The following is a 257320-nucleotide window of genomic DNA, read 5'->3' as shown; positions in this document are numbered from 1 at the left end:
TTTATTTTATTTCATGTTATTTATTGTATGTATGTTTAATATTTATTTATGTTTGTATATATTGTTATTCCAAAGACACGATCCACATTTATAAAATCGTATTCATATTCATGATCAATTAGCACATAATGGGTAGATTTTTAATAACTATGCCCGCGCATACTTTTGTTCGCGCGACCGGCGCAAACAAATATGCCGGATTTAATAGATACTACCGCATAGCCTAAATCCGAGCGGCCTCAGAGGGAACTTTCCTTCCACCCCCCCACAACCTTTCCCCTGCCTAACCCACCCCCAGCCCTATCTAAATCCCCCCTTACCTTTGGTTCAAAAGTTACACGCGCCGGGCCAGCTGCCGGCATGCCATGTTCCGGTCCAGGGGCTGGTCCGGAGGCCGTGGCCATGCCCCCGGAACACCCCCAGGCCGGCACCACGCCCCCCAGAATGCCCCCGAACATCACGCCCCCGCACGCCCCTCAACATGCCCCCTTAGCAAAACCCCGGGACTTACGCGCGTCCCGGGGCTTGCGTGCACAGGGGAGGTTGGGGGTGGTTTCGGGGGGGTACACACATATCTTATGCGCGTACCTCTTTGAGAATCTGCCTCAATGTGTGTCTACATTCGCTTTCGTGTTCTACATAACAGCGACTATTCTAAGTATTAGTCAAATATTTTGGGGTATCACTACAGCTGCTATATAATCAGTTCATATTCATACATTTCTGGTTGATTATAATAGTAAAAAACAAGTTCTAATTCACCTCAACATAATGATAGAAAATACAAGTTCTAATTCGAATCACAGTGCACTTTAAAACAGTCATTACTATAGGTTTTCTGCTACCATTATCTCGGGTACTGACTTTGCTGCATATAGGTATTTTACATTAAATCATATTCATTTCTGAAAAGCCATGTTTTAAGTTCATGCTTGAAATTCTTTTTTTTTTCTGTATCTGATGCATTGACTCAGGAAGTGAGCTCCACAATTTTGGGCCGCTATGGAGAACATTTGGTCCAAAGAACAACCCGGAAACCGATCCAATATTGCAGATAGCGACCAAACGAAGAAGAAGATCGGTAAACACCAAGGAATTTATTGATTTATTACGGATTATATCAATAAATTCCATGGAGATCATTTAGACTTGGTTTGTGGTGGTGTGATCCGAGTGGAAGGTACCTTTAGAAGTCCTTTGTATTGTGATCTTAGGTCTCTCTGTGGGTGTAGAATTGAATTGGTCACTCCGGTAAAACATGGGTTAATATTGTTGATTATATCAAAAATTAGAGAGAATACTTTATAATGAATTCGGATTGTACAGGTAATTATTCTCCTCTATCTCTTTCTATTTCTTACATTCCCAGTTATTAGCCCTTGTTAATTGTAACTGCTTCTCTTCATCACGTTATTTATGTTTTTTGGTTGTATTATCCGCACCCCTGTTTTCTGTAAACCGACATGAGTGTGAACGAGTTCATGAATGCCGGTATAAAAAAACCTTAAATAATAATAAATAAATAAATAAATAAATACAGAGCAATCAGCGAGGGGGTGATGTGTTCGAATTTCCTTGTCCCTAGTAAGAGTCTTGAAGAGGCATTTTGAAGTAACTGTAGTTGTTTTAGTATGTTTAATAATTATGCATGTTTGCTGTAATCCGCACTCTTCAACTATGCTGGAAGTTGCAAACAAGTGCCATGAATAAATAATAATTTTAAACACATTCACATTCCATTCCATCAACACAGCTTATGTTTCCCATCATAAATTGTGTTTCAGCACCATGGACAACTCTCCTTGAAAGTTGGCAGCGCTCTCCCAGTCAGATTTTTTTTTAATCTGTTCTTCTTTCTTTAAAATACCCTCAGGATAACAGCTTTATTAAGCTGCCTCCCTGCCCTTCCCGATGCCCAATCACCAAATGCTAACTGACCCCTGTAATAGACGCCTGCTCTCCAGTCTTTCTCTTCTAGCCCTCAGTTCAAGTTGCACTGATCTGCTAGCTTGCATTGCGGAGGGGAAAGATCTTAGTTGCAAAACCAAGATAGATATTTTTCCCTCAGCCCTTTCATATGCTGCACTTCATCCTGCGTCAGCCCCATGTCTGTGGAGCCACTGCGGTCATAAACAGCACCCTAGAAACTCCTCTCACAAAGCGGGAGCCTTCCCCAAGGCTCTCCACACTCCAGCTTGTCTCCTCTTGCTCGCCCACAGCAGCAGCGGCTCAGTGCCGCCATATCCCAGTCCCACATCTGGGTTTGCAGTGCCCCAGTCACATCAGCATCAGGCTGGGCAGCAATAGCAGGAGCTGGCTGCTAGTGCTCCTGCTGTTCTCCTATGCCCCATCATTGACAGCTTGCAGAGGTGGGAGCAGCCCCATTGTCTCCCCTGAAGCACTGGCTCTGCCTCTTCATGAGAGGACCCATGTTGAGAGGTAGTCTAATGGGCTTCTGTTGAGAAGTATTTAAACACCCAGATTTTGGATTCATTTGTTGAATTGAATTGAATATTTAGATTTGTGTCAAGAAATTCATGATCTGGATTGATCTTTTGGGAATGTGCAATCTTAATTTTTTGTAATAAATGATTTGTAATCTATGTATATTGTTTAAATTCATGTGCAAGATGTTTTTAAATAAGTAATGGGTATGAATGATTGTATGAGTGTGCTAGTTTAGTTTTTAAAGTGTCTACATAGGTGAGTGTGTTATAATGTTCAATAAATATTTATATACACTGTGAATGTGTGATCTCTCTGTTGTGTGATATATCTTCATGGCAGGAGGCAGACAGACCTCCTGCCATTTCTGTTGACTCCCTCAGCCACGGGCTGTAGCAGGCAATAAAAAAAAATAATAATAATAATCAGGGCTCGCTCTCAGCCCCTCTTCTACATTCTGCCCCCTGCTCTCCCAGCAAGGGACACCTCTTTCCGGGCATCAATAGCCCACAGTTCTTCTGACGCCCTGGATCTCTTTGGCCACCAATGTAAGCAATACAAATTTTTTAAATTATTCACAGTAGTTTAAGGTTTATATTTAATTCTAAGTTTATAAATGTGAATTTCCAATGGTCACATGTGTGATCTAAAAAGATGTGACAGCTGATTCCTGAGCCTCAATACATGGGTGAGATGATGGTGTAGGGGGAGAGAACTTTAGAGGGCAAACCAAATTGGTGGAGTATGGCACTATATGTAAAGGATGGCTTAGAATCAAGCAGGTTAAAATCCTGCAGGAAACAAAATGCACTATGCAATCCATGAGATTCCATGTGGGATGGGTAAGAGTATAGCAATGGGTGTATACTACCATGTGCCCAGCCAAGAGGAAGAAACAGATTGTGAAATGCTAGCAGAAATTAGAAAGACAAATCTGGTAACACAATTATAAGTGGGACGTTTGTTACCCCAGTATTGATTGGGTAGGTTCTCGTTGGGAACATGCTAGATGAAGCAGCTGGCACGAGAACCTATGAGAGGGGCAGCTACTTTATCTAGATATAGAGGTTACTGTGGTGAGGCCGCTTAGCAATAAAAGATCATAATGCAATCAAATTCGGCATAATCACTGGAAGGAGGATTAAGTAAAACTTCTGCAGTAGCATATAACTTTAAAAGGGAAAGACTATGATAAAATGAGGAAATTAGAAAAAAAAAAATAAAAAGGAATGATTGCAAAGGTTAAAAGTTTGCATGAGATGTAGAAAAATTGTTTAAAAATACCATCTCAAAAGCCCATATAAATGTATTCAATGCATTAAAAATGGTTTGCAGGAAGACCAAACGACTGCCAGCATGGTTTAATGATGCAGTGAAAAAGGCAATCAAAGCCAAAAGGGCAGCTTTAAAAAATGGAAATCAGACCTAAAATGAAGGAAATAGGCAAGAGCATAAGTACTGGCAAATTAGATGTAAAACAGTAATGAGGCAGGCTAAGAAAGAATTTGAGAAGAAGCTTGTCATAGAGGCAAAATTTCATTATGAAAAGTTTTTCAAGTACATTCCAAGCAAAAAGCCTGTGCGAGAGTCAGATAGGCTAAGGAAAAAGCATATAAAAGGAATGTGTCTTTGGCTCAGTCTTTACTGAGGAGGATGTTGGAAATATACCCACATCACAAAAAAGGGGAACAATACGAAAAACTCAGAAAACGTTGCTCACTCATAAGCTGTCGGCATTGAAAATAAGTGGGAGACATTTCAATCCCAAGTTGGACCTCAGTTCAAGCTTAATGGAGACAATTTTGTCCCTTGTAGAAGATTTAAAAGATAGGCTACTGATGAAGCTTTACAGCGAAACCTCGGCCGTTGTTGAGCCTTTTTGAAGATTTGGTATTGTTCATTATACATTTCCTTCTTTTTTGAAATGCATCTGCACAGTGAGCCCATTGGCTTAATGGACAATTTGGTTTGATAATATTGTTTTCTATTTTTGAGAAATTTCTTCACAGCAAAGCACTGCAAATGATTGAGAAGACCGAGCGATCTCACTTATTATAGGAGATACACTGTCTGGCTTGCTGATGCGGTCTAAAGAATCATACATAACTCACATGACTCATATACAATAATTTTTTATTTTCAAAAAAAGTTAAAAAAAATTAAGAAATGGCTTAGAAGCATTCATTCGTTTGTCAGCTTATGAGTGAGCAATAGAGTATGATAACCCATATGACCCTTAGATGGTGGTAAGTCCATGATGAAATCTGTGGAGAGATGTGTCCACATTTCTTCGGGAGCTGGAAGTGGCTGGAGCAAACCCCATGGTCAACCGGGGGTTTCTGTTGAGCGCAAATGTTGCAGGAATCAACATACGCTTTAGTGTCAGAGGACCATAGTGAGCCACCAGAAGAACCACTGGAGCAACGCTAGGGTTCGCGCTTGCCCTGGGTGACCAGCGAAACTTAGAGTCATGTGCCCACCGGAGGACTCTTTCATGGAGTCTTCCCAGTGGGAACTGGGTGAGTCGCAGACAAACAGATTCAAGCTGGGTCAATAATGTGATCGGGTTCTTCCAGAGTATCTTCTGGTTCAAAGGAACGTGATAGGGCATCTGCCCAAAGATTTTTTCCAGCTGGATGATAGCAAAGTCAAAGTTGAACCTAGAAAAAAACAGGGCCCATTGACAAACACTTTTCTCTTTTTGGCTCACAGGCCAGATCCTGTGAGCCAAATTGAGTTTTTCAAATTGATCCTCTTTTTTTGTGATATTGTTTGTTTTGGGGATTTTCTTGCTCTTCTTTTCGTTCGGAAATATACCCATACCAGAAACATTCTTTGATGGTGATTATTCTGAGCAAATAAAAACAACAATAAAAAAGATACAGAAAGGGGTCTGCCTTGTAAAAAAAAAAAAAATAATAATAATAAGTACAGAGAATGCATTGTTCAGGAAATACATAACAAAATTGTGAACAAATTTTATATTCACCCAGCTAAAGCCTTTAAAATAGGAATTATGCCCTCAGCAAATATAAATCTTGTAAAGGTACTTATCTGTATTGTATATGAGAATGCCCTAACATTTCAGATTTCTAGAACCATATTGTAGTTACTGTTAATGTAATTATCATCACCCATCGTTTATTTATGACATGCTTTTTCCCAACAAGGAGTACACAGCGAGTTACAATAAATTAAGCAATGATCAGATAAAGTGTGTCAATAGGGCAAATGTCAATATAGTGAATTTGATTAGATACAGGATTCACTTACCAAGTCTACCCTATTGTGTATCTTTCATCAATCTATAAGCTTGGCTTCTTTAAATAAATATAATTCCTTGTTAGTTTCTAAAAGCATGATTATAGCCAAAAAGTGTATAATGATCAAATAGGCAGAGGATACCCCACCAGATGGCGAAACTATGGAAATGACAACTACATAATATGCTAGTCATGGAATAGATTTTAGAAAAGGAAGATGACTTTGGAAAGTGGGCAAATTTCCAAAGCAGTTGGCAGTGATGTCATTATCTGTAAGAGTTAGGCATCTGTTTCAGGGAAGAAATAGCTCAGTGCAAAATTAGTACCAAAGATAACAAATGATGATTTTGTTTTTAAAAATAGCCTACCCAGGGCTGACACTTCCATTAGTCAAACTAGGCAGTCATCTAGAGCATCAACCGTTAGAGGGCAGAAAAATCACCACTGCGAGGCCCTAGCCATGGCCAAGGACAGAGAGGACAGTAGCCGAGTGAGGCCACAGGCAGAGTACATCCTGTTGCAGCTGACGATAAGGTGAAAGGCCTGGGTGTGGCAGAGTTGTCATACTCTTCCGGGGACGGCTGTCCCCGGAAGAGTGCCTCCAGTGGAGATAAACAGGCCTGTGTCTATACTGTGGAGCACCTGGCCATCACCTACGGGCCTGCCCAGTCCATCCGGGAAACTACCCGGCCTAAGTTCAGTTGGGGGTCCTGAACTTGGGCGCAACGTCTCCAGCCCCTCAGTTGTCCATTGCCTGCCACCTTGATTTGGGACTCCCGGTCCTTTCCAGTTCTTACTCTGGTGGATTCCGAAGCAGGAGGTAATTTTATCCTCAAGGATCTAGTTCAACTTCTGGGTATAAATACCCGTTCTTGGAGACCTCCTTGTGCATTGCTTCAATTTATGGAGAACAGTTACCTAGTCGAATTTCCCTGGCCACAGAGCCAGTTCAACTCCTTACTGGCGCCCTTCATACTGAAGAAATCAAACTATTGGTAATAGAGAAATCTATCCACCCAGTAGTCTTAGGACTACCCTGGCTCCAACGTCACTCCCCCCAATTTGTTTGGGGGTTGCTCCAGCTGGTAGAATGGGGTTTCCACCTGCCATCAGACTTGTCTACAAAGAGTGATGCCACCCCATGTGATTCCTTTGGCGACCACCTCCTCAGGCATACCAGCTTCCTATGCAGACTTTGAAGATGTTTTTTCAAAACAAAAAGCAGACCTTCTACCACCTCTTCGGAGGTTTGACTGCCCTATCGAACTTCTGCCTGGGAACACGCCTCCCCAAGGGCGCACTTATCCTCTGTCCCTTCCTGAGACCAAGGCCATGATGGAGTACATCCAAGAGAACCTTGCGAAAGGGTTAATTCGTCCCTCAACATCTTCTGCCGGTGCAGGATTCTTCTTCGTTACGAAGAAAGACTGATCTCTAAGGCCGTGTACCGATTACCGCAGCTTACATGCTATCACCCGCAAAGACAAATCCCCATTGCCCTTAATCTCTGAGTTATTTGACTGACTACACGGAACCTCTATATTCACCAAGTTGGATCTATGCGGAGCTTACAACTTGGTGTGTATTCGTCCTGATGACATCTGGAAGACAGCTTTCAACACCAGAGATGGGCATTACGAATATCTGGTGATGCCCTTCGGCCTCTGTAATGCACCTGCAGTATTTCAACAAATGATTAATGAAATTTTCAGAGACCTATTATACATTAAGGTTGTGGCATACCTCGATGACATCCTTGCCTTCTCCAAGGATCTGGCTACACACCACACCAATGTTTGCATAGTTCTTCAGCGTCTCTGTGAAAACCATCTGTTCATGAAATTGGATAACTGCTTGTTTGAAAAGTCAAGTCTGCCCTTTCTTGGGTATATAATTTCACAATGAGGATTCTCTATGGATCCTGAAAATCTCAAAGGAATCCAAGATTGGTCACAGCCCGTGGGCCTTAAAGCTCTACAACGATTTCTAGGATTCATGAATTATTACCACCATTTCATTCCACATTACTCTGGAATTTGTTGCCAGAGGACGTGGTTAGTTCAGTTAGTATAGCTGTGTTTAAAAAAGGATTGGATAAGTTCTTGGAGGAGAAGTCCATTACCTGCTATTAATTAAGTTGACTTAGAAAATAGCCACTGCTATTACTAGTAACAGTAACATGAAATAGACTTAGTTTTTGGGTACTTGCCAGGTTCTTATGGCCTGGATTGGCCACGGTTGGAAACAGGATGCTGGGCTTGATGGACCCTTGGTCTGACCCAGTATGACATGTTCTTATGTTCTGGTGGCTCCTCTTACCACATTGACCCATAAGGGCCAAGATACCCGATACTGGACCCCGGAAGCCATTACAGCCTTTCATTGCCTCAAGGAGGCTTTCCTAGCTGAATCTTGTCTTCACCATCCAGACCCAAACTGCCTCTTTTTGGTCGAGGTGGATGCCTCCGCTATTGGGGCTGGGGCGGGTCTTGAGCCAACGTTCTGCTTCTGGATCCTTAGGCCCGTGCTCATTCTACTCTCACAAGTTCTCTTCAGCGGAACAAAACTATAGCAATGGAGATCGTGAGTTACTTGCCATCAAATTGGCTCTAGAAGAATGGTGCCCAGGGCTAGAGGGCGCTCAACATAAATTTACCATATTCACAGATCACAAGAACCTGGAACACTTGAGCCATGCCCAGCATCTCAACACCCGTCAAGCTCAATGGGCCCTGTTTTTTTCTAGGTTTAACTTCAAACTTTGCTATCATCCAGCTGGAAAAAATCTTTGGGCAAAATGCCCTATCACGTTTCTTTGAACCAGAAGATACTCTGGAAGAACCTGGTCACATTATTAACCCAGCTTGAATTTGTTTGTCTGCGACTCACCCAGTTCCCACTGGGAAGACTGTTGTGCCTTGTTGACTCCGTGAAAGAGTCCTCCGGTGGGCACATGACTCTAAGTTCGCTGGTTACCCAGGGCAAGCGCGAACCCTAGCGTTGCTCCAGCGGTTCTTCTGGTGGCCCACTATGGTCTCTGATGCTAAAGCGTATATCGATTCCTGCAACATTTGCGCTCAACAGAAATCCCCGGTTGACCATGGGGTTTGTTCCAGCCACTTCCAGCTTCCGAAGAAACGTGGACACATCTCGCCACAGATTTCATCGTGGACTTACCGCCATCTAAGGGTCATACGGTCATATGGGTTACCATAGATAGATTTTCTAAAATGGCCCATTTTGTTCCATTACCGGGCCTACTATCTGTTCCTGAATTGGCACATCTGTTCTTTCTCCATATATTTCGACTACATGGCTTGCCCAAGGACATTGTCTCCGACAGGGGTTCACAATTTGTTGCCCGATACTGGCACGCACTTTGTAATAAATTTGGCATCAACATCAGTTTAACAACAGCGTTCAATCCACAACCCAATGGACAAGCTGAGCGTATGAACATATGGCCTCATTCACTAACCCATGTTAGGCCATTTTATTAGCTATTTAAGGCAGTGTTTAGAAACTAGATTATTATCTTTAATCTGCTCAAAATATTCCAAAAGAGTTGTGAACAATTGCTTGAAGCACAAAATACCTGAACAACCAGTGCACTTCACTGAATGGCCTGAAAGCCATGGATTCACTTTCAAAAGCATCCACTATTTCATGAAATTTGCTTTTTTTTTTTTTTTTTTAATGGATGATCAACAGAACACTGTGTAAACAATTCTCATTAAAGTGCAATGTCTCTCTTTCCACACCCCTGAAATCCCTAAGTCTCTGTGTGCAATATAACGTTGCTGGACTAAGTGTGGAATATCATGTTTCAGCTGCACTGCCACACCATTGAGTCTGCCCAACATCACAGAGATACTGTCAGATTACCATCTATTTTAAATCAAGTTATTGCAGAAACAATTGAAACAGTATTTGTTTGCAATTGTAACAGTCCAACAAATGAGGTTTTATAACCTGAAGAATATGTGAGCACATATATATATATATATATATATATATAATATATTTAAAGTATAGGATCAAGTATTTGTTAATAGACATATCTGTGCTTTAACATCAAGTGTGAAACACTGACATTGCCATTTCATGCATGATATCATTTTGGACAATGTTGCCAATAATTACCAGAAATCCAAAGGCACAATTTTAACTTCGCCAGCTTTCTGGTATGTGCACATACTTTTCCATATGCTCATTAATATCCTGAACAGAAGCATGGAAGTATTAATTTTAATAGCCACTGTCAATAAGTACCTTTATTTCTTCTGGGTTTGAATGCTTGCCTTCAAGATTAATTTGCCATCTGTTCTTTTCAGCTGGACTTTCAAGCATCATGCAAAGCAATCCTCTGCCAAAGGAAGGGTTTTTGTTTCTAATTGTAACCCTGCTTCCTGTCTACATAGGGGCAGGGACACCCAGGGTTCTTGGGACAAATATTCAAACTCCAGTCTCTCTCCCACAGTCTCTTGGACCCCAGGGCCAGGCTCTTTTACCAACGGGGAGGGGAAGGAAGGAATTTCTCCTCCAAGGTCCTGACTATCAGGAGTGAAATTATTTCTTTTACCTGGGAGAAGTATGGTTTCTGTTTACCTTTAGGGATGGGATGTGAGCACCAATAATCACATAGGAGACTCTGGGTGAATGTCCAAAAAAATAAAAAACTTTACTGAAGAAATTCTTGCATGAATAAATGGCACAGCTCATATCAGTTCTGGGCATACAGATGCAATAGAGTTCTCAGTCTCTTCTCCATCTCCGCAAGGGTCTCTCTTCTTTGCCAGGACAAGGGAAACACCCACACTCCAGGACTTGAACAAATAAGGTTCCCAAAGGGGCAGGGGTATTCTGGTTTGAGCAGAAAATAAACCCTCCAAGCTGGCAAGAAAATTGTAAAACTCAGTCTTTGCACAGAGTCCCAAAATCTCTCTTCCCCAGGGTGAAGACTCCAAGAGGACGTACTCACAGTTCGATTGTCTGAATCGCACAAAAGCCCAAAGAATATTGAATGATACCAGGAAAACATAACAAAAAAATAAAATAAATATTTCCTGGATTAAATTACAAAATTGGTAGGACTGTTTGTCATGCAGCCTAAATACATACTCTACAAAATCAGTCCATATTGCTATATTTTTATCATATTTTAAAATTCAATTGCAGATAAAAAATTGTAATAATGATGTACTCCACAAGTACTCCTAACTCCAAAAATCAAGCTGCACTGCCCCACTCTTTGAGAGAGCTGCTTTTGTTCCACAAGGGGAGTGGCCATCTCTGCACCCTGAAAGGGAGGGGCTGTACCAAATAGTACCTCCCCTAAATTACTAACCTATTTGTCCTAGCTCAAGAAGTTTCATGGGCTTACTGGTAATGAAGCCAAAGGGTCATTACACCCCCTCCTAGTTATTAAAAATTTGGGGATGGGTTGAGACTTGTACGCGCATTTTATAAAACATCCCAAAATTACAGTGCATTGCATTGCAAAACACCATCAACACATAACCACTTTTGAAGAAGAGCTAGTCATTCATTCCAAAACCTAAGCAAGATCTTCATCTGCTGTAGGCACACTGCTGCACAGCATGACACTCAATCCTGAAACAAAGAAAATTAAAGTAGCAAATAACAGCATTATCAGTAACCATGGAAAATGGAAATGACTGACACAATAACCAGCCATCTCACTGCTGGCTATGGAGGGTTCTTTCACAATCCTGGATTGATATGTGTGCCTGAGTTTGAAACCAACATGGAGATTATGGCTCACCCAGAATCCTTTGCTGCCTTGGCCTGCTTGCAGTACTGGCCATGGGAACTTTAAATGCCCTATTGACCCTAATTTGGAGAAACTACAGGAGACATCTGGAACATCAGGAGATGTCAAAAACTTATGATGGAAGGTCATGGGGTCACAGAAAAGGAGAAGGAAAAGGTTAGAATTTCACGGGCTAATGTTCCAGCTAAAGTGGTACCAGCGTAACCAGAGTCTTGGAAACCTCCCTGAGGGTGAAAACCTGACAGGACAAAGGACTAATAGAAAACTGACGTAAACATTAGGCAAGTGAGCCTCAATTTAGGAGGGGGATCAGGGTAATTTAGGTTTAATTCATCTTGTTTTGACATAAGAAATGTTGTACATGATACTCCCATGAATTCAAGCCATTTGGGGATTGAGACTGTCTGTGTTATCTATAAAAAGAAGACTTTACTAATGTATGGAGAGAAACAAAGGGTAGAGCTTCTCTTGAGCATCTGGCTGGAGAGGTCCTGTCCCTCTGTTCCTCCCAAAGGTACCTTGCATTGCTTATTGATATGCAATAATACATTTAAATTTGTTTCTACTAAATTTGGTATGGTACCTTTGTGTTCATGGGGACAGCGCCTTTAAGAGTGATTTAGCACTCAACAGGATGAAGGAGGGTGCTCCTTCATCTGTTGAGGAAAGGTGCATCCTGTAGAAGGAAAGGTGACAATACATAGTCTCATATGCCCACTCCATAACAACTCTTTGGTCTTCTCCAGGGTGCAGAACAGATGACTCACCATCTCAGCTACAATACAACGCATCTCCTAATGAAGAAACACCAGAAAGAATCCCCTTCATCTCAAAAGGATCAATAATCCACTGTTCACTTTACTCAAACTGGATTCCAAGATTATCACTATGATTTCTCCTGAAAAGGAAAAAATTAAATACAAGTGGACGTGGCAGACATGCTGGACAATCTTTCAACCTATAAAAGGAAAAGTTAACTTTAAGTTATGGCACTTAAAAATAATCCGAGGACACTGCATTTTCAAAACATTTTTGCTGTTTCTTGTGGATTTTTTTTCTCAAAGGGTCATTTAAAACTCAAAGTCCTTCGACTTTCTAGGTGATGACCAAACTTGGTGGCTTCTTAGGGTAGTCTCATCACATGATAGGGTAGTTCACCGCCTATAAAACATAGTACAGCAAAACATATACAAGCAAAGACAAACACATACAGGCATAGACAAAAACAAAAAGTAGTTGGCTCTTTGCAGTTCTTTTTCATCTTATTCAACTGGTTAGATTACAATAAAGGGATATAACAAATTAGGCACAGCACAAAGTCTTCTTTCAAGGTGTCAACCTGTGCAGACCAGCAATGCCAGTCCATGCTGACAGACAGTCACACACAATGCCCAGACGTTGGCCTCTGGTCACCAGGCTGCTATAGCTGGTCTCCTCAGTGGAATCTATAGCGAAATATAGTCCTTTTAGAAAAGCTTCTTTTCTGCAGCAACTTTTACAGTAGCTGTTACTAAGGTCCTGCATCCTGCTGCTACTGCATCATTAAGAAAAGATGTCTCTTCCTCTTTAAGAACTCATCTCTTGAAATTGGGGAGCTGCCCCTTTAAGGCAAGCTCCTTTCTGTTCTGGCTCCTGGCTGCTTTCTCAGTGGCAGGCTTCTGTTGCCATTTCCCATTCTCCTTCCTGTTACAGACTGGCTCCTCCATGCTGATCCTTTCCTCATCAGGTAATGGCACCAAGGCTCTCTCACCCCTTTGACCCCACTCCTCCAGTGTTCTTGCCGGTTTTCTCTTGAACCCAACACCACAATGCTGCTCTGTCCCACGCCATGTGATCATCGTCCTGCTGCCACAGCTCCTCGCCGCATCGGCCATTTCCTGCTGCAGAACCGCTAATGTTCCTTCTCTCCCTCTGTGGCTCCGTGCCCCAGAATGACTGCCTCTTTATTCTGGCCGCTCTCCAGGGCACAATCAGGCCACCACAATTTGCTGCTTTTCAGGCCCCACTCCTCTGATGTTCTTCTGCACCTCCAGTTTCCATGCTGTGCTGGCCTGCCTCTTCTTTGGCATGCAATCTCCCCATGAGGGCCTCTTCAATTCGTGGCCACTGGGGAGACAGCAAAGCTGGCAGACAGCTCAGGGGGGAGTCGGGGAGAGTGTCATTTCCAGGCGCAGGCCAGTGCTCTGTGGGCCTCTCCAATCCTACTGCAGCAAAAAGGGCCCCAGGTCAAGCTGGCAGCTCCTCCTCTGTTCTGCTTAACTCTTTTGGGCCTCCTCTGTGTAAGGGCCCCAGGGGCAGTGCAGGTGACTGCTAGGTCCATAAGAGCATTTCCTGTTCTCTACAGCCTGTCTCCTTGGTATCTACAGACCACATCAATGAGCCTCTCCTCCCACAATGACAAAAGGGGCAGTTTCCTCTTCTCCAAACAGATGTCACTAGATCTCCCAGCACTGGATCCAACTCCTCCTGCAAGGATGTCACCAGCACCACCCTTTGGTAAGTGGCATGAGGGATTTCAGGCTCAATCCCTCCCCTATAGGCAAGGATGGTGGCCATCTTTAGTCTGTTCACTTCTACAGAGGACCTTTTCTCAATTTCTCCAAAGCGTAGCTAAATACAAAAAATATGTTTTGTGGACTGATAGTCAAACGGAGAGGAAACATGCGGACGAGTCCCTCTCCTCACTCCCAGCCATTCCACCGACGACAAATGGCTATGCCTGAGTTTTTTTCAGTCTCTCCCATCATTGTCTTCAGTGATGCCTGTTGCTTGTGATTTTGAGGGAGCAATTCACCAGCTGGGACAGGACACTAATGTGTCCCTGAGCCCCGACAGCATATCTCCCCCTCCTAATCCTTCTGATGCATCGCCGTCTTTGTGGTATCATCCGGATCTTGCTGAAATTGACCAGGATGAAAACATGGAGGGAGCCCACAGACACCAGTGAAGATCATGGCAGCAGAAGTACTTCAGAGTGTAGCAGTTTCATCGCTATTGGCTACCAAGGATGATTCTTCAGCTGGTGAGAATCTCTCTTTTGGAATTGCTGCATCTTCTGCTTCTCAGAGTTACCAGCTTTGCTTCCACTGGTAAAGTCCAGTATTAAGCCTTCCCCTATAACCTTGGACAACATTGGCTACTTCTCTCTCCTATGGAATAATCTTTAGCCTCACTGACTGTTTCGACAAATAATATTTTTTCACACATCCAATCACAAGAGGTCTCTGCATCTACTCATTCTAAAGACATTCAAGATCTTAAGAAAGCAACAGATAAACTTTCCTCGGGCAGGTCTCCCTGCTTCAAGAATTACAATATAATTACAATATAATGTAAATAATTAATCCCATTATTGCACAGTTCATCTTACTCTCTTTCTTCCCCCAGTTTTGATAAACCCTGTTTTAATGTAACGTTACAGGTTCTATGCACATGTTCATTTTACACCCCCTGTTATCTGTAAACCGGCATGATGTGATTGTATCACGAATGCCGGTATAGAAAAAACTTTAAATAAATAAATATAAAAGACCATAGTCTCCCAGAGGATTGAGTACTTGGAAAATTCTACCAGGGCTTTAAATTTGCGTGTTGTAAATTTTCCTATCATTTCCACAATTTCTCCTTTGGAACTATTTAAATCCTACATGCAGGAAATTTTGGTGATCTTAAATGAAGCATTTCCCTCTATTGTTAAGGCTTATTATCTTCCTACATGAGCTAGCCTTACTACTAGTGTTCCAGGCCGAATTGGATTCTGGGGATCTGGATATTTCTGCACTTCTGGAATCAAAAGTTGTAGATGAAGAACACAGGGCACTTTATTCTGCACGTTTGCATCACTTATGGAACGTAATTTGGTTCTTAGACTTTTCTTTTGTGCCACTCATTTGCCTTTCATGAGATTTAAAGTTTGGGTTTTCCCAGATTTTTCATGGGCAACCCAAGAGAGAAGGAAAATATTTTTGGTTATGTGAAATGAGGTAGTCGGTTGAGGAGCATGTTTTGTATTGCGATTTCTACGTAAATGTTTAATTTTTTTTTTGCTTCTGAGAAATATGTATTCTTTGAATCTTCACAGCTGTTTTTTCTTAGATTCAAGGATTCCTAATGGAGGGGGGAACTGTGCCTCTAGGGAATTGGCAGAAATATTTCTTCTACAAGGTTTCAATCTAGAACCAGTAAGAACCATCTACTCACCAAGTATTTTCCTGTGCTTCATGGACAATTATCTAGTCAAAAATTTGCGGAGATGTCGAGCAGAGCTAAAAGAGCAGGGAAGGAAAAGGCTACGGTGCCTGAGGACAAGATGGCACCAGAAGCGAGCTTAGTAGCTGAAGGCATATCAGAAAATCTTTTGCAGGAACTCAGGAAAGCCATCTCAGCTGCGCTTAAAACAAGCTGCAAAAGCTGAGTCCTCTTTGAATGAGTTCCATGAGAAGCTCGAGAACCATACTGCAATTATTACAATGACAGATCAAAAAGTGGAGCATCATGAAGATCAGCTGGATTCTTTAGACTCAATGGTAGCACAATTGAAAAAAAGAAATCAGCTGCTAGAGGATAAATTAGACAATCTTGAGAATCACAGCAGAAGAAACAAACAATGTTCACATACTGGGTCTCCCCAAAACACCATAAAGGTGAGGCCTTGTTTAAATGATATGCAATGGGCCTTTCTGAGCTGCTGGGAGTCGATATGCATGATTGCCAGATATTACAAAACGTGTGTGCTGTTTGCTACCATTTATGGCTGCTGTCCAAAAACCCCATCAAGGCATTGTGAAATTTCTGAATTTCATTGATGAGATGATGATACTGAATGCTTAGCAGAAAAAGGACATCGTGTTGCTTTGATAACAACAAGCTATTGCTGTTTCCAGATTTCTTAGCTCATGTTGCAGTTGACACCATATGCTCTAAGTTATACCAAAAAGGCATCAAATTCTTGCTTCATTTCCCAGCACACCTAAAAGTGTTTTATAATGGTGAGACAAGATGATCATAATAAGGAAGAAATCAAGTCTGTTATGGATAACGTAGGTTGATTTCCAATGGCTGCCTAACTAGGCTTATTTTATATACAGGTTACTCAATATCAAATGCTGTTATTTTCTTGGCTCTGACTAGCCTCTCCTGATCCCGGAGTCCCTATCCTCATGTTTGAGGTGCCAGTGTCATCTGGAGGGAAAGAAGTGCCTCCATGATGGTTTTTGGAAGAAAGAAAACCCGTATCTGCAATGTTTTCTTTTGGGAAAGGAAAATGGGGAGGTTAATGGTTGGGAAACTATGGATAATGGAAATGGATGTGTGTGTGTGGGAATGTTTGTGAATGTGTGTATGCTGCAGCTGGTCTGATTTGGGGACTTTTATAATATTAAGTTGGTCCTTAAATCAGTTTTTGTACTTTACTGGGGGGAGAGGGTCTAGGCTGTGGAACCTCCCCTCTCATTCAACGGTTGCTTATCTTCGCTTATTTCATTTAATTTGTTTGTGTTATGGCTGATATTTATTTACCATTTGTTCTTTGAACGTCGATGGCCTGCATTTCCCATAAAATGGAAAAAACTGTTAATGGACTTGTGCAGGAGGAAAGCATCGTTGCGTTTATACAGGAGACTCATCCGGAAGATCACAACATCAAAACTTGTGCCGTGACTTGGGCAGCGTTATTATTTGTCTTTTAATGCTAGACAAAGAGGGGTGGTTATACTCATTAATAAAAACACTCCCTTTGTTGTTTAGCATCATATTGCCGATACAGATTGGTGGTGGGATTTTCAAATGAGCGGAAAAAGGTGCTAGTTAATTTATATGCCCCAATTCGCTACTCACAAACCTGGTGGCCAAACTAACTCACTGGGAAGGATCGTCTCGGGCGGGTGGTGAGCCCTTGGGCCACGGCAGGACCCAGGAGGAGCCCAAGGCCACACCGTGGGAGGTGAGCTGAGCAGGCATGGTGAGCCAGGCAGGCAGGAACAGAAGCAGGGAGTCCGACCCTCAGCCGGACCTGCATGCCCATGGTAGCCAACACGGGGAAGTTGACTAATGAACGGTCCTCCGACTGTTCCCTTCCCGGCCCTTTCGGACCTGCCGCAGGGAACGGCAATGGGCAGCAGGCCAGACAGAGGCGAGGGCAGACAGAGTCCTTAAACAGAAGACATCAGACGGGGCAGAAGCAGGCTGAAGCAAGACGGAGACATCAGGGCAAGGGCTGAAGCGAGACACAGGAAAGGTCCAAGGCGAGCAGGAACTCCGATGCTGGGATACTCACATCCAAAGCCCCCTCGGCTGGCAGAAGCTCAAGAGCCCGTGGGACGAATCCCTCCTGTTGGCCACTCCAGGGCCCAACAGGACAGAAGGCTCAGGAACCAGGTCAAGGCAGAGACAGGAAGACATCCGGACAAGGGCTGAAGCAGACACTGTAGACAAGGCTGGACGGAAACATTGCACTGTCCATCAGGGCGCCCTACTCAGCCCACCCGTGGGACTGAGTCGCGGACCACCCTGTCCCAGACGCGCCCTACACAGCCCAGGAAGGCTAGTCGCGGACCACGCTGAGAAGGAGGGTGCGGGGGAGACCCAGGCGAACAGGAACTCCGATGCTGGGATACTCACATCCGAAGTCCTTACGGCTGGCAGGAACAGGAGCAGACATCAGGCAAAGACACTGGACTAGGAACCATGGAAGACCTGGATCAGCACGGTTACAGCCAACTGTAAGGCCTGATCGAAGGCCCTTTGCAAGTGAACAGGCAGTCCTTAAATACTGGAGGCAGAAGGCAACTCCCTGGGAGGAGCTTGCCAGGACCGCCCACCGCTGGTCCTATAAGTCAGGTGGAGAGCTGCGGGCCAGCCCCTAGAAGGGCGTCGCCAAACAGGAAGTCCAAACGCAGAGGCATGCAAGCCACAGGCACAGCTAGGCCTCTCAGGCCCTGGAGCAAGTCCCGGATGGAACACAGGCGAGGCCCTGGCTTCAAGGCGGCCTCTGGAGGAAGGTAAGAGACCTCCTGTAGCGCAGCAGCAGGGGGGATCGCAACAGTAATTATGGATGTACTGCTGGAAACCACCTAGAAATGTTGATAGGTGGTTAATAGGGCAAGGCTGGAACAAGGCAGGGCAGGAACATGCAGAAAAAAAAAACCAGACACATGCTGTAGAAACTAGCACTACAGAAAGAACAGGAGACCTGTTGCAAAGGCACTGGAAGGTGGTTCCGAGCTTCCTTTTATACAAGGCAGGATGTGATGTCATCTGTGCATGTTAAAGGAAGTCCAGCTGGCAGGCCCTATAAAAGTGGCTCAGGAACTGCAGCAATGTAATTATGATGTACTGCTGGAAACCACCTAGAAATGTTGATAGGTGGTTAATACAATTTAAATAAATAAATAAATACATGTTCCTGGGATGCAGCACAATGCTGGAGGCACTTCAGACTTGAGGTAAGGGGTGTTGTAAAGCAGTGCTACGCGGTCATGTTATTGCATACCAAATTCAGAATTGTAGAGAGGGAATAAAAAAATTCTTAGAACTGTCTAAAAAAAACCCCTACATCCCGAAGGAGAATTCACATTCAAAATCAATCTTCTTCAATCAAACACGAATGACAGAGACAAAGAAAGAGATTGATGCCTTATTAACTTTAAAGCGAGAATCAATTTATTGTACTATAAATATAAGCTTCTTCAATGGGGTAACAAATCAAGAAAACTTCTTACCAAGCTTGTAAAAAAAAAATGTTAAACCTAAATCAGTTATTTAGCAAATTTCATACTCGGGAAGGACCAAGACAGACAGCGCAAACTTAACAGCGGGCACCAGAGCTCACTCTCCCCCAATGTAACATTACAAGCCCAGCATTACTGTTTCCAAATGGGTGAGGGTAGAGGGTGTTAACCACATTTCTTTTACAAAAGAGGAAGATACTTTCTTTGAAAACCCTCCTAAATTCAATAGAATCTTTGTCTGTGTTGGAATGTTTTAAAAAGTTTGGAAACACCTCATTTCAGTAAAGTGGTTACAGCATGGAGTAAACTTGGGGGTTGAGTTAGAAGACTCCCATGTTTTACAGGTCTTCATGTTAATTTACTGACATTTACTGTCTGCCAGTATGAGAGAAATTCAATTCAAATACTCCACAGACTTTATTTAACGAGAGTGTTGGGAGCTAAAATGGGGATTTGGGACTCTGATATGTGTTTTGAAGTTGTAACATTCAAAGTGGTACTTTTTGTCACAAATTACAATTTTTTTTGGAAAAAGTTTTGGACCACATGATTGATTGGTCTGGCAAAATGATTTACCTGTATCTTTTCAATAGAAGTCTGCATTTACCAAGTGGGAGAAACAGATTTTTCTCTGTCTTCCTTTTTTCCAAAAACCTTGTTCTTATTCATTGGAATAGCTATGAACTACCTGTTTTAATGCTATGGAAAGAACTCATGCAGCACCCTGCATTGTTCGAACTGCTAAGGAAAAAATGTTTGACTAACCTGCGTCAACCACTTTCATGAAGAGGTTATTTCTATCTGTGGTCAACAGTTCATGGACTCAACTAAATCGCTTCTCTGCTTACTTCAGTCTTTTTTTTTATACTTTATTTTTATATCTTATCCAATATTTCTATTAAGACAAAAACTTTATACATGAAACACAAACTTTTAGCAGTGAAAATAATGAAACACCAATGAAGGATTGGCAAAAATAAGGGAAAGAAACAAGCAAAATATATAATAGGCAGGACCCTAAGATGAATATATTCAAGTTTCACTAAATTAGTCTAAGTATCAGGATATCACAGCGGTGATGATGGACTAGTTAACGTCTTAGAAACAAGGAAAAACGTAATTGGGAGGGTCCAAAATATATAGAAGAAGCATTTTTAATTTTAATGCGACATTTACAAGGAAAGCGAACAATGAAGTGAGCCCCAAGGGATAACACTTTTGGCTTCATCTCCAAAAAATTTCTTCCAGTGCAATTGAGTCTTTTTAGATAAATCAGGAAATATCCAAATTTTCTCTCCCAAAAACAAAGAATTATGATTATGAAAGAACAAACGCATCACAGAATCTTTATCTTGAGAAAAAAAAAAGACTAATAAAGCAGCCCATCTGGATTCAGATTCAAGAGATTGTCTAGCATAGTAGTCAAATTCAGGGTATCTAAAGAGAGACACCTCCAATAGCTTGATTCCCATCCTGAGACTCAGTTCTTCTGCCAGAAGGAAGAAAATAAATCTTATTTAGTGGAGGAATCTCAACTTTTGGCCTTTTCAAAATGTCCACCAGATATTTTTTTAAACAGGTCCAGTGGTGTCATAGTTGGAACTGGAGGAAAATTGATCACCTCAAATTAAGATGTTTAGTATAGTTTTCCAAAATCTGAAGTTTTTTTTTTTATTTATAACAAGCTTAACTTGTATTAAAGAATTCTAAACCTGACTCATCTGGTTAACTTGATCAGATACCTGTTGGATTTCTTGAAATTGTATAGTGGAATTCTTCCCGCAGTTTTGAATTTTGACTGCTGAGGCCTGGATTTATCAAAATGCACTAAATATCGCAATGCGATAGAAAAAGGGGCGAGTTTTATGGTAATAGGCAGTTTATCACAATTTGCGCTAATACCTAAGCGAAGCGCTAAAGTTACAGCAAATTGCGATAACTTTTTCGCACTTTGAGATAAGTGCCAGAATTGTAGTACTTACTACATACAACCACTGGGGGGACCATGTTTACTATGAGAGAGAGAGAGAGAGAGAGAGACTGTGCTTCTAGGATTGTATTTTTTAACAATGACCACGCCTCTTGCACACTTTTTACCTTTGCAGCCACACCTTTTGCTTCAGTGTTTACTGAAGAGGATGTTGGGGAGATACCCGTATCAGAGAAGGTTTTCATGGGGAATGATTCAGATGGACTGAACCAAATCATGGTGAACCTAGAAGATGTGGTAGGCCTGACTGACAAACTGAAGAGTAGTAAATCACCTGGACTGGATGGTATACACTCCAGGGTTCTGAAGGAAAACAAAAATGAAATTTCAGACCTATTAGTAAAAATTTGTGATAAATTGCAGGAAGACCTTCTGAGACTGGAAAATTGGGCATCCAAATGGCAGATGAAATTTAATGTGGATAAGTGCAAGGTGATGCGTATAGGAAAAAAATAACCCATGCTATAGTTACACAATGTTAGGTTCCATATTAGGAGCTACCGCCCAAGAAAGAGATCTAGGTGTCATAGTGGATAACACATTGAAATCATCGGTTCAGTTTGCTGTGGCAGTCAAAAAAGCAAACAGAATGTTGGGAATTATTAGAAAGGGAATGGTGAATAAAACAGAAAATGTCATAATGCCTCTGTATCGCTCCATGGTGAGACCGCACCTTGAATACTGTGTACAATTCTGGTCGTCGCATCTTAAAAAAGATATAGTTGTAATGGAGAAGGTACAGAGAAGGGCGACCAAAATGATAACGGGAATGGAACAGCTCCCCTATGAGGAAAGACTAAAGAGGTTTTAGGACTTTTCAGCTTGAAGAAGAGACGGTTGAGGGGGGATATGATAGAGGTGTTTAAAATTATGAGAGGTCTAGAACGGGTTAATGTGAATCAGTTATTTACTCTTTCGGATAATAGAAAGACTAGGGGCACTCCATGAAGTTAGCATGTGGCACATTTAAAACTAATCGGAGAAAGTTCTTTTTCACTCAACCCATAATTAAACTCTGGAATTTGTTGCCAGAGGATGTGGTTAGTGCAGTTAGTGTAGCTGTGTTTAAAAAAGGATTGGATAAGTTCTTGGAGGAGAAGTCCATTGTTGCGTCTGTCAGACTCAGACGGCTTCGTCCCACATACCTCACCTCAATATTTGCTTTCTCTACCAGCCTCGGGAAAAATGGTGACCGCCGCGTCTGCTTGCCGCACTCTCCGGCGTCCCTGGAATGGCTATGGCCATGATTCACCTAAGGCCCTCATAGGGTGTGCGTGCTACCCATGTCTTTATTCCACCGTTGGCACGAACCTCGGGGGCGTCCCCCTCGAGGATGTCACAACATCCAGGTATTTAGGCTGCCCATTTGCTGATTGACTTTGAGTTAGCAAGGATTGGATTCGTCCGTTCTAAGCTGCTCTGCCACTTCTTGCTGCTGCTGGAAGCTCTCTCTACCCTCCGGGGTTCTATTAACTTGGGTACCCGCTCCTCGGGGGCCCTATGCTTCTTTCCAGGTGCCTATCCAGTATCCAGGTACTCACTCCTTGAGGGCTTGAGTTGTCTACCTTGGTGCCTGCTACCAATACTTCTACCTGCTGGGAACTCCACCATTACAGCTACAAGAGTGAGTAATCTAACATCTACCAGTCTGTCTCATCTACAGCTCCTCATTGAAGATCTGCATCGGAGCTCCCTATACCACCATTATGGGACGGGTCTTCTCAGCCGAGGACCCAAGACTGCTGCTGCAGGAATCTACTCACTACTGCCACCTCTGGTGAACTCTACAAGCTGCACAATTTATTTATTTAAAATCTTTTCTATACCATCGTTAAGTTATATACCATCACAACGGTTTACATATAGGCACGTATAGTAATGTTAAAATTGTATAGGGTAATACTTTCTATCAAAGTGCCAATAAGGTTCCAATTACATAATTTCAAAAATAAAGACTATTTGATGAATATCATAAATCTTGTCCATTTATACGTGTAACAGATTTACTTTACATGTATAATTCTTTTGTATTGTATATTTTATCTAATGTTAGCGGTGAAATAATAAAATAACAAAATATGCACATGGGGCAGATTTTCAAAGGGATACGCACGTAAGATACGCGGGTACCCCCCGAAACCCTGCCCCAAGCTCCCCCTGCATGCGCCGAGCCTATGTTGAATAGGCTCGGCGGTGCGCGCAAGCCCCGGGACGCACGTAAGTCCCGGGGCTTTCCTGGGGGGCGTGTCGGGGGTGTGTTGCGGCGGCGCCGCAGGCGGAGTTGTGGCCCGGGAGCATTTTGGGGGCGTGGCCGAGGCCTCCGAAACCGCTCCCGGGCCGGGGAATCGCGCGAGTTACGCCTGCCTCAGGCAGGCGTAACTTTTCTAACAAAGGTGGGGGGGGGGGGGGGGTTAGGGAGGGGAAGGTGTGGGGGGGCTGGAAGGAAAGTTCCCTCCGAGGCCGCTCCAATTTCGGAGCGGCCTCAGAGGGAATGGAGGCAGGCTGCGCGGCTCGGCATGTGCTGGCTGCAGATTTTGCACAGCCTTGCGCGCGCCAACCCCGGATTTTAAAGGATACGCGCGGCCACGCGCATATCTATTAAAATCCGGCATACTCTTGTTCGCGCAAACAAAAGTACGCGCGGGCGTACTTTATTAAAATCTACCCCATATTGAACTAAGTGCTATGTGCTGATGTTCTTCTGCCTGCTTTATTTATTTTCCTATTCTCCGTTCTCTTTGTAAAACGCTTGTTTGAAAAGCCAGGTTTTTAAACTTTTAAAAAAAGTTTGAAATTTCTCTGTAATCTGATCTCAAGGGGCATGGTATTCCATAGCATAGGTCCTGCTAAGGATAGTGCCCGCTCTATAACTTGGGTCAGTCTTGCTGTCCTAACAGAAGGGGCGGTTAGAAGTGCTTTGTTAGCCGATAAGATTTCTCTGTGGGACATATACACATAGTGCTGTGTTCAGCCACTCTGCTATTTCGTCATTAATTTATGTATTGTGCATAGTGTTTTGTATTGTACCCTATGTTCTATGGGTAGCCAGTGTAATTCTGCTAGTGTTTCAGTAATGTGATCTCTTTTTCTTTTATCAGTAAGTATTCTTGCGGCAGAGTTTTGTAATATTTGGAGTGGTCTTATAGTTGTATATGGAACATAAGAACATAAGAAAATGCCATACTGGGTCAGACCAAGGGTCCATCAAGCCCAGCATCCTGTTTCCAACAGTGGCCAATCCAGGCCATAAGAACCTGGCAAGTACCCAAAAACTAAGTCTATTCCATGTTACCATTGCTAATGGCAGTGGCTATTCTCTAAGTGAACTTAATAGCAGGTAATGGACTTCTCCTCCAAGAACTTATCCAATCCTTTTTTAAACACAGCTATACTAACTGCACTAACCACATCCTCTGGCAACAAATTCCAGAGTTTAATTGTGCGTTGAGTAAAAAAGAACTTTCTCCGATTAGTTTTAAATGTGCCCCATGCTAACTTCATGGAGTGCCCCCTAGTCTTTCTACTATCCGAAACACTAAATAACCGATTCACATCTACCCGTTCTAGACCTCTCGTGATTTTAAACACCTCTATCATATCCCCCCTCAGCCGTCTCTTCTCCAAGCTGAAAAGTCCTAACCTCTTTAGTCTTTCCTCATAGGGGAATTGTTCCATTCCTCTTATCATTTGGAAGCCCTTCTCTGTACCTTCTCCATCGCAATTATATGTTTTTTTAGATGCGGCGACCAGAATTGTACACAGTATTCAAGGTGCAGTCTCACCATGGAGCGATACAGAGGCATTATGACATTTTCCGTTTTATTCACCATTCCCTTTCTAATAATTCCCAACATTCTGTTTGCTCTTTTGACTGCCGCAGCACACTGTATCGACGATTTCAATGTGTTATCCACTATGACACCTAGATCTCTTTCTTGGGTTGTAGCACCTAATATGGAACCCAATTGTGTAATTATAGCATGGGTTATTTTTCCCTATATGCATCACCTTGCACTTATCCACATTAAATTTCATCTGCCATTTGGATGCCCAATTTTCCAGTCTCACAAGGTCTTCCTGCAATTTATCACAATCTGCTTGTGATTTAACTACTCTGAACAATTTTGTGTCATCTGCTAATTTGATTATCTCACTCGTCGTATTTCTTTCCAGATCATTTATAAATATATTGAAAAGTGAGGGTCACAATATAGATCCCTGAGGCACTCCACTGCCACTCCCTTCCACTGAGAAAATTGCCCATTTAATCCTACTCTCTGTTTCCTGTCTTTTAGCCAGTTTGCAATCCACGAAAGGACATCGCCACCTATCCCATGACTTTTTACTTTTCCTAGAAGCCTCTCATGAGGAACTTTGTCAAACGCCTTCTGAAAATCCAAATATACTATATCTACCGGTTCACCTTTATCCACATGTTTATTAACTCCTTCAAAAAAGTGAAGCAGATTTGTGAGGCAAGACTTGCCCTGGGTAAAGCCATGCTGACTTTGTTCCATTAAACCATGTCTTTCTATATGTTCTGTGATTTTGATGTTTAGAACACTTTCCACTATTTTTCCTGGCACTGAAGTCAGGCTAACCGGTCTGTAGTTTCCCGGATCGCCCCTGGAGCCCTTTTTAAATATTGGGGTTACATTTGCTATCCTCCAGTCTTCAGGTACAGTGGATGATTTTAATGATAAGTTACAAATTTTTACTAATAGGTCTGAAATTTCATTTTTTAGTTCCTTCAGAACTCTGGGGTGTATACCATCCGGTCCAGGTGATTTACTACTCTTCAGTTTGTCAATCAGGTCTACCACATCTTCTAGGTTCATCGTGATTTGATTCAGTCCATCTGAATCATTACCCATGAAAACCTTCTCCATTACGGGTACCTCCCCAACATCCTCTTCAGTAAACACCGAAGCAAAGAAATCATTTAATCTTTCCGCGATGGCCTTATCTTCACTAAGTGCCCCTTTAACCCCTCGATCATCTAACGGTCCAACTGACTCCCTCACATGCTTTCTGCTTCGGATATATTTAAAAACGTTTTCACTGAGTTTTTGCCTCTACAGCCAACTTCTTTTCAAATTCTCTCATAGCCTGTCTTATCACTGTCTTAGATTTAACTTGCCAACACTTATGCTTTATCCTATTTTCTTCTGTTGGATCCTTCTTCCAATTTTTGAATGAAGATCTTTTGGCTAAAATAGCTTCTTTCACCTCCCCTTTTAACCATGCCGGTAGTCGTTTTGCCTTCTTTCCACCTTTCTTAATGTGTGGAATACATCTAGACTGTGCTTCTAGAACAGTATTTTTTACACAATGACCACGCCTCTTGGACATTTTTTACTTTTGTAGCTGCTCCTTTCAGTTTTTTTCCAACAATTTTTCTTATTTTATCAAAGTTTCCCTTTTGAAAGTTTAGCACAAGAGCCTTGGATTTGCACACTGTTCCTCTTCATCATTAAATCAAATTTGATCATATTATGATCACTATTGCCAAGCGGCCCCACCATCGTTACCTCTCTCACCAAGTCCTGTGCTCCACTGAGTATTAGATCTAAAATTGCTCCCTCTCTCGTCGGTTCCTGAACCAATTGCTCCATAAAGCTATCATTTATTCCATCCAGGAACGTTATCTCTCTAGCGTGTCCCGATGATACATTTACCCAGTCAATATTGGGGTAATTGAAGTCTCCCATTATTACTGCACTACCAATTTGGTTAGCTTCCCTAATTTCTCTTAGCATTTCACTGTCTGTCTCACCATCTTGACCAGGTGGACGGTAGTATACCCCTGTCACTATAGTCTTCCCCGACACACAAGGGATTTCTACCCATAAAGTTTCAATTTTGTATTTAGTCTCATGCAGGATGTTTATCCTGTTGGACTCTATGCCATCCCGGACATAAAGCGCCACACCTCCTCCCGGGAGCTCCTCTCTGTCATTGTGATATAATTTGTACCCCGGTATAGCACTGTCCCATTGGTTATCCTCTTTCCACCATGTCTCTGAGATGCCAATTAAGTCTATGTCATCATTCACTGCTATACATTCTAATTCTCCCATCTTACTTCTTAGACTTCTGGCATTAGCATACAAACATTTCAAAGTTTGTTTTTTGTTTGTATTTTCATTCTGCTTTTTAATTGATAGGGATAAGTTAGAATTTTTTTTAGCTCAGGTGAGTTTTTAGTTACAGGTACTTGGACTATTTTTCTAATTATTGGAACCTCACTGTCGGGATGCCCTAATTCTAATGCATCATTAGTATCCTTTGAAGATACCTCTCTCCGAACCATGCGCTGCTGAGCGACTGTCGGCTTTCCCCTTTGTTCTAGTTTAAAAGCTGCTCTTTCTCCTTTTTAAAGGTTAGAGCCAGCAGTCTGGTTCCACCCTGGTTAAGGTGGAGCCCATCCCTTTGGAAGAGACTCCCCCTCCCCCAAAAGGTTCCCCAGTTCCTAACAAAACAGAATCCCTCTTCCTTGCACCATCGTCTCATTCACGCATTGAGACTCCGAGCTCTGCCTGCCTCTGGTGACCTGCGCGTGGAACAGGGAGCATTCAGAGAATGCTACCCTGGAGGTTCTGGATTTAAGCCTTTCTACCTATTCATGAAAGAATAAATTAATTTTTGTTTTATTATATGATTGGATCTGATTGTTTTCTATACTTGCGCATTTATAAACTGCAAAAATATAAATAAATTCTGATTAATAGGAATTTTTAATGCTGGTAAGTGCTTGAAATAATTGAGGTAAAATGTTTTAAAAGTTTCACTCATGATGCAGAATGGCTGTTGCAAATTACTTAGAAAGCCTTTCTAGGGTGCATTATAAAATGGCGGTGGGGCCGGAGGAGCGGGAGGAGAAGCAGCGGCGCCGCGCGCGCGCGGTGCCGCTGCTTCTCCTCCCCAGATCTGCCGGCAGATCTTGGGGGGGGGGGGGTGTCACTCCCGCGCCCCCCCCCCCCCCCGAGATCTGCCGGCAGGAGCGGGAGGAGAAGCAGCGGCGCCGCGCGCGCGCGGGTGCCGCTACTTCTCCTCCCCAGATCTGCCGGCAGATCTCGGGGGGGGGGGGGTCACTCCCGCGCCCCCCCCCCCCCGAGATCTGCCGGCAGGAGCGGGAGGAGAAGTAGCGGCACCTTCTCCTCCCGCTCCTGCTGGCAGATCTCGGGGGGGTCACTGCCGCGCGCGCGGGAGTGACACCCCCCCCCCGAGATCTGCCGGCAGGAGCGGGAGGAGTTAATGGAGCCGGGTGAGGGTTGCGGGAAGTCGCGCTTACGGCGCCGGGAGGAAATGGAGGTGGGTGAAGGGAGGGACTGAGTGGGAGGGAGGGTATCAATAAGAAAACAACTAGTAGCTCTTCAGACCTGCATGCCTACAGCCCACCCATGTTAACCTTGTGCCCACCCAAAAAATCAATTCTGGCTATGCCCACTGAGCTAGAGTGGAAGGGTGGTATGGCCTCAACCTTCAAAATTGCGGGCAATTTTTAAATAGCTTTGGAAATTGCCCTCCCTACCATTCAGTTTAGATCAAAGCTTTATACATTATGAATGATTCTGGAGTGCATATCATTTCTATAGTTATGGCATACAAGAATTAAATAGAAGTGTGTGAGGGGTCCGTGAAAATTCTTGAAGTTGAAAAAGGAATTCATATTCCTTGAAAGGTTGGGAACCTCTGAACTAGCAGGTTAAACCAGACCTAGTATTGTCCTACATGAAAATAAAATAAAAACTACAAATCCGTGCGTCCAAGGAACCATAGCCAGGCGTAATCAGCCTCCTCGGTTGACCAGGCTCTTTATACCAAATACTTACTCTAGGATAGAAAAAAAAATACGGAAAGCTCAGAAAAAAGTAACAGAGGAAGAGTCGCTGCCTGTACTTTGTAGTCCAGCCAGTTACGCTCACGAGCGAGGGAGCACGTCAGCCGCCCACAATAAGGAAACTACATTTCCCAGGGTGTGCAGCGCACAGTCCATGCTTATGTCACTTCCGGGATTCCGCTTCCGGGGATGGGAGAGGCGGAGGTAAGCGGGTGACGGCCGGATCCAGGCGCGGTCCCGGGCCGCAGCGGGAGGATGGAGGCTGTGCCCCGCATGCCCATGATTTGGCTGGACCTGAAGGAGGCCGGCGAGTTCGGCTTTAAGCAGGCAGTGAAGCAGGTGAGGAGGAAGCGGGGTGGTGGGCCGGGCATTCTGATGTCGGGGCGGGAGGCATGCGCGGAGCAGCCGCGGGCTCAGGCGGAGCGTGTACGAGCAACTCGCTGATTTCGTATATCCGCTCCGCTGCAGTAGACTCCAGCTGCTGCCTTTTCCAACATGCGAGAGGCATCACGGCCCAGGTCTCAGGATTCTGGTCACGGGAAGGATCCCGATCACCGACAGCGTCAGGTGATCCCTGCGTCACTAGTCATCCAGCAACGTACCGACAGGATCACGTGATCTCTCGGGTAACAATCACTGACCAAGGTACGGACTATCCACAGGGTTGCAGGAAGGGCCTGAGTAATGGTGTTATGCTCCTTAGGCGACCTTTCAGTCTTGTGACTCTCCCTTCACCCTTCCTCCAATTAAATTTCAGGCTTAGCCACGCCCCTCTTTCCCAGATTTTGATCATTAAATTTAAAAAATCACAATGTCCCCCATCACAATTCCATAAAAGGACACAGGGAGGACAGTTTTCAAAGGTCCTTTACCTAGGTAAAAGAGCTTTGTGAAAACTGCCATCCTAAAAGTTCCTGAAAGTTTGTAAGGTTTAAAGGGAAAGTTTGCTCGTCCTTTCCTTTGAGAACTGTTATTGCAAAGTCCACAGGTTTTGTGTCAAAACATACAGTTTTGAAAATGGGATGGAAAATAGCATAAAGAATGAAGCTGAAAAAAAATCATAGAGCAAAAAATATTAAAATTGTTCATATTCTGCTTTTCCTGGAAATGCCAAAGTGGATAATAATATATGTTGAGCATTTTTTTATTGTAGCTAAAGCTTCTGTTGCCAAATTGAGGGGCTGAATCAAAGTGTGCCCAGCCTAACACACAGATTAATGAGTGGTTGGGCACATGTTTTAAGAACATAAGAAATTGCCATGCTGGGTCAGACCAAGGGTCCATCAAGCCCAGTTTTTGGATGCACTAGACTAACACCTGATGCTTAGCGTGTCCAAAATGCAGGTCCAAACAACTGTATAGCTGATAGTACTCATAACATGTAAATTCCAGGTAGATGAGGCTATTAGCTTTTACCACCTGATGCAGTAAATCCCCGGGTACCCAAAGCACACTTCTTATCATGGCAAATTTAACACCAGCCCCAGAGCCTGTGTTAAGTCATTCTTCGAGTCATGGGCTTATGGAAAAATCCAAAATATTGTACTCTGTGGCTTATACACAGAGAACAGTATATCTACTGCTTTTGTTGGTTAACAATAAAGAATGAATGAAATGGATCGATTACAAAAAAAAAATTCTGGATGTACAATATACAGGCTGTAGGCTGATTGTGCCCCTTGCTATTGTAGGTGTATATTGTGCATCCCGAAAAACTTCTTTTTTTTGTAATCAATCCATTACAGTAATTCGTTCTTGAGTGCCTGTAGCAATATGTAAGTGGCACAGCCACGTCTCCTGGGCATCCAATGCATTTGAGCCCTAGGGTCGTGCAATTTCTCCCTAGCATATCCCTTTAAATATAGCTTTGGGTGCCCAGGACGCGTTTAAAAAAAACCAGGTGTTCAGTTTGGATGCACATTTTTACGTGCATCTTATTGCATCGGCCTGTGAGTGATCCCCAAATGTGCTGAACATGATGAAGAAATCTGGAAAATCAAACAGATCAATGCAGTGAATTCAAATCCCAAAGAAATGAGCCAAAGTCCACAAAATGGATGAACATTGTTTTGTGGACTTTGGCTTTTTTTCTTTTAGACTTGAAAACACTTCACTGATACTTGTGATCTTCCAGACTTATTCATTGTGTTCAGCATTTTTGGGGAGCACTCAATTTGGCAGCAGTGGCTTTATCTAGCTACATTAAGTGTGTAAAACACTTTTGCTCTCTCCCCTGCCCCGCCCTGCCCCACCTTTTTTTAATTTGCCATTTGGGGTTAGTAGTTTTTTCTGTCTCCACTAGTATTTTTGCATATTGCCCTTCTATTAAACTTTATCTTGCATATGTGTGTGTATGTATACACATAATACAAGTATATGCTAGAAATTATTTCACATTGAGTAATGTCACCTGTGATTTTAGGACTGGATACAAAAAACTCAAGAAATGTATAAAATTTAATACATTTTAATACATCTGTACTACATTTGCTGAAGGTAGTCTCTGAAATGGCTGGTTGGCCTGAATTAGGATGCTTTTCCTTACTATTCACCATATAAAACATTTTCAATTTCTTTTGTCCCCTCGATAATAGTGACACAAATTCCCCTTCCTCTATTACCAGGCACATTGTGAATTAGCACAAAATCCTGCTAAAAAAGTCACTTATAGCAAATCTGCCATACCAAAACAACACTAATTCCCAGAATCCAAACAGCAACAACCCTACCTATGCAAATATTAAACTGGGTCCTGGAACAGCATTACTCTTCTTCACAGCAGGGAAAAGCATTGGGTTGAGAACCAGGGTTCAAATCCCACCTCCCCGGTGATACTCCTTGTGACCTTAGGCAAATCACTTTATCTCCCATTGCCTCAGGTAGCCACATAGGGCCTGATTTTAAAAAGCATTTACTCGAGTAAAAACCAGGTTTACTGGAGTAAATTCACTTTACTTGAGTAAGTGGGTTTTTGAAAATTGCTACAATATATGCCATTGACTTGTCTATAGGATTTACTCACATAAGTGCACTTTACTTGAGTAAATGGCTTTTGAAAATTGCTACAATAGTAGCTACATTTACGCATGTAACTCCTTTTGAAAATTACCCCCTTAGATTGTAAGATGTTTGGGGCAGGGACTTATTGTACCTGAATTCTGAAAATGCTGAGCGTTATTTGGAAAGGCGGGCTAAAAATCCTAATCTATTATTAGCAATATACCTTCTGTTGGGAAAACAAATAAGGTGGACTGCTACAGATCCCTAAGGAGAAATTACAGGCTAGCAAAATAACTCACTTTGCTCATACATGCAAAACACATACCCTCACTAAGTACAGAATAAGTACCACAGACTGGAAATATATTGGACAAAAACTGAATTGGAAACCCTAGGAAGCCAGACTCTTTATGCAGTACAACACTGGAGTAATAGAAACAGAAATGCATTGAGGGAGAAAAATCAGGCTTCCCACAAAAAGAATAAACAAGAAAAACTCTCTCTAATCCTGGGGGAAACAGGAAAAACAGCAGCTGTAGCAGCAAAATATGTATCTTTCCACCAGACCAGATACATAATCTGAACAGAGACAATTTGGACTAGCACCAGAACCTGTAAATTGGCTCCTTGTCCTTTCTGTATCTTGTTGTTTTATCTTACTGTTATCACTATTTTGTGAATTTTCCCCCTTTTTATTTTAACCACTTTATTACTTTGACATGTAAACATTGCCATGCCATAGAAACATAATAGCAGAAAAAGATCATATCTAGTCTGCCTATTTGTTCAACTCATTTAGCTTTACAATTCCCATCAGAGATCTCCCTGTATTTATCCCATGCTTTCTTGAATTCAGATGCAGTTTTTGTCTTCACCACTTCCACTTCCAATGCATCCACTACCCTCTGTGTAAAGAAATATTTCCTAAGATTTCTCCTGAGTCTGCCCCTTTTCACCCTCATCCTATAACCTCCTGTTCTAGAGCCTCCTTTCCATTGAAAGAGGCTCGCTTCCTATGCACGGGAAACCTTTAAGATATTTAAATGTCTCTATCATATAATCCCCTATCTCACCTTTCCTCTAGGTTACACATGTTTAGATCTTTGTCTATCCCCATATGCTCTAGAATGAAGACCACTGATCAATTTAGTAGCCATCCTCTCCAACCAGTTTGTATCCTTTTGAAAGTGCAGTCTGCAGAATTGGACCCAGTATTCCAAATAAGGCCTCAAACCGGCATGATGTACCCACGAATGTCGATATATAAAAGCTAATAAATACAAAAAATAAATCAAGGCAGTAAAGCAATTGAAATCTGCTTTGCTGAGTTTGCTCTAACCTCACCCCCCCCCTTCCTTCCTGTCTTCTGTATGACAAGAAGGGGAGGGAGTAGAGTGGCTCTTTCTTGTTCTGCTCTATCCACTCTAGCTTCATCTCTTCCTCTCCTGTTCCCTGCCTTCTGCCTGGAAGGGGCTGGGGCAGCAGCAGGAAGCAGAAGACTGTTCCTTGCTGCCTGAGATTCATGGCACTGGCCAATAGTCTTCATGCAGAGCAAAGATCCTGGGTGCTGAGCCTCATTTGCCTGAGGGAAGAGCCAGCCCTAGTCACGGGAGATCCCTCTGACTACTGACAGGGTCACGTGATCCACATGTAAGGTGACAGGTATGAGAATATCCTAAGGAAAGATAAAGCAATGAGACATATGTAAATGGCACAATCCAGACCTTAAAGCACTAGATTTAGATATTGTTGCTATCACAAGAGCATGGTTCAGTTCAATTACTCGCATATGGCCATATTAGGTTATAATATGTTCAGAAAGGTTAGGCAAGATGGAAGACAAGGAGGAGTAAATCTTTTTATGTGAAAGATATTAAAATTGAAATCCAGGCGATCTTGGGGGAAAGAGGGAGGCACTGTGAGTCTTTTTGAAAGAGGAGATGATACTGCATATTTAGTCTCTTACGTAATGAGAGGAGCTGTTGCTGGTGGGTATTTTAATCTGCTGGATGTGGATTGGAGTGTCCCAGCTGTGGACTCGGAAATAGAGAACTCCTAGACTCCCTCGAGGGGGAGGAGAGGATGATACTGGACTTGGTATTTACAAATCCCAAAAGTGTTTTGAATGTACAGGTAGGTGGTCACCTGAGCACCGCTTTGGGTGAATTTTGTATTCCAAAAAAGTGGGTAACAAATAAAAAAAAAAAAATAATAATAAAAATTAAATCAAATGGTAAGCTTTAATTATCTAAGAGCATAAGCAGATTCTTGAACTTCAAGGCTGTGGCCTTTGTCAAAATGAAGGATTATCTGAAGGAGGCTGTGGCAGGATAGGAAAACCTTTGAAACAAAACCGTGGTTCAGACTAAAAGTTGCTATAGTAAGGGCAGCAAGTCTTTGTTAGGAAAATAAATAAAAGTAAGAGGAAAAGAAGATGGTATGGTTTTCAAAGAAAGCAGCTGTAAAAGAGGCCAAAAAGGTTAGCATTCAGAAGGTGTACAAGGGTGGGATCTCAGCAAAAAAAGAATGTCTGGAAAAGGTGAGAGAAGCAGGAGAGGTAGACAGTGAGTCAAAGGTATCGGTAGAATAAAAGATAGCCAAGGCAAAGCAAAGTGTCAGTTATGTCAATGAAAGGAGGAAGTGCGGATGTGGGATTGTGAGACTACGAAGAGAAAAGGAAGATTGGAGGGTGACAAGGACAAAGAAGACATTCTAAACATAATTTTATTCATGGTTTACTGGGAAGGAGCATTGATGATTGGTAATAGGGTACGTGTCTGACTATTTTCAGAACCAGACGGTTTGCATGGCTCTAACTGGAAGTGGTCAAAGCTAGGGACCAAACGGGATTCATCCGAGGATATTAAGGGAGCTTGGAGAAGTTCTGGCAAGTTTGCCAGTGATTCTGTTCAGTTAATCTTTGGAGAAGAGCGGATGTCATCCCTCCTTCATAAAAGTAATGGGTGAGGAGTTTGGAAATTACAGGTTGTTTAGTCTGATCTCAGTGGTGGGGGAACGGAGCCTCTACCAAAGGAAAGGATGGTGAAGCATCTAGAATCTGTCAGGCAGCTTGATTTTAACCAGAAGGAGATTGTGGCAGACAAATGTGGTGAGTTTGATTTAAGGCAACAACCCACAAACAAGAAAGGAGAGCAATTCTGCACGTAGTGAGCAAACGATCCAAAGGAAAAAGTGCAAAAAAAAAATTGAAGGCCCGCACAAATTTCAGTGATTTATAGTGAAAATTTACTTGGTATGGCAACTCCACTAGTTGTACTCCCGGCCATCCTTTTATGAGAAAAAAATACAGATTTGACAAGTTTATTGTTGTCCCTCCTGACACAACCTCGCGGCGAAACACGGGTTCTGTGTCAGGGGACTTGCTTCAATATAAATTTTCACTGCAATCATTGAAATCTGTGTGGACCTTCAATTTTTTTCTGCACTTTTTCCTTTGGAATTTGATTTAAGGACCATATAATTAGACAAGGGCTGGGTGCAGAGATTTTGATAACTGTCCCACGGAGAAGACGCATACATTTTTAGCAGCCTGGGGTTGGGCTCGAACTTGATGGACTGGGTTAGAAACTAGTTGAGAGAGAGACAACGGAGGATAGAGGTAAATGGAACTCATGCTGAGGAAAGGAAAGTAATTAACAGAGCGCCCCAGGTCGCTGTCCAGAAGCCGTGTCCATTCAGTATCTTTCCAAGCTGTAGCAGAGGCACAAAGCAGGCTTCTAAGCCTGAGGCAGCAACATCACTTCTGGCCTCTGGCTAGCCCTCCTCTCTTTGCTTTGGGCCAGATGGAAGCCTCTCTTGGATCATAGTTTTCCCACCCTGGTTAGATGGAAAAGTTTTGCCTATTTGCAGATAACATTAAAATCCGCAACAGGGTGGACAGAATGAGACATGATTTAAGAAACCTCGGAGAGTGGGCAAGGGCTTGGCAGTGAAGATGCAGTGTCATGTGTTTGGGGTACAGAAATCAATGGAGCAATGCACAGCGCCAACCAAGAGAGAGAACTTGGGGTGATCATATCAGATCTTAAGGTAGCAAAACAGTATGCCAAATCAGTGGCTAGAGCCAGAGGGATGCTAGAGTACATAGGGAGAGGCATAAACATATGGAATCCTGCTTTTAGTTCTGGAAGCCCTAACTCAGAAAGGAAATAGAGGCTGGAAATGGTCCAGAGCAGCGTTTCCCAGCCCTCTCCTGGAGGCACACCTATCCAGTCAGGCTTTCGCGATTACTACAATGAATTTGCATAAGAGAGATTTGCATAGACCTGGTCTCCAGTGCATGCAAATCTCTCTCATGCATATTCATTATGGATATCCTGAAAACCTAACTGGTTAGGTATGCCTCCAGGAGAGGACTGTAAAGCACTGGTGCATGTCTGCACTTTTTGGCATGAAATCTTAACTGCTAAGTATTCGACCACTCCTCAAGCTTTATTAGATCACTTATTTTGTTTTCTCCTTCAGGATTGTCCATTTTATTGCAGATCTAAGTGTCACCTGCAAATAAGCAAACTTTTCCTTCTAACTTCTCTTCAATATTGCTAGCAAAGATATTGAACAGATCTGGCCCTAGCACCCTTCCTTGAGGCACTCCTTATCACCCTTCACTCCTCAGAGTGAATTTCATCTATCGTGTAACCAGTTTCTAATCAAAGAAATCAATTAGAGTTGTCTAATACAATCTACTTGTGGTAAAATTAGGTTGGCCTTATGGTCCTTATCTGCTGTCATGTTCTGTTTTTTAGTCTGGGGGGGAATTCCCTTCCTGCGCAACTGATCAGATTCTGTGCAGAATTTGGAAGGCCCTGGCGACACCGTGAGCAGAGGCTGTCTCGCTTATGGCTGTGCTGCGAGTGGGATGGCCTCCGCTTGTGGCACTCTGGGTCTGGCTCCTTCTTTGCCACAAGCGGGTCAGCGAAGATGGAGTAGGCCCTGGTGTGCCGCAAGCGGAGGCTGTCCCACTCACGGCGAAGGTGTAGGCCCCGGAGTGCCGTGAGTAGAGTCCATTCCATTCGCGGTGAAGATGGAGCAGGCCCCAGTGAGAGTGAGTCTGTGTGTGTGTGTGAGAGAGACTGGGGGGTGTGAGAGAGCGTGGGTGCCAGAGAGAGGGAGCCTAGGGAGATTGTGAAAGAGTATGTTTATATGTGAGAGATTGGGAGCTGGTTTGTGTGAAAAAGGGATTGTGTGAGAGAATTTGAAATTAAGTTGGCCATAGAGGCAAAAATTCATAATAAAAACTTTTAAAAATATATCCGAAGCAAGAAACCTGTGAGGGAGTCGGTTGGACCATTAGATGACAGAGGGGTTAAAGGGGCTCTTAGGGAAGGTAAGGCCATTGCAGAAAGACTAAATGAGTTCTTTGCCTCCGTGTTTACTAATGAGAATGTTGGGGAGATACCAGTTCCGGAGATGGTTTTCAGGGGTGATGAGTCAGACGAACTGAACGAAATCACTGTGAACCTGGAAGATGTAGTAGGCCAGATTGACAAACTAAAGAGTAACAAATCACCTGGACTGGATAGTATGCATCCTAGGGTACTGAAGGAACTCAAAAATGAAATTTCTGATCTATTAGTTAAAAATTGTAACCTATCGTTTAAATTATCCATTGTACCTGAAGACTGGAGGGTGGCCAATGTAACCCCAATCTACCTTATAAATGGGCTCTGACCGGCCCGCAAATGCGCAGTAGAGAGCAGCTCTACCGCGCATGTGCGGGCCAGCACGTTGGTCAGAGCCGTGCGTGCCCGAAACAAAAAACATGGCGGTGGGGCCGCAGGAGCGGCGGCGGCCGCGAAGCAGGAGCGGGAGGAGGAGCAGAGGCGCCGCGCGCGAGTGACACCCCCCTCCGAGATCTGCCGGCAGGAGAAGCAGCGCCGCGCGCGAGTGACACCCGCCCCCCCCGAGATCTGCCGGCAGGAGAAGCAACGCCGCGCACGCGCGGAAAGCAGCGGTGCCGTGCATGAGTGACACCCCCCCCCCCCCCGAGATCTGCCGGCAGGAGCGGCAGGAGAAGCAGCGCCGCGCGCGGGAGTGACACCCCCCCCCCCAAGATCTGCCGGCAGGAGCGGGAGGAGAAGGTGGTGAGAGGGAAGGTGAGAGAGAGAGAGAGAGAGAGGGAGGTGAGAGAGGGGGAGGGAGGTGTGAGAGAGAGGGAGGGGAAGGGAGGTGAGGGAGGGGGTGGGGGTGAGAGAGTGAAGGGGGAGGGAGTGGGAAGGAAACGGACCGAGCCCGTTGTTACGGGCTTAACGGCTAGTATTTAAGAAAAGGCTCCAGGGGCGATCTGGGTAACTATAGACTAGTGAGCCTGATTTCAGTGCCGGGAAAAATATTGGAAACTATTCTCAAGATCAAAATTATAGAGCATATAGAAAGACATGGTTTAATGGAACAAGGTCAACATGGATTTACCCAAGGGAAGTCTTGCCTAACAAATCTGCTTCATTTTTTTGAAGGGGTTAATAAACATGTGGACAAAGGTGAACCGGTAGATGTAGTGTATTTAGATTTTCAGAAGGCGTTTGACAAAGTCCCTCATGAGAGGCTTCTAAGAAAACTAAAAAATCATGGGATAGGAGGCGATGTCCTTTCGTGGATTACAAACTGGATAAAAGACAGGAGACAGAGAGTAGGATTAAATGGTCAATTTTCTCAGTGAAAAAGGGTAAACAGTGGAGTGCCTCAGGGATCTGTACTTGGACCGGATATATATATATATATGTGTATACAGATACGTATATATATATATATATATGATCTGGAAAGGAAAACGACGAGTGAGGTTATCAAATTTGCGGATGATACAAAATTATTCAGAGTAGTTAAATCACAAGTGGATTGTGATACATGGGACCTTGCAAGACTGGAAGATTGGGCATCCAACTGGCAGATGAAATTTAATGTGGATAAGTGCAAGGTGTTGAATATAAGGAAAAATAACCCTTGCTGTAGTTACACGATGTTAGGTTCCATATTAGGAGCTACCACCTAGGAAAAAGATCTAGGCATCATAGTGGATAATACTTTAAGATCGTCGGCTCAGTGTGCTGCAGCAGTCAAAAAAGCAAACAGAATGTTAGGAATTATTAGGAAGGGAATGGTTAATAAAACGGAAAATGTCATAATGCCTCTGTATCGCTCCATGGTGAGACCGCACCTTGAATACTGTGTACAGTTCTGGTCGCCGCATCTCAAAAAAGATATAGTTGCGATGAAGAAGGTACAGAGAAGGACAACCAAAATGATAAAGGGGATGGAACAGCTCCCCTATGTGAGGGTGTATGTGTGAGAGAGAGACATAGCCTGTGTGAGGGTGTATGTGTGAGAGAGAGACATAGCCTGTGTGAGGGTGTATGTGTGAGAGAGAGACATAGCCTGTGTGAGGGTGTATGTGTGAGAGAGAGGAGTCAAACTCTGGGAGTGGAGATAGGTTGGAATGGATTGAGTCTAGAGGGGGAGGGGAGACATAGGTGGCAAGTGGAGGAGTTGGGTCCTGAGAGGGCAAAATGAAAGGAGATGCCAGGGGAGTAGGGAGAGAGGGTTGAATAGACACTTTTATTGTGAACTTCTAGGGAAATTCTGCTCAAAATATTTAAAACTCTGCATTTTTAAGTAATAATTTTTTCTGTACTACATTTTAAATTAATTGTTTAAAGACTGTCATGTATACTGTGTTATTTTGACCAATATAAAGTAACGAGAATTTTGCAGAATTGTAAATTTTTGTGTGCATCACTTTAAATTATTTGTGCAGAATTCCCCCAGATGTAGTTTTATATGATTTTGTCTTACTAATCATCAAGCAAAATACTAACCATGCATAGGGATGCTGGATCCTAGGGTCTGTTATTGCTGACGCTGGCTTCTTTTGTGTTGTTTATTGGGTTTGATGATGCTACTGGCTCCTGGTACTATCAGCTGTGGAAGTCAGTGGCATCACCAGCCCCAGGGCAGAAATATTGGAAACTAAGTTAATGGGAATGCGATTTTATCTTGTTTAGCCACATGCCATCTTGTACTTCTCAGTAGCGTGTCTGAAACCAGTTTTTGGGAGCCTACTGGTTCAGAGTGTTGCGAGAGATCTCCATCGCTGATCTTAAGGTCTCACGCTCCCAGTTGCTGTCCATCACTTCCCTCTGTTGTGATCCCTGGTGTTCCTACCATAAACCCTCTCCCTGTGCTCAGTGTGGCTATAGATAAGGCTACTAAATGCATATTGGAGCATTCCATTTGCCGAAACAGAAGCCGTGATCCTAGATTCCCTTTTGGACCTTCTTCTCAGGCAAGTGGCAACAGAATCCACAATAGGAGGAGAGCAGTGCTGGACCTGGTACTTAGAAAATGGGGAGCGTTTGCAAATGTCCAAGTAGGTAGTCGCTTGGCAAAGTGTAGTTTTTAGTACCATAAAAGGGCAGATTCCTGGTTTTCAAGAATAACAATGATTAATATGGGAGAGGACCTTAGAGAGGGCCCTGGCAGGGTGGGAAGAGCTTCATGAAGTAGAACGACAGTGGACTAGACTTAAAGGGCGCATGGTAAGGGCTACCCATCTTTGTTTTAGGAAAATGAATATACGTAAATGGAAAAAGACACCGTACTTTGTTACTGTGAAAAGATGATGGTAAAGACAAAGATGAGCATTCAAAAAATAGAGGATCTCAGAGGTGGACAGGGAAATTATCGGGACTTTAAAAAAAATTTAGGGAGGTAAAAGGGATTGGGGAAGGAGCCCTGATATATGATGCATATCCAGTATGGTAGTAGGTTAGATATCACTCATTTACCGATGAGAGAGTTCAGCAAAATTGCTTACCTTGTAATAGGTGTTATCCCAGGACAGCAGGATGTAGTCCTCACATATGGGTGACGTCATTCACGGAGCCCTTAAGCGGGAAAAACTTCTGGCAAGTTTCTAGAAGCTTTTGGTTTGGCTGCCTGAGGCTACTGAGCATGCCCGGTATGCCATGATATTCCCTGCCACAGGGGTCTCACTCCAGTCTTGTATGTAGCAATAAGCGTTAGCAAAATAAAATAATAAAGTCTGATGCCCAACTCCGCGGGGTGGCGGGTGGGTTCCGTGAGGACTACATCCTGCTGTCCTTGGATAACACCTATTACAAGGTAAGCAATTTTGCTTTATCCCAGGACAAGCAGGATGCTAGTCCTCACATATGGGTGATTAGCAAGCTAGAGGCTGAGTCATTGTCCATGCAGGTAACCGGAATGCCTGTTGAAGAAATGAGTCAGCCGAAGAATACAGTAGGATGGATGTAGAAGGAGTTGGGATTAAACTGGAAACAAGTTCTTTAAGACAGATTGTCCATAGGCTGAATCCTGTCTTCCTTCCTTGTCCAAACAGTAATGAGCTGCAAAGGTGTGAAGAGAACTCCAAGTTGCTGCTTTACAAATGTCAATAATTGGCACTGAACGAAAATGTGCTACTGAAGTTGACATGGCTCTTACTGAGTGTGCCTTTACTCGCCCTTGGAGAGGAAGGCCTGCTTTTTCGTAGCAGAATTGTATGCAATCTGCTAACCAATTGGATAGAGTATGTTTTCCCACTGCTTTACCTGGCTTATTTGGATCATAAGAGACAAAAAGCTGATTGGATTTTCTAAGGGATGTAGTGCGATTCAAATAAAAAGACAATGCACGTTTACAGTCCAAAGTGTGTAAAGCTCTTTCCCCTTGGTGAGAGTGAGGCCTTGGAAAGAATGTGGGTAGAATTATTGTTTGATTTAAGTGGAATTCCGTCACTACCTTAGGGAGGAATTTTAGGGTGTGTTCGGAGAACCACTCTGTCATGGAGAAACTTTGTATAAGGTTCGTATGTGACAAGTGCTTGTAACTCACTAACCCTCCTAGCTGATGTGATGGCTATGAGGAAAATAGTTTTCCATGTGAGAAATTTAAAGTCACAGGAATCTATGGGTTCGAAAGGAGTATGCATTAACCTTGTTAAAACCAGATTCAGGTCCCATTGTGTAGCTGGAGGCCGAATTGGTGGCTTAAGGTGAGTGAGACCTCTCATGAATCTAGTGACGAGAGGTTGTGTGGATATAGGTGCATCTCCTATCTTGTTATGATAAGCTGAGATTGCGCTCAGATGTACCCTGATTGATGATGTCTGAAGACCAGAGTCTGAAAGATGGTACAAATAGTCTAAAAGAGAAGTAGTGGGGCAAATGAAAGGATCAATATGGTTCTGCTTGCACCAAAAAGTAAACCGTTTCCACTTGTAAGAATAATTCCGTCGTGTGGAAGGTTTGCGGGAAGCTATAAGTACCTGAGAAACATTAGTTGAAAGATTAAGAGATTGTAGGATTAAGCTTTCAACATCCATGCAGTCAGGGATAGGGATTGAAGGTTGGGATGGCGCAACCGACCCTGATCCTGAGTAATGAGATTGGGAGCTACTCCCAGGCGAATTGGATCCCTGACTGACAGGTCTAGCTGTGTGGGAAACCATACTTGTCGAGGCCAATATGGGGCAATGAGTATCATGGTCCCTTTGTCCTGTTGTAGCTTCACCAGTGTCTTGGTGATAAGCGGTATTGGAGGATATGCATATAGTAGGCCGGAGTTCCAAGGGCGAGCAAAGGCGTCCTTGGCTGGGTGGTTCTTCTGTTTGTGCAGAGAACAGAAGTTGTGCACCTTGTGGTTCAGATGCGACGCAAAGAGATCTGTTGATGGTTGTCCCCACCGTTGGAAGATTTTGGTCGCAATGGAGGGATTCAGAGACCACTCGTGTGGCTGGAACTGGCGACTGAGTCGGTCTGCTAGGACGTTGTGAATCCCTGCTAGATAAGTGGCCTGCAGGAACATTGAGTGGTCTAGGGCCCAGTCCCAAATTTGTGCTGCTTCCTGACAGAGGAGATACGAGCCCGTACCTCCCTGTTTGTTGATGTACCACATGGCTACTGTATTGTCCGTCTGGATTAGCACAGTCTTGTGTGAAAGGTAGTCCTTGAACGCATGCAGCGCATAACGTATAGCTCGAAGTTCTAGAAAATTGATTTGATATGTGGCTTCGAGTTTTGTCCAAGTCCCTTGAGTTTGAAGAGTGTGTAGATGAGCTCCCCATCCCAAGGTGGATGCATCTGTAGTTAATGTTATCTGAGGGATCGGTTTTTGGAAGGGTAGGCCCTTGCGTAAATTGTCCTTGATTGTCCACCATTGTAGCGAGGCTCGAAGTTGGTGGGTTACCTTGATTTGATAATATAGCGGTTGAATGGCTTGGATCCATTGTGATCATAGAGTCCACTGGGTGAGTCTCATGGCAAGTCGTGCCATAGGAGTGACGTGAACCGTGGAAGCCATGTGGCCTAGCAGGATTAGAAACTGATGAGCTGTAACTTGTGGTTGAATTGATATATAGTACGCCAGTTGGGACAGCGTGTGTGCACGGTCTTTTGGAAGAAAGGCGTGTGCTAGGTTTGTGTTTAATTCTGCACCTATATATTGGAGTAAATGAGACGGGTGCAGGTGGGATTTTTGATAATTGATGAGGAATCCCAGCTTGTGTAGTAACTGTATTGTGCAATGAAGAGAAGTTACTGCTCCTTGCTGTGACTGACTTTTTATGAGCCAATCGTCGAGATAAGGGAACACATGAACACCTTGTTTGTGCAAATGTACCGCCACCACAGCTAGGCATTTGGTGAATACTCGTGGAGCTGAGGCTAGGCCGAACGGCAAGACTCTGTATTGGAAATGGTGATTTCCCACCTTGAATCTGAGGTATTTGCGATGAGGTGGGAAGATTGGAACGTGAGTGTATGCGTCTTGAAGATACAGAGAACAAAGCCAATCTTCCCTTCTGATTGTGTGGTACGTGTTCCACAGCTCTTGCTTTCAGAAGAGCAGATAATTCTTCTTGTAATTGAGGATTGTTGTCTAGATAGGAGTTTCTTGGTGGTAACTCCTGAGGGGGAGATATGAAGTCTAGTTGGTAACCTTGACGAACTATTGATAAGACCCACTGATCTGTTGTAATGTTTTCCCATTGTGTGTAAAATTGGGAAATTCTTCCCCCAACTGGTAACTGTGGATGAGGGTTGGGTAGTTGGCAGTGTTCTCTGGAACGGCTTTCAAAAACCAGAGGTTGAAGTTGTTTGAGGTGGCGGCTGAGGTCGTGCGGCTCGTTGCTGTCGCTGTTGAAGACGCTGTTGGGTTCTCGCAGGCCGTGGTCTAGAGTTCTGCGGATAATATCTCCTTGGCCTGTAGAATGGACGCTTTGTGTCCCTACGGGGCGGCCTACGTGGAGGATGAGATGATATATCATGTGACAAAGTGGAGAGCTGTTTCAAAGTTTCAGAGTGATCTCTAAGTTGTGCCACAGCGTCTTGCACTTTTGTGCCGAACAAATTGTCACCCTGACACGGTAAGTCCACCAATTTGTCCTGTACTTCCGGACGCAAGTCCGAAGCTTTTAGCCAGGCCCATCTTCTTGCAGATATTCCAGATGCTGCAGTCCTAGCAGAGGTCTCAAAGGCGTCGTATGCTGCTCGAACCTCATGCTTTCCAGCATCTAGGCCCTTTTGGACAATCTGTTGAGCTGCCTCTTGTTGTGACTGAGGCAGGGAGGGTATAAAGTCCTCTATCTGCTTCCATAAATTTCTTTGGTGCTGCGTCATATACAGTTGATATGCAGCAATTTTGGAATTTAGCATAGCCCCTTGGTAAATCTTTCTGCCGATAAGGTCTAGAAACCTGTTATCCTTTCCAGGAGGAATAGAGGCATGCGTTCTGGATCTACGTGACTTCTTTTGGGCAGATTCCACCACTAGGGAGTTGTGAGGAAGCTGAGTTCTTTCAAATCCTGGTGCAGCTTGGACCAGATAGGTAGAGTCCACTCTTCTGTTGACTCCAGGGGTTGTGCAAGGGTGTTCCCAGATTCTTTGCTGGAGTTGCAGCAACACCTCATGTACTGGAATAGCCAAATTATGTTTTGGGGGATCTACGAATTGTAGTATTTCCAGTGTTTGTTGTCTTTCGTCCTTTTCAGCTTGGAGTTGAAAAGGAATAGATTCTGACATCTCTTGGATGAACGCCGAGAATGATAAGTCCTCTGGAGGGGACTGTTTCTTTGCTTGAGGAGGAGTATGTTCAGATAGGAAATCCTCCGAAGAATGTTCAGATTGTGTATCTGACCATGTATCTGATATGGGCTGGTACTTATGAGAAGTTTGTACTCTAGATGGGGACATCCCAGATGTGCCCTGCAAGGGATCTTGAGGGTCAGGTGAAGTGTCACTTACTTCCATTTCCTTCTCTATTTCTGCCTCTTCTTCAGGCCCAATAGGCAGGGATGCCAAAAGATCTTGGTATTGCTTCGTGAGGATTGCATGTAATTTCCTTTCAGAAGAGATGTCAGGGACAGGTTTGGAAGTGTGTTTAAACTTCCCTGGTGCCTTTCTTGAGGAAGAAATTAGGCCGTGTACAGGAGCTTCAGTTGAAGCTATTGTATAGTGAGGTGTTACTGTGGAAGTAACTGGTATGGAGATGGGAATCAGTGAAGAAATAGGCCTGGGAATCCATGAGGATGCGGAGGTCATCGATGCCATCGATGGCTGCAGCTGGATCGACGATGAGGCTAGTGATATCGAATGAGTAGCCAGTGTCGTATCTGAGCAGGTCGGGAACGTTGCCGGTACAGATAGTGTTAAAACATCCGTTGATATCGGCATCGTCATCGAGGTCGATGGTAGTATAGCCATGGAGATGGATGGTGGCATCGAAATCGATGGCGTCATCGACTCTGTAGTCTGCATCGACTGGTCCTTCGGCATCGGCTCGATGGCCGGCATCGACACTGAGGTCGGCATCGGCGATGACGCCGGTATATTCTCTCTGAAGGCATCCGTGACTATTTGCTTGATTAAAGCCGTTAAGTCAGATACGGATGTCGATGGCAGCGATTCTGTAACGATGGTCGATGACTTTTTTCGGCGTTTAGGCACCCGTTCCTCTGGCGGTGGAAGTGGAGGAATTAAATGATGTCTACGGTGCTTATGTGGCGGACGAATGTCAGACGCCGATTTTGTCGACGATGTGGATGGGGTTGGCGAGGAGGCGTCCCCCGATCCTTCGGTGAGGCGTTTGGTTATCAATAACTTTTTTGTTACGCCGGCCGGCGAGGATTTAGAGGAAGTTATCGGTGATGGCGGTGTTTGAATTTGAAAAATTTGGGCCATCTTTTCGTATCTGAGTTTCCTACCTTTCGCCGTCATTTCTTGGCACTGGGTACAGGCCGCGATGTCATGGTCCTTTCCCAGGCAGCGAATGCACTCGACGTGCAGGTCTGTAATTGACATAGTCCGGTTGCAGGCCGGACATTTTTTTGAAACCTGAAGTTCTGTCGGTCGACATCCGTCGATCGATCGGTGTTTCTTTTTGAAGAAAAAGTTATGGTGTTTGTCACCAGCCGGTGACAAACCGAATGAGACCCGGTAGGGTGAAAAAAGTTGTAAAAAACTTGTAATGTTGTGAGGTAAATCACAGGCTCCTAAGAAAAACGCGATGCAGTCAGCAGCGCGGAAAAAAGAAGACTGGAGTGAGACCCCTGTGGCAGGGAATATCATGGCATACCGGGCATGCTCAGTAGCCTCAGGCAGCCAAACCAAAAGCTTCTAGAAACTTGCCAGAAGTTTTTCCCGCTTAAGGGCTCCGTGAATGACGTCACCCATATGTGAGGACTAGCATCCTGCTTGTCCTGGGATAAACATAGAGATATCAAAATGAGAAGTGAAGGAGGTAATGGGACTAGATGGAATATGGCCTAGCAGGGCTGAAAAACTCTTCTAAAATTCCTAACACCAATGACTAATTTTTAGAAGCCAGGTAGAGATGAAGTCTGGTCCTTGAGTGCCTGAAGGCAGTTTTGGTTTTCAGGATAGCCAAATGATGCAACTTAACCTGTTTCTTCTCTCCCTACCTGTCTTCTTCCCTTCCTCTCTCAAACACACACTCAGGCTCTCATTCTTACGTTGACTCTCTCGCTTTCTCTAACACACGCACATGCTCTCGCACACAGGCTCCCACTCTTACATGCTGTCTCACACCCGGGCTCTTGCATGCTCTCTCGCTCCCACTGTTTCTCTCGCGTGCAGGCACAGCTCTTTCACATGCTGTGTCTCTCTCGTACATACACAGTGGCTCTCACAAGCTGTCTCGCTCCCACACAGACTCTCATTCCCTCATGCTCTCTCACACACAGGCTCTCCCTCTCATATGTTCTCTCACTTTCACATGCTGTCTCTCCTCAGCCTCCCTCTCCCATCTGGACCTCCTCGCCTTGGGCCGTGTAAGATGGGATCCACAGCGGCCCTGTCACAGACGTTGTTCCTTTTCTGCACATGGGCTGACGCTGCTCCTCCTTCCTGTCCGCGCGGCTTCGGCAACTTTTTTCTTCTGAGCCACGCGGGCAGGAAGGAGGAGGAGCTCCTGGAGTTTTGGGGCCTCTTTTTTTTTTTTTTTTTTTCCTTCATGCCGTGGTGGATGGGCTCTACCACAGCTCTGCCAGTTTCCTCCCTTCGGGCCGTGGTGGGATGGGCTCCACCCTCCCCCCGGGTAAAAGCTGTGCGCAGCTTGAAGGGAGCAGTGCTGTGATGGAAGGCGAGCAAGCTCTGGAGAGGCATAGGGGGCAGTGGTAGGAGCAAGGCTCAGAGGTTCGGTAAAAGACAGGGGTGGATTAAGAGAGGAAACCATGGCAACAGTAGGGCTTATTTTGGTGGCTGGCAAGTGAAAACCTCTGCGGCATACTGTTCTTTTCTTTACCGGCCCACTTTGCTGGACCGCCCCACTTTGGATTTTGGGTACCAGCATTGACATTTTCAGCGCCTGGAAAATTTCCAGCCCTGCATCACGATAGTAGCCACTGAAAGGGAAAGCAGGGAGACGTTTAAATTCTGTGAGTTGCCCAGGAAGACCCATTGAGAAATGTATTATTCAGACTTCCAGCACCAGGGATGGATTGAGACATTAAAGCCTTATCAGGATGGTCTGTGTAGGGGAAGTCCTGCTTTGTAGGCTGCTTCAGTCTGTTGGATGTGACCTGGAGTCTACCTGCTGCTATTTTAGCTAGTAGTGGGCAGGTCCTGGATGCCCTACAAGAGGTGTCCCTAAAGCAAAACATGGTTGTGACAGAGGTGGGCGTTAACAGGTAAAAGTCCTGAAGGAAGGGGCTTCGGTGTTTTTATTCAGTAATATGGAGCTTTAGAGAGCCAAAGGGAGCAGAATATAAGCTAATGGGCACCATGCTCCCAAGAAGGCTGGGATAAACCTGCATGAAGCAACCTTGGTTACAACCCTAACATCAGTGGTCTGACTGCCTTAGGCTTCCAAGAAGGCTTGGGTGGTCTGACCGAAGTGGCCATGACATCGGTGAGCACAGGGCGGCTGGATGTTTTATACAGCCTCTGTAGTTTTGGTGGCTCTTTGGATTATTAGAAAGCTTGGAACTAAGGCATTGGAGAGGGCTTGGGTACCTGGGTACTGCATTAAATACAGAATCTGTAATTTCCCAAGTGGAAGGCAACAGGGCCTGGAGTGGAGTCAGTGGGGGACGGCACTGGAATGGAAATTAACTATGCTTGGGATAGAGTTGAGAGGTTGGGTAAACGATATTGTGGGAAGGTGGTGTTGAAAGGAAGACAGGTGGGCAGACGCACTTTTTTTTCCCCCAAAAAATGGGGAGGGGGGGGGGAATGTCCATGCCTCTTGTGGAGCGAATGTAGCCTCTCTCCCTCTCACGCGCCGTCCCCCTCCTCCTCCTCCCCCCAACTCAGTCCAATCAGTATGGCACAGGTCAGACATCGGCTGTTTGAACCGCGTGCGCTACGGAGGCCCCTCCAGTTCAAACAGCTCCCTGCCGGTCTGCTGTTCCCGGGGTGCTGCCGACCTTAGCAGTAAGATGCACCCCGCGGCACCCCGGGAACAGCAGACCGGCAGGGAGCTGTTTGAACTGGAGGGGCCTCCGTAGTGCACGCGGTTCAAACAGCTGATGTTTGACCTGCGCCACGCAAGCTTCGCAGTAAGATGCACCCCGGGAACAGCAGACCAGCAGGGAGCTGAAGCTCTGCCGGCAGAAGACGACACATGGCATCAAAGTTAGTACAGGCCATTTCCTTCTCATTTGTTTAGATATATTAGATGTTTCATGCATTTGACCTGCGCCACCATTACTGATTGGGCTGAGTTGGGAGGAAGAAGAGGAGGAGGGGGATGGCGCGCGAGAGGGAGAGAGGCTACATTCGCTCCAGGGGGAGCTCCATACAGAGCCCCTCATGGGGACAGAAATTTATTTTTCTTATGTTCCTCCTCTAAATCCTGGGGGCGTCTTATGGAGCGCAAAATACGATAAATGCTTGGGGAAAGACTGATGCAAAGGGAAGGTGAATACTTGTGAGGGGAGTAACACAAAAAGGGGTAAATGTTGGGAGATTTGAGGAAGGGAATGGCTGAGAGGAAGTGTGGAGGAGTTTGAATGATGGGGGATAGCATGAGGAGGAGCTGAATGCAGTCGGGACAGTGAGAAGAGGAGAAGGGGGTGAATATCATCTTCCTCCCCATCTCCCTGAAGTCAGCTAATGCAGATTAGATTCCTTGGCACCTTATTCCTCCCCATGGTTATACTGCCATATGTTGTGCAAGCAAGTGCCGGGGGTACCATGGCTAAGGTGGAGGGAACTGAGGAAGGGAGGGTGAGCTGGGATAGGGGTGTGGCTTGAGAGCCATGTGTGGGGGATTAGAAAGGGGATGAGGAAAGAAGAGCTTCCAGAGAACTGGAGGGATATGAGAGAACCAGAAGGGGAGGCTGCGTTTGAAAGAAGCCAGAGGTAGTGATGGGGGATGATGTGGCTAGATACGGTCTCAGGGTGGGGCAGAAATAGTGATGAAGGTACATAAGGTATGCCATACTGGGTCAGTCCAAGTGTCCATCAAGCCCAGGATCCTGTTTCCAGCAGTGGCCAATCCAAGTCACAAGTATCTGGCAAGTACCCAAACACTAAGATCACAAGCTACTATTGCTTATTAATTACCGTCATAGCAGTTTATGGCTTTAACCTCTAGAAACTTATCCAAACTTTGTTTAAACCCTGTAACATTAACTGCTGAAGCCACATCCCCTGGCAATGAATTCCAGAGTTTATGCGGTGAGTGAAAAATAATTTTCTTCGATTTGTTTTAAATGAGCTACTTGCTAACTTCATGGAGTGCCCCCTGGTCCTTCTATTATCTGAGAGAGGAAATAACTGATTTACATTAATTTGTTCAAGACCTTTCATGATTTTGTAGACTTCTATCATATCCCCCCTCAGTTGTCTCTTCTCCAAACTGAAAAGTCCTAACTTCTTTAGCCTTTCCTCGTAGGGCAACTGTTCCGTGCCCCTTATCATTTTGGTTACCCTTCTCTGCACCTTCTCCAGTGCAACTATATCCTTTTTGAGATGAGGTAACCAGACTTGCACACAGTATTCAAGGTGCGGTTTCACTGTGGAGCATTATGACATTTATTTATTTTATTTATTTATTAAAGGCTTTTATATACCGACTTTCTTGATACAAATCGAATCAACTCGGTTTACATCGAACTAGGCAGAAACTATAACCAACCAATCAACAACAGACAATTTGAAGGAGGTTAAAGTTACATTATAACAAGGATGCCTTAACTGGGAGTAGGAAACAAGAAAGGGGGAACAAAGATAAAGTACAATATAAAGAGAGTATGTGAGAGGGGCAAGGAGCCATCCTCATGAACTTTTGTAACATGATTTAGCGTTTATTTATTTACATAGTTGCTGGAACGTTATTAATTTAAATAATTACTGGCACAATTCTAAGTCGAGCTGTTGGACAAGTGGTAGGGGAAGGCTCGGCAGAACAGCCATGTCTTTAGTTTCTTTTTAAAAGTTAGAAGACAAGTTTCTTGCTGGAGGGATGGTGTTCCAGATGGAGGGACCTGTGATAGAGAATGTCTGGTCTCTGATATTTGAGTGGTGCACAACTTTGATAGAAGGAACATGTAAGGATCCCTTGTAGGCATCCTTAGAGGTCTGGCCGTCGAGTGCAGTTTGAGGGGGTGTAGCAGATCGAGAGGGGTCTGATGGTGAATGTATTTGTGGATAATTGTGAGTGATTTATGGAGAATCCTGAAGTGTACTGGAAGCCAGTGAAGATCTTTTAGAATAGGAGAGATGTGCGCTCTCCGATTGGTATTAGTCAAAATTCTCGCCGTTGCATTTTGGAACAGCTGGAGGGGTTTTATAGTGGACGCCGGAAGACCTTGCAAGATGGAGTTGCAGTAGTCGATTTTGGAAAACAGAATGGCTTGGAGGACAGATCTGAAATCATAATGGAATAGGAGCGGTTTTAGTTTTTTGAGTACTTGTAACTTGTAGAAGCACTCCTTTGTGGTGTTTTTTATAAATTGCTTTAGGTTCAAGTGGCTATCAATAATGACTCCAAGGTCTCTAGCGTGGGATATTTGTATGTTGGTTTGCAGTTGGTGTTGGTAGGGACTACCTTCTGGAGTGATTAGCAATAGTTCAGTCTTGGAAGTGTTGAGCACCAGATTGAGGCTTGAGAGGTGATGATTGATCGTTTGCAGGTGAGAGTTCCATAACTTGAGTGTTGAGTCCAGTGAGTTGGATATTGGGATTAAAATTTGAACATCGTCTGCATAAATATAGAACTTAAGCTTTAGATTTGTGAGTAGATGGCAGAGAGGGAGTATGTAAATGTTAAACAGGGTAGGCGATAAGGAAGAGAGCCCTGGGGGACTCTGAATGGGGCGTTAGTGTGAGAGGATTCCTTGTTCTTGATTTTAACCTTATAGCCTCTATTGCTAAGGAAGGAGTCGAACCATCTAAGACCTGATCCTGCAGTTCCTATATCTGATGACATCCTTTGTTTTATTTGCCATTCCCTTCCTAATAATTTAATTTCTAACATTCTTTTTGTTTTTTTGATCGCCACAGCACACTGAGCCGACTATTTCAATGTATTATCCACTATGATGCCTAGATCTCTTTCCTGGGTGGTAGCTCCTAATATGGAACCTAACATCATGTAACTACAGCAAGGGTTATTTTTCCCTATATGCAACACCTTGCACTTGTCCACATTAAACTTAATCTGTCATTTGGATGCCCAATCTTTCAGTCTCGCAAGGTCCTCCTGCAATTCATCACAATCCGCTTGTGATTTAACTACTCTGCATAATTTTGTGTGATCCACAAATCTGATCACCTCACTCTTTGTACCCCTTTCCAGATCATTTATATATATATATATATATATATATATATATATATATATATATATGTAAACTACTGTAATTTGCAAAGTATAAGTATTAATGATGGAAGCCCTCTTTTAAAATGACTTTACACTAATACTGTTTACCTTCCCTTTCTTCCACTTTCTCCCTCCCCTCTATTATTTACCCCACCAGCTCCCGTTCTCTCCATTTCCCCCTCCTTCCCATTGTTATTGTACTGAATCTATGTTTGAGTTACCTGATATTGTTTAATTTTCTGTAAACCGTTGTGATGGCTGAACCGAATGACGGTATATAAAAAATGAATAAATTAAATAAATATTAAAAAGCACCGGTCCAAGTACAGATCCCCGAGGCACTCCACTGTTTACCATTTTCCACTGTGAAAACTGACCATTTAATCTTACTCTCTGTTTCCTAATTTTTAACCAACTTGCAGTCCACAAAAGGACATTGCCTCCTGTCCCATGACTTTTTTTTAGTTTTCTTAGAAGCCTCTCATGTGGGACTTTGCATTTTCAGAAGGTGTTCCACAAATACACCACATCTACCAGTTCACCTTTTTCCACATGGTTATTCACCACTTCAAAAAAATGTAGGAGATTTGTGAGGCAAGACTTCCCTTGGGTAAATCCATGTTGGCTGTGTCCCATCAAATCATGTCTATCTAAGTGTCTTGTGATTTTTATTCTTTATAACAGTTTCCAAGATTTTTCCTGTCTCTGAAGTCAGGCTCACTGGTCTATAGTTTCCCGGATCACCCTGGGGCCATTTTTAAATATTTGGGTTACATTGGCCATCTTCCAATCTTCAGGTACATCGGATGATTTTAATGATGGGTTACAAATTAATTGAAATAGGTCCAAAATTTCATTTTTGAGTTCCTTTAGAACTCTGGGGTGTATACCATCTGGTCCAGGTGATTTACTACTCTTCAGTTTGTCAATCAGGTGTACCACATCTTCTAGGTTTACCGTGATTTGATTCAGTCCATCTGAATCATTACCCATGAAAGCCTTCTTTGATACGGGTATCTCGCCAACATCCTCTTCAGTAAACACTGAAGCAAAGAAATCGTTTAATCTTTCTGCGATGGCATTATCTTCTCTAAGTCTCCCTTTAACCTCTTGATCATCCAGTGGTCCAACCGACTTCCTTGCAGGCTTTCTGCTTCGGATATATTTTAAAAAGTTTTTATTGTGAGTTTGCCTCTGTGGTCAGCTTCTTTTCTAATTCTCTCTTAGCCTGTCTTATCAGTGTCTTACACTTAACTTGCCAGTGCTTATGCTTTATCCTATTTTAGAAACATAGAAATGACGGCAGAAGAAGACCAAACGGCCCATCCAGTCTGCCCAGCAAGCTTCACACATTTTTTTTTCTCATACTTATCTGTTTCTCTTAGCTCTTTGGTTCTATTTCCCTTCCACCCCCACCATTAATGTAGAGAGCAGTGATGGAGCTGCAACCAAGTGAAATATCTAGCTTGGTTAGTTACGGGTAGTAGGGGAAGTAACCACCGCAATAAGCAAGCTACACCCATGCTTATTTGTTTTACCCAGACTGTTTTATTCAGCCCTTATTGATTGTTTTTCTTCTCCCCTGCTGTTGAAGCAGGGAGCTATGCTGGATATGCGTGTAGTATCAGTTTTTCTTCTCCCCTGCCGTTGAAGCAGGATATGCATTGAAAGTGAAGTATCAGGCTTATTTGGTTTGGGGTAGTAACCGCCGTAACAAGCCAGCTACTCCCCACTTTGTGAGTGCGAATCCTTTTTTCTTCTCCCCTGCCGTTGAAGCAGAGAGCTATGCTGGATATGCGTGAAGTATCAGTTTTTCTTCTCCCTTGCCCGTTGAAGCAGGGAGTTATGCTGGATATGCGTGAAGTAACAGTTTTTCTTCTCCCCTGCCGTTGAAACAGAGAGCTATGCTGGATATGCGTGAAGTATCAGTTTTTCTTCTCCCCTGCTGTTGAAGCAGAGAGCTATGCTGGATATGCGTGAAGTATCAGTTTTTCTTCTCCCTTGCCCGTTGAAGCAGGGAGTTATGCTGGATATGCGTGAAGTAACAGTTTTTCTTCTCCCCTGCCGTTGAAACAGAGAGCTATGCTGGATATGCGTGAAGTATCAGTTTTTCTTCTCCCCTGCTGTTGAAGCAGAGAGCTATGCTGGATATGCGTGAAGTATCAGTTTTTCTTCTCCCCTGCCGTTGAAGCAGAGAGCTATGCTGGATATGCATTGAAAGTGAAGTATCAGGCTTATTTGGTTTGGGGTAGTAACCGCCGTAACAAGCCAGCTACTCCCCACTTTGTGAGTGCGAATCCTTTTTTCCACATTTCCTCTTGCTGTTGTAGCTTAGAGCGATGTTGGAGTCACAGTAACCATGTGTATGTTTATTGAATAAGGGTATTGTCTCCAGGCAGTAGCCTGGAGATAATTCTGGCGAGCCACCCACTCGTTATTGACGGCCTCTTGATTTTATGGATCCACAATGTTTATCCCACGCCCCTATGAAGTCCTTCACAGTTCTGGTCTTCACTTCCTTCGGAAGGGCATTCCAGGCATCCACCACCCTCTGATAGATCCTTCTACCAATTTTTGAATGAAGCTTTTAGCTAAAATAGTCGGTAATCATTTTGCTTTCCTTCCACTTTTCTTAATGTGTGGAATACATCTTGGCTGTGCTTCTAGGATGACATTTTTTTAACAATGTCCATGCCTATTAAACACTTTTTACCTTTGTAGCTGCACCTTTCAGTTTTTTTCTGTTTATTTATTTTTTTTTATTTATTTAAAAGATTTTATATATCGCAAATTGGACAGGGATCTGTCCTTCTAAGCACTTTACAATAAAAACATACATAATAAAATGACAATACAATCAATGCACTATATATATCATAAAACTACATTGGCTAGTGCCTGAATACATGGCAGTCGAATTCGACAAATGTTGCCTTCAGCGAAGTTGTTTGCACTGCGATAAGTATTGGTTAAGTGACTTTGTACGCTTCAATAAAGAGATGTTTTTAAAGCTTTTTAAAATTCTTTGTTTGCTATTAAATGAATTTCCTCTATTTTTCTAACTTTTTCTCATTTCATCAGTTTCCCTTTTGAAAGTTTAGCACGAGAGCCGTGGATTTACTTACTGTCCCCATTCCAATCATTAATACAAATTTGATCATATTATGATCACTATTGCCAAGCGGCCCCACCACCGTTACCTCTTTCACTAAATCCTGTGTTTGAGAGTCTGTGAGCATGACCAAAGAGCATACAGAAACCTGCACAGCAAAGGAGCAATAGCAGGACTTTGTTTTGCCAACTCAGTGATTGAGAAAAAAAACAACTCCTCTTGGTGATCTGCTTTAACCCGAAGATCACACCGCCCGCCTTTCCTTTCAGAACTTTATCATTACTGACCTGGACCAAAAGAATTTTTGGCTCTCTGTGCTTGAAGATGGGAAAGAGTCATCCCACCAGCAAATACAGTCAAGCTCAAGACAGCAAACCTGCTGCCTAATTAATGTACCCAATAAACCTATCCTCTGTTGCTGTTCCTGCCTTGCTTTGCTATCATATAATTGGCCTCCAGGGATTGGCATGTTACTGTACCAAAATCAGTGCCATGGCGCCAAGTTATTACGCTGCAAGTTAAACTTTAATACAAGGCCTTGAAGCCTCAGCAGTCTGTAAACTGGGATTGCAGTAATGTGGCACTCCTTCCATCTCTCAAGATTATATGTCAGAGGGCTAAGCAGCGAAGCAACAGAAAAATAGGACATGCAACTCCCAGTCGTGGGCTGTCTGGATACTGAGAAATGTTCTGGGCACTGTAGCAGCTACTGTCAGCATGGTCCTATTGCTAGGCCGAGCCGAAGAAGCTGAAATGAGATGGGGTGGCTGGGTAAGTGCCTGGAGAGAGGGAGAAAAGCCTTCCTCTTTCCCCTGCCCCAGTATGGATCCTCTCCCTGCCTTCCTTATGCCAGCAAGAGAAGAGGAGCACTTCTTGCCTGTGTCTGCCTTCTCCTCTGCAGGCTTTAAACTGAAGTCTCAACACACAGGGTCAGCAGTTCCTTCCAGACTAGGGGTTCCCAACCCTGTCCTGGGGACCCCCCAGCCAGTCAGGTTTTCAGGATACCCACCATGAATATGCAGGAGAGAAAATTTGCATGCACATTTTCTCTCCTGCATATTCATGGTGGGTATCCTGAAACCCCTGCTGGCTGGGGGGTCCCCAGGACAGGGTTGGGAACCCCTGCTCTAGACCATGGGTCCCTGTGTGTTCAGACCTCAGAAATCAGCTGCCTGAGGAGGAGGAGGAGGAGGCAGACACAGATAAGTGCAGCTTTCCTCCTGCCAACAGAAGGGGGAAGGGGGAGAAGATTGCAGCACAGGATATGTGGGGGGAATCCAGGAAAGATGGCACTAGAGGGGGTTTAAAAGCATCAATCCGAAGCTGCTGCTACCGTGGTACAACCAGGAGTTTGCCACTGGGTTAGTGGGAACTTTACTTGCCATCATGATGCCAAAGAATGAGGCTCTCCCCAAAGCAATTGCCCTGATTCAATGTACCCTATAAACTAGGGCTGGCAAACCTTTCACATACCAAGAGCAAAGCGATCAGAATGCAATAAAGAGCCTCGTTTTCAAGAAACAGGAGGGGGGTCCCCCTTTGAGGAGCCAGGACCATTGCAAGGGGTGGCAAGAAGAGCGACCGCCCCTGCTACCAAGCTGGGGAAACGCCTCACTGCCCTTTTCAGTCTGAACAAACTAAAAGGGGAAAGGAGTGCCAGTGTGCCATTTTGTCCAGCACTTGCCCTGCAAGGGGGAATGACTGGTGGAGGCATCCCCTGTCCCCCACATCTACCAACATCTCACTACTCTTAATACCCCCACCCTATTCCAAACCTCTCAATCCCATCCTACCTCCACCTGTCTCTCAGTCCTCCCATGCCTGTCCCTCTCAGTTCCCCCACACTGTCGCCGCCAGTCTCTTCCAATCCTCTGACGCTCTCCCCACCAGTCTCTGATTAGCATCTCCCCCCTCTCTCCCCCCCATGCTCTGCCTAAGATCTCTCTCACTCTCAATCCCCAACCCTGTCTTCAACTGTTTCTCTCAGCAGCCTCAGCATAGCATCCCCCCTCCCCTCAAGAACTATGATAGGAGCTTTGTGACCCCACCATAACACTTCCTGTACCCCTCTCTCCTCGCCCTCTGCCCAGCACCAGTATCCCCCCCCACCCCCACACCTTCTGTTCCTACCTAAGGCGCTCTCACCCCCCACCCTGGTTCTGTCACTATCGTCTCTCTCTTTATTTGTGACCTTTGATCTCTATCACTGCAGTTGATTTCACAGCTGATTGCTGGCATCATCAGCCAATGTTTAATGAGGGTTCTTTGCTTTGTTTCCTCCTCCCCCCCCCCCCCCCCCAACAGTTTGTTCTAAAAATCTACGGAGAGAATCCAGAGAATTACAACGAGGAGCTGAAGAAACTCGAGCAGCTGAGGCAGGTGAGAGCTCTAAGGATTGCTGAGCCTGTGCCCGTATTTCCCGCTCCATAAGACGCACCTGACCATGAGACTCACCTAGGATTTAGAGGAGGAAAATAAGAAAAAAAAAAATTCTGCCCCATGACGGGCTCTGGCTGTCCGAGGAATATTTTTTCGGTTTTGTTTTTTATAGTAAGGCAGAGAACATCCACACAGGCACTCGCACTCACTGGTTTTCTCTCCCTCACATACATACATAGGCTCTTTCCCCTCCCCACATACACACACAGGCTCTTTCACCCTCACTAGCTCTCTCCCCCTCTCCCACACAGGCTCTCGCACATACAAGCTCCCCCCCCACACACACACACACTCACTGGCTGTCCCTCACATAGGTACATGCCTACAGACAGTCACACACTCAGGCTCTCCCTCATACACACAGCTCTTTCACACCAGTTATTTTAAACTTTCATGTCTGCTCCAAAGTTCAATAATAAATAATCAAGGTTATATTACATTGATTAGGAGAGCAATTTGCTCCTAATATTTCAACAGGTAGCCACTTAATGAGCACAGGCAGTAATTCTATTTGCTTATCGTTAATTTCAGCTGTCAAAGCTGCTAATCAGTTCTGAAAATCCACATTGCTTCATATGATAAAATGTTTTTTGCATAAATCACTGAACTATACCATGAACTAAAAAAGTAAAGGTTTGTGTCATGTGTCCTCTATCCCAGGCAGTATATTACCCTCATGATTTTCTAATATATCTAAACAAATGAGAAGGAAATGGCCTGTACTAACCATAAACTTTGATGCCATATATCGTCTTCTGCCGGCAGAGCTTGAGCTCCCTGCCGGTCTGCTGTTCCCGGGGTGCATCTTACTGTGAAGGTCGGCGTGGTGCAGGTCAAACATCAGCTGTTTGAACCGTGTGGGCTACGGAGGCCCCTCCAGTTCAAACAGGTGGCATTTGACCTGCGCCACGCCGACCTTCACAGTAAGATGCACCCCGGGAACAGCAGACCGGCAGGGAGCTCAAGCTCTGCTGACAGAAGACGACGATAAAATGTTTCTTGCATTCGACCTGCTGATTGGGCTGAGTTGGGAGGAAGAGGAGGGGGACGGCGCGTGAGGGGGAGAGACGCTACATTCGCTCCATAAGACGCGCAGACATTTCCCCCCCACACTTTTGGGGGAGAAAAAGTGCGTCTTATGGAGCGAAAAATACGGTACATGTCAGTAACTTCCTGTTCCTTTTTGTACCCTGGATCAGTTCAGGCAAGTGGATTTATGCATTATTTTACCAGCAGATGGAGGCAGAGAACAAAACTTTGAGGAACTGCTACATATCTGAGAGTGCCATCTGCAGTCCCTCGGTATTTCTCAGTCTCCAGTGGATGGTAGAAGTGCAAACTTGCAGTCTGGAGTTTAAAAAAAAAAACAAACGAGAGAGAATTTTTAGGAGATTTCAGCTCCCTGAGGTGCTGGGTTCCTTCGTGGGCCATCCCTTGGGTTCAGCAGTGCGAGTGGGGGGGGGTGTGTGTGAAAGCCAGGGTTCCTGGTTTCCTGGCACCCTCTGCGCTTGGCCTCCTTCAGAAGCAGGGGATGTATTTGAATTTTCTTTCCTGGCCGTTTGTGAGTGGTTGTATGTTTCAAGTTGTTTGGGGGGGGGGGGGAGGAAAAAGAGCTGTTTCCAGGCAGAAGAAGAGCAGGGTCTGTTTCCAGGCAGAAGAAGAGCAGGGTTGAGGCAGTTGAGCAGCTGGATTTCTCTGCTGGGAGGCAGGAAATGGGGGGAGGGGGCAAATTCATTCCTCGGTCAGGCCCAGGGGCTGTTTTCAGCACCGGACAGCACAGTTTTCTCCTCGTGTTGGCAGGGGCTATTTTTAGGCCCGATCACACCAGCATGCCGCCTCCCGTGCAGTGTGGCAAAGTTTGTCATGGCTGCAGTTCAAAATGGGTTCTCTTCAATTTGGCCGCATTTTTCAGGGAATTTGTCTCGGGGGGGCGGCAGGAAAATGAGGTTGGCTGGTCCGGTTCTGGAGGCCCCCGGGGGGGGGGGAACAGAGGAGCTGGCAGCCATTTTGTCAGTATGTACTGGGAGTCGGGCTGCTGTGACAGAGCCTTGGAATTCACCTTCCACACTGTTTCCCGCAGATCAGAGCCCTGTTTGTAGCAGGGGGACGCAGACCCAGACCCTTCTTCTTTGGATCCGGAAGCTTTTTCCGCAGATTTTGTCCTTCTGCCCCATAAGGCCTGTTTGGCCAGAAAGGGAACAGGGACCAAGAGGCTTTTGCCCAGGAAGTCCCGGACGGCTAAGAAGCCTAGGGATTTGGGGGCATGCAGAGTCTGGCGGGATCCTGCATACCCTGGGTCTCAATCGGGCCGTGATTGAACAAGACTCTTCAGAGGAGACAGATGATCTGGAACAGATGCAGGGAGGGCCGGTGGATCCAGATGCAGACCCTGTTAGTACATGAGTGGATCCGATGCAGGATCTGGATCAGGATCCTGCTAATGCATTGGGGGAATCCAATGCAGGATCCAGACTAGATTCTGATTGCAGATGGTGATGACCCTTGGGTAGTTCGGCTGTCTTGTAGTGATGAGCTGGGCCTGCTAATTCCCCAAGTGCCGGAGAAGCTGGGGATTAAGGTCATTCAGGAGTATTCGGATAATGAAGGGGTAAACCCGGTCCTAGAGGGGTTATCGGAACCCCCTAAGGATTTTCCATTGCCGAAGAAGGTGGATCGGGAGTGGTAATCTCCCAAAGCGGGCTTGAAGGTGGCCAGGGCTATGGCTAATTATATCCCTTGCTGGAACAGACTTTGGAGTCATGGAACATACCCAAGGTGGATGCGGAGGTGTCTGTGGTTACCAAGAAGACGACCATCCCGGGGGCAGGTTCAGTCACACTGAAAGATGTCCAGGATCGGGAACTGGAAATTTTCCATAAAAGGCTTTTTGAGGTGTCGGCCTTGAGACTGCTTGAGTGATGTGCAGAAGCTTGATGCAGAGAGTCTGCTTGTGCTGGGTGCAGAAGGCACATGAGAAGCGGCTGGGATCGGTAGCTGAGCTGGCTCAAGCTATCTGCTTAGGCCGCTCCCGCTTCTATGTAGCAGATGCCCTGTATGACATGATCCGGGCCTCCGCCAGGAGCTTGGTTTCTGCGGTGGTGGTGCAGAGACTGGCTGCGAAATTGGTCGGCAGATGTGTGGTCTAAAGCCCAGCTGTCTAACCTCTCCTTTAGGGGCAAGCTGCTGTTTGGGGAAAATCTGGAGCAGCTCATGAAGGAGTTGGGAGGATTTTGAAGGGTAATAAATTGCTAGAGGATATGAAGACCCCCAAGAAGTCTTTTCCTCTGCAAGCTCACTTCCGAGAGGCGAGGAGGTTTCATGCTGGCAGGAACCCTGGGCTGGCGGCGCAAAAACAGAATTTGGGCAGGCAGCAGTCCTTTCGAGTCCAGTGCAGACCTCCTGAGGGGACGGTGAGTCTAGAGAGGGGGCGGAAATAAGATTGGCCAATGAAGGCGGGCTGGTCTGCTCCTCTCCGGAGGCTGTCCCTCTTTTAAGAGGAATGGACCAGTGGGTCCTGAAAGTGGTAAGAGATGGCTACTCCTTAGAGTTTGCTTGTATGCTCAGGGACACCTTTGTAATCTCCTGCTGCATCTCCCAGTCCAAGTGAGAGGTGGTTCGGGATACTTTGTAACTGCTACAGCTCCTGCAAGCCATTGTTCCAGTGCCCCCTCAGGAGAGGGGACGGGTGGTGCTCAAAAAATCTGGAGCAAGGCTTTATGTACCATACACAAACTAATATATGATAAAGAAGCAGACTGGCTAAACACAGCCGTATGAGTACACGTTCCACAAAGAAACCTCCGCTCAGCAAACAAAGCACTACTAACAATCCCTTCAGTAAAGTCAGCAAAACTAACCCAAGTGAGAGAAAGGGCTTTATCGTTGGCTGGACCCATACTATGGAACACGATGCCCCCTGAACTCAGATTACAGAATAATCTCAAAACTTTTAAGAAAAATTTAAAACCATGGCTCTTTAAAAAAGCCTTCACTAAAGAGTCTGGAGGGTAGAGAATGAAAGTACACGGAAACACAGATGAGAATGAATTTACTCAATCCTACATTTAAGAAGTAATATCTCAAAGAGATAGTAACTCAATAATATTCCTGGACTAGACCAACCTTGCTCAAATATTGATTTTATTTATGAAATTGTAACCGAATTTTATTGGCACCTGTTAGAATGTACGATAACCTACATTTACTTACCTTAGTCTATGTGCCTATTTGTAAACCATTGCGATGGTATATAACTTAGCGACGGTATAGAAAAGTTTTTAAATAAATAAATAAATAAAAAGGAGGGGACTTTTCAGCCCATTCTCAAGCTGCAGAAGGTCATTGCAACTCTTGGGGTGCTGTGGTTTTGGATGGAGACGTCTCACACAATAGTGTTGGTGTACAAAGGGGAGTGTCTGGTGTCATTGGACTTGTCGGAAGCTTATCTCCAAATCCCCATTCGGACTGAACACCAGAGGTTCCTGAGGTTCATGGTCCCAGGGGAGCATTTCCAATTTTGAGCCCTTCCGCGCATATTCACAAAGGTGATGGTGACAGTGGCAGCGGCGCTTAGGAAGGAAAGTATCCTGGTGCACCCATACCTGGACGATTGGTTAGTACAGGCGAAGTTGGAAATGGATCCTGCAGCTCCTGGATTAATTGGACTGTGTGACGAATCTGGTAAAGAGCCATTTAAAGCTGACCCAATCATTGGAATATCTGGGGCCATGCTTCGATACCCGGATGGGAAGGGTGTTTCTAACTCCAGAGAGGGTAGTTAAGTTGCAGAGTCAGGTTCTTTGGCTGCTACATCTGTCTGTTCCCAGGGTCTGGGAATATTTGCAGGTCCTGGGTTTCCATGGCTTCTATGCTGGAGTTAGTTCCATGGGCCTTTGCTCACAATCACCCGCTGCAGAGGGCACTCTTATCCCGTTGGAATCTGCTTTCAGAGGAATTTCAGCTTCCTTTGCCGTTGCTGGTGGACGCCAGGTCCAGTCTCTCATGGTGGCTGTCTCGGCACAATCTTGAGAAAGGGATGGATCTGGAAGTGCTTGACTGGGTGGTGATGACCACAGATTCAAGCCTTTCTGGTTGGGGGGGGGCGATGTGTCAAGGAAAATTGGCCCGGGGCAGTGGTCATCAGAGGAGGCGACCTGGTCCATCAATCGGCTGGAAACAAGGCAATGCTCAAAGCCTTACTGGCATTTCTCTCACTCATTCAAGACAAGGCGGTGCGAGTGTCCCGGACAATGCGAAGACAGTGGGCGTATATCAACTGGCAGGGCGGAACAAAGAGTCATCTAGTAGGGCTGGAGGCACAAGAACTATTTGGGTGGAGAAACATCTGGCAAGGATAGTTGCTTCCCATGTAGCCGGAGTGGAAAACGTGCAGGCGGACTTTCTCAGCAGACAGCATCTGGATCCGGGGGAGTGGGAGTGGAGAGGGGGAGTTTGGGATGAAGTGAAGAGTGCAAGGGCTAAAAAATGGCTCCCCAACATAAACCACACCCTCCAGACAGGCAGCCCCCTAGGCACACTCCCCCAAACCATCACAGAACTATCCCACCTCCATTCCCCATGGAGAGTGCAAGGGGGGAAGTGGATAATGGGAAAAGGAGACCAGGATTTGAGTGGGAAAGGACGTGGAGAGGCTGTGAGTGAGGGGATAGGGAGAGAGGGTTAAAGAGAGAAAAACACCTCCCATTCTGTTCTCTCTCTCCTACTGACAGTGGGAGGATAAAGGGAATGGAACAAGTGGAAAAGAATGACCCCCCCCCCCAATCATCATCCCATTCCTCTGCACACAGGGAAAGGGGAGGAAAAGGGAAGAAACTGGAGAGTGTAATGGGGAGAGGGATGAAATAGTGCGGTGGAGAAAATTGTCTCCTCCCACGTGGATCACTACCACCATCCCCAATAAACGCCCCAGATAGACCACCTCTTCCCACATACACCCAGTTCTTGTCCGCCCTATGAATCCACACCCCTCCACTGAGCTCCCCCACAGACACACCTAAACCCCATTCCTCCACCTACATTCTTGGAGCTTCTGTGTCGCACACATCCAGTTTATGGAGTAATAAAACACGCTCTTTGACGTTGATATGCAATTACAAACTTCTCTTTTTGGGGTTTTGCCTTAATGATCATGCACACTCTGTCATGGGGGGGGGGGGGGAAAGGACTTGGGTCAAGGATTCTATAACTATCTTTTCAACGGGCAAGCAGGATGTCAGCCCTCATATACAGGTGAAGTCATCCAATGGAGCCTGGCATAGAACTTTGATCTCAAAGATTCTAGAGCTTTCAGCATGCTCTACTGAGCATGTGCAGCCACTCCCAGGCCGAGCCCCTCAGGTTTCTTTTTCTGTGGATCCCTGGGGTCGAGGTTGGAGCTTTGCTCTCCCTCACAGCTACTACTGTGACAGTTCTAGACTTGTATAAGCTGTTTTTCTAACACAACCTGGTGAGTTTTATTTTTCTTTAACAGTGATTTTTATTTATTTTGAGTTTTTCTCCCTTTTTAAGGTTTCTCACTGCTGGCTGCATGGCTGGCCAATTGCACTGTGCAGCTTGATAGAGGTGTTCCCTTATTAAATAATGCTGCGCCTGCATCATTTGTATTGTCCTTTCCTTCAGTTCCTCTGGATGTTTTTAATGTATTTTGTGAGCTGCCTGAGATTTAGGCAGCATATAAATAAACATAACCATAACCTCTGTTGGTTTCCCATTTGACTGGTAGTCTGCAATCCATGTGTGGTCCTAGTTCCCATCCTGGCAGGTGTTCCATAAAGTTTTGTCCGACCGCTGGCATCAACGGCAGCTTAAACAGCGAAGGAATACAGGACTGGTACGTTCCTGTGGGGAGGAGAGCTCATCCTCCCCACGCTCTTGGGAACTAGTCTACATGGGCCCAAGTTAATCTTCACCTCTAGTATCCTGGATGACACAGCCTCCCCTCCGGCTTATCAGCTTACTCTGGTAGTGCAGTCTTCGTGGAGGAGAGGGTGAGCATGAACCTGGGCAATTGGCTCTGCTGTTGCCACGTTGGCGCCATGCCCAAAATTGGTTGCTTGTGCACGTCTATGCCAGTGCACTGATAGATGCTGGAAATGCAGCATGGATGCTGTCAAGCACTGTGGGCACCCATGAATGTCGTCAAGTGCATGGGCACGGACACCAGGGATATCAGCAAGCGCCATCGAGGCGTTAAAGGTCAAGGGTGCCATCAGGGCAGACAAGTGCTAGAGACACCATTGAGTGCTGTAGGCATCATCGATGTGTCGAGCACAGGGCAATGCTGTGGAAGCGCTGTGAGCACTGTTGATGCCATAGAGAATCATCACCAAAACCATCGGCACCGTTCACTATGGGGCCACCTCTTTGGAGTGGATACTGGGGTTGTAGCATTGGGGTACTTCCCCCATGGGGAGGGGTGAGGTATTTATGGGACCCTCTCTTATATCAACTTGTGCTCTGGATCCTCTTCAAGGGAAAGCCTCCAGGACACACCATTGCTGATTTATTGCTCGAGCAGTGGGGGTCGACTGGACCACTTTCGCTTGAACCCCTGTACCTGGTTGCTATGGTGTCTGTAGCATCCGACTATGCAGCCACCAGCAACTTGCTATGTTGCCATTAGGGGTTCAGAGATGAGTGACTGTGTCCCACTCTTGTACAAAGAGTTCCAGGTTCAGAATGACCCTGTTAATGTTGTGACTTCAAAAGCCAACTGTAGTAGGTTCTTTCTCGACAGCTTTTCTTCTACTCTGGGAAAGGGGTTATTTTTCACTTTCCCTTCTCCATGTAGCTGTTTTCATTCTCAGCCGCTTTCTATAAACCGCTGAGTCCGAGATCCCATCTGGAAGGAACACTCATTCCACCGCTTTATGATACTGTGTAGCTAATGGCATGAGGGGGCGCTGTCCCAGACTCGAATTCCCCACAGTACTAGATTTCCTCTCGTGGGATTCCGCTTCCCAGTAGCAGACGAGGATTTCTCTGACAGAAGAGTGTCTCTTCTGATACCTGCTGGGCACAACACACATGTTTTCACTTTGTAATTGGCATCATGTTTGAGTGGTACTTTACCACTGAGGGTAAGGTACCATCCCCTCTGCATTCCAAATGACATATATATGCCTTCAGACTACTTGCCCTATCCATAGTGACATGAACTGGGGGCAGGGGATCTTTTAAAGAGGTCTCAAACTTATTTTGCAGTCGCTTAAGAGTTGTCATCTCCTTTTCAAGTTAACCGATTGTGAGAGCGTTTGTTGGCCAACAAGGAGTCCTTGTCCATGAAGATGATGACATCTTTTATGCATGAGGTTATTCAGATGAGGAACAAGCTACCTTTCGCAAAAGGTTTGGAAGCCTATGCTAAATGGATGTGAAGCCTGATCTGGTACCTTCAGGGTTCCCAGGTTGGTGACGGAGTCCTGGTTTTCCACAGGGGCTGGCTCTTGCAGCATTCCTGTTTTGTCTTCCAGTGGAAAGGCTTCCTAGCTTTATCCTTAGGATGTTCTCACCCTTGACTAGAATCTAGACTTCTTACTGAGTGTTTGTTTATTTATTTATTTATAATTTAAAATTTATTGATAACACAACATGACATAAGCAAATAGTATTAATGTAATATTTTTTTTTTTAATAATTAATTCTTTATTAGGTTTTCCATTTAATACAATGAAATACATAACATAATTGCAAAGTGAGAACCAGGTTGCAACATATCCTAGAAACACATAATAGGGAGAGTATTAGTCAGGAAAAGATACATTTGTATCATACCAGAAAGAAAAAAAAGATTTAGGAGTACCATACAGCTCTATTTGTAAGCCTAATTATTCACTCCATCAGTTAAGCTTGCAATCCACGCTCCGTAATTTTGTTAACAAATGCATAAGGTCAATAAAAATAAACTTATTGGACTGTAAAATAATGAAACACCTACAAGGGAATTTTAAAAAGAAAGAGGCTCCAAGAGCCAGCACTTTACTTTTCAGAGATAGGAAATGCCGCCTCCTGGCTTGTATAGCTCGGGAGACATCAGGAAATACATAGGCATTCTGCCCACAAAAAGAAATATATTATCTTTGAAATATTTAGAAAACACTAATTCCTTATCTTGTTCAGTACAGAATAAGACCCAATTAGATTCTTCCAAGAACATGATAATTCCCAGGCTACCTACTGAAGTAACATACCTACTCCTAATCAACATTATCTAAATTCCTCTGTTTAGGCAAATAAAATATTTTGGATATAGATGACAATCTCTCTTCCTCAAAAGCTAGAATCTCTCTTAAATACTTTTTAAAGATTTCACCTGCAGATAGTAATCTAGTACAGGGAAAATTCACAAATTGCAGATGTCCTAGCTCTAAAAGGATTTTCTAATGCCTCTATTTCATTATGCACAGACAAACTATATTTAATGTGAGCTAGCTCAGCATTTTGTAAAGATGAAACCTGAGAGTTCAGGATAGGTGTGATATATCTCTTTTTTTTCAAGTGCTTCCAGCCTCTTCCCCTGTGATTCAAAGGATGATTTAGTTTCAGCTACAAAGGAACCAAGCTGTGAGATGGATTGAGACATGGTCTTATCAAGCTTAGCTATTAAGCTCCAAAGGTCTAAAAATGTTACATTATGAGGCTCTGGGATTTCTATCCCATTGCCTAGTACCATAATGCATACTGGTTGTTTAATACTTTTGGATTCAAGTAGGGAGATTATAGGTTCCACAGCAGGCAAAACAGGAGGTACTTTCACAGATCTAGCACTTTCCAGTTCTGCCACAGAAAGATTTTCTGGCTAGTACTCATGATGAATGTGAGCCTCCAGGGTTGGGGGGATTACCGGTCCACAGGGATCTCAGCAGAGTCTAGATCCAGGAGAATGGGAATTGTCATAGTCGACCACTGGGGTCTTCCGTTTCTAGACTTGCTGGTGACATCGCACAATGCGAAGGTTCCTTGCTTCTTCAGACGCAGGAGAGATTTGAAGGTTTTGGGCATCGATGCCCTTGTGCAGGAGAGGCCGGAAAGCAAACTTCTATATGCCTTTTTCTTGTGGCCCATGTTGGACAGATTGATTCGGAGGATCGAGAGACACAGAATTGGTGCTTCTGGTGGCGCCAGATTGGCCCAGGAGGCCATGGTATGCAGATCTGCGGAGGCTCCTGGTGGATTCTCCTCTCTGATTACCAGTCCACAGGGATCTGCTACGGCAGGGGCCTATTCTTCTTGGAGATACGACTTGATTTGTCTTACAATATGGCCCTTTAAAGGGCTCGATTGCTGAAGTGTGGATATTCCACTGCCGTGATTTCCTCCTTGCTTTGAGTGTGAAAATTCTCCACTTCCTTAGCCTATGTTCAGGTTTGGCGAGTGTTTGAGGCTTGGTGTGAAAAACCACACCAAGGATAAAATCCCACTCATTTTGGATTTTTTGCAGGATGGGTTAACTAAGGGCTTGGCCTTTAATTCCTTGATGCTACAGGTAGCAGTTCCTGCCTGTTTCCGAGTTCACGTAAATGGTAAATCCTTATCGGCCCATCCAGATATGGTCCGGTTCTTTAAAGGTGAGGCATTTTCATACTCCCTTGCGGTTGCCAGTGTCCTTGTGGAGTCTTAATCTGGTTCTGGATTTTCTGACAGGTCTCATCTTTCGACCACTGTATAACCTCTTCTTAAGGTTACTTACTTGAGGATGGTGTTCTGAGCATAGTTTCTGAACTGCAGGCTCTGTCTTGCTGGGAACCGTTCCTGTGAGTAACTCCAGGAGTGGGCAAGCTGCAAACTTTTCTGTCCTTTCCTGTCCTCGGATTTTCACTTGAAGCAATCTTTCCCTGCCAACACTGGACAGGGAGAGAGATGTGGATGAATATTGTCTGTTACAGTCCTTGGATGTCAAACGGCATATCATGAATTGTTGGAAGGCTTTTAAAACTCTCAGGAAGACGGACCGGCTGTTTATACTCTACAGTGGCAGTAAATAGAATGAGCCGGCATCTAGGGCTACAATAGCCTGCTGGATTAAGGAGGTTATCATGGCCGCGTATGTGGATACTGAGCAGCCATTGCCTAGTCAGGTTAGGGCTCATTCCACTAGAGCTCAAGCAATGTCATAGGCGGAGATTAGATTGTTGTCTCCCATTTGAGATTTTCCAAGCTGCCATGTGGTCCTCCTCCTTACACAACGTTTCCAGGTTGCCTGGATGTGCAGGCCCGGGAGAATGCAACCTTCACCCATGCAGTGCTGATCAGACCGTTGGCAGCCTCCTGCACTGTTCAGGAATAGCTTTGGCATATCCCACTGGTCATGAATTAACCTGTCTGAATGCTGAGAGAGGAGAAATTACTACTTACCTGATAATTTCCTTTTCTTAATGAAGACAGGTTAATCCACCTTCCTGCCCTTGGCTGCCAGATGATGGTACTATTGTCGTCCTGAGTGGCTGTGTTTCCGGGGATTTCTGATAAGTGTCAGATCCAGTCCCTAGATTAGTGGACACTTATCAGTAATCCCCAGAAACACAGCCATTCAGGAGGACATTAGTATCACCATCTGGCAGCATTGTCCCAGAAAACATTTGACTGTTGAGTGTTAAATATAATACGATATGGGTATCACCTGAATTTCATTACCCCGCCCCCGAGCCTCCCGCATCTAACTCCACTCACGCAGGATGTCTCTGATTCCTCTCTTCCATATGGAAGCAAGAAAGCTATTGGCACAGGAGGTTATCCAATGCATTCTACCATCTCACATCAGCAAAGGTTTCTATTCCCAATACTTCCTTATTTAATAAACAGGGGATCTCTGTCCAATCTTAGACCTCTGTCCTCAAAACACTCCAAAGAGAAAAGTTCGGTGACAACTCTGAAATTGATATTGTCTTTCATACAACCAAACAATTGGATGTGCTCTCTCTTGATCTAAAGGATGCATATGCACACATTCCAATCCACACTTCCTGTTGGCAATACTTCTGCTTCCAGATAGGAACCAAGCATTACCACTACAAAGTACTTTCCTCTGCCTTGAGAGTCTTCACAAAATGCTTAGTGGTAGCTGTGGCCTATCTTCATCACAAAGGACTATGGATCTTTCCTTATCTCGATGATTGGCTAATAGTATCTTCAACTGCAGAAGCTCCACAAGAGGACCTTCGGACCACAAGCCAGCTCAGACACTACAATTCAAAGGAGTGAAAATAGTGTCCATCCGCGCAAGAGCACATCATCTACGATGCCATGCTCTACATTTAAAATGTCATACCAGGACAACAGTACGCAAATTTCTGATCCTGCTAGGCCATATCGCACCAACCGTTCATGTAGTATCCCAAACCCGTCTGCACATGCAATGGTTGCATTGGGGCTTGAAGGCCCAGTGGCTGCAAATACATCAACTGCTATCCACCAAGATAGTCCTGACAAGCTCCATGAAACCAGACATAAATTGGTGGCCTAAGCCATAAATATTGAAAGAGAGATTTTGAACATTGGCGCCTCCATTACATTCTAGGCAAAAGTCTGAAATCTAGGAAAGCTAAGTCTGAGTTTGGATTCATTATTTTGTAGGTAACAAATGAACTGAACATCATAACATCCAAAAGATCCTCTTTCTCTCTCTCCCCCCCCCCCCCTTTTCTCTCCCCTGGCCAAGAAGCACTTGTTACTAATTTAGAGATGGATTTTCATAATGTCTTTGTTTTATTCAAGTGCAGGCAAAGTAGCTGTGCATGTGTTCTATGCTGGCAGAAAATTGCGGTGATGGCAAGTCCGGGATACTCGGTTGGGGAGATCTTGTGGGGAAACTCAGACTGCAGGCAATTCCCTGCCTCTCCTACACTGCATTCATGTGGACATTTACCCACCCTTCCCCTATGTGTTTTCTTTGGGCCTATCTCACAATTATAATCCATGATGTCCCTTTCAGTAAGATCCCCTGCCCCCAGTAAGACCCAAGGCCCCTCACCCAGTCTATGAACAAAAACCCCCCCACTTTTTACCTACCTTTTGAAAGGCTGCTTGTTGCTTTATTTTTTCCCTCCTACTCCCTCTCTTCTCCCATCCAGCATAAGGGAAGTCATTTACCATATATTCTAGATCTAAGGTTTCTGGTGACATTTGGTCTCTTGCTACCTTAGACATGTAACTGAAGCCTGCCAGCACAGCCTGCTATATGGCAGTGCTATGATCACGATTGCTGTTATATGATAAATTCTGTCATTTTCCAGCCTGAACAGAGAGAGGGGGTGATAAGAGAGTGAGATTACCTTTCTACTTGAGGGGAGGGGTCACTCCTTCCCAAATACATCAGCACTCCACCTCCATGCTCAACCCAATAGAAATAACAACTTTTAGCCTATATAATCCAATATAGTAACCTAATAAATGATGGCAGAAAGAGACACAAATGACCTAACCAGTTTACCCAGCCGGGATTTTGAGAACTGTAACTGCTGCTCTGTGCGGGTTGCCCCCACACCTACTGTTTTAGGTTTGCACTGTCTCTCTAACAACGGATCTGTATACAGCTTTGCTGTGTAACATGCAGGCTGGGTATAGGGGGGCTGCACATCTAAGAATCCCGTCCAGTTGGTGCCTTGGTAACCTTGTGTGACCTCAGACATATAGCCCCTGTTCTCCAGCACAGCATGATTTACAACAGAGCTGTGATCAAACTGCAGTTTCTGTTAGGAAATGTATAGCAACATGTTTTACAGTATTGCCATGATTGGAATTGTAGCCCCTAAGAAACATGAGAGGTACAGTGGTCAACCATAGTCTTCAAGAGCCACAAACATGTCTGGTTTTCAGGATATCCACAATGAATATGCATAATGTAGATTTGCATAAAATGCCTTTTTTTTTTTGTATGCAAATATATTTCATGCCTATTCATTATGGATAATCTGAAATCCAGGCCTGTTTGTGACTCTTGAGAACCGGAGTTGGCCACCATTGCTACAGTGTGAAAGGTGGTGCCTGTGACCATCTATGATTCTTGGGGTGGAGTTGGTGGCTGCAGACTTTGGGCTGGTGTGACAGGACTGTCTGAGGAAGTGGAATTTACATGGTCTTAAAACCCCCAACTGGCAATCACATGACAAAGGGCTTCTGAACTCTGGCCTGCAGCCCTGCAAAATACCTAAAATGTATGGGTTTTTTCTGGCTGAAATTTAACTACCCTAAAATGTGATAATCACATGTGTAATGAAATTTTCGGAGTACCACAATTCTCCTAAAGCAGTGTATGAACTGATAGTACAGTTATTCACACTGCTTTTATTAACTGCAGTAAAATATGAATATAGTCGTTGTTGGCCTGACAGTCATGGTGAATATATGTACTGTTGGTACTGGAGCGGGTTAAGGGTGATACCTAGTGCCTGGATTCGGGCCCATGATTGCAGGGGTTCTGGAAAGAGCCCTAGTACATGGCCCTTGGCCCAGGACCTGTCACTGTAATGACCAGACTAGGAGTGTTTTGCAGGAGGATATAAAACAAAGGCTTGTGACAGATCCCAGTCATGGTTCCCTTTGACCTGGAAGTACAAAGGAGCAGGAGGAAACTGCTAGGCCAAAAAAAAAATAAGACTTCAGTACCTTCTTGCTGATGAATGGCTGGGTTGTTCCATAACTCTTGACCTGGCAGCTCATATTTTTTTCCTTTCTCACTCAGAGTGCAGTGAATGTGCCTAGAGACTTTGAAGGATGCAGCATTCTGCGGAAATACTTTGGCCAGCTCCACTACCTGAACTCTCGTATCCCTATGGGGTCAGAGCATGAGGCAGCTGTCCCCATCACCTGGTAAGTCACATGGTTTTCTGATTGAGCGGGGAGGAGGAGGGAGAAGAGAACTACAAAATACCGGTCCACTTTTTCAAAGTGAATAAAAAGAGGATCAGTTGTATTTGAGAAAACAATTGTATTTATAATGTGCACTGATATTTTATGCTATAACGCACCGTATAACAATAGAGTAAAGGTGTTATTGCTACGTCAGAGCAAAGGGTGCAGCTACAATTAGGCAAGAAGGCACCCATCATGGTCACATAAATCTGTGCTACCATGACGCCATCTACAGGGGGGTACTGTCCCTGTTAGAAATGGAATAATTAAATTACTTTAGGGTTTTTTAAATTTGTGTTTTTAAAGTGACACATCCATGGCCAGATCCAGTGAAATTTTCTTGTAGCTGTAAAATTCACATTTTAATTTCAAAGTAGTTAAAATGCATCATCTAACCTCACTCTTTTTTTATAAAAGAATCAAACTTGCAGAGCTGATGTTGTCATACTGTGGTTCCTCTTTATAACAAACCCTGGGCATAAGACGCTGACATCTTATAGCCTCCAGAATAATTCTTTTAACTAGTTTTTGTCATAACAGCTAAATTCTGCTATAACAAGTCCTCTTTAAAAACTCCCGATAGCCCATCTGTTATAAAGAGGAACTGTGGTAATTATTATTTTTTTTTTTATATTGCTTTCCATATGTTCCAAACAAGGATGCCCTAGCCATGCAGCCATTTGTACCTTTATATTAGCTCAGCCTTTTATACCTGGATTGCTGGTTCCTCAGATGATGTGCTCAGCACTTGGAATCAAGGATCCAGTTGCACATGAGCATGCCAGACTTTGCGTGTGGAGGTGACCACCATTACTTCCTGTGTGGGTTGGCCCATCACGTCCCTCCTGCTTTGCTCACTTGAACCATTGGGATGCTAGTCATGCGAACTGAGTACCAGATTAACTTTGGGAAGGAAGCAGAAATACTAGCCAGGAGGGTGACCACGGTTATATAATCTGTGCCTCTAGGCTCCTAAGAGTGTGTGGTCATGGGAGAATCCATATAATAGCTTGTTGCTGCATAATTTGACAAGCTGCCATAGAATCAACATTCCTAAAAGTTTCCCACCTCTTAATTCAATCCTTCAAAGAAAGCTGTAGGGTGTCTGCCTATCTTTAGTCTCTGAGTTCTCTCTGCTTTTGCTCCTGCTCCTCCCCTAACCAACAACCTGCAGGGAATCCTTTTCCTTTTGTTCTCCCCACACTCCTTCCTCCTCTCCTGTAGAGAACAGGAAAGGGGGAGAGTGAAGCTGGAATGGACACAGAAGGCAGTTAGAATACTTGCTCCATCAAAGATTTCTTAAATTCTTATCAAACCAGAGATGATTTTGATATAACTTCTGGATGGAGTGATGTCTCTTTTTAGAAGAAGTTTATCTTTATATACATGTTCTTACACCTACATGTATGGTCAACCCTAAACATGTTACAAAAACTTGATGTATTTTTTTTTTAAGTCTGCAATAGCTAATGGGCCGTAGCTGGTAGAAAGGGCATTAATTTCTATTCATAGAAGTCTTGATGATTGGCACTTCTGCTGACAAGTTTCAAACTTCTGTTAATTGGACTTCTTTTTGTGTCTGTTACCATGCATCCAATAAATGTGCACATTTTTCAGTGAAATTTAACAGCATGACAGACTGGATGACATTTTCAACATACATAAGCTCATATACTTGGAAAGTCAAGGACTGTCTCAAGAAAATATAAAAAGTATGATTGCACTGTATTTCAATTAAAAACAAGTGACATTTCACAGTTGTTTGTATAAAAATTATTTAGGATATAAGTCAAAATAAAAAAACGGTCCCAGGACAAAATGTATAAACTTTCTGCCTAACAAAACATGTGCTGCTATTACAAAAGATTCTTCAAAAAACAAAATATTTAAAAAAAAACCGTAAACAAAATGTAGTACACTTTAAATAAGTGAAAAAAGTACCTTCATACTGCCACCACCGACCTCTCTTCTTCAACAAATAGGTTTGGAAAAGTATGTAGACTGTAATCATTGGGCACAAAAAACACTTGTGAAAATAATTTTAGTACAAAAGCTTAAACTCTGTTCAGTGTGCTGCAGGGTTCAAAAAAGCAAACAGAATGTTAGGAATTATTCTCAGAGGGCAAGCAGGATGGCAGTACTTGCACATGGGTGTCCTCACCTAGGAGATGGAGCCCGGTATGGAAAACTTATGCCAAAGTTTCTAGAACTTTGACTATGCCTCATAGAGCATGCTCATGCATGCAATATACCACGCGTCCAAGTGAGGTCCTCTAAGTCTCTTCTTTTCCACGGAGCCTCGCATCTTGCGTTCGGATGAGCCTCAAAAGGTTTTCAAACGTTTGACACGGTTTAAAGTGCTTTTTTCTCAGCGATTGCTTTTTGTGTTCCTTGTGTGGTCAACAAGGGGTCCCCTCGGTTCTCCCATTGGCGTTCTAGATAGGTCTGTCAGTGTTTTTGGGTAAGCTTATTTTCGTTGTCAATCCCCTGGGGCAATGGTGGGTTAGGTGCCTGCCAGCCATTGACAACCGTCGCCGCTGCATTGGAGGCATTGGCATTGGGGACCTCAGAGTCACACTGGACACTGAGCCATCGATATCAGCCGAACCACCTGTTCTGTTGAGGTCATCAGCCAAAAGGGATGCCAGAGACTGGCCATCGTCTGGCTCCTCCAAGTTGAGGATGTCAAGTTAGTCATCCTTGACCTCAGTACTGGGGAAGGACCAATCCAAGCATTGAGGGAAGCCGAAGAAGTATCGGCATTGGTCTCCATCAGTGCAAGGTGCCGGTCCCAGGGATGTACCAGCTTCTGCTAAGATGCCCACAAGCTACCCCGTAGTGAGGAGAGCCAGACTTCCATGGATGCTAGGGGTACGCCAGTCTCCACTGCTTCCAGTGGAGACTGCCAATCCTCCTCTCCGTTCCAAAGAGGATCTGGTTACACCTTCTGGGTGCCAGCATGTCCTGACACTTGCGATTTTCAAGGAGGAATTGAAGAGGTGCATGCGGCTGGCTGTGGAGAGGGCAGTGTGAGGCCTTGGTGTCAGAGCACCGACACCGGAACTGTTGCTCCTCAAGACACTGCTTGAATCCCTGCATGCAGCGCTGTTACTGAGCCATTCCCTGGTGTCTGTTTCCAAAGTGGCATCGATACCCTGCGAGGCACTGGCGCCGCCACCAGCTGATCTGGTTGTCATCCTAGTTTCCTCAGAGGAGGAAACCACCATGATACCAGAGGGGGGGCACTGGGGCCCGGGCCAAAATGGCTGGTTGAACCAGTACCTATGCTGCTGGCTGGGGGCCAAGCACTTAGGGCCCTGTCACCCGTCAATGACAGAAGAGACCGGGGCACCTATGATCCCTGGGGGGGATGACTCCTCCATGGCTTCTGATGATGCTTTAAATGGTCTCCCCTCAGAACTATCTCCAATCAAAGAAAGGCCCTGCAAAAGACCTCTCCTTTGCATGTTTTGTTTGGGTGATTGTAGCAGAGGATACCAGGCACAAAATGCTAGATATCCTCCAGTGCCTTCCACTAGAAAGCCCCACGGACTGAAGTAAAGGAGATTTTCCATGTGGTGTGAGCAGAAGGCCCTAGGTCCTTTCTCCTGCTCCCCACAAAAACTTCTTGACTACCTTCTAAACCTATCGAAAGCTGGTTTGAAGATCAACTCCGTTACAGTACATGTAAGTACAGTTGGTGCATATCACTCGGTATAGATGGTATGCTCAGCAGTGTGCAGCCTAGAGTTGTATGTTTCATACAGAGCATTCTTCAGTAGAAGCTTCCCCCAAGGCCTCCCGTTGTGTCTTGAGATCTTAACATAGTGTTGGCTCAGCTGGTGAACGCTCCCTTTGAGCTGTCCTTCAAAACTTGTTTGAAGTACACAATCCAACTCAGTTCTCGCCTAGGGCCCATTGTTTTTGTTCAGACTGCCCCCAAATCCCATTATCAATAAAACTAGTTGTGTCTGTTGGCACTTATTTTGGTGTTTTGTGGAACTCTCTTTTTATATTGGGGGAGGCAACCTGTAGCTAGGAATTCACCGATGTGATGACTGCCATCTTGCTTGTCCTCACAGAAAGCAGAATTGCTTTCTTGTAACTGGTGTTCTCTGAGGACAGTAGGATGTCAGCCCTCACAAAACTCGCCCGCCACCCCATGGAGTTGGGTTTCCAATGTGGGTTTTTTCTTTTCCTGAATTCTGTGAGATAAGACTGAGGGGGATACAATGTAGATGTGTAGTATATTGCATGTGTGAGCATGCTTAATGAGACTTGGTCAGTTCTTGAAACTTTGACACACGTTTTCCGTGCCGGACTCCATCTGATGAAGTTACCCATGTGTGAAGACTGGTATCCTGCTGTCCACAAAGAATACCTGTTACAGGTAAGTAACTCTGCTTTAGGAAGGGAATGTCCTAATGCCTCTGTGAGACCGCATCTTGAGTACTGTGTTTAGTTCTGGTTGCTGCATCTAAAAAAAAAAGATATAGATGCACTGGAGAAGGTACTAAGAAAGGGGGTGATCAAATGATAAAGGGTATGGAATGGCTCCCCTGTGAGGAAAAGCTAAAGAGGTTAGGGCCATTTAGCTTGGAGAAGAGATGGCTGAGGGGGGGATATGATAGAGGTCTATAAAATCATGAGAGGTCTTGAATGGGTAAATGTGAATCTGTTGTTTACTCTTTCAGATAATACAAGGACTAAGGGGCACTCCATGAAGTTTGCAAGTAGAACATTTAAAACAAATCAGGAAAAATGTTTTCACTCCATGCACAATTAAGCTCTAGACTTCCTTGCCAGAGAGTGTGACTGCAGTTAGTCAATATGAGTTAGGGAATAGCCCCTGCTTATTACCAGTATTAGTAACATGGGATCTATTTAATGTTTAGGTACTGGATTGGCTACTGTTGGAAACAGGATGCTCTGACCCTGTATGGCAGCTTTTTATATCTTATACACATAGATGGAGATTCCTTATTTTCTCTTGGTATCAAATGTGGGTCACGGTTAATATGCAGAGCTTTCTTTTATATGCCCTCTTAATAACTCGGTATGGATATCCCCTTTGTAAAAACCCTGTAAACATATCCTGTGCACAACTTTTAAGTTGACTCATGGAAGAACAAAGACGTGTTAGACAAGAAAATTGACCATGTAGGATGATGGCTCAGATACAGCGAGTTATTCCTATCAGTTTTTTGTTTTTTTTTCTGAAAACAAAAGTTTATAAAGCACTCATAGTGACATAAATCAAAATATCTAGAGATGATATACTTGAACTAGTATGAGCTGTAAATTGTAAGTGTGAAGTGCATTAATTAAGCCATATAATGAACTCCTGAAAAGTGTCAGCTGTCCCCTTCCAAATATGCAAATATATAGCATTTTCATGCATATGGACTCCCAAAAATATAAAGTGTGTACACAACGCTGCTCAAATTGTGCTACATTTGTCGCTAAATTCTTTTGAGTGCTGTTTAACCCAAGAAGAAAATCTTTTTTTGCTCTGAAAAATTGTATGTGGGTAAACTGGAAATAACGGAACAGCTTCCTCCTGTAGAATATTTTGTATCTGAAGTACTATCCAGTGTGGTCAGCAGCCACCCTTGCTGAGAATCGGTATTACTCGTCAGAAATTGAATCCTATCCAATGAAGCCCTCAGTTTGCAAGTAGAACCTCCTGCTTTTTGAGCCGCCTTGATAAAGCTGGACCGTGTTGGAGGAAAACGTTTTTTGTTTATGTCCACATAATCAGAGGGAAGTTCTTTTGTTTCTGTTTTTATATTTTTGTTTGTGAGGGTGCTGCACTTCTACAAACTTGTGGGACTTTAGCTGTGTAATATTTGAGGACTGCACTTTAATTTAAAAGCATTTCACAGCATTGTGTTAAGCTTTTGCACTAAGATTCTTTTCACAAGTGTTTTGTGTCCTGTGATTACAAATTTCATGCTTTTCCAACCCTCCTGTTGGAGAGAGGACAGTGCTAGCAGTATAGATTATATTATGTTTACATATATTTTCTGAAATATTTGTTTTATTGAAGTGTTTTGTAAAGCAGCATATGTATTGTTAGGTAGAAAGTAAATAAATTTGGTCCTGGGGGACCTTTGTTTTTATTTACTTTTACAGTTAAGCTTGTAACATCATCTTTACATGATAAATAGTTGATGTTTGCACTTCATAAAGTTTTGTATTTTGTGTATAGTTTGTTTTGAAAACTGGTTTTCAATTAAAAAAAACAAAACAAAAAAACCTTTGGTCAGAGGTGAGAATCTTTATGCAATTTTGCTACACAGTTGCCTCAGAATTTTGAAAAATCAGCTGCAGAATTTGCTCACTCTTGTGGAAGAATCTTGAAAAATTTGCTACAGGAAAGCAGGGGCTCTGGTTCTCATTGTTCAGTTTTCTGCTCAGAAATGTGGTGCTGGAACAGTATTTTCAATGGATCACTAGTGAGGATAAAATTGCATTTCTTTTATCCAGAGAGAAAGCATGCCCACAATCACTTCTCGGATGGAGGCTGATGCACACATTATATTGGCTTATGCTGAGGAAAAAGGAATAGCACTGTGTTTACTTAGCGGCAGCTTGGTGTCCTGAGGTACAAGGTAACACGGTCATTTGCCAAACTTGGTACAAAGGATCACTTGCAGTGATGAGTGCAGGGAGCCTGTTGCCCACATTCCCATGCTGTAAGCACTTGGACATTTCATTAACTTCTCTGCTGACTGAGTGAACATATATACAGTGAAGGCAAGCAAGGGAAGGCTTCAAGTAGTTTGGACATCGCATGAAAAAATCAGGACACAGTCTTTGTAACATAAGCAGTACACTCAAGGTGTCAAACCCTGATGAAGGAATTCATTTCCGAAACGCTGCTGTCTCGGTGCAGGGCACCAGAGCTATTTTGACGTACATTGAGAAGATTAGGTTGCGGATAATACAGCACCTTGAAGTTAAGTGACTGTTGATTAACAATAATTAACCAAAAAATCAAAAACACAAACATAGCAAAAAAATGACCAATACATCTCAAATAAGTGACCGATGATTATAAACCTCTAAGCCTCATTCCGGGTATGTTAGAGCCATTAGTGATTAACAACCCGAGGTATATGATGGTCACTTTGAGATACTATATAAATATGTACAGAGTCTGTTTTTGAACAGATATCTCTATAGTATGAACAAGATCATATGATTTTGTATATATTCATTTCTTGTATAGATTGGGTTTATTTGAAACGACTGAGTGAACAGAGCAGCAAGCCAACGAGGTGGCTCCTTCCATGAATGAGGTCGGTAGGATACTTTGCTTTATGTGATGAAGGAAGTTGATACACTTGGAAATGGACCCCATAATCCCACAGGGTTTTAGTCTGATTGAATCCGCCATTTCTCAGGCCACTCAAGACCACTTATCAATGGCTGGAGTAAATGCCTTGTACACAGTGTGTGTGTCCTTTTGCCGACCTTGGTTGTGATCAGAATTGAAGTTCTGAATGTTTTGGGTTTGATAATCTGGGCCAGCTTGCTCTGTATGGTATTTTGTAGTACAAAGTAAATGTGGATACCTTCTCTCTTGAGATGTCTGACAGTTAAAGCAGTGGTACCTCTGGAGATTGGTTTTGTTTTTTTTTTTCTGGTCCTCTTCCTTTAAAGGCTTGGTCTGCCCTGTTTTCTGATTTCTGTCCAGTGTATCTGCAGTGTCCCTGGACCTTGCTCCTCCTTACTGTTCAGCCAATAGGTTGTCGCATTCCATAAGGCCAAAGGAGTCGTGTGGCTTCAAGTCAGAAGAATCTGAACAGGCCCAAGTTTAAAATGAATCTTCAAAATTTATTCTGAAAAATATTTTTGTGCTAATTCTGAGGCATCCTGGCGGAAAAGAATTGACTGAATTACTCTGAAGAACAGCTTCAGTGGACCTCTCAACCTGTGTGTTTTTTAAAAATGAAAACAAATAATTCTATGGTGTTCGCGGTGTTTGAGAGAACATATACCCATGGAGAAATAACATCTTAATTGGCTGTCAGAATAAGCTTGGTGCAAAAGATAATGACTTTGCCGTTTTAAAGAAGCCAGCTTATGTCTCCCCTGCTATTCTTGCCCAGTTGGGTAATAGCAAACAGGGGAGAGCAGACCTGATTTAACCTCTTGGAAGCTATAATGGGAAAGCCTGATGTTTGGACTTCTTCAGCAGGTGATTAAAGAAAACCAAAATGTAGCCATCTTTTAATAACTGCTGTTGTATGATTTTTACCTCTGCTAATGAAGCACAAAAATTTCCCTTTCTTCCCCTTCTGTCATAGCTCTCATGTGTTGTCCTGTGTGCCTGAATTTGTGGCAGCACTTTTTTTTGTGTGCAGCAGCCTCACCTGCTAGTGTTTCAGATGGAGATAGGGCTGGCATTAGTCACACTGGGGCCCAAGGTAGAAACTAAGGAGCTGGGGCCCAGTCAGTGTCAGGTGCCCTGAAATTCTGCCTCGGCAACACCACTCAATTTTACCAAAGGGTGTCCCTTGCAATTGCCCTGCCTGCCTCCCTACTCCTCCCACCAAAACCAGTTTTGAGATGAGCTAGAGAGATCTTGAAGTCACTTCTTTCTTCCTGTCCCCAGCCAGGACCCACTGAACTTAAAACTATTCCAGACAGATTGTCTCTTACCTGCTCTCCCTCTCTGGGTGATATGTTCCGGTGCTGGACTACTTTCATATTTAGAAAGGGTCTTATAGAAATAGATAATGCATATAGTTGTATGCAAAAATGTGGGCACCCCTGGGCACAGAAAATGTTTAAGTGAATTACATGACATCTTTCTGCAATTTTGAATGCAAAATTACTATTTGTTTTCTAATTTTAACGTTGAAAATATAAAAAAGTGAATATGGCATGTCAAACCCAGCTTTCAGACATTTCTGTAGTCTTTTATTCTTGCTTTTGGAATTTTTTTTTCCCCCCTCCTCTTCCCTGCAGAAATCTTCTAGCTCAGACATATTTTTAGGTCTCCCTGCATGCATGCCCCACAGATTTTCAATAATATTCAAATCTGTGGACTGTGAAGGCCATTCCAGAACCTTCATCTTATTTGATTGATTTTATATTCCGCTTTTCAAAGCAGATTACACGCAGGCATTTCCCTGTTCCCGGAGGGCTCACAATCTGTTTTTTGTACCCAAGGCTATGGAAGGTGAAATGACTTGCCAAAGGTCATCAGGAGCAGCAGTGGGATTTGAACCCTGGTTTCCTTGGTTCCTAGCCCACTGCTCTAACTACTAGGTTACTCCTCTGCTCTTTCTTTCCTGTAAGTACTTCACTGTTGATTTTGAGGAATGTTTCAGATTGTTGTCTTGCAGCCTCTCTTCTGCTTCAGATATTACACTAACTGTGGGATTTTAGCTTCTAAAATGTTCCAAAAAGTTTCAGACTTATCAAGGTTTCGTGTTGCATACTTAGACATTGACGTTTGTGATGGGGTCATAGAAAAGATACTCCCGGGGAGTTCTGCACAATGCAGAATTCCCCCCCAGTGCAGATTTTACCCCTGACTGCGCAGAATCTCCTGATGCAGCAAGGCCTTGGCAAAACTATGTCCACAAAGAGCGAGGGCTTGTGGGAGCTTGACAATATACGGAGCCAAGCTCCGCAAGCTCACTGGGTCCTCCAAAGAGCCAAATGTCACAGAGGCCCAGCACAGGAAGAGCCACTGCACAGGGCAGTCTCATGGGGAGCATGGCAGTGTGAAGAGCTGGGCTCTGTGAGCCTGCCAGAAGAGGAGGGGCTCCCTAAACCGAAAAGTCACTGCAGCGCAGGAGCTTGACAAATGTGAGCAGCTGTTCTCTGTGAGCCAGTGGAAAGAGGGAGCTGCCCGGTGCAGCTGAAGCAGGAAGGACTGGTGACGCTGACATCTGGCTTGAGCAAAGCTAGGCTGAGCATAAAGAAGAGGAGGAAAGCACATGCCAGGAGGCCAGACTGGCCAGCAAGTGGGTCCTCAGTCTACAGCAAGACCATCTATTTGTACACCATACCAGCCAGCTGTTTCTGCTGGTATCTTGCCCTTTGAGTATAAGACATTTGGATCATCTATCTGGATCTGTAAGTTTGGTTTTTTTGAACTTATGCAAATCCTTTTCTTTGCCTTTGTTTTCTGACATGTCTTGTTTTCTTCCTCCTAACCCTCCCTAATCCTAAATCCTCTCCTCCTCCTATCAACTGCTGCCCCTTTTTATTCCACATCTTCTACCCTCTCCCAGGACCAATTTAAGAGGCAGGCCTGCTGAGTAGCTGCCCAGAGAACCTGCCTATTGGTGGGGGCCCTGGGGGCTCATGGCTATGGTTCTTCGCCTGGGGCTATGGGATCAGTGATCGCTGCCCAGGCTCTGTGCTGCAGATTCAGTAGGGTTCCCAGTAGGCGGTGGGGAGTGCGGGCACTGCAGCACAGTGAGGATGTTTGCTGGTGTGGGCTGGTAGTCCCTGCTCCTAGTTGTTCTGGCATGGGAGGTGGAGCCAAGTCGCCAGATATCACCCCTCAGCATTAACACTTGGATTGGTATACTAAAATGCAGGATGTTGGTTTGGAAAAATATTTTCACAAATGTGCAGAATTTACAAAATTTGTCCACAGGATTTTTAATTTTTTCATGCATAATTCCTCCAACAGTAAAAAGGTTTCCTTTTGACATCTCTTCCATGCAGAACATTGTCATATAAACAACACTGTATTCTGAATACTACTCTAGTGTCAACTAAACTTTTCAGCAGGTTGTTTTATCTTTTGTCTCTTTTTTTTTTTAGAACTTATAAATCACCTATATCCTAGGCAATGTACAAAAGATCCGTAAAAGGCCTAAAACATGCATAATAAAACATAAAATCAAATATAAAAACAATAATAATAAAACAAGACAACTGAATAAAACAGAAATCACTTAATATAGTAACAGTAAAACTACATGTACATAAAACAGATTAAAACAAAATACCTTATGCAAAGACGACAAACATAAAATCAATGGTAAAACATTTTGGAGAGTAACCAAGCCATGAATCATGAAAAAATGTTAATAAAATGCCTGTCTAAAAAGCCATTTTTTAAAAGACTTTTTAACAACCTTAAGCCATCTGCCTGTCTTAATTCTAGAGAATCTGCAGCCACCGAAAAGGCAGACTCTAGTGGTGCAAAGTCTAGCTTCTTGAGGTGATGGAACATCTAACATTCCTCGTTGAGAGGATCTCAACTGTCTACTAGGACAGTAAAGGCATAGAAGGGCATTAACCCAAGGGGACATAGTCAATGAAATTAATTTTATAAGTAATCAGCACAGCCTTATGCTTAATGCGCTCGGTGCAGTTCAAACAAAGTAGGGGAAATGTGCTTTTGTTTCTTTGTACCAGTAATCAATCGTGCCGAGGCATTAATCAATAACAGCAATGGTTTTCTAGAGACAGCAGGTAAACATAAGTGTCGAGTTACAATAATCTACCAATGGAAGGATTGAAGCCTGCACCACAGTCCTGAAATCGGGTGGATCCAGCAGGTGTTTCAGCCCATAAAGAACACGTAACTTGAAGCTGGATTTAATTCAGTTTTTAACATGCGGTGGGAAAGAAAGCGTAGAATTGAAAATAACACCCAAAAAGCGGATACATGAGTCTAGGGGGGGAATGAGGTATTGTCATTATAATCAAAGTGTGAACAGTTTTGCAGATCTGATCAGTTTTTGGGCAGTTCTATTAAAAGATTTTTCTTGGTCTTTCAGATCTTACCTTGACTTCAACAGTTCCATGTAACTTCCATTTCTTAACAGTTGAAATTGCTAGCTAGAAGCGTTTGGAGATGTTTGGAGATGTTTGGAGATGTTTCTTTGTTCAAACAAATGGTGTTGGAACCCACGAGAGAAGGAGCTATACTAGACTTAGTGCTCACTAATGGAGATAATGTCTCCGATGTCCAGGTGGGCACCCACCTCAGCACCAGTGATCATCAAACGATATGGTTTAATATCACTAAAAGAATAGGGAAAAGAACCACAAAGACCCGAGTTTTACAGTTCAAAAACACAGACTTTGAGGAAATGGGGAAGTACCTGGAGGAAGAACTAAAAGGATGGGAGAATGAAAGAGATGTGGATCAGCAGTGGACCAATCTAAAAGGAGCAATCACCAAGGCAACTGCTCTATATGTTAGAAATGTAAAGAAAAGCAAAAGAAAATTGAAACCTATCTGGTTCTCAAAGGAGGTGGCTGACAAAATTAAAGCTAAAAGAACAGCATACAAGAAATATAAAAGTTCCCAAAGGGAGGAACACAAAGAAGAATATTTGTATCAACTGAGGGAGACAAAGAAATTAATCAAGTTGGCAAAAAGTCAAGCGGAAGAGAGGATTGCCAAGGAGATAAAAAATGGTGACAAAACATTTTTCAGATACATCAGCGAAAAGAGAAAGGTCCAAAGTGGTATAGTGAAATTGAAAGGTGGTAATGATCAATGTATGGAGAGAGATGAAGAAATGGCAGAAATATTAAACGAATACTTCAGCTCTGTGTTCACTAAAGAAGACCCTGGAGAAGGACCATCTTTACACAACAAGAAACTGGAGGAAGAGGAATAGATGAAATCCTTTTACAGAAGAGAATGTATGGGAACAGCTAAAGAACCTGAAAGTGGACAAAGCCATGGGGCCTGATGGGATTCATCCAAGGATACTGAGGGAGCTCAGAGATGTTCTGGCGGGTCCGCTGTGTGACCTGTTCAATAGATCCCTAGAAACAGGAGTGGTACCAAGAGATTGGAGAAGAGCGGTGGTGGTCCCGCTTCACAAGAGTGGGATCAGGGAGGAGGCTGGCAACTACAGACCGGTCAGCCTCACTTCGGTGGTGGGAAAAGTAATGGAGTCACTGTTGAAAGAGAGAATAGTGAACTATCTACAGTCAGGAGAATTAATGGACCAGAGGCAACATGGATTCACCAGGGGAAGATCCTGTCAGACAAATCTGATTGACTTTTTTGACTGGGTAACCAAGGAATTGGATCAAGGAAGAGCGCTCGATGTCATCTACTTGGATTTCAGCAAAGCTTTTGATACGGTTCCGCACAGGAGACTGGTGAATAAAACGAGAAGCTTGGGAGTGAGTGCCGAGGTGGTGACCTGGATTGCAAATTGGTTGACGGACAGAAGACAGTGTGTGATGGTAAATGGAACTCTCTCTGAAGAGAGAGCGGTTTTAAGCGGTGTACCACAAGGATCGGTTTTGGGACCGGTCCTGTTCAATATCTTTGTTAGCGACATTGCGGACGGGATAGAAGGTAAGGTTTGTCTTTTTGCGGATGACACTAAGATCTGCAACAGAGTGGACACGCCGGAAGGAGTGGAGAGAATGAGACGGGATCTAAGGAAACTGGAAGAGTGGTCAAAGATATGGCATGGGATCCCATGGCATGCCATAGATCTATGCCAATGCCAATGCCAAGAAGTGCAAAGTCATGCATATGGGGAGTGGAAATCCGAATGAACTGTATTCGATGGGGGGGGAAAGGCTGATGTGCACGGAGCAGGAGAGGGACCTTGGGGTGATGGTGTCTAATGATCTGAAGTCGGCGAAACAATGCGACAAGGCGATAGCTAAAGCCAGAAGAATGCTGGGCTGCATAGAGAGAGGAATATCGAGTAAGAAAAGGGAAGTGATTATTCCCTTGTACAGGTCCTTGGTGAGGCCTCACCTGGAGTACTGTGTTCAGTTCTGGAGACCGTACCTTCAAAAAGACAAAGACAAGATGGAGGCGGTACAGAGAAGGGCGACCAGGAAGGTGGAGGATCTTCATCGGATGACGTATGAGGAGAGATTGAAGAATCTAAATATGTACACCCTGGAGGAAAGGAGGAGCAGAGGTGATATGATACAGACTTTCAGATACTTGAAAGGTTAATGATCAAAAGACAACGACAAACCTTTTCCGAAGGAAAAAAATCAGCAGAACCAGGGGTCACGATTTGAAGCTCCAGGGAGGAAGATTCAGAACCAATGTCAGGAAGTATTTCTTCACGGAGAGGGTGGTGGATGCCTGGAATGCCCTTCCGGAGGATGTGGTGAAGACCAGAACTGTGAAGGACTTCAAAGGGGCATGGGATAAACACTGTGGATCCATAAAGTCAAGAGGCTGCCAATGAAGAGTGGGTGACTCGCCAGAATGACGGCTACTGCCTGGAGTCAATACCCTTATTAAATAAACATACACAGGCTTACTGTGACTCCAAAATCACTCTAAGCTTCAACAGCAAGAGGAAATGTGGAAAAAAGGATTCACACTCACAAAGAGGGGAGTAGCTGGCTTGTTACGGCGGTTACTACCCCAAATCAAATAAGCCTGATACTTCACTTTCAATGCATATACAGCATAGTTCTCTGATTCAACGGCAGTGGAGAAGAAAAACTGATACTTCACACATCCAGAAAAGAGGGTTCGCACTCGCAAAGCAGGGAGTAGCTGGCTTGTTACGGCGGTTACTACCCCAAACCAAATGTGCCTGATACTTCACTTTCGATGCATATCCAGCATAGCTCTCTGCTTCAACGGCATGGGAGAAGAAAATCAACCAATAAGGGCTGTATAACAGTCTGGGTAAAACAAATAAACATGGGTGCAGATTGCTTATTGCGGCGGCTTCTACCCCTAACTAATCAAGCTAGATATTTCACTTGGATGCAGCTCCATCACTGCTCTCTACATTAAAGGTGGGGGTGGAAGGGAAATAGAACCAAGAGCTAAGAGAAACAGATAAGTATGAGAGAGAAAATTTGCGGGGCAGACTAGATGGGCCATTTGGTCTCCTTCTGCCGTCATTTCTATGTTTCTATGTTTCTATGTTTATAGCCTTCCCCTGCTTTGTAAGAGTGATTTCTTAGCGTCCTGTAAGATGAACCCAGAACAAGTGGGTTATGCACCTCTACCAGCAGATGGAGATGGAGCAAACTGATGTCACAGAATATATACCCCTGCAGTGACTTGAGCCCACCAGTATTCTCCGTCTCCAGTAAATGGTGGTCGTGCATCTCCCTACTGGGGATTGCTTCATTTTGAGACAGGAGAATTAAGGAAATAAATTTGCCCTGCTCTCCTGCGGTGATATCAAATGGTCCCTCCCCCGGTTGAGAATACCTGAGGTAATTTCTATGGTGCCTCAGATGAGTGCCTTGGTCCAATAGCTTGTTTTTAGCTGGTATGGACTTAGCTGGTTAAGCAGCTGAGAGGCAGCAGGTGCAGGAAGCCGAGCACAGCAGTGATGGCTCATGCCCTCTCCCCCACCCCACAGCCGGACACTGTCTCTTTACTCAGCCATGTAAGGCTGAGCTCTGGTAAGTTTAAAATAAATAAATAAAAATAATGTAATATACAGAGACTGAGAAGGAGGCTTTTATTGCGTAAGTCTTCCTCCTTCCTTTGGTCTCCGTGCTTGGCGCGCTGTTCTGATGTTCATCCTGCTCCGTGGGAAGTCAAGGGACATGGGCAACCTGGTGGGTTGAGCAGCCTCCTTTAGGCTAGGCCCTGCTCTGAGAATTTTCACTGTGCCCTGCGTGGTAGGCCATAAAGGCATTTTGCACACTTTCTCAGGCTGCCCTCTACAGGATTGTCGGTTCGGCGTGTGCGTCTAGCTATGTATCCAGGTTGTTCACCCAGTTTTTTGGACACACATTCGGGCCTTATAGTCTGTGCGCCCAAGTTATGTGGCACTGCAGTGGCCACATGTTTACCTGTGCGCACAAGTTGTACTACATAAGAAATTGCCATACTGGGTCAGACCAAGGGCCCATCAAGCCCAGCATCCTGTTTCCAACAATGGCGAATCCAGGCTACAAGTACCTGGCAAGTACCCAAACACTAAGTAGATCCTATGCTAGTGAGGCCAGTAGTAGCAGTGGCTGTTCTCTAAGACAACTTGATTAATAGCAGTTCCCTGTAGGTACCCGGATCAGCCCAGACTGCTGGGTTATGTCTCCCTTCCAGCAGATGGAGTTAGAGAAAAACTTGAAGGGCACCCTTTGTAAATACGGTGCGCCACCTGCAGCCCCCTTCAGTATTTCTCTGTCTCCAGCAGATGAAGGTGGAAGAACCTGCAGTCCTGGTAGCTTGATTCTTAAAAAAAAAAAAAAAATATCCCAAAAAACAGAGGTTCGGGAATCCTTATTTTTTGGCTAAAGCAAAGCTACTGTAGCTTAAAAAAAAAAAGACGGGCTTCCCCAAGGGGACTGTTCATTTTCTTCTTCCCTCCTCGGTGGTAGGCCTGCTGGGGGCTCCTCTTCACTCCCGTGATCCCAGAGCAGCTGAGCGGTGAGTGACTGGGGGGGTTTACTGGTGGGCCAGTTCCCCCCCCCCCCAGCCCAGAGACAACCGCGAGTTGTGCTCTGATAGGGCCAGCGCACGTCGGTTTGCCGAGCTTGGAATAAAAAAAGTCAGCGCTGCTTTCCTTTGGCCTCCTGGGCTCCGGTCTTCATTTTGTGCGGCTTTCCCTCCTGTAGAGCGCGGCGATGCTGCGCACCTCAGCGTGCTGTGCCTGCGGGGAGCCGGCAACTTGGCTCTCCCACGACAACCTCTGCTCCCAGTGTCTTCCCGGGGGCGAAGGCCCGTTGGCGGCAGTGGCTGGTGGGAGGGGGAAGCAAGCAGCTCAGTCCCGTGGTGCGGGCAACCCGATGCTGCCTCGTGGCGCTTGGCCTGCCCTGCTCCTGCAGAACGCGGGAACGGCGGCCATTTTAGGGGCTGCAGATGCCGATGCAGATAGCTCAGCAGGGGGAGGGGATCTCCCTCCTCAGCTGTTTCCGCATGACCAAAGCCCCAGGTCTCCCCGCGACTCTCCTGCTCCTTTTGGGAATCCCCCGTGGGAGAATTTAAAGAGCCAGCCACCCTTTTCGGCAGATTTTGTTTTACTGATGCATAAGGCATATTTAGCTAGTCTTATGCCCACGGGGGATCCAGAGCCTACTCTGGGTCGGCCTGGGACTGGACCCTCTCCTCCCACAAAGTATCCTAGGGTGGATCCTCCTGAGATCTCCCGGATTTGGGTGGTCTGGGGGAGGGTCCAGTCCCGGGGACCAGGTAAGTACCGCGCTGGTGGATCTGCTTCAGGCGGATGTGGATGAAGATTCTGAGCATGTGATGCCGGTGGACAGGGATGATCCTTGGGTACTTAGGCTCTTTCGTAGGGATGAATTGGAGCCAATGATTCTGCATGTCCTTGCGGAGTTAGGTATACCAGCCGGACCAGCGGCTCAGGATCAGAGCACGGTGGATCCGGTGCTGTTTGGTCTTCGCCCCCTCTGGCTAGGACTTTTCCGTTTCAACCTATGTTGCTTCAGCTGATGTTTTGGGAGTGGGATACTCCGGAAGCTAGCCTTCGCGTAGGCCGAGCTATGGAAAAATTGTACCCGCTGCCGGATGACTCTCTCGACCTCCTTAAGGTTCCTAAGGTTGATGCGGCCGTATCAGCAGTCACGAAGCATACGACTACTCTGGTGGTTGGGGCGGCTGCCCTTAAGGACCCCCAGGATCGTAAGCTTGAGGTTCTTCTCAAACGTATCTTCGAGGTGTCAGCACTTGGGGTTAGAGTGGTTGTTTGCAGTAGTTTGATGCAGCGAGCGAGTCTCCGGTGGGTACAAGAGCTCCTGAGTGCCAGGGATCTTTCCCCAGAACAAGCGGAGCAGGCTGATCATTTGGAAGCGGCGGTGGCGTTTGGGGCGGATGCCTTGTATGATCTCCTTTGTAAGTCTTCGCGCACTATGGCTTCTGCGGTGTCGGCCCGCAGGATTTTGTGGCTCTGTAATTGGTTGGCCATTGTTTCCTCCAAATTGCAGCTGGGAGCTTTTCCGTTTAGGGGAAAATTCCTTTTTGGGGATGATTTGGAGCAGCTCATTAAGTCCTTGGGGGACAATAAGGTGTACAAGCTCCCGGAGGATAGGCCAAAAGCCTCTAGGGGTTTCAGTCCTTCCCGTTCACGTTTTAGAGGGCAGCGCCGTTATCGCCAGTCTAAACAAGCTTCTTTTGGCCAAAGGTAGATTTATTTATTTAAAAACTTTTATATACCGGTATTAGTATGCATACATCATACCGGTTTACAATGTAACTTTAAAGGTAGAAATTACAATGAACAGGGAGGGCGAACAAGGAGGAGTATACAAAGAGCAGGAGGTGGAGGAATTAAAGCAATAAATAAAAACTGCAACGGACTATTTACAGGAATATACAAGGCGTAGGCAAGATACTTGCAGATGTCTAGGAGGTCTCAGTCTTGGTATTATTCTAGATGTCTAGGAGGTCTCAGTCTTGGTATTATTCCTTTCGCGGCCGTAGGCCTGCCCGAGACGGCGGTACCCCGGGTGTGACAGGAGCTAAATCATCCCAATGAAATAGCGCCAACCTAATCCCCTGTTCCGGTTGTCAGGAGACGGCTGTCCCTGTTTTACAGGGAGTGGGTCAGAATCACGTCTGACCACTGAGTTCTAAAGATTATAGAACATGGCTATGCCTTAGATTTTGTTCGTCCCTTGCGCGATCTGTTTCTGGTGTCTCCCTGCGGGTCCCTGGAGAAAAGGCGCCAAGTGTCTCAAGACGCTTCGTCAGTTGATAGATCTAGGGGGGTGGTCCCAGTTCCTTCAGACGAACTAAGGACCGGCCGATATTTGATTTATTTTCTGGTTCCAAAGAAGGAGGGGTCCTTCCGTCCGATTTTGGATCTAAAGATGGTCAACAGAGCTCTTCGAGTGCCCCATTTTCGCATGGAGATGCTGCGTTCCGTAATCGCCTCTGTCGGGGGGGGGGGGGGGGGAGTTTTTAACTTCCCTCGATTTGATGGAAGCGTACCTACACATTGCAATTCAGAAGGACCATCAGAGGTATCTCCAGTTCATGATCCTCTGCAAACATTACCAGTTTCAGGCCCTTCCCTTCGAGCTTGCTACCACCCCCCACACCTTTACCAAGGTGATGGTGGTAGTGGCAGCGGCTTTCTGCCGCAAGGGGATCCTAGACCATACCTACTTAGACGATTGGCTCATTCAAGCAAAGTCAGAGGAACTATGCGAGGTGGCTGTTGCCAAGGTGCTGCAAACCCTTCACTCTCTGGGGGGATCATCAATTTGGCCAAGAGCCAGTTGTGCCCTGCCCAGGTACTGGATTTTTTGGGGACGAGATTCGATACTTGAATCGGGAAAGTCTTCCTTATGCAGGAACGAATAGACAAGCTCATGTTTCAGGTTCGGCGACTATTGTCCCTACCGGTTCCCAAGGCATGGGACTACTTGCAGGTGCTTGGTTCTATGGCGTCTACTCTGGAGTTGGTCCCGTGGGCCTTTGCTCATATGAGACCATTGCAGAGGGCTTTGCTCTCATGTTGGGATCCCAAATTGGAGGATTTTCAAGTTCCCTTACCGCTCTAGGAACCGGCCAGGTCCAGCCTAGCTTGGTGGTTGAGCCCCGAACACTTGTCTCGAGGGGTGGATTTGGAAGTTCCTCAGTGGATCATTGTGACGACAGACACCAGTCTTTCTGGTTGGGGGGGCAGTTTGCCAGTCTCAGGCGGCAGAAGGCCCATGGACGCAGCAGGAAGCGCAATGGTCCATCAATCGTCTGGAAACAAGGGCGGTACAGTTGGCCTTGCAGAAGTTCCTGCCTCTAGTTCATCGATGGTCGGTGAGAGTGCTCTCCGACAGTGCAGTGATGGTGACATACATCAACCAGCAAGGAGGAACAAAGAGCGGTCCCGTGGCTATGGAGGTGGACGAGCTCATGGCCTTGGCGGAGGTACATTTGCTCAGGATAGCGGCTTCTCATATTGCCAGGGTAGACAATGTTCAGGTGGATTTTCTGAGCCGTCAGATTGGATCCCGGAGAGTGGGAGCTGTCCGATGAGGTGTTCAAGTTGATAACTCATCAGTGGGGGATTCCCCGTTTGGATTTAATGGCGACTCAGGGGAATGCCTCTTCAGTCACAGAAGAGAGCACGGAGCGGAAGGAGTGGATGTCCTTGTCCTTCCGTGGCCCCACAACATTCTACTCTACACATTCCCTCCTTGGCCCCTGGTAGGCAAGGTCTTGAGAAGAATAGAAGCCCATCCGGGGGGGCAGTGGTGCTGGTCGCTCTGGAATGGACACGGAGGCCGTGGTTCGCAGATCTCATCAACCTTGCAATGGATGGCCTGCTCCATCTGGGTCATCTTCTGAATCTCTTGAGGCAAAGTTCAGTATTTTTCGACTAGGTGGATCGCTTTTGTCTAGCGGCTTTGCTTATGAGAGGCAGCAGTTGAGAAAGAAGGGGTATGCGGATACGGTGATTTCCACTCTTTTGTGGGCTCACAAAACATCAATTCTTACGTATGTCAGAGTCTGGAAAGTTTTTAACTCTTGGTGTAGTAGGTCGAAAGTTTCCCCTAGGCGAGCCTCGATAGTCCACATTCTAGCCTTCCTACAAGAGGGTTTGGCGAAGGGGCTAGCTTTCAGTTCTCTAAGAGTTCAAGTGGCGGCTTTAGGCTGTTTGTGAGGAAAGGTGGAAGGGGTGTCCATAGCGGTTCATCCTGATGTGGTGCATTTTCTTAGAGGTGCTAAGCACTTGAATCCACCACGCCGGGCTGATTGTCCATCCTGGAGTTTGAATTTGGTCCTTCGAACGTTGTGTGAACCCCCTTTTGACCTGCTCAAGTGCGTTACTCTGAAGGACCTTATGCTCAATGTTTTTGGTGGCTATCTGCTTGGCTCGGAGAGTTTCTGAGATTCAGGCTCTATCTTGTCGTGAACCTTTTTTTAGGTTTTCCGATTCTGGCGTTTCTCTGAGAACAGTGCCATCCTTTCTTCCTAAGGTTGTATCGGCTTTTCACGTGAACCAGACAGTTGAGTTGCCTGCGTTCCAGATTTGGATCAAAATTCTCTGCATATACGTGAATTGAAGAAGTTGGATGTCAAGCGGGCACTTCTGCGTTACTTGGATGTTACTAACGAATTTAGTCTGTCGGATCATCTTTTTGTCTTGTGGAGCGGCCCTAAGAAAGGGCATAAGGCTTCCAAGGCCACCATTGCCCAGTGGTTGAAGGATGCTATTGCTACGGGTGTACATATGTCACGGGCGAGCGGTTCCTGACGGTCATAAGGCTCATTCGCGTCGGTCTCATGCTGCGTCCTGGGAAAAAAGTCAGTCTGTTTCCTCCGAGGAGATCTGTAGGGCGGCGACTTGGAAATCTTTGCATACTTTTGCTCGGCATTACCGCTTGGATGTTAGGGCTCCTGACTTAGAGTTTCGGAAGCGTGTGCTTCGAGTGGGGCTTTCTAGGTCTCACCCCATGTAAGGCAGCTTGGGTACATCCCAGCAGTCTGGGCTGATCCGGGTACGTACAGGGAAAGGAAAATTGGTTCTTACCTGATAATTTTACCTGTTTCTTTAGCCTACATTAGGTTTCGTATCATTTACGTTATGTTATTAACCCCATATATCTGTATCCAAGTTCCATCTACCTGTTCATTGTAAGACATTAACTTGTCATTGTTTCTGTTTAGAATGTAAACCGAATTGATCAGTAATTCTGTTATTGGAAAGTCGGTATATAAAAGTGCTAAATAAATAAATAAATTCATTTTCATTCTTGTAGTACCATGGATAAGCCCAGATGCCTGCCCAGATTTGGATCCGCTCTAAACTTTTAATTTACTGTCACACTATATAGCAGGATGAAGATTTCACAAGTGCTCTTATTTTGTACATAGTTGATTCTCATAGATTCGGTTTGACCATTTAAATTTGGATTCCTGTTATCACCCCCAGGAACAGGAGATAGGGGGATGCCTCTCTTTTATCAGAGGTGGGTTGAAATCACAGTGGGTCCTGGAAGTGATGCGAGAAGGGTATGCAATGGAGTTTCACAGTGTTTCTCGGGTCGTGTTAATGGACTCCCCTTGCTTCTCCTGTAAAAGAAGCGGGAAGCGGAGAGTCCATTGACGAGGTTTCTCAGTTTGAGGGCTGTGGTTTCAGTGCCCACGTCTCAAGAAAATATGGGGTGTTATTCCATTTATTTTGTTGTGCCAAAGAACGAGGACTCTTTTCGTCTTATCTTGGACCTTAAAGGTGAAACATTTTCGCATGAAAACCTTATGCTTGGTTATAGCTAATGTAATGTAAATATCTTTATCGTTATCTAATGTTATCCTATCCTTTTTTCTCTTCTCCCAGTTTTATTTCCCCTGTTATTTGTAACTGCTTACTTCCTCACCAATAAGTTACTCAATTGTTCATTGTACACCCCTTGTTTTATGTAAACCGGCATGATGTGATTGTATCACGAATGCCGGTATATAAAAATCTTAAATAAATAAATAAATAATGGCCGTGCAGTCAGGGGAATTTCTGACCTCTCTGCAGGCGAATCATCTATGAAAGGGAGTTTCCCTAACCCCACCCAACTGGCTAGTACTGACAGAGGATGCGAGTCTCCTTAGTTGGAGAGCTCACTGTCAGGAGCTTGACAGCACAAGGGTGCTGGAATGCAGAGTCTCTCTGGAACATCAATCGATTGGAAGCCGGGGCAGTCTGGTTGGCATGTGTACAATTCAGGGTCGATCGGTCTAAATAATGTAGGATTATGTAGTGACTGTGACTTACATCAATTGACAGGGAGGTACCAAGAACCAACAGTTGTCACAGGAAATACATCAACTTATAGAATATGCAGAGGTGCATCTCCAGATCTCAGCTCGCACATTGTGGGTAAAGACATAATAAGAGCAGACTTTCTCAGCAGGGAGAGTCTGGACTCAAGAGAGTTGGCATTGTCAGTCGAGGCATTTCAGCTGATTCGGACTTGCTAGGGTCTCCCGTTCCTAGACCTATTGGTGACTTTGAGCAGTGCGAAAGTTCTGCGTTTCTTCAGCTGCAGGAGGAAGTCATTGGAGATCGATGTCCTAGAGCAGGAGTGGCTGGAAGGCAAGTTGCTGTATGCCTTCCTCCATGGCCCATGTTGGGCAGGCTGATTTGAAGGATCAAACACCACAGAGGGATGGTGCTCTTGGTCGCTCCAGGTTGGCCCAGGAGACCGTGGTATGCAGATCTGCAGAGACTCCTAATGGATTTGAGGTCTGGAGTGAGGATTGGTCAGGATTCCGCTCATTTTGGAACTTTGCAGAATGGCTTGAATAAAGGCTTCACTCTTCACACATTATTTAGACCGACCCTGAATTGAGTTATAGGAGTATAGTCTGTTGCGACCCTTGGATGTCGAGAGGCATATTGTCAGATATCTGGAAGTTACTGAGCCTTTGTGGAAGTCAGATCGCCTATTTGTCCTTCACGGCGATACTATGCAGGGAGAGCCAGCCTCGCGGGCTACAAAAAATCGCTGGATTAAGGAGGTAGTCTTGGCTGCATACGTGGATGCTCAGAAGCAGTTCCCTAGTCAGGTTGTAGAGTTGCATAACCCACTTGTTCTGGTTTCATCTGATTGTCCTAAAGAAAAGGAAATTATCAGGTAAGTAGTAATTTCTCAGCTTCATTTTCAATCGCTCTGACAGGTACTTTGAGGAGCTCATGGTTGCTGAAAGTAGTTCAGAACAACAATCACAACCTGAGAGGTTAGAAGGGTTAGAGTATTTGTTCAGCCGTGGGATTTGTCATCACCTGACTAATTGAAGATGTAACAAGTCAATCAACTTTTTGGGCCTTATCTTTTTAAGAGTAATGAATGGCTAGAATTGTTTTCCATCCTTAAACTTGAATAAGTGTTCTGACGAACAGAAGAATTGAATGAGAATCTGCCAGGATACTTGGAGAAAGGAGCAATAAAATTTGCAAAACAAGAGAGAAAACTATTTAAAGAGCCAAACTAGCAAATGAGGAAAAAACCAATTGGCAAAACTACAAATAGCCCAGGAAATACAAAATTACTTCAGCAATTACACATGGATGAAAACCCTAGGGAAATGTTAACTTAAATTTAAAGATTAGAGATTGATAATTGCAGTACAGGACAGTAGGCTATGGACAACATGGTTCACAACCAGCTTAGAAAAAAAATGGTAAAACAGACATGCAGATTCTGTAAAACAGAACTGAAAACGGTTACACATTTTGTCACTGGGTGCGATGTGCTGATATCAGAAGGCCTGCATATAGAGAGGCTCAAGGTGATACGTTTCATCTACTGGAAACCATATAAACGCTACAAACTCACCTGAAACTATTCATGTATAATTAGTAAAAAGATGGATCTAACTCATAATTTTCTTTGATTTGTATACTTTCTTAAACTTTCTATTTAAATTATTCCTTGGAATTATTCTTCATTACTGTAGTAATGAATTCCTCCATTATTCTCATCTCCTTTTCATACTTTTATATGTCCATTCCAACCAATAAAATGTTTGATGTAAGAAAACCAGACATAGTAGTAAAAGAGAGAAAAAACCCCAAGAATAGCATTACTAATGGAAGTGGCAATCCTAACGACTATTCACTACATTGTATGGAGAAAGAAGATTTTATTTATTAGTTTGTTTTTTTTATACCGTCGTTCGGCATAGCCATCATAAGAGTTGACAAAGCAGTGCATCAATCAGAATACATTCATTAAATTAAGTAATTAATAAAGAGGTAAAACAAAATATTAAAATTGCACTTTAGAATGAAAAATACACTATAATTTTAAAACACAAGTACATGTTATTTGTAATAAGAGCACATTACAATTAAAATTACTAGAGCATAAATATCAGATAAAAGGCAGGATTTAAAGGTTAGAATTGTAAGGGCCTCTAGGGCGTATTTAAAAGTAGAGAGACCTTGTGAGACTGGAAAATTGGGCATCCAAATGGCAGATGAAATTTAATGTGGATAAGTGCAAGGTGATGCATATAGGGAAAAATAACCCATGCTATAATTACACAATGTTGGGTTCCATATTAGGTGCTACAACCCAAGAAAGAGATCTAGGCGTCATAGTGGATAATACATTGAAATCGTCAGTTCAGTGTGCTGCGGCAGTCAAAAAAGCAAACAGAATGTTGGGAATTATTAGGAAGGGAATGGTGAATAAAACGGAAAATGTCATAATGCGTCTGTATCGCTCCATGGTGAGACCGCACCTTGAATACTTTGTACAATTCTGGTCGCCGCATCTCAAAAAAGATATAATTGCGATGGAGAAGGTACAGAGAAAGGTTACCAAAATGATAAGGGGAACGGAATAGCTCCCCTATGAGAAAAGACTAAAGAGGTTAGGACTTTTCAGCTTGGAGAAGAGACAGCTGAGGGGGGATATGATACAGGTGTTTAAAATCATGAGAGGTCTAGAACGGGTAGATGTGAATCGGTTATTTACTCTTTCGGATAGTAGAAAGACTAGGGGGCACTCCATGAAGTTAGCATGGGGCACATTTAAAACTAATCAGAGAAAGTTCTTTTTTACTCAATGCACAATTAAACTCTGGAATTTGTTGCCAGAGGATGTGGTTAGTGCAGTTAGTATAGCGGTGTTTAAAAAGGATTGGATAAGTTCTTGGATGAGAAGTCCATTACCTGCTATTAAGTTCACTTAGAGAATAGCCACTGCCATTAGCAATGGTAACATGGAATAGACTTAGTTTTTGGGTACTTGCCAGGTTCTTAGGGCCTGGATTGGCCACTGTTGGAAACAGGATGCTGGGCTTGATGGACCCTTGGTCTGACCCAGTATGGCATTTTCTTATGTTCTTATGTTCTCATGTTAGGCATCTTGATAAGCTGTTGAGAAGAGCCAGGTCTTCAAGTCCTCCAGGTTCAACAAATGCATTTGGAGAGCTGAAAGATACAGAAATTGGCCTAATTGTGTTGACCACCACCAACCTGATTATAAAGAACTTCCACTGCTATGGTTTTAGTCCCATTATGTGATATGTTGTCTCTACATATTACATCCTATGAACTCCAGAAGGAGGCATTCTTTGGCACAACACAAGTATCAAGAGCAATAGCTGTCAATGTGGGAGCTTGAGATTGTATCCAACATGCCCTGGCTTGCGAGTAAGATTCGCTCCTGTCTTGGTATGCGCAGAACAAATCCATTTGGAGACACTATCCCTTTAGAAAGTTCTTCCTAACCTTTTATTTTAAATCTCCCCTATGGCTGTTTTAACCCCATTATTTCTTATTCCATCTCCAGTGCAGATGAAGAACACTCAAATTGCTCCCAAATGCAACTGGTCTTTATAGATTGTTTTGTAAACTGTGATCCAAACCCCTACAGCCATAAAGTCGCTATGAAGAATTTAAACACAGAGCTCCCGGTGATTATGGGCAGATGTCTATTCTTGATGTTGCTTCCTCTTTCAGCGTTGAAAAGCTTTTTCAGAATTTTTTGACCGCATAGGCTATGCAAACCCCACAGCTTCTTGCTTTGGGTTAACCTCTAACAGGATGCTAAGTTATTGTCAGATTTGCTGTAGGCTTTGAGCTTGCTTGGGAGAAAATTGCCTGAAAGTATGTTTGTCTACTCTTTTTTTTTTTTTTTGTCTGTTTTCCAATTTCTACTTCAGAAATGATTGAACTTTTTTTTTTTTTAATGAAATATGGGATTCCAGCCTCACCTACCACATTTCAGGGGGAGAGCTCACACTCTGATAGGGTTACATTCCAAGCAGCTAGAAATCCCAATTTAATATTGAATTGTTCTTATAATTAGCATAACACTACCAGTCATTGGCAACCCCCCCGGGTCCTGCTTTTTGTGCGGCTGCAGGCTTATGCGTTCATTGTTTCAGTAAATGTGTGCAAGAAGCTGTGTTGGAGCTTTCTACGGCAGGAACTAATTGCAGGTTCTTTCTTAACAGGACTGAAATCTTTTCTGGAAAGACGGTCACCCATGCAGACATAAAGTATGAGCAAGCGTGCATTCTGTATAACCTTGGTAAGCTATCTCTTCAGACTATACAAATTATGTCATGGAATTGTTTTATCACTGAATCTGGCTAATAACCACCAGTCCCACACTGTTTTTCTTTTCTGGCATTTCCGTTTCTTCTTACTGTCCAACGTCTGGTGACTATCACATCTGGAAGGATCTGTTCGGTATCTGAATAAGTAGAGCCTTGGCCTCTGACTCTTCAGGGCCTTCCATGTGGTTCTTCTAAAACAGAAAATTGTGAAAGCAGCAGATATTACGAGAACTAAACCTTACACATTTTAGAGAAAACACTAGAGGAGGGGGGGGGGGTATTTATTTTTTTAAGGAGTCAGCACTTTGCCATAGAACATTTACTTCCTTTGTCTGGTTGGTGATGTGGTGATTTGAATGATTGATTAAATACTATGGGAACAGTAGTAGATTCTGTTTCTTTATTTGTTAGCCTGCATCACTGCACGTTTTGCAGGTTTCAGCATTTCTAGCAATCTGCGTGCCACATTTTGCTGGAGCCTCCAGTGCGCTTAGCACCCAAGAGTCCATCTGGCATACTGGTCCTCAAACTTTCTCTTCATAGAAAGAAACGCAGAACACGGAATATGAGGGCAGATTAAGACCATTAGGCTCATCCAGCCTGCTCATTATCCTTTCCTGTTAGACAATATCTGTACCATAAACTCAGTTTGATCTCTGACTTTATCTTCATTTTCTCTTAACTAAAGATCCTCTTTGCTTGCTTGAATGGTTACTATTTTGGCCTCCCATCATCGAGAGGTTATTCTATGCATTTACCGCCCTTTCTCTGAAGACCTATTTCTTTGTTATTCCTCATTCTACCTCCTTGATCCTCATTGCATGATCTCTTGTACTAGAACTTTTTTCCACTGAAAATTGCTTGCTGTGTATGAGTACTTTTTTCATATTCCCCCTCCTTTCCTCTAGGACGGTGGTTCTCAACTGGTGTGTCGCAACACACTTCCCAGTCCCCTGCTGACCCAGTGACCCTGCTGACCAAATGTGTCCCCTGCTGGGTCAGCAGAGGACCCAGCAGGGGACACTCTTCCCGGTCTCCTGCTGACCCACCTGCTCCCCCTACCCGAGCAAGATAGTCCTCCACCCGGGCTTAAAACACTGAAAGCCCGGGCAGAATGCGGCAGGAGTCAGCGGCACCGGCATGGTCTCTTCTTCCCCCTCCCCCCCTGCAGCCTGGAAGAGGAAGTGGTAAGCAGCGGGTGCGCGGAAAGAAGAGACCATGCTAGTGTGGGCAGCATTGGCCCAAAGAAAAGAGAGGTGTGGTCTGAGGAATGAGCAGCGCGGCTCAGAGAAAAACGAAGAATGTCGTCGATCCCTGCGGCCGATGGGACTCCTTGCTCCGCGAGGGCTGAAAATGAAGTAGATTGCTGCTGCCTTTAGGTTTAGAAGTGGAGGAGGCTGCTGCTGCCGCTAGTTCGGGGGAGGGGGGTGGAAGAGTGAGTGAGTGAGCAAGAATGAGATCGTGTGTGTGTGTGTGTGAGAGAGCATGTATGTGAATGATTGAGAGCCTGTATGTGTGATTGAGAGCTGGTTTAGGTGAGGGAGCATGTGAGTATGTGATTGAGAGCCTGTGTATAAATGACAGAGAGAGAGCATGTTTGTAAGCATGTGAATGAGTCTGTGTGAGAGAAAAGGACAGCATGTATGTGTGTGATTGAAAGCCTGTGTGTAAGCCTGAAAAGATAGACAGCATGAGTATAAATGTGTAATTAAGAGCCTATATAAGTGAGAGAGAAAAGCATGTGTATATGTGAGCGATTGTGAGCCAGTGAGAGAGAGAGGAGAAAGTTCCAAGCAAACCACCCCTCCTCCTGCTAATTCAAAACAATCTCAGGGCACCTGGATATCAAACGTTCCCAGGTATGCAGAGCAAAACTTTTTTGTATCCTTATTATTTTTCATTACTGGGTCTTTGTGTCTGCTATTTTAAAATATTTTATTGGTATCTAGAAATTTTGATATAAGTTTTTTTAATTATTGGATATTCCATTCATCCACTGTTTTGAAATAATCTGTTCTTTTTGTTAGTATGGTTTTACTGCTACTGATTTTATATTTCTTGATTTGTTTTATAAGGATGGGTGATGTTTCTTTTTTTCCTTTGTTGCACTGCATACAGAGACTCTGGCTTGTTGCGGTTTCCAATTCAGTTTTGGTCTGCATGCTTCTAGTAATGCGTTTTGGTCTTTTTATTCCTTGTTAGGTGAGGGTCAGCACATGTGATTCAGGTGAGATTTTCTGCTGGCGTGTAGTTTCTGTGTAGGGCTCTCTAGTAGCCTGACTTGGTCCGTTTTCCTAATAGGAGATGTATTGGTGTCTTAAGGCCTGGTGTAATATTTTCAGTGTTGCCTTTTCTTAGGTAAGGTGGTTATTGTTTGAATGCTGGAAATTGGTGCTGTTTTGGTGTGGGATGTTTACCGTTTATGCAATTTCTGTTCAGATATAATATGTATCTTTTCCTTGTGTCATTCTTAACAATAAAAATAATACTGGACCTTTATTTTTTATTTTCGCCGTAAATTGTAATGAGCAGTGTGTCACACATGTGAACGTGGTCTGTCAGGTGTATCACGATGGGGGAAAGGTTGAGAACCACTGCTCTAGGATATACACATTTAGATCTTTGAGCATCATGTCACAGGGCTTATCACATAGACTGCATTACTTTGGTAGCCATTCTCTAGACTACCTGTGCTGGCTCTGTCTTTTTTATGTTCCAGAGTGGAACATTGATGATACTTCAGATGAGGTTTCACCAATGATTTGTTTAGAGGCGTTATGCCTCCCTTCCCCCCCCCCCCCCCCCCCAAAGTAGTGATACCTTTCCTTTTGCACCCTAGGAGTATTATTTTGGCTCTTACTACTGCCTTGTCACACTATTTTGTGATCTTGAGATCAATGGATATGATCATCCCCAAATTCTCTCTCCTGTTTGCTGCACATTGATATCTCGCACCCCAAATGCATGACTTTGTATTTTTTTTCCCATTAAATCTTAGTTGCCATATTCTAAACCATGCCTCAAGCTTCCTTTCGGTTACACTTTTTTTTTTTTTTTAAATTCAATCTGAATATCATCTGCAAAAAGAAATAACTCCACACTAATATGAAAATATTGAACAGAACTAAAGCCAGGACTGATTCCTGAAGCACTCCACTGATAACCTGCTTTTGTTGGAGCAAACTCCATTTACTAGTGCATTGCATTGACTGTCACTCAATTTCTAATCCAATGTACCACCTTGAAAACCTACCCTTTAAGCCGTTCATTTTATTTGAGTCTCCTGTGTGGAACAGTGTCAAAGGCCTTACAATATCTGCATGTATGCATGCATGAAAAAAGCCTAATGGTCTAACCAGTTCCATCAACTCTGTATCTATATATAAATAATACATATACAAAAAATATAGGACATAGTGTTTATAAAAATATTTATGTATCATGAGGAAATAATGTCAGCCAATTAGAAAGCTGCTTTCAGTGTTGCCTAAGTTATAAATAAATGTTTGTTGATCTATGGGCATCCATTAAACAGGATGTTGGGGAGGTACCTGTAATGGAGAAGGTTTTCATGGGTAATGATTCAGATGGACTGAATCAAATCACGGTGAACCTAGAAGATGTGGTAGGCCTGATTGACAAACTGAAGAGTAGTAAATCACCTGGACCGGATGGTATACACCCCAGAGTTCTGAAGGAATTAAAAATGAAATTTCAGACCTATTAGTAAAAATTTGTTACTTATCATTAAAATCATCCATTGTACCTGAAGACTGGAGGATAGCAAATGTAACCCCAATATTTAAAAAGGGCTCCAGGGGTGATCCGGGAAACTACAGACCTGTTAGCCTGACTTCAGTGCCAGGAAAAATAGTGGAAAATCACAGAACATATAGAAATACATGGTTTAATGGAACAAAGTCAGCATGGCTTTACCCAGGGCAAGTCTTACCTCACAAACCTGCTTCACTTTTTTGAAGGAGTTAATAAACATGTGGATAAAGGTGAACCGGTAGATATAGTATACTTGGATTTTCAGAAGGCGTTTGACAAAGTTCCTCATGAGAGGCTTCTAGGAAAAGTAAAAAGTCATGGGATAGTGGCGATGTCCTTTCATGGATTGCAAACTGGCTAAAAGACAGGAAACAGAGAGTAGGATTAAATGGACAATTTTCTCAGTGGAAGGGAGTGGACAGTGGAGTGCCTCAGGGATCTGTATTGGGACCCTTACTTTTCAATATATTTATAAATGATCTGGAAAGAAATAAGACGAGTGAGAGAATCAAATTTGCAGATGACACAAAATTGTTCTGAGTAGTTAAATCACAAGCAGATTGTGATAAATTGCAGGAAGACCTTGTGAGACTGGAAAATTGGGCATCCAAATGGCAGATGAAATTTAATGTGGATAAGTGCAAGGTGATGCATATAGGGAAAAATAACCCATGCTATAATTACACAATGTTGGGTTCCATATTAGGTGCTACAACCCAAGAAAGAGATCTAGGTGTCATAGTGGATAACACATTGAAATCGTCAGTTCAGTGGGCTGCGGCAGTCAAAAAAGCAAACAGAATGTTGGGAATTATTAGAAAGGGAATGGTGAATAAAACGGAAAATGTCATAATGCCTCTGTATCGCTCCATGGTGAGACCGCACCTTGAATACTGTGTACAATTCTGGTCGCCGCATCTCAAAAAAGATATAGTTGCAATGGAGAAGGTACAGAGAAGGGCAACCAAAATGATAAAGGGGATGAAAAAGCTAACTTCAGTTAGTCAGCCTGAGTGACTCACTGCTCCCTTGATTAACAAATGTTGGTCCCTATTCAAACCCAATCACACTACCTCAACACCTTTCCAAGGTGAGTAACTGAGCTGAACTATTCAACTTTTTTACTTAGGTATTCACTGCTCCTAGCTTATTTCTAGCTTCTGGCTACTTTTTGGGTTGTGTTTTAGTTTTTGGTTTGTTTTTTTTTGTGGGTTGTTTTTTTTCAATACAAGCACTCAGTATTACATACAAACACTCAGTTCTTTAAAAGTCTGGAGAACACTCAGTTCTGCAGACTTTTAAAAATAAACACACTACCTACTGCTACCTTACTGACTGACTATTTAAAAATACAAACAGTCTAACTTGTTTATTCACAGCCTGACTATTAAAGGCACAAACACACTAAATAATATTCCCAAATAGTTAACTTTGCCCCAATACTTTTAATAAAGACAATGTCCCAAGCAAAAACTTACTGATTCCTTTCAGCCACCAGCAAGGTGATCCTCTCCTCTCAGTGTTCCCACTGCTTTGAAGTGTAGCTTTCTTTGGTTGGGCTGCTCTGCCCTCATTATTCTTGTTCACTTTCAGTTTCCATACAATATTTTTAAGAAGCAATTTATTTTATTTTGCTTTTTTATAACATTCTTTAAAGGTAAGAATTATTGCCTGTATCCTCAGTTATGAATCTTGTGATCTTCCTGGAAAGCAGTCTCTTGAGCTTGGGAGTGTGCTACAGCTTTGAATATGGTTTCCAGAAAATCGCCAGCTGCCGGGAGTTTATCTCAAATGTCAGTTTTTTTTCTTCTGAGAATCCCCAGCCAAGCGAGGGAGCCAAATCGGGGATGAAAGCAGTGACCCTCCACAGCAGTGCCCCTGGGTTAGCCGAGACTGTTTCTTTGTAACTCCTAAGTCTACTCTGCCCTGTTGTTTCGGAACTACTTTCTACTGGAAAATGCTTACCTATTTTGGGCATTATTTATACCCGTGCGGTATTTGAATGATCAGGGGCAAGACATACCAAAATCAGATACCATGAAAACCAAAAGATACAAAAAAAAAAAAAAAAGGAACAGTTGGAGAGAGAGGAAATGTATGTGGCTGAACTGTGGAAAACGTAGATTGAATAATGGCAGAGAGTGCGCTTATTGGATCAAGGAATAGTTTATGAACTTGTCCTCTGTGCTGCATGTGCACGGTGGACTGACTGGCTTATCCTTTGGTGAGTTTGTCCACCTTTTCAGATCAGATTGCTCTCATTCACTAGGACTCCAAATTGTGCGAGGGAAAAACTTCTTGTGTGGAGAATATTGAGCTTTCACTGACTTTTTTTTTTCCCCAGCAGACTGCGGTTGGCTTGTCCCTTAGGGAGTGTATTCTTTGAATCTGACTGCTCTGATGCAGTAAGAACACAGTCCTCCCTAAAAGTCTGGAAATGGTGCCCACTACTGGTTAGGCTGTATTCAATCTGTTGAAAATGAACCCTTGAAACTAACTAGTAGCAGAAATAAACATCAGCCCGGTTTTTACCACTGCCTGTTATCTGTTCCAAGCATATTTAAATTCTGCTTCTCCCTCCTGGCAGAGGGCTTTTCCAGGCATATACCATTCATTCAGTAAATGAATATTTCCTTCAAGGCTTCCTCCTTCCAACTTCTTATGTATGAATGCATGCAAAATACATTTTTTGGAGAACGAGAACATTTGTTCTCCGAAGGTAGTATTTTTGTTATGCATTCACACAACCCATCTGCCTCCCCTACTGGAGCTGCACACACTGTTCTCTCTATTTCAAGCTTTGAACAGACAGGGCAACTGACAGTCAGAGCTTGGCAACTGGATTCATAGCTTTAAAACTCCCCAGCTTGGAAGGCTCCTTCAAGTGTAAATCCATGAAAAACAGCACATTCGGAGAACAGTTCTAGCTCAGTAGTTTCATTCCATTCCTCATTGGTTGAAAGAAAGTTGCAAAATGTTTGCTTTGCCATGAAAATAGATATGCATACAAAACAGCTTTAATCATTGGAGCATACCAAAAGAAAAGGAGAAAAGATAAGTGTTCCTACACATTATCAATATTCATGTATATGCAGTTCGTGTGAGCTTACATTTTTTAGACTGTCGGCTGACGAAACTGTAATTCATTAGAATATTCATCTTTTGCTAATATGGTTTATATTTTTATGAGTGTTAAAGGTTTTAGAGAATTTCTAAATTTGACAGCCATCACATCATTCCTTAAATGAAAGGGAATTATACTTGTTTCACAATTGCAGATCTCTCCGGTTATTACACACTGGGTCCTGTTCTTTCCTGATCCTGTGTATTAAGGCTGTTTCTCTTTGTATAATGAAAAATTGCTGGTGCAGTTGGTATAGTTGATATGTAGCTTCCCTTCCTACAAAGGATTTATTTATTTATTTATTTAAGGTCTCTTTTATACCGACATCCGTTGACACATCGCATCGGTTTACAAAAAAAACAAAAACATTTGGGCAGAGCCCTTACATATAACAGCGGAACAAGGTTAACTTTTGGGCGGGGCCCTTACATATAACCAATAGAGTACATTAAACAGGGGGGTGAAAACTAGCTATAAATATAACTCAATATGAGTAAACCAACTATATACACAGATAGGAGAGTTCAAAGTACAAAAAACAGCAGGCAAATTCTTAGTCTTAAATCGGAGGCATTCATAGTCATAGCTCGAAGAGTATATATTATAGAGGAATTCACTAATGGGGGAAATTCTAAGTGGTAGGGGGGGATATGGAGTAGGCTTGCTGGAAAAGCCAGGTTTTCAGTTTTTTTTTTGAATTTGGGTGTATGTGTCTCTAGGCGTATATCATGGGGTAGGGAGTTCCATAAGGTGGGGCCGGCGAGGGAGAAAGCTCTGCTAATAGTAGAGGATAGTTTGAAAGTTTTGATGGGTTGGGCACGAAGGGTTCCTTGAAGGGCTGTGCGGGTGGGTCTGTTGGAGGTGCGGGGGAGGAGGGGGGGGGTTGATCCAGTTGAGGTTGGAGTTTAACAGACTTTTATGAATGATGGAGAGTGCTTTATAAAGAATTCGTGATTTTATTGGGAGCCAATGTAGTTCTATGAGTGTGGGGGCAATATGGTCTCTTTTTCTTGTGTTTGACAGAATCCTAGCGGCGGCGTTTTGCAAAAGTTGCAAAGGCTTGGTATGTATTGCAGGGATGCCAAGGAAGAGAGCGTTACAATAGTCTATTTTAGACAAAATGATAGACTGGAGAACTGTGCGGAAGTCGGAGAAATGAAGCAGGGGTCTGAGTTTTTTTATCGTTTGGAGCTTAAAGTAGCATTCCTTTAGGATGGATTTAATGAATGGTTTAAAGGTGAGATGATTGTCAATAAGGACACCTAGGTTGCGAGTGTGCGGGGGGAAAGTGGTAGATGAGTATGCAAAAGGAATGTCTGGGAGCGGATGCCTGTTAGATATGATTAATAGTTCAGTTTTGTTGGGATTTAGAGCTAGCTGCATGTCATTGAGAAGTTGGTTGATAGAGGAGAGACAGGATTCCCAGTTCTGTAGCGCAGTTTGTAGAGAGTCAGAGAATGGGAAAATGAGTTGCACATCGTCAGCATATATGAAATGCTTGATGTGAAGGTTAGTGAGAAGCGTGGTAAGGGGAAGCATGTATATATTAAAGAGGGTAGAAGAGAGAGAGGATCCTTGGGGCACACCTTGAGGGAGACTGATGGGGTCAGATTCATTGTTGTCCACTAAAACAGTAAAGAAGCGATTTTGGAGGTACGATTGAATCCAGGTGAGGGCATTGCCAGTAATCCCGATACTCTTCAAGATATTGAGGAGGACATCGTGATTGACTGTATCAAATGCAGCAGAAATGTCAAGCATTGCAATCAGGTACGAGGATCCTGAGTCGATTCCTCTGATGAGGGTATCATGTAGGGAGAGCAGTAGGGTTTCAGTACTTAAATGCTTCCTGAAACCGTGTTGGGTGGATGGGAGAATATTGTTCTGTTCTAGGTGATCAGATAGGCGTGAATTAACTAGTTTTTCCAGGACTTTAGCTAGGAGGGGTAGATTGGAGACGGGTCTGTAATTAGATAGGGTGGTAGGGTCAAGATTGGGTTTTTTGAGTAGCGGTTTCACTACTGCTTGCTTAAGAAAATTAGGGACTGTGCCATGCTCTAAGGAACAGTTAAGAATATTCGATAAAGGTTTGGCGATCACTTTGGGTATAGATAGTAAGAGTTTAGAAGGAATAGTTTCAGAGGGATGTGAAGAGGGTTTCATTTTTTTAGGATGTTCTCAACTTCCAGGGAGGAAGAGGAATCAAAAATGGAAAGGGAGACTGGTGCGTTTATAGAGGGGAGACAGATTTTGAAGCTGTTGCGAGAGAATTGTGCTGTGATGGAGGATACCTTGTTTTTAAAAAATTGTGCAAGCTCATTGCACCGATTTTTTGAGGAAATTGCAGGTTGTTGTGTGAGGGAGGGTGAGGTTAGATTGGCAACCATGGAGAAGAGGGCCTTGGGATTGTGTTGCAGACCATGTATTTTTTTGGCGTAATATTCTCGTTTGGTTTGGAGTATGGACTTTCTATATTCATGCATACGTTGGTAGTATATTGTTTTGGTTGCGGGGGATTGGTGCTTACGCCAGGACCTTTCTGCAGCTCTGAGATGGGTTTTAAGATCCCTGAGCTCAGGCGTGTACCAGGGTTTTCGATTTCTACGGTTTGGGTTTACAGTTTTCGTTATTAAAGGGCAGTGTTTATTGGCGATGCTAAGGGTGGAATTAACCCAGGTGGAGAAGGCGTTGTCGGTGGAGGAGAGATCAATATGGTTGCCTATATCCGAGCATGCTTGTGTGATGGTGTCTATATCGCAGGATTTGCGAAAATTGAATGCTATGGGCTGACTGGGCAGTATAGTAGAACTTTGAGGGAGGGTGAGTCTAGTTTGAATCAGGGAGTGATCAGACCAGGGTACTGCCATGCATGATGGGGGGTTGCTTATGTTGAAGTGGGAGTTGATAAAAATCAGATCAAGAGTGTGGCCAGCTTTGTGTGTGGGCGAGTTCACAATTTGTTGGAAACCCATGGCTTCGAGGGAGGACATGAATGCTTCGCATGCTGGGGATTGTGGGATGGTATCTATGTGTAAGTTAAAGTCTCCTAGGAGAATCGTGGGTACGTCGGGGGATAACGAGTTAGCAAAGAATTCAATAAGGGGGGATGAATCTTTCTCAAGGAGACCTGGGGGGGTATAAATGAGACATAGTTGGAGTGATTTTGATTTGAAGAAGCCAATTTCATATTGCTTAGGGATGTCACATTTCTGGGCCAAGAGTTGAAAGTCCTTTTTTACAGCCAGGAGTATGCCGCCTCCTCTCTTCTTTTTTCGAGGGATTGAGAAAACATCGTAGCTGTCTAGGGGTAGTTGGTTGATGAGGGGAGTGTCATGCTGTTTGAACCAGGTTTCCGTGACAGCGCATATTTCAGGTTTGGAGTCAATGAGAATGTCATGTAAGAGATGAGTTTTCTTTTGGAGTGATTGTGCGTTGAAAAGAATAATGGTAATGAGAGAGAGACTGATGGCTTGTGTGCGTGTGAGTGTGTGTATTGGGATAAGCCTTCTTTTGTTTTGAGTTGTCTTGTGGTGTGCGGTCTGATGTGTGAAAGCGAGGGGAAAATTAGTGTGGTGTCCTGGCTGGTATGATAATGAATAATTGTCGATTAAAGGAGGCATTGTAGAGCCGTAGAGTAATACAGGTAAAGATTTGGGTGTGAGTGATAATGCTGCAAAATACAGAGAACCAAATATTGCACATTTAACAGGCAGAAATATGGTTGAATAGGACTAGTATAGAGAAAACAGGGAAAATCACATATTAGAAGACTGGAAATCAAAATAAATTAGGAGCAACTGACTAGGTTACCAAAGCAGTAAGTGTAGCAAGAAGAGGGGATTTCTCTTGGGGGGTATTAGTTGGAGCGCATAGCTGAGATACCTAACCTACGTAGGTGGAGGTGAGGAATGGCTGGTACAAATTCCATATTACAGGCAGATTACAATGCTGAGAACACTCAGAAGCAGGGTACAGACAAGGTATGGTACACTTCAGAAACGGCCAGGAGCCTGGAAGTGCGGAGCGTTGCAAACACAGCTGCGTGCACCGTTGAGTTGTAAAAATATTTGCTGTCAGATACAGTGCAAACGCAGGGGTTAAACTGTGGGCACTCAAGGGTCAGTGCTCCTTCGGGGCTGCAACGAAGGGGCGAGACAAAGGGGCAAGCCCCTTTGACGCGCTCCTTCGGCGCGCGACGCTTGGCGCGCGGCGCCTGGAAAGATTGAAATTTAAAGGTATTCTTAGTCTGTGTGTGATTGGCTGCCTTGCAGCGGTCGGCTGATTGGCCGGTTCTCGGTGGGGGGCGGGCTTCGGCCGCGAGGGGAGCAGGCCTGGAGCACTGCTTGTTCTGGTCGCGCTGTCGGCGGTGGCCCCGTCCGGGTAAGAGAAGTAAAAGAAGGCCTTACCCCGATGGGCCGCCGGCGCCGATTGCGCGGGCCTTGCAGCTGGAGTGGCAGCGTGTCTCGTCAGGTAAGCCGGACAGAAAGGGCGATTCGCGGGCTTCGTAGCTGAACTTAAAGAGCCACCCGATCTCGGCTGATTGGCTGCCTTGCAGCCGTCGGCTGATTGGCCGGTTCTCGGTGGGGGGCGGGCTTCGGCCGCGAGGGGAGCGGGCCTGGAGCACTGCTTGTTCTGGTCGCGCTGTCGGCGGTGGCCCCGTCCGGGTAAGAGAAGTAAAAGAAGGCCTTACCCCGATGGGCCGCCGGCGCCGATTGCGCGGGCCTTGCAGCTGGAGTGGCAGCGTGTCTCGTCAGGTAAGCCGGACAGAAAGGGCGATTCGCGGGCTTCGTAGCTGAACTTAAAGAGCCACCCGATCTCGGCTGATTGGCTGCCTTGCAGCCGTCGGCTGATTGGCCGGTTCTCGGTGGGGGGCGGGCTTCGGCCGCGAGGATAACATGTCTAAGCTGTAAGTTTGGAGACAAAGTAGTGAAAAAAAAATGCAACAGTTCTGCAGGTTAGTTTACTTTAGATAATGTTGAAATAGCCAGTTATTTTCCAAATATTTGATTTCTTGCAGCTGTAGGAAGAGGAGAAATACAAAATCTTTTTTAAACAAAATATTCTGCAAAACTTGCACTAGGGGTCTTGGCTCTGAGATGCTAAATTTAAAAATCCATTGGCGGAGGTGGGGGCAGAATTGCACAGCAAGCTTGTATGGAGGGAGGGGGGTTATGTGTAATCATTTTCCTTCCAGAAGCTGCAGGAAACTTTCATCTATGAACAAAAGATATGCTGTTTTAAAATTGTGACAGCAAACTGACTTGTGGGTTTATTTTTTGGTTCTGCTTTTCGCCTAGGAACTTAACTCTGGCCTTAAATCTGCAGCACAATAACAAATTGCATTGCAGTAATTCTTAACTAGCCTTTACTGTGGCTTTTATAAGCATGATCAGAATTATATATAGTGGCTAAGCATTTTCAAAATGCATGTATCCCTGGAAGTTTTCTTTTTAGCATAAATAGGTTATAAAGCCTCTGAAATAATGGACAAAAGTATAGGCTTTTTAGAAGCACTGACACCAAGAAAAATCTCTACTTGTTCTCCCCTCTTTCTTTACTATTACACTCCACAGCTCGTGAGTTGGTCCCATGAGCCGCATCACTTACTCCCCCCAACTCTGGAGGCTCGGAGGCAGCATGTCACAGCCGGGATGCCGCCAGCAACCAAGTCCCGCGCATTGGACACTGCTCAGCGCAGCACAGGACGCTGACGGCCGCTGCTCCCGTCGACTAGCTTTACGTGCATGTGGACTCTTAAAGGGGCCTCGGTGGGAAAGTTTCTGCGGTGCCCTGATGGCGTCAGCAATGCCTCACTATTTAAAGTCTCCTTGGACTCCCTATCTCTGCAATGGGTCTTCTGCCTTGCAGCGTGCATTGCCAAACATTCCTGGTTTCTGTGTTCCTGAATCTTCATCCAGCCTTGCCTTCTGCAGCCTTCCTTGTCTAGCTTTGCACTGTCCTTCCCGGCTCGTTCAGTGTCTACGTCCACCCTTGGCCTGACTCTCTGGATCTCGACCTCTTGCTTGGACCTGACCACGATTGCCTGCCCCCGGACCTGATCATTCTTGTTAACTACCTGCCCTGACCTTGGCCTGTTCCTGACTCCGTTAGTCTGCTGCTTGCCCTGACCACAGTGAGACTCTGGACTGTAGTTACCTTCTCTGCCCTAGGGACCTGCCTAAGTCCTGCTGGCCACCAGAACCCACAGGCTCGACCTGAGGGGGAGGCGGCTGGTAAAGGTGAAGCCCCAGACTGTCCTGCTACAGGGTGCGTTCGCCAGCTGCTGGCATAGGCCTCGTGGGTGCACCCTCGAGGCTGCATCAGCTATGCCGCAGCACAAAAGGCTCACAAACCTGCTACCCTTTACACTTACAGCCTGGATCGGCCACTATTGGAAACAAGATCCGGAGCTTGATGGACCTTTGGTCAGACCCAGTATGGCAAATCTTATATTCTTATGAGTGAATGCAGTAAGGATTCCTTGTCTCATTCCTGTGGCCAGTACAGTTCCTTTGCGGTTGCCTGCCTTCATGGTAATATGTTTTATGAGGTAGGCATACCAGGAAATCTCCTTAGTTGTTGGTTAAGACACTGTTTCTATGACCTTTGAACTTGTGAAGTATGGGTTCCTGTGATCTGCATCATGGCAGGTCTTGGTGACTGTATTCTTAGCCTTGTGTACATTCACTAATCTTTCAGTTTCTTATACTGCCAGGAGAGGTTTAATTTATCATAAATAATAAAGAGAATCTAATACCTGACCAGTCAGCCCAGCCTGTCTTCAGTTTCCAATATGTACCTTGATATTGCAGAGCAGTCATTGCTGGTGCTGGTGGTAGTCTCTCATGTGGTTACAAAAGCATTATTACAGGATGTGAAAAGGAAAGTTGATTTGCTAGAGATCTTATTCTTCCTGTTCTTCTTTCCCCAGGTGCGTTGCATTCCATGCTGGGCGCTATGGACAAGAGAGTGTCCGAGGAGGTAAATGCAGCACTTGCCAAATGACTTTTTTGCCCTATGCATCATGATCTGTGTGTTTGCTGAATTTGTTCTATTACACTCTCTAGTAGGCAGAAACTGAGGGTGACTACTGCCTGACTATATAGAGACTACTATTTTTCCCAGCGCAGAGGTTTGTCATGAGTCAAATGACATCAGTCTCACCCCTTTCTCCTCATCAAGGGTCCTCCCTATGGCAGTATGATTGTCTTAATTGTGGAGGGGTACAGCTAAGCAGCTTCTGCAGGGTTGCTTCAGTTGGACATGTAAAAGAGAGAGCAGTTCTCTGAGGATAAGCAGGATGGCAGTGCTCACACATGGGTGACATCATTGGTTGGAGCCTGGCCTAGAACTTTGATCTCAAAGATTCTAGAGCTTTCAAACATGCCCTACTGAGCATGTGCTGCTGTAGTTATCACCCTACCCCTTAGGCCAAGTACCTCAATCTATCTTTTTTCACGGGAGCTGTGTCGTCACAGTATTCAGCTTTGCTGTCTCCTCACAGTTTTTGTTGATTTTATTTATTTTTTCACGGGAGCTGCAGGTGTTTTGTTTTTTTTTCCCCTTGGGCTTTAGTTGCTCTGCAGCCTGGAAGAGTCTAGTTCTGTTCCTTGATTAAATAAATAACTGCATCTGCAGTTTAGTTTGTCCTCTCCTTGCTCTGTCTTTTTTGTGCCTTTGTCTGGTGCTGACATAACTGAAAGAATGCAGTCCGTGGGTGATCTGTGTAGGCCACTGAGCCTAGGGACTCGCCTAAGATCTACTCGAGCAGGAGATCCATGTTTCACCGTTCGATTGGCATCAATAGAGCTCTGACATTGAAGGGATCAAGGATGCACCATTCCTGTGGAGGGAAGAGCTCATCCTCCCCACATTCTAAGGAACTAGGCTCCACGGGCAGGAGCCCCTGATGAAGTAGCCTCCCCTCCTGATGGCAGTGCAGTCTCATTGTAAGAAAGAATGAGCAGGAGCCTGGGCAAGCAGAGTTGCTACTGTATGTTTGGTGCCATGCCTGGTAAAGGTTACCTGTGCACACTCATGCCAGCACACTGATGATCTGACATGTCTGTCAGTTTTGCATTGGGGACTAGGATTGCCATTGAGCACTATGGTACCCTTCATGCCACCAAGGTGCCCTCAGGGCCATTGAGGTATGCAACTGTCCTCAGTGCTGTAAGGGCCATTTATCTTGGATTTCGAGTGCTATCGATTGCCCTGGCTGGGGGTGGGAGCCCTTCTATGTCATTGACGTTGGCAGGTGCTGTCATACACCATAGATGCCATCGAGTGCCATGGGCACTTGATGCACCTGAGGAACTATATCAGCCAGAGTATCATTGAGCGCCATGGGCATTGATGCAATGGAGTAGCGGCAACAACCTTGAGTGTCTGAACCGCGTTGGGGACCAGGACTGTCTTCGAGTGCTATGGTCACCCTTGACACCATCAGAGCTGCCCTCTATGCCATCAAGGTGCATGGCCACTCTAGATGTTATCTAGGTGAGGAGCCATCATTGAGCACCATGGAGGCTATCAGGTGTGTTTGCCATCCATGCTATTTGTGGCTGCTCTTGACTGACTAGCACCATTGCTGCCAGGGAGCACTGGGATCACCATTGAGCATCTGGTCACTCTCGAGGCTGTCTATCGCTGGGACATGGGGGTCTTGAGACCCCTTGATGAAATGGAAGCCCTAGGCTGACAGGGGCTTTGGCCTGGGGTGGTCGCGGTGCCATTGGTGACCCTGATGCTTGACCCGAGGCACCCTTGAGTATGGAGGCATCCAGGGTACACCCATGGTCCAGTGCCCTTGAGGCTATCGAGCATTAGGGGTGCTGACAAGCCCCTTTGCGGTGTCTGGAAGAGACACTGAGGTGTACCATCGATGGTGTAAGGCCATCTGGTGTCGTGGGTGCTGATGCTCTTGGATGCCTGGAACCGCTGTACAGCTCCAAGGGTGTTGGGGTCATGGGACATTGGAAGCCCTGTGGGGTTTTCAGCACCACTGGTACTGTCAAGCACCAGAGTTACTATCAAGACTAGCGTCTGCCATAGGTACTGGCATGGAAGCCATTAAGCCTGCAGCATCGACGCCCTCGGGCACATAGCTGAGTTGAGGGTAACTGTTGAGAATGCAGGACATCATCGGTGCCTTTGGGCACCAATGTGGCTTGTCTGTGCCATGGGGCACCCAGTGACACATTGATACTGCAGGGCTTCCATCTTTGGACACCATGGGTATCATTGGTACCGCTGGACCAGGCACGACTTTGGGCACCAGTCTCCGTTGGTGCCACCGACCCTCTGACATTTTTGGCCAGCAGTGTTCGCGAGGCATCAACACCTTTTGGGTGCCAGGGACACCATGGGTGCTGCCCAGCTTTCGACGTTTGCAGATTTCGATAGTGCTGCACGAAATCAAGCATGCCAGGCACCTATGGCGCAGTTAAACGCCATCAGAGCACTGGGCGTGGTGTCAGTGCCATAGATGTGATCCATTGCTTGTGAGCTTTGAGGACGCTATTGGCACTTGGTGTGCTGTTCCCAGTGTGGGCTCCGGTGGACATGATCATATGCTGCAGAGCACCGTGGGTATGGTCAGTTACCATGGGCTTCCCTTCCACTGTTATATGACAGGGCGGTGAGCCATTCACAACCCCTGTTCAAGAACTGTGATCAGCCTTTTGGAGTGTTGTCCAATGGGACAATGCTGCTCATCACCAGGGACAGCCATAATCAGAACCCCAGTGGTACTGGGGACACTTCATCACATTGTACATGCTGTGACTCTATTAGGAGTTAGTGCAACAGTAGAGTGCATCATGCATGGTCAGATACGGTGGGGGTTTTCTATTCCTCCAATTGCTGGGGGGGGGGGGCGGCATTCTGTCTGTTGCTGCCATGCCAGAGATAGAGACCACCATCATCGCGTCCAGGTATCGGCTTTATCTGTTTCACATCTTAGGGTGCGATGGTCATTAGCAAAGAGGGTGCCATCATGCATTCTTGGATTGCTTTTTGGCAGTGCACAGCTGCCGACTCCAGTAAGTGGTGCTTGGTCCCTACTGTGCCATGGGATTCTACCCACAAGCACAGCGATGGAGTGTGTACGTGTGTCGCCATCTGCAGGATGGGGTACCGTCGAATTTCTGCTGGCAGGTCCATCAGTACTTGAAGTTGGGCCCTAGGATAATTATTATTTTTTTTTTTTTTGTCTCAGCAGTTTTCTTCTGCTCTGTTGTAACCAAGGCTGAAATCTGGTGCCATGAGCCTTCATTGCAACTACCTATGGATTTTTTTTCCCTTTATTTTGTATCCCCTCACAACTCACTTTGCCCAGTCAATGCAGCCACAATTCTCAGCCAGGGGCCATGCTCCTGGGCTTCTTCCAGAAGCCTGCAATCATTGGCCCTAAATCTGGCCACTAGAAGCCACCTCTGTGTGATGATTGACTCTCCGCACTCCTTCGCAGGGGCTGCGAACATTGCCTCTGCTGCATCCCCAGTTAATCCGGGGAGTAGAGAACTTAAGCTGTGACTCACGCTTGGGTCCTTTCGCATAGCAGCGTGCAGCACAAACGCTGAACCCTACACTGGGCTGGAGACCATTTTATACTGGTTAGATGTGGAGTTGGGGTAGGGATTTAAACCTCATTGAGCTCTGTTGGCTTCTGGAAGCTGTTTGTGCATTTGTTTTTCTTTAAATTGTTCCCCTCAGAGGGATAAGCCCATTGGGGTGTTAGGTGACTGGGTCCTTTTTTTTTTTTTGAGCGCTATACCCTGGGACTTGTGCCCCCTGGATAGCTCCCTTGCTTGAGCAAGAACTCGGGGAGAGCAGCCTGTTCCCCTTGTAACTAAAGGGTCAGGGTAGGCTGTGCTGTGTGTCATCCCCCATGGATCCCAGGAATTTTAAATACTCTAGGCTGTTGGCCCATCCGGGTTGCATCTTTGCTTAAAGGTTGAACCTTTTGAGGTTGTTCTTCTGTAACCATCCACCATGTCCCTCATTTCAGCTCCTTTGTCCCTTCCTTCTCCTTAACCTTTTAGGTTCGGTTCTTTTGGGCTGTGGTAGGTAGAACAGCAGCAGGCTGGGAGCGTGGTGGATAGGATAAGGGAATGTGCTTCTGATTTTCACAGGTACTCCTTCTCCTCTGGCACCCTCCCTTTATAGACAGGAAGCGTGCACTGGAGAAGAGGAGGAACAAACTTGGGGATCAGAAGTTCTCATTCTCGCTATCTATCCGTGCTGACTGTCGGGGGTGGGGGGGGGGGGGGGGGAGTGCTAGAGATATGACTTGGTTACTCTGCAGTTGCTTTGGTGGCAAAGCAATCCTCAGTCTTTCTTTGTCTTCCGGCTAACTGCTGTTGCTTGCCCATGACCCTTGCCACTCACAACCAGTACCATCCGCTTTTCCTAGAAAATCCTGCTCACTCTGGAAGAACTGGATCTCCTAGTCAGTCTGGGAGAGATGTTTTTAAGGATGACCTCTTCAGAAAGATGTGATTAAAACACCTACAAGTTCAAATCTATGAAGGACTTTTAAATCTGTTAATCCTCAGGAGTTTTTCCTCCATGAAAATGTGATCAAAATTTTTTGTTTGGATTTTGTGGAATAGAAGTGTTTCAATAAATAAAACTAAAAACCTAGTAAAATGGATATATTAGCTATTGAGCCATCCACCTGGTTGAACGCCCCCTGGTGGTTGGTAATGGAATTGTGTGGTAGTGAATTTTATTATTGTATATTTTATGCAATTCATGTCCCATTTCTGCCCTTGTCTCTCTCTCTCTTTCTTGCTTTCTCGTTCATGCCTGCTTAGGGAATGAAGGTTTCCTGCACACATTTTCAGTGCGCAGCTGGCGCATTCAACTTCCTGCAGGATCATTTTCCTCACTCCTTCAGCGTGGACATGAGTCACCAAATCCTCAACCTGAACATTAACCTCATGTTGGTAAGATGCCAGACATGGATCTAGTGACACACATTCAGTGACTCTGGTTTGGGGATTTTTTTTTTTTACTTTTATCTCAGTTTTGTTTTCAGGTCTGATTATAAACAGTTTTGTTAGATATAAATGGGATCAAATATAGAATGAGAAATTGGAGAGCAGAAGCTGTTCAATCCCAGACCCTTATAGTCTGCAGTAAGATTGCCGAGTTAGTAAAAAGTGGTTCCTGATTTGAAGACATGCAGTGTGTTCTTTCACTTAGCTTTTGTTCATATAGTGCCATGTATGGCTGAAAAAAAATTCTACTTGCACTGTGCCTGCTGCAAAGAGGCTACAATATGACATGTGCAGGGAGATTTAGCATTTTGTTTAAGGTGATGCAGTGAGTAGCAGGTAGGGGATAGAGGGGTGGCCTTCAAGTCACAGTCAGTGCTGTGACCACGGTACTATAATCACTGAGCCCACTTCCAAAGACTAGGGGAAAACAAACCCGCAAATGGTATCTGTCCATATTCATTCTGAAGGCTAAGTGTTTGAAGCATTAATCCACAGAGCAGCTTGGATGCCTCTTTCGCACATGCATAATTATTTTGGAGTTTGCCTGTTGGATGAGGAGACTCTTAGTCTCCCCCTGTGACTCTAAAGCTTCTCTTCTTGCCTCAAGGACAAGCAGAGACAGGCTTGTTTGGTATTGTGTTTTTAATTGCCTCTGACGATTGCTGCCTACTGTTGAAAATAGCGCTTGAGCACAGCTGGATGTGAAAGCCAGGTGTGCTGAAGTGAGTGCTTATGGCTTATCCCAATCAAACGTACATTTCTGCTTTCTGTGCCTGGACTACAAACCAGCATTGCTTCTGTCGATCAGCTGACGTAAGATCACAGTGTCAAGTTTTCAGTTTTTTTTTTTACATTGAGAACAAGATATAAGACGTGAGCATTTCATGATGCCTAAGCACAAACAATGGCAGTGGAGCTTTCAAAGTGATTGCCTGACTGTCAGTGGCAGGACAGGCTTAAAAATACTTGGTAACATCCCAGCGTGCTCTAATGACCTATTTGAGGTTTCAGCTGAACTGGACTGCCCTGTTTACTTTTAGGGAAGAAATGGGGGTTCCAAGTTTAGAGGCCTTCGAGGACACCTGAAAAACATGAGCCAGGGTCACTGGATATTTTACCATTTGTGCAGAAATTTGAATGAACTTAGGTGAACCATTGACAACTATTGATATGGGGTAGAGGGAGAGAGATTCAAAGGAGGTTAAACAGACAAGAGACATGATGATCTTATAGGCCAGTTTCCTTGTAGGAAATGAGGCTAAAAACAGTAACAAACAAAACTCTGATGCCTACAAAAGGTAGATACTGCATACGTGATTTCCATGGCATACAAGTTAAAAAAAAAACAAACCAAAAAACAACTTAGATTTACATAGGACTAGAAAAATCACTGCTATGGAGACCTATTACTTATTTATCAGCTGTCCAAGTGTAAACCTTGTAAGGAACAACCAATTACAGATTCCCTAAATCTCCTTCATGGCACTATATCTGCAGCTGAGCCCACTAAAAAGCTGCTGTTCCCTGTACATAGTCAGATCAGTCAAGACTCCTGGGTTTTACATCCCTGCCAGCAGATGGTGACAGAGAATTTTACTGACACTGTACATAACCTAGTGTGCCACCTGCAGTCCCTCAGTACTTCTCTGTCTTCAGCAGATGGTAGATGGTGTAAAACCTGCAGTCTGGAATAGAGTTCAAAGTTTGAAAAAAGAAAAGAGGAGTCCTCCTAGGTTAGGTCCTGGTGGAGCCATCCTTCCTGGTTGAGGTGGATGAGCAAGAGGTTGGTGACCCTGGATTTAGCTCATGCCCAGTTCAGTATGGGAATTAAGATATCTGATGGTCCATATCGCTCCTCCTCTGAAGTCTGAGAGCCTTGAGGATCCAGCGGCCATCTTGGCAGTGTACCCAGAGATTCCAGGGCTCAGGTCAGCTGGTGGTCCAGTTTCCTCCTTCCCCTGTGAAGCCCTGTGGATGCAGAGCTCTGCCACCATTTAGGAAATTATTCCTTTTTTCTTATTTTGGGGGCAGTAAAATTTGTTTTACTAAAAAAAATAAAAAAATAGCTGCGTCTGCAGGGAATCTGTGCTTCGGTGACTTATCCTGGGTACAGTGTGGTGCGGCCTTGGTGTGGCATGCAAGACGGCTTTAGGCAGTGGCTGGGGGAGCTGTCAGACCACAGCGTTGTCAAAACACATTGCTAATGGCATCAAAGAGTGGCAGCTTCAGCACAGCAAGCAAAACGGCTTTAGGTGGTAGCTGGGGGAGCAGTCAGACCGCAGCGGCAAGTCAGTGCACATGGCTAATGGTCTGAAGAGCCGATGCAGGGGCGGTAGAGCTTGTGTTGTGTTGCTCGGCTCGAGCACAATCTGTGCACAGCCTCTGAGTCTCTGTGTAAAGGTCATATCTGGCAGCGCTGCCTCGAGGGCTGTGAAGTTGGGAAAGCACCATGGGCCAGTTCCCTGAGAGTGCGGCCACGGTGGCCATTTTGGCAGCGGCAAAAAGGAGCTTGGGGTGCAGTGTGTCAGCTTCAGTTGGAGTGGGGCTACTGGTCCAAGAAAGTGACAACTTTGTCTATCAGTTGGTTGCAGATGAGAGTGGTGCGATGTGCGTTGCTTGCCTTTCGGTCAGGGTTGTGCGAGGAGAGTCCTATCACTCAATGCAACGATGGCGGTCTACATCATCCGGCAGGGAGGAACCCAGCGACCAGTGGTGGTTTGAGAGGCTCGGCAGTTGGTTCTCTGGGTGGAACCCAAAGGAGGCCCAGGGGTTGGGTCTCTGGGCCAGCAGTTCTCAACCGGGGTGTCGCCAATCACGTGCAGATGTGTCCCCACACTTTCCGATCCTCCGCTGACCCTGCTGCTACCCCCTGCCCAGCGAAATAGGAACTCCTCCTCTGTCCGGGCTTAAAAAGCTGATAGCCTGGTGGAACACGGCAGGATTGCTCGAGTCAGCGGCGCCAGCATGATCTCTTCTTCCTGCCCCCCGTCGTGGCTCGGAAGAGGAAGTGGTATGCAGAGGCCGCGCCCGGGGGGGAGAAGAGACCATGCTAGTGTTTGCAGCATCGGCCCGAAGAATGAGCAGCGTGGCATGGAGCATGAGAGGAGCAACGTCAGCTCCCGTGGCCAATGGAACTCCTTTCTGGAGGCCATGAGGGCTGGAAGTGGAGGGGGCTGCTGCTGTCGCTAGTTCGGTGAGGGAAAAGAGAGAGTGAGTGAGCGAGCAAGCAAGCATATGTGTTTGAGATTGTATGTGTGTGAGATAGCATGTATGTAAGTGAGTGATTGAGAGCCTGTATGCGTAAGTGTGTGATTGAAAACCTGTTTGTGTGAAAGAGAGTATGTGTGTGTAATTGAGATCCTTTGTGCGTGAGAGAAATAGCATGAATGTAAGTGTATGATTGAGAACCTGTATGTGTAAGTGAGAGAGATCATGTATATGTATGATTAAGAGCCTGTGTGTATAAGTAAGAGAGAGACCATGTGTCTGTGTGTGATTGAGAGCTGGTGTAGGTGAGAGAGCATGTGAGTATGTGATTGAGAGCATGTGTGAAAGTGAGAGAAAGAGACAGCATGTGTGTCTGTGTGGATTGAGAGCTGGTTTAGGTGAGAGACCATGTGAGTATGTGATTGAGAGCCTGTGTGTAAATGAGAAAGCGAGAGAGCATGTGTGTTTGTGTGTGATTGAAAGCCTGTGTGAAAGTGAGTGAGAAAGGCAGCATGTATGCAAGTGTGCAATTGAAAGCCTGTATAAGTGTGAAAAGACGACATGTGTAAACGTGTGATTAAGAGCCTATATAAGTGAGAGAGAAAAAGCATGTGTATGTGTGTGATTGAGAGCCCGTGAAAGAGAGGAGAAAGTTGCAAGCAAATCATCCCTCCTCCTGCTAATTCAAAAACAATCTCAGGGCACCTGGATATCAAACGTTCCCAGGTATGCAGAGCAAAGCATTTTTTTATCCTTATTTTTCATTATTGGGTTTTTGTGTCTGCTGTTTTGAAATATTTTATTGGTATCTAGAAATTTTTTATATGAGTTTTTAATTATTGGATATTCTATTCATCACCTATTTGTTCGTATGGTTTTACTGCTATTGATTTTATATTTCTTGATTTGTTTTGAGGACTGGTGAAATTCTCTTTTTCCTTTGTTACACTGCATACAGTCTCTCTGGCTTGTTTCAGTTTCCAGTTCAGTTTTTGCCTGTATGTTTCTAGTTTTGCTTTATGATCTCTTTGTTTGTTGGGTGAAGGTCTGCACGTGTGACTGAGGGTGAGGTATTCTGCTGGCATGTAGTTACTCTGTAGGGCGCTCTAGCAGCCTGGCTTGGCTTAAGGCCTGGTGTAATATTTTCAGTGTTGCCTTTTCTTAGGTAAGGTGGTTACTGGTTGAGTGCTGGAAATTGATGTTTTGGTATGGGATGTTTACTGTTTGTGCAGTTTCTGTTCAGATAGAGTACTTGTCATTCCCTTGTGTAATGTTTATTTCCACTGTGCTACCATGGTGTTTTGACTGGTCACCATTAAGTCCATATGGGGATATACCCATTTCTGGTGGGTATGTTTTATTTCCACTGTGAATTGTAATGAGCAGTGTGTCACACGTGTGAGCATGGTTTGTCAGGTGTGCACGATGGGAAAAAGATAGAGAACCACTGCTCTGGGCGGAGTAGCAGTTGAAGACAATGGTCTCACATTCCCAGGGTAGGCAATGTTTCAGTGGATTTTCTCAGTCGGGGAAAAAATTAGACTCCGGGGAGGCGACAATATGTCGCATCCATCAGAAATGGGTATATCCCCATATGGACTTAATGGTGACCAGTCAAAACACCATGGTAGCTCAGTTTTACAGCCGCCGAGGAGAACCCTGCAGAGGGAATTGACGCTCTAGTTCTACCATGGCCTCGAGGAATTCTCCTTTCTTCTTTCCTTGGCCTCTGGTGGGCAAGGGATTATGCCAGATAGCGGAGCACCCAGGCAGCACCAGATAGTAAAGCACTCTCACAATGTAATTCTTGTACCTCTGGAGTGGCATCATTTGAGGATCTGCTCAACATGGCCATGGCAGATGACTGAGGTTCGGCCACCTGTCGAATGTTCTCCATCAGGGCCCAAGATGTTTGCACTAGGCTTCTCACTTCTGTCTCACAACTTGGATTTTGAGTGGAGAAGAATGGCAGAGGGGAGAGTAGGCTCTTGGATGTTCGGTGAGCCTTGTTGTGTAATCTGAAGGTTACTAATGATTTCTGTAAGTCGGATCTTCTCCTTGTACTCTGTAGTGCTCTAAAGAAAGGAGGCAAAGCATCAAAAGCGATGGTCGGGTCGACTCATATTTCTAAGGATTGCCCTATGCCTGAGAGGTTGAGAGCCCTTTCGACATGTTCTCTGGCAGCTTCTTGGGCAGTGCCCCAATAAGTGTAGCCATAGGAGATTGACAAAGCAGCTATTTGGAGTTTGCTGCACACTTTCATCAGACATAACCGTGTGGATGTCGGGGGGCGTGTCCAGGGGCAGGGGGCGGGCCGGGAGGGCGGTCCCGAGTCCCCCCGGCACTGCGGCCTGTGCCCGGGGGATGCCGGGGCGGCGCGCGCAAGTTACGCCTGCTTGAAGCAGGCGTAACTTGCCTAACAAAGGTAGGGGGGGGATTTAGGTAGGGCTGGGGGGTGGGGTAGATAGGGGAAGGTGGGGGGACGCGGAGGGAACGGAGGCAGGCTGCCGATTTTGCGCAGCCTTGCGCGCGCCGACCCCAGATTTTATAAGATACGCGCGGCTACGTGCGTAACTTATAAAATCTGGTGTACTTTTGTTCGCACGCGTGTGTGTTCTGAAGATGTACCTCAAAGTGCGCAAGCAGTTTCTTTTGTTGAGCACAGAGTACGTCAGTTAGGCACTTTTGTTTATATTGAAATTTCCTTGTAAACGATATATTAAGTCTCCAAATTCTTCTTTCTTGTTTTGTGAGCCAGGTCAATTGAGCCTTTTACTTAGTGATAAGGTTGTGCAGACGGGCGAAGCTTTACCCACTTCATTTCCCTTGGAATTTCCCTGTGATGTCTTTCTTTAGTCAACTGATGATCACTGCTCTAGGAATAACCTTTTCTTCTTGTTTTTTTCCTTGTGGATTGTGGTATTGTCTCTCCTATTAGTGGATTTTGAGTTTTACATAAGATCTATTCTTGTTAATTTGAATTTCAGGTTTTTATAATATGAATTAGGGTCTAATGACTTTGGCATTTCATCTCAAGTGTTTTACTTGATGATTTGTGAAAATGCATAAAGAAAAAGTGTAAAAAGAAGAGAAAGTTTCCTCATTGCACGTTTCAGTGCTACTCTTTTCCTTTAAACCCCCCCCCCCCCCCCCCCCAAAAAAAATTTTCCCTCGGGATTTTTAAGAAGGAAGCCAAAGTGAGTAGTTTCAAGAACTGCATTTCCAGTAAGCAAATATCCAGTTACCAATGGACATGACTTGTGCTACCGATGCCTAGGATTGGACTTCAACCAGGAAAGCTTTTATCATTGTGGACAGATGTCTTCGCATACCTAATGATTGAGGGTCTAGAAAATGGAGGAACTGCATACGTCTCTCAGAAGCCACAGTCTGTCCTCTCCCCAAAGTGAAGTCTCGTCTGTCTCCTGGGGAATGGAGCTGAGCAGGAGCTCTTCACAAATGTCTCCTCCCGTCGACGGAACAGGCTGAATCCTCAAGGTCGTGTAAACTGAAGCAGCATGCGTCGAAGAGCAGCTAGCACAAAAAATGCACTACTTCTCTGGTGCGGTGGCACTATCGACGCACAGTGCATTGGTGCTGTCGAAACACAAGCTTCCAGTGCCATCAGTGCATACCTTCTCGACGCATTGAGCCTCAGGACATCGATCCTTGACACCTTTGGCCATTAAAGCAGTTCCATCATCGACTCGCCATGCTGCTAAGCTTCTGGCTCAGCTCTATGCTGGCCTGTCGAGATTAACGGGCAGAGGGGGATATAACACCTCTGCTTCCACCAATGGAACAAGGGCTCTGTCTGGGGCCCCTGACTCCATTTATTCTCTGGAACCTTTTCACTTCTAATAAGCCTCCAATCGAAATTTTGTAAAGCCCAGAAGATGTGCAGGATTCCATTCTAGTATCCAAAGATGTTCTATCACCGATGCCAGGAGAAAAGGGCACATCAGCCCCTTGACCAAGTAGCGGAGCTGGTAAAGAATTTCTTTACCTCTTTGGTGGCTAAGGATAAAGAGGTTACCTTCCAACCTCTCCTTTCCAGAGCATCAGATTTACTCCCATGAGATTACTTTTCCATCAGATATGCCATCAGAATCCAGGCGTGGAGTTTCTAGCCTTTTGCTTTCCCTTGCAGCAGAGTATAGCCAATCAGAGCATGTGTACCAGGGGTATTCCCCTTCGAGGCAGCCAAGGACCTCTCCTCAGTCGCCGACTTCATCATTGGGGTCCTGGATTAGTGTTCCCTCACCTCCAGGCTCTGAGGAGGGATTGATAGGGATCTCCTTCCAGAGCCTCCAGAACACTCATCTCCACCAGAAAACCTTTCCTACATCAGGTTTCTGGACCAGTTGGGGAAAGCACTTGAAGTGAACATGCGTAAGGGCAAAGATCCTTACACTGAGATCAGTGGTCTCCTCCATATGGTGGACACACTGGCAGAATCAGCAGCTAACCCAGTCCTTGATATCCTGCAAAAATTGCAAACCAAGTATGTGGGAAAATCCTATTTCCTTTACGCTGGTTGCAAGCAAGCTAGACTTGACTCTGGGGTGGACTCCAGTCACAGGTTTTCTTTCTCTTCCTCATCAGCTGAGCAGTATGCACTTAGCACCATGGTGCGTGCTGTTCATCTGTGGGTGCTCATCCCAGAGAGCTTATGCTTCAGTTTTACTTGCTATGCCATGACAAAATGGCATGCAAGGTTTTGGGTAGATGAGCATATACATTTTCGTATTTTAAAAAGAAAATCCTTTTCAGCAGCTAGATTGGGGGTCGTGCAGCCTGGCATTAATTGACTCCATTGTTGGCAATGTTAAACAGAGGCCAAAGATTGTACAGCTATGGAGACTGAATTACACTCTCACCATCGAAGGTGGTCCATCCAGAACAGGGAGACAGGGAGCTTGTACTGCTACTGCCATGCTGTACCCGTTCTGTGGATATGTGGAGGAATTTGGTTTCTAATACTGTTGCCCCATTCACAAGTGTAAAGTTCACTAGGAAATCTTTGGGGAAAAAAACAAAACAAAAAACAGGAACCAAATAACAGAAAAGAATGTATGTAAAGCTTCTAGGATCACTCTATAGGAATATAGTATGCTCCATGTGTCTTAAGTGGGGGAAAAAAAAAAACAGATGCCCTCGTCTTGCAGAAAGTTGAGTGTTGACTTTGATTTATTCTTTCTCTCTCATGAAGGGGCAAGCTCAGGAGTGCCTTTTGGAGAAGTCTATGCTGGATAACCGAAAAAGCTTCCTGGTAGCCAGGATCAGTGCTCAGGTAAGTTCATTTTTCTATACTCCTTTCAAGCACTCAGTCTGTGCACTGAGCTTTCCCCAATGGGGGTTGGGCCTTCCCTCATCAGAAGCCATGTCCCATGCTATTTGCTGTATCACACATTTCTTGTAAACCATGACTGAGACAATTTCCAGCTTCATTTGTTCCAGATCCTTCCAAATCTGTGCATTCTAGAATAATGGGATTGGTTGAACAAATCTCTAAAATACGTTGGAAGAAGGTAGAGCATAAATATAGTTAAGGCTTCTGATCTGTGGTTAAAACTAAAAAAATAAATAATAAAATGCATCACTAAAACGTCACTGAAGGGGAAATTGGGGTTTTCACCTCTAACCGGAAAAACCTGAAAACAGATCTTTGTGTATTGCCGATGACGTCATCTTGTCACTGCCCTCAAACACGTCAAGAAGGGGCATGAGCAGCAGCTAGATGACGATATCTGAATGGGACCGGTGATGAACAGAACCCCTAGCAGCCCTAAGGGGGGGGGAAAGGTGCCGTGGGAGGGGGGTGGTCTTGTGGAGAGCCCAAGCTCTGCTGGCCCAAGAAGAGGCACCATGGGAGGAGCAAACTATCCACTGTTGAGTTGAAATGGGGGTACGGATACTTACACACACACACTCACTCACTCTCACTCTCACAGACCTGAATCCACCCTAGCCTCACATACACTGTTGTTCTCCTGAGCCATGTACACCCTCTGAAACACACCTCACACATAGTCCCAACCCTTACTCTCATTTTATTTTTAATTTATAGTATTTATTTTTAAATTTGTATCAACTTGAAAATGCCCCTAGTGGTATTGTTTGCAATATGAAAAAGCTGATAAAATGCTATTTTTAGTATCCTCCAAATAGCCTAATTTCCTGAAAAATAAGCACCTACATTTGCAATTTATTAACATCTACTATCAGAAGCCCAAAGAATAATATTGTATTGGCTTGCATGGGGTGTGCATACCTAGAAGCTTCCGCATATTTGTAACTATTTAGGCTACCCAAAATTGCACCCAGTATGGGCAAGATCCTTTGGCACATCTGACCTAATATCCTGTTTCACCAAATTCCTTGGAACTTTACATATTTGATTCTGTTCAAGACCCTTAAATCTGATTTATTTTTTTTTTTAAGTTGTATACAGACACAAAATAGTTCAGTAATTTCATTTTTATATTTTTTCAAATGGGGCGTGAAAACAAATCTGTCCTAAACACTGTGGGCCACAAGTTGCAGCTCTCCCTCCAATTTTTTTGGCCTTTGATCAGTCTCTTCCCCTAACTGCTCGGGTTGACTGGTATGGGCCTCTTGTCATGCTCCCTTTCTGGCCTTATTCAAATCCTGTCCAAAAACCCACCTTCTTAGGATTTTTAAATCTCAGTCTCCTGTTTTTCCTGATGGCAGCCTTGTCTGTTTTAGCCATTTTTTTTTAGTAAATGAAATTCCCAAAGCTTCTCTTGTCCTCCATATTTGTCTTGTTTAGATCGTAAGCTCTACAGGAAAGGGACTTTCTCTTATGTATACAGAGCTTTGCTTGTCTAGTAGTGTTCTAGAAATGATTAGTGGTAATATTACTAGTCCAAAAACGATAGAGAATACCTGTATAAGGCTAAAAGATGTTTAGCAGTGCAAGCGTTTGAGAAGACCAGTATCTCTTCCTGGTGCCATGTCTGCTCAGCCTTCCTTCTTACTGATGTAATTTTGAGGTGGCTAACATGGTAATGCTATAGAAATAACTAGCATTAGATTTCAGAAGTAAAGGTTTTGTTGTCAAAGGTGATCTCTTATCTGCTCAAAATTAGCCAACCAAAAAAAAGCAGCGTTTTGTTGGTGAGCTGGTAGGGTTGGAGACAGCTGCCCCAACCCTCTGTCGCTTCTTATCGCAGGTGGTGGATTATTACAAAGAGGCCCGCCGTGCCTTGGAGAACTCGGAAACTGCCTGTTTGCTAGGAAAAATCCAGAAAGATTGGAAGAAGTTGGTACAAATGAAGATTTACTATTTTGCTGCTATTGCTCATGTAAGTATAGGGAAGTGCATGCCTCACAGGTTCTCCTGGTCGACTCCCAGGGAAAAGGGTCCTGTCTTGGCTCCCAACCATTTTCACAAGGGGGAATTTTACTCCTCCTCCTTTTTTTTTTTTTTTTTTTTTTTTTATAGGTGAAAAACAATGCACACCCCAATAGAACCTCAATAAAAATCCACTTTCCCTGTGTGTACCCGGACCAGTCCAGACTGCTGGGTTTTGCCTCCCTTCCAGCAGATGGAGACAGAGAAAAACTTGTAAAGCACCCCCCTCTTAACCTGGTGTGCTGCCTGCATCTTCTCAGTATTTCTCTGTCTCCAGCAGATGGAGGTGGTGCAAAACCTGCGGTCTGCACTTTTAGTTAAGGTTAGACTAATCTTTAAAAAAACAAAAAAAAGAAATCAGGGTTGGCAGGTCTCAGGGAGACTATCGCCCCCCCCTGGTAGCAGGCAATTCAGGAGCTTGGGTTGGTGATCCCGCATGGCACAGTAAGGCTTCTGGGGTGATACCGGTAGTCCGGTCCCTCCCTCTGTGCTGGTTGGCTGAAAAAGAAAAAAAAATTTAAATTATGCCGTAGGAAAAAGAGAGCCTTCTTTTGGGGACTCAGCCTTTCACTGGAGCTAGGCTCAGTGCTGCCTGTGGGAGCGCTCGGCTGGCGAGGCACACTATTGGCAGCAGCCGCGAGGCTCGTGCAATTTTCTTCTTCTTTGTGACCCCCCCTTTTGTTATGCCGTGCCCGTCGCATTGCACAGCCTGTGGGGAGTCTGATTCTCGGCTCTCCCGCACAGGCATCTGTATTAGGTGCCTTCCCGGCGGTGAAGGCACTTCAGTCTTGCTGCCTGCGTCTCGGAAGCAGCAGGCTGATCGGGGCAGTCAGGCCGATCCATTCCTGCTGAGCGCAGGAACGGTGGCCATCTTGGAAACATTTGCTGCGGCAGAAGTTAGAGCTTTATGGGGAGGAGAGCTCCCTCCTGATCTTTCTCCTGTCCCTGGCAGCCCAGAGGACCAGCGGGAGCAGTCCAGAGAGGAACCGGGTGGTGATCACGATAATTTGCCGCCGGGAGGCGGTGCTGAGGACTTCTCGCTGGACTTTGTCCTCCTTAATCACAAGGCGTTTCTGGCCACGCAAGCTCATCAGAGGGGGACTGCTGTGCAAGGGCGGCCTGAGGGTCCCCCAAGAAAAGTGCCGAGATCCCAAGACCCCCCAGGTTGGCTTTGCAAGTAACGAAGCTTAGGAGCTCCTCCCTACCTGGGGCTGGAGCCTCCATATCTGACCCCATGGGTGAGGGCTCAGCAGATGTGTCCCTGGCTCCTCCACCCCCTCCTGGAGGGGACCTGGATGAGGACCTTGGGAAGACAACTCCTCTGGAAAGCGATGACCCTAAGGTGGTCCGCCTGTTTCACAAGGAAGAATTGGACTCGCTTATTCCATGGGTCTTGGCGGAGCTCGGAGCGGACCTCCCTCAAGAGATGCTTCCTCCAGGTTCGATGGACCCGGTCTTAGCTGAGTTGCGGGGTCCCTCCCGGACCTTTCCTCTTCATCCCATGCTCCAACAATTGATGACTCGGGAGTGGGATGTTCCAGATGCCGGCCTCAGAGTGGAGCGGGCGATGGAAAAGTTATATCTGTTGCCTAAGGAGGTCTTGGAGCTCCTCAGGTCTCCCGAGGTGGAGGTTTCGGTGTCAGCAGTCACAAAGAGGATTACGGTCCCAATTGCTGGAGCTGCGGCCTTGAAAGATCTCCAGGACAGAAAGCTGGAGGTTCTCCTAAAGAGGATTTTTGAGGTCTCTGCACTGGGCATTCGGGCAGCAGTCTGCAGTAGCTTTATGCTCCGGGCCGGTTTACGTTGGGTCCAAAGGTTAATTTCCCAGGACCTCCCGCCTCAGGAAGCGGCTCAGGCAGAGCGCCTGGAGGTGGCGGTGGCATATGGGGCGGATGCCTTATATGACTTCCTACGGACGCCTTCCAGAACCATGGCGTCTGCAGTCTCTGCCAGAAGGCTTCTTTGGCTGCACAACTGGTCCGCTGATGTCTCTTCTAAGGCCCAGTTGAGTTCCTTGCCCTTCAAGGGAAAGTTCCTTTTTGGAGATCATTTGGAGCAGTTGATTAAGTCGCTGGGTGAGAATAAGGTTCACTGGTTACCGGAGGATAGACCGAGGTCCTCCAGAGGATTTCCTACGGCCCGCGCTCAGTTTCACAGCCAAAGAAGATTCCAGCAGAACAGGACCCCGGGGGCGACTCAGCGGCAACCCGCTGGTAAGGCCCAACCTTGGTCTCATTCCTTTTGAGGCTGAAGGCCCAGAAGGGCCTGTGCCGGATCTGCTTTCCTTGGGGCCAAGTCAGCACAATGAGATGCGGTCGGCTGTCCGGATTTTACGAGGAATGGGTCAAGATAATGACAGACCATTGGATTTTCGATGTCATAAAACACGAATTGGAATTTGCTCGGCCTATCCGCGACCTGTTTCTGGTGTCCCCTTGCGGTCTCCGCAAGGGCTGGTTCGTGCATCAGACCCTCAACTGGCTCCTAAGTCTGGGGGCCATTGTACCCGTCCCCCAGGCAGAATGTACGAAAGGGCGCTATTCCATCTACTTCATTGTCCCCAAGAAGGAGGGATCATTCTGACTGATCCTCGACCTGAAAAAGGTGAACAGAGCCCTCAAGGTTCCGCGTTTCAGGATGGAGACCCTGCGATCAGTCATAGCGGCAGTCCACAGCGGCGAGTTCTTGGCTTCCCTGGACTTGACTGAGGCGTATTTGCACATAGCCATTTGCAAGGAGCATCAGAGGTTTCTTCGCTTCAAGATTCTCGGCGACCATTTCCAGTTTTGTGTGCTGCCATTCGGTCTCGCGACAGCACCTCATACTTTCACCAAGGTGATGGTGGTAGTGGCAGCAGCCCTTCAGAGGGAGGATGTGCTAGTTCACCTGTATCTAGACGACTGGCTCATCCGAACGAAGTCGAAGGAGCTGTGCGAGGTGGCAATCGGGAGAGTTGTGGGGCTCCTGGAATCACTGGGATGGGTAGTCAATCAGGCAAAAAGCAATCTTTTCCCGTCTCAGGTGCTGGACTTCTTGGGAGCCCGATTCGATACCTGGTTGGGGAAGGTTTTTCTCGAAGCGGACAGGATCACCAAGTTGCTGCAACAAGTCAGACGCCTATTATCTCTTCCGATCCGCACAGTTTGGGACTACTGGGTCCTTGGTTCCATGGCATCCACTCTGGAGTTAGTCCCTTGGGCGTTTGCTCATATGAGACCATTTCAGAGAGCATTACTTTCTCGATGGGATCCGAAGTTGGAACAGTTTCAGATCCCATTGCTGCTCGCAGATTCCGCAAGATCCAGTCTTGGCTGGTGGCTGACCCCAGAGCACCTGTCTCATGGAGTGGATCTCTAGGTTCCTCAGTGGATAGTGGTCACCATGGATGCCAGCCTGTCAGGTTGGGGAGCGGTCTGCCAATCACAAGCGGTCCAAGGAACCTGGTCGACGGAGGACTCGCAATGGACTATCAATTGCCTGGAGACGAGGGCGGTCCGGCTGGTGCTCCAACTGTTTCTGCCGATTGTGCACAATCGAGCGGTACAGGTGCTGTCCGACAGTGCAACGACGGTGGCCTATATCAACCGTCAGGGCGGCACCAGAAGTTGTCCGGTAGCCGCAGAGGCAGTGCAGCTCATGGTCTGGGCGGAGAAGCATCGCACCATTCTGGCAGCGTCACACATCGCAGGCACGGACAACGTGCAGGCGGATTACTTGAGTCGACAACGAATCCATCCTGGGGAGTGGGAGCTATCCGAGGAGGCGATGGCCCTCATCATTCGCAGGTGGGGAGTACCCCATCTGGACTTGATGGCAACTCAAAGGAACACCAAGGCCACCCGTTTCTTCAGTTGCAGATGGGAACACGGAGCCGAAGGGGTCGACGCCCTGGTTCTTCTGTGGCCTTCCAGGATTCTACTCTGTCTTCCCTCCGTGGCTGCTGGTCGGCAAGGTTTTATGCCATATAGAGTTTCGCCCAGAGAAGGTGATACTAGTGGCTCCGGAATGGCCACGGTGCCTGTGGTTCGCAGACCTAGTCAATCTGGCAGTCGATGGTCCTCTCAGGCCTGGGTCATCTTACCCACTTGCTATGTCAAGGCCCCATATTTTTCGATCAGGCAGATCGCTTTTGTCTAGCGGGCCTGGCTTTTGAGTGGAGGCGATTGAGGAAGAAGGGTTACCAGGAGGACGTTCTCTACCCTCCTACAGGCATGTAAAACATCTACCTCATAGACGTATGTTAGAGTATGGAAGGTGTTCGAGTTATGGTGCAAGGAGCAGGGGGTCCTTCCCCCGCCATTCGTCAGTGCCACAGATTTTGGCGTTTTTATAGAAAGGCTTAGCCAAAGGCTTGTCCTTTAATTTCCTTCGGGTCCAAGTGGCAGCATTGGGATGTCTCCTAGGCAAGCTAAATGGCAGTTCACTCGCATCCCATCCTGATGTCGTCAGTTTCCTTCGGGGGGCGAAGCATTTGAATCTTCCAGTCCATTTGGTCTGTCAGTCTTGGAGCCTGAATCTGGTACTTAGAGTCTCGTGTGAGGCTCCATTTGAGCTACTTTAAAGGATCTCACCCTTAAGGCGGTGTTTTTGGTGGCTATTTGCTCAGCTCAGAGGGTGTTGGAACTGCATGCTCTTTCTTGTCGGGAACCATTCTTACGCTTTACGGATTCAGGAGTCTCTCGTAGGACCATTCCGTCCTTTTTACCAAAGATGATTTCTTCGTTCCATCTGAATCACTCGGTGGAGCCTTTTCACACATGGATTCAGATGCTCCTCATTCTAGGGAATTGAAGCATCTAGATGTACAGAGGGTGGTTCTGCGATATTTTGAGGATGCCAATTCTTTCCGTGTTTCGGACCATTTGTTTATCTTGTGGAATGGCGCTAAGAAAGGAAGCCAAGCTTCCAAGGCGACTCTAGCTAGATGGCTAAAAGAGGTTATCTCTTCAGCTGACATTTGTGAGGGCCGGCCGGTTCCGGAAGGCTTGAAAGCGCATTCTCTATGTGCTCAAGCCTCTTCTTGAGCTGAATGTCAGACTGTGTCACCGCAGGAGATTTGCAGGGCGGCAACTTGGGAGATGCTTCACACTTTTGCGCGTCCCTACTGTCTAGACATCCAAGCTCCAGACGATGGCAATTTTGGTAGAGGTGGTGTTCAAGCGGGACTCTCAACATCCCACCCTGTGTAGGGAAGCTTTGGTACATCCCAGCAGTCTGGACTGATCCGGGTACATACAGGGAAAGGAAAATTAGTTCTTACCTGATAATTTTCGTTCCTGTAGTACCTCGGATCAGTCCAGACGCCCTCCCTTTAAAGGGGTTTTATAGTGTGAGTCCGCTCGGTGATTTATTTCTACTACAGAAACCAAAAGAAGGCTACATGTTTATTCGATTTTATTGATCAGTTCAATACTTTTCTAGTTCGGTTTTTTGCTTGATCTGCAAAGTTCTACATTTTTGCAGCACTGTTATCCTCCAAGTTATTTCTGCTTTGATAAGGTTTATACTGAGGAGATGCAGGTAGCACACCAGGTTAAGAGGGGGGTGCTTTACAAGTTTTTCTCTGTCTCCATCTGCTGGAAGGGAGGCAAAACCCAGCAGTCTGGACTGATCCGTGGTACTACAGGAATGAAAATGATCAGGTAAGAACTAATTTTCCTTTATTGCACCAGCATTGAATAAAAATAAAAAGGGAGAGGTTTCTGTGAACTGCACAATAAGTCCACCCCCAACACTTCACATGCCAAGTACTTCTTGAGGGGTGGAGGGGCGTGGTTGGTTTCGTTTTGGGTAGTAGTGACTGCTCCACAAAGCAAGTCATGTGGAACATTTGCGTAAAGGTATTGCTAGCCCTGTTTTACTGCCTGTCACAGCTTCTGGTCACTTGTTACCTTTTGCACCCCCTTTTGATAGTTGGCAGCAGAACCTGCTGTTCAACATGGAATTGCGAAGTGCAGAGCATGCACAGTCTACATAGCTTCTGTGTCTGTGGAGAGCGGAAGGTGCAGTTTCTGCAGTGCAATCCCAGTTGATGGGCTCTCTGCCTTCTCAAAGAATAGCGGTACTGATTCACTTCTGGTTGCTGACAGCCTTGTCTTTTTGTATAGTGTTCCACAATGCCTTAGACAAAAGTTCGGTATGTCGATGGTGTCCTATCTAATCTGGCACTAGTTATATATTGTTTTGTGATTTGCTTGCACCAGGAGTTTTATTTTTAGGTGAAAGATTAGCACTTGGACTCAATGGAGTTTGCCTTTTGTCCATTTTGTCCTTCCAGCTGCACATGGGGAAGCAGGCCGAGGAGCAGGAAAAATATGGAGAAAGCGTGAGTAGATCTTTCAGTTCTGCTATGGTTGCTTGGAGCTAAGCAGTTGCTTGGGGGAGGGGGTGGTAACTTCCTAGCTCGTTAAACTGTACTAATGGAGCCGATACCTAAGTTGCATCAGCCAGAGAAGAAAGTAATTGAGTATAGATCTCTGACATAAGACTACTGGCAGATTAGAAGTTCTAATCTCTGTAGTCTGGAATTGGTTTACTATGGTGTTGGGAAAATGATGTTAGTGCATCCCTTAAACTGGTATAATAAGAGTCTGTGGTAAATGATTAGCAAATTTATGCACATTACATAGTCCGTGATCCAGCTGAAGGGGAGCTAGAGCAGGGTTTCTGCTACTTTGGTGTTGAGTACAGATTTTTAGCAGAAGAAAGGGAATGTGTGTTCCTACGTATCACTGTGGCACTGTGCAGTTAGCAGATGTTTGGGTGCAGGACGTTTGAGGCAAATTCTCTCTCATCATTTGCTAAATATTTCTCTCGGCCTGGGTAACTAATATATCTTGAGGGCTGGAGAGCAGAGGAAATGGGTTCTACCAGGAAAGATGCAGCTAGGCTCCCTGACATGTACTTTCAGAGTCCTGATAGACTTGTCTTCACAGGTTGCCTACTTTCAGAGTGCTCTGGATAAACTCAATGAAGCCATCAAACAGGCAAAGGTAAGATTTGCTGTGTTTCTTCAGAGAGTAGTCTGACTTAAATTTGAAAGCTGTGATTTACAGCCTGGGATTTTTTTCTTTTTTTTTTTTCTTTTTGTTTGATCCACTTAAACATTAGAACAGAACCATGAGACCCTCTCAAAAAAACTGATATTGTCCCAAACTGTTTAGATGTGCTGGTGAGATCCCTGATAAGGTCCTGGGACTTTCTGTGTTGGTGGTGAGCGGAGCCAAGAAAAAGGACACAGGGGGGAGGCTTTCAGTAGGATTATCCATAGCAGTTACCAGACAGGAACAGAATCCCGTTCATACTCCACCTCGGATGGTTTATATGGATTTCATCTCTTTGATCTTCGCGTCAGCTGGTGCCCTTTGCCATTCTCTCACTATGGCCACGATGTAATAACGTACGCTTGGCTCTGTGCATATGTACATTTTTGTGCATACAACTTTGCTCCAGGTTTAAGGAGTTTAGCACACAAAAACCGCACACAAATGCAAATAAAACTGCACACCAATTAGTGCTCCTGCATGCAAATCGCGTTTTAATCACGGCATTAGCTATTACTCCTCCAATACAGAGGATGCATAGGCTTAACTCTTGTTTTCTTGAATCTGGGAATTTAGCTCTTTTCAGAGGTGCAGTAAACTTTCTGGAGCTACGGTAGATTTATGGGGCTGAATCTGGAGTTTGTGGTGCAGTGATCATGTATTTGGAATTTATGCGCATAAAACATGATTTATGTGCATAAAATTTGTTTTGTGAGCACGGCTTTTATGCTCACGAATTCTTGTTTTTCTGCATACCACATGTTTTGTGTACATGTTTTTGAGCTAATGCATTTGTTAAAAACTTGATGCTTTAGCACACTATTAGTTTACTAGAAAAAGGGCAGAGACAGAATGGAGGTGATCCAGAGAAGGGTAACCAAATGGTTTGGAGTCTCTATTTAGAAGACTTATGATCAGAGGCTGAAGGATCTAAATATTGATAACCTGGAAGAGAGGAGATGCAGGGGAGATGGGAAACTGATCTTCAGATACCTGAAAGGTTTTAATGATGTACAATCCTCGAACCTTTTCCATTGGAAAACAAACAATAGAACTAGAGGTCACAAAATGAAACTCCAGGGGGAATGACTCAGAACCAACATCAGGAAATATTTCTTCACTGAAAGGGTGGTAGATGCCTGGAATGTTCTTCCAGAAGAGGTGATGAGGATGAAAACAGTAAACAAATTTAAAAAGGCTTGGGATAAACACTGTGGATCCCTAAAGACTAGAGCTGGAAATGAAGGAAAGGGTGTATGGGGGTTACCTACTTGAAGCGACAGCTACTTCCCCTAACAAGGCATGGGGATTACTACCCTTAACCAATTAGCTGTCATGATTTTGACGCAATTGCACCATCGCTCTCGGCTTTGATGGCAAGGGTAGGGGATGGGGGACGAAGTCAGAGCCCTGACTTTTACACTCCAGGCTACTCATAGACAGACAGACAGACAGGGAAAAAGTGCAGGACTGCTTCTCTAGCCAAATCCAAAAGCAAAGCACATTCAGGCAGCATTGTCTGAATTATCAAGAATGCTGAACTCTGTAAAAATGTTGATAGTAATTTTGATATGGGTTTGACACTGCTTGGCTTTGATTAATATTACTACCCTTAACTTAAGGCTTGGGGGGATAATCTGCATGGAGCGGCAGTTACTACCCTTAAAGGAAATATTAAAGTTTGTCCATTAAAGTTGTACTATTTGGGGGGAAAAAACTGCCTGTTGTAGTTTTAGAACATTTAAAGCAGCAAATTGGTGAAAGGAAAAAAAATCTGTTAAAGGTGTTGTGTGAGATAAGAGCTGGGTCATAAAACCATCAAGCAAAGTCTGTGTCAGCAGCACTGAAGAAAGGGGAAATGGTTGGGACTGACCTTCCCCCTCGCATCAAGCATAGCCAGTGCATGACCAGCACATGCAGCCAAGTCTGAATCTGGGATGAGCCGAGCATGGAACCAATTCCATGCAGCCCGCAGGGTCCTGTGAAGAGCAGGATGCAACTGGAATACAAGGGGAGAGGGGGAAGATCTGGTCTGTGGACAACCATAGGCCCTGATGTGCTAAGACAGGAGTAAAATAAACTGTGCCGAACATCAGGGCACCTTTTATTTACTTGCATGCTAAAAAGAGTCAACTCCCAATGTAACATAGTATTGCCGGCAGAAAAAGACCAAATGGTCCATCCATTCTGCCCAGCAAGTTTCTGCTCTTCACAGGACCCTGGGCTTACCTGGGTGCGAGATTCAACACACTGGTGGCCAAGGTGTTCCTCACTCCGGAGAGAATTCTCAAGTTGCAGTCGCAAATGGTTCATCCGAGGGACCTGCCAGTTCCCAAAGGTCTGGGATTATTTACATGTACTAGGGTCCATGGCTTCTACGCTAGATATGGTGCCATGGATTTTTGCCCACATGCGTTCCTTACAGAAAGCTCTCCTGTCCCATTGAAACTCCTCAGACATCGGATTCTAAGTGCCGCTGCCACTCCAGGAAGAGGCCAGATCCAGTCTCTCTTAGTGGCTATTGCTGTCCAATTTGGAGAAGGGAGTGGATCTGGAGGTTCCGGACTGGGTGGTGGTGACCATGGATGCCAGTCTCAGCGATTGGGGAGTGGTGTGTCAAGGATCGGTGGCCCAAGGGCAGTGGTCCCCAGTGGAAGTGTCCTGGTCCATCAACTGTGGAGACAAGGGCAGTTTGGAGGGTGATGTTGTTTTCTCCCTCAGATTCAGGGCCAGGTAGTTCGTGTGTTCTCACTCAATGCGACCATGGTGGCCTATATCAGTCGGCAGGGCGGAATTAAGAATCATTTGGTGGCTCAGGAAGTCCAAGAGCTCTTCGCCTGGGCGGAGCTTCATCTAGCAGCTCTAGTAGCATCTCACATAGCAGGTGTAGACAATGTATAGGAAGACTTTCTCAGCAGGCAACAGCTAGACCCAGGGGAATGGGAGTTGTCAGCATAGGCCTTTACGCTTCTTTGGTGCAGGTGGGGCAAACCCCAATTCAATCTCATGGCAACAAGGAAGAATGCTAAAGCAACCAAGTTTTTCAGCCGCCAGAGGGAATTTGGCTCCGCAGGGATTAGATGCCCTAGTTTAGCTGTGGCCAGAAAGGCTACTGCTGTATGTCTTTCCTCCGTGGCCGCTTGTAGGTCAGGTGCTGCATCGTATCGAGCAGGAACGAGTGATCCTGGTAGCGCTGGAGTGGCTGCGACATCCATGGTTTGCGGATCTGGTGCAGCTGGCGGAGGACAGGCCCATTCACTTAAACCATTTGAAGGGTCTGCTGCGCCCGGGCCCCATCTTGTCAGAACAGGCGGATTGCTTCTGTCTAGCAGCTTGGCTTTTGAAAGGCAGCGTTTCTGCCTAATGGGATATTCCAAGCCGGTGATTACTACTCTGCTTCAGGCTAGGAGATCCTCCACCTCTTTGGTGTATATCAGAGTTTGGAGAGTGTTTGAGGCCTGGTGTGCGGCCCATAACTCTGATCCCTTGCAGGCAAATGTGGCCTATGTCTTGGCCTTTTTGCAGGAGGGGCTGTTGAAAGGTTTGGCCTATAATTAGAGTCCAGGTGGCAGCCCTTGGCTGTTTTAGAGGAATGCTTCAGGGAAGACCTTTTAGCTTTGCATCCGGATGTAGTGTGTTTTTTGAAAGGAGCAAAGGATTTGTGCCCTCAAGTTCAAAGATGTTGTCCATCCTGGAATTTCGATTTGGTTCTGCAAGTTTTGTGTGATCCTCCTTTCGAGCCTTTACGCAGGGCTTCTTTGAAGGATCTTATGCTGAAGGCAGTGTTTCTAGTGGCGATTTTTCTAAGTTAGACAGATTTCTGAACTCTAAGCCTTATCATGCAAGGAGCCCTTTTTGTGGATTTCCAATGATGGGATCTTGTAGTGGGTGGTTCATCTTAGGCAGACTGTGGAGTTGCCGGGGTTTTTGCGTTTGTCGCCCGATTTTCCCCATGCAAAGGAGCTTCAACCTTTGGATGTGCGTCGGGTTCTCCTAAGATATCTCAAGGTGACTAATGAATTTTGGACCTCTGACCACTTTTCTGTGGTGTTCAGTGGGCCAAGAAAGGGTGGTAAAGCGACCAAGAGTACGATTTCCCGTTGGTTGAAGGAGGCAATTGTTTTGGCCTAAATTTGTAAAGGCCGGCTGATCCCTGAGGGTTTGTGGACGCATTCCACTAGGGCTCAGGTGGCCTCCTGGACAGAGTGTCAGTTGGTGTTACCACAGGAGATTGCTCGGGCAGCAACGTGGTCATCTTTGCACACTTTCACTAAACATTACTGTTTGGATGTTAGGGCCCCAGAAGAGCGTGCCTTTGGGGAAAGTGCTACGTGCAGGTACTTGCCAGGTTCTTGTGGCCTGGTTTGGCCTCTGTTGGAAACAGGATACTGGGCTTGATGGACTTTTGGTCTGACCCAGCATGGCAATTTCTTATGTTCTTATTCCACCCAGTGTAAAGGTACATCCCACTTGTCTGGACTGATCTGGGTATGAACAGGAAAGGAAAGTTGGTTCTTACCTGCTAATTTTCGTTCCTGGAATACCACAGATCAGTCCAGACTCCTGGCCCATTCTGATTATGAGTATTTTTCCAAAGACCTCTCCTGATCCTGGATGCTGCTGGAGATGCAGAGTTTAATTTTGTTCTGAAGATAATTGTATATGGTTCTCGCAGTTTGGAGATTTAAAATGTTTTCTTTCTTGACCATAGTTCAGGGGTCAGTTTGGTTGAGAGTTCCAACTTGTTCCCCAGCTCTTTAGAGGAAGAGAATCCTGGTGGTTGAATTGGGTACAGGTCAATACAGAGGGACTACAGGTGGCACTCTTGATTGTGTAGCAGTGCCTCAAAGTTTTTGTTTTCTGCCTCCATCTGCTGGTAGGGATGCATAAACCCACTTGTCTGGACTAATCTGAGGTATTCTAGAAACAGAAATTAGTAGATAAGAACCAATGTTCCCTTTCCCTTCACCAATTTTCTGCTTTAAATGTTCTAAAACTAAAACGGGCAGTTCTTTTTTCCCCCAGACAGCACAACTTTGGGCAATTTAAGATTCAAAACCAGTGACAGGTTGCACTTTGGCCGCATTACATCTTATTTGCAATTGTATTATCTAGCCAGAATCTTCTTGACATTCCTTCCCCCAGAGTTGTCCACCTGTCCGATACCCATGAAAAGGCCTTTTCAACAGCAGGCCCTACATTGTGGAATTCCCTTAGAGATATATAATAAGAGACTCTTAAGCCTTCAAAAAAGCCCTCAAGACTTTTTCAAGAAGGCTTTTGACTCTGCTGCATAGGGCTGTTCAACTGTGTCTTTCTGTTCTGCTTTACACTCAGCAGTTTAGGGCAAGCAGTTTGGATATTTTGCTTTTTTTCTCATGTTGTTTTTTTGTTTACTTTTATGCTCGTATGATTGTACCCCATCTCAAAGTGGGCACGGGTAATATATTTTAAATATAATAAATTGTTTTTGTCTGGGCAGTTATAAAATACAGGTAGTATACATTATGCTCTAGATCAAAAGAACAGAGCTGTAATAATGTTTGTAGCTCAAGGCAGGCAGACCCTTAGGGTCTGCTGCTTGTTGTCAGTTTTTTGTTTTTTTTTTGCAAGCTGGAGTTGTCATGCAGGTTGCTCTAGAAGATTCTGGAATTTCAATGTCTAGGGATGGCCCAGTGTGTCATGCTCCATTGTAATTGAAAAGTGCAGATAAGAGTGTCTCTGTGTACAGTATGAAATCTCGCTAACATTGATAGGACATGACTTGGTCGCTCTATGAAGTCATAGAGCCCCCTAGACTGAGGAATAAAAGAAAAGAAAAATGCACCTCTTCAAGTCTGTTTTTCTTAAAAGCAGCTGAAACAAAGGCTGCCAGTGGATATAAACCCACCATATTGCTGCCCAGCATTTAATAGGGTGTTTCGACCGTGCCATGGTCGCAGAGCATCTGCAGCCACCACTGCATGGAACTGCCTGCTAAGAAAGAAGTCAAGTGAAACTTTTATTCATTATTCCCGGTGTGTGGCAGGTGGTTTATGGCTGGTAACAGCCTGGCTTGTCATTAGTGAAATGTGTCCTAAGCAGTCTAGCTTGCTGAGTACAGGGATGGGAGAAGCAGAGGGGCAAAGCTTTACAGTGTAAAATAATGCAGTATTTCCACACAGCATGAGACTTTGCATTCTCTTCTCTTCTAGGGTCAGCCAACAACTGTTCAAGATGCCCTGAGATTCACGATGGATGTGGTTGGAGGAAAGTGAGTGAGAAAATAACAATGAGAAGAATCTATGCTTAGTAAGACGACTGAGGGTTTTGGGGTACCTGTTTAAGATAAAGTTTCTCGCCAGCCCGGTGGCTCAGCGCCAGTGCCGCACTTTGCCATGTAGGAGGAGGACCTGAGTTCAGGTCTAAGCTCTGATCCTTTGCTGGCTGGGGATGCTGCAGAGGCAGCGTTCGCAACCCCTGGTAGGTGAGAGGGAGTCAAGATCACTGAGCAATGGCACCACCTAGTTATTGCAGAGCCCTGGGAAATGGGAGTCCCAGCTGTCATGGAACAGTGACACCTACTGGCAGACTCGGGATGTACAGACAGCAGATTCCAGAGGTGGCTGTACACTGTGGGCCCCCAGCTAAAGGTTGTTACAGTGGTAGATGTTCTAGATAGGAGAATATTAAAAATGGAGGGGATAGCCACGAGTTATTTGGGAATTCAGGATTATGGCGCGCTAGCTGTGAGCCAGTTCTGAGTCAACTGAAAAGTCACACAACCAGAAATAAGCTGCTAGATCAAAAACTAGAGTTCTTTCTTACTGAACATGTTACCCTCTTAATGTATAAATTAAATGTAATTTTCAAATCTCCCGCATAATTTATTTGCATAAGTTACACCAGTTTTCAAAGTGTTTGCTTGGAAAATTCTCCCCCCAGATCTAACCAGCAAAAGTTACACCTGTTTGGTGCACACTAAATTTTTCTGAAAATTCCTATGCATATGGTTGAATTTTATAAAGCACATGTGCAAATCCAAATGCTGTCTCAGTGCCCCCTGGAAGGGCCTCTGCTCTGTGTTACCAGTAGAAATCCCTTGTCAGAATTACCCTCTGCTGCACCTAAAACCTGCAATTCAACTCCTTGGTCATAATATAGAGCTTGGTTGTTTGGTGCTGAGGGGGCCAGGACCTGCGTGCGGCATGGCAGAGAACAGTCTGCAGCAGAATAGTCATTATGGCAAGCTGGGACCTCTGGGCCCACTTTCCCAGCCCTACCGCAAAACCACAGACTCCGCTTGATGCAAGGATCCTCTGTCATTGCCTCCATGCCACCTTGAATGGCACCACTGATCTGTTTTTTTTGTCCCTGCCACGTTCTGTGGGAGGCTGACTCATGCATCCACTGCTCTGTGAAGAATGGTTTCCTTATGTTACTCCTGAACTGACTCCTTTCCAGCCTCTTGATCCTTTGTTCTAGAACCTACTTTTTTCCTGTAAAGTGGCGTCTTGTGCGTTATGCTGATTCTTCAAGAACATAAATGTCTGTGCCATTATGCTTCCTTCAGATGACCTTTACTGATGGCCTGCTGTGTTATTTGATACTGTTGTCATTTGAATGTATGAACACTTATTTTGTGCCCTGAGAGGGTTCTGGCTGCACTGCTTGTCATCTAGAATTGATTGGTATCTTCCTTCCGGGCCCTTTGCTCAGCACATGCTGCTATTTAAAGCTTCCAGGCCATTTAGAACTTACCTAGTCGGATCCAGGAGGAGAGTTTTCTCCAGGGTGGGGCCAACCTTATGGAGTGCCTAGCCCGGTGAATTTAAATTAGACCTGGATTATTTAATATTTTGTCATTAGCTGAAAGTGAGACTTTTCAGGCAGTGTTCGTATGCATTGATCTCTGTTAGTTTCTAGAACTAGGTCTAATAACTTATTGGAGGCCAGTGTTGATTACTTAATTTGGGTTTTATGGTTTGTATGATTTATTTATAAATTGTATTAAGTTTTGTTGATGACTTCCTGCTGTTGTCATGTGATGTGTGTAATTGTACCTTCTTGGATGTTTTGTATTAATCACTTTGATTGAACTTGCAGTATATAAAATTAAAATTGAAATTGAAAAATCAGTGATTTTTGAGCCCTAATAGAAGCAGAGTTGTTTATTTTATTTTTTGGTTTTTTTACATCACCACTTATTCATCATTTGGTCAGAGAGCACACATGTAAAGGGTTCCCCCTATCACTGCACACTAGTGATGCAGATGTGTTGTGGAACGACTGTTGGCCAAGTTGGGCAACCTTGCCCTCTTTCGCTAACAAGTGTGTGAAAGAGTTGGTGGAGGGAGCCGAAACTGTGCAGCTAACTTAGAGTAAAGGCATGCCTTGCATTAAATTCAAACGCATTTATTACCCCCCACCAAAAAATATTCTCTGTACCATAATCCAACATTTGGGTTTCCTTTGAGCCTGCATTAGCTAGTACATGCAACTGTTCTGCCAAGAAATGGTTTGGACAGGTTGCACCTTCTGTAGCCTTCAGTAGTCTATAAAAGTTCAGTAACATGGAGAGCAAATGTCCCCTTCCATCCACACATACATATATATATATATATATTACATGAAACGTTTTGCAATGCTTTCAAAGTGGTGAAGAACTTGTGGCATCTCCCCATGGACATGGGTGCTCGGCTGCCTGGTAGTTGGGTGCTGGATAGTTCGAGGGTTCCCTTAGCTGTTTTACTGGATCAGGGTAAGATTAGCATTGATAGACAAAGGGGGAGAGATGGGTCTTGAGGGAGGGAGATGGTGAGTTGTCTGTGGCAGATCATCCCAGTAAGCCTTTCTCTGTCTCTCAAAACTTGTTTGGTTTCTAGGTACAATTCTGCCAAAAAAGACAACGATTTTATCTACCATAAAGCAGTCCCCGCTCTGGATACCCTGCAGCCCGTGAAAGGTGAGAGATGTTCAGACCTCTTCTTAAACCCTTGCCCTCGCCGATTCCTCCTCTGCCAGCCTTGGTTTGGAAGTGGTCTGTACAAGCCTCTCTGAGGATTAATTCTGCGGAGGAGACCTGGAGTCTTTCACATTTGCAGTCTTGTTCCTCTTCCCCACCCCCCCGTTGCTGCAATATGGAGGCATAGTACCATGTTTGAAAGTGAGGGTTGGATGGCATACACATCCATGTTCTGAGCCTACCCTTCCCAGCACTAGCTGTGCTTCCACAGTTACACTGACAGTTCTCAGTTGTTAGGCTGTGCACAGTTAACACTGATGTGTATTTCTTTCCTTCCCAAGGAGCCCCCTTGGTAAAGGCACTTCCTGTGAACCCCACCGATCCTGCTGTAACTGGTCCTGATATCTTTTCCAAACTGGTGCCAATGTCCGCTCATGAGGCTTCTTCCTTATACAGGTATCTAGAAAGTTTTTCTTTGACTGAGCAAATTCTCCCTTGCAATGACAGCATGGGTGGCAGGCATAGAGCAGAAAACTGGTAAAATGCCTGTTAAAATCTTGGTAAGATGGGAGAAGAGCACAGAAAAGTAGAGTTCTTCTTTTGTGCGTTCTGTATAATTTTGCGATGTAATACTCTTTTCGGCATGCTTTGTCTACACACACGAGGTGATTTTCAAAGGAGTTACTCATGTAAATGTAATGTACTATCGTAGCAATTAAAAAAAAAACATTTATGCACGTAAGGCGTACTTACAAGTGAATATCCTATGGACAATTCAATGGCATAAATTGTAGCAATTTTCAAAAGCCCATTTATACAGGTAAAGTACATTTACGCACAAAACCTAGTTTTAAACGTGTAAATGCTTTTTAAAATCATGCCACATAGTGAGCCCACATAAGTTTACCTTGACACAGCAGGTTAAAGGATTACGCTTCATGTTCTGAGGACATGGTGAGAGAAAAAAGAAAACAAGAACCCCCTTCACTATCGAAAAATGAGGCAAAATTCTGTAATGCGAGTCTTGGACACGATCTGTGTCTAATAAAAGGTTTTCTCCTTCGAGGTTCTGGAGCAAGGGAATTAAAACCAAGGGATGCTGTGCACCTGTGGCCTGGTGCTGTTCCAGGCTTGAAGACCCTGTAACCCCCCCAACCCCTCCTCCCAATACATATTATTAGAGTTGCAGTTTCCCCTTAACTCTGTTCTGGTCCATGGTGACCTCTGTGTTTTCCTGACCGAATTACTTCTGAGCCATGTTGCGCCCTCCCCTTTCTCTGATGTACCTCCCCTTTCCCTTGTAAGTTAGCAAAATTGAAGGCTTTCTCTTGGTTGGTGGTTTCATTTAGATTTGGATGCTGTGGGTCCTGTCAATTTGTTTTGAAGTTTGGTGCAACAAATATGCTCTCAGCAGCCACACTGCTCAAGATGCTGATTCAGCAATGAATGGGATTTTCATAGTTTTCCCCTCCTTCTCAGTTTTTATCTTTCACTTCTGTTTGTTTCTTTCACCTTGCTGACCTTCTTATCTCTCTGTCCTCCCCCTCCATCTCCCCTTCTGTGTTTTCTAACTCAAATTCCCTCATCCTTCCGTGCCTTCTCTTCTGCTTCTCCATCTTAATCCTCATTTGCCCTTTCATCTCCCTATATTTGTCTCTCCTCTTACATAAGATCAAAAGAATTGCCATACTGGGTCCATCAAGCGCAGTCTTGATGGACCCAGTTTGAAACAGTGGCCAATCCAGGTCAAAAGTACCTGGCAAGGTCGTAAATAGATCTGATGCTGCTATCACACAGTAATAAGTAGTGCTATTTCCGAAGTCTACTTGATTAGTAACAATTTATGGACTTCTTCAGGAACTTGTCCAAACCTTTTTAAAACCCAGCTACCTTAGCCACATTCTCTGGCAATGAATTCCAGAACTTGTGCGCATTGAGTGAAAAAAAATGTTTGTTTTTAATGTGCTACTCACTTGCTTCATGGAGTGGCCTTTAGTCTTTCTTTTTTAAAAGAGTGAATATTTGGTTTCTTCGAGGGTAAGCAGGATGGCAGTCCTCACGGACAATTGAGTCTGTGCCTATACCACTGGCTGGATGCCAAGTGCCTAGGGCCATGTTCCCTTCTTCAGGCAGTGAGGATGAGGGCCCGAATGATCCTGGGGGCTGACTTCTCTGATGTTTGACGCATCGGATGGTCTCCCCTCAGAATTGTTTCCTCCTGACGACAGAAGGAAATCTCCGGAGACCTCTCCTTCACAGGGTATGTCCAGGTGATGGCGGGAGTCATCCCATTTCAGTTACAGACCGAGGAGGATACCAGACACAAGATGCTGAATATGCTCCAGTATGTGGAGCCTCCTAAAGAGATTGTGGCAGTCCCGGTAAACGAGATCTTTGTGAAGTTACTGATGAGCATGTGGGAACACCCCCTATCAGTTCCTCCCATTATTAGGAACGTAGATGCAATTTATCTCGTCCAGAAGGCTCTCTGATTCGACAGGCATCAGCTGGCACACCAGTCTGTGATGGTTGAATCCTTTCTCAAAAAGGCCAAACACACTTGGACCCATTCCTCAGCGCCCCTAGGGAAGGATCAGAGGGCCATGGAAGTTCTTGGGAAAGAGGTTTTTAGTGCACTATACTTATTGCCCGCATAGTGGCCTACCAGCTCTATATGAGGCAATATATGCGGGACATTTTGAAGCAGGTGCAGGACGTGGCTGAGCAAGACATGCTGCTATCACTGGTGCAGAAAACCTGGGGTTAAATCGACCTACTGTTTTCGAGACTATTTATCAAGGGTATCTGCTGCTGGAATCTGTGCTCGCAGACTCGCCTGGCTGTAGATGTCAGCAAGTTGCTCCCTAGATCAGACGTGCCATTTACCGGGAAGAATCTCTTCAGAGATAAGGTGAAGGATGCAGTAGTTCAGATGCAGGAGTACCATGCGATATTCCAACAGCTCTCCACTGGCACCCAGGACCCATTCTTCTCAGTCAGGTGAGCTTTGAGGTCTGGACAAAGGAAGTCTTTCTTCTCTCTGAGGAAATACTATCCTCTGCCACCTCGGCCCCCAGCAGCAGCAGCAGCAGGACCCTCGCAGCCGCCCTAAGTAGCAGAGGGCCCTGAAGCCCCAGCCAGCATCCCAGTCAGTTCCTGGGACAGAGGTTTTGACTGGTTTACTGGGAGCAGAGCCAAGTCTGCCATACCCGATATGATGGATCCCCTGGTTGGGGGGGGGGGGGGGAGGTAGGCTGCGGTTCTATATGAAATGGTGGCCCAGTGTAACTTCCGACCAATGAATCTTGTCCATTGCCCACGGAGGATACAAATTTAAATCTTTTGAGTACCCCACCAAATTGCCCTCCAAGTCTGCATTGGGGACTGGTAGCACATAAGGAAGTCCTCCCTTTTAATGGCCAGGGTGGTCGAGCCTATTCCACCAGGGCAAAGAGGATGAAGATTTTACTCCCGGTACTTCCTGATTCCAAAGAAAACAGGAGGACTCTATCCCATCCTAAACCTAAGAGCCTTAAACAAATTTCTCAGAAAAGTTCAATATGGTTTCCCTGGGCACCTTGATCCCTTTGTTGCAAAAAGAGGACTGGCTATATACTCCCTTGATCTGTAGGATGCGTGCACTCACATCGAGATATTCCACGGTCACCAGAAGAATCTCAGATTTCTGGTGGGATAGCATTGCTTCTGGTATCACATTTTGATGTTTAGGCTAGCATCAGCCCCACAGTTCTTCACAAACTGCTTGGCCATGATGGCAACGCATGTTCTGGACAATATGCTGGGCAAGAACACCTCTCAGGCAGGGGCAAAAGAGTCAATGTTCTCGACCATCTGGGTGCTGAAGACACTAGGGTTTGTCATCAACTACTCCAGTCCCATCTAAGCCAGTCACTGCAATTGGACTTCATAGGAGCCCTGCTTGACATCGCTCAGGCAAAGGCCTTTTTGCTGCGCCAGAGGGCCATTTCTTTGATAACCATCGCGGCAGAGATCCAAGTGAGCCAGCAGGTCACAGTATGGCAAATGTTGAGGATGTGAGGCCACATGGTCGCAACAGTTCATCATTCCCTGGGCATGTACTGTTGCCTAATGGATATTACTTTTACTGTTGCCCAGAGAAGCCCAATGGATATTACAGTCCCAGTGGCATCAGGTCGCTCAGAGACTTCAGGACTGCATCCAGGTAACTCTTGTTCTTTCTGGGACTCCTAGTCCTGGTGACAGGAAGATGGGGAATTTCCTTTCAAAATTCTCAGGTCCAAATTGTACCATCAGAATACTCCACCCTGGTCTGGGGAGCTCATGTAGATGGGCTCAGCACCCAAGGTCTCTGGTCTGCCCAGGAACAGCTGTGTGAAATAAACTTCCTGGAGCTCTGGGTGAACAGGTAAACCCTGTGGGCTTTCATAGATCAGCTATCCAACAAAATTGTGTTGATACAAACCAACAACCAGGTGGCTCGTAGCTCCTGTGTTGGGAAGCAGTTCAGATTTGGTCATAAGCCCTATCCCAAGGGATGGTGCTCAGGGCCATGTTTCTGCTGGAATGAGGAATGTAATAGTGGTCAAGCTGAGTTGTTCCTTCCGACCCCACCAATGATCTCTGGACCAAGGAATAGTGAATCCGATCTTCCATCTGGAGAAGCCTGAAGGTGAGTCTGTTCTCTGCACCTTGGAACAACGAAGTTCAGTTCTGTTCCCTGTATAGGTCTCGCAATAAACAAGCCTCGGACACCTTGGCTCACCACTGGGGTGAAAGCCTCCTGTATTTGTATCGTCCAATTCCACTGGTGACGAAGACTTTGAAGCTTTGAGAGGACAAAGGGACTATGATCCTCATAGCCCCTCATTGGCTGAGACAGGTCTGGTTTCCACTCCTCTGGGAGATGTCTATCAGGAAACTGATCAGGTTGGGGATTTCCCCAGATCTCATCAACCAAGATTGAGGCAGATTGCGGCATCCCAACCTCCAGGCCTTTTCCTGCACATCCTGGATGTTGTAAAGCTGATCCCACAATCGCTCAACCTCTTGGAAGATGTGTCTTGATGCCTGGTAGCTTCCAGAAATACTTCCTCTAGAAAGTTCTATGCACTGAAGTGAAGGAGGTTTTCATGTGGTGTGAGCAAGAGGCCATAAATCCTTTCTCCTGCTTCTCACAAAAACTGCTTGACTGTCTCCTATACCTTTCGGAGACAGCTCTCAAGACTAACTCCGTTAGGGTTCATCTGAGTGTGATTGGCGTACATCACCATGGTGTAGAAAGTAAGCCCGTGTGTGTGTGTGTGTGTGTGTGTGTGTGTGTGTGTGTGTGTGTGTATATATATATATATATATATATATATATATATATATATATATATATATATATAGCTTCCCCTAAGGACTACTGCTGTGTCCTGGGATCTCATTGTGCTTTTAACTCCGCTCATGAAAGCTCCCTTTGAGCTTCTGTGACCTGAAGTACCTGACCTGGAAGATCATATTTTTGGTGGTGGTCACTTCAGCTCGCAGGGTCAGTGATCTCCAGGTCTTAGTTACTTATCCATCTAACACTAAATTTTTCCATAATAGTGTTCTTGCGCATACACTCTTGAGTTCCTGTCTAAGGTAGTGTCTGACTTCCTTCTTAACCAGTCCATCATCTTGCCAACATTTTTTTCCCAGGCCCCATTTGCACCAAGGCAAATGATCCCTGCACAGTTTGGACTGCAAATGAGCCTTAGCCTTCTATCTGGAGTGGACAGAAGCCCATAGACATTCCGCCCAACCTTTTTTGTTTCTTTTGATGGGAACAAGTTGGGGATTGCCAAGCAAACTGTTTCCAGTTGGCTAGCAGACTGCATCTCCTTCTGTTATACACAAGCAAGATTGCATCTTGGAGGCCATGTCAAGGCTCCCTCTTTTCAAGCCATGGCAGCATTAATGGCCCACTTGCGAGCAGTTCCCATGGAGGATATCTGCAGGGCTGCGATGGGGAGTTCAATCCACTCATTCCCATCGCATTACTGTTTGGATAGGGATGATCAACGCAACAGTAGTTTTAGCCAATCTGTCCTTCGGAACTTGTTTGAGGTGCCTAAGGCACATTCTTTCTATTCAGATTTTCCCCTCCTTATTACCAACAAAACTTGATGATGTTGTGCCCGTTGGTACTTGTTTTGGTGTTTTGTTGGTCCTCTTTTTTTTTTTTTTTTTATTTGGGGGCAACCTACTTTATTTATTTTTTATTTATTTATTTTATTTTATATACCGGCAACCGTTTGCACATCGTGCCGGTTTACAAGTAACTTATAAACAAGGAATATATAGGCGAGGCCTTTACAAAGAACAATATGTAACACAGTAACAAAGCAGATAACTAAAAAACTTGGGGAAGGAGGGATAGAGACAAGAGGGGGGGTGGGGGAGGGTGAGAACAGATACATAAGGATAAGATATATACATGGATTTGAGGAGCAGATGGTATGTACACTGGTTATATATGGAATTGTATAAGTGCAGATAAAAACAGACACATTATTTTAAAGTAAGGGTTGAATGAAGTGTTTGAGGTTCTTAGAGGGAAAGGGGGTTAAGTGTAGGGTGTGGTTCCTGGGGGGGATTAAAGGATTTTAGGGGGGTATTGGTGAGAGATGAAGGTTGGGTGAGAGTGTTAGTAGGTGGTGAAAAGGATTGGGGGTATGCTTGGAGGAAGAGCCAGGTTTTGAGATTCTTTTTGAAAGTGGGAGTGGAGGATTCTGTGCGTAGGTGAAGAGGCATTGAATTCCAAAGGGAGGGGCCTGCGAGGGAAAAGGCTCTATTGGTGGTGGAAATGAGTCTTGTGGATTTTATGGAAGGAGCAATAAGGGTTCCTTAGAGTGATGAACGGGTAGGTCTAGTGGAGGTACGAGGAAGGAAAGGTGGGTTTAGCCAGTTGTAATGCTCGTTGGTGATACTTTTGTGGATGAGGGTAAGCGTCTTGTAAATAATTCGTGAGTGAATGGGAAGCCAGTGGAGATCAATGAGGGTGGGGGTAATGTGGTCTTTTTTTCTTACATTAGTGAGGATGCGAGCGGTAGCGTTTTGAAGGAGTTGGAGAGGTTTGATGTGGGTGGCAGGGAGTCCAAGAAGGAGAGAGTTACAGTAGTCAAGTTACAGTAGTCAATTTTAGGGATTCGCTCATGTGTGAGGACTACCATCCTGCTTGTCCTGAAAGAAAGCAAAGTTGCTTATCTGTAACAAGTGTTCTTAGAGGACAGCAGGATGGCAGTCCTCACAAAACCCTCCTGCCCCCCACGGAGTTGAGTTTCCACTTTATGGGTTTTGTTCTTATTTTTTTTACTACTTTAAACCTCAATTCCGTTATAAGATTGAGGAACCCCGCGTGGATGCGTGATAAGGCATGGCGAGCACGTTCAGAGAGGCTCAGTCAAATTTCCAGAAACTTTTGCACAAGTTTTCTGTGCTGGGTTCTGACATCCTACTGTCCTTGGGAAAACACCTGTTTCTTGAAAGCATTTCTACTTTACATTTACCCGTTCTATTCCACTCATGATTTTATAAACCTCTATCTTATCTCTGCTCAGCAGTTTCTTCTCCAAAATGAACAGCCTTAACCTTTTTAGCCTTTCTTCATAGAGGAGCCTTTATCATTTTGGTTGCCCTTCTCTGTACCTTTACCAGTGCAACTATATCTTTTTTGAGATGCAGCAACCAGAACCGCCCACAGTGCTCCAGGTGTGTCCTCACCATGAAGCGATAGAGGCATTATGACATTCTCAGATTTATTCTCCATTTCTTTTCTAATATTTCCTAACTTTGTTTGCTTTTTTGACTGCCACTTCAGACCAAACTGATGATTTCAAAGTATTGTCCTGCTAAGACGCCCAGATCCTTTTCCTGGGTGGTAACTACTAATATGGATCCTAACATTGTGTAACCATAGTGTAGGTTTCTTTTCCTCATGTGCATCAATTTGCACTTATTTATTTATTTATGTAAAAGATTTTTATATACCGTCGTTCGTGTTTACATCACAACTGTGTACAAAAACTTGTCGGTATTAAATTTCATCAGACAGTTGGGTGACCAGTATTCCAGTCTTGCAAGATCATCCTGCAATTTTTCACAATTCGCTTTTGATTTAATAACAGGTTATATCATCTGCACCTCACTCGTTGTTGCCCTTTCCAGATCATTTATAAATATATTAAAAAGCACCGGTCCAATAACAGATACCTGATGCACTTCACTGTTTACCCTTTTCCACTGAGAATACTGACCATTTAGTCCTGCTCTCTGTTACCTATCTTTTAAGCATTTTGCAGTCCACAATTGAACATTGCCTCCTATCCCATGACTTTTTAATTTTCTCAGGAGTGACATGAGACACATTGTCAAACATTTTCTGAAAATCCAAATACACTATCCACATGTTTACCATTATCTACATGTTTATTAATCCCTTCAAAATAAAATGTAACAGATTGGTGAGGCAAGATTTTCCTTCTATAAATCTTTATGTTCTGTGATAAGAACATAAGAAATGCCATACTGGGTCAGACCAAGGGTCCATCAAGCCCAGCATCCTGTTTCCAACAGTGGCCAATCCAAGTCACAAGTACCCAAACATTAGATACATCACAAGCTATTGTTGTTTATTAATTACCGTAATAGCAGTTTATGGCTTTAACCTCTAGAAACTTATCCAAACCTTGTTTAAACCCAGTAACATTAACTGCTGAAGCCACATCCCCTGGCAGTGAATTCCAGAGTTTATGCGCTGAGTGAAAAATACTTTTCTTTGATTTGTTTTATATGAGCTACTTGCTAACTTCATGGAGTGCCCCCTGGTCCTTCTGTTATCTGAGAGAGTAAAAAACCAATTTACATTAACTTGTTCAAGTTCTTTCATGATTTTGTAGACTTCTATCATGTCCCCCCTCAGTCGTCTCTTCTCCAAACTGAACAGCCCTAACCTCTTTAGCCTTTCCTCATAGGGCAGCCGTTCCATGCCCCATATCATTTTAATCACCCTTCTCTGCATTTTCTCCAGTGCAGCAGTATCCTTTTTGAGATGCGGCGACCAGAATTGCACACAGTATTCAAGGTGCGGTCTCACCATGGAGCGATACAGAGGCAATATGACATCCTCTGTTTTATTTTCCATTACCTTCCTAATAATTCCTAACATTCTGTTTGCTTTTTTGATCACCACAGTACACTGTACCGACTATTTCAATGTATTATCCACTATGATGCCTAGATCTTTCCTGAGAGGTTCTATCTTAGGAGTTCCCAAACATTGTGATTTTGTTCTTTAGAATAGTTTCCATGATTTTTCCCGGCATTGAAGTCAGGCTCACTGGTCTAAAGTGTCCTGGTTCATCACTGGAGCCTTTTTTAAATATAGGGGTTACATTGACCACCCTCCAGTAGATCCTCAGTTTCATTTTTTAATTGTTTCAGACTTCTGGGGTGTATGGTCCAGGGAATTTGCTACTCTTTAATTTGTCAGTCTGCCCAATTTACATCTTCCAGCTTCACCGTGATTTGTTTCAGGTCTTCTGAATCATTACCATTGAATACAGTTCCCAGTACAGTTATCTCCTCAAAATCCTCTTCAGTAAACACTGAAGCAAAGAATTAATTTAGTCTGTTGGCAATGGCCTTATCTTCCTTAAGTGCCCTTTTAACCTCTTGATCATCTAATGGTCCAACCAACTCCCTTGCAAGCTTTCTGCTTTGATATATTTTAAAAGGTTCTTATGAGTTTTTGCCTCTAAGGCCAGCTTCTTTTCAAATCCTCTTTTAGCCCACCTTATCTGTGTTTTACATCTAACTTGCCAATGCTTATACTTTTTCCTGTTTTCGGCTGGATCCTTTTTCAAATTTTTAAAAGGTCTTTTGGCTAAAATATCTTCTTTCATCTCAACTTTTTAACCGTGCCGGCAGTAGTTTAGCCACACTTTTTTAAAGCCTGGCATACATCTGGACTGGGCTTTCAAGTTAGTATTTTTAAACAGTAACCATGTCTGCTGTAAACTCTTAATCTTTGTAGCTGTACCTTTTTCTTTTTTTTTTCCAAACTATTTTCCTCATTTTATCAAAGTCTCCCTTTTGAAATTTTAATGCTAGAGCTGTGTTTACTGAAGAGGATGTTGGGGAGGTACCCGTAATGGAGAAGGTTTTCATGGATAATGATTCAGATGGACTGAATCAAATCACGGTGAACCTAGAAGATGTGGTAGGCCTGATTGACAAACTGAAGAGTAGTAAATCACCTGGACCGGATGGTATACACCCCAGAGTTCTGAAGGAACTAAAAAATGAAATTTCAGACCTATTAGTAAAAATTTGTAACTTATCATTAAAATCATCCATTGTACCTGAAGACTGGAGGATAGCAAATGTAACCCCAATATTTAAAAAGGGCTCCAGGGGCGATCCAGGAAACTACAGACCGGTTAGCCTGACTTCAGTGCCAGGAAAAATAGTGGAAAGTGTTCTAAACATCAAAATCACAGAACATATAGAAAGACATGGTTTAATGGAACAAAGTCAGCATGGCTTTACCCAGGGCAAGTCTTGCCTCACAAATCTGCTTCACTTTTATGAAGGAGTTAATAAACATGTGGATAAAGGTGAACCGGTAGATATAGTATACTTGGATTTTCAGAAGGTGTTTGACAAAGTTCCTCATGAGAGGCTTCTAGGAAAAGTAAAAAGTCATGGGATAGGGGGCGATGTCCTTTCGTGGATTGCAAACTGGCTAAAAGACAGGAAACAGAGAGTAGGATTAAATGGGCAATTTTCTCAGTGGAAGGGAGTGGACAGTGGAGTGCCTCAGGGATCTGTATTGGGACCCTTACTGTTCAATATATTTATAAATGATCTGGAAAGAAATACGACGAGTGAGATAATCAAATTTGCAGATGACACAAAATTGTTCAGAGTAGTTAAATCACAAGCAGATTGTGATAAATTGCAGGAAGACCTTGTGAGACTGGAAAAGTGGGCATCCAAATGGCAGATGAAATTTAATGTGGATAAGTGCAAGGTGATGCATATAGGGAAAAATAACCCATGCTATAATTACACAATGTTGGGTTCCATATTAGGTGCTACAAACCCAAGAAAGAGATCTAGGTGTCATAGTGGATAACACATTGAAATCGTCGGTACGGTGTGCTGCGGCAGTCAAAAAAGCAAACAGAATGTTGGGAATTATTAGAAAAGGAATGGTGAATAAAACGGAAAATGTCATAATGCCTCTGTATCGCTCCATGGTGAGACCGCACCTTGAATACTGTGTACAATTCTGGTCGCCGCATCTCAAAAAAGATATAATTGCGATGGAGAAGGTACAGAGAAGGGCTACCAAAATGATAAGGGGAATGGAACAACTCCCCTATGAGGAAAGACTAAAGAGGTTAGGACTTTTCAGCTTGGAGAAGAGACGACTGAGGGGGGATATGATAGAGGTGTTTAAAATCATGAGAGGTCTAGAACGGGTAGATGTGAATCTGTTATTTACTCTTTCGGATAGTAGAAAGACTAGGGGCACTCCATGAAGTTAGCATGGGGCACATTTAAAACTAATCGGAGAAAGTTCTTTTTTACTCAATGCACAATTAAACTCTGGAATTTGTTGTCAGAGAATGTGGTTAGTGCAGTTAGTATAGCTGTGTTTAAAAAAGGATTGGATAAGTTCTTGGAGGAGAAGTCCATTACCTGCTATTAAGTTCACTTAGAGAATAGCCACTGCCATTAGCAATGGTTACATGGAATAGACTTAGTTTTTGGGTACTTGCCAGGTTCTTATGGCCTGGATTGGCCACTGTTGGAAACAGGATGCTGGGCTTGATGGACCCTTGGTCTGACCCAGTATGGAATTTTCTTATGTTCTTATGTAGATTTACTTAATATTCACCCTCTAGTCATTAAATCAAATTTGATGGCACTATGATCACTGTTGCTGAGCAGCCCACCCGCATTATGTCTCACATCAAATCCTTCGTTGCACTAACAATTAAAATGGCACCCCTTCTCATTGGTTCCAGACCATCTGCTTCATGAAGCAGTCATTTATTTCACCTAGAAACTTTACCCCCTTGTATGTGCTGATTTTTCGTTTATCTTGTCAATGCTGGGGTAATTGAAATCTCTTATTGCTGTGCTGCCAAATTTGTTAGCTTCTCTAATCTCTGTTAGCATTTCATTGTTCCCTTCATTTTGGCCAGGTGAATGGTAGTATACCCCCACCACTATATTCTTCCCCATTGCACATGGAATTTCCACCCATAAGAATTCCGCTGTGCTTTTAGTCTCCTGCAGAATCTTTATCCTGTTGGACTCTATGCCATCCCTAACATAAAGCACCACCCCTTCACCAAGTTGACCGACCTAATCATTGCAATATAATTTGTACCTGGTATAGCACTGTCTCATTGGTTATCTTCTTTCCACCAGGTCTCTGAGATGCCAATGATGCTATACATTCTAACTCTCCCATCTTACTTTTTATACTTCTAGGGTTGGTATACAGCCATTTCAAAATGTTTTTTGTTTGCTTTAACAATCTACTTATCAATTGATGGGGTAATTAAAATTCCCTGTACGTACCCGGATCAGTCCAGACTGCTGGGTTTTCTTATAGGCATATGGGCTATTTTTGCTTTTATTGGAATCTTTCTTCCTGTCTGCTTGCCCTCTCCCCACATTCATTGTTCTACCTCTCTCTTATTCTCCCCTTACTCTTTCCCACTCACTCAAACCCCTTCATCTTATCCTTTCTCAACCCTCTTCACTTCCCCCCGTACTCTTCTCTTCTGTCCACCTCCACTCAGTCAGAGCAGTGAATGTCTATTTTTGACTCCCCCTACCCTCACTCTCTATTCTGCCTCTGCTCCAGGTCTGTGGTTCTTGGGTTCAAAGATCAGAGATAGGCAATCTTGCGATCAATCTGACAACAGGATCTGCACAGAGGCATGGAGAGGTGGCAGGCAGGATCTGTGCCTCTGACTCTGCAAATAGAAATAATCTGGTACTTGGTATCTCAGATTATAAAACATGTTTTGTTGTAATCCTTAAGTGATTACTAGATATTATTTGTCTTGTCTGTGTGCTTGAACTAGACTGCAGGCTCCATGGAGTAGGCACTATCTCTGTTTTATGTGCAGCACTATGTATGTGTAGTAGCACTGTGGAAATGCTACTGCTACTACATATTTCTATAGCATCTCAACCTATGCAGCACTGTTCAAACACACAAAAAAGACAGTCCCTGCTTATTAGAGCTTACAATCTAATCTAATAAGACAACTATATAGGACAAGAGACTTGGGGTATTTCATAAAGCAAGGAAATGGTTAAGAAAAGAAAGTTAACAAGACTAAAAGCAGCAATTAGGCATAAAATGTAAAAGCTATTTCAGAAAGATGGGTCTTCAGATAGGATTTAAACATGGCAAGAAGAGGGAGCAGGATGCACCAGCTTAGGAAGACCATGCCAAGCACATGGCACAGCCAGGTGGAAAGCACGGAGTTGGGAATTGGTAGTAGAGGAGAAGGGCACAGGTAGGAATGACTTATCTGACGATCGGAGTACACGAGGAGGAGTGTAGAGAGAGATAAGAGAGAAGTAGTGAGGTGCTGCAGAGTGAAGGCACTTGTAAGTGAGAAAGAGGAGCCTGAACTGTATGTGGGAGCAGATAGGGAACCAATGCAGTGGCTTCAGAAGACGGGTTATGTGAGCATAGCAACTTTGGCAAAAGATAAGTCATGCAGCTGAATTTAGGACAGATTGCAGTGGAGAGAGATGGCTTGCAGGAGACCTGTGAGGAGCCTAAGCAGGAGGAGATGAGAGTGGATAAGGGTTCTGGTAGTATGTACAGAAAGGAAAGGATGGATTTTGGCAATCTTATAAAGAAAGAAACGACACGTTCTCTGTATGTACCAGGATCAGTCCAGACTCCTTGGTTTTGCCTCCCCTCCAGCAGATGGAGACAGAGAAAGCGTTGACAGACTCTGCCCTATACCCTGTGGTGCCACCCACAATCCGTCAGTATTTCTCTGTCTCCAGCAGATGGTGGAGATGCAAAATCCTACAGTCTGGTCTGTTTAACCTAGCAAAAAAGAAAAAGACAGATAGGTTAGAAGGATAGGCATTGTGAATTTTGCTCTGTTCTTTTACTTTCTAATTAGGTTTTCAAAAAAAAAGAAAAAGTCAAGGAGACAGCCTCCCAGGGGGTTGTTAGGTCCTGAGGGGAACATCCCTCCTGGTGTTTAGAGGCAGCTGCTAATAAGGGTTGAGAACCCTGTTACAAAGTTTAAGCAGCCTGGGGTGATACTGGGGAGCCCGGCTCACTCACCCACCAGGGCCAGGACCGAGAACAGCGACGGGCAAGTTTCCTTTGTGTTTAAAAAAAAAAAATAAATTTTTTTTACAACCTTTGGTAATCATCGCGCTGACTCTCCTTTCTTTTTCCTGCTAGGGCAGGGTAAGTGCACTGTCGTTTGTCTGATTTTTTTCGCCGCGTTCGTGGTTTGTTACTGTTCTCGTTGCTGCGCAGAGATGCCTCTGGGCTCGACGTGCCTCGCACCTTTCGCGGGAGGGCTTGGGCGCACATTGTTTCCCCGGAGGTGAAGGACCCTCTGTTTTGCCCTGGAGGGGTCAAATTCGGGCGGCTTGGTCCCCGACGCGGCTGCCGGCGCAGAAAGTGGCTTCAGCTGACCTGTTCCCGCTGAGCGCGGGAATGGGCGCCATTTTGGATTTTTATTCGCCCAACCATGCAGCCCGTGGTGGAGGAGGGGTTCTTACCACCCTCTTCTTTTCCACAGCAAATGGCTCGGGGGGAGGGGGGGGGGTGGCTTTTCCGACTGGTCCTGACTCTCCTGTGCCAGGGGATGACACCGAGGGGGTTTCAGATTACTCTTCTGGTTCATCTTTTTCTTCTGAATTTGTATTGCTTTTTTACAAGGCTTTTAAGGCCAGGAAAGCTGGAAAGAAGCAGGCCAGAGAAACAGTTAAAGTACAGGCTCTGCACAGGCTGTCCCAGAAGTGGTCCAGGTCCAAAGAGGGTTTGGAGCCCTAGAAAAAGAAAGCGTCCGTTGCGGTCGGTGGCTACTGTTACGGATTTGGACTCCTCGGAGCCAGAGGACCAGGATCAGCACGCCAAGCCCCCGAAGGGGGCAGATGGGGACGTGGATCAGCAGTAGGCCTTAGACCGCGGTACCCAAATCATGGAAGGGGATGACCCGAAGGTGGCTCGCCTCTTCAGACAGGAGGAATTAGATCCGCTGTTTTCCAACCATCCTAGGGGAGTTAGGTCTGGAAGTTCCGCCTGCGGAAGCACGGCGGGGAGCTATGGATCCGGTGTTGTTGGGCCTGAGAGGTCCTGCCATTTCCTTCCCCTTTTCATTTCTCTGCGACTGACTTATTGTCCAGAGTGGGACACCTCGGACTTGGGGTTGAAGGTGAGTAAGGCTATGGAAAAGCTATATCCTCTGCCAGAGGAAGCTTTAGACCATCTCCGAGTCCCTAAGGTGGATGTGGCAGTTTCTGTCGTCACCAAAAAAACCACTATCCCAGTCACGGGGGCGACTGCTCTCAGAGACCTGCAGGATAGCAAATTAGAACTTCAGGTCAAAAATATTTTTGAAGTATCTGCCCTGGGGGTGCGAGCTACCATGTGCAGTAACTTTTCTTTGCGTGCGGGCCTTCGCTGGGTGCAGCAGTTTCAGGCCAACGCCGGCCTTTCGGAGGGGGAAGCTCTCCAGGCAGGGCGTTTGGAGGCACTAATCACTTATAGTGCAGATGCGCTTTCTGATCTGTTGCGGACTTGGGCCAGACCCATGGTGTCAGCAGTATCGGTGCACAAGCCTCCTGTGGTTACGGAACTGGTCAGCGGATGTCTCTCTTCCAAAGCTCAGCTCGGCTCCTTGCCTTTCAAAGGCAAGTTGCTGTTTGGTAAAGATTTGGAGGGCATGGTCTCGTTTCCGGGGAAGTAGGATATTCTTGATAATGGTTATCCACAGAAACAGAGAGAGGAGGGGAGGTGGGCTTGGGGGGAAAGAGAAGGAGCTCTGTCTTGGCCTTGTTGATTTTAAGGTGGTGGGACATCCAGGCAGCAATGTCAGACAAGCAGGCTGATGTTAAGTAATAGTAGTAACTTCACTTCTGAAGCAAGGGTATAAAATTTGGATAACAATTTTGTGTTTTTCTACTTGGCAGAGTTTTCTTTTGAGGGATATTGCTGACTAGGTGGTGTAGATAATAAAAGCAAATTGAAAGAAAGCAAGCTGTGGTCTTTCTGAGAAAGTTGTGTGCATAAATAACAATGAAATCTTACCATAATCACTTTTGATAGAAAGGAGGTGGGGTATCGCAGAGGAAGAGCCTGAACAAGAGGTTAGCTTCACAGTTCCCCCCCCCCCCCCCCACGCTGGCCATCTGTGCCATCTTGTGTTTGAGTCTCAAGAAAATGAACCTGATGCTCATAAATCTAACATGCCCTGAGGATATCCCAAGAATGCTCAGCAAGATTTAGCTCCTCCTCATGTATGAGGGTAGTAACCATGAAGAAGACACCTCTTAAGGAAAAGACAGCTTTCCCTCTTACTTTTCTAGAGACATAAAAATGAGTGTAAATCCTGCCTGATAATCGTGTATTGTCAAGTAGGTGAGGTTTTCCTAGTTGTGATCTGAAGATTAAAAATTTACAACCTGGAAAAATGGTTAAACATCCTTGATTTTGTTCTGGATTATATTTTCACAATTTCAGGTCCTACCTTTAAAACCTTGCATCTCCAGTAACACTCGGAGCCCCTGCTCCAGAAAAGGCTGGAGCAGGGGCTTCTGTAATGTTATAAATGCTCGATTTTGACAGACTCTACAGAAGACAGCCTTTCTAGGGAATAAGCACTGCCCAGCAGTGGCTAACAGCTGATCTCTCTTCAGTCAGCAGACCTCTGGTAACAGTTTTCAAATGGATTTCTGCAGTTAAACCGGTATTTACCTGTTGAGGAAAAATTGCCCTCCCCTCTCGCCAGGGCAAGTAGGCTGAAGTATGCACCAGGAACTTCATTTTTAAATCACTGTGCATTCTTTACCCCTGAATACTTTGCATCTGCAAAATAAGCAGGGTATGAGATCCCTGCACCAACAGCTGGCCAGTAGATTATTAAGAAGTGCTGGTGGGGAGTTTGGTTTGAGGCCTGCAGTAACTGTGACATGTGCCAGCGGTAGCATAGACTGCAGCTGAGAGGTAGACTTCCAGCGTGGTATATATTGCCCTTTCTGTTCACGTTTTCTTTCATCTTTTTTTTTTTCTTCCAGTGAGGAAAAGGCTAAGCTGCTCCGAGAACAGATGTCAAAAATCGACACCAAGAATGAAATTCTCGAGTAAGTATAGGTTGAAAGTTTCATTCCTGATGTGTTTGGTTTGTTTAAATATTTATTTTTAAACTGACATTCCTGAGACCAGTCTAAAGCGGTCCTGCTTTTCATAGGGATACGAGCACTACATCTCCTTATTGATTACTTAGATGATAAAAATATTCTTTATCCAAATCAATTTGGATTTAGGGAAAACCGCTCTACGGAAACTCTATTACTATCACTTACAGATTCAGTACTAAGAGGGTTTGATACTAACAAAACATACTGCCTGGTTCTAATTGATTTAAAAGCTGCATTTGATACAGTTGACACACACAATCCTTTGCCAGCAGATGAAAAACATAGGGATAGATGGATCAGTGCTAAAATGGTTTACATCATTCCTAGATGATAGAACATTGAAAGTAAAATTCAACAACTACCTATCAGATACCTTCCAATGTAATACTGGTGTACCTCAAGGATCTGCTCTGTCAGCAACACTATTTAATATTTATATGCTACCTAAATGCAAATTACTGTCCAATACTGGAGTAAAATTCTTTTTATATGCTGATGACTTACAATTCTACATCCCCCTAACTAAATCATTGGATAACACGACATCTTTACTAAAAAAAAACAACTCAAAAAACTATATAACAATTCAAGAAAAATTATCTCAACTTAAAATCGTACTGAGTACCAAAAAAATGGTTATCATCTGGCTAAACAGAAACCCACAAATATTAATACTTCCTGCCTTAGAAATGGGAAACCAAATTAATCCATCAAACCATGCGAGAAACCTAGGAGTACATCTGATGAAAACTTAAGTTTGAAAACTCATGTAAGTAATATGATCAAATCTGGCCCAACAAACTGATGATTCTGAGCTGATTAAAACCCTTACTAATGACAACAGACTTCCGCACAGTATTACAAACCTTAATATTTTCTAACCTTGATTACTGTAATTCATTATTGCTAGCTTCCTGCTAATCAAATAAAACCATTACAAACTTCAAAACGCTGCTGCAAGACTTTTAACAGGACCTAAGAAATATCATCTCACCAAAATTAATGAACTAACCAATCATGAATACACTGTAAAGTATTAACAACAATATTCAACAGCATATAAACCCTGACAATAATGGTTTATTGGGAGTGACACTCCAACAACACAACACCAATCGAATGCTGAAATCTCAAAACAAAGGCCTCTTAAAATTCCCTACAGTAAGAGACACTCATTTGACTTAATCAAGAGACAGGATGTTATCAGTAGCTGGCCCAAAACTGTGGAACTCCATGCCTGAAGAACTAAGATTAACATTGGATAGAAAGAAATTCAAGCATGACCTGAAAACTTGGCTCTTTAAAAATGCCTACAACTTAACAAAGCCTTAACATTCAGATTACCTAATTGATAAATAAGATGCTATGAAAAATAACCCTCTGGAATCGATTATATGTTATTAATAATCCTTTGTTATATGTGAGTTTTAAGATCTTGAGAACTTCACGTGGAATGACTGTATCTAAAACATTTAAATAAATAATTAAATCTCCATATGTGCAGTGGTATAAAATCCAAACTGGATCAACCTGTCCAAAACAAACAAAAAAAAGGAACCAGTGGGTCATCCTACCCTCAAGTTACAAGGAAAGCTCTATCTCCCCAAGAGAGAGGCATAAAACCAGGTGGTAGTTGCCAATCCCATTTTTCTCCTGTAGGCTCCAAGGTACTGCGTTCTGGGCAACGCATAGTTTTCCGTCTGAAAGCTGCCATATTATTTACCCTGGTCACAGCCACCAGCTTTATGCACCCAGGAGATTGCAATATGTAGCCACTTTCAGATTAGATTTTGAAAAGCCCAACGTTGATTTTTAAAATTCTCCCTGAACCTGACAGATCCCATAAACTGAATTAATTTTAAATTGAGTGCCAGGTTTGACAGAGCAGTGGAAGAAGCCTGAATCCAATTAGAAACCTAGTTGTCCATCATGAATGGTGTATTGTCACCCTTCTTGAGGATGGGAGGTAAAGGGGGCCTTATGAAGAGCTGCACGATTGGAGCACTGTAGCGCCTGATCTCTGAATCCCACCCACAGAGAGTAGCTGCTGTAATTTCTTGTTTGTACTCTGGATCAGTCCAGACAAGTGGGTTTATGCCTTCCCTACCAGCAGATGGAGGCAGAGAACAAAAGTTTGAGGCACTGCTACATAACCGAGAGTGCCACCTGCAGTCCCTCAGTATTTCTCTGTCTCCAGCAGATGGTAGAGGTGCAAACCTGCAGTCTGGAGTTTAAAAAAAAAATATAAAAAATTAAGGAGATTCGGCTCCTCAAGGTGTTATGTTCCTTTGAGGGCCATCCCTTGGGTGGAGCAGGGCAAGTGGAGGGTTGGGGACCCCTTTCCTGACTTGGCCCTTCTTATCAGGGAGGGTTGATAGCCAGGGGTCCTGGTTCCCTCACCCCCTCTGGGCCCTTCACTCCCTCTGTGTCCCTGGCACCCTCAGCACTCAGCCTCCAGAAGCAGGGAAGTTGTACATAATTTCTGTACTCAGGGCCAGGGCAACAAGAACACTTCGACTCAGCAAGAGGTTTAAAATTTAGTTTATTTGGCTTTTTAAAGAAGAGTCAAAGACAAGTGTTCCTGGGAGATGCTATATGCCCTCTATCTGTAATAACTAGCATCTCAATGAATATATGACATGCCCTGACTTTTATAATCAAAATACAGCACTACCGAAGTTTCCAGAATGCCCAAAGATACATTATGCTGTTGTCATGACAATCTATAATGCATAGGAAATGCTTGTGAGGACATCCCTCAACTTAAGAATTCTTCTAACCCTGTTCATCCTCCCACCATAAAAGTTCCTTTATCAACATGGCTTTGATGGCCTTTGTTCTTCTGTTCTTCTCTTGATATTCTTTGTTGTGTAAACAAATAGCAAGTCTATGGCCTGAATAGGAAGCTCGGCATGAATTCCGTTTTCTGGAGCCAGGACTTAATTAAAACTGTAACTTTAAAAGAAGAATCTTTTCACCTGGCTCCTGTCCGTTGAGATATGCATTTGTAAGACAAAAGCTTACATCCTGGCTTCATACGAACCAAGTTTCCTTGTATTATGAAGTAAATGTTGCCATTGAATAGGCCTCTCTTGTTGGTGCCAGTAGGTCTATCTCAGGGACATTCTGCAAGTCATGCTCAGAAAGGCACTCAGAGTTCATTCAATTCTGACAGGCCACAGTACAGCAGAGGCGTCTGGGTATTTTTCCTTCCTAATATTGCGTATCTGATCAATCATATTCTTCAAAGTATTTCTGTTCTTTATTTTTTTGGTCCCTTTTCTGGCTGGGTCTGTTTCTTTAAATAAAAAAAAAATGTTTTAAAAAAAGCAGCACAGCAGTAGCGGCTGATAGCAGGGCTGAGGCAGCAGGTAAGTGACTGTATTCCCGCCGGGAGGCAGGCAAGAGGGGATGTGCCGAATTGCCTTTGTTGATCGTGGCTGGGTGCTGGATATTTCAGCACCGGACAGCATCGGGGTGCACTCATGTTGGCAGGGTCTATTTTTAGGCCCGACCGTGTGCGTAAGCCTGACCGCACTGACATGGTGACTCACATGCAGCGCAGTAAAGTTTGTCACAGCTGCAGTATAAGGCAGGCTTGATTCTATTCTGCCTCGTTTTGTCATGAATATGCCTGGGCTGGGGGGCCGGCAAGCGCATGAAAGCAGCTAAGCTGGCTCTGGAGATCCCAGGGGGGAGGTCTGAGGAGCTGTCAATCATTTTGTCAGCATGTTCTGATAGGCTGCTATTTCGGAGCCTTGGGACTCCCCTCCCACGCTGTTTCCCGCTGAACAGGACCCTGCTGGTGGGAAGGGGAGAGGCTCAGGGAGTTTCTGGTCAGGCGTTTTCCACGGATTTTGTTCTTCTCCTCCATAAGGCTTATTTAGGCAGGAAGTATTTAAGATGAAATCCCTCACCCAGGAAGTCCCGGGTGGCCAAGAAGGCTAGGGATCGGAGGCCTGTGGAGGCAGGAGGGATCCTGCGCTCATTGGGTCTCAGATGAGCCGCGGAGGAAGAAGGTTTGTTGTAGGGGATGGATGATCCTGATCAGATGCAGGGGAGTCCGATGGAGCCGAACAAGGACCCTGTTGGTGCCTTGGGGGATCCAATGCAGGATCCAGTCCATGATCCAGTGGATGCGTTGGGGGATCCAATGCATGATCCGGATGCTGTGCCAATCATAGAAGGTGATGACCTGTGGGTGGTCCGTCTCTTCTGGAGGGAGAAACTGGGTCTGCTGATTCCTCAGGTGCTGGAGGAGCTGGGGATTAAGGTTATCTAGGAGGACTCAGATAATGAGGGAGTGAATCCAGTCCTGGAGGGATTGCGGGGACCCCCTAAGGCCTTTCCATTGCCAAAGAAGGTGAAGAAGCTGGTGTATCAGGAATGGGAATCTCCTGAGGCAGACCTGAAGGTAGCAAGGGTTAGGTGAAGTTATATCCCTTGCCGGAGCAGACCTTGGAGTTGTGGACATCTCCCAAGGAGGATGCAGCTGTGTCTGCTATTAACCAAAAGGACGACCATCCTGGTAGCAGAGGTGACAGCTCTAAAGTATATCCAGGATCGAAAGCTGGAGAATTCTGCTCAAGAGGCTGTTTAAGGTTGCAGCTTTGAGTCTTCATGCGGCGGTGTGTGGAAGTTTGTAGAGAGCCTGCTTATGCTGAGTGCAGAAGGCATCAGACAAGTGGTCAGGGACAGCAGCTGAGACAGCGCAGGTGGCCCGCTTGGAAGTGGAAGTGGCCTATGTATCCGATGCTTTTTATGACATGATCGGAACTTCCGCAAAGAGTATGGTCTCTGCAGTGGTGGCGCAAAGGCTCCTATGGCTGCGAAATTGGTCAGCGGACATGTGGTCTAAAGCCCAGCTGTTGAATCTCCCCTTCAAAGGGAAGCTGCTCTTTGGGGAGGACCTGGAGCAGCTCATGAAGCAGTTGGTAGAGTCAAAGGGTAATAAGTTACCTGAGGACAGAAAGACCCTTAAGAAGTCCTTTCCACTATGAGCTTGTTTTCAGGAGGCGTGGAGGTTTCGTGCGGGCAGGAGCCCTAAAACGGCTTTGCAGAAGCAGAGTTCTGGCAGACAGCAGCCCTTTCAGAGTCAGCGCAGACCCCCGAGGGATGGTGGTTCTCAAGGGGGCAGCAGAAACAAGATTGGTCAATGAAGGCTCTTTGGCCTGCTCTTCTCTGGAGGCTATTGGAGAGAGGCTGTTCCTCTTTTACAAGGAGCGGACCAGAATAATGTCAGACCGGTGGTTCCTGGAGGTGATAAGAGACTGCTATGCCTTAGAAATTTCTTGTCCACTCAGGGACACCTTTGAGGTCTCCTGCTGCATCTCCCAGTGCAAACGAGAGGCAGTGCGGGATACTCTACATTGATTGCAATTCCTGCGCGCCATTGTACCGGTGCCCCCTCAGGATAGGGGGCAGGGCCGGTATTCCATATACTTTGTGGTACCAAAAAAGGAGGGGACCTTTCGGCTCATTCTCGATCTGCAGAAGGTCAGTGCTGCCCTTCGGGTGCTATGGTTTCAGATGGAGACATTGCGCATGGTGATAGCAACGGTGCGCAAAGTAGAGTTTCTAGCATCGTTGATCTTGATAGAAGCCTATCTTCATATCCCCATTCGGGCTGAACACTGAAGGTTCCAGAGATTCATGGTTCTGGGAGAACATTTCCAATTTTGGGCTCTTCCTTTTTGAGTTGGTACAGCGTCATGCACATTCACAAAGTTGATGGTGGTAGTGGTGGCGTCACTCAGGAAGGAAGGTATGCTGGTGCACCCGGACCTGGACAATTGGCTGATACAGGCGAAGTCGGAAGTGGAGTGTAGTCACTAGTCTAGTGGGTACTGCAGCTTCTGCAGTCGTTGGGCTGGGGGATGAACCTAGCAAAGAGTCATTTTAAGCCAGCCCAGTCGTTGGAGTATCTGGGCACGCGCTTCGATACCCGGTTAGGGAAGGTGTTTCTAAGGAGAGAGTAGCCAAGTTGCAGAGCCCAGGTCCTTCGGCTGCTGCGCCTGGGTCTGGGATTACTTGCAGGTCCTGGGTTCCATGGCATCTATGCTAGAATTAGTCCCATGGGCCTTTGCTCACATGCATCCTCTGCAGGGAGCTCTGTTATCCCATTGGAATCCTCTTTCGGAAGAATTTCAGCTTCCTTTACTGTTGCCGGAGGATTCCAAGTCCAATCTCTTGTGGTGGGTGTCTCTGCACAATCTGGAGAAAGGGATGGATCTGGAAGTGTCCGACTGGATGCTGGTGACCATGGATGCCAGCTTTGCTTGCTGGGGGATGATTTGTCAAGAGAAATCAGCCCAGGGTTGGTGGTTGCCAGAGGAGGTGACCTGGTCTATCAAAAACCAGGGCAAAGCCTTAATGGCGTTTCTTTTGCTCGTTCGAGACAAGTCGGTGCGAGTATGCCATCAAGGCGCTACGAAAAGTTGTCTAGTGGCACCGGAGGCACAAGAACTGTCCATGTGGGCAGAGAAACATCTGGTGAGAATAGCGGCTTTTCATGTTGCCGAGGTGGACTTCCTCAGCAGACCATGTCTGGACCCGGGTGAATGAGAGTTGGCAGAAGCCTTTGCCTTCCTGCATGCAAGGTGGGGCAGACCAGTGGGGGACCTCATGGTGACTCTGAGAAATTAAAAAAATGGATTGGTTTTTCAGTCGCAGAAGAGAGGACGGATCGGAGGGCATTGATGCTCTAGTTCAACCATGACCGACACATCAGTTGCTGTACATGTTCCCACTGTGGCCTCTTCAAGGTTCGAGTGCTGTGGCGTATCGAGATTCATCCGGGCAGGGTGATTCTGGTGGCGCCCAAGTGGCCACGCCAGGCGTGGTTTGCGGACCTTCTTCGTCTAGTGGTGGACAGTCCTATTCGTTGCTGCAACAGGTGCCCGTATTTTCAGACCGGGAGGATCTCTTCTGTCTAGCAGCTTGGCTTTTGAGAGGCGTTGACTCTCTGTTTGAAGGATTATTCAGAGCCTGTGTGTGCTACTTTGCTTCAGGCAAGGAGACCTTCCACAACATCCAAGTGTGGAAGGTGTTCGATTCATGGTGTTTTGAAAACAGGGTGCAACCTTTGAAGTTGGATGTTCCACAGAACCTGGCCTTTTTGCAAAGTGGTTTGGCTAAGAGTTTGGCCTATAATTCCCTTAGGGTCCAGGTAGCAGTCTTGGGTTCCCTTCAAGGTAGGATTCAGGGAAGACCTTTGGCTTCTCATCTAAATGTAATTCGTTTCCTTAAGGGGGCGAAACATCTGCGTTCTCCAGTGCAGAGGATTTGACCAGCCTGGAACCTTAATTTTGTGCTTAGAGTGCTGTGTGGTCTTCCCTTGAACTGATGCGGAGGACGTCGTTAAATGATTTTACCCTGAAGGCTGTTTTTCTGGTGGCTATCTGTTCAGCTAGGCGAATATCTGAGCTGCAAGCATTGTCGTGTAGGAACCCTTTCCTGCATTTTTCGGAGAATGAGGTTTCTTTACATGCAGTTCCTTTTTTGCCTAAGGTGGTATCCCCTTTCTATCTTAACCAGGTTGTCAAGTAACAGCCTTTTCACATTTGTCAGCTGAGGCTCCGATACAAGGTAGCTTTACTTGTTGGATGTGCGTCAAATTCTTTTGCAATATCTTAACATGACAAATGCCTTTCGGAGACCTGATCCACCTGTTTGTCCTGTTCAGTGGAGCAAAGAAGGGAAATGCTTCCAAGGGCACTACTGCACAATGGTTGAAGGAGACGATAGCTTCGGCTTACATCTGTAAGGGTTGATTGGTGCCGGAGGGGTTGAGAGTGCATTCCACTAGAGCGCAGGCAACCTCTCGGGCGGAGTGTCAACTGCTTTCTCCGCAGGAGATTTTTCAAGCAGCAGTGTGGTCTTCTCTTCACACTTTTAGCAGACATTACTGCTTGGATGTGCAGGCGCCAGGGGAGGCAACTTTTGGGGAAAGTGTGTTGCGCATGGGTCTTTCAAGTTCCTGCCCAGAATAGAGGGTTTTCAGTACATCCCACTTGTCTGGACTGATCCGTACGAACAGGAAAGGAAAATTGGTTCTTACCTGCTAATTTTCATTCCTAAAGTACCATAGATCAGTCCAGAGACCAATCCCCATCTTTTGAAAGACTTCCTTGCTTTCAGATGTTGCTGAGCTGGTATACTCAATGTAATGAGAGGTGTACATAGTTTTGTATGTGATTTGTGTTAAGTCAAAGGGGCCTAGTTCCAGGGGGCTCCTACTGTAATTCTATGTTCGCCTTATCGTTTATTAGGTGATTTGTTATCACAGACATTTTGGCTTGGGTACAGGTCAATATTGAGGGACTGCAGGTGGCACTCGGTTATGTAGCAGTGCCTTAAAGTTTTGTTCTCTGCCTCCATCTGCCTCCCACTTGCCTGAACTGATCCGTGGTACTTCAGGAATGAAAATCTGCACGCAAGAACCAATTTTCCTTTATCTTAACTTCAGATCACTTCCAATCACCCTGCAGAATGGCCACTCACATGTTTTCCAGTACAACTTAATATTTGGAACATAGAAATATTATACCTGGAGACCCAGGTTCTAATCCAACCTCTACCACTCAGTTTGTGACCTTGAGTGAGTACTTTAACCTCCCTCTGCATATGCCGGAACACTAGTGGAAATAAGATCTTGTCTTGTCAGAGGCATTCCTAATGAACTTTCTTAAATTATTTCCTTAATTGATACTCTCCCCAGCATCAGAAGTTTTGCAATCTGTTATCAAATTCCAGAAAAAAAGAACTATTATAATTCATTTTAGATTTATAGGCCGCCTTTCTATACAGTATGCTCAAAGCAGAGTTACAAATCAATAACACAAAAGCATAATAATTTAAATCATAAGACAAAGGAGGTGGTTGACTCTGTGGCACAGGATGTATGAAGGACACATTTATAAAAGGATCTTGTAAGGATGTAAGTATAAGTACAATGCACAGAGCCCTGCCATGCTGGGAACATACAGCAAGGGTAATTGCCACAAAGTTAGAAGATGCTAAGGTATACAATGTATTTCCCTCAGCCCTTATTGTGTAGCAGAAAATTTGCAAATGGGTTGCATGATCAGAGACCTATGAATAAAATCAGAAGTTAATAAAGGAAAATCAGGCTGCAGTTTACTAATATTTAAACTCTTCAGTGCAGATCTAGCTGTGCTGTAGTGAGTTTTCTAGCCAGGGTGTTCATATTGAACCTGTCTCAGGACAAAGGAAGCACTGTTTAGTCCCACTGTTACCTTTCTCCTCTAAAGCACAGTGCCACCTAGACTTTCCCAGCAGAAATCTCCATACCGTTGGCCCAGTCTCCCAACTACTATCTTGATCAAAGCCATAAGCCACATACCTTTGAATGCTACTGCCTTATAAATGGATGAAGCCATTCTAACTGTATAACGAATTAAAATGGTCTATTAAATTTGTTATAATCCGCCTTGAGGCCATTCTTGGTACAAAGCAGAATATAAAATGTCTGTATATAAATATGCAAGTTCCATTGCATTTGCAAGTCTCCAAAGGTCTAGATGTAAACCATTGGTGGTACTGAGCATTTGGTAGTAATGTTGGGTACGGTGATATAATTCATTTGTCAAGTAAGAACGTATGCAGTAGACTAGTGACAGAAGACTGGACCCAGCAAAGACCAAAGGTTACACAGCATTAATAAAACTGTTGGAAAAGCACTGCAAAGTTATGGCTTGCATTGCTTTCTCATGATGGTTCCTTTGATTGTCCCAGACAGAAGTTGGATAATTGCTGCTTTAGAATATGAGAGACCAGCAGACACGTGATTTCTTCACTGACATTTCTTTCTTCCTCTTTAGGCAGTTTACAGACTCGCTGCAGTTGGACCCAGAGACAGTGGATAATCTGGATCTGTACAGCCACATCCCGCCTGTCCTGATGGAGAAATGTGCAGCTCTGAGCGTCAGGCCGGACACTGTGAAGAGCCTGGTCCAGTCCATGCAGGGTAGGCATCCCTTCAGTAACTCATAGGCTTCCCCACTCGCATTAAAACTCATATCCTCTTTGCATGTCAGGCTTTATGGGTTTTGCAGAATGCAGGAGATATTTTAGGAAAATGAGCTAAGCACCTGGACAGCAAGATCTATTATGGATAAATATAGATACTACATACGAGGCAGAAGAATTTGGAGTATACCTTGAATGGGGCAATAAATGCTATAAAAACAACCAGGAATAAGACCTGAATGTATTAGTTGATGATAAATTTGGAATGAGTGTCTAGAGCTGAGCCAAGGCAGTCAAAGATTGAGCATATATTGGCATGTATTAAATATGGAACAAAAGCTTAGAAGAAAGATGTCCTCTTTCTGCTGAATACGGCTTTCATTGGGCCACATGTGGCATGCAGCTGTTCAGTTTTGGGTATGTGTCCGCAACAAGGATATTCAGGTATTAGACAAAATAGAAAAGGACCATTGTAGTAATAAAAGGGAGACACGTCCTATATAATCTAAAAAGTCCATACTAGAGCTGTTTACCATAGAAATGAGATGCTGGAGGAAGGATATAATTATATCATACAGATGTACCAGTGGTTCTGAAGGAGATTCAGCCATGTCATTGTGCGAAATTGGAAGGTAGCTTTTATTCAGCTTTAGCAACAATAAAACAAAACCCAGAATTTGTTCATCAGTTCACCAAACAAAATAAAAGGAGTCTTAAATTCTAAGCAGATATATATATATATATATATATATATATATATATATATATATAATTTATATAAAAAAAAAATTTTTACCAGTCCTAGGTAGCGGTTCTCGTGTCTCCTTTTTTTTTTTTTTTTTAATTTACAGTTTATTGACAGGATTAGAATAACTGAACATGTTCTCTTCAAATTGAGTCTCTCAATACACTGACCATTAAACAGTTGATAAAAACAACACTCAACAATAAACTCATTGTTTACAGTGATCCAAGTAATAATGTAAATGTCAGCTATAGATAATGTATATTCAAAGTACCCAATATCCAACTTGTCATTATTCCCTCTCCTCAACGTCCTTGACGCTACTTTTATCCCAAGACCAGACCACGAAATATGTCCCATTCTCACACCATCTCTCCCTACCCATCCCGCCCGTCTCCCTCTTCACCCCCCTCCCTATACCCGCCCTCTCTACAAACATTAGCCATGCTGAGATATAGCACAGACTTACTGATATCCTGGATCCTAACGCACTGGGACTAGTATCTAGAGATTCCTGCCAATGAATAAAAGGACCCTAGATTGTTTCAAGATATGAGTCAATCTCGCTTATAAATTCGTTTTCTGTGGAACATCAACTTTGTGCCACCAGACTGTGAATTCCCCCACAATAATATGAAATACCTGACATCTGTACCGTTTACCTATACATCCAGGCTGATGGCAACCAGAAATAATTTAGGATGTCTCTGTACTCTTAACTCCTATAATCCCTTCAATGAAATCAATAACCATGTCCCAGTACCTTATCACCTTAAAACAATCTTACTAAATATGGAAAAACTGCCCCGCCCCCCACAATTACGCCAACAGCTCTCAGATCCTCCAGGGTATATTCTGGCTAGCTTAACTGGGGTCAGATACCACCTATATAGTATCTTTTAGCCGATTTCCAATCCAAAGCAGACACCGAGCTTTTCCCCGTTAACTGGTAACACATATCCCATTCCCTGTATACCCAGATCAGTCCAGACTGCTGGGTTTTGCCTCTCTTCCAGCAGATGGAGACAGAGAAAAACTTGTAGAGCACCCCCTATTAGACCGGTGTGCTACCTGTATCTCCTCAGTATTTCTGTCTCCATCAGATGGAGGTGGTGCAAAACCTGCGGTCTTCACCTTTTCCTGAAGTGTTGGCAAATCTTAAAAAAAAAAAAAAGCAGCAGACTAGCAGATCAAAGGACAACAGGGAAAAGAAAAAATATTCCTGGGGGTGTGCAGGTCCCAGTGGGACCATCCCTCCTGGGTGCAGGGTGTGAGGGGCTGGGGTGGTGACCCTGCAGGGCTCCCAGACCATAAGGCAGCTGGGGGGATACTGGAAGTCCGGTCCCTCCCCCCCCCCCCACCCCAGTCAGATTACAAAAAAATAAATAAAGAACCTGTCAGTCTTCTTTGGTAGCTGTCGGTTGTGATTTCTTGTAAAAAAAAAAAGAAAAGCAGAAGACCAGGAAGCAGGTTTAGGTATCAGATGGTTCTGGGATGGAAAAGGTTTTTTGTGGTATGGTTGTAGCAGCGTTTGTTCTGCGGAAGCACTTTCTGCCTAGCAGCGTAGTTTCTCTAGATCGGTGCTCCCCTCGCTATGCCGTGTCCAACGAGATGTGTAGCCTGCGGAGAGTCAGCCTTGCAGCTCTCCCGCTCAGGGCTCTGTGTACGATGCCTTCCCGGAGGGGATGGTCCCTCGGAGCGGCTGGTCCCTCGGAGCAGCTGCCGAAGACCTGTTGAGCTTGCAAACGGGCAGCTACTCAGGATGCTCAGGCCGATACATTCCCGCTGAGCACGGGAACGGCGGCCATTTTGGAGACTTTTGCTGAAGCGCAGAAAAGAGCCTTGGGGGGAGGGGATCTGTCATCGGTTCCCGGCAGCCCGGAGGACATCCAGGATCACTCACTGGATGAATTAGATGAGGGCCATGATCGCCGGTGGGGAGGGGCGTGGTCTTTCAGCTTTTTCATTAGACTTTGTGCTTTTAATGCACAAAGCATTCTTAGCTACTCACAGCCAGCAGGCTAGGGTTACCCGGCAGGGGAGACCAGATGGACCACCACGGAAGGCTCCCAGATGTCATGAGTCCTAGGGGGTCGCTCCGGGTCAAGAAGATTCGGGGTTCGTCCCTTCCGGGGGAATGGGGCCCCGAGCCCGACCGTGGCACCCACCGGGGCTTCAGATGCACTGTTGGGTCCTCTGGCCCCTCCGGGAGGTGACACAAATGAGGATCTGGGAAAGACGATGCCATTAGAGGGCGACGATCCAAAGGTGGTCCGCCTGTTTCATCGAGAGGAATTGGACCCACTTATCCCATGGGTCCTGACGGAGCTCGGCGTGGATCATCCACAAGAAGCTCTCCCCCCGGATTCAGTGGACTCAGTCCTGGCAGAGTTACTAGGCCCATCCAAGACTTTTCTTCTTCATCCCATACTTCAGCAGCTAATGATCCAAGAATGGGATGTCCCGGAGGCAGGCCTCAGAGTGGGGAGGGCAATGGACAAGTTGTATCCTTTTCCTGAAGAGCTCTTGGAGATTCTGCGGTCTCCCAAGGTGGACACCTCTGTGTTGGCAATCACAAAAAGAACCACGATTCCAGTGGCCAGAGCAGCAGCCCTTAAGGACCTCCAAGATAGGAAGCTTGAGGTTCTTCTGAAATGGATTTTTGATATTTTGGCGTTGGGCATCCGTGTGGCCGTTTGCAGTAGTTTTATGCTCAGGGCGAGCCTTCGCTAGGTCCAACAGTTGCCGACTTCCCAGGACCTCCCGCCTCAGGAATCCGCTCAGACGGAGTGTTTGGAGGTGGCGGTGGCATATGGGTCTGATGCCTTATATGACCTCCTCCTTACGTCTTCTAGAACCATGGCGTCGGCAGTTGCAGCAAGTAGGCTCCTGTGGCTACGCAACTGGTCGGCCGATGTCTCCTCCAAGGCCCAACCGAGTGCTTTACAGTTTTAAGGGCAAATTTCTCTTTGGAGAGGATTTGGAGCAGTTGATTAAGTCCTTGGGGGAGAACAAAGTTCACAGGCTTCCGGAGGATAAGACCAGTCCTTCAAGAGTTTTCTCACAGTCCCGTTGTCTGTTTCGGGGACAACGGAGATTTCGGCAGAGCAGAGCTCCGGTTACCACCCAAAGACAGTCCGCAGGTAGATCACAGTCCTGGCCTCATTCCTTTCATGGCCGTAGACTCGCCCATGACGATGCCAGTTCCATGACGCCCAGATCTAAGTCCACTCAATGAGATGCGGCCGACCCAGTCCTCGGTTCCCCGGGTGGGTGGATGGCTGTCCGATTTCTATGAGGAATGGGTCGAGAGAACTTCCAACCCAATGGGTTCTGACTATCATAAAGAGAGGCTATGCATTGGAATTTGCTCGGCCTCTCTGAGATCTCTTTCTAGTCTCTTCTTGCGGTTCCCGCATGAAAGCACACAACGTCCAGCAGACCCTCGACCAGTTGGTCTCTCTGGGGGCTATTATTCCTGTCCCCCGCGCAGAGTGAGAAAGAGACTGATACTCCATTTATTTCATCGTCCCAAAAAAGAAAGGTACCTTTCGACCGATCTTAGATGGAAACCCTGCATTCCATCATTGCAGCAGTGCGCATGGGCGAATTCTTGGCTTCCCTGGACTTGATGGAAGCGTATTTACACATAGCCATCTGCGAAGACCACCAGAAGTTCCTTCGGTTCAAGATCCTCGACAGGCATTTTCAATTCTGTGCCCTGCTGTTCGGCTTGGCAACAGCGCCGTGGACGTTCACCAAGGTGATGGTGGTCGTGGCAGCAGCTCTGCAGAAGGACCTGGGCCGACCTGCTTACCAGCTTCGCCTCGCCTTCCTCCTGAAGCCGCCGACACCTCCCTGCAGGTACGAGGCTGCACGCACGCCGAGAGAGACTCCGCCCCCAGAACGACCAGGCCCTTTAAAAGGCCGGTCGCAGGCTTTTTCGGCCTTTCTGCCACAGACTCTCGAACCAGCCTAGCCCGCGCGTTCGGCGTTGACCCATCGGGGTCCCAGGCCGACCTGCTTACCAGCTTCGCCTCGCCTTCCTCCTGAAGCCTACGAGGCAGCATGCACGTCGAGAGAGACTCCGCCCCCGGAATGACCAGGCCCTTTAAAAGGCCAGTCGCAGGCGCCTGGCGTCGTGTGCCGAAGGAGCGCAACAAAGGAGCCTGCCCCTTGTTGCGCCCTTTAGTGTCGCCCATTAAGTGTATTAGCATCTTCTACTCCCCCTCCTTCCCCTACTCAATCGAAACAGGCATGTACCCCTTCTCTATTCCCAGCATGCATCGCCCCACACAAAGAAACACCACGCTTTATCACCCCCACCCCTCCACCCACCGTAAATCCCTACTACCCATTCTGATATCACCCCTCACACAATTTCTGGGCCTCACCACATTGGCCATTTCCCTTTTTAATGCCCAATCTGTTTTAAAAAAAGCTCCCATTCTACATGACTTGCTCACTGACTCCAATCCTGAGATTTGTGCTATCACTGAGTCCTGGCTCAAGAATACAGACCTTGTCTTCATTAATCAGCTCCCTCAACAATCCTACGACATCTTCTCCATCCCAAGACTTAAAAGAGGTGGAGGGCTCCTCCTAGCTGCAAAAAAACACCTGAGTCTTGAACTCCAAAACATCCCCTCCCCTCACAAATTAGAAATTGGACTGTTCAAATCCAAAGTGCTACAGGTCTGCCTTGTCTGTGCCCCCCCTGGCCAACTTGAACAGGACCCATCCCCCCTGATCGAATACATATCAGACTATCAATACAGACACCCCAGCAGTAATACTAGGAGATTTCAATCTACATGTTGACGTCTTCCCCTCTACCTCCTCTTGTGAGATTCTACTTAACACTCTCCTGGCCCAGGGTTTCAGACAACTTATCACTACACCAACACATATGGCAGGCCATACCCTCAACCTCATCTTTGTTAACACCAGCATACAATCTCCCAACACACCCATAACTATCCCAGTTCCATGGTCTGACCATTCCCTTATCAACGTTCTCCTCTCTATAGATGTCCCTACATCTGCCTCCCCCACCCATAGTAAGACAATCTCGTTCCGCAAACCATGCTCTTCAGAAGACCTCACCTTAGCGTTTGACAAATCTGCTAACAACCTCGACCTATCCAACACAGACTCTGCTCTACTATCCTGGAACAAGCTCACTTCCACAATAGCCAATGAAACCTGCTCCTTTGTACACAAAGAAATATCTTACTCCCAAACAGAAAAAAAACCTTGGTACACCATTGAGATAAAGAAGTAAAAAAAGGACCTTAGAACTAAAGAACGCATCTGGCGCAAATACCCATCCACCAAACATATAGCCATCTACAAATCTTCACTGCATGCTTATAGACAATCCACCTTGCAAGCTGGAGTGATTTCCCTTGGAGGACGTGTATATTCATTGTGCAACCTGCATTGTGGCTTAAGTAATTCTGCTTATTGCTTTGAACCTGCATCGTGGCTAAGTATTCTGATTATTCTTGAAGTTGTGTAGAAAGCTTCTGTGCCTATTTATAGTGTGTTTCATTTCTTTATAGTAAGAAATTATTCCAGTAAGTTCATTTGCTGTTTGCTTGCACAGGGCTTACTGCTTTGTATTTGTGCAGAAAGCCTCTGTGCCTAATTCCTGCCTGTTTTAATTTTCTTTATAGTAAGATGATAATTTTCTAGTAAGTTAAATTGCTGTTTGTTGCACAAAGTTAGAACCCCCCCCCCCCAACAAAAACTCTCTCCAGCTTGTAAACTGTTATAATTCTCTCTGTTTTGGGGTTAGCTGGCAGAAATAATCTATTCAAACTAAAATATTGGGGCATAAAGACTGTTTTTTAAAACAATTGACCAAAAAGCAAAGATAACCGTCCAGAAGTGACGTAATCTAAGTGAATTGGGTGTGTCTCAGGCCTTGAGGAAGGTAATCAGAGTAGGAGAAGCCATTGTCCTGTGCACACGCTGGAGTGATTTCCCTTGGAGGACGTGTATATTCATTGTGCAACCTGCATTGTGGCTTAAGTAATTCTGCTTATTGCTTTGAACCTGCATCGTGGCTAAGTATTCTGATTATTCTTGAAGTTGTGTAGAAAGCTTCTGTGCCTATTTATAGTGTGTTTCATTTCTTTATAGTAAGAAATTATTCCAGTAAGTTCATTTGCTGTTTGCTTGCACAGGGCTTACTGCTTTGTATTTGTGCAGAAAGCCTCTGTGCCTAATTCCTGCCTGTTTTAATTTTCTTTATAGTAAGATAATAATTTTCTAGTAAGTTAAATTGCTGTTTGTTGCACAAAGTTAGAACCCCCCCCCCAACAAAACTCTCTCCAGCTTGTAAACTGTTATAATTCTCTCTGTTTTGGGGTTAGCTGGCAGAAATAATCTATTCAAACTAAAATATTGGGGCATAAAGACTGTTTTTTAAAACAATTGACCAAAAAGCAAAGAATAACCGTCCAGAAGTGACGTAATCTAAGTGAATTGGGTGTGTCTCAGGCCTTGAGGAAGGTAATCAGAGTAGGAGAAGCCATTGTCCTGTGCACACGCTGGAGTGATTTCCCTTGGAGGACGTGTATATTCATTGTGCAACCTGCATTGTGGCTTAAGTAATTCTGCTTATTGCTTTGAACCTGCATCGTGGCTAAGTATTCTGATTATTCTTGAAGTTGTGTAGAAAGCTTCTGTGCCTATTTATAGTGTGTTTCATTTCTTTATAGTAAGAAATTATTCCAGTAAGTTCATTTGCTGTTTGCTTGCACAGGGCTTACTGCTTTGTATTTGTGCAGAAAGCCTCTGTGCCTAATTCCTGCCTGTTTTAATTTTCTTTATAGTAAGATAATTTTCTAGTAAGTTAAATTGCTGTTTGTTGCACAAAGTTAGAACCCCCCCCCCCCCCCAACAAAAACTCTCTCCAGCTTGTAAACTGTTATAATTCTCTCAGTTTTGGGGTTAGCTGGCAGAAATAATCTATTCAAACTAAAATATTGGGGCATAAAGACTGTTTTTTAAAACAATTGACCAAAAAGCAAAGATAACCGTCCAGAAGTGCCCTGCTTTACCCAGCTTGTCCCAGGCTTAACTGTTTAACTCCCACCCACCCTACCCCTCTACCCACCCCTGGGGCTTGTTTTCTAATAAAGACTGCCTAACTTGCCATTGGCAGCGACATAAATTAGTACATTGGTAACAGTCAAGGACATACAAATCATAAATTACCAGGATGAGGACTATCCAATGTAACTGCTGTGGAGCCTTTATTTTGAGGGAAAGCATCTGGAAACTTAGAGCTTGCCCAATTTGTGCACAACTCTCTTCCCTGAAAAAGGAGTTGACTGACATTAAAAATCAATTAGCTTCAATTAAAAATAATACACCCACATTGCATTACTCAGAATATAATTCCCCAATATCACAGAAAAACCAGGAGTCAAGAAAAGGAAATTCATTAGGCTCAGGAAGGACCCACAGTCACCCATTCTTGACAGAAGAGCAGTCAACAGGTATACCCCCCCACTCAAACAGGTCATTAAAAAACTCTTTAAAATCCAGGAATACAGTGGGCTCTGGTAGAATTAGACCTGTGATGAGGAGACACACCATGTACCAAATGCAAAAAGAACAAGCCTTCTCTATATTAAAAACTGAAGAAGTTCATGAGAAAAACATTGAAGTGTTACCAGAAAAGAGGGAAAAAACACAATGCATGCAGTATCTCAGGATCCATAACCAAAAGAAAAATCTAATTGAGAGGAATAACTCTGTCAACAGTGGCACAACTACAAAAAGAAAGAGTGAAGTGAATAACAAATCTCAACTAATATCTTATAAGGAGTCCAGGAAATGCAATAACCTTAAAGAGAGTACCTGGAAGGTAATGACCACAAATGCTCATAGTTTGGGAAATAAAATCCCAGATCTGCAGGCCCTAATGGCTGAGGCAGAATTAGACATTGTTGCTATAACAGAAACATGGTTCACAGAATCTCATGAATGGGATACAACAATACCAGGCTACAACTTGTTAAGGAAGGACAGAAAGGATAGAAAAGGGGGAGGTGTGGCTCTTTATGTCAGACAAAACATCCAAGCAACTGAGCTACAAGGAAGTTGGGGTAAGGAAGAAGCTCTATGGCTCGACCTAAAAAAAGATGACGGAGTATCCATTTATATTGGAGTGGTTTACAGGCCTCCAAACCAAAAGGAAGAGCTGGACAGAGAGCTGGTTGAAGACATCCATAAGATAGGTAAGAAGGGAGAAGTGGTGATCGTAGGTGACTTTAATATGCCAGATGTAGACTGGAAAATCCCATCTGCAGAAACTAAAAATAGTAGAGCGATAGTGGATGCCATGCAAGTATCTTTGTTCAAACAAATGGTGTTGGAACCCACGAGAGAAGGAGCTATACTCGACTTAGTGCTCACTAATACAGATAATGTCTCAGATGTCCAGGTGGGAGCCCACCTCAGCAGCAGTGACCATCAAACGGTATGGTTTAATATCAATAAAAGAATAGGGAAAAGAACCACAAAGACCCGAGTTTTACAGTTCAAAAACACAGACTTTGAGGAAATGGGTAAGTACCTGGAGGAAGAACTAAAAGGATGGGAGAACGAGAGAGATGTGGATCAGCAGTGGACCAATCTAAAAGGAGCAATCACCAAGGCAACTGCTCTATATGTTAGAAATGTAAAGAAAAGCAAAAGGAAACTGAAACCTATCTGGTTCTCAAAGGAGGTGGCTGACAAAATTAAAGCTAAAAGAACAGCATTCAAGATATATAAAAGATCCCAAAGGGAGGAGCACAAAGAAGCATATTTGAATCAACTGAGGGAGACAAAGAAATTAATCAAGTTGGCAAAAAGTCAAGCGGAAGAGAGGATTGCCAAGGAGATAAAAAATGGTGACAAAACATTTTTCAGATACATCAGCGAAAAGAGAAAGGTCCAAAGTGGTATAGCAAAATTGAAAGGTGGTAATGATCAATGTGTGGAGAGTGACGAAGAAATGGCAGAAATATTAAACGAATACTTCAGCTCTGTGTTCACTAAAGAAGACCCTGGAGAAGGACCATCTCTACACAACAAGAAACTGGAGGGAAGTGGAATAGATGAAAATCCTTTCACAGTAGAAAATGTGTGGAAAGAGCTAAAGAACCTGAAAGTGGACAAAGCCATGGGGCCTGATGGTATTCATCCAAGGATATTGAGGGAGCTCAGAGATGTTCTGGCGGCTCCACTGTGTGACCTGTTCAATAGATCCCTAGAAACGGGAGTGGTGCCGAGTGATTGGAGAAGAGCGGTGGTGGTCCCGCTTCACAAGAGTGGCAACAGGGAGGAGGCTGGAAACTACAGACCAGTTAGCCTCACTTCGGTGGTGGGAAAAGTAATGGAGTCACTGCTGAAAGAGAGAATAGTGAACAATCTACAGTCCGGAGAATCGATGGACCAGAGGCAACATGGATTCACCAGGGGAAGATCCTGTCAGACAAATCTGATTGACTTTTTTGACTGGGTAACCAAGGAATTGGATCAAGGAAGAGCACTCGATATCATATACTTGGATTTCAGCAAAGCTTTTGATACGGTTCCGCACAGGAGACTGGTGAATAAAACGAGAAGCTTGGGAGTGAGTGCCGATGTGGTGACCTGGATTGCAAATTGGTTGACGGACAGAAGACACTGTGTGATGGTAAATGGAACCTTCTCTGAGGAGAGAACGGTTATAAGTGGTGTACCGCAAGGATCGGTGTTGGGACCGGTCCTGTTCAATATCTTTGTGAGCGACATTGCGGACGGGATTGAAGGTAAGGTTTGTCTTTTTGCGGATGACACTAAGATCTGCAACAGAGTGGACACGCCGGAAGGAGTGGAGAGAATGAGACGGGATCTAAGGAAACTGGAAGAGTGGTCGAAGACATGGCAGCTGAGATTCAATGCAAAGAAATGCAAAGTCATGCATATGGGGAGTGGAAATCCGAATGAAATGTATTCGATGGGGGGGGGAAGGCTGATGTGCACGGAGCAGGAGAGGGACCTTGGGGTGATAGTATCTAATGATATGAAGTCTGCGAAACAATGCGACAAGGCGATAGCAAAAGCCAGAAGAATGCTGGGCTGCATAGAGAGAGGAATATCGAGTAAGAAAAGGGAAGTGATTATTCCCCTGTACAGGTCCTTGGTGAGGCCTCACCTGGAGTACTGTGTTCAGTTCTGGAGACCGTATCTTCAAAAGACAAAGACAAGATGGAAGCGGTACAGAGAAGGGCGACCAGGAAGGTGGAGGATCTTCATCGGATGACGTACGAGGAGAGATTGAAGAATCTAAATATGTACACCCTGGAGGAGAGGAGGAGCAGAGGTGATATGATACAGACTTTCAGATACTTGAAAGGTTTTAATGATCCAAAGACAACGACAAACCTTTTCCGTAGGAAGAAAATCAGCAGAACCAGGGGTCACGATTTGAAGCTCCAGGGAGGAAGATTCAGAACCAATGTCAGGAAGTATTTCTTCACGGAGAGGGTGGTGGATGCCTGGAATGCCCTTCCGGAGGAAGTGGTGAAGACCAGAACTGTGAGGGACTTCAAAGGGGCATGGGATAAACACTGTGGATCCATAAAGTCAAGAGACCGCCAATGTAGAGTGGGTGGCTCACCAGAAAGATGGCTACTGCCCGGAGACAATACCCTTATTAAATAAACATACAGATGCTTACTGTGACTCCAACATCGCTCTAAGCTTCAACGGCAAGAGGAAATGTGGAAAAAAGGATTTGCTATCACAAAGAGGGGAGTAGCTGGCTTGTTACGGCGGTTACTACCCCAAACCAAATAAGCCTAATACTTCACTTTCCAAGCATATACAGCATAGTTCTCTGCTTCAACGGCAGGGGAGAAGAAAAGAGGGTTTGCACTCACAAAGCGGGGAGTAGCTGGCTTATTACGGCGGTTACTACCCCAAACCAAATGTGCCTGATACTTCACTTTCGATGCATATCCAGCATGGCTCTCTGCTTCATGGCATGGGAGAGGCTGATACATCAAGCATTTCCAGCATAGCTCTCTGCTTCAACAGCAGGGGAATAAGAAAAGCTGAGGCTTCACGCATATCCAGAATAGCTTCAACTGCAGGGGAGAAGAAAAAAAAAAAAAAAAGGATTCTCACTCACAAAGCAGGGAGTAGCTGGCTTGTTACGGCGGTTACTACCCTAAACCAAAAGGGCCTGATACTTCACTTTCAATGCATAACACGCATGGCTCTCCGCTTCAACGGCAGGAGAGAAGAAAAACAACCAATAGGGGCTGTATGACATAGTCTGGGTAAAGGGAATAAACATGGGTGTAGCTTGCTTATTGCAGCAGTTACTACCCCTACTACCCCTAACTAATCAAGCTAGGTATTTCACTTGGATGCAGCTCCATCACTGCTCTCTACATTAATTGTGGGGGTGGAAGGGAAATAGAACCAAGAGTTAAGAGAAAATGATAAGTATGAGAGAAAAAAATGTGTGAAGCTTGCTGGGCAGACTGGATGGGCCGTTTGGTCTTCTTCTGCCGTCATTTCTATGTTTCTATAAGCTAAACGAGATTACTACTCCTCCAAAATCCATGAGTATCAATTCAATGCGAATGCCCTATTCTCGTACGTGGCAGAGCTAACTAACTCCACCCCTCCCCCGTCCACCGATGAAAATGCCAATAGTAAATGCGAAGAACTTGCGACGTATTTCAAAAAGAAAATTGCAAATATACTCCAACGCTTTACTACAAACCCCCACTTCTATCGCTCCACTCCCTAAAGACAACCATGTCAACTTTGGGTCCCTTGACCTAAAATCGGCCAAGGAAATTGAATCCATCTTAAAAAGATCAAACCTGCCACACACATCTCATCTCTGACACCATCCCCACTAAAGCACTCCTCTCCATCTCCTCTATTTATTTTTATTTATTTATTTGATTGCTTTTATATACCGAAGTATTAGTGTTGGCCTTCACTCCAGTTTACATTTGAACATTATACATGAGAACTCAAGAATATTATACATGAGAACTCAAGAACAGTATTATACATGAGAACTCAGGAACATAATACATAACAATTGTGTGAGGAATGTGGTAACAGGGAATATTAGAATCCGGGGGTAACTGTGACAAGAGAGAATAACTTAACAGGAACTGACGGATTAACAAAGGGATAAAACTGATACAGTTGTTCTGGCACAGCGATCGAGGTGACTAGTGTCGCGAGACTGGAGAGGGGGCAGAGCTGGGAAAGTAGGGTGGATAGGAGACATCAGGGGGTTTGATCAATGGGGGAGGGCTATGGAGGGGAGAAGGGGGATTGTGCTGTGCAGTGGATAGTTTAGCTTATCCCATCCTTGAAGGCTTGTTTGAAAAGTCATGTTTTGAGCAGTTTTTTGAAAGATATGGTATTTCTTTCAGATCTTAGGTGTGTTGGAAGGGAGTTCCATAGGTGTGGACCAGCTATTGAGAATGCTCTTTTCCTGGTTGTGGTGAGTTTGGCGGCGGTTGCAGATGGGATTTCAAGACAATCTTTGTTTGTTGATCTGGTGGTATGTTGAGAGTGTTGTCTTTGGATTAGGGTGCTAATGCTGTCATAGTCATTGTGGTGAGTTGAATTGTGTATGATTGCTAGAGTTTTGTATTCGATTCTTTGTTCTATCGGGAGCCAGTGTAGCTCTTTTAGGATAGGGGTGATGTGGTCTGATCTTTTGTGACCTGTGAGGATTCGGGCTGTGGCATTTTGTAATATTTGAAGAGGGTGTAGAGTTGATTTGGGGAGTCCTAACATGAGTGAATTGCAGTAGTCTATGCTTGAGAAAATCAGGGCTTGAAGGATGGTTCTGAAGTCTGAGTGGTTTAGCAGTGGTTTTAGGTGCTTTTACCTTCGCCAAACCACTAGCTGACTTAATCAATTGCTCCCTATCGTCTAGAATAGTGCCAGACCCTCTCAAACTTGCAGTTGTCAAACCCCTCCTCAAAAAACCTACCCTCGATCCCCACCAATCCTGCTAACTATTGTCCCATTTCCAACTTGCCCTTCATATCTAAAATAATGGAGAAGGTAGTTAACTCCCAGCTCTCTGTTTTCCTGGAAGACGATAACATCCTACATGCATCTCAATTCGGCTTCCGCAAGTCTCGTAACATGGAAAGTCTCCTACTCTCAATCACTGACACCATTCTTAAGGGTATGTATGGACCACTGTCAATCATATATCCTCGCCCTTCTAGACATCTCTGCAGCCTTTGACACGGTCAGCCATAAAATCCTCCTTATCCGCCTAGCAGAGATAGGTATCTCAGGCACAGCCCTCCTCTGGTTTGCCTCCTATCTCATCAACAGAGAGTACACTGTAAGAATTGCCAACTCCAAATCCTCTCACATTCCCCTCACCCAAGGCGTTCCGCAAGGATCATCCCTATCCTCCACACTCTTTAATATCTATTTATTGCCACTTTGCAGCCTCCTCTCAGACCTTGGCCTAAAGTTTTTCCTTTATGCAGATGACATTCGATTGAAATATCACATCTGTTTACTAAACCGATGTGATATTTCGATCGAATGTCGGTATAAAAAAGAAAATAAATAAATATAAATCCTCATTCCCATTCAAGAATCACTCACTAAATCTTTACAGTTCTGGGAATCATGTCTTGCATCCATCAACACCCTACTCTCCAACCTCCACCTTGCCTTAAACGCCTCTAAAACTGAACTACTCATAATCTGGAATCATCCTAACAGTTCACTTCAATCCACCTCTGATAACACCTGCCCTTCTACACACCGTCAGAGATCTGGGTGTCTCCTTGGATCCACAATTAAATTTCAAACACCACATTAACACATTTAATAAAGGGGAGTTTCTTTAAACTCCATATCCTCAAAAAAACTGAAACTTCTTCTCCATGTTCAAGATTTTCGCACTGTGCTCCAGATGACCATTCTATCAAAATTGGATTACTGCAACTCCTTACTCCTGGGCCTCCATTTTTCCACTATCAAACCCCTTCAAATCCTGCAAAACACTATGGCCAGGATTATAACACACTCGAAAAGGTGACCACATCACCCCCATTCTGAAGGACCTTCATTGGTTACCCATTTCCTCACGTATACGATATAAAACTCACCATCCTTCACAATTCCCCCTCTATAATCACAATCACTCTTGGCTCAAGGATGCGCCCCGCTTCCGCTCATCCAATCGTCCCACCAGAACCTCCCTTGCAGGTACCCTTCATACCCCCTCCCTTAAAACTGCACATCACTCCTTCACCAGAGAAAGAGCCTTTTCTATCGCCGGCCCCTCACTCTGGAACACCTTACCCACTGAACTCCGGTTAGAACCATGTCTGCGCAAATTCAAAAAAGGAATTAAGACCTGGCTTTTCAAACAGACTTACCCAGGCTCGGACCAAACCTAGCTTGCTGCCCTTCATACTGTATACAGCTTCTTTGCTGGCCTTTGCTCAAAGTAAAAGCACAGGCTTCCCTCTAGCCCTCAACTGTAAAACTTATAAGTTTTCTCACTCTTCTTCATAAATCATGTACTTCCCCAAGATCATTCTATAATTGCTATTATTGTATTTTCTCCTGCTTCTATATAATCAATTATGCTCCCCAGAGTGTACAGTTTAAATCTGCTATTATTGTACATATTCTTTGACTTTTTTATTTTACATTTGTTATTTTACTACCTGTACCTCCCCACGGTACTGTTCCTTTGTACCTCCTCCTACTGCCTTTTTTCCCTGCTGCCGCCCCATCTTTGCTTTTCTTGTCTGCTCCACCTTTCACCTCCCTGTTGCATTGTATTTTCTAACCTTGTTTCAATTAATTGTAAACCGGCGTGATGTTCACACGAATGTCGGTATAAAAAAGTTAATAAATAAAATAAATAAAAATAAGGAGGGTGTGTTGGTTCACCCGGATCAGGACGATTGGTTTATTCAAGCAGAGTCAAAAGTTCTTTGCGAGGCAGCGGTCGACAGATTCATGAGTCTACTGGAGTCCTTGGGATGGGTAATCAGACCAAAAGCAACCTTCTCCCATCTCAGGAACTGGACTTCTTAGGAGCCAGGTTAGACGCCCGTGTGGAGAAGGTGTTTCTTCAAGAGGATTGGATCTCCAAATTGATGCAGCAAGTCAGGTGGCTTTTGTGTCTTCCTCTCCCCAAGGCCTGGGACTATTTGCAGGTCCTAGGTTTTATGGCGTCCACCCTGGAATTGGTTCCGTGGGCATTTGCTCATATGAGACCTATACAGAGAGCATTACTCTCCCGTTGGGACCCGAAGTCTAAGGATTTCAGGCCCCCTTGCTGCTCACAGAGTCTGCCACATCCAGTCTTGGTTGGTGGCTGATTCTGGAGCACTTGCAGCACGGGGTGGACCTTGAGGTCCCTCAGTGGGTGGTAGTGACAACGGAGGCCAGCCTCTCCAGATGGGAAGCATTCTGCCAGTCGCGAGCTGTCCAAGGCCAATGGTCTTCTGAGGAGATGAGCTGGTCCATCAATCGCCTGGAAACAAGAGCAGTTCGTTTGGCACTGCGACAGTTTCTACTGATGGTGCGCAATCGGGCTGTCCGAGTCCTGTCGGACAACGCAACGACAGTGGCCTACGTCAACCGGCAGGGCAGTACCAAGAGTCAGCCGTGGCCACCGAGGCGGAGCAGCTCATGGTTTGGGCAGAAAGACATCTCGCCCTTCTGGCGACATCGCGGGCACAGACAACATGCAGGCGGATTATCTGAGTCGGCAGAGAATCGACCCAGGGGAGTGGGATCTCTCCGAAGCCATGGACCTCGTGGTTCGCAGATGGGGTCCCCCACATCTGGATCTGATGGCAACTCAAAGGAATGCCAAGCCCCTTGATTCTTCAGTCGCAGAAGGGACCATGGAGCAGAGGGAGTCAATGCTTTGGTGCTTCCATGGTCGACCACGGTTCTTCTCTATGCCTTCCTACCATGACCACTGGTCGGCAAAATGCTTCGCCGGATAGAGATCCATCCAGGGAAGGTAATCCTGGTAGCTCCGGAGTTGCCTCGGCGCCTGTGGTACACGGACCTAGTCAATCTCACGGTGGACGGTCCTCTGCGGTTAGGTCATCTTCCCAATCTTCTACGTCAGGGCCCTATATTTTTCGAGCAGGTGGATCGCTTTTGTCTAGCGGCCTGGCTTTTGAAAGGCGGCAGTTGAGAGAGAAGGGGGTATCAGGAGGACATGATTACTACTCTTCTCCAAGCATGAAGGCCTTCTACCTCGCTGACTTACGTTAGGGTTTGGAACGTGTTTGAATCCTGGTGTAAGGATCAGGGCGTTTTCCCCTGTCAGGTTTCCATTGCTCAAGTGCTAGCATTCTTGCAAAAGGGCTTATCCAAAGGGTTGTATTTCATTTCCCTGCAAGTCCAGGTGGCGGCTTTGGGGTGTCTTCTGGGTAAGGTGCATGGAACGTCTCTGGCGTCTCATCCGGATGTCGTCCACTTCCTTCAGAGGGCGAAGCATTTGCATCCCCCGTCTGTCCCATTTGTCCATCGTGGAACCTTAATCTGGTGCTCAGGGTCTTGTGTGAAGCCCCCTTTGAACCTCTGAAGCAAGCTACCTTAAAGGATCTCATGTTAAAGACTGTATTTCTCGTGGCTATTTGTTCAGCCCGCAGGGTATCTGAGCTTCAGGCCCTTTCTTGCAGGGAGCCTTTTCTGCATATCTCTGATTCTGGAGTCTCTCTTAGGATGGTTCCATCTTTTTTTACCGAAGGTGGTCTCCTCTTTCCACGTGAACCAGTCTGTATAATACTGTTCTTGATGGCGTCGCGCAATAATGCCATAGCGCAATGATTTTTCATTTGCAAAAGAGAGGTAGTAGCTAAAGGGATCAATGCCCTGGTTTTTCCATGGCCAACGGCAATTCTGCTGTACATGTTTCCTTCTTGGCCCCTCGTAGGCCGAGTGTTGAGGCTCATAGAGCGACATCCAGGCAGGGTGATTCTAGTAACGCTGGAGTGGCCATGGCGTCTATGGTTTGTGGATCTGATCCATCTCACCGTGGATGGACCCATCCGGTTGGGTCATTTGCAAGGCCTGCTAAGGCAGAGGCCTATCTTTTTGAATTGAGTGCATCGCTTTTGTCTCGCGACTTGGCTTTTGAGAGGAGATGTTTAAGGTCTAAAGGATACTCAAAAGCCATTGTGGCTACTTTGCTACAGGCAAGAAGACTTTCCATCTCGCTGGCTTATGTCAGGGTGTGGAGAGTGTTTGAGTCCTGGTGTATGCAGGAGGGCATAGATTCATTGCATGTAGATGTTCAGCATGTCGTCTTCTTTTTACAGCAGGGCGTGTCAAAGGGTCTGGCCTATAATTTAGTTTTGGGTGCATATGTCAGCCTTGTGTTTCCTTCTGGAGAAGTTGCAGGGAAAGCCTTCAGCTTCTCATCCAGACATACATCTTCTTAAGGAGGCCAAGCATTTACGACCGCAAGTTCAAAGGACATATCCCCCCTGGGATCTTAACTTGGTCTTGCAAGGGTTATTTGGTCCTCCTTTTGAGCCTTGTGGAGGGCTACAGTGAAGGACCTTACTTTGAAAGCAGTGTTTCTGGTAGTGATTTGTTCAGACAGATGGATTTCAGAACTTCAGGCCTTGTCCCGTAGGGAGCCATTTCTGATAATTTTGGACGATGGCATATCTTTGGGTACGGTGTCCTCGTTTTTGCCGAAGGTTGTTTCTTTGTTCCACCTCAATCAGACGGTGGAACTGCTGGCTTTTCCGAATTTGTCGGTGGACAGAGCACACGCGCGGGTGCCAGGGTAGGCAAGCTTTTGGTGAGAATGTATTATGAACGGGTCTTTTGGGGGCCTGCCCAGTATAGGGAAGCTTGGGTACATCCCACTTGTCTGGACTGATATGGAGTATGAACAGGAAAGGAAAATTTGGTTCTTATCTGCTAATTTTTGTTCCTGGAGTACCACAGATCACTCCAGAGACCCATCCCCTGAATTCCAAAAGACTGTTGCGATTGCAATAGGAGTTTTCTGCAGAATTTATTTCTGTATATAGTTGGATATTGGGGACTGAAAAGTTTTCAGTTCCTTGGTTGGATGTGAAGGCTCCGCTTCAGGGTGCTGCAACCCTAATTTTTCCATGTTCGCCCTAGTGGGGAATAGTTGTTCGTAGAGACTGGGAATCTGGCTCCACTTTGGCTTGGGTACAGGTCAATGCTGAAGGACTGCAGGAGGCACTCTGTTATGTAGCAGTGCCTGAAAAGTTTATTTTCAGCCTCCATCTGCTGGTAGGGATGCATAACCCTTGTATGGACTGATCTGAGGTATTCCAGGAACGAAAATTAACAGGTAAGAACCAATTTTCCTATCCTTTAGGATTAAGGGGTAATAAATTTCACCACCTTTACAGAGTTGAAATGTTTACCCAAAGAGCGGTGGAATATTTTACAAAAGGAGGTAGCCATGGTTACAACAGCAAAGTAATTAAAAATAAAAACAGTATAAAAGGCAGTGGCAATGGGGAAGGAGGCATGTGATGGAAGCAATCTGAGCAGTCGCTTCTGAGCAGATCTCTGCACCTGAACAGGAAAATATATCCAAATAGTCCCTTTTTTTGAAGTGTCGGATGAAGAGCAATGTCTTAAAATAGGCACAAAAAAAGACAAAGATCCACTATAAATATGGCTGCAGCTCTACGTACTCATTTATAAAGTAACATAGTAAATGTTGGCAGAAAAAGCCCAGATTGGTCCATCCAGTCTACACTAGTCTTCCTCCCACACCCAATTCTTTTACATGAACCTTCAACCCTTTTCCTACTGCCACCTTCCATGTCAATCTCAAGCATGCCCAGAACCTGTTAATGTGCTGGCCTCCACCATCTCTGCTAGTCGGCTATTTCAGGCCTTATCTTCCTCTTTGATTTTTAACAAGACCAGCTCTTAATCCAACAGCATTCTAACAATCCACACAGCCACCCAAACATCCAGTCAGTTCATGCTGGTTAGCCTGAGGCAGCAGTACCACAGTTAGAATTGTAACTGCCATTCCATCCAGGGTACCCACTGACTTCTTCAAAGCTTCCTGCACCCACACAACCCTACCACTTCTGTGCAGAGTACTCTAGTGACGTCTTAGAAGCATGATGTAGCCATAAACCGAATCAAATAAAACTTTATTTTTTACATGCTTTTCCAGAATTCTCCAATGTGATTTACAAACTAGGACAACATAATCATCTAAAATGTAGCTTGCAGACATTAAATAAAACCAATAAATAATCATAGTTCTTACAACACATTTACAAAAACACATTATGCTGTTGGTGAACCAGCGGAAGGCCAAGAGATGATGGCATCAGCTTAAACTGAGAAGAGAGTGGTGAGGGTACATGAGGGGGGAGTAGCAACAGAGCCAAACATGATTAGTGAGCAGGTACAGGACATAACCAGCACATCTTAGAATTTATGAAAGATGAAGCCCATTAATACTCAGTATCTGTAGTATACTTTTATACAAAAAGGTTGGCACTGTTATTGGAAGAATAAATGAGTTGGAGAAGCATGTGGGAGAGCTGGAAAAGGAGCATCAAACCTGGGAAGGTGTTCTTTGGCTTACTAAATGCATAAAATGTCAATAATAAGCTCTTGGAAAACTGCCTGAGAAGGAATAACTTGCAGATAATGAGCCTGCCAGAGGGGGTGGAAGGGGAGCAGTGCAGAGTACTTAGGTGTACAGCTAATCAAGAATCTGTTTCAGCTTGCAAGCTGTGCCAGCGCAAATCACAAGACCTCCTACAGCTGCCCCAAATGGGAAATATCTTCAGAATAAAGTATTCACACATTCTCTTCTCTATGAATGTAGTAGACTTGATCCAATATTTAAAAAAATGTGAAAAAAGATGCTGCATCTTCACAAAGAAGACGAGAGCAGTGCCTCATCAGGTGAACATTTTTGAAAGGCAGATCATCTCCTTAGTGATCTTGCAATCAGGGTATTCAAAGGGAATAGCAGAACATTTGATGTTAAGATGATCAAACCATGAAACAAACACAAAAGAACTCAGTAAAGACATTGGTTTTCTCACTCACTATTAGATATAAGCCTTTTCAACTGTAAAGCTTTATTATCAGTCACCAGGAGTTAAGTAGGGTCTGTGGCAGCACTGTGATCAAGTTGTCCTAAACTGCCAATAGTTTTTATGTTTCTGTGGTGCAATTAGACTCTAGGAAAAGTGAAGCTAAATGGAGAATGAACCTCACATGATGAAAAAACACTGCTGAGTTCAGTTTAGTTTCCATTCAAATGACAAGAGGTCAAGGTAATGTGACTAAGAAGCTCAAAGGTTATTTAGCCTAAGTAAGAGAAGATGGAGGATTGACTTCCTAGCAGTGCTCAGATGCACATAGGGTTATAGAGAGGTTGGAAATCAAGTTTCCATTTCCCCTAGGGGTCAGGTCAAGAAGTAATGAGCTTAAATTACAGATGTAGGAGAGACATTAGAAGGGTAGTCCACTGCTGAAACATATTACCCAGGGAGCTGGGGGATTCTCTGCCACTGAATGTTTCTAAGCGCAGGTGAGACATCTGTCTGGAATGATTACAAGTACAGCAGATCCTGCCTGGATACATGAGAAGTCCCTTCCAGATCTGCCTTTCTATTGTCTTAAACATGCTTACTAAATTGGAACATGTCAACTCACTGTGGTGCCATCATTTTTTCTCGCAAGATTATTATATCAGAGGAAACTGTTCAGAGAGAGAAAAAATAAGCTTAATTCATTTTTAATCATTTAAATCATGCAGCCATGAAGTTTCCTTATAGGCAGTCAGGGACTTTTGCTGGTTTATTATTGACATGTAGTAAATTCTAATCTTGTGCTTTTGAGAACTTGCATATATCCCCAATATGCTTTTTCCTTCCATCCATCTCTTTCTCTCTCTTCTTTTGTCCTTGTAGTTCTTTCTGGGGTCTATACAGATGTGGAAGCCTCCCTGAAAGAGATCAAAGACCTCCTGGATGAAAATGATCTACAAGAGAAGAGGCTGCAGGAAATGATAGGAAAGCAGGCTCAGCAGCAGACTGGCAGCCCTCCCTCTGCTGGGGTCACCGAAGTCACCAAGGAGTGGGCCAAGTACATGGAGGTGCACGAAAAGGCAAGCTTCACCAACACCGAGCTGCACAAAGCCATGAACCTGCATATCAGCAACCTCAGGCTACTGAGCGGCCCTCTGGAGCAGCTCCGGGCTGCCTTGCCCACTCCTGTACTCACTGAAGGTAAAGTGCATTCTGGGGCATGTTCTATGGTGGCAGAGTTCCTGTATAGGTGAGACACTGCTCTAGATTCACCAAGTCTGGCTGTCAGGGCAGTTAAATTTCAGATTCATGGAGTTTTGTTGGTTTTATTGTGATTTTAATTGATAAAAGTGAAGCCCAAGAATTAAGCACTGGTGACTTAACAGCCAATAATAAGTTTAAACAAAGAGTTTGGGGCACTCTGCCTCTAGGAATAAAGTATAGTAATCTGTCTCCGTGGACAGGCATAACAAACAAGCCACACAAGAAAGGATGATGTCATCTGAAAGTGCCGAGTCGGCCTATATTCTCTCCGAGTTCAGAAACTTCTTTGAGTTCCTTCGGCATAAAAGTTCCCATGCTAACATTGCCACGCACCCTCTGTCAGTCTGTTTTCATCCACTTTGTAAACAGTCAGATTTTCTCTGTTTGAATTGTCAGCATGACAATTCAAAGAAAAAAGAGAAGAAACAGAAAATTTCTACAGCAGAAGAGCATCTCACAATGCTGGTACAAGACCTTCCACAGAAAGAAAGGGAAAAAGCCTTTTTAAATCATGTGGAAAAATACCACCATAAGATGGCTTCAGCAAGCAAGCATGAGTGGTGCCTTCGTTACTTAGGCCCAGACCATAACAGCGCAAATAGTGGCCCTTTGGCAGAATGTCCCCAAGGGCACTAATATATTGAGACCTTGAGCTGAAATACACGTTTAAAAGCTCAGAGCCCAAAAGCTCAAAGCATCATAAGAAAAGAGTGATCCCTATCAACGGACACTTCTGCTCCGATGTAAAAAGGCATTGTGAAAAGCAGCCATACAATAGTGGTAATAACTGTTGATGCCAAAAAGTGTCAGCCCAGAGCCCTTGAGGTGTAAAAAAAAAAAAAAAAGGAATGATGCATAATTGGCACCAATGAAGAATGGCACAGACCGCTATTTGACCTGAGTCACCAGCGTTGAATAGCGCAAAAGCTTCTGTGCAGACAGTACATGCACAGAAGCTTTTGTCTGCCACAGGAGCATCAACATTGGAAAAGTCTGCTAAGCACAAGCATGCTTCACAATCAGCTGCATCTGAAAGCGCCCTGTCATCACCATGTTTGTGGCAACCAGAGGAACTACCTTCCACTAGTAAAAAAGAATCAAAATTTATTGTTTCCACATTATTAGAAGCTTTGGACAGATTTCATTGAGATTTGTTAAAGAATTACCAGTCAGCTATCCAGCATTCTAAAGCCCCTTTTAGAACGCTTAAGGGAAGAATTATGATCTAAGCAAAGGACAAATGATTGGAAGAACCCATTGAGGTGTTTTCAGAAGAAGAATTAAAATCACTTTCACCATAATTTATTCTGTCAAATTTAGAAGATTCTCAAAATTCGGATGACTCCTTACGGAGCTTCTACATCACTAGACGATAGCATTTATCCATAATTCATACAAAAGAAGTTTGAAACTATACCCTTCACTCTTCAGAAAAGAAAAAATGCCATGGAATAACAAGGAAGTCTTCAGTGCTTACAATACCAAGGCAGTTTAAGGCTGTACCTATGCACCATGCATTAACGAATATCCAGTCGAAAATATGGAAAGCACGCTATTCATTTACACCTGTAGCAAAAAATGTGGATTTCAAGTACAGAATACAAAACCGTCTGGGGAAATAATAGTCTAGCTGCTACATGACTCGCTAATTGTCGAATCAGTGATGATGAAAGCCAAAAAAGCCAAGACATTTTCCAGTATCTTCTGGGGGTCAAAGAATCTTTGACACAATAGGCAAGAGAGTATTCCAGGGTGCAACATTTCAGTCTAGAAATGAAGCACACCAATTGCAGATGATCCAGTACCTTTTCAACAATCTATAAATGCTAAAAGATAATGCAGGTAAACTACCAGAACCAGAGATGAAACAGGGATCTGGAACCATGAACCTTCATTTAAATCTACTCAGATTTGTTTTTATTTATTTTTTAAACTATTTATGTCCCCTTCTGGCTTGCTTAGCCACAGTCATTTCAGTGAGGCACCTTCCTGGGGTGCCACTCTCTAAGGATCCTTCCAAAACCCTGCAATTGTGGGCCTTAAATTCAATCCCTAGGTATTGCTGTTGCACAATGACTGGAGCTTTTACTCCCACCAACCCCACAACAGGGTCTGTGAATGCCACTTTTTCAACATCCCCATACCCAGCCTACCTGAGGAGTGAAGGACCTGAACTAAGAATTAAATTTGGGTTCTCTACATCTGCAGGCCCTGAGAGATTTTTTTATGCACAAAATAACAAATTGTAATATATTTTTTAATAAAAGTTGGTTGTTTTGGTTGGATATGATCTGGGACTTCTTTTTTTTTTTTTTTCCTGGATCATATTTGTGCAGTCCAGAACCTGTCTGGTAACACTTGCAGTAGGTGGAGAGGTTTTAACTGAGACCCTCAACTGTGCTATTTCATCCAGTCTAAATTTTTTTTTTTTTATTGTGTCCCAAGTTTTAACATGTGAAAGCTTAAGGGAAATCCATCTTCCTTCGAGTTTCTCTCTCAGCTCTAAATCACCTGGTCTGTCTGGCATGACTCTGTAGCTGCTGGATCCATGTGGTTCTGCCTAAGTAAGGATTTGTTTCCTTTCTTCCCTTTCTCGTAGATGACACACTAGTACTGCAGAACCTGAAGCGTATTCTGTGCAAGGTACAGGAGATGAAGGAGCAGCGAGTGTCCCTGGAGCAGCAGCTCAGAGACACCATTCAGAAGGATGACATCACCACGTCGCTGGTGACCACAGATCGATCGGAAATGAAGGTAAGTGGTCCAATGTCCATGATTCTAGGAGTTTCATAGCCCTGAGGGGAGCCACCTAAAGTGGGGAGAACACATGGTCTACTTAATATCGATCCCCAGAGCTGGAACAGACACTACGCAAAGCATTTCATTGGATAACAGACTTGGTGTCCTTTTTGTCGGATCTTCATTTCTCTGGAGAAGTATTGTGGGGTTCATTCTGTAAAATGGATAGTGTAGGGACTTTTGGCCCCTCTCCTCCACCACCACTTACAGAGGCAACCACTGAAAATGGAGATTGTGAACTGAATTGGTCAAAATGACATGGCACATGCACTGGGTGCATAAGTGCTCTTGGAAATATAGAGGTGAGGAGAAACTACCTGCAGTGTAAATCTCCTGATTTGGAGGCTCCAGCCACCCTATTATCCTGATAGCACTCACCTATCCTTATCTTTATCCCCCTAATACAATCTGTTCTCATTCCAGTCTGAATGCATGTACTCTTTGATTCTGACATGTCTGATAGAACATTTCATAGACTGACCATCCTCTGATCTCAGCAACACCCCATTCTCAGCTTCCCTGCATATCCACAGGCCCTACTTGACCTTGTCAAGTTACTTAATACTGTACTGTATGCTTTACATATACAATGTCCATCCCAGTCAGAAACCTAAAAACTGTTCTTTTCCTAGCATTCAGCCAGATGGACTCAGGACCAATGGGTTTATGCTCTCCTGCCAGCAGATGGAGACGGAGTCAGGTTTCAAAGCTGATGTCCCCTTAATACACCCCTGCAGTGACCTCCCTTCAGTATTTCTCCGTCTCCAGCAGATGTGGACATGCTTTCTCTATAGAGACCGCTGTACCTTTTAGAAGAAGAAATTCTACTTTTAAATTGGAGAAAAGATTGAGCCCCGCTCTCCTGCGGTGATACCTAAAGGTTCCTCCCCCAGTTAAGAATTCCTGAGATGATTTATGAGTTCCCTCAGAGGTGTTCCTTGGTCCGGTAGCCAGTTCCTGGTGTGGACTTTGCTGCTGAAGCAGCTGAAAGGCAGCGAGTGCAGGAAGCCGAGCGCAGCAGTGATGTCCAAAGCTCTCTCTCCCTGCAGCCGGAGACCGTCTCTGTACTCGGCCAATAAGCGCTGAGCCCAGGTAAGTTTAAAACACAAAAGATGATTTTTTTTTCCTGATTCATAGACATTGGAGGGGTTTCAGTAAGACTTCCTCCAGTCTCTGTGCTCTGTGCGCTGTACCGACATTCCCAATCCCGTTGGGGTAAGGGGACGCGGGCTTCCGAGCGGGTTGAGCAGCCCCCTGGTAGGCTAGGCCCTGCTTTAGGCTTGGTTGGCACACCGCGTGGTAGGCCGTGGCAGCGCCATCTTGCACGTGTTTTTGCGCCTGTATTACCCGCCATAGAGCTTTGGTGCACGCACTATGCGCATAATGCCACGCACAGGCTAGATGCAAAACTGCTTGCGTACATACGCGCGCAGAATACAAGTAAAGCTGGAAGTACAGGCTGTTTGTGCGCGCCTCACTGCAGCCGCATTGCGCCTGAAATCTGTGTGCATAAAATTTTAAGCACAAGCCGTCTGAGCACGCAGTTACTGTTTGTTTATTTATTTATTTAACACTTTTCTATACCGACCTTCATAGATAAAACCATATCGGAACCATTGGCAACCACTGTTGCCAATGGTTCCGGCAGCAAAGAAACATAAGCACCTTTCCCTCTGCGCTGCTTGTCATATTAGGGCTGCACAGTCTGACCTGGATTCTTGCTTATGTCAGCACAGTGAGGAAGCCCGGGGAGAGTTGGCCTCCCTGGACTTTGCTGAGCCTGGCTCCTCCCATTCAGAGGATGGGTCAGCCACAGCCTTAACAGGAAGAACCCCAGATCTGAGTAACCCCAGGACTGGCTCATCCATGGAAGAGGGAAATTTAGGGGCACATACCCCAGTACCTCCTGGGCTAGGCATGGACTTGGCCACATTCTCTTGGTTGGAATTCTTTCAAGGCCTTCAGGCTTTCGTAAAGGCGCATTCCCTGTACGTACCTGGATCAGTCCAGACCGTGGGTTATGTCCCCAATCCAGCAGATGGAGTCAGCCCAAAGCTTCGAGGGGGCGTCACCATAAGTACTACTACCCCCTCTGCAGGAGTTCAGTATCTTCTGACTCCAGCAGATGCGAGTAGGGGAATCTGGGCTTGCTCCCGATTTCCTATAACCTCTTTTGTTTCCCCTTGTTTAGGGCTTTCTTCTCTGTGTTGTTAGCTTTGGTTGGCTTGGATCAAGTTGTACTTTAGTTTAAAAAAAAAAAAAAAAAAAGGTTAATTGGTTAATTGGGGAGGCGTGGCTTCTTTGTTGTGCTGGCTCTCTGCCTCCCTTTTCTCCTCTCTCAGCGCTGGTCTGTGTCTTTACCGGAGTAAGTCGCTTTTCTGTGATTTTTCTTGGCTGTAATTTCTTTTTCAGCTAGGTAGATACGACTGCTGGTGAGACCGGCCTCCTAGCGTCTTCGCTCGCTCCCGCGGCCATTTTGCCGGCTCCTCGTGGGCAGCAGGGAGCAGGGAGAGCAATTTCGCCGGGTTGTGAGGCCAGGAAGGCCCCCCCGCGGCGCCGCTTGGTTTTTCTCGGCGGGTAGTGCAGGCCGTCCGGGGCCCCCCGCAGCGGCGCACCGTCTCGCGCCCCCCCCCCCCTCCCCGAGGCTGCCGAGTGCTTTTCACCGCCGGGGTTGTCTTTTCTTCGCGCTTGCTATGCCGCGGCCGTCGCGTTGCTCGGCCTGTGGCGAGCCAGGATCGCGCATTTCTAGGGAGGGCATCTGTGCTAGGTGCCTCCCAGGGGGGGAAGGCACGTCCGGGCCCCGCACTCATTTTTCAGCGTTAGCAGCCTTGCCCGGGCGGCGTGGGCCGGCCCCTCCCCCATTCCTGGCGGGAACGGCAGCCATTTTGCATGCGCTGCGCCCCGAAGGGGATCAGACGGTGCTGGGGGATGGGGATGCCTTGGGGACATAACCCACGGTCTGGACTGATCCAGGTACGTACAGGGAAAAGAAAATTATTACTTACCTGCTAATTTTCGTTCCTGTAGTACCATGGATCAGTCCAGACGCCCACCGCATTTGGGTCTTCATCCTGCTCAGCTGTCTTTGGTGGCTGATTCGACTCAGCTGTTATATGGTAGTGTCTTTTCTACTGTTTTTCTCTCACGTGTTCCCTGTTTCACTGTTTTGTGACTGTTTTCTTAGGGGTCGACACGCGATGTGACCTCCCATCCGTTGGTGGGACGGTACAGTTTCTCTATTTAAAAATTCAGCGGCTTATTGTTGCCGTCTTGTTTAAACTTGATCCAATTCAGGGGTTTCTGTTTCCTCGGGCTTTGATATTCTCGATACTGAACTCCTGCAGAGGGGGTAGTAGTACTTATGGTGACGCCCCCTCGAAGCTTTGGGCTGACTCCATCTGCTGGATTGGGGACATAACCCACGGTCTGGACTGATCCATGGTACTACAGGAACGAAAATTAGCAGGTAAGTAATAATTTTCTTGTCTGCTACCTCACTTGCCCCTGTACGGACGGAACTTCAGCCAGTAAGCCAATCCTCTCCCAGTCCTATCGGCAGACCTCGAAGCATGCCTAGACTCACCAAGGGTATCCGTGGCAGGGGCTCGAACAGCACAGACAAAGAGGATCCAGATTCCTTGGAAAATGGGGAAATCCCCCCTGGTTTAGAACCATATCGGACCATGTTACAATTTTTCCATAGAGATGAATTTCCAGCCCTGGTTTTCTAGACCCTGAAGATGCTGGGAGTTCCTGGGGTGAACTCTGACAGAATCAAAGAAGAATCCCATTCTGATTTCTCTACAGAAAGCCTCTTGCTATTTTTCAGTACTGGAAGCCATCCAAGAATGGGATGTCCAGAAGCAAGTTTTAAAAGTGGACAAGCGTTATTTATTTATTTATTTATTTATTTATTTCACATTTTTTTATACCGAGCTTCATGGTTGAATACCATATCAGATCGGTTTACATCGAACGAGGGATAGAAACTTGTAACAAAAAACGGAACAATAAGTTATAATCAGAAAGAGAGCAAGAAAGTTACATTGAACAAGGACTATAAACTTGGAGGCTTTACAGCTTGGAAGTAAATAGAGTAAAAAAGGCCCGAGTAGGGCCATAATTTAAAATCAAAAGTCATAAGATAGTTTAATTGCGGAGGTATTGGATAAGAGGCATCTCACAAAGAAGGCATGGTTCCATGGCTCGTGAGTAGGATGGTAGATTATTGTGTGTCTGAAGGATCCAAGAAGGCTAGTCGGAACAGCCAAGTCTTAAGTTTTTTTTTAAAAGTTAGTAGGCATGATTCCAACCTGAGTTCTATAGAAGCTCTATACCCACTGGATCTAGCAGTGAGAGAACGTTTGTGTTTCCCTAAAGTGGATGCGCTGGTCTGTGCCGTCTCTAAGCAAGCAACTGTCCCAGTGGAGGGGAGGAGCAACCTTAAAGGATGCGCACATAGGCGGATAGAGTCCATTCTTAAACAGGCCTTTGACGCAATAGCAATGACCTTACAGATTGCTTTTTGTTGTCCCCTGGTAGCTCGTTCGTGCCTGCTCCTCTCTTGGAAGGTGGATAACTCGGGGGTGAATTCCAGAGCAGTTATGGAACCCGCTGCCACCTTTTCAGCTGACACAGCAAATGCAACCTCCAAGGCAAATCTTACAAAGATGCCCTTTAAAGGATCACTCCTCTTAGGAAGTGAATGGAAAAAGCTGGCCAGTAAATGGGATGAATCTCCAGTACCCCGGCTACCAGAAGATAAGAGAAAGCAGTTACGGCACCCCTCGCCCATGAAGGGTTGATCCGGTAGCTCCCAATGCTTTTGCCACAACAGAAACTCGACATTTCAGAGGTCTCGGTCCTTTGGGAGATCAGTTGTTTCAGAGTCGGCAGCCCAGAAGAGGGTCAGGCTCGGGTTCAGGTTTGTTCCAAATCCCCCAATGAAATTTTGACGACCCACCCTCAGAACAAGGAGATAGGGGGTCAATTGTCCCTCTTCTACCAACGGTGGGTTATGATCACTTTGTACTGGAGGTCATACGAGAAGGATATGCGCTGGAATTTTGCAGCAGTCCTCTGGAAGTATTCATGATATCTCCTTGCTGTTCCCAGCACAAGAAGCAGGCAGTGGTGACTGCCCTGTTAAGGTTCCTCAGGTTAAGGGCTATAATCCCAATACCAGTGCCCCAGGAAAAAGCAGGACATTATGCCATCTATTTCATTGTACCCAAGAAAGAAGATTCCTTTCTCCCAATTCTGGACCTCAAGAGCGTTAACTGACATCTATGATTGATTCATTTTCACATGGAAACCCTATGCTCCTTGATAATGGCTGTACGATCGGGAGAGTTCTTAACCTTCTTGGACCTATCCGAGGCCTACCTCCATATTCCAATCCGGCAAGAACCTAGTTTCCTATGCTTTGTGGTACTGGGTTGCCATTATCAGTTCCGGGCACTGCCCTTTGGCCTGGCTTCTGGCCCCAGAACATTTTCTAAGATTATGGTGGTAGTAGCGGCAGTGTTGAGAAAAGAGGGAATCTTGGTGCACCCATACTTGGACAACTGGTTGATCTGGGCAAAGTCCATAGAAGAGAGTCTCCGGGTAACCAACAGGGTGGCCTCTTTGCTTCAGGAACTCAGTTGGATCGTAATCCTGGACAAAAGCAGTCTCAAATCCTCTCAGTCCTTTGAATATCTGGGATTCCAGTTTGACACCAAGCAGGGCAAGGTCTTCCTCCCAACCACGCGGATAAGGAAGTGATGTCCCAAGTGCATCTGTTGATGAACATGATAAGCCCGACGGTGTGGAGCTATCTTCAAGTCCTTGGTTTGATGGCGACATGGTGGGTGGAAGCAGGGTGAACCAGCTTTGCGAGCTATCATGTTTCGCAGGAATAAGGAGGTGGTCACTGGAGCCTATGTGGTGGCAGAAAAGCCATTACCTCTTCAGGTTAAAGCTCATTCATTAGGGCTCAGGCAATCTCATGGGCGGAAACGAGACTGCTGTCTCCCGTCGACATCTGCCGAGCAGCGACGTGGACCTGCTTGCACACTTTCTCCAGGTTCTATCGCCTGGACATTCAGGCCCTGGAGGATGCAGCCTTTGCAAGAATGGTGTTAACTGGACCACAGGCAGCCTCCCATCCCGATTGGGAGTAGATTTTGTACATCCCATTAGTTCTGAGTCCATCTGGCTACACACTAGGAAATGGAGAAACTACTTACCTGATAATTTCGTTTTTCTTAGTGTAGACAGATGGACTCAGCATCCTGCCCACAGCTGCCCAAGAACGGTGCCAAGGATTCGCCCATGGAGTGGATGTCTATTCTAAGAGATTATGGGTAAGCTGTCATCCAGTCCCGAGATCAGGGCATCTATAGTCTTACTGTGATTCAATGTTTGTTTGGTTGAGTACAGTTATGATTATCCGTTTCTAATCAAGTTTTTTCAAAGGAGCTATAAATTTAATCCAAACGCCCTATTCTCCTTTGTTGCAGAACTCACAAAGTCCCCCTTTCCTGCCTCCCAAGAAGAAAACAGCATAGAGAAATGTGAGAAACTAGCAGACTACTTTAAAAATAAAATTTCCAAAATTCTAACTCGACTCCCCTCCAATCCCGCCCCACTACCTATCCAACAAAGTTAATCTAGACTCCCTTGACCTTACCACCTTGAAGGAAGTTGAATCCATACTAAAAAAGATGCGACCGGCCACCCATATCGCAGACGCCATCCCATCAAAAATTCTCCTCACCATTCCATCTGCCATTGCAAAACCATTAGCAGATATTATAAACTGCTCCATCACCTCCGGGAAAGTCCCCGACCCACTTAAACTTGCCATCATGAAGCCACTACTAAAAAAACCCACCCTCGACCAAAATGACCCTGCAAACTACAGGCCCATTTCCAATCTGCCTTCTATATCCAAAATCATGGAGAAAGTGGTCAATACGCAACTCACCGATTTCCTAGAAGAAAACAATATTTTACACCCCGCTCGATATGGCTTTCGTAAAGATCGAAGCACCGAAAAACTCCTACTTGCAATAACAGATACTATCCTCAAAGGCATAGACCACGGCCAATCCTACATACTTGCTCTTCTTGATATATCAGCCGCTTTCGATACCGTGAACCATCAAATCCTAATAGCACGCTTAGCGGAGATAGGCATCTCAAATACAGCCCTATCCTGGTTCTCCTCATACCTTGACCACAGAAAATACTTAGTCAAGATTGATAATTTCAAATCCGCTCACATTCCCCTCACACAAGGCGTACCCCAAGGCTCCTTTTTAACGTCCACCCTCTTCAATATATATCTACTCCCACTCTGCCACTTACTCTCTAAATTAGGACTAAAATTCTTCTTATATGCAGACGATGTACAAATACTTAACCCCATTCAGAAATCCCTCTATGAAACCCTACAGCACTGGGAAACATGTCTGACAGCTATCAATTCCCTCCTCTCCAAACTCCACCTTGCACTCAATGCCTCAAAAACTGAAATCCTCATCGTAACAAATCAACCAATCGACTCGATCCACCAAATGATTCAAAACGCCTCACAAACTTACACACTACCGCCCAGTGTCAGAGATTTAGGAGTCTCTCTAGACAATCAACTAAGCTTCAAATCCCACATTAAATCGCTTCTAAAAGGGGGTTTCTACAAACTCCAAACCTTCAAAAAACTGAAGCCCCTCCTCCACGCCCATGACTTCCGCACTGTTATGCAAACCACCATACTATCAAAACTCGACTATTGCAACTCCCTTCTCTTAGGTCTCCCAGCCTCCACTATTAAACCCCTTCAAATCCTTCAAAATGCTATGGCTAGAATCTTAACAAACACTAGAAAAACTGATCATATCACTCCCATACTACAAGATCTCCACTGGCTCCCCATTACCTTCCGTTCCCAATACAAAACACTCACCATTCTCCATAACACGTTATACAAAAACAACTCCCCCTGGCTTGAAGATATGCCACAATTCCGTCAGACCAATCGCCCCACTAGAAACTCCCTTGCTGGCATCCTCCAAACCCCCTCACTCAAAATTGGTCACCTTACTACCACCAGAGGTAGAGCCTTCTCCATTGCTGGTCCCACCCTCTGGAACTCCCTTCCCGCCAAACTCCGCTTAGAACCATCCCTGAGCCATTTCAAAAAAGGAATCAAGACATGGATCTTTAAACAGGCTTACCCCAACTCCTCTCAATCCTAGTCTTTTACCTCCCCTGAACCACTTCAGCTCCCGCCCGGCCCACTTTCCTTCTCCTTGACCACCCCCTTACCACCCCTGTACCCTCCCTGCCCCATCCTCTCCCTGCCCCATCCCCTACTCCCCCTTCCCCCGCAAAGTTAAGACCCTCCCTGCCCCTTCCCCTGCAGCCTCCCCCCACCCCGCCCTCTCATCCCCTAGCAACTTTTCCTTGAAAGTACCCTTGTTCCCCTTGCCCCACCTTCGTCCCCCCCCCCTTCCCCCCCCCCCCCCCCCGGCTTTTCTCCCTCCTCACTCCCTCCCCCCCTGCCTCCCCCTGCCCCTGCTTTTAATTGTACATAGGTGCACTTGCTTCCTTTATATTGTTTATAAGTTCATATGCCTATCTAATCTTGATATGGATAATCAAAATCCACTTTGTTCAACAAAGTTGTATTTCTGCTCGTTGACTCTCTCTCACTGTACTTTCGTATATTATCTAGTTAGCCTTCTATCATCATTCATTGTAATTTCCTTTCACAGTTACCTGTAAACCGACATGATGTGTCCTACGAATGCCGGTATATAAAAAGCGTTAAATAAATAAATAAAGGTATATCCACAGTGGCTTTTGAAGAGAATACTGAAGGGCTGAGGTCATTGCAGGGGTGTATCTAGGGTGACATCAGCTTTGAAACCTGACTCCATCTCCATCTACTGGCAGGGGAGCATAAACCCATTGGTCCTGAGTCCATCTGTCTATACTAAGGAAAACAAAATGATCAGGTAAGTAATTTCTCCAGTTTTGACTCTTGAAAATGCAGTGGAACAAATGGAAGGAGCTTGGAATCTTGAAGGCACCCCAGGTATACCAGGGTTTTTCCAAGCCCTGTAGGAAGTTAAAACGGCTCATCCCACCTGTGCCTCTGTGGTTGCTCCTTGGAGGCGGAGATGAGTAGCTTCATTTCTCTGTATTTTGCAGAAAGTGTTTGTGGAGGAGCTGAAGAAGTATGACCAAGTTAAAGTGTACATAGAGCAGAACCTAGCAGCCCAGGAGAACATCCTCAAGGCCTTGACAGATGCAAATGTCAAGTATGCAGCTGTGAGGAAGATCCTGACGGAGGCTGAGCACAAGTGAGTCTTCTGTGCCTTTTTCCTCAAGATCTCAAGGCCAGCATCAATATGGACCACGGTTCACTTCCACAGGAAAGTGGCAGCATGTCTTATGTCCAGTTATCTAACATGCCTTCCTACTGTCATCCAAACTTTTTCTCCAACAGTCCTGCTTCATGTATCCCCAGTCTTCATCTGACACCTTTCCTTTTGAGCATCATTTGGCTCATAGTCTAAGACCATCAAGATGCAAGGAGAGCATTTTGTTTCACTTTATTCTTTTCCCTCTTTCTGGAAGAATGAAATCTGGTCTTTTGTTGATGTTAAAATGAAAAATGAAGCACTAATTTGGAATCACTTGTGCTGCTGGTAGGATGAGACCTCTGCATGCTTTGCTCCTTCCCTTGTGATAGTGGCCCTCTGACTTCAGTAGTATTGTTTGCCTTGACCAACAAAGGAAAGAGCCATTCCGCTATTGCTTTACTTTCCCCAGGATTTGTCAGCATGTTACATTTTGAAATGATCGGTTTGTAGTTTTAACCAGCCACAGAAAATGGAATATGAAATATGCAGTATCTGTTGCCATTAAAAAATAGTCTTACTTTGAATGAAAGTTGTAGATTGTGAACCCGGGTTTCTGTGTCCCTTGGTAGTAATGCAGTGTGCAAAAAGAAGGGTCAACCAAGAAATGGGGCAGAGGGGAGAATACAGAAGGGTGAAAAGTTGTTTTCATGGTTCCGTTAGGCTCCAGAGGGACAATACTGCATGTATTCTTCTACTTGATTCTGAAACATTTACAGCCCCTTAGTGAGAGCCCCAAGAGATCTTGAAGTTTGGTCTGACTTGTGGAAGTTCATGTTTGGCCTTGGGCTGACTAATATTTACATATATCTAATCGCTAACCTTAGGAGGTAAGCTTGGACTGGGAATCAAATACCAGTTCATCTCTATTACTGCTTATTTGTATATTGCTACAAAACATATGTAGCACTTTACAGATGTGTGAAAGAGTGTGACACTGCTCATGGAGCTTGCAATAGGAGGTTTCAGCAGATAAATGTATTTCAGTTTTCAAAAGGTGGGATTTTTAGGTGGGCTTCCAATCTGAATATTGATGGAGAAGGCGCGTGATGCACCCCGTCAGGAAGGCTGTGCTAGATGTACTGCATAGCAAGGTGGAAAGCATGGAGTCGATTGTTTGGTGATGGAGAGAAGAGCGGCAGCTTGCCCGATGAATGAAGTTGACGGAGGGGTGTAGGAGGGAGAGGAGAGATGAAGTGCTGTTTTAGGTCTGTTCACTTCCCATGGCTGTCTATCCCTGCCAGCTGACTTCCTACTGCCATCTGCCCCTACCCGACCACGTCCCTTTGGCCATTGTCTGTCCCTGCTATCCTATCCTCCTCCAGTCTTATTTCACTGCCAGCTCTTTAGCCAATCAACAGACTCCATTATTTTCTAAAGCTCTTGTGTATATGTGTCCTCTTTTTTTTTTTTTTTAATGGTCTGACTGCATGGTTTGTGGACATGCCTTTCACTCCCTTCTAGGTGGAACAATACTGTGCAGACACTCGTATCCTCGTATGAAGCCTATGAAGACCTGATGAAAAAATCACAGGAGGGGAAAGACTTCTATGCTGATCTGGAAAGCAAAGTAGCCAAGCTCCTGGAGAAGGCCCGAGCTATGTGTGAGGCTTGCGAATCCAGTCGGCAGCAGGTTTTAGAAAAGTGAGTCCTGTTCTGGGCTACAGGTGCCCCAGGAACCTTCTTTCCTGAATGATTTAGCTTCTTATTTATAGGACTTTGATTCCAAATTACTTTAAACGTAGCATAAGAACTGCCAAAGGTTTGTCTAGTCCCACATCCTGTCTCTGAGGGCAAACAGCGGGTGTATAGGGGAGCTGTTTATGTAGCAGGACTAGGTTTCTCCATCTGTTGTCATACCCATCTAGGTTCTGGTAAGTATGGTTTAGGAACGCCTTGAATCTAGATGACATCCCTGACTGATGTTAAAGAATCTGTATTTGATGTACTTTCAATAAAGAAGTCTAATCCCTTCTTTAAACTCATTTAACCTTTCTGTCTCCAAAACTGCTCTGACAATGGATGCCACGGTTTTCTTGGCTTTGTGAAGAAGCCCTGTTTGTTGTTTTGTTTTGGTTTTTTTTTTTTAAACTGTCCCATGATCATTTCATCGCATGCCCTCTAGTTCTTATTTTGATAAGGGGCTGAAATTAGCATTCCTGTTCATATCCAGATCAGTCCAGACAAGTGGGTTTTGGATCCCTACCAGCAGATGGAGGCAAAGAACAAAACTTTGAGGCACTGTTGCACAACCAAGAGTGCCACCTGTAGTCTCTCTGTATTTCTCGGTCTCCAGCAGATGGTAGAGATGCAAACCTGCAGTTCTGACAAAGATTAAATTTAGTTAGAGAAGTTTTGATTCAAGAAGTTGGATCAGGCTCTCCGAGGTGTAAGGTACCTTTGTGGACCATCCCTTGGGTTGAGCCGGGTGACCGGGGGGTTGGAAACCCCTGACTGCTATAACCCGCTGGTTCCGGAGATCTTGATAGCCAGGGGACTAGCTCCCTCTCTACCTCTGAGGTCTCCTCCTGTGAGCCACTGTCTTCTGAGCAGGGAAGTACTCTGTGTGTTGTTTTTCTTCTAAATTAAATTAAAAAAAAAAAATAGTTGTCCCAGCTTAGGAGATTGTCAGCAGCTTGGCGACTGGGGCGTTCAGCAGGAAGGAGAGCAAGAGGAGCCTGCAATTTTTCCCCAGCAGGGAAAGTTTGCTTTTCTGTGTGAAGTTTGCCACGTGCCGCTTGGGCTGACGCGTCTGCGCAGCTCAGCAGGGCAGCCACAGGTGTGACCTGCTTTAGAGTTGGTGCGCTCAGGCCAAGTTTTGCTGTGACCGTGTAGGGGATGGCGCCTAAGCCATGCATGGCAGCATGCAGAGCGTGTGGGCTCTGGTTGGCTAGGCTTAATTCCAGGTCCCTCTGTACCAGCTGTGCATCAGGGGAAGAGGAACCACTGCAGGAGAAGAGGGTGGCCTGGTATTTGGAGGCCGTGGCTGCCCACTTTTGCAGCCGTGCCCGCGGGGGATCACTTCCAGGGGGCTCTGGCCTGTAGGGAGGCCGGAGATTCCCCTCTTCCCCCTCTGCCCTGTGGTGCAGGGTTCTGAGAGGGATCGGGTTTGGGGAGCGGATTCGGAGGACAGTCTGCTTGCACAGGGAGCCCAGGATCCAGAGGCGTTTTCCCCGGAATTGTCCTGCTTTTCATTAGAGTCTTTCTGGCAAGGAAGGGAGCAGGAGGGAAGAGACCCAGAGAGAGGCAATCTGGTGCCCCTTCCAAAAGGCTAAGGATGGTTTCTGCAGGAGGTTCAGGAGATTTGCTGAAACATCTGGGTCTGCATCGTGCAGAAGCGGAAGTAGAATCCAGGGATCTGGATGACTCCGATGATATGCAGGACGATTCTGCATCCCCGTAGGGTCCAGTGATGGAGGGAGATGACCCTTGGGTGGTCCGCCTGTTTAAAAAGGAGGAGCTATGCCCTCTAATCCTTCAAGTGATGGAGGAATTAGAAGTGAAGATGATTCAGGAAGAGTCCGATAATGGAGTGAATCCGGTCCTGGATGGGCTGCGTGGTCGTCCTAGTGCCTTTCCATTACTGAAGAAGATTCAGAAGCTGATAAGCTGGGAATGGGACTTCCAGGAAGCAGGCTTGAAAGTTGGTAGGACTATGGCAAAGTTTTATCCTTTTGATGGAGGAGGCCTTAAGATTCCTAAGGTGGATGCTGCGTTATCTGTGGTGACTAAGAAAATTATGATCCCTGTGGTGGGTTCAGCCGCTTTGAAGGATTTACAGGACTGCAAGTTGGAGATTCAATTAAAGCGCATGTTTGGGGTTTCTGTCTTGAGTCTCCGTGCCACAGTTTGTGGCAGTATGATGCAGCATGCCTTCTTGTGCTGGATTCAGAAGGCACAAGAGCAGGGTTCTGCCGGAGCGCTCTGTCTTCTACTTTAGGCACAACTGGAAGCTGGTGTGGCGTATGTGGCAGATGCACTGTATAATTTGGTGTGTACTTCCGCTAGGAGCATGGTCTCAGCAGTGGCAGCATGCAGACATTTGTGGTTGTGCAATTAGTCGGCAGACATGTGGTCAAAGTCCGAACTGTGTAATCTTCCTTTTTAAAGGGAAGCTTTTGTTTGGGAAGGATTTGGATCAGTTAATGAAGTCTTTGGGGGAGTCCAAAGGGAATAGGTTGCCTGAGGATAAGAAGAGCACTAAGAAGGTATTTCCTACTCTGTCCCATTTTCAGTATACTTGGAGATTTCGTTCAAGCAAGGGGGCTCAGTTTTGGGGTCAAAACAGTCTTCGGGAAGACAGCAGTCCTTTCAGGGCTTCCGCAGATCCTCCTGGGATGGGTGCCTGTCAAGGGATCGGTGGAGGAAAGTCAGCACAATGAAGCTAGGGTTTCCCCGCTCCTTGGTGGAAGCGGTAGGGGGCAGGTTGTCCCGCTTTTACGAGGAGTGGGTCAAGATTACCTCGGACTGGTGGGTTCTGGAAGTAGTAAGAGACAGCTATGCCTTAGAATTTTCACGCCCAGTCAGGGAGGCCTTTCTAGAGTCCCACTGCTAGTCTCAAAATAAATGGGAGGCAGTAAAGGGGGCTCTACAGAGTTTTCTAAGCATGGATGCTATAGTTCCAGTCCTGCTGGGTGAACAAGGATGGGGGAGATACTCCATTTATCTTATGGTTCCAAAGAAGGAGGGCACCTTCATTCCCTTTCTGGACTTGCAAAAGGTAAACATGGCCTTGTGGGTTCCACGTTTTCACATGGAGACATTGTGCACAGTGATAGCAGTGGTCTGCAGAGGAGAGTTCCTGGCGTCACTGGACCTGACCGAAGCTTACTTCCATATTCCTATTTGAAAGGACCATCAGAAATTTCTGCAGTTCATGGTGCTGGGGCAGCACTTCCAGTTTCGAGCTCTCCCCTTTGGGTTGGCTATGGCGCCCCGAATATTCACCAAGGTGTGATGGTGGTTGTAGCCACTGCCTTTGAGACAAGGGGATTCTGGTACATCTTTATCTGGATGACTGGCTTATTTGGGCAAAGACTGAGGAGGAATGCGGTCAGGCCGTTCGGCGGGTGATAGACATCTTCAGTTCTCTGGGTTGGGTGATAAATGTTGCATAGTCACCTGATTCCAACTCAGTTGTTGGAATATCTAAGAGCATGTTTCGATACCCAGAAAGGCAGAGTATTTCTGACAGTGTTGTCGAAGTTGCAGGCGCAGGTGATGCATCTGTTGCATCTGTCAGTACCAATTGTCTGGGATTATTTGCAGATGTTTGTTTCCATGGCCTCGACTTTGAATTTGGTTCCATGGGCCTTTGCTTACATGCGTCCTTTGCAAAAGGCACTTTTGTCCAAGTGGAATCCGTTGTCTGAGGAATATCATCTGCCGTTACCTCTGTTAAGAGGTAACGGTAGGTCCAGTCTTTCGTGGTGGTTCTCTCGGCACAATCTGGAAAAGAAAGTGGATCTGGAGGCCCCGGACTGGGTGGTGGTGATCACAGATGCCAGCCTCAAGGGCTGGGAGGCAGTGTGCCTGGGACAGTCTGCCCAAGGGCTTTAGTAAACAGCGGAGGCGTCCTGGTCTATCAATCATCTGGAGACTTGGGCGGTCCGCAGGACCCTGGAGGCATTTCTGCCCTGGATCAAAGGTTGGATGGTTTGAATTTTTTTCGGACAATGCAACAGTGGCTTATATCAATCACCAAAGAAGGACGAAGAGTCACATGGTGGCTCGGGAGACTCAGCAGCTGTTTGTGTGAGCGGAGCATCATCTCGAGGGAATTGCCGCATCGTGGGAGTGGACAACATCAGGTGGATTTCCTCAGCAGGCAACAACTAGATCCGGGGGAGTGGTAATTGTCCCTAGAAGCCTGGGATCGCATTTGTGCCAGGTGGGGTGTTGCTTAGTTGGACCTCATGGTCAGGTGGGCCAACGCAAAGGCGGCAAGATTTTTCAGTCACAGAAGGGAGTTTGGCTCGGAGGGGCTGGATGCTCTAGTGTACCCATGGCCGACGGGAGTTCTTCTGTATGTGTTTCCCCCTTGGCCACTCATCGGTCGAGTCTTGCAGCACATAGACATCTAGGGAAGGTGATGCTGGTGCTGTCAGAATGGCCATGTGCTGGGGGATAAGCTCCTGGGTTCAAGCCCCCAGATATAATCCCAGTAAATGTGTGTGTTTATATGGGATAAGCCCCCCAGCTCAGAGACCCAGGGCAGGATACCAGTGTGCATGGTCCAAATCCGTAACACCATGTCAGCTGTGGTTCGTGGATTTTGGTGTATCTTGCGATAGACAGGCCTCTCAGGTTGGCTCACCTGCCAGGGCTGCTGCATGAAGGACCCACATTTTTGGATTGTTAGGATCGCTTTTGTTTTGCGGCTTAGCTTTTGAGAGGCGGCGTTTGTGACTGAAGAGATATTCGGAGCCAGTGATTTCCTCCTTACTTCAGGCTAGGAGGCCTTCTATTTCTATAGCATGTGTCTGGGTCTGGAAGGTGTCTGAGTCCTGGTGTCTTCAGTAGTGGATGGATCTCCTGTCTGTGGGCATTCCTCACATTTTGTCCTTTCTGCAGCAGGGCTTGTCTAAGGGCCTAGCCTATAGTTCACTTCGCGTCCAGGTTTCAGCCTCTGGCTGCCTTAGGGGCAAGTTACGGAGAAGGGCTTTGGCTTCACATCCCAATGTAGTTCACTTGCGGAAGGGGGTAAGCATTTGCAAAATCTGCCCAGATTGGAACCGCAATTTAGTGTTCCGGGTGCTCTGTGGGGCGCCTTTTGAGCCTTTAAAACAAGCTTCTGTAAAGGATCTGAAGTTGAAGACAGTATTTCTGGTGGTCATATGTTCAGCCCGACTGATTTCGGAGCTTCAGGCTCTGTCTTGTCGGGATCCTTTTTTGTGTATTGTCTGATAGGATGACGTTGCGTATGGTCCCCTCCTTCTTGTCGAAGGTTGTTGTTTCTTCCTTCCATGTGAATCAGACAGTTGAGCTTCTGGCGTTTCCAGAGTGGTCTAGGGAGTCTCCGCAGGTTAGAGATCTTCATCTTCTGAATGTGAGTTGCACTCTGTTGTGTTATCTAATGGTTTTGGGCAGTGGGATCACCTGTTTGTGTTGATCAGTGGAGCAAAGAGAAGAGAGAAAGCTTCTAAAGCTATGATATCTCGATAGCAGAAGAAGGCCATTTGATCGACTTATATTTGTAAGGGCCATGAAATTCCAACAGGCCTGAGGGTGCATTCTATAAGAGAGCAGACAGCCTGTTAGGCGGAGTGTCATTTGGTATCTCCCCAAGAGATATGTAGGGCCACGGTGTGGTCCTCACTTCATACTTTCACCAGGATGATCCTTCCTTTGGTGAGAGTGTTCTAAGAGCGAGTCTTTCGAGTTCCCACCCAGTGAAGGGGTGCTTAAGGTATATCCCACTTGTCTGGACTGATCTGGGTATGAATAGGAAAGGAAAATTGGTTCTTACCTGCTAATTTTTGTTCCTGTAATACCACAGATCAGTCCAGAGACCCATCCCCGTTGGCTGCCGAAAGTCTGAATTTCCTGATAGTTGAGGAACCATATTTTAAAAATTTGTTGAGTTAAGCAGTTAGACTATTTTTGTTACCTGGAAATATGAGAAGCTTCAGTTCAGGGGGTTCCAACCCCGAGTTGCCTGAAAAGGGCTGTAGGGACTAATCTTTGGCTTGGTTACAGGTCAGTACTGAGGGACTGCAGGTGGCACTTTCTGATATGTAGCAGTGCCTTAAAGTTTTGTTCTCTGCCTCCATCTGCTGGTAGGGATGCAAAACTCACTGGTCTGGACTGATCTGTGGTATTACAGGAACGAAAATTAGCAGATGAAAACCAATTTTCCTATATCTGGCAGTGATGGAAATTTCTAGCAGGAAAAAGAACAGTTGAAAATGACTCCATTTGTGAGTGGCAGGAGAGAAGCCAGCATGCTGAGGTCTGGGATGTGAAAGGGAGGAAATGGGGGGGGGGGGGGGGGGGGGAGCTCAGTCCACTGCTCGCTTGAGATAAATCGCTGACTTCATTGAGACAACAGAAGATTATCGCTGGGCATTAGGAAGGGAAGAAGGTGTTAGCTGCATAGGGAGCGGTCGGGAAGAACGGATCTTGTGTTTGGATAGTTTAAAACTGCTCTTGTCTTCTTCAATAATAAGTAAGGCGTTGCCGAGTCCACAGGTACTTTCCGCCTGCGTATTTTGCATCTGTTTTCAGAGTGAAGGTCCACGCATCCTTTCACTTTGAAAGTTGCTTAACGAAAAAGTACCAGCAGAAATTTGCACCTGCTTTTTCTTCGGGTACTTTTTCCAACTAAAACAAAATGCAAACTTCGGGAAAAACAAAACACTACTATGCATGTTGTAATCCCTGCCCATGGGAATGTCTCTGCAGGAAGGGTGGCTGGTTTTTAAATAGATATGAATAAATATACAAACATACCTGTGTATATTTCAACACAAATTTTATTAACCATTTATAACTTAATTCCACATACATCTAAAATCTACTAACACTCATCACTCATACCACATTCATCCAAAGGTTATAACATTGCACCTACCACTAATACAATATTATACCTATCACTCATGTATTAAAATACATACACATATTTCATATGTCAATTATTGTACAACAATTGTAAACATTTTTCTTTACCCGTTCCTATCCCACTTGATCTATTTTTATAAAAACTCCCAATTACTCAAATTTCATTTATAACAAACACCAGCACTATGTCCTTACTCCGTTCCCTTCTCAATTAATCTTTTTGGTTTTTAAATAGACCATTTGCCCGGCTTTTGGACAGTGCCCTCTACAAGAGCAATATTCAGAGGTATTTCTGCAAGGAAATTGGCATTTTGCCCCCAGAAACTGTCTTTTGCATATAAACGTATGTGCTTACTTCCCATTCCCACGTGCATTTACCCAGACGGAGCAGAGATGTTCCCAGGGGCAAGTATGCACTTACATGCATACTTTTGCATTTTCAAATGTATGCGCATGAATTTTCCTAAAACTTTTCCATGGGCATGATAGCAGGTGTAATTGTTGTGCTGTATGTGGGTTCAAAGATCCCTCAGGTTTTGTCCCATTCTGTATGCCGATGCTGGGTATGCTCTTGCAACCTCTAATGATCAGCTTATAAGAACTGATCAGGCATTCATCTAGCCTCGTTTCTCTGTGAACTCTGTGCACTACACAATTATGCACAGGTACATTTGGTAGGAAGAATTTTCTAAGTGGACTTTGGTCCCAAGTCCACTTGGAAAATTGATAGAACTTGGATTTGTTTTTGCCTCCTAATTTAGGGCTGCTTTTATAAAATGACCCCCAAATGTTTTTCAAGCATATACATATAATGTAGAAATAGGCTAGAAGCCAATTTGTTCTGAAAAGGGTTTGCAGCAGGATTTGCTGTTTATAAAATTGTATGTAAAACATCCTGAGTCTAAGAACACAGGGCAAGTAAATAACTTGGCACCATCAAAACAGCTAAATTGCCGCTTCAGTCTAGTGCAATAGCAAAAAAGCTTTAGGCTCTTTAGAGGGGCCAGTAAACATGCACAATTGCACTAATCTGTGGTTCAGTTCACATCATGGGATTTGTCTCATGAGCGCTAACATTCTGATGCTTTTCTTCCTACAGAGAAATGAAGAAACAGCCGCCACCAAGACCAACAGCCCCCAAACCCTCATTACAGAGCAAGTCCTCCGAGCAGGATCTGGACTCCACGGCAGGCTTGGATGCCGCTGACTTGCAGCATCTCACTTCCCTCATCCTCTCAGACTTGCCGGAAGAGCTGAGGAGTTTGCCACCTGAGACTCTGGCTGCGCATCTTGCTAGATTGCCCAGCAATGGCATAGGAGCTTTTCCCATGGATCCAGCTCTTGCTTTTAGGGGCATGAGGCCTTCATGCCCAGAGGCTTTCATGGGTGCTAGGACAGCAAGTGCTCCACTGCAGCCACCCTTGCCAGGACAGCCGTCTGTACCATTCAACCAAATCCATTTTAATGCTCCCGCTACACAACCAAGACAGATGCCACATTATGCACCTGCTGTGCCAGCTGGCATCCCTGTTAGCTCTGTTCAAGGACCTTTTGTTCCTGGTACATACAATAATGCTCCACAGATTGGTGGAGCCCCAGGAGTTCTTTCACAGGTACTACCGCAGCCATCAGCACCTCAGTCAGTAATTCCTCCCCAGAGCTCTGCTCCTTCATCATCGCCCACTTCTCAGAGGTACCCAGCTGGCACTATGATAAGAGGCCCTGTTCAGCCTGGTTTTACAGGTGTCCATTTACCTCCCCAAAGAACCTCTCCACAACATATGCAATTGCCAGCCTCTGCTACAGTTCCAGCTGTCCCCAACACAGTCTATGGAATAGGGCAACGGGTGTCAACCCCTCAGGCCTTACCAGCTGGGCTTCTCCCAGCTGCTTCAGGAAGGCCTGCTATGTGCCCTCCTGGACCTCCCCTGTTCAGTGGCCCAGTGTCAGGAGGAAGTGATGGTTCACAGTACACTCCAGTTGTCAGACCATCAACTACAACAGTGGACAGTATTCAGGGACCTATTTCAAGCTACACTGCTCCAAGAACTGTTGGAAGTCAATTAAGGCCAATGTTCAGCAATCAGCCTTTGACTGATCCCCCAGTACTCCATCCACACAGTGGTTTTGTTACACCCCAGAGGCCTCCAATAGTGGGACAAGCTGGTCCAGCACCTTATCAGAGTGGAATGCAGCACTATATCCAGCAATCTCAATCACGTTTTCCATCAGGGCAAGCCCCTCAGATGTTTCACACTCCAGTACAAATTCAGCCCAATATAGACATGCAGGTGAGACCTCAGGTCTTCACAGCACCACAGCAGTATCCACCACAATCTCAGTTTATTTCTCAGACTCAGCCTCCAGTCCCAAGTCAGCACCCACCTGTGTTTCAGCCTCAAACACAGCCTCCAATGAGAGCCCTTGCCCCAGCTCAGCTTCTGCCTTCACAGTTTCCTCCACAGCTCCAGAACCAGTATCCTGGCCAGCACACTATGTTGACTCAGATTCCTCCTAGCCAGGCACAAATGCACTCACAACCAAGGCCACAGCTGTATCAGCTTCAACCCCAAGACAAGCTGCCTCAACAGGGGCTTTCTAGCAGTATCAGTTTTCCTGGTTCTCTTCCTACAGGCACCCCACAGCAAGCTCAAAGTTTTCCCACTGCTGTTGTACTACAGTCTCAGCAGCTTCACCCTCATCCATCATCAACTGGAGTCCAGAATTTGCCTGCTGGAACATCTGCTCAAGTTGTTTCTAGTCTTCCTTTTTGTGCTGGACCATCCACTAGGCACCCAAGTCCACAAACAAATACTTTATCAAATCAGGTGCCAGCAGGACCTCCCATGCCAATGCTAGGACCCCAGCCTGGAGCGTCTGGTCAGAATCTCCCCCACCACGTGCCACCATCTTCAACTCCTTCTTTGAACCAAATGTCAGGCACTGTCATTGTCCCTGGACCTCCTTCCATACCTTCCCCAGCACCATCTCCTCAACCATCCTTGACTGTTCAGCCTCCTGCAATCATGCCACCCTCGGTGACTGGCTCTGCAGCTTTGCCTCAGAGACCACCCGCATCACTTACTCCTGGGGCAGCCCCTTTAGCTCAAAGCTCCACTGAGGTCCTGTTTCATCGACAAAGCTCTTCCACAGATGACCTCTTGTCATCAAGCCCTGAAAGCCAGCATGGAGGCTCAAAGACTTCTGTTAGCCAACCTCTTTTACAGCCTACGAAGGCTGATGCCAAGGAAGGCCAAAAACCCAAAGTGATCCAGCTGATTGAAAATGATCCTTATGAGAAGCCGGAGCATATCATGAGGCTGCTTTCGGAGCTGGAGCGCTTCAGAAATGTGGTAAACTCCTTAGACAAGCCAGTTTCAGGAGCCTTGACTGAATTGGACAACATATGGAAAGATTTCCAAGATGCCCAAGAGAAAGATGCCCGCCAACTTTCCATTGCCATTGCCCGCTGTTACTCCATGAAGAACCGCCACCAGGACATTATGCCCTATGATAAGAATCGCATTGTGCTGCGCTCTGGGAAGGACGATTATATTAATGCCAGTAAGATTGAAGATCTCTCCTCCTACTGTCCGGTAATCATTGCTACCCAGGCACCACTTGTGGGCACAGCCTCTGACTTCTGGCTAATGATCCATGAGCAGAAGGTTTCCTTAATAGTCATGCTGGTGTCTGAACAGGAGATAGAAAAGGTAGGACTTTTTTTTTTTTTTGTATTTTATGTTTTAAACTGTGTTCTCAAAACATCAAGCACGAAATGTAATGATTTTATTACAGTGATTACTGTAGATGGTAAACTTGGCCTATCAGATGATTTTCTGGCATCAGTGTATTGTCATTGGGTAGTAGATACAGTAGATGGTCAAAGTGTAGTCTTTATTCACCACCTGCAGCAGAAATTTCAGAAATGAGCACAGTTTATTGATTAGTTAAGCTTTAAATTTAAAGAGAGCTTTCATTTTTTATCATAACACAGTTCATTTACTATTTTGGGGATCTGTGGGTGAGAGAGAGGGAGTTTGTAATTTTCTTTGCTTATAAAGATTTTACATAGATGCATAAAATATGATGACAGATAACTGTAAGGCTCATCTAGTTTGCCCAGTTACTTCCTGCTGCATGCCATAGAATAGACTAGACCTCAGTTGATCTCTAGCTTCCACTTACTTATTCTAAAGTAGGTAAAGTTTGTGCTTATCCCATGCTTCCCTTAATTCCATTATTGTTTTTGCCTCTTCCTACTCTCCTGAATGGCCGTTCATGCATCCACCACCGTTTCTGTGAAGAAATATTTTCTGATGCTACTCTTAAGTCTACCCCCTTGAAGCCTTATGTGACCTTGTTCTACAGCTTGCCTTATTGCTGAAAACGTTTTGCTTATGTCTTATCAATACCTTTGAGATTATTTTTCATTTTCTTAGCATACAGACAGGTGAATCCAAAACCAATGGATTATGCACCTCTGCCAGGAGATGGAGACGGAGCATAGCTGATATCTCGGTGTGTGTGTGTGTGTGTGTATATATATATATATATATATATATATATGTAGTGTCATCAGCCCACCAGTATTCTCCATCTCCAGCAGATAGTGGAAGTGTATCTCCCTACTGGGGATTGCTTTAAAGTTTTGAAGGAGAAAAGAAAAGGAAAATTAATTTCCCTCACTCTCCTGTGTTAATACCTTATAGGCCTGCTCTCAATTGAGAATTCCTGAGGTGATTTATGTGGTCCCTCAGATGAGTACCTTGGTCCAGTAGCTGATTTTTCAACTGGCATGGACTTAGCAGTAAAAATAAATAAATAAATAGCTGAAAGGCAAACGGGTGCAGGAAGCCAAGCACAGCAGTGAAGGTCTATGCCCTCTCCCCCTGCATCTGGAGACTGACCTTGTACTCAGCCAGGATTGTCTGAGCTCAGGTAAAGGGAATTGTGTAAATAAAAAAAAAAAAAAGGGAAGAAAAGGAAAGTTGAGTAGGGATTCCCCCCCCCCCCCCCCAAGTCTCCGTGCTCTGTGCACAATTTGACTGTTGTTCCTGTTTCCGGTGGGGTTTTGGGGACAGGGGCAGCCTGGTGGGTTGAGCAACCCTTGCGGCTAGGCCCCACTTCAAGGCTCTGCTGGTTGGCTGCAGCAGTGTGTTTGCGCATTTTTTGTGTGCCGCAGACTGTCCTCTTCCGTTTCTGTCAGATTGTGCTAGTGCACCTAACTGTGTGACCTGTCGTGTGTTTGACTGAGCACCTAGTTGGCCACCTAGGTAGGAGCCTAGTTGGGCACATAGGAGTGCCTTTTTTGTGCGTATTGTCTGAGCGTCCTGAGGGAGCTCAAGTTGGACACTTATAATAGTCACAGTATTTTCAGTTCCTCCATGCCGAATGATGTAAGCCACTGTCGTTGCATTGTACGACATTATCCGGACTGCGCAACCCTGCAAGTTGTCAGCAAGTATCACAGGAAATAGACCAACTTATGGAATAGGCAGAAGTGTATCTTCAGGAGATCTCAGCCTCACACATTGCAGGAAAAGACAATGTTAAGAGCAGACTTTCCCAACAGGGTCTGGCTCCAGGAGAATGGGAATCGTCAAATTAGGCATTTTCAGCTAATAGTGGATCACTGGGGCCTTCCATTGTTGGACCTGCTGGTGACGTCTCATAATGCAAAGGTTCCTCAATTCTTCAGTCACAGGAGATATCCAAAGTCATTGGGCATCAATGCTTTCATGCAGGAGTGGCTGGAGGGTAAGCTGCTGTCTGCTTTTCCCCTGTAGCCCATGTTGGGCAGACTTGTTCAGAGGGTCAAGAGTCACAGAGGGATGGTGCTTCTAGTGGCATCAGATTGACCCAGGAGACCATAGTATGCAGATCTGTGAAGGCTTCTGGTGAACTCTCCCCTCTGGTTTACGGCGCCTATGTATTGGTACAGCAGGGGCCTGTTCTTCATGAAAATCCAAATTGATTTTGTCTTATGGTATGGCCCTTGAGAGGGCTTGGTTGCTGAAGCATGCTGCGGTGATTGCAACCTTGCTGTGAGCAAGAAAGTTTTCTGCTTCCTTAGCATATGTGCAGGTTTGAGGCTTAGTGTGAAGATTGAGGAGTGGTTCTTCGTTCAGTTAAGATCCCGCTCATTTTGGAATTTTTGCAGGTTGGATTGAGTGAAAAGTTGGCCCTTAATTCCTTAAAGATACAGGTGTGGCAGCTCTTGCCTGTTTCAGAGGTCAGGTGAATGGTGGGCCCTTATCAGTTCATCCAGATGTGACCCGTTTCTTGAAAAGAGTGAAGTATCTTTGTCCTCCTTTGCAGTTACCGGTGCCCTTGTGGAGTCTTAATCTAGTTTTGGATTTTTTAGCAGGCCCTACTTTTAGACTGATGCATAACCTTTCCCTCAGGTTACTGACCTTGAAAACTGTGTTTCTTGTGCGATTTGCTCTGCATGTCTAGTATCCGAACTACTGTGAACCTAGAAGATGTGGTAGGCCTGATCGACAAACTGAAGAGTAGTAAATCACCTGGACCGGATGGTATAGACCCCAGAGTTCTGAAGGAACTAAAAAATGAAATTTCAGACCTATTAGTAAAAATTTGTAACTTATCATTAAAATCATCCATTGTACCTGAAGACTGGAGGACAGCAAATGTAACCCCAATATTTAAAAAGGGCTCCAGGGGCGATCCAGGAAACTACAGACCGGTTAGCCTGACTTCAGTGCCAGGAAAAATAGTGGAACGTGTTCTAAACATCAAAATCATAGAACATATAGAAAGACATGGTTTAATGGAACAAAGTCAGCATGGCTTTACCCAGGGCAAGTCTTGCCTCACAAATCTGCTTCACTTTTTTGAAGGAGTTAATAAACATGTGGATAAAGGTGAACCGGTAGATATAGTATACTTGGATTTTCAGAAGGCATTTGACAAAGTTCCTCATGAGAGGCTTCTAGGAAAAGTAAAAAGTCATGGGATACGTGGCGATGTCCTTTCGTGGATTGCAAACTGGCTAAAAGACAGGAAACAGAGTAGGATTAAATGGACAATTTTCTCAGTGGAAGGGAGTGGACATTGGAGTGCCTCAGGGATCTGTATTGGGACCCTTACTTTTCAATATATTTATAAATGATCTGGAAAGAAATAAGACGAGTGAGATAATCAAATTTGCAGATGACACAAAATTGTTCAGAGTAGTTAAATCACAAGCAGATTGTGATAAATTGCAGGAAGACCTTGTGAGACTGGAAAATTGGGCATCCAAATGGCAGATGAAATTTAATGTGGATAAGTGCAAGGTGATGCATATAGGGAAAAATAACCCATGCTATAATTACACAATGTTGGGTTCCATATTAGGTGCTACAACCCAAGAAAGAGATCTAGGTGTCATAGTGGATAACACATTGAAATCTTCGGTTCAGTGTACTGTGGCAGTCAAAAAAGCAAACAGAATGTTGGGAATTATTAGAAAGGGAATGGTGAATAAAACGGAAAATGTCATGATGCCTCTGTATCGCTCCATGGTGAGACCGCACCTTGAATACTGTGTACAATTCTGGTTGCTGCATCTCAAAAAAGATATAATTGCGATGGAGAAGGTACAGAGAAGGGCTACCAAAATAAGCGGAATGGAACAACTCCCCTATGAGGAAAGACTAAAGAGGTTAGGACTTTTCAGCTTGGAGAAGAGACGACTGAGGGGAGTTATGATAGAGATGTTTAAAATCATGAGAGGTCTAGAACGGGTAGATGTGAATCGGTTATTTACTCTTTTGGATAGTAGAAAGACTATGGGGCACTCCATGAAGTTAGCATGGGGCACATTTAAAACTAATCGGAGAAAGTTCTTTTTTACTCGACGCACAATTAAACTCTGGAATTTGTTGCCAGAGGATGTAGTTAGTGCAGTTAGTATAGCTGTGTTTAAAAAAGGATTGGATAAGTTCTTGGAGGAGAAGTCCATTACCTGCTATTAAGTTCACTTAGAGAATAGCCACTGCCATTAGCAATGGTAACATGGAATAGACTTAGTTTTTGGGTACTTGCCAGGTTCTTATGGCCTGGATTGGCCACTGTTGGAAACAGGATGCTGGGCTTGATGGACCCTTGGTCTGACCCAGTATGGCATTTTCTTATGTTCTTATCTTGCTGGGAGCCATTTCTATGAGTGATCCTAGGAGTGATACAGTTGCATACTGTTCCTTCTTTTTTGCCAAAAGTAGTCTCGGGTTTTCACTTCAATCAGTCTATTTCCCTGCCATCTCTGGGCAAGAGATGCAGAGGAATATTGCCTATTACGGCCTTTGGATGTCAAAAGGCATATCTTGAGGTATTTAGAGGTTTCTGAACCTCTCAGAAAGACGGAATGGCTGTTTATTCTCCATGATGGGAGTAAAAAGGGTTAGCCTGTGTCACAGGCCACAAATAGCTCTCTGAATTAAGGAGATAGTCATGGCCACATATGTGGACGCTGAGCAGCCATTGCCTAGCCAGGTTAGGGCTCATTTCACTAGGGCTCAGGCAATGTCATGGGCGAAAGTTAGATTGTCTCCCGTCGACATTTGCTGAGTTGCAGTATGGTCCTCCTTACGCACCTTTTCCAGGCATTATCACCTGAATGTGCAGGCCTGGGAGGATGCAGCCTTTGCATTCGATTTTGACTGGACCGCGGACAGCCTCCTGTCCTGTTTGGGAGTAGCTTTGGTACATCTCACTGGTTTTGGATTCACCTGTCAGTACGCTAAGAAAGGAGGAGAAATTACTGCTTACCTGATAATTTCTTTTTCCTTAGTACAGACAGGTGAATCCAACTTCCCATCCTTGGCTGCCGAATGTTGTGCTATGGTCCTCCTGCATGGCGACTGTTCAGGGAGTACTGGTAAGTGTCAGTCCAGTCCACACACCAGTGTGTCGCCAAGAACACGCAGGTGTGTCGCCACACTTCCCGGTCCCCCGCTGACCCAGCTGCTCTCCAGTCCTCCTCCGCCCGGGCTTAAAATGCTGTCAGCCCGGGCGGAACGCGGCAGGACAGCTGAAGTAAGCGGCATCGGCATGGTCTCTTCTTCCCTGGTGCAAAAAAGGTTGGGGACCACTGCTCTAGGGTATACATACTTAGGTCCCTAAGTCTCATAAGACTTTTAGTGCAGACTTGCTCCTTTTTGGTAGCTCTTTTCTGACCACTTATACTCTGTCTAAATACTTTCAGTTGTACCACCTCTAGAATTGGACACACTACTCCAGATGAGGTCTTCCCAATGACTTGCACAGAGAGGCATTATCACCACCTTTTTTTTTTTCCTACTAGTTAAGCCTTTCTCTCTGTGCACCCTAGCATTGCTGTGGCCACTGCTTTGTCAAACTGTTTTGCTACTTTGCTATGATCACTTCCAAGTTCTCTGAGGTCAAGCAGGATGGTAGTCCTCACACATGGGTGACATCATCGGATGGAACTTTGATCTCAAAGAATCTAGAACTTTCAAACATATCCTACTGAGCATATGCAGCTGTAGATATCACCCTGCCCCTAGGCAGAGGCTATCAGTTTTTTTCTTTTTTTCCACAGAGCAGAGTGCTCATGGTATTATTAGCTAACAAATTAAAGAGGATCTTTCTCTAGAATAATATTTTGAAAATTAAAGATGAAATGGTGGCCATTCTTACTAGTAACTCTGGTATTTGTAAGTGATTTCTCAGTTTCTATGGTAATTTGTGGAGCAGAGAAGAGCATCTCATCTGAAATGATAGAGACTTACTTTCAAGATGTCGCCCTCCCTACTTTAACAGTGGCCATGCAGAAAGAGCTAGATAAGGAAATCTCAAGTGTAGAGATCTTAATGACAATAAAGACACTTAAACCTGGAAAATCACCGGGTCCAGACAGCCTAACAGCCAAATTCTACAAGCAGTTTAGTCCCTACATCATTGCCTACCTACAGAAGGTCTTTAATTATCTGAGACATGGTGGTTCACTACATTGTAATTCAAACATTGCCGGCATCACTGTAATCATTAAAGCAGGACGTGATCCAACGCTCTGTTGGTCTTATCGACCTATTTCTTTATTTAATATAGATCTCAAAATTCTGGCAGGCCGTCTGAATAAGTTTATTGCCCAACTCATACATCAGGACCCAGGTGGGCTTTGTCCCAGGGAGGCTAGCTGGTGACAACATCCACAAGTTGGTCGACTTCATGTGGTGGGCCCATAGAGGCAATATAGAATCTATCTTTCTTTCTGTTGATGCCGAAAAGGCTTTCGATATGGTCCGCTGGCCCTTTCTTTTTGGTGTTTTGTCGAGAACGGGTTGTTACGGCTATGGCCGCTATGCAGCCGCCTCACCACCAGAGGTTCCCCACGAGCATGTTCTTCTGGCTGGCCCACGCCTTCCTTCCTGTCTACTCTATACCCCAGACTTTCCTTTATAACCCTGTCTAGCAGTTCCATTGGTGCTTCAGCATCGAGCTCGCCTGGGCTCCCTGCTCTAGCCTTCCTTGCTTTGTTGCGTGTGGCCTTTGGGCCTTCTACCCTGCGTTGCCTTGCCTTGCTTACTCTGTGTGTGGCCTACGGGCCCTCTGCCTGCTGTGTGTGGCCTACGGGCCCTCTGCCTGCTGTGTGTGGCCTACGGGCCCTCTGCCTGCTGTGCGTGGCCTACAGGCCCTTTGCTTACTGTGCGTGGCCTACGAGTCCTCTGCCTTGCACTGTGTGTGTGTGTGGCCTTCGGGCCCTCAGCCCCGCCGTGTATGTTGGCCTTCGGGCCCTCAGCCCCGCCGTGTATGTTGGCCTTCGGGCCCTCAGCCCCGCCGTGTGTGTGTGTGGCCTTCGGGCCCTCAGCCCCGCCGTGTGTGTGTGTGGCCTTCGGGCCCTCAGTTCTGCCGTGTGTGTGTGTGGTCTTCGGGCCCTCAGTCCTGCCGTGTGTGTGGTCTTTGGGCCCTCAGTCCTGCCGTGTGTGTGGTCTTTGGGCCCTCAGTCCTGCCGTGTGTGTGTGTGTGTGGTCTTTGGGCCCTCAGTCCTGCCGTGTGTGTGTGTGTGGTCTTTGGGCCCTCAGTCCTGCCGTGTGTGTGTGTGTGGTCTTTGGGCCCTCAGTCCTGCCGTGTGTGTGTGTGGTCTTTGGGCCCTCAGTCCTGCCGTGTGTGTGTGTGTGGTCTTTGGGCCCTCAGTCCTGCCGTGTGTGTGTGTGTGGTCTTTGGGCCCTCAGTCCTGCCGTGTGTGTGTAGCCTTCGGGCCCTCAGCATTACTGTGTGTGTGTGGCCTACGGGTCTTCTGCTTTGCGGTGTGTGTGTGTGGCCTTAGGGTCTCTGCCTTGTCTGGCCTTGTGTTAGACCTTCGGGTCCCCTTCTTGCCTTGTTGACTTTAGGCTTATGTGTTTCATGTCCAGTGTAGGGTTGTCCTGGGTTGTCTGTCTGTCTTCTCTCCTTAGGTTCCCTCAGTCTAATCACATATACCTCCAGTCATTTCACCCTTACCTGCATGCTTTCAGTATGCAGCCTTACCAGCACCCAGTTCCTGTTCACTTTTACTTGCAGTCACTCTCATACATACCTTCATGCTGATCCAGTATTCAAGCTCACCCATACTTCCATGCATCTAGTATTAGATATTGCCAGCCTTTCTTCATAGGTATCATGGTGGTTTCAAACTGGGGATTAGTTGGCATGCTGTTTTTTATGTCTGCCTTGGTTTCCTTCGCTCAGGGGGGAAATGTTCCTGTCTGCTTTTAGGGTCGGGCCCTCTACTACCAATAAGACCCTATAATTATCATGGCTTCTATTAAATTTGTTTCTCTTAATGTCAAGGGCCTAAACACTGAGCGGAAGCATAAGCTCCTCTTTCAGGAAATGGGTCGCTTACAGGCGGATGTGATCTATTTACAGGAGACGCACCTCAGAAAACGGTACGAGACCTTATTAAAAAATGCCCAATATCCGCATCAATACTGGGCTGCGGCCACTAAAGATAACAAATATGCGGGGGTGGGGATCTTTCTCAAAAAGGATTTACAATATGAGCTACTGAATATTCATGCCGACTCTCAAGGGCGCTATTTACTCTTGAATATTAGGGTGGGATCTGAGCTGTATTCCCTTATGTCAATCTACGGCCCGACTTCTCATAAGGAAGTTTTCTACTCTCAACTGTATGATACTCTCGCCAATAAAGCAGAAGGGAGTGTGATACTCGGTGGTGACTTTAACACGACCCTAAACCCAGTCCTGGATAATTCAACGGGGCGCAGTGCTGACTCCACTTTGGTTCGGAAAGCCTTAAAACGTATCCAATCCCTGATTTCTGGGATTGATATTTGGCGCTCTAGATATCCCAAGTCTTGCTGCTATTCATTTTACTCGCACCCTCACAGCAGTTACTCTCGATTGGATATGGTCTTGGTGGATAGGTTGCGAGTAAACATGGTACGGGCTGTGGATATCGAACCGATCGTCTGGTTGGATCATTCTCCCATTTGGTTCACCCTTCAAATTAAAAATTATGATAAAGGGCAACGTTTCTGGCGTCTGAATGATTCCTTATTGGAAGACAGCGAGTTCCAACGTCAGATTGCTAGGGATATTCAGGACTACATGCACACTAATGATACTGAGGGGATGGATCCAGGGATTCTTTGGGAGTGTCTGAAATGTGTCCTACGTGGCTCGTTTATTTCCCGAGCCGCATTTGTTAAAAAACAAACCGAGGGGGAACGGCAGGGGTTGTTACTGCATCTTACGGGTTTAGAGCACTCTCATATGGGTGACCCCACTGATCTTAAGATTTCACAGGCAATCCAAGAGACCAAAGATCAGATAGCGCAACTGGATTCTGCCAGGATTGCTCATCAGTTAACTTTGGCGCAACAGCGGTTCTTCGAGGGGGGGAATAAAGCTGGGAAGTATTTAGCTCAAACACTGAAACGTAAGCAAGCCCAAGCCACTATTCAAAAAATTAAGGGAGCGGATGGAGTCTTGTTGACCGATAACACCACGATTAGACAGTGATTCCTTCAATTTTATGCTCAATTGTACAGTATGGACTCACAGGTTTCGGTTGAGGCTATCTCTCAGTATTTAGCAGATGTTCCTCTACCAGAACTCACAGCTGTCCAACGGCAATTTCTGGATAAAGAAATTACTTTATTGGAAGTTACGGAAGCTATCAAAACCCTTAAAGCGGATAAATCCCCTGGGTTAGAAGGCTTTACGCCTAGATTTTATAAGCAATTTGCCACGATCCTGGCACCCATTCTTCTCACTTTTTTTAATTCTCTGAGAGTGGGCTCCGCTTTATCCCCCCAGACTAAAACGGCAGGGATCACCCTATTATTGAAGCCTGGGAGAGATCCCTCCCTTTGTGGTTCGTACCGACCTATCTCTTTACTTAATATCGATGTAAAGCTCTTGGCAAAAATTTTAGCCACACGGTTAAATTGCTTTATTTCACAGCTTGTTCATACGGACCAGTCGGGGTTCATCCCGGGGAGGACAACTGCGGATAATGTTCACAAGATTTTTGATAGCATTTGGTTTGCAAAGCGGTATAGGGCCCCCACCATAGCTCTCTCCATAGACGCCGAAAAGGCGTTCGATATGGTTCACTGGCCGTATCTGTTTTGCACCTTGGAGGGTATGAGTTTTGGTGCCTCTTTTTTACAGTGGTTAAGGCAATTATATAATGACCCCCAGGCTTGCTTAAGGATCAATGGTGGTTACTCTCCCAATTTTACAGTTGGAAGGGGAACCAGGCAGGGCTGTCCGCTCTCTCCATTGCTTTTTGCATTGTTCTTACAGCCCTTTGCAATTAAAATTAGGGGACAGGAGAATATACAGGGGTTAACGATGGGAGGGATCTCGTCTAAGCTCTCCCTCTATGCTGACGATATCTTACTTACCCTCACCAGACCTGAACTCTCCCTTACACAGTTGATATCGGAGATGGATGCCTTTAGTAGGGTTTCGGGTTTTCGGGTTAACTGGGAGAAATCGGAGATCTTGAACATCAATCTCACCCCACAAAGCGTCGTACATTTGAAGGGATTGTTTCCCTTTAGATGGGCCTCTTCTCATATCAAGTATTTAGGAGTGCAATTGAGCGCGTCCCATGATCTCTTCCCTCTTAATTATGGGTCTTTATGGAAAAAATTGGTTGGGGAAATGGAAGAGTGGAGCAGATACCACATCTCCTGGATGGGGCAGATGGCGGTGTTCAAGATGTCCTTGTTACCAAAATTACTGTATCTTTTTCAAACTCTTCCCATACCTGTTCCTGCCCCCCAACTTAAACTCTGGCAACGGAAATGTATGAATTTCATTTGGGCTGGACGGAGGCCGAGGGTTGCCCGGAGCGTCCTATTTCGGACCAAGACGATGGGTGGGCTCGGTGTTCCAGATCTTGCCCGGTATTATTGGGCAGCTCATTTCAAAAAAGTGGTTGATTGGCATAAGAGGAGGAATCCCAAACAATGGATACAAATTAATCAGGAATTGCTTGGGGATATTCCTTTGCGGTCTCTCCTTTGGCAGCCTAGGAGGACATGGATAGTGGACCCGGGGACTACATTATCTCCTTCTATTCTGGATACTCTATCGCTATGGCATCAGCATGGCGATCGCCTTGTCGAGCGGAGAGAGTATCATGCTAGCTCCAGTCTTTATGACCATAAGGACTTTCGCCCTGGACAGGATAATCCGGCCCTCCTTCTTTGGAAGAGGAAGGGAATTTTGGAATGGGGTCATATATGGGGCTCGACTGGGATTAAATCCTTTCCCGATTTACAGCACCAGTATCACCTACCCGCTTCAGCCTATTTCCCCTATCTGCAACTCGCTCATTTTGCGAGAACTACTCAGATTGGTTCACATTTGGCACTTGGTCAATCTTCTTTTGAAAAATTATGTAAGAAAGCTGACACTTCTAGTCAGCTGTTGTCGGGAATTTATCAATTACTGGCGAGGGTGGTTGGGACAAAATCGAGCTTTCAACTTGCATGGGAACGGGATTTGGGGATGGATATCTCTAATCAGCAGTGGAAAACGATATTCCAAGGCCGTGGGAAAGGTTATATTGCTACTTCCCTGATTGAAAATGCTTATAAGATTATGTATCGATGGTACATGTATCCTCAACGGTTGCACAAATTTATGCCTCGGGTTACTGAGTACTGCTGGAGGCGCTGTGGGTCAGTGGGCTCTTTTATTCATATGTGGTGGGATTGTCCCGTTCTACAGACCTTATGGACGGCTATTCGCCATTGGTTGGGGGAGCTGATGCCGGGTTTCCCAGTTTTAGGCCCAGCTCAGGCATTACTTGGGCTTAAGGTTGTGGGTCTACCTGACGAACACAATCGGCTGGCCCATTATGTCATACTGGCCACACGGTTGGCAATAGCCAGGGCATGGAAGGATCCCAGGGTACCAACAAAAGCAGAGATACAACAACAAGTAGAAAAAATATATTTATTGTATAAATCACGGCTTTCCGACATAAAAGTATGCATAAATTTGACAAAACCTGGCAGACATATACAAGATGGAAAGCCACTCTATCTAATGTTTCTCCCTGATGTGTTCGGAGGTTGTTTATGTAGAGTATTCTCTTTCCACTTACGGGGACTGCTTGGGTGGTTGCTTGAGGTCTTCTTATAATACACCAACTTCTTACTTCAACGCACCTATGGAGATGGGAGGGAGGGAGGGGGGTTTAGGGGAGAAAACCACAGTGGGATTTGTAATGCACATATCGCTTTAATATGACACTAATTTTCTGGGTGCAATTCGTTATTTTATTTTGATGTGATATGTCTTCTGATACTGGTTTGGAATGTATCTTTGATATTCTGTTTATTGGTTTGTGTATCTGCCACTGTTAATAAATCTTTAAATTACAAAAAAAGATATTGCCAGCCTGTGTTATACTCCTTCTGTCTATTCCACCTTCAGATTACCATAGGGTTTTCTCATTCCTGCCTGCACCAGCCAGTACTAGACACTACTGTCTCTCTCCACCCTGAGGCACTCCTCATAGTGGTGTTCACAACATGAGACCTGTGCCCAGTCGTAACACGGGTTTTGTTGAGAATGGGTTTTGGGAAATTCTTTTGTTCCTGGATATTTAATCTCTATGAAAGACCAAGAGCATGTTTCAAAGTAAATGGAGTTTTTCTGATTACTTCCCCATGGAAAGAGGCACCCGCCAAGGATGCCCTTTATCCCCCCTGCTATTTGCTCTATTTTTAGAACTTTTGGCTATTTCTATTCATAACATCCAGACATCTCTGGCTTCCATCTGAATGCCCATTCCTTCAAACTTTCTCTCTTTGCTGATGACATTATGTTTACACTTACTAACCCACATAGATCCCTCTTCACTGTTGAACAAACACTTAGCACATTTAGTCAGGTCTCAGGTTTTAAGGTCAACTGGGACAAATCCGAAAACCTTAATATTACATGCAGTCCAGATTTGGTTCGGTTCCTGTGGAGGGCACATCCCTTCAAATGGGCATCTACTAAACTTAAATATCTTGGGGTTCAGTTAAGTGCACACCCAAAGGATTTGTTTGCCCTAAATTACCACCCATTGATAAACCAAATGCAGCAGGATTTAGAGAAGTGGTCTCCACTTCCTCTCTCATGGTTGGGACAAATCGCCACGGTCAAGATGAATCTTCTACCACGTTTACTTTTTTTTCAAACGTTACCCATTTCCATCGCTTACAACATCTTGAGAGGATGGCAAAGGAAGGTCTTTAGCTTCATCTGGAAGCGTCAACCTTCCCAGATTAGTAGACTTACCTTGTATCAATCTAAAGCAGAAGGGGGTTTAGGAGTACCCAATCTTATGTGATACTACATAGCCACACAGCTGCGAACCTTGATTGTCTGGCACAATGCACAAGTTGTTAAACATTGGGCGATAATTGAACAAGCACAATGTCTAGTATGCCTCTGATGGCGACTCCTTGGCAGGCAAGAAACACATGGAGAGTTTGCATTAACATGATGCACACCACTTGCCATACTCTTAAAGTTTGGGAGAAATGGAAACTTAAATTAGTGGGGCGCAGTTCATACTTCTACCTCACACAATTATTTCACAATGCTAATTTTTTGCCAAGTCGCCCCTTTCAGTCATTTGCAGCATGGAGAGAATGCGGTATCACACGCTTTGAACATTTTTGGGAGGGGGACCATATGACTTTATTCGAATCTCTTTGCTCCACTAAGCAATGGCCCGTTTCTGAATTTCTCGCATACCAGCAGCTGCATCATTTCTGCTGGAGTAATAAAGTAAACAGGTGTCTGGGTGCGGGCAGGTTGCTCTTTGAGGGGGTTTTCTCCACGCCCACTAAATTTAAAGGGTACATCTCCAAAATGTATAAATTATTGAATGTTAAACTTGTGAGTAAACCAGCACATTTGAGCCTGGGATAGGGATCTTCCTATGGAAATCTGAGGACGAGTGGTTAGATATCTTTGAGAGGGTTGGTAAGGCCTCTATTTCTTCCTCTTTGGTAGAGAACAGCTACAAACTGCTATATAGATGATACCTTACTCCCGACAAATGGCTGAAGATATATCCCAATTCCACTTGGCTCTGTTGGAAAGGATGTGCAGTTTCGGGTACTTTTATTCACCTGAGGTAGGAGGGAGATTGTATATCCCGATTATGGTGGTAGATTGCGGCCATTCTCTCTGATATCCTTTTAGATACTGTACATCTATAGATGGATATGGCACTTTTGAACAACCCTGCGCATTGTAAGACTCAAAATTTACAACTCTATTTCACAAGTTTGTATTACAACTAGGGTTGAGATTGCTAAAGTCTGGAAGCAGAAATCTGCCCCTCTTTAGTGAGAGTACTCTCCAGAATAGATAATGTATATACTTTGAGTAAATTAACTGTGGAAAGACATCACAGCCTTCGATGCTTTTATACAATTTGGAACCCGTACTTAAGCTGGCGAAAGTCTCATGGCTAACGTGCGCTCTGGTTTCTGAATATATAATCTTTTATCTACTATGTTCCTTTACCCTATGTATTTGGCTATTGGGGTATTCGAGGATTGTTGCTACTGGATATGTACTTTATCCTCGGGGCTGGGTCGAATGTTACATTATACTATCTGGGTCATTATTCTGTAGCCATCGCTGTGTGAGAATACGATGTGCATGGGGGAGGGGGTGGGTGGGGACACTCGATATTAAACTGTTGGTTGTTCTTTCATATAAGCATATTCTTATTGAATGTATGTTCTTTGATATGAACAAAAATAAAATGCTTATTGGGGGGGGAAAAGTGCATGGCCTTGATGCCATAGCTGCCCTTGAGTCCATCATGAGTAGCCTCAATGCCGTTGTAAGGTGTGGCCTCTACTATCACGGTATGGAGCTGCCCCGATACCATTGTTGCATTCAGTGGCATTGAGGTGTGGGGCTATCGAGCGTGTTGGCCACCAATGCCTTTCATTGCCACTCTCGACTATATCGAACACCACCAACGAGGCGCAGGTCGTCTTTGAGGTGTCATCTGCCTAGGCTCTTAAGAGCCCTCGAGTGCCACTGAAGCCCTCGGGTGACAGGATTTTCAGCCTTGGATGGATCGAGCGTCAAGGCCACCATCTACTCAAGGCACCCTGGTACACCCAGGCATTCAGGCGCAGCAGTCTTGTGCCTTGGGGCTCCTTAGCGATCTCCCAATGGTGCTCTGAGGAGCACCATGCAAAACCTATCATGGCTACTGGGCACCATGGATGCCAATGATCTCAGGGGCCCTGAGCCATTGGGCTCGGGGGGCATCAGAAGCCCCGCTTGGATTCGTGCACTAGCGAGGCTATAGTCAGCCATGGCCATTGGTGTGAGACGCTATCATGCTCGCTGCATCAATGCCCTTGGTTAAATAGGTGAGTCAAGGAGACAGTCTATGGCGCTAACAGTTATCGGTTTCTTTGGGCATTGATGAGCCGTGTTGGTGCTGCAGAGCATCTGCTTTCAGGCTCTTCTTGCATCCTTGGAACTGCCAGTCCATCAGTGCCTTCGGGCACTGGGGGCTCTATTGGTGCTGCCAGGTGGTCTATGTCCACAGGCGCCTTGTGGCACTGGGAAAGGGCGCAATATATAGTCGAACTGATCCTGATTTGGTCAAGCGCCATCGAAGCCCTGGGTGCCGCGTTTTGTGCCCTTGATTGACCTTTCGATGGTAAGCATGATAGCGCTATGGCCCCTAATGGGCATTGTCACCACTGTGGACACCAGTAAATGTGGTCGGATGCAGCAGGACATAACTGCAGGGCTCCATGAGTGCCGTAGGTCACCATGGACTTCGCTGTTATCATTCCATGGAGGAAATGGAGAGTCATTCCCGAAGCAGTTTCAAGGGCTGTGTTCAGCCTCTTGGAGCGTTCTCAGGTACTGGGGGGGCAATGCCATAGAATGCCACCCACCACCATGCCATGCCCAGTGCACCAGTGGTACTGGGGGCATCGTCGTCACACTGTTTCTGTTCACTCCACTGTGATTTACTGTGACGGTGGAGCACAACACACGTGGTCGGGTACGGCAAGGCATCTACTCCGAGCATCTTGGGCAATGACAGGCAGCATTCTCCCTAATTGTGAAATTCTCAGCCAGCCAGGGTTCTGCTATCATCACGTCATGGTCTCGGCCTCCTCGTCGGTTCTGTACCACAAAGTGCTGGGGAGCACTGGCAGGAAAGGTGTCATCACATACACACTCTGTTATTAGCCTTTTGGGAGCACGTAGCCACCTACTCCAGCAAGTGGATACCACTGTGAGAGTACTGATCAGCATATTTTTTACAGCAGAAGGCTCTTTTTTTCCAGTTGACCTCCACTGTATGGATGTGTCTGTGTGTTTCCTTTGTGGCAAGCACAACAGGTTGCACACCACAGCCAGAGGACTGACCTAGGACTGCGTTCCTGATCGAACCCTGAGGGGAGTAGACATCAGGAGGGTAGTGTCGGGAGTCCTCTCCTCCCTCAGAAGAGGAATATGTCACAGACCCCTTAAGTAGGGAAGCCCCTGAGGCTCCATCCCTGGCATGTTTACCTCTGAACCAGAGCCCCGATTCTTTACATCAATACATTTCCTGGGAGGCCAGGGCCGGGGAACAGCAGTTGCTGGGTCTTCTCCATTGATTACTGTGATGGCCTACACCTTCTGAGGGTAGCTGCCAAAGGTGGATTGGTCGCTTCTGAACCTCAGCGATCAATGGTTGTAACTCAACTCTCAATTGGAGAGTTGTAAGGTTTTGGGATGGGGAGGCTCTGATTCCCATTACTGCTCTCCCTTCAGGAAGGGGAGATATGACTGGGTTCCAGGGTAATCCTTATGGGGTACCCTTCTCGATGCCCGATTTGTCCACCCCTACATTTGTCCCTCGTTCTCCATTTCCAGGGAAGGTATGTCTCCGCTTCTGACTGGCGGTTGCTCTTGGTTCCTCATAAGCTCCAAGAGACGGTCAAGCAGTAGTGCTCTTCTTCAGTTGTTCTAAGGCCCAGCAGATCTATTTTGCGAGGGAGCTTTTCCATAGTAGCTCCCAGGTGAACCTTAAGGTTTCTCCTTTCCAGGAGTCACCTTGATATTTGCTGAGCTCAATAGGCCTCTTTTGACCAGTCATTCTTGCCTGCAGGATTCTACCTCAGTGAAGCGGGTTCTAGTGCATTTACTTGGTGAGTAGTCCCTCATTATTTCTGTCTCCAGCAGATGGTAGAAGTGTGTACCCTGTAGACTGGAGTATATTTAAAAAAAAAAAAAAAAAGACAGAAGTTTGGAAGAGCCTCCCAGGAGGTTGATAGGTCCTAGTAGGGCCATTCCTCCCAGTTGAGGTGGGCAAGAAGGGGGTTGTTGACCCTTGGTGTGCTTCTGCCCTGAGAGAGTGCTGAAATCCGGTGGTGCCAGATCTCATGCCTCTCTCCCCCTCCCTGCTTTGATGCGCTCCCTGTGGTGGCTCCTAAAAAGAAGACTACTGATTTTGGCTGAGTGACTGAAGCTGGGGAATGTGGGGGCAGCCTGTCCCGCTGAGTGGTTTATTTGTAGGTGGTGTGTTCGTCGCAGGGAGGTGAAGATTGCAACAGACGGCTATGTGGCTGAACAGGGGAGGACCTAATTGCTGGTAGTCTAATCATACTGCTCAACGTGTAATGCTGGGGTACAAGTTTACACTGAAAGCAGGCAATAAGGGTCCGGTGGCATCATGGTGAGCAGGCTTGCTTAGTGAAAATTATTTTATTTAAAAAAAAAAAGGGCCATTGTACTTGCTCCTGCTGGGAAGAGGAGTTCACTGGCGTCCTGATGCACTGTTCCATTTAGATTAATTTCTATTGCCACTTAATTCGATCTTGCTCACAGTGAGGGGAGATGTCCACCGATGGCAGGAAGAACATTCCCGCTTAGCGCAGGCAAAGTGAATTTGTACCACTGATGTGCACGCTCCTTCTGAAGTGTGCTCACTCTTTGGTGCTCAGAAAGGAGGCCAGCAATATCATGGCAAGTAGATGCTCTCAGCGCATGCAGTTAAATTTAGAATAGCTTCTATGGGAAGCAAAGCCAAGGGTGTGGTTACGGAGTTTTCCTCTCATCGTCATGGCTGAAGGGACAGCGCTCCTGCAGAGAGCGGGGAGGAGTTGTTCCACGGATACTTGACACAGGTTCCCACCATAATAATCACACCCAATAAAAGCAGGGAGGCAGGGTCTGTGGGGCAGGTTCAGTGCCTCCAGTTATAACCTGCAGGAGAAAGATGGTTCCCTGCAGAGGATTCATCACTCAGCCACCACAGGCTGGCAGGTGGCAATTTTTCTCTCTCTCTCTCCTGGTAAAGTCCAGAGGGAAGTGGCCAACAGCCATTTTTAATGTCTCTGGCTATTGGAAGATCCTAAGAATCTTCCTCCAGCGGGGAGAAGAGTAGATCAGGGTGCAACAGGTTAATCCCAAAGAGAATTCTCCTTTTCAGCAGATTAGGGGGCTGGCTTTGAGGGACCACTTCTGCTGGTTTAGTTCTCTGCTATTATGGCATTCCTACGATGGTGCTCTCGAGAGAGCGCTTGGTTCCCTCTTTGGTACAAACCTCCTGATAGTGCGGTCTAATGAATCCAGTAGGAGTTTGTGGCACTTCTCTCTCGCCCAAAGGGGCAGGACTGCTAGATTCTCCTCTGGTGGGCATGGCGAATGCGGTTTTTGTCCGGAGATGCACTTCGCCCATAGGCATTGCTTTGACGGCGCAATTGCTTGAAGCTCTTTATCTCAAAGGGGCAGGCTTTCTGTTGAGGATGGGCTGTTTAGTGTCAACTTGAAGCTCTGATGAGCATTCTGATTTGCAGATGTTTGGTCCGGACTTTGATTCCGCATGTCCTGAAGGAGCTTGGAATCAGGGTTTCAAATGAGGAGTCTGATGAGGTGGATCAGTATTGGACAGATTGTGGGGACCAACAAAGGCCTTTCCCTTTCACAAGTCAGTAAAGAAGTTGGTAATTTGGGAATGGAACACCCCTAAATCTGCCTTAAAGGCTGGAGCTTTTGTCACCACCTAGGGTCGATGCTTCAGTGTTGGTGGTAATCAAAAATTCTGGTCAGCCGCTTTAAGAAATGTTCAACATCGCAAGTTGGAGATTCAACTCATGAAGGGAAATTCAACTCATGAAGATCTTTGAGGTTTCGGTCCTGGGCATAAGGACTGCGATTGACAGCAGTTTTATGCAGAACGCATGCCTGCACTGGGTCCAGCAGTTGCAGGAACCGCAAGCTGTCTGTGGCGCCCATGAGTTAGACTGAATGCTTAGCAAAGTTTGTGGCTTATGAGGGCAGATGACCCGATCAGGACATTTTCTAGGATTATGTCATCTGCGATGCCGACCAGAAGATTACTGTGGTTACGAAACTGGTCAGCAGATGTTTGGTTCAAATCTCAGCTGGATGCTCTTCCATTTAACAGCTAGCTATTGTTCGGAGAGGACTTGAAACAAATAATTAAGCATTTAGGAGAGTCCTAAGTCCTTAAGCTTCCAGAGTACAATAAGAGTTTTCATCAGACTAAAGGTTCTCGGAAGCAAAATTCAGACAGAGCACAGTCCTGGGGAAGAGTCTTTTCGGAGTGGACGGAAGCCATCCTGAGAATATAACCTGGTCCAGGCACTAGAGGTACAAAGTCCTCGCAATGAAATGAAGGATGGTCCACTCTTCAGTTCTGTCCATTGGAGGGCATTTAGTGCTCTCTTACAAGGAGTGGGCCAAAATTTACTACAGACCAGTGGGGTCCTAAGTGTTATAAAAAAAAAAAAAAAAAAAGCTACACATTAGAATTGCTTGGCCAATATGACAGGCTTACATGGTTTCCCTTTGTATTCCCCATGCCTTGCCAAGTGGTTAGTTGTTTGGGAGACAGGAGATCACTTGCAGCATCTGGGGGCTATAGTGTTGGTTCCTTTATCGAGTAAAGAACAGGAAGGTATTCCATTTATTTCATGGTGCCAAAAAGAAATGGTGGGAATGTTTCATCTGGTTTTGAATTTAAACTAGATAAATGCAGCCCTCAAGGTTCCATATTATTGAATGGAGACTTTGCGGTCAGTCATAGCGGCGGTATGCAATGAAGAGTTCTTGGAGTCTCTGGACTTGACAGAGGCATATCTGCACATAGCCATCAGTCCGGAGCACCAGCAGTTTGTTTTTGGAGGTTCGTGATCCTAGGGGAACATTTTCAGTTTTGGGCTGTTCGTTTCAGGTTGGCAATGGCTTTGCGTACATTCAAAGTGATGGTGTGGGTGGCAGAGACCCTCAAGATGAAATTTAATGTGGATAAGTGCAAGGTGATACATATAGGGAAAAATAACCCATGCTATAATTACACAATGTTGGGTTCCATATTAGGTGCTACAACCCAAGAAAGAGATCTAGGTGGATAACACATTGAAATCGTCGGTACAGTGTGCTGCGGCAGTCAAAAAAGCAAATAGAATGTTGGGAATTATTAGAAAGGGAATGGTGAATAAAATGGAAAATGTCATAATGCCTCTGTATCGCTCCATGGTGAGACCGCACCTTGAATACTGCGTACAATTCTGGTCGCCGCATTTCAAAAAAGATATAATTGCGATGGAGAAGGTACAGAGAAGGGCTACCAAAATGATAAGGGGAATGGAACAACTCCCTTATGAGGAAAGACTAAAGAGGTTAGGACTTTTCAGCTTGGAGAAGAGACGACTGAGGGGGGATATGATAGAGGTGTTTAAAATCATGAGAGGTCTAGAACGGATAGATGTGAATCAGTTATTTACTCTTTCGGATAGTAGAAAGACTAGGGGGCACTCCATGAAGTTAGCATGGGGCACATTTAAAACTAATCGGAGAAAGTTCTTTTTTACTCAATGCACAATTAAACTCTGGAATTTGTTGCCAAGGATGTGGTTAGTGCAGTTAGTATAGCTGTGTTTAAAAAAGGATTGGATAAGTTCTTGGAGGAGAAGTCCATTACCTGCTATTAAGTTCACTTAGAGAATAGCCACTGCCATTAGCAATGGTAACATGGAATAGACTTTTTTTGGGTACTTGCCAGGTTCTTATGGCCTGGATTGGCCACTGTTGGAAACAGGATGCTGGGCTTGATGGACCCTTGGTCTGACCCAGTATGGCATTTCCTTATGTTCTTATGAGATAAGATGTGTTGGTGCATCTTTATCTGGATGACGGGCTCATCCATATCTGTCAGCAGGCAGTGTAGCAGGTATGCTGCAGTTATGGTCCCTGGGCTGGATTGTAAATCTGGCAAAGAGCCATCTTGTTCCCTCTCAAACCCTGGAGTATCTGGGGGTTCAGTTTGACACACGGAAAGGAAGAGTGTATCAATGCTGATGGTACAGGGTCAGATTTGTCCCCTGTTGGTGCTTTCCATGCCCAGGGTCTGGGGCTATTTACCGGTCCTGGGCTCTATGGCTTTTGACGTTGGAGCTCTGGTGCCCTGGGTTTTGTACTTTTGCGATTTCTTCAAAGAGCTCTTCTCTCCCAGTGGAACCTGTTTTCAGAACAGTTTCATCTTCCCTGGTGGCTTATTTGTGTCAGTCTGGAGCGTGGTGTAAAATTTGAGGTTCTGGATAGAGTGATAGTCACCACCGATGCCAGCCTTTCTGACTGGGGGACAGTGTGTCAGGATCAGTCAGTACAGGGCCAGTGGTCAAAGAAGGAGACGACATGGTCTATCATTCAGTTAGAAACAAGAGTAGTTCTTCGCGTTGCTTCCCTTTCTGCCATGGTTACACAGCTGATCCATGCGGATTCTACCACTGTTATGCGACTGTCCTGTTTAGGTTCTGTCAGACAATACAACGACGGTGGCCTACATCAACCGGCAGGGTGAAGCCAAGAGCTGAGCAGTAGCTCAGGAGCCTAGGAGTTGATTCTTTGGATGGTACACCATTTGGAGCAGGTGACAGCTTTTCAGGGATATCCTCTGTCTGCCAATCTGGATGTGATGAATTTTCTTTGAGGAGTGCAGACTTTGTGTCTGCCAGTAAGGAAGATCTGTCCCTCTTGGACCCTTAATCTGATGCTTAGAGGAATGTGTTTAGAAGAACGTGTGATACTCTGTTTTGAGTCACTGCAGAGGGCTACCATGAAGGAACTAACTCTAAAGATTAGTTTTTCTGGTGGCCATTTGTTCAGCCAGGAGAATCTCAGAGCTTCTAGCTTTGTCGTGCCAAGATCCTTTTGCGCACGATGTAAGATCCTGGGGTATTGTTATGCACAGTGCCTTCCTTTCTGCTAAAAGTTGTTTTAGTGTTCCATCTTAGGCAAACTGTGGAACTTCTGACCTTTCTGGATTTGGATTTGTCAGTGTCTCACACAAAAGAGCTTCGAGGGTTGGCTGTAAGATGAGCATTATTGAGGTATCTTAAGGTTAGTAATGATTTTCAAAGAACAGATCACCTCTTCGTGCTGTGCACCGCTCCAAAAGAGGATTGCAAAGCTTCAAAAGCTACGATTGTGCGTTGACTAAAAGAGGCTGTTGGCTCGGATTATTTTTGTAAGGGTCGTCCTGTGCCTGAGGGTTTAAGAGCTCACTTAACTTGTTCTCTGTCATCCTCTTGGGTAAGTCCCAACAGGTGTCTTCACAGGAGGGTTTGCAGGGCAGCTACTTGAAAGTCTTGGCACACTTTTGCCAGACATTATCACTTGGTTGTCTGGGCTCCAGATTCCATGGGCTTTGGTGAGAGTGGACTTTGATGTTATTGTTTTACGAGCGGCACTCTCGAGGTCCCATCCTGTTTAGGGGAGCTTAGGTACATCCCCTGTTAATTTTCAGTCCCGGAATACCACAGATCAGTCCAGAGACTCACCCATTGGAGGAAGAAGAGGCCTCCGCTTGTACCGATATTTTGTATATAATGCAGAGTTGTTGATAATCTCAATGTTGTTCTACTTTGTTCATGTTAATAAATTTACATTTTTGTTTACAACTTCCCCTTCCTCATGTTCGGTGTGGGAGGTAGAATTCAAAGTTCTTAGTGCAGGGTACATTTGACATTATCTTGATTTGGGAACAGGTCAATACTGAGGGACTGCAAGTGGCACACTAGGTTATGTGTCAGTGAAACTATCTCCGTCTCCATCTGCCGGCAGGGAGGCAAAACCCAGGAGTCTGAACTGATCTGCGGTATTCCAGGAATGAAAATTAGCAGGTAAGAACCAATTTTCCTTTTCCTTTTAAGACATCTGCTATATCACTCTCACAAAGATACTGAACAGAATCTGGCTTAAGACAGATCCTTGAGACACTTCACTTATCATCCTTTCCTCAAAGTGAAACCCATTTGCCACCATTCTTCGTTATCACTCAACCAGTTTCTAATTCAGTCTACCTCCTTGGGACACCCCCCCTAAGTGGCTTAGTTTATTTATGAGTTTTCTGTATGGGATAATGTTGAAACCTTCGCTAAAATCCAAATAATTCTATTTATTTTTTCTAAAGGAGAGGATACTTGCAAGAACAAATAATATATCAGAAGCAAACCTTTCTCAGTGGAAAAGATGTTTTATAACAAAAGATCACAGTATTGGGAGTGGGGGTAGACTTGGGAATAATATTAGGAAATATTTCACAGAAAAGGTGGTGGATGCATGGAATAGTCCCCCGGTGGGAGGGGTAGAGGTAAAAACAGTAAGAGAATTCCAGAAAGCCTGGGATAACTACAGAGGATCCTTTGCTGCAGAATGAAAGTCAAAACCGAAGATCAAGTAGCATCCACAGTTTTGTAACTAGAAGAGAAAATTGGCCAACCACATAGGAGCTGCAGTTGCTTATCTGCCTGAATATGCTCTGTGTCTGAGTTCATGGTTGAAAGTCCATTCTGTAAACACTCAGTTGCTGTGCAGAGAGAATTGCATCTGAAGCTGGGGAATTCTTTGTATGGCTAATTGGCCATGGGGCAGCCATTGTTTAATAGTATCAGCAAAGGCATACAGCAGTTAGTGAAGCTATAGACAGCTGTGTGCATCGCTTCCCCTCTCAAGGTAATGTCTGAAGGCGGCCTTTTCAGCATTCAGGTGATTGACTGGGTAGTTGCACTGTTAATAGTGGAAGTTCCAGGTGAGTTTGTTGTATTGTACTTTTCCACAGATGAGATGTATTTGCATATGCTGGTCATTGAGGCAAAGTTAGATGGGTAGGAGTACGAACTTTTCCTTCTGGTCATGTGAACTTACAGGTCTTTACTGAAGAATAAACGATGCTTCACTACATATCTATCTATTTCATTCTTTTTTTATTTATTTTTAAAGCAAAAGGTTGTCCGCTACTTCCCAACAGAGCGAGGACAGCCCATGGTGCAAGGACCAATCACACTAACTTTGACAAGCCACAAAATGGTGCAGACACATGTGGAGAGGATGATCACACTTCAGTATCGGGACCAGAGCCTGAAACGAACCATCATCCACCTGCAGTTCACTTCCTGGCCAGAGCTGTACGTGTTCCCACAGAGTTGGGGAAGAGGGTCATCTATGCTACATGTTTCAAGGCAGAACAAAGCCTTTAAAATGAAACTCAGTTGTAGCTGGTCGCTAACTGATTATGCTGAGAAATGTGCTTGAATAGAAATTTCTTCTGTCAGCTTGATGTTGTTTTCATCATTAGCTGGTTTTTCTCTTGCAGGGGACTGCCAGACAGTAAAGGGAACCTGCTGCGATTCATCCAGGAAGTGCACGGTCATTATCTGCACCAGCGTCCCCTTCATACCCCTATCGTGGTCCACTGCAGGTAAAGACACGCCTTCCTATCCTCCCTTCCATATTACCAGCATGCTGTACTGCAGAGAAATCAACTCCTCATTCACCATCCACTCCCTTTCTATATCCCTGTCATGGTGAAGTGACTGTAAAGTCACATGTATTGCGCCTCCACCTGCTCTTGCACTCTATACCTGTTTCATGATGCACGATTGGTAAAGTCATTCCTTTCCATCCTTCACCTACTCCCATTCCTTCCTGTCAGGGCTTCATACTTTATACCCCTGTGTTGATGCACAGATGGTAGTCATCCCATCCATTCATCACCCATTCCCACTCTGTACCACCATAGTGGTTCATTGCAGGTAGTCCACCCTACCTGTTTTTACTCCATGTCCCCAGTAGGTAGTGTCACTCTTACCATCTTTCCTCAACATTATAGGTATGTTTTTCACAGCTGTGATGTAGCTTGTCTCTCTCCATTCTTTGTCTTCCTATCTGCAATATACAGTACCAGGAATTTTCCCTGGGAGTCAATATGCACACGCTGCACCCTGCATCTTTCCCCTTCAGGCAGTAGCAAGGGAAACTCAGATTGGTGGCACGTTCTCATGTTGGCCTGCAATATGCCCGTTTTGGAAGAGACGTTGCTCATCCATTAGAGGTGTAGTCGAAACCATGAGCTCTCCTGAAATTTCTGCATAGCATGTTGGACCATTATTTGCGGAATATAAATATTTTTAGTAAATAAACTCAACAGTAAAGCAAATTGATAGAAACACAGCAATTGATGGCCAATGATATAGTCTAGGCTGCCCATGCCTGATACGATACCACAGGGCTTACCCGATCTCAGGGGTTATCCTCACATTAAGGATCCTTTGCTTATGCCGTGCTTCCTTTCATTTCCTATAGTTTAGAGGCGCTTAGATATGTTCTGTAGCCTGTGCCTTTTTTTCTGATACTAAACTTGAAACCAGTGGATCCATGATCATTTGAGAGCTACTGCTGAACATTTTATGATATACCACAAGATATTACAATAAGTTATAAACTGTGGTTCTTCTGGGAGATACATCATTGTATGTTCCCTTTCCCAGATAATACGGATCACTCCAATGAGCCTTAAAAGCTGATGGTAAGTCTCCTGTGGGGTTCCTGCTTCCTGCAGAGTTGATGTGCTTGCACTAAATGGAAAAAGGATAGACAGCTGCCAACTGCAGGTTATCCTCGCACACTTGGCATTTAAAGGTTCCGCCTGGAGCAAGGTCACTTCCAGACCTCTGACAGTTGGTGGAGCCGGAGCCTCCTGATATAGGTGCCCTACAGAAAGAAGACATGACCTTAAAAACCAAAGCGTACAATGTTTATAACAGTGTAACCTGGTATCTTCCCACCAGCTCTGGAGTTGGAAGGACAGGGGCTTTCTGCCTTACGTACGCAGCATTACAGGAGGTGGAGGCTGGCATCGGGATCCCAGATCTGGTTCAGCTGGTGAAGAGGATGAGACAACAGAGGAAGCACATGCTCCAGGAGAAGGTACTGTATGGTTTAATGTAATGTGCTGTCCCACACTGCGGAAGTCATACTTTATATTAGAATTGTGAGGGGGCATGCTCAGAATACTAGGACAGGACTGTCATATAAACTGAATGCAGAAATGAGTTAATGTATATGAAGCTAAAAACCTGTTTATATTCATTTATATGGAATTTCGTGCATCATAGCAATGATAATGGTCTGGAGTTGAATACTTGTTTAATGCCCTGTCAGCTGCTTTCCATCAGGTCTTAAGAAAGAGGAAATGCATTTCACATTGTTTGTTGTTACAAGACTTTGATTTATATTGCTGAATCTGACTTTCCCCCAACTAGGTGCTATAAAAAAACTATTGGAAATATTGGACAATAACCACATGTAATACTTCTTCTATTTTACTTGCATGCAAAGAGATAGTCATAGCCAGTTTAAAGAAATCAGGAAATGCAGATCCATATATCATTTCAGTTATTCAATACAAGCCGTTAAGCCCGTTAAACGGGCGAGATGTTTGTTCCAAATGCCAGCTAAGTGTTGTGTGTGGAGGTGTCCGGATGTGTACTCTTTCCCCCTCCACCTTCTCTCCCTTTGCTCTACCCTTGCACTCAATGCTCCCTCCTCCAGCTCCCCTCTCCTCTTCTGCTGTCCCATCTCCCCAACCCCCTCTCACTTTCCCACTGCTCCTCCTCATCTCTCATTCTCCCAAAGTTCCTCCTTTCTTCCACAGGTCCTCTCCTGCAGCCCCTTCCCATTCTATCACCCGCTGGTCTGCCCCTGCAGCCCCCCTCTCCCCTCACTCTTCTATTACACTCCCTTTTCCCTCACTGCTCCTCACTCTTCCTTATTCTCCCACTCCTCCTCCTCTGGCCCTCCCCTTTCCTCTTACTATCCTCTTCCCCCTCCACCCTCTCTCCCTTTGCACCCCCCTTGCACTCAATGCTCCCTCCTCCAGCTCCCCCATCTCCCCAACCCCCTCCCACCTTCCCACTGCTCCTCCTCATCTCTCATCCTCCCAATGTTCCTCCTTTCTTCCACAGGTCCTCCCCTGCAGCCCCTTCCCATTCTATTCCCCGCTGGTCTGCCCCTGCAGCCTCCCTCTCTCCTCATTCTTCATTACACTCCCCTTTCCCTCACTTACTCAGCACCCTTCTCTTCCTTATTCTCCCACTTCTCCTCTTCTGGCCCTCCCCTTTCTTTTACTATCCTCTTCCCCCTCCACCCTCTGTCCCTTTGCACTCATCTTGCATGCACGTCTGACAGAGCCGCGGGGTCTCTCTCTCTCTCGTGCGCGCGCGTGCCTCGCCAAAGCCCTCACATGGCTCCATTTCCTCCCACCGCCGCTCCGCTCTGACCGACGTGCTCTCTCTGTCCGTCAGAGCCACGGCTCTCTCTCTCTCTCGCACGCGTGCGCGCCTCGCCGCGGCACTCGCGCGGCTCCATTTCCTCCCGGCGCCACTCTGCTCTGATCGACATGCTCCCTTGCCTGCGCATGCGCGGTAGAGTTGCTCTCTACTGCGCATTTGCGGGCCGTCGGTCAGAGCCCATTTATAAGGTAGATTAAACAGTAGCTTATTACATAGTATATTATTCAATATTAAACAGTAGCTTATTACATAGTATATAATTATTAATTGGAGCTTTGCACCTCTGGGTGGTTTTACTTACAACATGATGTATTTCCATATAAGGTAAAACTCAGATTCTGACCAGTAAAAGCTCTGTTAGTTATCTATATTTCTAGCAGATTCTGTATTCTATGAATTATAATTTTTGCTATTTCATGTCATTTTTTTTCACAGTTTTTTTTCATTAATTTTTAGTGTGCACTAATTTCTAATTAGTGCACACTAAATGGAAACATTTAGTGGGCACTCACTGAAACAAAACAAAAAAACCGTGTCACATCCCTAATAATTTTATTCCTGCATACAGCCTTTACATCTCTAAACGTTTTACTGCTAACCGTTCTGGTTTGTTAGCTCTGGTCAGGGTAGAACATTGACTTTGGCTTCAGTTTAGCAGAGGTTCTGTAGTTTACAGCATAGAAAACCATTTCTGGTTAACTCTGAGACCTGCACATTGAGCTTAGCTTAGAATTAGAAAAAGTACAAACAGGCCAAAGGCCATCTTTCTAAGATTCTGCAGTAATGGTACCTTATATCCATAAAGTACTTTGAACTGCTTTTCTGTCTTGCAATGTAACTTCATTGTTCTACTCTGGATAGATTCTGAGGCACAGAGATAAAGTGACAAGCCTCAGAGAGCATCTGTTTCAGAGCTGGGATTAGAACAAAGACTCAGAGAGAATGGATTTTTTTCTTCTCAGTTAACCACTATGTATGTTTGTTACCTGGAGTCCATTGTTTAGAACTTGCTAGTTAGGTATCGGGAATACCTAGAGTTGCATCTCAGTGCTGCCATAGACTTGGACCCAGGACAAATAATTTTCTATAGCATTCTCCCCACACCAGTCAGGACCTGGAAGTCTGCCCTCTGATTTTTCAGGGGAGACCAATGAAGCTCTGAGTTCCTGCTGCTTTGAGTGTTTTGGTTGAGTTTCTGCTCTCCTTCAATTCTCAGTTGGTTTGTGCATGGAAGAAATGCAGTGAAAGGAATCTTTTCTGACCTGTCAATTTCCTTTCTATTAACTGTAAAAAGCAGTAAGAACATGGCAGTGATTTCTTTCTTTGAAGCACATCCTACACTTGAGACGCCCGAGTTTTCATACATTGTGGACCATCCTTCTCTGATGAGCTGGCAGGGGAGCTTAAATTGCTGCAGTAGTGAGCTGTCCCTACAGAGAATGTGCCTGACCGCATGGGAATCTGGTGGAGGGCTGGGCTGGTGACCCATATGCTGGGCAAATAAAATGTACAGGCAGATTGATTAAGCAGAAGCAACTTGATTGAAAACTGAAATGACTTGTCAGTAAATGTGTGTCCAATGGGGCATTCTCAGAATGTTTGTCATATCTACAAAAAACTGTCAGTGCTTCAGTGGCAGTCTAGACTTACTTGCAATAGGTAGAAATGTTTTGAATTAGCCTTTGGAGAGGAACATTTTGAGTCTTCTGCATTGTACATGCTTCCCAGAATATCTGACAACATTCACTCGGAGTTCTTGGTTCTCGAAGCTGGTAAAGTTTTCAGAAAATTACTTAAGAATATAGGATATACCCTGCTGGGGTCTGTTCAAGATCTATAAAGCCCAGCATCTATCTCTGACAGTGGCCAGTCCGGGTGGCAAGTATCAGACAGATCCCAAAAAGTAGATTCTTGTTACTCACTCCCCAGGGATAGCAATAGCTTTCCTTAATCTACCTGGCTAATAATGTTCTTTTAAGCCCTGCTTTCCCTGCACGTACCCGGATCAGTCCAGACCATGGAGCCTCCTGTCCAGCAGATGGAGACAGACCAAAACTGAAAGGGTATCTCATATCAGGACAGAGCCTACCCTGCATCCCTTCTGTATTCATCTGTCTCCAGCAGATGCAGGCAGCTGAACCTGTGGTTCCCCTTCTTATCTCCTTATCTTTTGTCCCTGAGGGGATCTTATTCCTTTTCTTTACTGGATCGAGCAAGTATTAGCTCTTGTCTATATTAAAAAAAAAAATAAAATAAATTTTACTTTTGAAAGATTTCTCTGTATTTTTCTGGGAGACAGTCCTGTCTCCTCACTCTGCTGGTCGGCTTAGGGGGGGCTTTGCTCCTTGAAATCTTCAGCCTAGGCTCACATTCCCGGTGACCTTCTGGGATGATACTGGTGGTCCAGTCAATCCCCCTTGGCTAGCTGTCCACATAGGGCCGGTGAAAGATAAACTTTCCTCTGCACTAATTAAAAAAAAAAAAAAAAAAGAGGGGGGGGGGGAAGATTTTTAAATGAAGCCCTATCTGACTATTTTAAGAACCGTGGACAGCTCCGGCAGCGTGCAGCACCCTGCTTTGCTAGTCACCTTGACATGTCCTCTGGCAACAGATTCCAATGATTGTGGGTAAGATTGAAAACTACTTCTCCAATTTGTTTTACATCTCCTGATTGTTAGCTTCATGGGGTGTCCTCTTGTTTTAGTATTATTTGAAAGGAAAAATAATCATCCTGGGTTTACCTTTCCTTCCCTTCATGATTTTATAAACTTCTACCATGTTTCCTCTAAGCCATCTCTTCTCCATACCAAAGAACCATAGCTGCAAAGCCTCCTATCACAGGGGAGCCATTCCATCTGTAATGCTGGGGAAGGACAAAAATTAAATTCCAACATTAAACTGTCCATAGGATTAATTCCAACTGTGTCTACTTTCCAACACACAATTATAAAATCAGAGAATATGCGCAGTCAAGGAATCACACTTCCTAAAACTATCTGAAAGTTGAGAAGATGATGTAAAAAAAAAAAAGACTATTCAATCAGCTTGTCAAAATTTTGTTGACATCTCAACAGAATTCCATTAATTAAGTATGAGTGGAGTCGAAAATGATGGACTTAAATCAAAGACAAGCAGCAGGAGGTTGGAAAGGCTCAAGATAGCATTGGCATAACTCATCTGATGGGGAAGTGAAAAAGGCAGAAAGCTTGGTTATTTCCATCTGAGCCCAGACTGAATGTCTCGTTAACCATGCCCGGTGTATTGTGTTTCCCAGAAATGACCTTGTTGAAGCAATGGTAGCATGTACAGGAGAAATTTCCTAGTGTGTAGCCAGATGGACTCAGGACCAGTTGGTTATGTGTTCCTCTGCTAGCAGATGGGAGACTGAGTCAGGTTTCAAAGCTGACATCACCCTGCACTGACCTCAGCTCTTCAGTATCTCTCAGTCTTCTAGCAGATGTGGACATTATCCCCACACTAGCATGGTGTTAGCGGGATTACAACACAAACAAAGACATTTTTACCTCCACTTTAAAAGAAGATCGAGCCCCGCTTTCCTGCGATGATATCTAGGGTCCCCTCTGCCTTTCCTCCTTTCTCAGACATTTCTGAAAAATTTATTTATTTATTTGAAGCTTTTATATACCGAGGTTTAGCGCATGCCTTCACCCCGGTTTACATTGAAACGAAACAATGATACATAGAACAAGTAGTGAAACAAAAGTATATATAACAGGTCATGGAGCAGGTTGTAACAGGAAATAACTAAAATAGTTTAAGCCAAATAACGAAAATGAATATAGAAACGAAAAACGAGAAAGGTATATACAATAGAGGGGGAGGCAGTGGGAGGAGGAAGGGGTAAATATCTGCGGAAAAGAGAAGAGGGGAGAAGTAGGGAGGCTTATGGCATCATAATTGTAATTTGCTTAAGTCATCATTGAAAGTCTGGCTGAAGATCCAGGTTTTCAGTTCTTTTCTGAATGCTTTATTATCGATGATATTGGTTAGGTAGTATGGAAGGGCATTCCAGAGTTTTGGCCCAGCTATGGAGAGAGCTCTATTTCTGGTGTTCGTAAGCTTTGCCATGGGATATGTGGGTATTTCGAGAAGTCGTTTGTCAGAAGTTCTGGTGTTCCGTTGAGGTTTGTGGGGGTGGAACATTTTACTGACTGCAGAGTTATCTGTATTGTGTACTGCGTTATGGATGATCGTCAGGGTTTTGTATTCTATTCTCTGAATGATTGGTAGTTCTGTCACCTCGCTTTACCTCTTTGCCAATCCTATTTTCCACTTGAGCTTTTGCTATCCTTAGTTCTTTCCATGTTGTTTTTGTTTGGTTTTTTTTGTTTCACCAGATATTCTTTCTTGTCGTCTTCTTTTTGAGTTCCTTTGTACTTTTTTGGATGCTTATCTTTTTGCCTTTATTTTTTCAGCTACCTCTTTGGAGAACTATATTTGGTTTTTTTCCCCTCTTACTTTTAAGTACTTTTTTTACATAAAGATTTGCTGCTGCTATTACAGCTTCTCCCAGCCTTCTGGTTCCTTTTCAAAGTACGTTCCCATTTTACCAAAGTCCGTGTTTTTGAAATCCAAAACCTTGATCTTCATGTGACTTGTCTTCATCTTGGCTGCTCTATCAGTCCATATAGTCTGATGATCCCTGGTGCTCAGGTGGGCACGGACCCAGACATTAGAGAAACTCTCTCTTTTTGTGAGTACCAGTTCCAGTATTGCTTTCCCCCTAGTGAGTTCATCACATTTTCCTAAGCAGAGCCCTTTAAAGGCATCCACAGTTTCTCTACTCCTTGCAGATTCTATGAAAGGGATACTCCACATCTGGAAGATTAAAATCACTGACAAGCAACATCTCACCTTTCTTTCCCACTTTTTGGATGAATTTGATTAGATCTCTGTTCACTTCCTCTGAGTCTGAGGCCTGTAGACCACAACAATATAGATAGATGTGCCATCATCTCATTCTAATACAGCCTACAGTGCTTCTTCCTTTCCCCCAAACACCATGTTTTTCAACTGCTTGGATATTGTTCTTGACCTAGAGAGCTACTCCTCCCCCTTTTCTATTATCTCTGTCCTTCCTCATTAGTTTATTGTATGGTATGGCAGTATCTGAATCATGAGACAAACTGAATTATGGCTCTGTAATAACAACAATATCAAAGTCTGCCTCCACCGTTAAGGCCTGCAGATCTGGAAATTTATTACCCAGACTACAAGCATTTGTTCTTGGAGCTTTCTAGCTATTTTTCTCTTGGCTGTATGCTTTTCTTGGCTTTCTTTTTGGCTCTTTTGCTTAGGAGTGTACTAATGAACTGATCTATTTTGTTAATCTCTACTCCTACTTCCTCTGTTGGGGACAACTTTCCAATTCCATTGTCTGTCTTCTGCCATCCCCATCCGCTAGTTTAAACGCCTGCTGACACATGACCTGGATTTCTCAGCTCTAAGGATGAGGGGTCTCGCTAGGCAGCAGAAAGGCCTTGTCATGGTCTGAGGGTGGGAGGTCTTTGTAACCAGCAGGTGAGATCTTCTTGTGGCCTGAAGGTGGTGTCCCCTCTCGGGATTTAAAATCCAATCAAAATGAGAGCACAGAAGAGTTTGCAAGCGTATGTGCCTGTGTGAATTTTTCTCTCCTCCTATTTCAGCTGCATCTGAAGTTCTGCTATGAAGCTGTTCTGAAGCATGTTGAGCAGGTTCTGCAGAGACATGGGGTCACCACACTGTCCTCCAGCAAACCACTTAACAGCGCGGCGCACAAGGTGGGTCACGTGTATAGGCCAGGCATAGTAGATGGATCACTTGCTTACGCACACTTAGCATGCAGTTTTTTATTTTATTGAAATTTATATTCTGCCTCCACATAAATATTATTTCAAGGTGGATCATGTTAGCATTAGTGCATGCTTATGTGATGTACTCCTTCCATCATTACAGCGTGTAAGGCGGGATAGAGGTGTGCATGCATACACACCCCCCACTTCCGATCAGGTCCCAAGGAACATTAGTGCTGTGCATGAGATGGGTCAATCTCCTCCACTCTGCCAGCATGTAAGATGGGTCAGAGAGATGCACATGCATGCATCCCCCACTTCTCATCATGAACCAAACAGCAGAAAGCGTAGCCTCTCTCTCACCAAAAGTGATTACAAGAGGCTTTTCCTTCATATGCCCTTCTGGTTTCGGTTGTTATAGTTGCTTAAGTACAGTCAGTGAAGAAAAATCACAGATCTCTACTTAACCAGCTGTTATCTGAAATACCTATTGGAAGCTGCCGGTTAGCCAAATGCTTTCTTTATGAGGAAGATAGAAGAGGTAGTAATATATCATATGATTTTGGGGAGCCTGGTGTGGAGGAACAGATTTGGAACCAGATTGTCTCCAGATCGGGGGTCAGTTGCTCATTGTGTCACTCACTTTTCTTCTCTCTCTTCCAGCTCTATCCTCTGCAGGATCCACAGGACATTGTGCTAGGAGGGGACATGCCCATCAGCTCCATTCAGGCTACTATAGACAAGCTGAGCATCAGACCGTCTGCTGGTATGGAGCCTTCCGCCAGCTGGCAGATGCCTTTCCTGCCGGAGCAAGCCTTGACCAGCGATTCGGTGAATGGCCTGAGTGCTGCAGTGCTGCCTCCAGATCTCGCCGAACACACAGACGCCGCTGTCACCGAGTCTGCACCTCAGTCTCCCCCTGCTGTAGCATCGCTTCCCTTCACTGAAGGTCCTGGGCCCAGTATAGAGAGCAGTGGAAACCATGCAGAGGAGAGTGTGAAAACATAGACTAAGCGTAGTTAGAGCAGTCAACTGTTAGTACAACACCTTCCTCCTCCTCCCTGGAGCTCTTGGCATCCCTGACACCGGAAGCTTTCACCTTGGACAGCGCTCTGATGGGGAAACAGAAGATGAGCAAGCAGAGCTTCCTGCAGCCCCAGAATGGGGAGGGACTTTCGCGGGGGGCACGGACCGGTGATGACCCCCTCAGCATGCTGGATCCCCTGTGGACACTGAATAAAACCTGAGCAAAGTTGATGCCAGTGACTTCTATGGCTTGTCCGTGGACCAGCCTGTCAGACAAACATGGGTACTCTGCACTTTCCCAAGGGCAGCTCCTTCCCACATCCAGCTTTCAACTGTGACTGAAAATCGGTCTGCCTGCCTGCAGAGACATACTGCTGGAGGTCTCAGGACCCTGAGCAGAGTCACTTTAACTTATCAGCTACAATACTACAAAGACAAAATGCACTAATGCAGAGCTGCTCATTGGTGGAGCTGAGCTCTCAGCCAACCAGGGCTGACCTTGGGCCTAATCCATTTGTATGTCGAGCTCTCAGTACCCTTTCTCCCTTCGCAGTGACTCCTGCCTCGGGATCACATAGAACATTCCACCTTGAAGAGAGAGAAGAAGCCTTTCCTGCTCCCTGCCAGCTTTCATTTCTTTGGGGCTTGGATTCTTTAATGGGTGACATTTGTGCTATCTGTGGTTTTCATGTCCTTTCGCAGCTGAGATACGACCTGTAAACCTGAGGGAACAGGGGGGAGTTCCTTTTTCAGCCTGTCGGGCAGCTTGGTGCCCTGGGGGAGGGTAGGAAGCATGCGGACGGCTGTGATCATCCTTCTGATCTGCAGGGAGGAAGGGGAGACTCGGCCTAGCAGCAGGGCAGCATTGACACCTTGCATCTAACTGAACCAGAAGAGCGCCAGGCTGTTGCTGTTTAGGCAGGATGTTTGTACGGTTTCTTCAGTCTCGCACAGAGGTTGAAGTTGGCAGAGCGTTTAGAGACTATGTGCAAGGCTGTATGATAGGATGGAGAGAGAGCCTGAACATTGGTCCACACTTACCTGAGGTCAGTCAGCCACTGTTTGTTCACATCTACCATTTGAAAGAAGTTAGCAAGCACTGATCTTAGAGTTTTTAGGCAAAGGGAACTATAAGACTCTGCCACTAGGGTGCCATGCATATGCTTGCTTCAGAGCTGACTTCCTGCTAAAATGTCAGTGCCTTTTTCCTTCATGAGGTGGTTTGGTGGTGTCACCATTTACCCCTTCCCCCTATGAAACAGACATCCACAATTGCTCGCTGCTTCTTCCTAGTCCCCACCATCAAGTGAATGTTTGATCTTTCTCCAAAGTCAGGCGTAATTGTCCCAAAGGCTGCCCCTCCTCATGCTCCTCTTTCTGATATGTTGGGGGGGGGGGGGGAGGAATAAGGGGAGCAGGAGAAGATGGTGCAGTGCAGAACATATTTATGGAGCCTGCGCAGGCCTGGGTTAATGCTGTACCTGATGGTTTAAGCAGCCGTGACTGACTCGGTTTCCATGTCACTAGGAGCTGCTGTCGATGCTGCAGGGTAAAGGAACCCGGAACCTCTTGTTTTGCGGTGGGTGCTCTGAATGCATTAAGCGTGCCCTGTTTGAGCACTGCAAAGAAATGTAGGAGAAAACAGTTTCATAAATAGACTTTGCCAAGTTAAGTGGTGGAAATGGAGTAAATTTCAGGTTAGAGAACTGTGACTTCATAGGTTGGTGGTTCCAATGTCTGAGAACAAATCTGGAATTGAACTTTTGGACAAATGTCTCGTGCTAACTAACCCTATGCTTTCCTCTTGCTCATGCTTACTTGCTGATTGCCTGTAATTTCAAAGAGAGTTGCAGTACCCAAAGTGTGTCCTCTCCTGTTCTTTGTATATGTTAGTTTTAAAAATGAGAAAGCATGGTCTGTTTTTCCTGTTATTGAGATTGCACTTATTCTTTTGAAAAACTGAATAAAATATACATTTTCAACAAATCAAGGAAAGTTGCCCTTCACCTGAGCCATGGGCAGTGGCCAGGGCTCTGAGACACAATGGCCGTTTCATATTTGGGGTAATATCTGACCATAGGATGCCACTCCTGGCACAATGGCTGGTATTTGTTCAAGAGTTGAAACTTACTTTGAGTTGGTGCATTTCAAAACCGCATCCCCATCATACACATCCTCTCTCCCTCTCTTAGCCTCCCTGGCCTTTCATATATGGTGGCACCCGCAGGGATTTTTAACAGCTTTTAGCTGTAGCATCCATTCCCACAGCCAGACTGTAGAGCAGGACCTCCTAAAGTGCCGTTCCTTTTATGCCTTTTCAGAGGGGTTCGCTTGTTGATGCAATGGTAAAGTGAAATTTGCACGGATGGATGGCAACTAGAAGATGGCTTCAGGACCAGATGAAAAACAGTCCTAAGCACTGCCACGTGTAGAAGGACAAGGTTCTGGTCCAAAGCATGATTTACGTGTGTGCAGACTGAGCCATAGCATCACCCGATGACAATAATAAAAAGGGTATGCAGGATGGTAAAATATCAGTGTGTTGTTGCAGATCATATTTTCTCCTTGGGTTAAACAGGAATAGAAGCCACCAGGAGCCAAGTTTATTTCAGGATGAAAGGCACTACCATTGCTCAGCTCATTAAAGGAGATTTTACTTTTACAGATTGTTCCTCTAAATGCGCACTGCTGTCTTGGCCCGCAGGAGGTTGGGATCTTGCAGGCATGCCATTTCTCCAGTTCTCACTACTGCAAAACCACATTAAAAATAAAAAAGGACTGCTCTTTAAAACCTGCTGCTTCCGATATTGCAGCCTGCAGTAGTAAGTGAGAGAGATGCTTATGAACAGTAATCATCTTGAAAAGAAAACATTTTTTTTGCTGGTAATCCTATCAGAGGGCCCTATGAATAAAACCACAAGGCATGAGTGACTTATAAAAAGGTTTTATGGAATAACAAAAATTAAATGACCTGATCTTGATTCTAACCCTGCATGACCCAAAGCTGCAGCCAGGCTAGATTCCCAGAGCGTGGGCTGTTTAGACAGTCTTGGACATGTGGCAGGCCTCACAATATCCTCTCATCTGACTAATGCTTGCTTTACTTGAGGCAGCTTGTCTTGCTTATTGATCTGCTGCTGAGCTTCCTGTCTCTTTTTTTTTTTTTTCTTCCTTGTTTGGGCTTATTCTGTCATTTACATACTTCATGGATGTTGAGGCATGTGCGTGAGGAATTTCATCTAGTAAAACATGTAACTGATAGATAATGATAGACACCAAAGGGGTACTTGTAGCCATTATAAAGGAATTCTATGCGTCAACCCTTTTTTTTTTTTTTTATTACTAGCTGCAAATAACCATTTATCAAAAATCCTACGTTCGCTGGGTAGGATTAGCCAGTCTTGAGAGAATGTGATAAATAAAATCAGAATAGGAGTAATACTTGGTCTAGCAACCAGTCATGAAGGCTTAGCAGGAGAGGAGATAGTTCGGCACAGGCATTGTAAAGCGAGGGGGTAATTGGGGTAACTGGAATCTATATAGTGGTGGGGAGTTGCAGTGTTCTCTCTGTACTTCAGCCCAAATTCTGCATAAGTGTAAGTTTGCCCCTACACACACCTGTTCTTGCTTCTTGTACATACAAGAGTTGTCTTGTTGGCACAAGCAGCTCACTCTGAGCCACAGTGGAACTAGCCTGTGTGTGGTCTCTATGGCCCTCCCACCCTACCGCAAATGTAGAGACCATCAGAACAGAGGATCCATCTGAATATTCAAGGCCTGCGCTTTCTAGGCCAAAAAATGTAAGTGTCC

General features: G+C 45.1%; 1 protein-coding gene across 2 annotated transcripts; it reads left to right on the top strand.

Moving 5' to 3' along the window:
- The first annotated feature begins 29224 nt into the window (after positions 1-29224).
- On the top strand, positions 29225-256935 carry PTPN23 (protein tyrosine phosphatase non-receptor type 23). Of its 2 annotated transcripts, XM_029588197.1 has the most exons (25): positions 29225-29401; positions 57801-57875; positions 72634-72761; positions 99634-99710; positions 113568-113617; positions 118456-118587; positions 127061-127141; positions 129045-129176; positions 135504-135551; positions 136162-136218; positions 142464-142522; positions 145134-145213; positions 145555-145669; positions 162551-162616; positions 172516-172661; positions 194402-194719; positions 197382-197536; positions 206783-206934; positions 208459-208638; positions 216656-219269; positions 243343-243527; positions 243716-243820; positions 245190-245328; positions 252359-252472; positions 253148-256935. In XM_029588197.1, the coding sequence occupies exons 1-25, from the start codon at positions 29318-29320 to the stop codon at positions 253490-253492; spliced, it is 5637 nt and encodes a 1878-aa protein (XP_029444057.1). In that variant the 5' UTR covers positions 29225-29317; the 3' UTR covers positions 253493-256935. The 2 variants fall into 2 exon arrangements, with proteins under 2 accessions (XP_029444057.1, XP_029444058.1); XM_029588198.1 differs by lacking the exons at positions 29225-29401; positions 57801-57875; positions 72634-72761; positions 99634-99710 and adding an exon at positions 112905-113186.
- The last annotated feature ends 385 nt before the right edge of the window (positions 256936-257320 follow it).

Source organism: Rhinatrema bivittatum, chromosome 2, assembly GCF_901001135.1.
Source record: "Rhinatrema bivittatum chromosome 2, aRhiBiv1.1, whole genome shotgun sequence".
Taxonomy (NCBI): domain Eukaryota; kingdom Metazoa; phylum Chordata; class Amphibia; order Gymnophiona; family Rhinatrematidae; genus Rhinatrema; species Rhinatrema bivittatum.
This window is presented reverse-complemented; position numbering and strand designations above follow the sequence as displayed.

Coding starts and splice junctions, on each gene's coding strand:
- PTPN23 (XM_029588197.1), top strand. CDS start 29,318: ATGGAGGCTGTGCCCCGCATGCCCATGATTTGGCTGGACCTGAAGGAG. Junction 142,523..145,133: donor ATGGATGTGGTTGGAGGAAA/GTGAGTGAGAAA, acceptor TTTGGTTTCTAG/GTACAATTCTGCCAAAAAAG. Junction 243,821..245,189: donor CCTATCGTGGTCCACTGCAG/GTAAAGACACGC, acceptor TCTTCCCACCAG/CTCTGGAGTTGGAAGGACAG.